The sequence below is a fragment of the Anomaloglossus baeobatrachus genome, chromosome 6 (genome assembly GCF_048569485.1).
Source record: "Anomaloglossus baeobatrachus isolate aAnoBae1 chromosome 6, aAnoBae1.hap1, whole genome shotgun sequence".
Lineage (NCBI taxonomy): Eukaryota > Metazoa > Chordata > Amphibia > Anura > Aromobatidae > Anomaloglossus > Anomaloglossus baeobatrachus.
The window spans coordinates 159,258,825-159,547,182 of NC_134358.1; the positions used below are offsets into that span (position 1 = coordinate 159,258,825).

Sequence of the window (288,358 nt, forward strand, 5' to 3'; positions counted from 1 at the left end):
GAATAAGAGGGGGTCTCAATTGCAGCCCCCAAACATGAACCTCACTCTACATAGAGGAAACATAGAGAAAATGAGCGACTTACCAGGCGGTGACAGCGCCAATCCTATATGCTGTACACCGCCGCTCAGTAACAGCACCTTTTTAAATAATTGACACTCTGCCGCCGGCGTCTGACGTCACTTCCGTGATTGCGCCCACCACTTCTGCCCGGTGGAGCGCATCTGTGGAACGCGCGTCCCACAGGAAGCGACGTCGGACAACATCCGGCGCGCTCCTCGTACCACCATAGTGATACAACGCCCAGCGGTCCGCCCCCTCACCTGATCGGAACGGCGCAGCCGATACTGTACTACCGCGCATGCGCTTAGTCCGTGATCCGGACTTACCAAACCATAGGAGGATAAATGTATTGACAAAACCGCACAATACTTAAGAAGATAAATGTATTGGCAAAACCGCACAATACTTAAATCGGGCGATAACCGCTAAGGATACCAGATGACATGGCCATGTTTCAAGAATACATGCAAACAAAAAAATGAGATTAGATGTCAGAGCAGAGGCAAAAACACAGAATTAGAAAAAAACACAGAATTAGAAAAAAGCGGATTAATGGGCATTAAATATTATAATTAGTTTCTGAAGGTTAACAAAGGACAATAAAAGGCCCTGAAAGAAGCACTGGAGAATGGCATCAGCTATAGTACTGCAGGGATAAGGGGTGGAAAGATACAGGTTGGAATTAAAAGGGGTAGAAAGACAGTGGAGAAAGAGCTAACAACTCCATCACCAACTAGGCTAATCTGATGGTTCTGGCCCTACCTTACTGCGGGGGTTGGCACCCTAAAGAGTCGGTGATTGGCGCCCCCACTCGTCCGGTGGCTTTCCCTCCTATCTGTCACTACAGACTCAACTTACAAAAAGGGTGCATAAGAAATACATTCATTTAGACCAAGAGGATGGACTGTTTTTAGTCGGAAAATCCACCTACACTCTTTCTGGAGGACTTTCTTATCCCAATCACCTCCCCGCTTCAGCGGAACAACCACATCAATGCCTTGGAAGGTGATTTGATCAATATCACCCCCATGAAAAGTGTTCAGATGTTTTGCCAATGGGGTATCATTCCCAACTCTTATGTCTCTCAGGTGTTCTGCCACCCTTCTTCTAAATTCCCTCCTGGTCTTCCCTATGTATTCTAGTCCACAAGAACATGTGACCTTGTATATGACACCCTTGGTGCGACAATTGACAAAGCAACGAATGTCATATTCCTTTCCTGTGTTGGTACTCCAAAATTTCTTTCCTACCTTTACCATACTGCATGCCACACACCCACTACAACGAAAGCATCCCTTAGGACCATTTCTGAGCCAGTCGCACCCCGTGCCCTTATTGTCCACGAAGTGACTATGGGTCAACCTGTCTTGTAGTGATCTGGCTCGTCTAAAGGTGATCTGTGGTTTTTCTGATATAAATTTACCAACATCAAGGTCCATCTTCAAGATGGACCAATGTCTCTCCAGTACCTCTCTCATGGCCCTCGATCCATTGTTGAATGTTGTGATGAAGCGGACTAGCCCAGCGACATCTTCTTGTTTAGGTGGTGGATACAACAGGGTCGGCCTGCTGATCCCATTGACTTCTTCACGTGCCCTTTTTATGACCGTGTTTGGATACCCTCTATCGCGAAATCGTTTCTCAAGGTCATCGAACTGTAGCACACACTTCTCTTTATTGGAGCAGTTTCTCTTTAGTCTGGAGAACTGCCCCTTTGGGATGCCCTTCTTTTGAGACATTGGATGACTACTTTCCCACCTTAGCAACGAGTTAGTTGCTGTCTCTTTACGGTGGGTGCTGGTGGCAATACAACCTTCACTAGTTTTCTCAATAAGGACATCCAAAAACGGCAATCTAGATTCACTTGCTTCAGATGTAAAAAACAAGCCCAAATTATTACTATTCAGCTCTTCCACAAAGTGAGCCAGTTCAGTTTTAGTGCCCTTCCACAGGATAAGAATGTCGTCAATAAATCTGCACCATAGCAGAATTTTATCCGTGGGTAAACTGGAATCGCCCCCAAAACCACAGTCTCCTCCCACCAGCCCAGGAGCAAATTTGCATACGATGGCGCACAAGGACTGCCCATTGCAGTGCCCCTGAGCTGGTGGTAGAGCTGATTACCAAATGTGAAGAAATTACGTGTCAGGCAAAATTCCAGAATCTCCATCAGGAAGGCATTGTGCTCTTTATACTGTCTTCCTCGGCCGTTCAAAAAGTGTGCTACAGCTCTCAGACCCACATCATGTCTTATTGAAGAATACAACGATTCCACGTCAATACTGGCTAGAATGACATCTTCATCAAGTATAATACCCTCTAGTTTTTTTAGAAGGTCCGTCGTATCTTTCAGGTACGAGTTGAGAGAAATAACAAAAGGTTTGAGGAGTTCATCCAAATAAATTCCCAGATTTTGGGTAAGACTACCTACCCCTGAGACTATCGGCCTTTCCTTTAATGGGTTCATCCCTTTATGTATCTTTGGGAGGCAGTAAAAAGTTGGAGTTACTGGAAATTTAGGAAGTAAAAAATCGAACTCATTTTTGTTTATCAAACCTTTATCCCTTGCTTTCAAGAGAATCTCTCTCAACTCGCCCATGAAGATTTTCGTGGGGTTAGTGGTAAGTTTGCCATACCCCTTGATGTCATTCAGAATGTTCAAACACATGTCCCTATATTTGTCAACGTCCATTAGGACAACATTACCACCCTTATCAGATTTTTTTATAATCAATTCAGGGGAACGCTCTAGGGATAACAAGCCCCCCATTTCGACCTTGGAGAGATTGAAGTCCCGGGATCGACCCAACTGCAGATCTTCAATGTCACGGGTGACTAAATTACAAAAGATATCAATAGACCCCACATCACTCATTGGTGGTGGCATTTTTTCACTCTTTTGTTTTAAACTTGTGAAAGGGCCCAAACCACTCAAATTAGGATTACTCTCACCAATACTGTAAAGCAGTCTGACGTCCTCTAAAATGTCCTCTGAAATACCTAATTCAGCACTCTGCTTTTTATTCTCTCTTATATAGTGTTTCTTCCACTTTAATTTGCGGATAAATAGATTTAAGTCCTTTACCCCCTCAAATTTATCAAAATCAGATGTAGGAACAAACCCAAGACCTTTATTCAAGACTGCTTTTTCAGCATCAGTCAACAAATGTCCTGACAAATTGATTATCTGGGCTGTCCCAGTGGTGTGGGGGGGTTGTTGTTCTGTCGTTGTTTGTTCCTGAGTGGATAATGTGTTTGCTCTAAAAATGATAGCCACCTCGTCCCCTCCCCTTGTTCTTTCCCCCACCACAGGAAGCTATAACTCTACCCTCCAAGTCTGATGCTTCTGTGTCCGTGGAGGTGCTTTCCGGTTCACTCTGCCTAACTGGTCTACTGGAGAAGAAATTATAAGCTTTATTATCTCTAAATTCTTGCAAATCCCTAACATAGAACCTGTGTTTCTTTTCTTTGAGATGATATTGAAATTTTTCGATGGTGTTCTGGAGTGTTACTTCCTTAGCCGCAAAATCACCATCACCTGAAAACTTCTTTGTTATATCTATTTGTTCCTTCAAGGCTAGTTCTAGGGTTGCTAGGTTTTTTTGTTCTTCCTCCAATAGACACGTCATCAGCCTCAGTGAGCAATCTGTTACCTCTTTCTCCCACTTCAAGGCTAATTCAGGACTTTTGTACCTGAAGCCAGGTGTGAGGGAGATCCTGAGATATCTGGGAACAATTTTTGCCTTCAAATAATTTTCCAGTGATTGCACCTCCCACCAAGAGGTGGTGCGTTCTTTATAGATTCTGGTTAAATCATTGAAGGCTCCATTAAGAGTGGGGGTATATTTTTTTTGGACAAAATTCCTTTCTGAAAAAACCTCTTTTGCTTCCGAAATCCAACTGTTAGTATCAATGCCCGCTGTCAGAAAACCGGCCATATCACATGAACCAAATATAATGCAGCCACTGGTATGGTATATAAATTATTAGGTCACATCACATCCGGTTGAGTCCATTCATAAGGGGTCCTAAACCTGTTTGATGAGGGTCTTTTGGACTACGCCGGATATGAGGACACACTGACCTTCTGGGAAACAAGAAACCAGGAATTGGGTGAGATTGTTCCCTTTTAGACAATATCAGGTTAACAAATTGAATTTCTGCATCCCTGGATATTGTTTATCAGTTTCAACCGGATGTGATGTGACCTAATGTATGTTGGAGAATAAGGTCACTTATAAAAACTACCTCTTAATAGCAACTAGAGGATACTATTTGTTGTGAATAACACCACTCCCATTATTGTGAACAGAGTTTGAATGAGCGGTTGTGTGAATAATCTTGACCATCTCGGTTGAATGTATGTATATATCTGCCAACACCAATCGTTATTGAGGTGTGTTTGCAACTTCACAGGGTTTGCTGGTCTCTCCTAGTAATCTGGAGAATTTTAGCAATTGATTTAATCCCTGAATTGATTTTTTATGCATAGGCAAGGTGATCCTTCCCTATTTTTAGAGGAACTATTAAAAGTTATATTTTAGGTATTATTGCTGTATTTCAGGTCCACATGAGACACCCAAAGAACCTAGATAACTTGGAGAAGATCTGCATGGAGGAGTGGGCCAAAGTAACTCCAGAGACCTGTGCCGGCCTGATCAGGTCTTATAAAAGACGATTATGAGCTGTAATTGCAAACAAGGGTTATTCCACAAAATATTAAACCTAGGGGTTGAATAATAATTGACCCACACTTTTATGTTGAAAATTTATTAAAATTTAACTGAGCAACATAACTTGTTGGTTTGTAAGATTTATGCATCTGTTAATATATCCTGCTCTTGTTTGAAGTTTGCAGGCTCTAACTTATTTGCATCTTATCAAACCTGCTAAATCTGCAGGGGGTTGAATACTACTTGTAGGCACTGTACTTACCTGGTGTCAGTTGTTGGTTTATTTTATTTAATTCCATCTACTGTGCATCTGCCCCTTTGTGCAATAAATTTTTGAGTTCATTTTTGTCTTTACCTCTTTTTAATACTATTTCAATAAAATATTGATTTTATCTGTATGATCTTTTGTCGGTTTCTTTAGTGAATCTCTCTTGTCTGTTTACCAATTGGTCTTTTACATAGGCATCTATTGGTCTTCAGTAATGGGCACTAATATTACACTGGTGCCTCAAGTATTATGCTTGATTTTTAGTATATTCAGTCCTCTAAATCAGAATGGGTCATTCCTGGAAGAGGCAGAGAAGGTGGGAAAACACCTGAAACAGAGTAGGACGGTGTCATTGCTGCGAGCAAGCAGGAGAAAGAAGGAATCGGTATGCTGAGGTCCATGTTGCACCTGTTGTGCCTTTGGATGGAGGAGCAAACATCTGGGACTCCTGTTATAAACTGAAGATGGCTGAAAGTTGTTTTTTTCCCCTTGTTTACCCCCCTGCTGAATTAATGGACTGTGAGTTGTGAGTGGGTATTACGCCCTTCACATGGAATTTGCCTTATCTTGCACATGGACTATCGACCCCGTGGACTCAATCAGACCCTGATATGTGCTTTGCCTGGTCCACTCTGGACTCTGCCTCCATGGACTTTGCCCCACCCTCAGGGCCAAGGTTGGAGGAGTGTAGAGTGAAGTCTATCACTCTCCTTAGGTTGAGGACAGGTGGACTGTTGTTGACGATTAGGGGAGGAGAGGATATGGATAACCTGATGTGACTGCCAGGCCCATGGTTTGAGACTTTGCCCCGTTTACCAAGGAGGAACGCACATGCGAGCCTTGGGACTTTTGGGCTATTGTGAATTGTTTAAGGGCTGTGACCTCATCTTGTGCTAGATGGATGAGCCTACTTCTTTAACAGAACTTGGACACTTGCTCCGGGGTCCCAACCCAGTGGGATCGGGAACATACCAATCCAAAGAAGGGGAGGACCCATCTTCAGTATCCGGAATGGAGAGTGTCATTTTAAGTAGTTATACAGTTAGGTCCAGAAATATTTGGACAGTGACACAATTTTCGCGAGTTGGGCTCTGCATGCCACCACATTGGATTTGAAATGAAACCTCTACAACAGAATTCAAGTGCAGATTAACGTTTTATTTGAAGGTTTGAACAAAAATATCTGATAGAAATTGTAGGAATTGTACACATTTCTTTACAAACACTCCACATTTTAGGAGGTCAAAAGTAATTGGACAAATAAACCAAACCCAAACAAAATATTTTTATTTTCAATATTTTGTTGCGAATCCTTTGGAGGCAATAACTGCCTTAAGTCTGGAACCCATGGACATCACCAAACGCTGGGTTTTCTCCTTCTTAATGCTTTGCCAGGCCTTTACAGCCGCAGCCTTCAGGTCTTGCTTGTTTGTGGGTCTTTCCGTCTTAAGTCTGGATTTGAGCAAGTGAAATGCATTCTCAATTGGATTAAGATCTGGTGATTGACTTGGCCATTGCAGAATGTTCCACTTTTTTGCACTCATGAACTCCTGGGTAGCTTTGGCTGTATGCTTGGGGTCATTGTCCATCTGTACTATGAAGCGCCGTCCGATCAACTTTGCGGCATTTGGCTGAATCTGGGCTGAAAGTATATCCCTGTACACTTCAGAATTCATCCGGCTACTCTTGTCTGCTGTTATGTCATCAATAAACACAAGTGACCAAGTGCCATTGAAAGCCATGCATGCCCATGCCATCACGTTGCCTCCACCATGTTTTACAGAGGATGTGGTGTGCCTTGGATCATGTGCCGTTCCCTTTCTTCTCCAAACTTTTTTCTTCCCATTATTCTGGTACAGGTTGATCTTTGTCTCATCTGTCCATAGAATACTTTTCCAGAACTGAGCTGGCTTCATTAGGTGTTTTTCAGCAAATTTAACTCTGGCCTGTCTATTTTTGGAATTGATGAATGGTTTGCATCTAGATGTGAACCCTTTGTATTTACTTTCATGGAGTCTTCTCTTTACTGTTGACTTAGAGACAGATACACCTACTTCACTGAGAGTGTTCTGGATTTCAGTTGATGTTGTGAACGGCTTCTTCTTCACCAAAGAAAGTATACGGCGATCATCCACCACTGTTGTCATCCGTGGACGCCCAGGCCTTTTTGAGTTCCCAAGCTCACCAGTCAATTCCTTTTTTCTCAGAATGTACCCGACTGTTGATTTTGCTACTCCAAGCATGTCTGCTATCTCTCTGATGGATTTTTTCTTTATTTTCAGCCTCAGGATGTTCTGCTTCACCTCAATTGAGAGTTCCTTAGACCACATGTCTGGTCACAGCAACAGCTTCCAAATGCAAAACCACACACCTGTAATCAACCCCAGACCTTTTAACTACTTCATTGATTACAGGTTAACGAGGGAGACGCCTTCAGAGTTAATTGCAGCCCTTAGTGTCCCTTGTCCAATTACTTTTGGTCCCTTGAAAAAGAGGAGGCTATGCATTACAGAGCTATGATTCCTAAACCCTTTCTCCGATTTGGATGTGAAAACTCTCATATTGCAGCTGGGAGTGTGCACTTTCAGCCCATATTATATATATAATTGTATTTCTGAACATGTTTGTGTAAACAGCTAAAATAACAAAACTTGTGTCACTGTCCAAATATTTCTGGCCCTGACTGTATATGTCTGTTGTTTGATGTCTTACTTTTTCCAAAACGTGATCGAGGACGGACATGTTCAAGAGGGGATGAATGTAAGATGGTGGTCGAGTTCCTACCCTTTAAGACACCAAATGTATTCTTAAATATATACATATGTGATAAGATATAGAGTAATGTTATGTAGTAATGTATAGTGTCAGGTATGTTAATGTATAAGATGTAGCAGAGAATGTTACTATATACTGTATAGGTGTAGCAGAACTGATGATGTAATATATGTGCATTGGTATAGGATGTAATGATATGTACTATATAATGTAGGATGCTTCATAAGGTATTATAGGTGTGCAGCTGAAAGGTTCATTCTGCCCGGCAACTGACAGTTGACAGTTGGGACCTTGGGATTGGCTTATAGTGGAGGAGCTAGTGCTGAGGGAGAGAAATGGTTGCTATGGTAATGTCAGTTAGGACCCAGCCTGTGACAGAATCAGACCTCAGGTCTGAGGAGCAGCAGAGCCGCATAGTATTGGTGATTTGTAAAAGGGAAAGAGACCAAGAATCAAGGAAGCGACAATATAATAAGAGAAAAGAGCCACCTGCAAAGCAGATAGTGACTGGAGCAAGATCCTTATCCACTGAGCAAGTGAGTGAAGAAGAAAGACTTATCCCTAAGGAAGATGCCCAGCAGTACATCCCTTAACCCCTTCACGACCGCGGGCAGTAAACTTACGTCCTATTTTAACGTGACTTAACGACCAGGGACGTAATTTTACTGCCTAAAGTTCATTTGATTGCCATGGCCATAGCAACGGCTTTCAAATGATGTCCCCTGCTGTTTCTTACAGCAGGGGACCTTTACTTGACCCCAGGGGGGGTGGCATCGCCAACCCCCATCGACGATCGATGTGATTGGCTGTTCAAATCTGAACCGCCAACCACATCATTCGCACTGATTTCGGCAAAAATAATGCCCAAATTAGTGCAATACTATGAGATCCTGCTATGAGATGCCGTAGCAGCTACAGCAGATCATAGGTGGATCTCAAACATGCCGCCCCCAGCCCCTGCAGCACTGATTGGAGCGATCGTGCTATGACGCACAATCGCTCCAATCAGTGTGCAGTGGGGCGGTCTGATCTGCAGGTGACCACCCTCCCTGGGCCTGTGCTGGTCTGGGGAGCCTCCCCCAACATTTCTGCAGCGTGGAGTGGCTGGTACTTGTGGTACCACGCCACCGCTGCCGCCGCTAATGTCACCGCTTCTGCGCCTGCTCCACGTGAGTATTCCACTCTTCTTGCAGCCCGTGCGCGCTCCCGTTATGGCCCCTGCGCGCTCTCATTATGGCCCCTGCCCGTGCCCCCCGCGGTCTGCCCCCCCACTCCCCGATCTGCCCCCCGACATCCCAATCTGCTCCCCCTGCGATCTGCCTGCCTCCTCTGTCATCTCTATTCTGCTTCCTTCCTTCCTTCTTTGCTTCTCCGGTATCCCCCTCTGCTCTCCCGCCCCCCCTCTGCTCTCCCGCGCCACCCTCTGCTCTCCCCCTCCCCTCTCCCCTTGATGTCCTCTTACCTGCCTTCACCGGGTCGTCCGATTTCTTCACTGGCCCGATCACATCTGCCTCCATCTCTGGGTCCTTCCTGGGTCTTCTGCTGATCTGTCCAACGTCCTGCCTGCGGCTCCTGTACAGCTGTCTATCTCGCTTGCCTTCTGTTCCTCCTGCTACTTCTCTGGGTACTGTGAGTATAACTTTTTTTTCCCTGTATCCTGTCCATTTTTACACCTCATCTGTCCGTGCGTCCCGCCGAGCACTGATCACGGATGCAGATAACGGATCTGCATCCGTGGTCAATTTTTGGCGTGACTTTTTTTTTTCCGTATCCTCAACGCGTTTTGTATCGCATCTGTCCGTGCGTCCCGCCAATCGCTGATCAGGGATGCAGATAATGGATCTGCATCCCTGCTCAATTTTTGGCGTGACTTTTTTCCGTATCCCCGATGCTTTTTGTATCGCATCCATCCATGCGTCCCGCCGAGCGCTGATCAGGGATGCACATAACGGATCTGCATCCCTGCTCAATTTTTGTCGTGACTTTTTTCCTTATCCGTGACGCTTTTTGTATCGCATCTGTCCGTGCGTCCGCCGAGCGCTGATCAGGGATGCACATAACGGATCGGCATCCCTGCTCAATTTTTGGCGTGACTTTTTTCCATATCCCCGACGCTTTTTGTATCGCATGCATTTGTGCGTCTCGCCAAGCGCTGATCAGGGATGCACATAACAAATCTGCATCCCTGCTCAATTTTTGGCGTGACTTTTTTCCGTATCCGCGACGCTTTTTGTATCGCATCTGTCCGTGCGTCCCGCCGAGCGCTGATCAGGGATGCACATAACGGATCGGCATCCCTGCTCAATTTTTGGCGTGACTTTTTCCATATCCCCGACGCTTTTTGTATCGCATCCATCCGTGCGTCCCGCCGAGCGCTGATCAGGGATGCACATAACGGATCTGCATCCCTGCTCAATTTTTGGCGTGACTTTTTTCCTTATCCGTGGCGCTTTTTGTATCGCATCTGTCCGTGCGTCCCGCCGAGCGCTGATCAGGGATGCACATAACGGATCGGCATCCCTGCTCAATTTTTGGCGTGACTTTTTTCCATATCCCCGACGCTTTTTGTATCGCATCCATTTGTGCGTCTCGCCAAGCGCTGATCAGGGATGCACATAACAAATCTGCATCCCTGCTCAATTTTTGGCGTGACTTTTTTCCGTATCCGCGACGCTTTTTGTATCGCATCTGTCCGTGCGTCCCGCCGAGCGCTGATCAGGGATGCAGATAACGGATCGGCATCCCTGCTCAATTTTTGGCGTGACTTTTTCTTTTTTTCCGTATCACCGACGCTTTTTGTATTTCATCCTACCGTGCATCCTGCAGCGGCCGATCAGTGCACCGCGTCTGTGCTTTTGAAAAGTCAAATGGCGTTCGTTCTCTTCTGAGCCCCACCATGCGCCCAAACAATTTATTTCCACCACATATGAGGTATCTGCGTACTCAGGAAAAATTGCACAATACGTTTTATGGTGCAGTTTTTCCTGATACCCTTGTAAAAAAAAAAAGCTACCTGGTTGATGCAAAAATTTTGTGGTAAAAAAAAAAAATTCACGGTTCAATGTTATCAACTTCTGTGGAGCTCCTGGGGGTGCAAGGGGCTCACCAAACATCTAGATAATTTCCTTGAGGGGATGGGGTCACTTGTGAGGGAGCTCCACTGTTTAGGAACCATAGGGGGTCTCCAAACATGACATGGCGTCCGCTAATGATTCCAACCAATTTTGCTGTCAAATGGTGCGCTTTCTCTTCTGAGCCCTGCCATGCGCCCAAACAATTACTTTCCACCACATATGAGGTATCGTCATACTCAGGAGAAATTGCACAATATGTTTTATGGTACATTTTTTCCTGATACCCTTGTGAAAAAAAAAGCTACGTGGTTCAAGTAACAGTTTTGTGGTGAAAAAAAAAAATTGTATTCATGGCTCAACATTATCAACTTGTGTGGAGCCCCTTGGGGCTCGCTAAACATCTAGATAAATTCCTTGAGGCGTCTAGTTTCCAAAATGGGGTCACTTGTGGGGGAGCTCCATTGCTTAGGCACCTCAGGGGGTCTCCAAATGCAACATTACGTCAGCTAATGATTCTGCACAATACACTTTATGGTGCATTTTTTACTGATACCCTTGTGAAAAAAAAAGCTACCTAGTTGAAGCAACAATTTTGTGGTAAATTTTTTTTTTTCTTTTCACGGCTCAATGTTATAAACTTCTGTGAAACCCCCAGGGGTTCAAAGTGCTCACCAAACATCTTGAAAAATTATTTGAGGGCTCTAGTTTCTAAAATGGGGTCACTTGTGGGGTAGCTCCATTGTTTAGGCACCTCAGGGGGTCTTCAAACCCGACATGGCATCTGCTAATGAGTGCAGCTAATTTTGCAGTAAAAAATTCAAATGGCGCTCCTTGCCTTCCGAGCCCTGCCGTGTGCCCAAACATTTGATTTCCACCACATATGGGGTATCTGCATACTCAGGAGAAAATGCACAATACATTTTATGGTGCATTTTTTCCTAATACCCTTGTGAAAAAAAAGCTACCTAGTTGAAGCAACAGTTTTGTGGTAAAAAACATTTTTTTTCTTTTCACGGCTCAACGTTATAAACTTCTGTGAAGCCCCCAGGGGTTCAAAGTGCTCACCAAACATCTAGAAAAATTATTTGAGGGCTCTAGTTTCCAAAATGGGGTCACTTGTGGGGTAGCTCCATTGTTTAGGCACCTCAGGGAGTCTTCAAACCCGACATGGCGTCCGCTAATGAGTGCAGCTAATTTTGCAGTCAAAAATTCAAATGGTGCTCCTTGCCTTCCGAGCCCTGCCGTGTGCCCAAACATTTGATTTCCACCCCATATGGGGTATCTGCGTACTCAGGAGAAAATGCACAATACATTTTATGGTGCATTTTTTCCTCATACCCTTGTGAAAAAAAAGCTACCTAGTTGAAGCAACAGTTTTGTGGTAAAAAACATTTTTTTTCTTTTCACGGCTCAACGTTATAAACTTCTGTGAAGCCCCCAGGGGTTCAAAGTGCTCACCAAACATCTAGAAAAATTATTTGAGGGCTCTAGTTTCCAAAATGGGGTCACTTGTGGGGTAGCTCCATTGTTTAGGCACCTCAGAAGGTCTTCAAACCCAACATGGCGTCCGCTAATGAGTGCAGCTAATTTTGCAGTCAAAAATTCAAATGGCGCTCCTTGCCTTCCAAGCCCTGCTGTGTGCCCAAACATTTGATTTCCACCACATATGGGGTATCTGCGTACTCAGGAGAAAATGCACAATACATTTTATGGTGCATTTTTTTCTGATACCCTTGTGAAAAAAAAGCTACCTTGTTGAAGCAACAGTTTTGTGGTAAATTTTTTTTTTTTCTTTTCACGGCTCAACGTTATAAACTTCTGTGAAGCCCCCAGAGGTTCAAAGTGCTCACCAAACATCTAGAAAAATTATTTGAAGGCTCTAGTTTCCAAAATGGGGTCACTTTTGGGGTAGCTAAATTGTTTAGGCACCTCAGGGGGTCTTCAAACCCGTCATGGCGTCTGCTAATGAGTGCAGCTAATTTTGTGTAAAAAAATTCAAATGGAGCTCCTTGCCTTCCGAGCCCTGCCGTGTGCCCAAACATTTGATTTCCACCACATATGAGGTATCTGCGTACTCAGGAGAAAATGCACAATACATTTTATGGTGCATTTTTTCCTAATACCCTTGTGAAAAAAAAGCTACCTAGTTGAAGCAACAGTTTTGTGGTAACATTTTTTTTTTTCTTTTCACGGCTCAACCCCGACATGGCGTCTGCTAATGAGTGCAGCTAATTTTGTGTTCAAAAATTCAAATGGCGCTCCTTCCCTTTCGAACTCTGCCATGCGCCCAAACCATTGATTTTTACCACATATGGAGTATCAGCGTACTCAGGAGAAAATGCACAATAAATTGTAGAGTGCACTTTCTCTTTTCTCCCTTGTGAAAATTAAAATTTTATGGCTAAAGTAACATTTTTGTGTTAAAAATTAAAATTTTCATTTTTTCCTTCCACATTGCTTTGGTTGCTGTGAAGCACCTAAAGGGTTAATAAACTTCTTGGATGTGGTTTTGAGCAGAGTGAGGGGTGCAGATTTTAGAATGGGGTCACTTTTAGGTATTTTCTGTCACCTCGGCCTCTCAAAGTCACCTCAAATGTGATGTGGTCCCTAAAAAAATTCTTTTGTAAATTTTGTTGGAAAAATGAGAAATTGCTGATTAACTTTGACCCCTTCTAACTTTCTAACGAAAAAAAATGTTGTTTCAAAAATTATTTAGTAACTATTTTGTGTGACATATTTCTCAGATTTATAGGCATAAATTTTCAAAGTTTGAAAATTGCGAAATTTTCAAAATTTTTGCAAAATTTCCTAAATTTTCACAGATAAACGCCAAAAATATCGGCCTAAATTTACCACTGTCAGGAAGTACAATATGTCACGAAAAAACAATCTCAGAATCGCCAGGATCTGTTGAAGCGTTCCAGAGTTATAACCTGTCAAAGTAACACTGGTCAGAATTGCAAAAAATGGCCCGGTCATTAGGGTGTTTTAGTGGCCGGGGGTGAAGGGGTTAATTTATATAGCTTATAGCTCAAGAAGAGATGGGCCTCAAAGGAAGAGGGAGCCAGAGAATAGAGAGAGCACTAGGAAGCAGCTCCAGAAGCGTCAGGAGGCTAATAGTCAGGTCTGGCCATATTAACACAATGTTAAAAGGGCAATCAGGGGCCGCGTTAGTCATGACAGAGCCCGCTGTTGAGCTCCAGTGCAGCCCATTGTTCTTCCTCTGCACCCCAACCACCACTTCAGAGCAATCTATATATATAATTGCCTTATTCTCTGTCTGTCTGTCTGTCTGTCTTGCTTCAAAATTCTGTCCTTACCGCGACAAGCGTCTCATTGGCCGCTCGCCTCGCCTCGGCTCCGCCCCCCCGCACGGATTGGCCGCTTGCCTCGGCTCCGCCCCCCGCACAGATTGGCCGCTCGCCCAGGCTTTGCCCCCCACACGGATTGGCCTCTCGCCCCGGCCCCCTGCACGCATTGGCAACTCGGCCACGCCCCACCCCCCTCACGCATTGCACGCTCGCTCTGGCCCCGCTTGCCTTCCCCGAACCGACACAGAGCCCTGACTCCCAGGTGAGTGCTGTACCCCCGGGAGCCCACATCAGCGTACGCCGGTAACCCAGCAGACACATACCCTCGCATTGCTGGGGTTGCCGGCGTACGCTGGTGTGGGCTCCCGTGCAAGCGGGGGGCGGGGTACGCTGGTAACCATGGTACACATCGAGTAATATTGTGTAGCATGGTTACCAGCGTACAGCGGTTCCCAGGTGAGCGCATCAAGGTCCTGCAGCGGCGGAACACACACACACGCACACACATAACAACAGACACACACACACACATCAGATCACACTCACTCTCACACACACCTCACACATCAGATCGCATCCACGTCCTGCAGCGGCGGAACACACACACACGCACACACATAACAACAGACACACACACATCAGATCACACTCACTCTCACACACACCTCACATACACATCAGATCGCATCCACACACTCACAACTTCCATTGATATCGCTTGCTTCTCGGCGGCGATACTGTGCGTGCAGTGACCTTCCAGGACCTGCCAGAAGATCACATGGCCAGAAGCATGTGGTATCTCCGGATGTTGTGAGTGTGAGCGCGTATGTGCAATATCGTCAATGTGTGTGTGCATGTATGCGATCGGATTCGTGCGTGTATGGGGATGGAGCACGATGGGGAATGCGCAGCATGGGGGATGGAGCATGATGGGGAGTGCGCAGCATGGGGGATGGAGCACAATGGCGAGTGCGCAGCATGGGGGATGGAGCACGATGGGGGGTGCGCAGCATGGGGGATGGAGCACGATGGGGGGTGCGCAGCATGGGGGATGGAGCACGATGGGGGGTGCACACCTCCCCCCAAAACACATACACACACACCACCACACACGCACTGCACAACACACCACACACACACACTGGGAACCACAAGCACCGCCCTACACAGACACACACACACACAGACAACGCCGCACACACACAACACCCAACACACAAATACCACGGCACACACAAATATACGCACATACCGCACAACACACACATTGCACAAAACATACCTCCCACCAAAACACACACACACACCCCACACCCACACAAACCGCGCAACACACACACAACGCTACAGACACACAGCGCTCCACAAACAATGCAACACACACAACGCAACACACAAACAACACCGCTCTCACCCCCCGTCGCACCCAGACAACACCCAGAACATGTACAGCGCCCTACACAAACACTTGGTAACTACACAACAACATCTACTGTATATATATATATATATATATATATATATATATAACAAAAATCATACATTAACTACACAATACGTAAATTCTAGAATACCCGATGCGTAGAATCGGGCCACCTTCTAGTACAGTAATAAGCATACTTTTTCTTCATGCGTCACAAGCACTGATACTGTCACAGGTTCTTTCAACCAAACGTCTTTACCTGTCAACTTCAAAAACAGTATTTTATCTCATCTGAGACGGACACATTCTTACCATTAGCAATGGATAATTTATACATTTTGCTGGTCGACCACTTCCTTGGTATTTGGGCTCCCATTGGGGTCTCTAAGATCTTCATGTTCTCCTTCAGCTTTAATGTTCACAGTAGAAACAACAATCTTACCAGTCAGTCAGGACCTACTCTTCTCTCCGCTGACCTTCTGCTGACTGAGGGGGTTTGTTGGGTATCTGCGTGTCCGGCACCCGGATGTGACACAGAAGGCCATGCCAAATTAAAGTTATTGGGGTTTTCCTCCACCACGCCTCTCACAGACGCAGTCTGTTGCTCTCCCTCTCAGAAACTCTCCTCACACCAACTGACTTCTTAACCATTATTTTTAAACAAAGCCCCTCCCCTTCATTAAGTTCCTCTAGCACAGGAGTACCAGGGAAGCAGCTTACACCTTGTGGCCACCTAGCGGCCATTTAAATGCATTACACCATAACATGAACTTCAAACATTGCATTTGATACACAGTGGATTTGCAAGTCTGAGGTGGCTGAACCTTACACACCCTTACATTTATAGTGGCTCCGTGTCACATTCTTCTGCCTTAGGGATTGTGCCAATATAGCTTCCTGACGCTTTTGGAAACTGCTTCCCAGTGCTCTCTCTGTTTGCTGGCTCCGTCATCCTTTCAGGCCTATCTCTTCTTGAGCAATCTTTGGCATGCTGATGAAAATGGCGAATGTCAACTTTTCATGACAGTTCTAAGTGGAGCTTAAATTGTGTGTTTTTACTCAATGAAAACAAATATGGATGAACCCCAATAGATCACTCAACTAAGGTAACTGAAGAGCAAAAAACAATTAATCTGGCCCTACAGAAACTATCACACCACTATCACCAGTGGCCAATCTATGTGGATCTAAAAATGGTGAAGATTGTCCTGAGACAGCAGATACACCAAGTATCCCTGTTTTTTTTCTGTCTGTGGGATAGTAGATCAAAAAATGAGCACTGGATTAGAAAACAGTAGCGAGAGAGAACACATGGTATTAGGAGAAAACAATGTAATTGCAGAACCATTGATTGACAGGAATAAGATCATTTTACCACCACTACACATTTAAAAAAGCAGATTGTAAAGGTTCCAAACAAAGAGGGAAGATGCTTTGATTATATATGCAGAAAATTTCCAGCGCTCACCATGGAGAAGCTAATGGCTAGTATTTTTAGCAAGTAGAGATATTAATCTAACTACACTGCCAAATAAAGGGTGCTCATAAAAAGTATATGATATTTTTTGTAGGATAATTCTGTGTGCCAGAATTATCCTACAAAAAATAAAGGGTAGTTTTCACAGTCCTCAAGTCAGAGGACTCATAAAAGATTCACACTTCAAAGATTCATTGTACGATGCTGAGGCAGATGCATGGTATTCTTTCACTATGGTTGCACAGAATTTTCTTGGGAAATCTAAAGTAGATAGCATTCTTTCTACTAATTCAGTATAACTATCTTCCTTCCAGCACTTTGGCTGTACAATGCGTATCAAGGTTACATTATCTCTAGTGATTGCCCTGGCACAACTCACTGCAAGAAATCTTATTGTATCTTAGTAAATGAACAATGTCTCAATGACAACTTTTTATGGCTGTTTAATTCTTATTTTGTGATGTAAATTTTTCATAAATCAAATAAATCCACAAGTATAAAGGCCCAGTCACACTAAACAACTTACCAGTGATCCCAACAACGATACAACCTGATAGGGATCGCTGGTAAGTTGCTAGGAGGTCGCTGGTGAGATGTCACGCTAAGCGACGCTCCAGCGATCCCACCAGCAACCTGACCTGGCAGGGATCGCTGGAGCGTCGCTACACGTGGAAGCATACTGCGCTTGGTAACTAAGGTAATTATCGGGTAACCAACCCGATATTTACCTTGGTTACCAGCGCACACCGCTTAGTGCTGGCTCCCTGCACACCTAGCCACAGTACACATCGGGTTAATTACCCGATGTGTACTCTGCTACGTGTGCAGGCAGCAGGGAGCCGGCTTCTGCGGACGCTGGTAACCACGGTAAACATCGGTTAACCAAGAAGTCCTTCCCTTGGTTACCCGATATTTACCTCCGTTACCAGCGTCCGCCGCTCTCACACTGCCAGAGCCGGCTCCCTGTTCCCTGCAACCCTAGCCACAGTACACATCAGGTTAATTACCCGATGTGTACTCCAGCTACGTGTGCAGGGAGCAGGGAGCCGGCACTGACAGCTGAGAGCGGTGGACGCTGGTAACGAAGGTAAATATCGGGTAACCAAGGAAAGGGCTCCTTGGTTACCTGATATTTACATTGGTTACCAGCGTCCGCAGAAGCCGGCTCCCTGCTCACTGCACATTTAGTTGTTGCTCTGTCGCTGTCACACACAGCGATGTGCGCTTCACATTGGGAGAGCAACAACTAAAAAATGGTCCAGGACATTCAGCAACAACCAGCGACCTCACAGCAGGGGCCAGGTTGTTGCTGGATGTCACACACAGCAACATCGCTAGCAAGTTGTGCCTCAGCAGCGATGTTGCTAGCGATGTTGCTTAGTGTGACGGTACCTTAAATTTGATTTACTAACCAAGAAGGAAAACATAATAATGTTTAGAAGACAGCAGTCCTACTTTTTTGATCAGTCGTATGCATACACATAAGGGTGCTTTTCATGCTGCGACATCGCTAACGATATATCGTCGGGGTCATGGTGTTTGTGACGCATATCCGGCATCGTTAGCGACATCGCAGTGTGTTATAGCTAGGAGCAACGATCAACGATCGCAAAAACGGCAAAAATCGTTGATCGTTGACACGTCGCTCGTAATCATAATGTTGTTGGTGTTTCATTCCGCATGTTGTTCGTTGTTCCTGTGGCATCACACATCGCTATTTATATATGTATTAATTGATGTGTCATATGTAAATGCAAATTGTATCTAATTTTTAAATTAATTGTCTTAATAAAATTATATTTTTAACCTTTTTCACCTTAAAAACTCCGTTGTCCTCTCATGTCTATATGAAGGTTGGCCCTGCATTGCTGTCAAAAATGTGCCGCAGGTTTTCTTGTTTAGTACTAGGTGGTAGATATAGACTGCAATAAATGTTTATCACAAAATTGCAATACAATTGTCACAGTTAAGCCCGCTTTACAAGTTTCAATATATCTCACAATCCGTCGTTGGGGTCAAGTTGTAAGTGACGCAAATCGGGCATCGTTCGTGACGTATTTGCGTGTGACACCTACGTGCGATCAAGATTGAACGCAAATACGGTGATCGCATACACGTTGTTTATTCCTCGAACATTGGACGTTGTGTTCTAGGAACCTAGTCATTTGAAACGTCTGACATCCCTCATACGATTTTGATGTCTGAGGCTATGTGCGCAGGTGTGCGCTCTGCACTGCAGCTTAAAAAAGGTCCGCTCTGAAAAGGTCCGTAGCTGAAAAGCTGAGTTCTGAAGCGCCTCACAATGTCTGTCATTCACTAATCTCTGTCAGTCGGTTACTACCTCTGTCCCTCTCTCTCTGTCCATGTCAGTCTATCCCTCTTACCCCCTCTCTCATACTCATACACCGCCGCTCCTGTCAGCTCCACGCAGCTAATGAACGGAATAGCGCGATCAGCTGAGCTGTCACTGAGGTTACTCGCTGTCACTGCATACAGCGGTGGCCGCGGGTAAACTCAGTGACAGCTCAGCTGATTGCGCGGCTGTCTTCAGTTGCTGCGTGGAGCTGACAGGTGCGGCGGTGTATTCTGCAGCTCCGGTCACCTCCATGCAGCAGAGCTGGAAGTGACGCTGCACCATCCTGGATTACGCCGGACATGGAGGGCTTTTCCGGGCTTATTAAAGTGGTGAATGAGGGTATATGTTTGTGTTTTTTATTTCTAAAAAAGGATTTTTTCGTGTGTGTGTGTTTATTTACTGTCACTTACAGATTAATCATTAAAGGTATCTCGGGGAGACGCCTGACATGATTAATCTAAGAGTTATTGGCAGCTATGGGCTGCCAATAACTCCTTATTACCCCGATTGCCAAAGCACCAGGGCAAATCGGGAAGAGCCGGGTACAGTCCCAGAACTGTCGCATCTAATGTATGCGGCAATTCTGGGCGGCTGCTGGGTGATATTGTTAGGCTGGGGGACTCCCCATAATGTGGAGCTCCCCATCCTGAGAATACCAGCCTTCAGCCGTATGGCTTTATCTGGCTGGTTTTAACATTGGGGGGACCGCACGCCGTTTTTTTTAATTATTTAATTATTTATTTCACTGCACAGTATAGACACGCCTACGGGCTGCTGTGATTGGGTACAGTGAGACACCTGTCACTCAGCGTGGGGGCATGTCTCACTGCAACCAATAATAGGCGCCGGTGGGCGGGGAAAGCAGGGAATACGAGATTGTTTAATGAGCGGCCGGCTTTTTCAAAATAGTAAAAGCCGCCGGAGCAGTGTGAATGCCGTGCAGCGCAGCGCCGGAGATCGGTGAGTATATGAGAGAGGGCTGCTCAATTCAGTTACTCAGGAGTTTAGCGGTCACTGGTGAGTCCTTCACTGGTGACCGCTAATCAGGACACGACACAGACAGAGCCGCAGCATGACAATGAAGTCGGGTGAAGTTAACCCGAGTTCATTCTGATCGTGCGGCTCTTTCTGTGTCTGCTGTCATCTGCCATTCAGCTCTGCTACATGGCTGTCTGTGTCTGCTGTCAGCGGCCATGTAGCATAGCTGAATGGCAGATGACATAGTAAAAACGCATCCCTATACATTACACACACTTGGCAAGTCAATAAATAAAAAAAAAAAAGGGTGCCCAATGCATACGTCACAGAACACATGATCTAAAGGATCGCACACAAAATTGATCAATTTAACATAGACTTCTAACGCACGTGTGACAGCAAATGAACGACCTACGTGCGATCTCATTAGATCACATATGCGATCTGGGCGTGTCACATCGCAAACGTGATTGCAAAACAAATTGCAACGTGTAAAGCAGGCTTTAGATGTTACATTGGTCAGTAATCCACACAAAAATTTAAGTATCATTGTCCTACGAAAATTTACCCAAACAATATTTATAATATGGGAATATAATAATAGTTCTTAGTGATCACATCTGTATTTGCTTGATCAGCCAGCGATTACCCTCTAATAACTAAAGCCCCCGTCACACATAGCAAGATCGCTAGCGAGATCACTGAAATGTCACAGGTTTTGTGACGTATCAGCGACCTCGCTAGCGATATCACTGTGTGAGAAGCAGCAGCGAGCGGGCCCCTGCTGTGAGGTCGCTGATCATGACAATATGATCAGGACCATTTTTTGCTCGTTGGTCTCCTGCTGTGCAGCACGTGTTTGACGGCGGGAGACCAACAAGCGCTGGTTCTGAATGTGCAGGGAGCCGTCGTTACTCGGGTCGCTGGTGGCTGATGGCTGGTCGCTGGTCACTGTGGAGAGTGACTGTGCCGCCCCCGTGCCGGCAGCCTGCCGCTTCTCGGGTCCCGGCCTCCCGGTGGGTGGCTTGAGGGTCTCCGGACCAGGGGGGATTCCGCGGACACTCCAAATGAATAGGGTTTGGGGGTGGTGGATGTAGAACGTATATGTACGGGCTGAGCCGTACTAGGTTCGTGACGCCACCCACGGTATGTGGTGAGTTTGGACACCACAGCTGCAGTTATGGGGCACCCGGGGGAGATGTTGTGTAGCAGGTTGTTAACCGCTCCGTGGGCAGGGATGGTGGCCCCGGGACCCGTTGGGTGATTCACTGATGCAGGGAGATGGGCGACCGCAGGGTAATGGTGTACTCACTAGTGAAGGAAACACACGAGTCTCTGGTAAACCAAGGTGATGGTGGTCGGTGCCCGCAGCCAGCTGCGTTCTGGTCCCCCCACCCGGCTGGTGGTCTCTGTCTTTCTCTTGCACTTTTGTGTGATGGTGGACTGCCTGTGCTTGCAACTTCAGGAGTCTGCTCCCGGCCGGATGTGGCCTAAGGAGCCCTTGCCCGCAGATGCTGGCCTGTGGGATCTCTGAGCCCTGGCGGTGGCCTGTTATCCCCCTCGGTGGGCTGTTGCTTTCATTCGGGATTTTGGGTGGGACAGGACCTCTAGTCCTGGCCTCAATCAGTTAATTAACCAGTTCCAGTTGCTTCTGGACCTAGCTTTCAGGGTCTGAGTACCCCCCTGTGTGCTCCGGTTTCCGGGTCGGTTCACCGGGTTGGTACCAGTGGGCCACTACCCTGTTCCGGTCCACCTCGGTTCCACCGAGCCGTCTTCCCGGCTTCTGCAGATGGAGATCGCCGTCTGCCTCCTAGCCAAAGGCACCAGGGCTCCTACCCTGTTACCTGTCAGTTTGCTTCAGGCCTGACACACAGGCCTGACCTCCACTCTCCTTGAAATCTCAAACTGAACCATCTGTAGACTCTAGACTGACTCTTTTCCCGCCCAGGGCTGTCTAGACTCCTTGGTGGGCGTCTTCCAACCGCCTGGTTCCGCCCCCTGGTGTGTCCATCTAGCTCTGAGGGGGGTGACTAGGGTTTTAAGGTCGGCTGATGTCACCTGTGAGGGAGAGGTGTAGTGCAGGGGCCTATCTGTGACTACCTGGCCAGGCCAGGGCGTCACATGACCATGTAGTGACATTCCAGCGATCCCTGCCAGGTCGGATCGCTGGTGGGATCGCTGTTACATCGCTATGTGTAATGGGACCCTAACACATAGTGTGGACGATCACACCTCAAGTGGTTAATTCCATTAGTGTTGTATGCAACACAATGACCATGTACACCCCATTGTGACAAGATACATGTAAATAGCAGTCACAGTAACAGCTAACACAAGGGCACTGACTCCAAATGTCCAATAAGCGTTAAATTTCACTATCACACTGTCTCATGAAATCATACCTTGTATGAATGTTGCCAATAGCAGTACACTGTAAGCTTCTCCTGCCCGACATACGTTTCGATTTACGCCTTCATCAGGTGTTGGAGTTATGGCAGGAAACAGGTCTTATTATACCGAGTGTGCACTAATCACAGTGCAGTAGTGCCATCAGTAACGCATGCAGTGCCCTGGCAATCCGTGACATGTCCGGGCGATGTCAGACTATGCCACGTGACCTAACAACATTACATGATCCGACTCAGTCCGTCCATAAAGATACAGCAATGCGGTGGGGGCTGTGGAAGCAGAAGCACGCATGCGTACAAGCATGCCGCTTGGGGATTGTAAGAGTAATCCATATCATTATTCGTCATCTGTACGTACACAAGCTGGACAAGAACAATAATAACCATATTTCTCATTACGATTAATGCATATTCCTCTATCCATAGTGCATATAGATGCATATGATATTACACCAAATGGGGTCAAGATAATTAACATACCTCCTTTTTCTCCCAGTGATCGTCACATTACATATTTGGTCCTATATAACCTTCACAAGCATTTTGATAATACATAGTTATATATAAAACATTATATCCGAGTATCTCATAAAAATTGGGCTTATTACATAGACTATCATTTACATATTAACTTTATAATGGTTATTCTAATCTACACTTTTTTAAGCATATCACCACATATACCGTATATAGACTGAAAACAGAAAGACACAATTCATATCATAAAACACATAAAGCAATAAAGCAATGCACCTTATTAGAATGTGCAGTGCACAGACACTGCACACACTTCCCAAACAGCAACCATAGTTATATGGTATGCTGAGGATGTATAGATATACACTTGTTGCAGGCGGGAGTCGCTGCCGTTTCTCTCGGGGGGCCTGCTCGGATCCGGGTCCAAGTGGTGACCGGACCCTGGCTCGCATGGCCGCCCGTCCTCACAACCGTCGGAAAAGGGGATATTTACAAGGGAGAATATCTGTGACGCCACCTGTGGGTTGCAGTGAGGGATGTTGGCACCGCCGCTGCCAGTTGATGGGGCGCCCGGGGCTGATGGAGCAGGGGGGCAGCAAGATGAGATCCCCTCCACGGGTAGGGGAGCTGTAGTCACAGGGCCCAAGGGTTAAACACAGGAGTGATGGCTGCTGGAGGTGGCACGCCGGACCGGACCGGGGGACAGTGGTGTACTCCAGTTCAATAACTTCACACAAGTGCAGTAGTAAACCAAGTTGCCAGTGGACGGCTGCCCTTGGAGGGTGCATTCGGGTCCCGCACCCAGATTGATGAACAGATTTCCTTTCCTCCTGCACTTTGTGTTTCCTTCTCTTTTGGACGACTTCGCATGGAACGGAGAAGTCCACTCCCGGTTCTATTTGTGTTGGGAGCTGTGGCCCGCGAAAGTTGACCCTTGGGATTTCAGTGGGTTCTTTGCGGACACCCTATCCCCCGCGTTGGGCTTCCGTTTCGCTCTATCTGAGCAGTAAATTGGGACAACTTCTGGAACCTTCTCCCTGGCTGGTCAATTGGAGAGGGGCTTGCAACCTTCCTCGCCCTAGGGTCCAGGCACCCCGACTGTGCACGGCCTCTGGACCGGATTCCCGCTGTCAGTACCAGCGGGCTACAACCCTGCCCCGGTCCACTTTAGGTCTCCCGCGACCGGATCTCCATCGCCTGTGGCTCTGCTCACCATCTGCACCCTGCAGGTCGACGCCTGAGTTTGCCTGTGTTGATAAGACACACCAGAGAAAACTAGTTGGTGTAGTGTCAGAATCTGCAATGTGAACAGAGCTTGACGCCGCCATGACAAGGTTCATGCAAAACTCTGTGTGACACAAAGACCTGTGAATCTAGGTCAGCAAGCAGGGAGAAGATGCTGGGGACCTGCCTGTTCAATTAATCTGTCATACAACTCAGTCCCCATCCAGCTATTTAAGTATGTTTTTCATCGTAGTTGTTAAGATTAAAACATACTTGACTGAGATAATAAATCCAGTGACTGATACATGCTGCCGATGGATTGGACATCAGCTGTTATGTTCCCCTTAAGTGCTATTGTCCTTGCACATGCTCTTGGCATGTACTGTATATGGGAAAATGATGGAGCAACTACAGTCATATGAAAAAGTTTGGGCACCCCTATTAATCTTAACTTTTTTTCTTTAAAACAATTTGGGTTTTTGCAACAGCTATTTCAGTTTCATATATCTAATAACTGATGGACTGAGTAATATTTCTGGATTAAAATGAGATTTATTGTACTAACAGAAAATGTGCAATCCACATTTAAACAAAATTTGACCGGTGCAAAAGTATGGGCACCCTTATCAATTTCTTGATTTGAACACTCCTAACTACTTTTTACTGACTTACTAAAGCACTATATTGGTTTTGTAACCTCATTGAGCTTTGAACTTCATAGGCAGGTGTATCCAATCATGAGAAAAGGTATTTAAGGTGGCCACTTGCAAGTTGTTCTCCTATTTGAATCTCCTATGAAGAGTGGCATCATGGGCTCCTCAAAACAACTCTCAAATGATCTGAAAACAAAGATTATTCAACATAGTTGTTCAGGGGGAGGATACAAAAAGTTGTCTCAGAGATTTAAACTGTCAGTTTCCACTGTGAGGAACATAGTAAGGAAATGGAAGAACACAGGTACAGTTCTTGTTAAGCGCAGAAGTGGCAGGCCAAGAAAAATATCAGAAAGGCAGAGAAGAAGAATGGTGAGAACAGTCAAGGACAATCCACAGACCACCTCCAAAGACCTGCAGCATCATCTTGCTGCAGATGGTGTCAATGTGCATCGGTCAACAATACAGCGCACGTTGCACAAGGAGAAGCTGTATGGGAGAGTGATGCGAAAGAAGCCGTTTCTGCAAGCACGCCACAAACAGAGTTGCCTGAGGTATGCAAAAGCACATTTGGACAAGCCAGTTACATTTTGGAAGAAGGTCCTGTGGACTGATGAAACAAAGATTGAGTTGTTTGGTCATACAAAAAGGCGTTATGCATGGAGGCAAGAAAACACGGCATTCCAAGAAAAGCACTTGCTACCCACAGTAAAATTTGGTGGAGGTTCCATCATGCTTTGGGGCTGTGTGGCCAATGCCGGCACCGGGAATCTTGTTAAAGTTGAGGGTCACATGGATTCAACTCAGTATCAGCAGATTCTTGACTGATTATGTGCAAGAATCAGTGACGAAGTTGAAGTTACGCAGGGGATGGATATTTCAGCAAGACAATGATCCAAAACACCGCTCCAAATCTACTCAGGCATTCATGCAGAGAAACAATTACAATGTTCTGGAATGGCCATCCTACTCCCCAGACCTGAATATCATTGAAAATCTGTGGGATGATTTGAAGCGGGCTGTCCATGCTCGGCGACCATCAAACTTAACTAAACTGGAATTGTTTTGTAAACAGGAATGGTCAAATATACCTTCATCTAGGATCCAGGAACTCATTAAAAGCTACAGGAAGTGACTAGAGGCTTTTATTTTTGCAAAAGGAGGATCTACAAAATATTAATGTCACTTTTATATTGAGGTGCCCATACTTTTGCACCGGTCAAATTTTGTATAAATGTGGATTGCACATTTTCTGTTAGTACAATAAACCTCATTTCAATCCAGAAATATTACTCAGTCCATCAGTTATTAGATATATGAAACTGAAATCGCTGTTGCAAAAACCCAAATTGTTATAAAGAAAAAAGGTTAAACATTAATAGGGGTGCCCAAACTTTTTCATATGACTGTAAGTTTACTGGAATTCAATGAATTCTCCAGAACAAGAGCTATTCTTGGTATTAGCTATCTTTTCTAGTTAATAAAATGGACTGGGAACATGTTAGCCCTCCCTCCTTACAGAGAACAAGGTTTCCTTCTCCAAACTTGAGCTTACTTAAATCATGGTTTCAGAAATTTTGGATCTGATATTCCACGGGTTAGCAACATGATGTTCGTTATTCATCTTAAATTAGCATATTAATGATCTACGTTCTGAAATGTGTGCTTTCAAGTTAAAAGGAAAACTCAGTAAGGTACAATCTACAGCAGGTAGCTGTAATTTAATGCTCTGATAACTTGGGAATTTCCTTTGGACTTGCTGAGCAGTATTTACATATAGCCCCTTCACAAACAACACTGCCCTAGAAAAAAAAGTCTGTATTTTTACAAACATTTCATACAATCGTCTATGAATGAGCAAGCATTCTTAAATCTACAATGTACTATACAGAATTGACCAACGTGCAAATTTTAAGACAAAGTATTATTACGTTATTTTAGTTAGCAGATGTATATTAATTACACAATTGAAAAAGAATCAATGATTATCCAGAAAGGATATGATGGATAGTGCTTTGTTTAGTCTGTATGCAAAATGTAAAGTATATGGACTGCACATGGACTATTACAAGTCAGTGGTGAAGTTTACATGAACACTTCACACATGGACCACTAGTCTGCCTGAAAGAATCATATCCTGCGCCAGTCTGATCTGTTTTTCGGAAGCGACTCCTCTATTAAACTCAGTGGGTTAATTAAAACAGATGTCATATGGACACCATCCATATGGAATAAATTTTCTTTTCTTTGTACAACATAGATTTTATATTCTGCTTCCGAGATGAGTAAGTTGCGCTGTGATTGGTTACTGTTTCATTTAAACAGTTATGATAAATGACGACTATTGGCCTAAATATATTAGTTGCACTATTTTCGAAATTTAACAAATTATACTAATAGTAAACCAGGTTATGTTTCATAAGATACCCCTAAAATGGTGCAGCAAAATGTATAATGGATGGCTAAAAGATTGAAAACATGGATGACTAAACTTAATTGTTGGAATGCACCAACTGAAGGACCCTTTTTGTTTCTTTTGTATTTGCTTTTTCTTTCTTCTATTTCTTTATGGAATGTTCTTCTTTAGATAAAAAGTATTATAAGTAACGCTATAGCATATACTACTCAGTCATTATTATATAAGGCAAAAAATGGAGTCGTTGGTTTTGCAAAATAACAAAAACATACCAAAACGAGCAAAGATAATGTGAAATATTTATTAAAGTAAAGTGCTCAAGGATATATTATACATAATAGTAGTAGGTTCGAGTAAAAAAGAAGAAAGGAGGGGGTGTGCTGAAGGGGAAAGAACCCCACGTGTCTCGGAATGAAAAGAGGAGAAAAGGAATTTCCTTTATCTCCAATACAGGATAACTATGAGTAGATTATGGCATAGTGCCCAGGGCAAAAGCGATGCTATATCTGGGGGATCTGTCCCCTGACGAAGCACATCTACGCGAAACACCATGTTTGGAAGCCAAACGGCATTGCATATCACCCCAAAAATACCATACCAACAGTGAAATTTGAGGTGGGAACATCACGGTGTGGGGCTGTTTTTCAGCATAATGCACTGGCAAATATAATATATATTTATATTTCTATGTACCCCACTATGACACCACCCTGCACTGTGACATCACTTTGTGTATTATCCCTGTACTGTGACGTCACTGTATGTATTATATACTAATTATATATATATATATATATATTTACACATACAGTATATATATATTTATATATATATATATATATATATATATATATATATATATATATATATATTTGTAAATGGATAAATAGATCTGGCATCCGTTTATTATTCGATTATTAAATCATTAAAATCCAACCAGAAAATGAACACATACTTCAAGCCTTTGACCTTGCCTTATGTGTTTCGGACCTTAGTCCTTACTCGGCACACTATCCCCTGTAAGCAGTTCAGTGAGGGTTGATGTAGGAGGGAGAGCATAGATTAGAACAGGGCTTTAACAGTTGCACCCTTTAGTGCCTGTCACGTGGCACTAAAGAGTGTTTTTAGTCTTGTTTAGCCTAATAGATAGGTAATTAAAAAATGGCATGAGGTTCCCCCTAATTTTGATAACCAGCCAAGGAAAAGGAGACAGCTGCAGGCTGGTATTATCAGGCTAGGAAGGTCCATGGATATTGGCTCCTCCCAGCCTTAAAATACCAGCGTGCAGCAGCTGCAGAATTACCACATACTTTGGATGCACAAATTCTGGAGTTTTGCTCTGCTCTTCCCACTTGCCGTGGTGCAGTGGCAAACGGGGTAATATTTTGTGGTGGTTGATAGTCAACTGGGTAATGTCAGCAGGCATTAAGTCCAGGGCTTAGTAATGGAAAGGCATCTATGAAACACCCCCCATTACTAACCAAGTAAGTAAAAAGAAAAAAAGACACACATAGGAAAAAAGACTTTATTTGAATAGACATTCAATCATTTAATGTCAAAAAAGTTCCCACAGAGCTCCGTCGTAGTCCACAATCCATGAATGCAGCTCTAGCGACTGTGAATAGCAGTAAAGTGACAACTTTCTTCATAGCCGCCGACTGTTTCCCATTGACTTCCATTATACTTGTTACTCTAATCTAGCCGATCTGAGCGTTCAACCTGCTCAATTCAAATAACAAACACTCGAGCATTAGGGGTGCTTCACACACAGCGAGCTCGCTGCCGAGATCGCTGCTGAGTCACGCTTTTTGTGACGCAGCAGTGACCTCATTAGCGATCTCGCTGTGTATGACACTGAGCAGCGATCTGGCCCCTGCTGCGAGATCGCTGCTCGTTACACACAGCCCTGGTTCGTTTTCTTCAAAGGCGCTCTCCCACTGTGACACACAGATCGCTGTGTGTGACAGCGAGAGAGCGACAAATGAAGCGAGCAGGGAGCAGGAGCCGGCGTCTGGCAGCTGCGGAGGCTGGTAACTAAGATAAACATCGGGTAACCAAGGTGGTTACCCGATATTTACCTTAGTTACCAGCCTCCGCAGCTCTCACGCTGCCTGTGCTGCCGGCTCCGGCTCTCTGCACATGTAGCTGCTGTACACATCGGGTTAATTAACCCGATGTGTACTGTAGCTAGGAGAGCAAGGAGCCAGCGCTAAGCAGTGTGCGCGGCTCCCTGCTCTCTGCACATGTAGCTGCATTACACATCGGGTTAATTAACCCGATGTGTACTGTAGCTAGGAGAGCAAGGACCAAGCGCTCAGTGTGCGCGGCTCCCTGCTCCCTGCACACACAGCTAAGCGGTGTGCGCTTATAACTAATGTAAACATCGGGCAACCATACCCGATGTTTACCTTAGTTACCAGTGTCCGCAGCTTCCAGTCGCCGGCTCCGTGCAAGCGCAGCGTCGCTTGCATGTCGCTGCTGGCTGGGGGCTGTTCACTGGTCGCTGGTGAGATCTGCCTGTTTGACAGCTCACCAGCGACCATGTAGCGATGCAGCAGCGATCCTGACCAGGTCAGATCGCTGGTCGGATCGCTGCTGCATCGCTAAAGTGTGAAGGTACCCTTACAGTGCTTGCTCATCACTACTGATAAGTAAAGCTTTGTTAATTTTCTTGTAGTCTTCACCTTTCTTGTGTAAAGAACTTATTTTCTTTCTCAGGTTTCTCAGGTTGTGACATTTCTCTTCAATATGGTGCCATTGCTGACAACAAAAAATGGGAAGGGGTTTTAATAAAGTAGCATCCTTTTAATGTCAAATATCTGCTGCACACCTGTTAAATGAATAATTAGACTTGCCTGTGGTTGATTTCTTGTTAGTTATAATTTTGTAGTCTGACTTTGCTGCTAAGATTTAAATTTTCTGAAAGTACAGTAAAGGTTTTCTGGCAAATCTGTTGTGGTATGCTCATTTAAGCTCAACATTGTATATTATATTATCTAACACTACCTATACTACTTTAAAGCTCTCACTGTTGCTTTTCATTATCATTCATAGGTGAAGGCTAACATGACATCACAAGACGACATGTGCATAGAAGCATATTACACCATTATTACCTTCTTTGTTGCATGGTAAACCTTGTTAATTACCCCACATAACAATGCATCATGTTGAGATGAGCGAGCACCGAAATATTCGTAATTGTTATACTCAGAACAAGTACTTTGTGATAATCGCTTATTCGTTCCGAATAGCGAGTACAATTAAAGCCAATGGGAAATGTGAGTACACTTTTGTTCCCCCAAATTTTGGGGGAAAGTAGGGGGTGCGTCTTATAATCTGAATATATACGGATTATATACCGCAGGGCCCAGGGGAGGTGGGGGCAGCTCTGGAGCAGTGCTGGAGGCTGAGGCAGGCTGCTGGAGGCTGTTGAAGGCTACAGGAGGCAGCGGGAGATCTCCTGCTCCCGTTCATATAATATGCACTGCCGCTGTCCATCACCGTGGTGCTGAAACCGCACCGTGGTGATGGGCTGGGGGAGCGGCACATATTATATATGCCTCGGCCCCCCCTTTTGATGGCACATGCCCCCCCGTGTTAGATATGACCCCATGCTGCTGCCCATAGTAAAATAAAAAACTCTTTACTTACCTCCTCCAGCGCTGATCTCCGGTGTCTCCCCGGTCTCCCTGCTGCCGCTGTGATCAGGCTCGCAGAGATGATGTCACTCTGCTGTGCCAATGTGATACCAATGTGATATGACTGAAGAATGAGTGTGATTAGATAGGAATCCTAATCAAAAGATAGTGATCACAGGTCTTATTGATCCATCCAAACTCAGTATAAGAGAGGTGTCCTCTGGTTGACCCGATTTCACCATGATGAAGAGTACGTGTCAGTAGGTCTTGAACAAACCACCATTATGAGGAAGGAATGCTTACAGTTCAACATATGCAGGAAACCAGTGGTTAGTTTGCAATATATGCAAGAGACCAGTGGTCAAGCCAGCAACATGTGCAAGAAGCTACTGGTGCCCACAGCATCGTGTGGTCAGGTTACATGACCATGACTCAGCAATCACATGCTGGTCACCAATTGCAATAATCAGTGCACACGATGATCACAATGTACAAAGTTTGGTATAAAAATACAGGGCTCGCTCAGTGAGACAGGGACCTTTCCAGGACGCTCAAGTGGACGCACTGCGCCTGTGATGCAGAGGCCGGGTTGTCTTCCTTCTCACTAATCGAGTCCCTCCGATGAGAAAGGAGTACTACAACACACGGTAATGTTGATGCATATTTCTGTTATTGTATAAGATTCTATGACTATAAAGTAGTGCTAATGCCTATGTACCATTGATTATGAATGTGATATTAAAATAAATAATATCTTGCTATAAAGAATCTTAGTATTCGTGCCCGATTAGGATATCAGTGAGCACTTCGTAAGTACGGGCTTTCAGACCCTTTTTAGGAGAATTTAGCAAGACATACATTGGCGAAGTCGACAGGATTACTTCTACAAGAAGTAATTAACGAGTTTTTGTAATTTAGAAATTAAAAACATATATTTGGGAAATTTCCAGATTTGTTTTTCAATCTTTTTGCATCGTGTCAAAATGTTCAGAAAACGTAAGGATAGTGTTAAGGAGGTTGTTGTGGAGATTCTCGGCTGGACTGAGGCTCCCTACAATCTTATAGCACATGAATTGGTCAATTGTGGATTGGCAGAACAATGGCAGGATAAGCTCAAGGGTAGTGAACCTGCTGATGTTGTGAATGTACTCAGTAGTGTCCCTGTGAAAACAGGTGCTGTAGTGTATTTAGGACGGCGCATCTAGATTTTGGCAAGTGCATATCGCGCGATGCATGAGCGTAATCTAAAGATGCAGAAGAAATGTTCCCAGATGGAACAAAAGATGATAGAATTAGGTGGCCAGAAAACAGTTCTAGAATGTAATACCCGACTGTTGAAGGATAAATTGGAACATTATCAGAATGTGGCAGAAAAAGCTACCATAAAAATTGCTCAAAATAAGTACAAGAAAAGAAGAGGAAAGGTAAATAAAACTAAGGTACATAAAAGTATCACCTCAGCTTCTGTATGCTGGGATCCCGATACTTGGGATGGGGATGTGTGGGATTCATCTTCATCATATGATGAGGAGGATTACCATAAAGGGAGGATTCAGGCTAACCCAGTAAGGAGCCGCCTAGAGAGGACAGAGAATGAGATCATCCGGGAACATGTCCAGGATGGTCAGGGAAATCTGCAATATGACGAGGATGGTAATGCTATCACAAATGAGAGAACAATTCCTCATGTAAAGAATCGAGTAACCATTGAAGATTACTCTCAGGGAGAAGTTGATAGCATTTTAACACAGTTTATACAAAAACCAGGAGGAGAAATTCCCTGGTTGGTCAGGGTGCACGATCTCGGAGGAAGTGGAGTGCACTTTGACGCCGGAGACGTGGCAAAATTTGTCACCATGTCTCGGGACCCAGTAATTCAGAGAGCAATAAAAAATTCCTTTGTTGATCATAATGAGCAAGGCACTCAAAACTTAATCATGATCTTAGCCCATGCTTTTCGGGACAAATATCCATCATAAGCAGACTTTCCTATCAATGATAAACCTTGGTATACCTTAAAAGATGGTATGGAATGGCTGAAGGAAGAAGCAATGAGGAATGCGCTTCCTCTTTTGGGAATGAATGATGATTAACTCCAGTACCCATTGACAGCCAGCTTACAAAATAGGCTGGTTAAACATGCTCCTCTAGCATACAAAACAGTTATTTTAACCTTAACTGTAGCGCTGACTGGAGAATCAATCGGTGTAGTTCTAGGGAGGATGAGGAAGTTACAGGATATGGGACAGTGGGATAAACCATCCCCTGGAGGCCATCTTGGTAACAGTAAATCAAACAATCCTGATTAGAAAGGGAAATCAGTAGGGGAGGACCCACGGGTGTCTCGCAAAGACATGTTCCAGGCATTGCTTAAAGCCGGGATCAATAAGGAAAGGATTGATGGAAAGGAGACAGGAAAATTATGGAAGTTGTACAAACAGAAAGTTCTATCCGCAAAGAAAAATGACCACTACAAATGTGGAGGGGGGCTCAAAAAATCCCAAGGTAAAGAAATCAGAAGGAAAAGGGGAAAAAACCCCAAAGAAAGTGTCTTGGGAAGATTTTCAGTCAGTTTACCCATGGGAAGAACTGGCTGCAGCCGTGGCCACAAAGGTCACGGAAGGAAGGGCTAATACACAGACTGAAGTCTGTGTAAATGAAAGTTCAGAAGGAAGTGATTTACCATAGGTAGCCAGCCAAGCCCCCCTTTTGATAAAAAGGGAAGAGCATCTCTACGTCAATCTTAGCATACATTGGAAAGGGGGAAATGTTCAAAGAGTCCCAGCTTTGATTGACATGGGGCGGAGGCTACTTTAATTCATATAAACCCAGAAAAAATAAAAGGACCTCGAGTAAAAATTGCTGGACTAGGTGGTCAAGTGATCATCGGGGTTCAGACACAGGTAGCTTTGAATATAGGTAATTTACCTATCAAGAAACATACGGTGCTGGTAGTTCCTATACCAGAATATATTTTGGAAATTGATATCCTAAAATGGATGACTCTTAGGCGGGCTTTGCACACTGGGGTCAAATTGAAAGTGACATGTCGCAACGTGCAAAGCCGCCCTTAATCTAACAGAAGGAAAATTCTTCTTTGGGGTTAAGTCTTGTCATAAGGAAATGCGACCGGTGGTGGTGGTGGGCAAAGTCAAAATGCCCCCTGTACATGTGCCTCCAGCTACAAAAATGCTAGCTATGAAACAATATCGAATACCAGGAGGTCACAGAGAGATAGGAGAAACCATTAACCCCTTAACGACCCATGACGTACTGGGTACGTCATGGATCGTGTGCCGGTAAGCCCCGCCCCCTGCCGCCGGCAGGCGGCCGCGATCCGCGCACATATCAGCTGTTATCAACAGCTGACATGTGTGCCTGCTAGCCGCGGGTGGAATCGCTTCCACCCGCGGCCATTAACCCCTTACATTTCGATGCCAAAATCTGGCAGCGATATGTATATGGGTGCCGCCATGACAGTCACTTACCCCGCCCCCACCGGAAGTCACGTGACATGATCACGTGACTTTCGGTGGTTGCCATGGTAGCACAGGGTCATGTGATGACGCCTGTAGCTAACATGACTCACTTCCTCTCAATGCCGGAATACAGCCGGCATTGAAAGTAAAGCAGCAAATCTGCAGTTCTCAGCTCTGTAGCTGAGACCTGCAGATAGTGCAGAGCGATCGGATTGCTGATCGCTATAGCCCCCTAGGGCGACTAGTAAAATAAAAAAAAAAGTAAAAAAAAAAGTTTTAAAAAATTAAAAAAAATAAAAAAAACCTTAAAGTTCAAATCACCCCCCTTTCACCCCATTGAAAATTAAAGGGTTAAAAAAAATACAAAATACACACACATTTGGTATCGCCACATTCAGAAATGCTCGATATATCAAAATATAAAATCAATGAATCTGATCAGTAAACGGCGTAGTGGAAAAAAAATTCCAAACGCCAAAATTAAGTTTTTTGGGTGCCGCACATTTTGCGCAAAATGCAATAACAGGCGATCAAAACGTAGCATCTGTGCAAAAATGATACCGTTAAAAACGTCAGGTCGAGACGCAAAAAATAAGTCATCACTGAGCCTCAGATCCTGAAAAATGAGAACGCTACGGGTTTTGGAAAATGTCGCAAAATGTGCGCCACGTTTTTTGGACAAGCTTGTGAATTTTTTTTAACCCCTTAGATACAAGTAAACCTATACCTGTTTGGTGTCTACAAACTTGCACTGACCTGAAGCATCACATAGATATCTCAGTTTTACCATATAGTGAACACAGTGAATAAAATATCCCAAAAACTATTGTACGATCACACTTTTTTTACAATTTTTCCGCACTTGGAATTTTTTTGCCGTTTTCCAGTACACTATATGGTAAAACTTATGGTTTCATTTAAAAGTACAACTCGTCCCGCAAAAAACAAGCCCTCATATGGCAAGATTGATGGAAAAATAAAAAAGTTACGCCTCTCGGAAGAAGAGGAGCAAAAAACAAAAACGCAAAAACGGAAAGTGCCCGGGGGCTGAAGGGGTTCAAGAATTGGTAGAAACTGGGGTAATGCGCCCTCCTACTACCACATTGAATAATCCTGTCTGGCCAGTTAAAAAGAGTGATGGCTCCTGGCGCATGACAATTGATTATAGGGAGTCAAACAAGAATACTCTTCCTTTGACAGCTGCAGTTCCAGATACAATAACGATTGTGGAAAATATTCAGACTCACTCTGGAACTTGGTATGCAGTACTTGATTTGGCAAATTCTTTCTTTACTATACCTATAAAAGAGAAGGCTCAAGATCAATTTGCATTCACTTAGTTAGGGAGACAATATACAGTTAGGTCCAGAAATATTTGGACAGTGACACAAGTTTTGTTATTTTAGCTGTTTACAAAAACATGTTCAGAAATACAATTATATATATAATATGGGCTGAAAGTGCACTCTCCCAGCTGCAATATGAGAGTTTTCACATCCAAATCGGAGAAAGGGTTTAGGAATCATAGCTCTGTAATGCATAGCCTCCTCTTTTTCAAGGGACCAAAAGTAATTGGACAAGGGATCTAAGGGCTGCAATTAACTCTGAAGACGTCTCCCTCGTTAACCTGTAATCAATGAAGTAGTTAAAAGGTCTGGGGTTGATTACAGGTGTGTGGTTTTGCATTTGGAAGCTGTTGATGTGACCAGACAACATGCGGTCTAAGGAACTCTCAATTGAGGTGAAGCAGAACATCCTGAGGCTGAAAAAAAAGAAAAAATCCATCAGAGAGATAGCAGACATGCTTGGAGTAGCAAAATCAACAGTCGGGTACATTCTGAGAAAAAAGGAATTGACTGGTGAGCTTGGGAACTCAAAAAGGCATGGGCGTCCACGGATGACAACAGTGGTGGATGATCGCCGCATACTTTCTTTGGTGAAGAAGAACCCGTTCACAACATCAACTGAAGTCCAGAACACTCTCAGTGAAGTAGGTGTATCTGTCTCTAAGTCAACAGTAAAGAGAAGACTCCATGAAAGTAAATACAAAGGGTTCACATCTAGATGCAAACCATTCATCAATTCCAAAAATAGACAGGCCAGAGTTAAATTTGCTGAAAAACACCTCATGAAGCCAGCTCAGTTCTGGAAAAGTATTCTATGGACAGATGAGACAAAGATCAACCTGTACCAGAATGATGGGAAGAAAAAAGTTTGGAGAAGAAAGGGAACGGCACATGATCCAAGGCACACCACATCCTCTGTAAAACATGGTGGAGGCAACGTGATGGCATGGGCATGCATGGCTTTCAATCTTAACCCAATTGAGCATGCATTTCACTTGCTCAAATCCAGACTTAAGACGGAAAGACCCACAAACAAGCAAGACCTGAAGGCTGCGGCTGTAAAGGCCTGGCAAAGCATTAAGAAGGAGGAAACCCAGTGTTTGGTGATGTCCATGGGTTCCAGACTTAAGGCAGTGATTGCCTCCAAAGGATTCGCAACAAAATATTGAAAATAAAAATATTTTGTTTGGGTTTGGTTTATTTGTCCGATTACTTTTGACCTCCTAAAATGTGGAGTGTTTGTAAAGAAATGTGTACAATTCCTACAATTTCTATCAGATATTTTTGTTCAAACCTTCAAAGTAAACGTTACAATCTGCACTTGAATTCTGTTGTAGAGGTTTCATTTCAAATCCAATGTGGTGGCATGCAGAGCCCAACTCGTGAAAAATGGTGTCACTGTCCAAATATGGACCTAACTGTACCTTTACCAGGTTACCCCAAGGATGGCCACATAGCCCCTCAATCTGTCACCGGACGGTGGCAGAGCATTTGGATAGATTCGATCTACCATCAGAAATGCAGATCTCACATTATATCGATGATATAATGATACAAAGACAAGATGAGCAAAGTGTGAAAGATCAATTGACAAAACTCGTTGCTCATATGAGGAGTAAAGGATGGGAAATCAATGATGCCAAGGTTCAAGGACCGTCTCAGGTGGTAAAATGTCTAGGGATTCAGTGGAACAAGGGGCACAGAGAGATCTTGCCCAATTCCAGACAGAAAATTATTAATTTTCCAGTCCCTAAATCCAAACAGGAGACTCAGTCTTATATTGGATTGTTTGGTTTTTGGATACAACATATCCCTCATTTGGGACAAATGTTGGCTCCTTTGTACAGAGTAACGAGGAAAAAATATGAGTTCCACTGGGGAGAGGAACAGCAAATGCGTTTGAGATGGTCAAGGAAGCGATACAAGCTGTGGATCTATGGCCAATGTTATTAGGACCCATGGAGCTGCATGTGTCAGTTCAACATATGTATGCCAATTGGTCACTTTGGCAAAAACAAGGGGGAAAAAGAGTTCCTCTTGGATTTTGGAATAGAAAATTACCAGATGCTGGAGAAAAATACACTCCTTTTGAACAGCAATTGTTAGCTTGTTATTGGGCTCTGGTGGAGACGGAACAATTAACCATTGAACATGAGGTATTGCTGAGACCAGCAATACCCATAATTCAGTGGGTGTTGTCCAATCCTAAAAGAAATAGGGTGGGGCATGCCCAGAAACAAAGTATCATTAAATGGAAATGGTACATTTTGGAAAGGGCCAAGAAGGGAGAAGGCAGGATCGCCACTCTACATGAGAAAGTGGCAGAGGTAGCTGAGGAAACATCTTTTCCCAGCAAAGCTGCCATGCTAGAAGAATCCCCGGTGAAGTGGGGGAAAGCATATGAAGATTTAACCGAACAACAACGAACACATGCATGGTTCACAGATGGATCAGCTCGTTATGTGAGTGGGAAAAGGTTGTGGAAAAGTGTTGCATATAATCCCAGATTGGAGAAATTTCTGTCAGTAGAAGGGGAAGGCAAAAGTAGCCAATATGCAGAACTCTATGCCATATTCTTGGCATTATCTTTTGAACAGGGAAAAGAGTGTCATCTTTATACCGATTCTTGGTCAGTAGCAAATGGATTAGCCACATGGATGATGGGATGGAAAAAACACAATTGGTTAATTCATGGAAAAGAGATTTGGGGCAAGGAAGTGTGGCAAGACATTGAAGAGATTATTCAATTTACCAAGACCTGTATTTCATGTCGATGCTCATGTCCCTACTGACTCACTTGAACATTTGTTTAATTCAGAAGCAGATAAAGCAGCAGCCATCAGACAAGTCAGTCCAACAGTCGACAAGAAAAAAGAGGCATGGTTGCAAGGTACAGCTGTTTGGGCACTCCAGAAAAGTGGACATTTGGGAGAAAAAGCCACTTACAGGTGGGCTCAGGAAAGGTGTGTGCCTCTTACTCTTGATATCATTAAAAAAAAACATCTACACTGTCCAGTGTGCCAACATTCACAAAAGAGGGAGGTTCCACATACAGTAATGGGACACATAGGTCGAGGTCAATTACCTGCACAAATTTGGCAGATGGATTTCATTGATCCATTGCCAGAAAATAGAGGGTGTAAATTCGTCTGCACTGCAGTAGACAAATACTCAGGTTTGATGATGGGTTTTCCCTGTAAGGCAGCAACCCAGTGGAGTACTGAGAGAACTTTAGAAATCAAGGTACTGATGCTAAATTTGGGAAATGAACCTCTGACCTTAGTGAAACACCAGAGGGTGGCTCAGATGATGATAATTCCAATAAACTTGTCTGAGATAAGAGAAGGAACTGCCCCGGCAGAATTAACAATACGGGGTACTAAACGTTTTAAATCCTCAAATATTACAAATGTAGGAGCAAAAATATGGATTCAAAACCTCCAAGGACCGCCCTCAGAGGCAGAGGTAATAGCGGTCGGAAAAGATCGTACTCTACTGATAATGAGACCAGGAGTGGAGAAGTGGGAATATGTTCCACAAGAAAAATATTATTTACGAGAATAATAGTGTATCTTTATTTGCAGATGGTGTTGTAAATAAGCGGAATCCATGGTATTGGTTATTGGGAAGAGCTCGATAGTGATGAGATGGAGAAATTCCTGTGTTTGATGTTTGCCTCTTTGGTCGTTGGATGGACAACTCTACATCAGGAGGAACCTATGGCGAATAAATTTCTGATGCACCATCACATTTTAACTGATACGCTGAACAGTAGCCAACACACAGATTGCTGGATCTGTACACATTCTCCGGTTACAGCCACCAGTATCCCTTATCTGGTTACCCCGGTATCGATGGAGGAAATCTTAAAGTGGAAAAGTTGTTCTGATCATCTTGCTGATAAAGACACTCGAAATGTTCGCCTATGGAATACTACAGTACCCATTCCCGTAGTGGGATGGATCGATCTTCCATGGTGGCAAGGCAATTTGAGTGTTTGAGTGGAATAGTCACCAATTTAAAATATCTGGCTTGGAAAGGAGGAATTTGGGTACCAAGAAATAAGACTGGACTGACTAAACTGGGATTCCTCCCTATGGAGAATATAAAAATAAGTTTTGGGACAGCTATAAATACTGTAGATGCTTTTAAACCCAGCTTAGTGGAAAGGACAATTCATGATATGTTATGGCCTTATGCCAATATGTTCATAAATGGGACTAGTGAAACTTGTAGTAACATATCGTGAAATCTAATGTGTAATGATTCCTCTGAATATCAAGCAAATGATCCGACCTGTAATCACCCTGATGCAGGATACTGTAGCCCAGTTGGACAACAGCCCGGGTGGTGTTTGTTATCAAATGTTAGTATTTTCGTTGACTTGGTTCATCGTTTAGTTTTGCAACACTCGGCTATATGGGATTTACCTAGAGGAATGTATTGGGTATGTGGGTATGATGCCTATAAATGTCTCCCAGTAGGAGTCAAGGGAAGCTGTACTTTAGCTTGTTTGACCCCAGCCACCTTTATATTACCTTATGATCAATTAGATGCTCAGGTTTTGCCAAAACACATGATATTCAAGAGAGCTTTTCAGATAATATTGCTTTTAGTTTTAATATACATAGTAGTGAAAGTTATTATATTTGTGATTCAACATTTATCCAAATAAACCAAGAAATCAAAATTTGTGGCATAGTCAATGATAGTGTCCTATTAAAAGCGATCCCTCTTGGTCATGGTATGGTGTTTTCCGAGTGATCTTCCTCTAGTGGAATACTGATGATGGAAAATAATCCCTGGAATCAAGGACCGATTGTGATACCAATGTGATATGACTGAAGAATGAGTGTGATTAGATAGGAATCCTAGTCAAAAGGTAGCGATCACAGGTCTTATTGATCCATCCAAACTCAGTATCTGGTTGACCCGATTTCACCATGATGAAGAGTATGTGTCAGTAGGTCTTGAACAAACCACTATTTTGAGGAAGGAATGCTTACAGTTCAACATATGCAGGAAACCAGTGGTTAGTTTGCAATATATGCAAGAGACCAGTGGTCAAGCCAGCAACATGTGCAAGAAGCTACTGGTGCCCACAGCAGCGTGTGGTCAGGTTACATGACCATGACTCAGCAATCACATGCTGGTCACCAATTGCAATACTCAGTGCACACGATGATCACAATGTACAAAGTTTGGTATAAAAATACAGGGCTCGCTCAGTGAGACAGGGACCTTTCCAGGACGCTCAAGTGGACGCACTGCGCCTGTGATGCAGAGGCCGGGTTGTCTTCCTTCTCACTAATCGAGTCCCTCCGATGAGAAAGGAGTACTACAACACACGGTAATGTTGATGCATATTTCTGTTATTGTATAAGATTCTATGACTATAAAGTAGTGCTAATGTCTATGTACCATTGATTATTCATGTGCTATTTAAATAAATAATATCTTGCTATAAAGAATCTTTGTATCCGTGCCTGATTAGGATATCAGTGAGCGCTTTGTAAGTACAGGCTTTCAGCCCCTTTTTAGGAGAATTTAGCAAGACAGCCGATCACATGACCGGCACCGAGATACAGGAAGTGCAGGAGCTCAGCAGCACGGAGGAACACATGGGAGAACAGCACTGGAGAAAATAAGTAGAGAGTTTTTTATTTTACTATGGGCAGAAGCATGGAGGCCATATCAACACAGGGGGACGTGTGCCATCCATAGGGGGCCATGGGCAGCACAGGGGGAGGTGTGCAATCCATAGGGGGCCATGGGCAGCACAGGAGGATGTGTGCCATCCATAGGGGGCCATATCAAACACAGGGGGACGTGTGCCATCCATAAAGGGCCATGGGCAGCACAGGGGGATGTGTGCCATCCATAGGGGGCCATGGGCAGCACAGGGGGACGTGTGCCATCCATAGGAGACCTGTGCCAGCTGTAGGAGACGTGTGCCACCTATAGGAGACCTGTGACAGCTGTAGGGGATGTGTGCCAGCAATAGGGGACGTGTGCCAGCACAGGGGGACATGTGCCATAAATAGGGGACGTGTGCCATCAATAGGAGACATGTGCCAGCAATAGGGGATGTGTGCCAGCAATAGGGAACGTGTGACATCAATAGGAGACATGTGCCAGCAATAGGGTACATGTGCCATCAATGGGGGACATGTGGCATCACTGGGGGATGTGTGTCAGCACAAGAGGGCTATATTCAATATACGGGGGCCATATCCAGATTGAGGGGGCTAATTTTAGGATGGTGGTGCTATGAGGGACATATACCCTATATAATTTGTTAGACAGATATTGGCATTATAAGACGGACCCCATTTAACATTAAGAAAAATGTTTTTCTCTTTTCCTTCACCAAATTTGGGGGTGCATCTTATAATCAGGTGCATCTTATCAAGCGAAAAATATGGTAATTTTCTGCTGGACCCAACAAAGAGGTTTGGGGACCTGAGGAAAAGGCTGAAATGGACGGGAAAGGGATAAAACTGAATGGGGAGAGCCTGGAGAATATGCCTGCATGCATTTCTGCATGCATACTCACCGATCACTGGCGCGGCTGTCACACAGCTCCTACTGCCTCTCATTCTTCTTCTGGAGCCGCTCATTAGGTTCATACATATTCACTGCTTCCCCGCCCACTGGTGTCTGTGATTTGTTGCAGTCAGACGTGCTCCCACGCTGAGTGACAGCTGTCTGACTGCAACCAGTCACAGACGCCGGTGGTTGGGTCTATATTGTACAGTAAAATAAATAAATAAATAATTTAAAAAAAAACTGTGTGTGGTCCCCTCCCCAGTTTTGATACCCAGCCAAGATAAAATCCCGCAGCTGGGGGCTGGTATTCTCAGACTGGGGAGGCCTATGGTTATTAGGCTCTCCCCAGCCTAAAAATATCAGCCAGCAGCGGCCCAGAATTGCCGAATCCATTAGATGCGACAGTCCCGGCACTTTATCCAGCTCTCCCCAATTGCCCTAGTGCGGTCACAAATGGGGTAATAAGGAGTGAATGGCAGCCCATAGCTGCCACTAAGTCCTAGATTAATCATGGCAGGCATCCATGAGACATCCCCTGATCACTAATCTGTATGTGAAAGTAAATAAACACAAACACCTAAAAAAACCTTTTTTTGAAATAAAAGACAAAAAATACACCCTCTTTCACCACTTTATTAACACCCTTACACCCCTCCAGGTCCGACGTAAGCCACATGAGGTCTCATGGCGCTTCCAGCACTGTTACATGTGATGCTCACAGCGAGCACCTTAGAACAAGACTGGCCACTGTGAGCTCCACGTAGGAAGTGAAGTGAGACACGCAATAAGCGGTGATGTCACTAAGGTGATTTCCGGTCACAGCTGAAGTTTTACACCTGTGACCGCAAATCAGGCCACCGCGACTGAAGTGAGCTGCTCGATCGGTGGGGACATCACTCAAGTGAGTCCTCCACCTGTGGCTCACTTAAGTTGCGGACTCCAGGACATATGGACTCCCGCTGTAACTGTAAATAACCCAAATGACGCCACCGCTTATCGCGTGACTCACTTCACTTGCTGCGTGGAGCTCAGTCACGTTCTATGACGCTTGCTGTGACAGGACAGGGATGTAGCAAAGCTGAATTGCCGTGGGACCTAATGTGGATAACGTCAGACCTGGAGGGGTGTTTGGGGGTTAATAAAGTGGTGAAAGAGGGTTCATTTTTGTCTTATTTCAAATAAAGGATGTTTTGGGTGTTTGTGTTTATTTACTTTCACTTACAGATTAGTGATGGGGGTGTCTCATAGATGCCTGCCATCGCTAAGCTGGGGCTTAGTAGCAGCTGTGGGCTGTTATTAACTTTTTATTACTCCGACTGCCACTGCACCAGGGCAATGGCAACAGCCTGGCCCAGTGCTAGAATTGGCTCATCTTATGGATGCACCACTTCTGGGGCAGCTGTGGGCTGCTATTGTTAAGCTGGAAAGAGCCAAATAATGATGGCCCTTCCCACCCTAATAATATCAGCCCCCAGTTGTCTGCTGTACCTTGCCTCAGATTTAATGTATGCAGATTAATGCTCTTCATTGTGCATGGTGCTCAAATATGAAAATACATCCACACCCAGAAAAGTCTTTCAGCATGTAGTAATCAGTCCCCAATGAGAGGTTTATAAGGGTCAGATTTCCATTTATTTTATAATTTTTGTTGTACATTAAAATTTGAAATTATTATTCAACGTTTAAATCTAATAGAAATAAAAAATGTAAATAAAACAAAACAAAATAATTATTAATACAGAGTAGTAAACTTAACATTAGAACTCATTTTCCCTCCTGATGTTCATGTGTACTTCAGCTACTCCATTATTAATTCATATCATAATTGATTTTTATTTTCTCTCTGGCTTTGCAAAGGTATGAAAATCACGTTACTGTAGGGCATCTACTTACAGCAAGGTCAAACTGAAAAAGACAGCATCGTTTCTTTGAGGAAAAAAATTACTTCTGGAGGAAGAAATGGAAAATCCGCATGAAAATGTGCTGCTCTATTTCATTAGTAACAACACCATCATTTGCCACTCCTATGAATTATATTGTTATCAGATAGGTATGGATAACACTGGTTTTAAAAAAGGTCATGGAAAATAAAAGCGAAATATGGTTTACAACATTTTGTAAAATGCTATATATAAATTGATAGCGACCTGTTCCCCATTGTGTCTTATTGGACATAGAGAACATCTTCAATCAGTCTTAAGCCTGCTTTACATGGGACGACCGATTATGCGATTTCACAATCGATCGTACCCGCCCCCGTCGTTTTTGTGTCACACGCAAATTGCTGCCCGTGGCGCACAAACTCGTTTAACCCCCGTCACACGCACTTACCTTCCAGACGACCTCGCTGTGGGCGACGAACATCCACTTCCTGAAGTGGGAGGGATGTTCGGCGTCACAGCGACGTCACACGGCAGCTGGCCAATAGAAGCGGAGGGTTTGAGATGAGCGGGATGTAAACATCCCGCCCACCTCCTTTCATTAAGCCGGCGGGTGCTGTGGGACACAGGTACGCTGTGTTCATCGTTCCCGTGGTGTCACACGGAACAACGTGTGATGCCACGGAAACAATGAACCTGCACCCATGAAAATAAACGAGATTATGAAAGTTAACGACGAGTACACGACTCACGATTTGTGAGCGATACTGTGTCGTTCAGAGGTGTCACACGAGACGACGTCATGTGCTATGCCGGATGTGTGTCACGAAAACCGTGACCCCGACGACATATCGCACAATCTATCGTCTCGTGTAAAGCCCGCATTAAACCTGTGTAAAGCTTTGATAAACTGTATAAAGTTCATTTTCCTGTTTTTTAACTAGAATATTACTTAAGTCCTTCATGACCTTGGACGTACCTAAAAATCATAGGCTGAGTGTGTCCCTTTAATGCAGGCTCACCGTCGGCTAATCTGGGAGTACATGTCGGCAGATTTGATCATGGGACTTCTTTAATTCCTATCCACTGTGCTTGTACTGTTCAACGCAGCATTTTGGATGCAGCGAAAGTACGCTGAGTCCAAAACGCTGCAAACACTGACCATGTTTACATACCCTTAGAGTACCCAGAGTGGCAGCGATGTTTAAACTCACATATTATGTGGTTGAGGAAAAGGATTGTATTATTTGCCTAATATACCAGTCACTGTGGAACCCGCATACAGTATATGGTAAATGAGTTACATTTCCTGAAAAACTTAAATTCTATCCATGAGCATGAACTATTTTTATTAGGTAATTATATCTGCATTAAAACATTTTACAGAAGTAAGTAAAGCGGCAACTTGAGTTTATTGGTGTCCTCCAGGATTGTAAGGACCTGTGGAGATTTGATAACTCATGAGCCCAATACCTTTTCAACTGCTGAAAATCATGTTTTATGAAAATGTCCATCAGAACACACTTCAAAGTCACCCAATGAAATCGGTAGAGAGGTATTGTTACAGATCTGTGAATTGTTAGAAAGTCTGATATTTGCAGAGAACTCAGAGAGGCAGGCCTGATATTTTAAGAGAGTATTATTAAGATACCATGTCCAAACTCTACGTCGTAACTTAGGGAGTATAATAAAGTGATAAATTGGGGCATGGTGTCACCAAAGAAATGGGCTTATAGAGGCCCAGAAGGAAAGACCCAAAGTCTGGTGGCTCAAAATGAAAAGATCAATTGACTGTACTAATTGTGAGCAAGGGAGAAAAATGTATAGTCTTTTGGAGACTCTGCAAGACATTTATTTTAAGTCATAGAGGAGAGATCAAAACTTAGAATTCTGGGAACCTGTGATCATGGACCATCAAAAACATAAGTGTTGTGAATGTTAGTTATGTTTTGGCTGCTGGGAGGCTCCCTCTGGTGGCCAGGAATGGTTTGGACAGAGACCAGGTGTGTTGTGCAGTGGCTGTTTCCTTTGCTAACTCTCTGCTTATTTAAGTCCTGGTCTGATTGCAGGCTGTGCCGAATGTCAGTTGTTCTTTGTATCTCTAGCCTGCTTAATCCTGCTCTACACCACATCTACTCCAGATAAGTGCTTGCTCTTTATTTATTGTCTGGTTCTTTTGCTTATCTGGGTTTGTCATTTGTTGTGGTTGGTTTCAGTTTATTTCCTTCCAGGGATTTTTCCCCTCAGTGGATTGTTGAGGAACTCCCTGCAGTTCTGTGTGGAGTATAGCTCCTTTGGGTCCATGTATTTGTGGCTTGTTGAATTTGTTATAATTCTTGTTTTCTGTTCATTGGTATGACAGGGGCACCTGGTATAGGACGGAGTTCAGATCGAGCGATCTGAGGGCCTTTTTGTACTATCAGGAAGTTGGTATTTTGCAGGGTTTTTCTCTTGCCACCATCAGTCCCTTTCCTGTCCTTTCCTATTTTAGTCAGCGGGGGCCTCACCTTTTGCTAATCCTGTCATCTATCTGTGTATTGTGTTTTTCCTATATCACCGCAGTCTTTGAATCTGGGGGGCTTGCTATTCTTGTCTGATTTCTGAGGCAGAGAGTTATTCATTTTTCCTACCTTTAGGATAGTTAGTTCTCCGGCTGGGTTTGCGGTGCACAGGATGTTAGTTCACCCCTCGGCTACTTCTAGTTGTGATGGTTAGTAAGGGGATGGCGGCCAGATTAGTTGCCAATGCTCTTGTCACCTTTTTGCCATTGATTTGTGGTGGTGTTCCATGGTTCCGGATCATAACACATAAGTCCAACAAGGCCTCTAGGCAGATTAGAATTCCCTCCTAAGATTATAATCCCTTTGTAAACGTTAGCTAATTTTCTGAAGTACGTTTGTAGGCTACAACCTGACCGTGATTTGGGAGTCATCTTTAAAAAGTATAATAATCCACCATGGAGTCAATTGCAGCATGAGGTAGGTGATGGTGTAGCACAGTTGAGAATCCTTTACAAATGGATGTGGAACCAATCAGAATAGTGGTAGTTACAGATGTTAGGAACTTGTCCAGTTTTGAAGTGAGTCTCTTGGAAACATAAAACAGACACATGTTCTTTAGACATATTACATAAAACTTGTGGCTTTTTTTTTGCAAGGACTTAAAAGTCCTGAATATTGAAGGAGTACAGCTACCCAATAAAAGAAAGAGAGAATTAAATCAGCTAGAAAAGGAGAGAGAAGGAAAAAAGTATGAAAAGCAAGCTAAGAAACATTGAGGAGAGGAATAGAGGGATTGCCAACTAGGCATGGTAACCTTAGATGGGCAAAATTGGTCTGTTAGAAACTATCTTAACCTGCAGAGCAGGAGAAAAATCTGGGCAGTTGCTAGCCAATAATTGAACTCCCATCTTTCCATCTAAGTATAATTTTTAAGTGCATTGAACCATTAACTAATAAACATGACAACCAAGAAAACACCATAGAAAATGTTAAAGGGAGCCAATCATCAGGATTATCCTATATAAGCTAAAACCAGTGCAATACTAGCGCTATCAGGTTACTTATCTACATACCATTAGTGGTCAGCTCGGATATTTAGGCTTTCAAATCAAAGAAAGTAAACTTTAAAAAATCATCAGCTACTTGATTGGCATTTGCAACTGAGCATATAATCTCTGGGTGGGTATTCATATGGAATCCCGCCCCCCTGCCTGTTGTTTCTACCTCTCTCTGTTCTCATAGTATCATAGTATCATAGTATCATAGTTTTTAAGGTTGAAGGGAGACTCTAAGACCAAGATTATTAGAGGAATGGGTGGGCTGCAATACGAAGACAGGTTATTAAACTTGGGGTTATTTAGTTTGGAAAAACGAAGGCTTAGGGGGGATCTAATCACAATGTATAAATATATGAGGGGACAGTACAGAGACCTTTCCAAAGATGTTTTTACACCTAGGCCTGCGACTGGAACACGGGGGCATCCGCTACGTCTTGAGGAAAGAAGGTTTAATCATAATCACAGACGAGGATTCTTTACTGTGCGAGCAGTGAGACTATGGAACTCTCTGCCGCATGTTGTTGTAATGAGTGATTCACTACTAACATTTAAGCAGAGCCTGGACGCCTTTCTTGAAAAATGTAATATTACCAGTTATGTATATTAGATTTTATGACAGGGTATTGATCCAGGGAACTAGTCTGATTGCCGGATGTGGAGTCAGGAAGGAAATTTTTTCCCCATTGGAACTTGTTTGCCACATTGGGGTTTTTTTTTTTGCCTTCCTCTGGATCAACATGTTAGGCTACGGGTTGAACTAAATGGACTTAGAGTCTCCCTTCAACCTTAAAAACTATGATACTATGATACTATGATATGTTGTGTCTGCTGAAGGGCTGGGATCTGTTGCTGAGGCCAGATCCTGGTGCCCATGTATGGACTATTGGACAGTGAAGATCAGCTGGTACATGGGATTGTGTTGTCTTGGCCATGCTGCTGGATTTAAGGAACTCATCTAAGGACTGTTGTTGCATTTTCATTGACATCGGATTGCCGAGTTTTGCCCCCTGATCTGTTTCCCTTGTGTAGACTCATTTTGGACTCTAAAGAACCATTTTGATATTGGATGTTCTGTACTCCCTGCCTCAATAAAAGTTGTTGGATTGTTCATCGACCTGGTGTCCCCGCCTGCTCTGTCGCATACACCGTCACACAGACATGAATGGCTTCCCCACAACATATGATCAAAGAAGACTAAAGGGCCATTTAAACGCTGCGACATCGCTAACGATATATCGTTGGGGTCACGGTGTTTGTGACGCACATCCGGCATCGTTAGCGACATCGCAGCGTTTGACACCTAGGAGCGACCTTAAACGATCGCAAAAGAGTTAGAAATCATTGGTCTGTAACACGTCGTTCATTTACCAAAAATCATTGTCTCGTCAGTAGCGAGGTTGTTTGTCGTTCCTACGGCACCACACATCGCTACGTGTGACACCGCAGGAACGACGAACATCTCCTTATCTGCTGTCTACCGGCAAAGAGGAAGGAAGGAGGTGGGCGGCATGTTCCGGCCGCTCATCTCCTCCCCTCCTCTGCTATTGAGCGGCCGCTTAGTGACGCCGCAGTGACATCGCTATGACGCCGAACGCACCTCCCCCTTGAAGGAAGGATTGTTCGGCGGTCACAGCGACGTAGCTGAAAAGGTATGTGCGTGTGACGCTGCCGTAGTGATAATGTTCGCTGCGGCAGCAATCACCAAATGTCACACAAATGACGGGGGCGGGTGTTATCGCGCACGACATCGCTAGCAATTGCTGGCGATGTCGCAGCGTGTACAGCACCCTTAACAAGCAGACCAGCAGAGATTAACTGTTGCTAGTCTGCCTATGAATCAGCACACAGTAGGTCGACGCCTGAGTCTCTGCCAGAAACCAGAGTGTCAGAAACTCTAATCTGAACAGAACTTGACGCCGCCATGACACTCAGTGAAGTCTCTGAAAATATAACATATTTGTTTTCAGCATCACAAAATTAGTTGAGGTCAACTGTTTTCATCTCTGAACCATTTGGCTGTAGAACAGTGTTATTAATTAAGCAGGTGTCCTTTAGACAGTTGACTATAAAAGGGTGTTCCTGAACAAATAAACCGCTTCCCATTTCATGCTGTCAGCAATGATACCACAGGAAAGAGAAATGTCACAACCTGAGAAAACTGAGAAAAAAATCTTTACATAAGAAAGGTGAAGATGACAAGAAATTCAGCACAGCTTTACTTAGTCATTATACTGTAGTAAAAGTGATACAAAAATGTAAAAAAGATTGTACTGCAACCATCTCACAGAGATCGTTGGGTCGAAAATGGAAGTTAATGCCTTAACAGGAGTGTCATCTGATGAAAATGAAAATTGACATGCAAGCTCACTGCAGTTAACTAAAGAAGTACAAAGACAAACAAGGGTGTTTCCTGTGAAACAATACAACATACACTGTAAAGTAAGGGTGCCTCTCCTAAAGCCCATGAACAGAAAAGTACCCCTACAATTTGCAAGAGCCCATGCTGAAACATGAAAACTACTGGAACTCTATACTGTGGAGTGATGAGACCAAGATAAATGTTTTTGGAACTAATAGCTTCAAAACTGTATGTCCTCGGAAAGGTGAGGAGTACAAAGAAAACTGCATGATGCCTATAGTTAAACAAGGTGGTGGCAATGTCTTTAGGTCGGGTTGCATGAGTACTCCTGGTGTCTGGAGCTACATTTCATTTATGGTATCATTAATTCACAGATCTACTGCTCTATATTGAAAGAGAAGATAAAATTATCACTATGTGCCCTTGGTAGACGTGCACTTTTCCAACACGGCAATGCTACAAAACACATATCTAAAGCTACTATTGTAGTTTTGAAGAAGAACAGAGTGAAAGTGAATCAGTGGTCAAGTATGCCTCTTGATCTGAACCCAACCAAAGTACTTAAGGGGAATTTTGAACAGACAAGTTGAGCATCACTCTCCATCCAGCATACAGGCTCTAGGAGAGGATGTTTTTGAAGATTGCAAAAAAATTTTACAAAAATGTTGCCAACTTGTTCATTCCATACCTAGAAGACTTGACGATGTCCTTAATTGGAATCTGTCACCACTTTGACCTTTTTATACTGGTAATATGGGTTATAGATTATAGAATGCTGAAAAAAGCCATACCTCTATGTCTCATATCAGATGCCTTGTTGTGGATAAATAATTTTTAATCACTTTATGTAAATGAATTCTTCCAGGCTATGGGGTAGATTCTGCCTGGAAGATAACGCCGTCTTCAGAGATTATTTAAAATAAACGGGGCACTACCAGTGTGATGGCCACTCTGTGCTCTCACTGCAGAACTGAGTGTGATTATAACTGACACTTCTGTAGGTGCCTCTCAGCTTGAGCCTCCAGTTTGCAGGCAGACAGTGTTGCAACATTGCTGCAATGAAGCAGATCTCAGGGAGCTGAAAAAAATGTGTTTGAAAGAAATCACATTTCATATCTCACACTGGTAATGCCTCTTTTATTTAAAATAATATCTGGAGGCGGAGTTATCTTCCAGGCAGCATCCGCCCCGTAGCCTGGAAGAGCTCACTTACATAAAGTGATAAAAGGTGATTTTTCCACAACAAGGCATCTGATATGAAACATAAAGGTAAGACTATTGTCAGCATTCTATAACCTGTGTGCACATATTAACAATGTAAAAAGGTCAAAGTGGTGACAGATTCCCTTTAAAAATCATAGCGGGCATAGGAAATACTAGCTGCATTAGTTTTTGATGTAGGATGTACTCATTTTTACATCAACTAATTTGAATACTTCTTTATTAATAATTTAAAATTTACAATACATAAAAACCCGAATGGACCACCCCAAATGACGGATGGTAGTGATATGGGGAACCAACACGTATGACAATAATTTACAGGCTTATAACCTTAAATGTATAATTATATCAGGTCTAAACCAACTGCATGTTGCAAAGAATCATCACTACCTGTTTGTTAAATTATGTATATCAAATACCAAGTATTCACATATGTAGAAAGTACAGTGCCTACAAGTAGTATTCAAGCCCCTGCAGATTTAGCAGGCTTACACATTCGGAATTAACTTGGCATTGTGACATTTGGACTGTAGATCAGCCTGGAAGTGTGAAATGCACTGCAGCAAAAAAGAATGTTATTTCTTTATTTGTTTTTTGGGTTTTTTTTAAATAGTGAAAAGTTTATTCAGAGGGTCATTTATTATTCAACCCCTCAAACCACCAGAATTCTGTTTGGTTCCCCTAAAGTATTAAGAAGTATTTCAGGCACAAAGAACAATGAGCTTCACATGTTTGGATTAATTATCTCTTTTTTTCCAGCCTTTTCTGACTAATTAAGACCCTCCCCAAACCTGTGAACAGCACTCATACTTGGTCAACATGGGAAAGACAAAGGAGCATTCCAAGGCCATCAGAGACAAGATCGTGGAGGGTCACAAGGCTGGCAAGGGGTACAAAACCCTTTCCAAGGAGTTGGGCCTACCTGTCTCCACTGTTAGGAGCATTATCCGGAAGTGGAAGGCTTATGGAACTACTGTTAGCCTTCCACGTCCTGGACAGCCTTTGAAAGTTTCCACCCGTGCCGAGGCCAGGCTTGTCCGAAGAGTCAAGGCTAACCCAAGGACAACAAGGAAGGAGCTCCGGGAAGATCTCATGGCAGTGGGGACATTGGTTTCAGTCAATACCATAAGTAACGTACTCCACCGCAATGGTCTCCGTTCCAGACGAGCCCGTAAGGTACCTTTACTTTCAAAGCTTCATGTCAAGGCTCGTCTACAGTTTGCTCATGATCACTTGGAGGACTCTGAGACAGACTGGTTCAAGGTTCTCTGGTCTGATGAGACCAAGATCGAGATCTTTGGTGCCAACCACACACGTGACGTTTGGAGACTGGATGGCACTGCATACGACCCCAAGAATACCATCCCTACAGTCAAGCATGGTGGTGGCAGCATCATGCTGTGGGGCTGTTTCTCAGCCAAGGGGCCTGGCCATCTGGTCCGCATCCGTGGGAAGATGGATAGCACGGCCTACCTGGAGATTTTGGCCAAGAACCTCCGCTCCTCCATCAAGGATCTTAAGATGGGTCGTCATTTCATCTTCCAACAAGACAACGACCCAAAGCACACAGCCAAGAAAACCAAGGCCTGGTTCAAGAGGGAAAAAATCAAGGTGTTGCAGTGGCCTAGTCAGTCTCCTGACCTTAACCCAATTGAAAACTTGTGGAAGGAGCTCAAGATTAAAGTCCACATGAGACACCCAAAGAACCTAGATAACTTGGAGAAGATCTGCATGGAGGAGTGGGCCAAGATAACTCCAGAGACCTGTGCCGGCCTGATCAGGTCTTATAAAAGGCGATTATTAGCTGTAATTGCAAACAAGGGTTATTCCACAAAATATTAAACCTAGGGGTTGAATAATAATTGACCCACACTTTTATGTTGAAAATTTATTAAAATTTAACTGAGCAACATAACTTGTTGGTTTGTAAGATTTATGCATCTGTTAATAAATCCTGCTCTTGTTTGAAGTTTGCAGGCTCTAACTTATTTGCATCTTATCAAACCTGCTAAATTTGCAGGGGGTTGAAGACTACTTGTAGGCACTGTATGTGAATACTTGGTATTTGATATACATAATTTAACAAACAGGTAGTGATGATTCTTTGCCGCATACAGTTGGTTTAGACCTGATATAATTATATATTTAAAGTTATAAGCCGGTACATTATTGTCATAGGTATTGGTTACCCATATCAATACCATCCATCATTTGGGGTGGTCCATTCGGGTTTTTATGTATTGTAAATTTTAAATTATTAATAAAGAATTATTGGTATTTTTGGAATCTGGCTTGCTGGTGGTTATATTGAAATTGCATGTAGCCTTCCATACTAGTTGTGGTATTGGTGTTGGATCAATTAATTTGAGTAAAACTTGAAATTTTGTAATGAAAGTTATATTATTATTAACCTTTCTTTCATGTTATGAATTAAAAATATATTTTTAGGAAATTCAGCCCTCTGGAAACTGTTCTGTTCAGCGAGATAGTTTTTAAATCTTACTTTTCAAAAGGGGTGTACTCATTTATGCTGGGCATAGTATGTTTCTTAAATTTAATATTGTACGTAACAAAGTGTTTTTGAAAAATTTTTAATACGGCCTTGCGTGGTATTGTTTTTTTTATATGTGTATAATTGTGTCTTTGATAACAGAGTGAAGTTTATTAGTAATCAATGCAGAAATATAGATAATTCCAAATAATTCACTTACTTTTTCTAGTAACTGCGTGAGTTTATTTTTAACTGGAAACTACGATTTACATATTTTCTAAGAAATAGTTTTTCAATTAATTGAATATATATTATTCTCTTACTCTGTAATATGCTCATAATTAAAATTTCCATTTTTAAAACAAATTAAAAGAGGGCGATGAAACCAAAATAAAAGTTGTTACCCATAGCAACCAATCACAATGCAGCTTTCCTTTTCAAAATTGCTCTTGAAAAATAAGAGCTGATCTGTGATTGGTTGACATGGGTAACAAAGATAGTTTTTCTTGCATTTTCATAAATCTGCCCTCTTGTTCCTAAAATAAAAGATTGTCAAATAAAGAAAATACTTTCTTTAGTTGGGGACAATAGGAAAGGTCAAAACTGATGAAACGAAGAGCAACAATAAATTTATACACTTATACATGATGAGCTCAAAGTACAAAAAGTGGAATACCTCCCCATGACAACAAAAAAGATTCAATTTTTTGTTTTTTGAAGACTATCTGAAAAATTAAAGCAGTGATTTGATTGGGTGTCATGGCCAACTTATCAACGTTTCCTTTTAACAGTTTTTCTACTTTTTTGCCAATTTGTTTTGTGATTAGCCAAGTCATCAATAGAAAAACTGAAAAGAAAGAGAAAATCTTAAACAGTAAGGGGTACTTTGCACGTTGAGACATCGCTACTGCGATATCGTCGGGGTCAAATCGAAAGTGACGCACATCCGGCGCCGGTAACGACGTCGCAACGTGTAAAGCCTAGATGCGCCGATAAACGATCGCAAAAGCGTTGTAAATCGGTGATCTGTGTAGCGTTGGCCATTTTCATAATGTCACACCAATAGGAGATACGATGTTGTTCCTCGTTCCTGCGGCAACACACATCGCTGTGTATGAAGCCGCAGGAGCGAGGAACATCTCCTTACCTGCCTCCACCGGCTATGCGGAAGGAAGGAGGTGGGCGGGATGTTTACGTCCCGCTCATCTCCGCCCCTCCACTTCTATTGGCCGCCTGCCGTGTGACATCGCTGTGATTCCGCACGACCCGCCCCCTTAGGAAGGAGGCGGGTCATTGGCCAGAGCAACGTCACAGGGCAGGAAAGTGCGTGTGAAGCTGCCGTAGTGATGTTCGCTATGGCAGCTATCACAAGATATCGCATGTGCGACGGTGGGCGGGTACTATCATGCTCGGCATCGCTAGCATCGGCTAGCGATGTCACAGTGTGCAAAGGACCCCTATTGCCCTTGGTACTAGTTCCCGCACTCATTAGCATAAGATAAAAGATCTTTAGAAATACTTTTTATAAAGATTCCTTTATTTATGCTAGTGTATACAGGGACAGTTAGGCAGGGATTAGCAATATGCACCCAGAACTGTTCGTGATTCTGGGTGCATATTGCACCTGCCAGGTTCCCTTTAAGCAATTTTTCAAGTGGACTTCACACGGTAGTCACAGAAAAAAAGACACTATTTGCACATACCACTAAAAGACGCTCAAAAATATGAACATATGCAGAGCAAGACGTTTTTGCACAGAAATGAATATGTTCGTTCCTTTGAGCGTTAAGTACTTCTTCAGATGGAATCCGCTTGAGAAAGACGTTGTGTGCACATACCCTAAAGGCTGCTTTACACGCAGCGACATCGCAGGTGAAAGCACCCGCCCCTGTCGGTTGTGTGTTATGGGCAAATCGCTGCTCGTGGCCCACAACATCACTAGTACCCGTCACACATACTTACCCTCCTAGCGACGTCTGGGGGCGGTTCGTGCGGCGTCACAGCGACGTCACACGGCAGCCGTCCAATAGAAGCGGAGAGGCGGAGAGCAGCCGAAAGAAAGTGACGCCCACCTCGTTGCCGGAGGATGCAGGTAAGGTGTTGTTCCTCGTTCCTGGGGTGTCACACGTAGCGATGTGTGCTGCCTCAGGGACGACGAACAACCTGCGTCCTGCAACAGCAACGATATTTGGGATTAGAACGACGTGTCAACGATCAACGATTAGGTGAGTAATTTTGATCATTAGCGGTCGTTTGTACGATTCACACGCAACGACGTCGCTAATGAGGCCGGATGTGCGTCACGAATTCCGTGACCCCAACGACATCTCATTAGCGATGTCGTTGCGTGTAAAGCCCCCTTTAGGGTAGAGGTTTTTGAAGACTTTTCTCTAACAGTGTTTTGAAGCGTTTTGACTTGACAGTGTTAGGTTATGAGTGGAGCAATACACCTTGAAGAAGTGCCATGTCACTTTTTTATCTGCAGCAAGGTTTTTGAAACCTCATTTGAAAATAACACTCACTATTTGAATAGCAAAATGGATTTTCCATTGAACTGAATAGAAGTTTTTTTAAATAGTTTTTCACGTGGCTTTAGGATGCGACCTGTTTCAAAATCTTATTAAAAATCTCAGTGTAAATCTAACCAAACTCTGCTGTGACTGTGTATTAGATTTTACACTGTTGCAGGATTTGCCAGAAGGATAAAGGGAATGTTTTTACCAGCCTGTTTTCAGCCAAGGAAATACTATCAAAGCCTGATGCAATGACTGGCAGGACACAATGGCTGCCTCTGATAGTTTTCTACACTGTGTGCAGAATTATTAGGCAAGTTGTATTTTTGAGGATTTTTTTAATTATTGATTAACAACTATGTTCTCAATCAACCCAAAAGACTCATAAATATCAAAGCTTAATATTTTTGGAAGTTGGAGTGGGTTTTTTTTAGATTTGGCTATCCTAGGAGGATATCTGTTTGTGCAGGTAACTATTACTGTGCAGAATTATTAGGCAACTTAATAAAAACCAAATATATTCCCATCTCACTTGTTTATTTTCACCAGGTAAACCAATATAACTGCACAAAATTTAGAAATAAACATTTCTGATATGAAAATATAAAACCCCAAAAAATTAGTGACCAATATAGCCACCTTTCTTTATGATGACACTCAACAGCTTACCATCCATAGATTCTGTCAGTTGCTTGATCTGTTTACGATCAACATTGCGTGCAGCAGCCACCACAGCCTCCAGACACTGTTCCGAGAGGTGTACTGTTTTCCCTCCCTGTAGATATTACATTTTATGAGGGACCACAGGTTCTCTATGGCATTCAGATCAGGTGAACAAGGGGGCCATGTCATTATTTTTTCATCTTTTAGACCTTTACTGGCCAGCCACGCTGTGGAGTAGTTGGTTGCATGTGATGGAGCATTGTCCTGCATGAAAATCATGTTTTTCTTGAACGATACCGACTTCTTCCTGTACCACTGCTTGAAGAAGTTGTCTTCCAGAAACTGGCAGTAGGTCTCGGAGCTGAGCTTCACTCCATCCTCAACCCGAAAAGGTCCCATAAGTTCATCTTTGATTATACCAGCCCATACCAGTACCCCACGTCCACCTTGCTGGCGTCTGAGTCGGAGTGGAGCTTTCTGCCCTTTACTGATCCAGACTCTGGCCCATCCATCCGGCCCATCAATAGTCACTCTCATTTCATCAATCCATAAAACCTTTGAAAAATCAATCTTAAGATATTTCTTGGCCCAGTCTTGACGTTTTATCTTATGTTTCTTATTCAAAGGTAGTCGTTTTTCAGCCTTTCTTACCTTGGCAATGTCCCTGAGTATGGCACACCTTGTGGTTTTTGATACTCCAGTAACGTTGCAGCTCTGAAATATGGTCAAAATGGTGGCAAATGGCATCTTGGCAGCTTCACGCTTGATTTTCCTCAATTCATGGGCAGTTATTTTGAGCCTTTTTTGCTGCTGCATCCCTCTGCAAGACATCTCACAATTTAGGACTTTACAGAGCCCGTCAAATCTCTCTTCTGACCCATTTTGCCAAAGGAAAGGAAGTGGCCTAATAATTAAGCACACTTTATATACGGTGTTGATGTCATTACAGCACAGCCCTCCTCATTACAGAGATGCACATCACCTGATTTACTTAATTGGTAGTTGGCTCTCAAGCCTATACAGCTTGGAGTAGAACAACATGTATAAAAATTATCATGTGATCAAAATACTCATTTGCCTAATAATTCTGCACACAGTGTATTGACAGACTATGCCCCTGCTGTACTGCTATCTCATGTGGTACAAGTATAGGAAATTCCCTGCAGGTTAATGTAGGAAGTCTCATATTACTAAGGCCACATGGACGCATTGAGAATTTTATGATGTTTTTACCTGAGTATTTGTAAGCCAAAACCAGTCGAACAGAGGAAAAGTATAATAGAGACACATGCACGTGTTGAATATTTGGCAAGTTTTTTACCTCAGTATTTGCAAGCAAGCACGTGCACAACTTCTGTATTTTTTGCCCACTTCAGGTTTTGGCTACAAATACTCACCAAATACTCAACATTTGCATGTGCCTCTGTGTGGATGGAGTCTCACTTGCATGTGACTTGCGTGAGGATCGCATCACTCGGACTAGCCACCAGATTTCCTGACAGGAAGGGGTCACCTGCATTTACTTCTGTCAGGGGAGCTGGCAGCTGGTCAGGGTGATGTGATGCAATCCTCGCACGTGTGACTCTAGCCTAATAGAGACACATGCGCACATTGTGAATTTGGCGAGTTTTTTAACTCAGTATTTGTAAGTCAAAATCAGGAGACAAATAATCAGAGGAAAAGTATAATAGAGACACATTTGTAGTGACCTAGAGGAGACGCTTCTAGAATGTCCTCTGATGGGCCCATAATGTCCTATGATTTGCTATAATGTTGGACATTATCTGTGCCTTCTGAAGCCTTGCTCTGAGAGTTGTAGCCTTTCTAATCCTACACTGGCCTCTGCTGGCCTCTCTCAGAACTACCTTTGCTTTATATGGTAAAAGGAAGTAAAGCAGCTGTGGTGAAATTTCTAGGTCCTTTTCTGACAGGAAAAATGAGAAAGATGCCTGTGGCTGAGCACTCGGGAGGCGAGGACTGAGTTTGGTGGGAGAGGTGTATGAATGCTGGAGTCGTTAGGCCTGCTTCCAGTCATTTATATCCTCAAGTGGCTGTGCCTGGTAAGGAGAATAAAACTCTCTGTGGAAAGGGAAAATCCAGGCTGCCATTTATTCTAAATCCTGGTAGGCCCCAAAAATAGCAAGATCTATAAAGCAAAAATACTGCTCAAAGCCAACACAGTTATAGATGCCAAGATGCTAACATACTCTCAGAGCTTGGATGAGGGAGAGTTAATTTTGCTGATACAGAAATAACTGTAATATAGGTTGTGGAAACTGCTATATGGACCGGCTTATAGTGTGCATTGTCATCACTGCAGTTTATGTGGCGTATAAGTTCTCTCTCTTTGTTCATAAAACCTATGGTGTCTGTGTTACTTGTGTAATTGCATTCACCCCAGCTACTACTACCTCATGCCATATGGTTTGGGTGTCTGTGCATGCCAGGAACCAAATGAAAGTCAAACAAGGCCGGGGAGCTTAGCCACTACACATAGCTGGACTATGGAATCAGCCCCTGCGACCACCTACTTACCTTCCCCAACTACCATATTTCCTTTTACATTTGCCTACAAACCCGTGGATTGCTGGAGCTGTCAGAGCAGAGGCACCGTGACAGGATTAGGCTCCGAGTTCTGAAGCCCTACATTCCTGCTGGAGATTGCAGCACATGCACACGTTGAGTATTTGGTGAGTTTTTTACCTCAGTATTTGTAATCCAAATCCAGGAGTGGCTAAAAAATACAGACAAGATGCCCATGTTTCTATTATACTTTTCCTTTGACTGCTCCACCTCTGGTTTTGTGTTATAAATACTGAGGCAAAAAGCTCACCAAATACTCAACATGTGCACTTGCCTCTAATAGGCTGGAGACACACTTGCTGTGACTTATGTGAGGATCGCATCGCATCATCCGGACCGGCCAGCAGCTCTCCTGACAGGAATGGGTCAGCTGAATGTATTTCTATGCAGCTGAACACTCCTGTCAGGAAAGCCAGCGTCCAAGTCCGGATCATGTGATGTGATCTTCGTATGAGTCACACACAATTGTGGTGCCAGACTTAGGCCGCTTTCACATTATCTTTTTACCTACATTCACTGGTCCCATCCAAATCCCCCTTCCCCCTCGCAAAACGGGTTTTGGACGCATATGCCGATGGGTCTATTGACTATAATGGAGCAGGTGGAGTCAAAGTGTGCTCTGTCTTACACCATTTTCGGGCATATACGTTTTCTGCAGGCGGACACTCAGACGTAGTGGACTATGCCTGCAGTGTCCGCCTGCAGAAAACGTATATGCCTGAAAAGGGTACTCTGTCTGCTCCATTAAAGTCAATGGCCCTGTCGGCATATGTGTCTGAAACCCTTTTTGTAGGGGCGGAGAGGGGTTCGGACGGATGCCTCGACGGGACCAGTGAACGTAGGTAAAAATGCAATGTGAAATCGGCCTTATACTTTTCCTCTGATTATTCCTCTCCTGGTTTTGGCTTACAAATACTGAAGTAAAAAACTGATCAAATATTCAACATGTGCACGTGCTGCAACCTCCAGCAGGAATGTAGGGCTTCAGAACTCGGAGCCTAATCCTGTCACGGTGCATCTGACAACTCCAACAATCCATACTTAGGTAGACATTTGCACGTGTCTCTATTAGGATGGAGTCATACTTGCGTGCGACTCACACGGGGATCGTATTACCCAGACTGGCCACCAGCTCTCCTGACTGGAGCAGGTTAGCTGGATATATTTCTGTCAGGAGAGCCGGCATCCAGTATGGGTGTTGCGATGAGATCGTCATGCGAATCACAAGCAAGCTTGACGCCTCCCTTACACTTTTCCGCTGATCGGTCCTCTTCTGGTTTTGGCTTACAAATACTGAGGGCAAAAAAACTACCCAAATACTCAACGAGGACTATACCCCATAACAGAATGTTGGGGAATTCAGACATGTAACTTTTCAATATCATTTTTAAAGTGGGGTGAAAGGGGACGGATATGGGCACTCTACTGAAATGTATCTGTGTTGTACACTGTCCTGTGTTTTCATATCCTCATATATGTTTGATGTTTGGGAAATAATCAGTGTAAAATGCGTAGAACTTCTTCAATCGCTTTTGTAATTCTGCATGGTTGAACATTTGAAATGAGTTTGTGCATCGCCCTGAGGCAATGATTCAGACTTGATTGGGGTAAAAAAAAAAACACTACATCAACCTTCTTTTCCCATTGTGGAAGTTTCCTAGCCAAGGGAATGGAATAATATGTGCCAGGAGATGACACACTGGAGACAGGAGGTGATCCTTATCAACAAGTTGTATGACCTTAGTGCTGTGACAATGTCAGGTCAGGTTGGAGAAGCGCAGGAAAGAGAAAGACATCATCTAAATACAAATAAAAAGAAACAAGCAACAATCCTCCTAATAATTATCATCATCTGCTGCTTTTCTCTCTTCTGGCAAGAAACACTCCATCCATTTGCAGAAATTGCCTGGGGAAACCTTACATCAAAACTAATCACAACGATTAAAATCAGCTTTTCTGTGCAAGGGGAGAGTAATAAGCAAGTTGGAGGCTGGAGCTTGACTGTGTTTTCCCTTTACACACAGAAAATAAAATCATGCTACATTGTATGTATGTTTTCCTATAGATGTGTCCCCTATATGTGTGTGCACGAGGGGGGCTTGGACTTGTGAGCCAGGCTAATTTCATTTCATCTTTTCTTCTGCAGATTGATTTAGACTGGAGGTAGAGGCATGAGCTAATTGTATCCTGATCCTTGCCTTGAGGGGTTTCAAAGCCCTGGAGCCACAATTCTCTGTATTTTGTTCTGTCTACCTTAGCCAAGCTATTGCATTTCTCTCTGGTGTAGCGAGCAGAGCAGATCGCTGGAAGAAATCAGGAGCCAGAGCCACAAAAAGGGGAGAAATCCGGCAAGCAGGGAAGTTGGGCAGCTGCACACTGGCTCTTTCCATGTTTCAGGTAAGATCTGATGGTTCTGGCTTCTATTATGTGCTATGGAGGGGATGGCTGGGGACTTTAGGGCGCAACTTGCTTTTACGCATGTGCCAGGTTCCTGGATAATCTTTTTTTCCCCTTCCTTTCATCATCACCACTTCCTTGATGCACTCAGTGGGAAATAAGGCAGCGATCGGTGGCAGTGTGGGTGGTGGTGGGGTCCTGTGCGGGCACTGAGTGCAGGAGGGTCGCCAGTGCCACTTCTACTGCTCTGGGTGACACTGTGGCCATAGCTGGGGCTCATGTGCCAATGTGCTGGGTGCCCACGGCTGCAACTAACACCTGATCAACTCCGGCTACTTCCCACCGCTGCTTTCTTCTTCCTTTCTTTGCCTTTTCACCTAAAGCTTGTGATCTCTCTGTATGAAAGACGCCATTGTGCTGCTGCAGATTTGCCCTGGGGGCATGGAAGGAGTTTTCCCCTTCTGCAGCCAGGCTGATGGCTGCTGCGCCCGTGCTGCACTTTGTGGGTGATGAGATGATGCGCAGCCATCCTCCTGGAAGGGGTTAACCACTGCCATTATTACCTTTCCCAGCAGACGAGACTACACCGAAGGGGCCGAGTGTTGGGGAAAAAAGATGGTGCAGTTACCGCGGGGGGACGCTAGAGGGCGGTGTGTGCTTGTCTGCTGGGAGATGGATGACAGCGATGGCTCTGCCCTGTCTGCCTGGCATCTGGGCACAAGTTGTGGAAAGAGTTAATGAAGGGGAATAATAGTGATGTGTATGTTAAATAATGATTATTAGCAAAACATAAAGAATGTCATAAAATAGTGAAATGATAGTGAAAATACAATAATGGAAACTGTTATAGTGATCATCATGTCAGCATGTAAAAACTGTTATTCCTCATCATCAACATCATTATCATCATCATCATCGTCATCAGTCAGCATGTAAAGAGTATTTCTGATATGTCCTGGTGATGTAGATGATACGCACAGGACTCTCCCCATTCATTTACTATTGGGGACTCATCATGACCATAAAAAAGCATAAAACAAAACACAGAACTCCGGCAATCACAAACAAAAGCCGGAAATAATGGCAGCTGCCAGACTTCATGTTCCTTAGACACTTTTTTTATCTTAGGCATCTTTCATACACTCCTTATTAATTTCATATGAGGAATATCTACGTTTCCGGTCTCTATGTCCAGCTCACGGCATCCGTTTTTCTCATACGCAAAAAAAAATACTAAAAACTACAAGCTTCTCCTAAGCATTGAGCTGTAAAAAAAAAACTGCACTCGGATGACACATGGATGGTGTTTTTTACAGACCCATTGTTTTGAATGGGCAAGGGTTTGGGGGGGGGGTTGTGAACACTTAAAAATACAGACATAACATAGACTACAATGGGAACTGGTTCTATTTTGTGAAAATTAAAAACAACAAGATCCTTAAAAACGCTCCTCTGGATAAGACAATAAACAGTTCTGAGGAGTCTAATAAAGGAAAAATGGCCACAATGAGTCATAAAATGTGCCATATTCATAATGACATATAAGAAGCATTTTCTTGGTGCAGAATGTGGGTGTGAAGTGCCAACCGAGAGGTGGCATAGGGAAGACGAAACTGTCCAGAGTGTATACGACGTGCCACATTATCACACAGCCTGCTTGCCCCACTGTTAGAAATGTGGCTCAGCTTCTGCCGGTCTCCTCTAGTTTTCGTCTGTCCAAATTTAGGACAGTATTAATAAATCTTCCCTGTGTCTATAAAAAGCCTTCACCGACTCCTGGACGGTTTCTTGTCTTACTCTGTCAATTTAATGTGGTTTCTTTGACACTGATCTGAGTAGGCTCTTTCTCGGCACCGTCACACACCCACAATTTGTTTAGTAGGCTAAAAAGAACCTCCAACTAGATATTTATTGGAGTCAATGGGGATATAGTAAAGATACAATACAATTTGTGGCTTTTTTGTCCGCCAGTTTGTAGTGGTTTTCTCTAATCCACATCCATAGCTTTTTTAATTGATTTTTTTGGTGGCTTTTTTTTCCCCCACTTGTATTTTTTTGCGATTGTATTTTTTTTCAAAATCATAATATGCTTCGTCTAGTTTTGTTTTCAGCTAGTTTGTCACATTTTTGTACAAAATACATTTTTTTACCTTCCTTAAATAAAACAGATTTGATATTGAGTCCTTTTATCATGGTGTGTATTTTGCATTTTTGACATTACCCATCATAGCAATCTAAAAGAAATCTGGTTATCACCATCTATAACTCACATGGTCTGTAATGTTAAAAAGAAAAAAAAAAAAAAGAGTATGTGAAGGTAGTCTAAAGGGGGCTTTACACACAACGACATCGCTAATGAGAATTCGTGACGCACATCCGGCCTCATTAGCGACGTTGTTGTGTGTGACATGTACGAGCGACCACTAACGATCAAAAATACTCACCTAATCGTTGATCGTTGACACGTCGTTCAAATCCCAAATATCGTTGCTGTTGCAGGACGCAGGTTGTTCGTCATTCTTGAAGCAGCACACATCGCTACGTGTGACACCCCAGGAATGACGAACAACACCGTACCTGCGTCCTCCGGCAACGAGGTGGGCGTGACTTTCATTCGGCTGCTCTCCGCCCCTCCGCTTCAATTGGACGCCCGCCGTGTGACGTCGCAGTGACGCCGCACAAACCGCCCCTTTAGAAAAGAGGCAGTTTGCCGACCGCAGCGACGTCGTTAGGTAGGTAAGTTAGTGTGACAAGTACTAGCGATATTGTGCACCACGGGCAGCGATTTGCCCGTGATGCACAAACGACGGGGGTGGGTGCTTTCACCAGTGACATCGCTAGCGATGTTGCTGTGTGCAAAGCAGCCTTAAGTCCATGGGCCAACAGACAAAAGGTTGTGCAGATTTTTCTGCAGCTAAATCTGCAGTTGCAGTATCTCCCATAAAATCGCACCAAAATTTTGGTGCGTTTTTGATGCATTTTTGATGTGGATTTTGATGCGGAATTTAGTGCTGATTTTGGTGCGGATTTTAACCATTGGATTTGGTGGGAAAATATGCACCAAATACGCAGGAAAACCACCCTGTGGGAACAGACCTGTGGATTTGTTGCGGATTTTTGACTTTACATTCACTTGCATTGGCAAAATCTGCAGGTAAATCCACAGGAATAATTGACCTACTGCAGATTTTTCTGCAGGGAAATCCGCACTATTTCCGCAGCGGGAAAAAAACGCAGCATGGGCACAACACTTCAAATATTCCTTATAAATGGCTGGGAACTCACTGTACTGCGGATTTTGGAGAAATCCATGACAAATCCGCAAAAAAATTGCGGCAAATTCCGCAATAAATCTACAGCGTGGGCACAGGGCCTAACAGGGAATCTGTCACCTAGTCTATCCTATCTGAGGGATGAACAAACTAGTGACCCTAATTCCAGTTCTGGCTCACTTACTGGGTGTCTCGAAGTAGTTTTCATAAAATTTGAGTTTATCTGCTGCAGATTGAGCCAAGCACTAATCCTGGTAAGGCTGGAATCACACTTGCGAGTGTAAAATCGTACCGAGTCTCATCCTAGAAAGTAGCATGAGCTCTGTCCGAGTGTTGATCAGTGTGCGATGCAACTGCAATCCGATTCTGTGATTTTTCTCACGATTGTAGTCCATGTGCAATCCGTGTGTGATCCGTATGGGATCCGTTTTTATTCTCAGTAGCTATGTCATCTGCTATTCAGCTCTGCTACATGCCCGCTGACAGTAGACACAGACAGAGCCGCGGGATCAGAATGAAGTCGGATGAACTTCACCCGACTTCATTGTCATCCCGCGGCTCTGTCTGTGTGTCATGGCCTGATTTTTGTTCACCGGTGAAGGTCTCACCGGTGACCGCAAATCCCCTAAGTGACATAAGTGATCTGCGCTATCAGCGGTGCCGCCACTGAGGTTACCCGCGGCCACAGCTACAGTTGTCCCGCTGAGATCTGTGGCCGCGGGTAACCTGAGTGACGTCATCGCTGTTAGCGCGACTCACTTCAGTCGCTGCGGGGAGCCCACAGAGAGCTGTCATGGTCTGTGACCGCTCTCTGTCAGTTTCTGATGTTGCAGAGCTGAGAGCGTCGTGGGACCTCTGTGGATTACGTCGGACCTGGAGGGGTATTTGGGGGTTTAAAGGGAACCTGTCAGCAGAAATTTCGCCCAAAACCTAAAAGATTCCCCCTTTGCAGCTCCTGGGCTGCATTCTAGAAAGGTCCCTGTTATTATTGTGCCCCATGTGAGGCCAAAAGAAAGACTTTATAAAGTGGTACCTTTTTGTATTCAGATACTGTAAATGTGACACTGGGACGGGCTCTCTGCGTGAAAGAGGATGTTTTTTTTGTCTTTTATTTCAAATAAAGGATTTTTTGGTGTATGTCTTTATTTTCTTTATCTTATAGGTTAATCATGGAAGGTATCTCGGGGAGACGCCTGCCATGATTAACCTAGGGCTTAGTGGCAGCTATGGGCTGCTGCCATTAACTCCTTATTACCTCGATTGCCACCGCACCAGGGCAATTCGGGATGAGGCAGGTACAGTCCCGGGACTGTCGCATCTAATGGATGCGGCAATTCCGGGCGGCTGCTGGCTGATATTGTTAGGGTGGGGGCTCCCCATAACGTGGCGCTCCCCATCCTGACAATACCAGCCTCCTGCCGTATGGCTTTACCCTGGCTGGTATGAAATTTGGGGGGAACCGCACGCCGTTTTTTTTTTAATTATTTATTTATTTAATTTACTGTACGATATAGACCCGCCCACCGGCAGCTGTGATTGGTTGCAGTGAGACAGCTGTCACTCAACGTGGGGGCGTGTCTGACCAACCAATCATAGGCGCCGGTGGGCTGGGAAAGCAGTGAATACTAGATGGAATAATGAGCGGCCAGCTTTTTCAAAAGAGGAAAAGCCGCTGGAGCATTGTGACAGCCATGTAGTGCTGCGCTGGTGATCGGGGATCGGTGAGTATGAGAGAGGGGGGGAGAGGGATAGACAGACAGAGAGAGACCGACAGAGAGAGAGGGACCAACTGACAGAGATAGAGATTGACCGACATCGACAGACTTCACTCATTTCCAGTGTTTTCTGCAACATGCCATAAATGTATTTAGAAAAACGCATGTCACTAGGATGGTGTGTGTGCCGTCCGTGTGACATCCGTTTTTTTTTACTCACCCTTAGACTTTATTTGGCCTGACTCGCACGGGAAACTCACCAAAACGCAGCATGCTGTGATTTTTTTTCTCAGTCCGATTTGGACTGAGAAAAAAATAACAGATCGGAGCTGCCTCATTGAATAACATTGGTCCGAGTGCAATGCGAGATTTTCTAGCATTGCACTCGTGCGAGTTAATCGCAAGTGTGAAGCCGGCCTAATAATGAGAGATGACCCACTCTTCCACCTAGTAGACAATCACTGCAAAGAAATGTTTTTGTACAGGCAGATTGACATATTTGGCGCCACTGAGTAGAATTGCCATGAAAACCTTCCTCCCGTACAAGGTCAATTCAGAGGGTGTATAGTCATCCTCTATTGTATAGCAGCTATATTCAGAATATGGCTTCTACAGCGTATATTATTTGTGAAGCTGGGTATTTTGCTCTTACAATTCTAGCTCAACTGATGGAATTTACCAGGGGTCTCAAACTCAGCCAGGTAAGTGACTACACACAGAAAGAAATGATACTATGACAGGCTTGTTTGCAGGACAAGATGACATTTTCAGTGGTACCATAATTATTCTATATAACTTTTTGATCATTTTTTTATTTTTGCCATGTTTTTATTCTTTTCAATGATGTTTATCATATGGGTTATGGTAAAGGTTTTCTTTTTTACTTCTTTTTTACATAAAACAGCATTTTTAGTAGTCAAAAATGTTTCTTCTATTTTTTCATACTATATTTTAAATTTTTCTTAAAAAAAGGTTTTCTTTTTTTCTGTCACTAGTCAGTCTCATACAGTAATATTGTTTTATAATTAGTAGTAATTTTGTCCCCATCCTCTATGTCTCCAATCCTGTAATAATGTCCCTAGTCCTGTAATAATGGTTCCCATTCTGTAACAATGGTCCTCTATCCTTTAATTATGTCCTCCATTCTTTATTAATGTCCCTCATTCTGTAATAATGTACAGGTGTAGGTACGGAAAGTATTCAGACCCCTTTAGATTTTTCACTCTTTGTTTCATTGCAGCAATTTGGTAAATTCAAAAAAGTTCATTTTTTCTCATTAATGTACACTCTGCACCCCATCTTGACAAAAAAAACAGAAATGCAGATATTTTTGCAGATATATTAAACAAGAAAAACTGAAATATCACATGGTCATAAGTATTCACACCCTTTGCACAGTATTGAGTAGAAGTACCCTTTTGAGCTAGTACAGCCATGAGTCTTCTTGGGAATGATGCAACAAGTTTTTCACACCTGGATTTGGGGATCCTCTGCCATTCTTCCTTGCAGATGCTCTCCAGTTATGTCAGGTTGGATGGTGAACGTTGGTGGACAGCCATTTTCAGGTCTCTCCAGAGATGCTCAGTTGGGTTTAGGTCAGGGCTCTGGCTGGGCCAGTCAAGAATGGTCACAGAGTTGTTCTGAAGCCACTCCTTTGTTATTTTAGCTGTGTGCTTACGGTCATTGTTTTCTTGGAAAGTGAACCTTTGACCAAGTCTGAGGTCCAGAGCACTCTGGAAGAGGTTTTCTTGCAGGATATCTCTGTACTTGGCCGCATCCATATTTCCTTCAATTGCAACCAGTCTTCCTGTCCCTGCAGCTAAAAACACCCCCATTGCAGGATGCTGTCACCACCATGTTTCAATGTTGGGATTGTATTGGGCAGGTGATGAGAAGGGCCTGGTTTTCTCCACACATACCGCTTAGAATTATCACCAAAAAGTTCTATCTTCGTTTCATCAGACCAGAGCATCTTATTTCTCATAGTCTGGGAGTCCTTCATATGTTTTTTTTAAAACTCTATGCAAGCTTTCATATGTCTTGCACTGAAGAGAGGCATCTGTCAGGCCATTCTGCCGTAAAGGCTCGACTGGTGGACGGCTGCATTCAGTGATAGTTGACTTTGTGGAACTTTCTACCATCTCCCTACTGCATCTCTGGAGCTCAGCCACAGTGATGTTGGGGTTCTTCTTTACCTTTCTCAACAAGGCTCTTCTCCCACAATTGCTCAGTTTGGCTGGAAAGCCAGTTCTAGGAAGAGTTCTAGTGGTCCAAAACTTCTTCCATGTAAAGATTATGGAGGCCACTGTGCTCTTAAGATTCTTGAGTACGGCAGAAATTATTTGGTAACCTTGACCACATCTGTGCCTTGCCACAATTCTGTCTCTGAGATCCTTGGGCACTTCCTTTGACCTCATAATTCTCATTTGGTCTGACATGGATTCTGAACTGTGAGGTCTTATATAGACAGGTGTGTGCCTTTCCAAATCAAGTCCTATCAGTTTAATTAAACACAGTGTGACTCCAATGAAGGAGTAGAACCATCTCAGGCCTCCAACACACATCCGTTAAACACGTGCGTGTTTGTTCCATTTCCGTATATACCGGAGACACGGACAAACGTGCACCAATGTTAATCTATGTTTGAGGTCACACGTGCGTTATTCCATAATGTCCGTGTGTCCGTGTCCGTGATCCGTATGTGTTTCCGTCTTGCACGGAAGCATGTCCGTTTTCTGCACGGAGCACGCACACACGGACCCAATGAAAGTCTATGGGTATGTGCGCACACGTTAGTAAACACATATGCATCTCCGTATGCTCCGTGTACGTTTTGTGCTTTTTTCTAGCGTTGTCGGTCATTCTTTCTTTTTCTGTGTATGTCGGTCAATCCCTCAGTCCGTCGGTCTGTCTCTCTATCTTGTCTGTCCCTCTCTCTCTCTGTCCATGTCAGTCAGTCTACCCCCTCTCTCATACTCACCGTTCCCTGATCACCGGCGTGGCGCTGCACAGCTGTTAAAAAAACTCCAGCAGCTTTTACTATTTTGAAAAAGCCGGCCGCTCATTAATCAATCTCGTATTCCCTGCTTTCCCCGCCCACCAGCGCCTATGATTGGTTGCAGTGAGACACGCCCCCACACTGAGTGACAGCTGTCTCACTGCAACCAATCACAGCCGCCGGTGGGCGTGTCAATATCGAGCAGTAAAATAAATAAATAATTAATTTAAAAAAAACGACGTGCGGTTCCCCTCATTTAGATACCAGCCAGGGTAAAGCCATACGGCTGAAGGCTGGTATTCTCAGGATGGGGAGCCCCACATTATGGGGAGCCCCCCAGCCTAACAATATCAGCCAGCAGCCGCCCAAAATAGCAGAATCCATTAGATGCGACAGTTCTGGGACTCTACCCGGCTCTTCCCGATTTGCCCTGGTGCGATGGCAATTGGGGTAATAAGGAGTTAATGGCAGCCCATAGCTGCCACTAAGTCCAAGATTAATCATGTCAGGCATCTCCCCGAGATACCTTCCATGATCAATCTGGAAGTTACAGTAAATAAACACATACACCCGAAGAAATCCTTTATTTGGAATAATAAACACTAACAAATACCCTCGTTCACCACTTTATTAAGCCTGAAAAAGCCATCCATGTCCGGCGTAATCCATGGAGGTCCCGCGTCGCTTCCAGCTCTGCTATTTAAAGGTGACAGGAGCAGCAGAAGAACCCCGCTGCTCCTGCCAGATCCACACAGCAACTGAGGTGAGCCGCGCGATCAGCTGTGCTATCACTCAGGTTGCTCGCGGCCACCGCTGGATCCTCCAACTGTGACTGCAAGTCGCCCGAGTGACAGCGATGAAGTCACAGGTGAGTCGCGGTCATGGGTGGAGGATCCAGCTAGCCGCGGGTAACCTGAGTGACAGCAGCGTTAATCGCGCTGCTCACTTCAGTGACTCAGGGGATTAAGGGTCACCAGTGAGTCCTTCACGGATGACCGCTAATCAGTACGCGACACAGACAGAGCCGCGGTATGACAATGAAGTCGGGTGAAGTTCACCCGAGTTCATTCTCTACGCGCGACTCTGTCTGCTATCAGCGGGTATGCATCAATGACATTTTGCATCACACACGTACCATTTCACACGGACAAAACACTCACATGTCAGTTACGTATCTTACGCACACACGGACATTCCACACGCCCACGCGGTTAGCATACGCCGTTCACACGGATGCCACACATACCATAAAAACGGACATAAAAACGGATCACGGCCCTGAAAAACTGCCCGTATTACACGTGCGTGCTTTTCACGGATGTGTGTTTCAGGCCTCAAGGAGAATCACAAGGAAATGGACAGCATGTGACTTAAATGTGAGTGAGCAAAATGTCTGAATACTTATGACCAAATTGTGAAAAATTTAAAGGGGTCAGAATACCTTCCGTATCCACTGTACCTCAGCTTGTAATACTGGTCTCCATCCTGTAATACTATAGTCTATCCTGTAACATTGGTCCCCATTCTGTAATAATGTCCCCTGTCTTGTAATAATGCCTCTTAGCCTGTAATAATGTTTCCAGTCCTGTAGTAATGTTCCCATCCTGGTCCCCTTTTTGTAGAAATGTCCCCATCCTAGTCCCCTTCTTGTAGTAATTAATGTCCTTATCCTGATCCCCTCCTTGTCATAATGTCCTTATCCTGGTACCCTTCTTGTAGTAATGTTCTTATCCTGGTCTCTTTCTTGTAGTAATGTCTTTATCCTGGTCATCTTCTTGTTGTAATGTCCTTATTCTGGCCTCCTTCTTGTAGTAATGTGCACATCTCGTAATAATGTCTGCCATTCTTTATATAAATTTATACTCTCTCATACATACTCATAGATACTCTCAGGATATAGTGTCCTCTTTCTCTTCCAGAGCCAGGGCAGTGCAGAGCTGTGACTTCATGTGCGTCTGCAAAGGAAATGCCAACGTCAGCTGCTGGCCTCTAATAGGCCAGTGGTTCTTATCAGTATTGCAGTGCAGAGAGGTTAGCGCACAGGTTTGAGACCCCTGGTGTAAAATGATCTGCGGTTCTAATATAAAATTGTCTTGTTTACTTTCCTGTAATAATGCCCTCATCCTAGGCCCTATTTTAGAATAATAGTTCTCATCTTGTGCTAATACTCCCATTCTGGTCCCCTTCTTGTATTAATGTTCTCATCCTGGTCAGATCTTGTAGTTACGACCCGCATCCTGGTCCCCTTCTTGTTGTAATGTCCCCATCCTGGTCGCCTTCTTCTAGTAATGTCCTCATCTTGTAATAATGATCCCCCATCCTGGTCCCTTTCTTGTAGTAATGTGCCCATCTTGTAATATCTGCTGTTCTACATATACAGTATATATATATATATATATTTATATTTTTTTTCTTCTCCTCTGTCCTCATACCCTCAGCAAACAGTGCATTTTTTTTCCTCCTCCTCCTCAGCCAGGGCAGTGCATAGCACTGACATCATGTGTAGCCATGACACAAACGCCAATGTCAGTTTCTGGCCTCTGATAGACCGGTGGCTAGTATAGGTTTTGCTGTGCAGAGAGTTGGGGGCACATATTTAAGAGCTCTGATGTAAACTGACCTGTGGTACGTGTTTGAAATCGGTAACATGTCAATTTATTCTTGTGGGTATGATGAGTTCTACCTGTGGATTTACCCTATAGACTTGCATTAGATGCATAGAATCTGAAGGGGAAGAAAACAGACAGGAGTTTTTAGTGCCTTTCTGTTGCAGAATTGTACTAAAAATAAGTATCAATAAAGATTTATCAAAGCTAACTACAAGAAAGCATAAAAACAAAGCATATTTATTTAACCCCTTAACAACCAATGATGGACATAGCATACCATGGGCAAGTCTCAGTTCCCGCATCATGACATGCTATGTCTGTTATGAATTAAAAATACACACTCTGTACCGACAGTGGTCATTGTCAGCTGACCTGTATGTGGGGACTCATTTCTTGCTCTCTGATCTTTGTAACCGGTCAGTCAACCTGATTGACCTATTACACCATGTAGTTGGTGGGAGTTGCTGAAATATCAGCACTTCCCATACAATCACCACAGGATCTCTGTTTGGCTGACAGCTGAGCTCCTGCAGTAACAGCCAGGGCTTATTAACCCTCTAGATGCTGTGGTTGATAGCTATTGAAGCATTTAGAAGGTTGTGAGAGGGAGAGGGCTTCATCTCTCACCCCCAGGTTGTCATGGCAACCGGACGTTAAACAATGACCTCCTGGTGTGCCTGGTATAGTGGCCTATTAGACCCAGCCATAGGCAGGTTCTAACAGGCATTCTGTTAGTGTAATCTGACAGGTCTGATGTATTGCAATACATGTCTATTGCAATGCATGAGACCAGTGATCAAAATAACAAAATATAAAGTCCCATAGACGGACTAAGTAAAAATGTACCAAAAATTGCAAAAATTATTTACAAAAACACAAAATAAAGAACAAAAAAAAATACACCAATAATTATGAATATTTATGTAAAAACAAGAAGAAACTAATAACATATACATATTTGATATTGCCACCTCCAGAGCAACACAATCTATAGAACTGTCCACATACTAAACCCCTACAGTGAGCACAGTAAGAAAAATAAATAACAAAAAAACCTGCCAAAAACCTATGTTTTTCATCATATTTCCGAAATAGAAGTGGAATTAAACGCGATCAATAAGACAACTGAAAATTAAAATTGTATCTTTGAAAACGTCATCTTCTCCTGCAAAAAAAATAAGTTGCCAAACAGCTCCTTCAGCAGAAAAAATACAAAAGCTATAGTTCTCAGAATACAGTGATGCAAAGACAACACTTTTTCTATAAAATTGTTTTTATTGTGTTAAGGTGGGAAAAAAATGAAATAAATGTGGTATCACTGTTATTGTACTGACCTGAAGAGTAAAGCTGCCTGACCACTTTTACCGCACGGTGAACAGCATAAAAAAATTATTTAAAAAAAAAATCCGAAGTGCTCTTTATTGTCCATCCTACTTCCCAAAAAACTGAATAGAAAGTGATCAAAAAACATTATGTACCCAAAAATACCAATATAACAGTCAACTCATCCTCCAAAAAACAAGACTTTACATGACTCTGTTGACAGAAGTATAGAAAACTTTATCTCTCCAAAATAAGGTAAAGCAACTGTAAAAATAAAAAAGGCATTTTTTAGTGTGTGATGGTTGCCAAACATTAAGAAAAATAAATAAATAAATCTGGTATCGGATTCGCAACTAAATTAAGCCATCTAAACTCTTTTATTGCATGATGAACAATGTAAAAATTATATAAAATCAATTCTTGGCCTGCTGTTGATTTGTTCATTCTGTCTCCCAAAGATCCAGAGCTCTATGCTGAGCATTTACTACATCTGAATTTCCAGGTAAATCTCTGAAATACGTGATTCAAACAAAACCCCATCAGAGCATTTATTATTAATGAGGCAGGTAGAGAAACCTTAGACTCCCTTTGGCCCATGATGCGGCCGTGCCCGTCTTTTTAGGTGTGCAAAAAAGTGCAGTCTATGACCTCTTTTGTGCACATCTTAAAAGCTAAACATCACCAAAAAGAAGCCAAACAAAGTCTTCAGTATATCTGCTGTGTCATTAATGTATGGATCTGTCAGGGGTTTCTCATGAATCATGTATTTTGTAGATTTAGATGGAAACCCAGGTGTAAGTACTCAGCGTAGAGCACGGGATAAATGTGAACTGATTCAAAATGTTCTGTACCCCAAAATGCCACCAATAACAGCTTCTACTTAACTAACAAAAAACATGTCCCAATTCAAGTTCATCATCTGTTAATAGAAATATATATAGGGGATTTCCATGTTACTGGTAGCACAAAGGCTCTGGAAACGCACGATGGCTCTCTCCAAAATAAATTCAGCAAAATATGCCTCCCTTCTGGGTCCCACGGTGTGCCTAAACCGCGGTTGGTGTCACTCACTTTTGGGGGGTTTCTGCTGTTTTAGAACCTCGACGACCCTCCAAATGTGACATAGTGTCTACAAACTATTCCAGACAATTTTGCACTCCAAAAACCAAATAGCATTCCTTACTTTTTGATCTCTGCCGTGTCCCCAAACAAGAGTTTCTGACCACATATGGAGTATCTTTGTACTCAGGAAAAATTGCACAACAAATTATGTTGTCCATTTTTTTGTTGTTACTCTTATTAAAATGAAAAATTTTGGACTAAAACAAAATTTTGGGTTTTTTCCCGTTAATTTTTTATTTTCCTGGATTTCTTTGAAGCACCTGTGGGTTCATGATGTTCACCACACCTCTAGATCCTCAAGGGGTGCAGTTTCTAAAATGTGGTCAATTGTGGGGGTTTTCCCACTGTTTAGGCACAATAAGGGGCTCTGCAAATGCGACATGGCACCTGCTATCTATTCCAGACAATTTTACGCACCAAAAGTCAAATGGTGCTCCTTCTATTCCAAGCCCTGCCATGCATGAAAACAGTATTTTTCCATCAAATACTGTATAGGACATCAGTGTACAAAGAATATATTGCACAACATATTGTATGGTTTATTTTCTCCTATTAACCTTGTGAAAGTGAAAATTTTGGGGCTAAAGCAACATTTTTATGGGAAAAATATATTTTTACATTTTCATGCCTCAATATTATAAATTTATGTGAATCACCTGTGAGTTAGAAGTGCTCACCATACCTCTAGATAAATTACTTGAGGAGTGTAGTTTCCAAAATGAGGTTACTTGTGGAGGGTTTACAATGCTAGGCACATCAGGGGCTGTGAAAACAAACATGGTGTCTTCTATCTATTCCAGTTAATTTTTTCACTCCAAAAGTCAAATGGCGCTCCTTCCCTTCCGAGCCCTGCCATGTGCCCAAACAGTAATTTACCACAACATATGACGTATCAACGTACTTAGGAGAAATTGCTCAAGAAATTTTGGGGTCTGTTTTCTCCTGTTACCCTTGCGAAAATTAAAAATGTGGTGCTAAAGCAACATTTTGTGTGAAATGGATTTTTTTATTTCAAAGTGCTCAAAAATGTACACCCAAATAAATATAAATGAAATAGATGCAATTTATTATCAACTTTATTCAACATCAATATAAATATACAAATCATGGACTAAAACAGAAAAGGATTAAAACTATTTAACCCCTTCATGACCAAGGACATACTGGTACATCATTGGCCGTGTCTGTTCCGTTACCATGGGTTTGCGCGGAAAGCCCACGGTAATTCCCGCACATGTCTGCTGATCTGATCTAATATGATTTAATCCAGTGTGATCTAATGTGCTCTGGTGGGGATTAAGCCATTCTCCGCCGCCATCAGCGGCCCCGTGACACGATCACCGGGTGACAATGTGTTGCCATGACAGTGCGGGGCCAGATGATGACCCCTATCACTGTTATGACTCACTTCCTTTGAATGCCAGCAGAGTGCCATTACTCACAGAAGAGCAGCATTTCTGCTGATCACAGCAATGCTTCAGCACCACTTTGATCAGGAGAAGCGATTGGGCTGTGCAGGCATAAAGTCCTCAGGGGGACTAGTAAGATCAGCAAAAAAAATAATTTTTAAAAATGAAAAAAACCTAAAACTTCAAATCACCCTTGTTCAGAAATGTCCAATCTATCAAAATATAAAATCAATTAATCTCTGTTCATGTCGTTGCGAGAAAAAAAATTCCAAAAGCCAAAATTACGTTTTTTGGTCACTGCAACATTGCATTAAAATGCAATAACAGGCAATAGAACACATCACATCTATGCAAAAACGGTATAATTAAGAACACCAGCAACACAAAAAAATAAGCCATCACTGAGCCCGGTTCCAAAAATGAGACCGCTACCAGTCTTGGAAAATAGTGACAAATTCTTTTTTTGGACAAACTTCTGAATTTTTATTCGCCATTTAGATCAAAGTAAACTATACATGTTTGGTATCTTCAAACTCGTACTCACCTGGGGAATCATAATGGCAGGTTAGATGTTCAAAATCATGAACACAGCAAATAAAAAAAACCCCAAACAATCGTGCAATTGCACCTTTTTTTGCAATTTCACCGCACTTGGAATTTTTTTCCCGTTTTCCAGTACAATATTTGGGCAGAATGAATGGTGTTGTTCAAAAGTACAACTCCTGTTGCAAAAAAAGCCCTCTTATGGCTATATTGACTGAAAAATAAAAAAAAGGTATGGCTCTTGGAAGGGGAGGAATAAAACGAAAAACAAAAATTAACCCAGGTTGAAGGGTTAAAAAGACATAAAATTATGTAAACCTGCCTAGAAGCAGCCACTACTCCAGCTGTGTGACTATAACCGCTGAATATGATGAGCTGTCTCAGCATATAGCATTTATTAGCTTACTTGTCCTGATGTCCAAGGGGTGAATATTTTCAATTCACTATATTGGCCAACTACCTTTCATTTCTCTACTTTTTTTGCTCAAAGGCTTCGATTTATCTAGATATAGCTAGAGTCAAAGACTTGGACTACTGCAAACGCACGTGCAAACGCTAAGAATTTGGTGAGTTTTTTACCTCAGTATTTGCAGGTCAAAACCAGGAGTGGATAAAAAATGTAGAAGTGGTTCCAAGTTTCTATTAGGGCTGCTTCTCATTTGCGAGTTTCTCGCAGTAGAGCAATGCAAGAAAATCTCGCATTGGAATCGGACACATGTTAGTGAATGATTCAGCTCTCATCTGCGATTTTTTTCTCAGTCCAAATCGGACTGAGAAAAAAATTGCAGCATGCTGTTTTTTTGCGAGTTTCTACTGCAAGTCTCTCCAATGCAAGTCTTTGGGAGCGTGTAAAAAATCGGATGTCACGGGACGGCATTCACACCATCCTAGTGACATGCGATTTTCTAAATACATTTCTCGCATGTTTCCTAAAACACTGGAAACGAGTGATGTCTCACAATGTCTGTCAATCACTATTCTCTGTCAGTCGGTCTCTCCCTCTCGGTCTCTATTCTCTCTCTGTCGGTCCGTCACTATCTCTGTCCCTCTCTCACAGTCTGTCGGTCATTTTCCCCTCCTCTCTCATACTCACCGTTCTCCGATCACCGGCGCGGCGCTCCACGGCATTCACACTGCCCCGGCGGCTTTTACTATTTTGAAAAAGCCGGCCGCTCATTAAACAATCTCGTATTCCCTGCTTTCCCCACCCACAGGCGCCTATGATTGGCTGCAGTGAGACACGCCTCCACGCTGAGTGACAGGTGTCTCACTGCACCCAATCACAGCAGCCGGTGGGCGGGTCTATACTGTGCAGTGAAATAAATAAATAAATAATTAAAAAAAATGGCGTGCGGTCCCCCCCAATTTTAATACCAGCCAGATAAAGCCATACGGCTGAAGGCTGGTATTCTCAGGATGGGGAGCTCCACGTTATGGGGAGCCCCCCAGCCTAACAATATCAGTCAGCAGCCGCCCAGAATTGCCGCATACATTAGATGCGACAGTTCTGGGACTGTACCCGGCTCTTCCCGATTTGCCCTGGTGCGTTGGCAAATCGGGATAATAAGGAGTTAATGGCAGCCCATAGCTGCCACTAAATCCTAGATTAATCATGTCAGGCGTCTCCCCGAGATACCTTCCATGATTAATCTGTAAGTGACAGTAAATAAATACACACACCTGAAAAAATCCTTTATTTGAAATAAAAAACATTAACAAATTCCCTGGTTCACCAATTTAATAAGCCCCAAAAAGCCCTTCTCACCTCAGTTGCTGCGTGGAGCTGACAGGAGCGGCGGTGTCTGCTGCAGCTCCTGTCACCTTCATGCAGCAGAGCTGGAAGCGACGCTGGAGGTCCATGGATTATGCCGGACATGGAGGGTTTTTTGGGGCTTATTAAATTGGTGAACCAGGGAATTTGTTAATGTTTTTTATTTCTAATAAATTATTTTTTCAGGTGTGTGATAATTTACTGTAACTTACAGATTAATCATGGAAGGTATCCCCATCCTGAGAATTTCCAGCCTTCAGCCGTATGGCTTTATCTGGCTGGTATTAAAATTGGGGGGACCGCATGCCGTTTTTTTTAATTATTTAATTATTTATTTCACTGCGCAGTATAGACCCGCCCACCAGCTGTTGTGATTGGGTGCAGTGAGACACCTGTCACTCAGCGTGGGAACGTGTCTCACTGCAACCAATCATAGGCGCCTGTGGGCGGGGAAAGCAGGGAATACGAGATTGTTTAATGAGCGGCCGGCTTTTTCAAAATAGTAAAAGCCGCCGCAGCAGTGTGAACGCTGTGCAGCGCCGCGCCGGGGATCGGTGAGTATGAGAGAGGGCTGCTAACTTCAGTCACTCAGGGGATTAGCGATCACCGGTGAGTCCTGCACGGGTGACCGCTAATCAGGACGCGGCACAGACAGAGCCGCAGCATGACAATGAAGTCGGGTGAAGTTCACTCGAGTTCATTCTGATCGTGCGGCTCTGTCTATGTCTGCTGTCATCTGCCATTCAGCTCTGCTACATGGCTGTCTGTGTCTACTGTCAGCGGCCATGTAGCAGAGCTGAATGGCAGATGACAGTAAAAAATACGCATTACACACGCATTACACACGCTAGTAAAATCATTAATTTATTCAGAAAAAGCATCGCACTTGCGTTGCACTCGGACCTAACGTGAACTAAAATCAGCCGAGTTTTTTTCAGCCCAGTCAGACCGATTTTACTCGCATAGATGTGTTTCCAGCCTTATACTTTCCCTCTGATTGTTCTACTTCTGCTTTTGCCTTACAAATATTGAGGTAAAAACTTACAACATACTTAACATGTACATGTGTCTCTATTATACTTTTCCTCTGATTGATCCTCTTATGGTTTTGGCTGACACATACTGAGGTACCACAATATTACCTTGTATTGCACATACTGAGGTAAGAAACTCACCAAATAGTCAACATGTGCATGTGGCTCTATTAGGATTGAGTCACACTTGCATGTGACTTGCGCGAGGATCGCATAGCATTACCTGGATCTCCTGACTGGTTACTGGCTCTCCTGACAGAAGTGGGTCAGCTAAATGTATTTCTATGCAGCTGAATGCTCCTGGCAGGAGAGGCGACGTCCAGTCCGGGTGATGCAATGCGATCCTCGCACGAGTCACACGCTAGTGTGATGCTAGCCTTAAGGGTGCTTTACACGCTGCAACATTGCTAACAATATATCGTCGGGGTCACGGTGTTTGAGACACACATCCAGCGTCATTAGCGACATCGCAGTGCGTGACAGCTAGGAGCAACAATCATTGATCGCAAAAACGGCAAAAATCGTTGATCGTTGACACGTCGCTCCTTTTCATAATATCGTTGGTGGTGCATGCCTCTGGTTGTTCGTCGTTCCTGCGGCATCACACATCGCTATGTGTGACACTGCAGGAACAACGAACATCTCCTTACCTGTGTCCAATGCGGAAGGAATGAGGTGGGCGGGATGTTCCGGCCGCTCATCTCCGCGCCCCTCCTCTTCTATTGGGTGGCCGTTTTGTGACGCCGCTGTGACGTTGCTGTGACGCCGAACGCACCTCCCCCTTGAAGGAGGGATTGTTCAGCGGTCACAGCGACGTCGCTGAACAGGTATGTGCGTGTGACGCTGCCGTAGCAATATTGTTCCTCTGATTGTTCATCTCCTGGTTTTGGCTTAGAAATACTAGAGGTAAAAACTCACCAAATAATCAATGGTGCAAGTGTTTCTATTATACTTTACCTCTGTTCCACCCCTGGTTTTGGCTTAAAAATACTGAAGTAAAAACCTCGCCAAATTTTTTTAATTGCTGTCCAATTATTTTCGAAATGGAGATATGTCCATTTATTAACCCCTTAGTGACCTAGCCCATTTTGACCTTACTAACTGGGCCAAATTTTTTTAAATCTGACCAGTATCAATTTATGTGGCTGCAACTCTGGAACGTACTCTCTACTCTACGTTAGTGGTAAATTTAGGTTAATATTTTTTATATTTATTTGTAAAAATATCAGACTGTCTCCAAAAAATTTAAAAATGTTGCAATTTTCAACATTTAATTTTTTAATATCTTTAAATCAGTTTGTCATGCTGCACAAAGTAATTATTAAATAAGATTTCCTATAAGTGCTTTGCATCTGCATAATTTTTTATTTGTCATTTTATTTTGTTAGGAAGTTAGAATGGTTAAATGTTTAGCAGCAATTTCTCACTTTTTCAAGAAGTTTACAAAACCTATTTCTTTAGGGACCTATCCAGATTTAAATGGACTTTGGAGGACCCTAAATATTAGAAATTCCCCAAAAGTGATACCATTATAAAATTCACACCCCTCAAATACTATACTTTCAAACAGCTGTCAGGAAATGTTTTAACCCTTCAGTTGCTAAACAGGAATTAAAGCAATATATATATTGATAAAAAAAAACTTAATTTTTCCTCTAAAATGACGCTTTCGCCCCAAGTTTTTCACTTTTAAAATTGATAGACTGAAAAAATGAATCACACAATTTGTTATACGGTTTCTTTTGAGGATGCTGATATCCCAAATGTGGTCATAACCCCTGTTTGGACAAACGGATAGGCACAGAACGGAAGGAGCACCATTTGAATTTTGGAACACAAATTTGGCTGAAATAGATTACAGCCACCATGTCATATTTGCAGAGCCCCTAAGATACCAAAACAACAAAAATCCTCACAAGTGACCCCATTTTGGAAACTAGGCCAATCAAGGAATTCATCCAGTGGTTTGTTGAGCATTTTGAATCCATAGTTGTTTCACAGAATTGTCAGGGTTTCTGAGTGAATCCCCCAAAAATATGAATCAGATGAAACCCCGAATGGAACCACTCACTATAATGAGGCAGATGGAGACACTTTGGACTCCGTTTGGCATCTTTTTTAGGTGTTCACAGAACTGTGGTTGACCACATTTGTACTCTAAAGGCCGCTTTACACGCTGCGATATCAGTACCGATATCGCTAGCGTGGGTACCCGCCCCCATCTGTTGTGCGACACGGGCAAATCGCTGCCCGTGCCGCACAACATCGCCCAGACCCGTCACACTACTTACCTGTCCAGCGACGTCGCTGTGACCGGCGAACCGCCTCCTTTCTAAGGGGGCGGTTCGTTTAGCATCACAGCTGCGTCACTGAACCGCCACCCAATAGAAGCGGAGGGGCGGAGATGAGCAGGACGTAACATCCCGCCCACCTCCTTCCTTCCGCATAGTGGCCGGGAGGCAGGTAAGGAGAGGTTCCGAGGTTGTTACTCGTTCCTGCGGTGTCACACGGAGCGATGTGTGCTGCCGCAGGAACGAGTAACAACCTCGTTACTGCTGCAGTAACGATTTTTGAAAATGGACCCCCATGTCACCGATGAGCGATTTTGCACTTTTTTGCAACGATGCAAAATCGCTCATAAGTGTCACACGCAACGGCATCGCTAATGCGGCCGGATGTGCGTCACCAATTCCGTGACCCCAACGAGTTCGCATTAGCGATGTCGTAGCGTGTAAAGCCCCCTTAAGGCCGGTGTCCCACTTGCGATTACTGCGCGTATATTTCGCGCGAGTTTCACGGTGCGTCACCTGTCACGGAATCACATGCTGCTCACAGGAGCGGGTCAGCTGCATAGAGATGCATGCAACTGACCCACTCCTGTGAGCAGAGTGTGAGTCCATGATGGGTGATGCACCGTGAAACTCGCGCGAGATATATGCACGGTAATCGCAAGTGGGACACCAGCCTAAAAAGGTGCCTAAAATGATGGAACACCATCAAAACAAAGACCAGCTGGAGTCCAAAGTGTATCCATCTGCCTCATTATAGTGAGTGATTCTATCAGGGGTTTTGTCTGAATCACATTTTTTGGGAATTACATGGAAACCCTGACATAAGTGCTAAGTGGAGAGCGCAGGATAAATGTGAGCCTAACCTTATTCTGAATTTTGGGAGGCAGAATGAACAAATAGACAGCAGTATAGGAATAGTTCTTGTTTTTATTTTTGCACGGTTCACCGTATGATGTAAGTGATAAGACAACATTATTCTTTGGGTCGGTGTAATTTCAGTGATATCAGACTTAAGGCCGCTTTACACGCTACGACATCGCTAAAGCGATGTCGTTGGGGTCATGGAATTTGTGAGCACATCCGGCCGTGTTAGCGATGTCGTTGCATTTGACACCTATGAACAATTTTGAATCCTCGCAAAAACGTGCAAAATGGCTAATCGGTGACATGCCCCCCTATTCCCAATTATCGTTGCTGCTGCAGGTACAATGTTGTTCGTCGTTCTTCCGGCAGCACACATCGCTACGTGTAACACCGCAGGAACGAGGAACCTCACCTTACCTGCATCCACCGGCAATGAGTAATGAAGGAGGTGGGCGGTATGTTCATCCCGCTCATCTCCGCCCCTCAGCTTTGATTGGGTGGCCGCTTAGTGGTGTTGCTGTGACGCCGTACAAACCGCCCCCTTAGAAACGAGGTGGTTCGCCGGTCACAGCGACGTCGCTAGGCAGGTAAGTAGTGTGACGGGTCCGCACGATTTTGTGCGCCACGGGCAGCGATTTGCCCGTGATGCACAAACGATGGGGGCGAGTACGCACGCTAGCGATCTCACTAGCGAGATCGCAGCGTGTAAAGCGGCCTTTAGGCCATGTGCGCACATTGCGTTCTGCCGAATGTGTCTCAGAATGCAGCTTTTTAGGCTGCATTCTGAGACGCACATGCAGTGACTTTACACACTGCGGAATAGAATGCAATGTGCGCACATAGCCTTATATCGTTTTTATATGTTTTACTGCTATCACACAGTAAAAATGTTTTTTACAATAAATAGGTTTTTGTTATATACACAGAGCTGTAACTTTTTTACTTTTTGGTTAACAGAGCTGTGTCCAGGCTTATTTTTTGTGTTGAAGATTTTTGTTGGTTCCATTTTGCGATATACAGCATTTTTTGACCGCTTTTCATTCAGAATTTCAGGTGCACAATGAATAAAAACCAGCAATTCAGTTACTGTTTTTCAGTTTTTATTTTTTTTTTTAGCGTGGTTCACCTTGCGGCAAAATTTATTAGACCAATTCATTCTTTGGGTCAATACAATTATAGCGATACCAGATTCATGTAACTTTTTTATGCTTTGCTACTTTTACACGCTAAAAGTAAGATTTTACAAAAATTACATTTTTTGTATTATTCTGAGATCTGTAACTTTTATATTTTTTTTTACGATTGAGCCACATTAGGGATTGTTTTCTACAGGACAGTTTTCATTTAAGCAATATTTTTATCACCAGATGTGGTGATATCAATTATGTGTATTTCTCTGTTTGTTTTTGTTTAACACAAACTGCGTTTTTAGTGGGAAAACAGGTTTTCGTGATTTGTGTGCTCTTTTTTCTGTTTTTATTTTTCCCCTTTTTACATATTTTAACTTTTATTACTTTTTCACTCAGTCCCACTGTGGGACATGAATATTGTTTAGTTTCATCACTGGTCTCATGCATTGCTATGTACAGCAGTGCAGAAGACCTGTCAGTGACTCACTGACAAAGCCACTTAGAACCATGCTTATAGCAAGATCTAACAGGCCACCGTACCCTGAAGTGATCCGATGACCTCAAAGTACCAGTGAAATGATGGGCACTCGCGATTAGTATTGCAGGATGGCCATCCTGTGAAAAGGGGGTCTTTTAACCCCTTTTTAACTACTTAGATACTGCTGTCGCGATTGACAGTAGTATGTAAGGGGTTAATAGGGCCCGAATGGTTCCAAAACTGGTGAAGGCTGATGCCTGCGGACGTCAGCTGTCCTGTACAGTTGTCACCTGCGGCATTTTCGGCTGGAGGGGGGGGCATTATACATTTATTCCTGATCCCTGTTTTGAAAAGGCGCTTAAGGAATAAGGCCTCCTACCGTTTTTATGCGTGTCAGCGGTCATAAAGGGGTTAATTCATGTTTTTTGTAATTTACTCTTTAATGGTCAAGGAAAGCTAAGAAACTTTTGTTCAAGTAAGAAAAATGGATTGTAAAAAAGATTATAAAAACTGAGTCCTGAAACAAAAAATGGATCCAAAGGACTGAAAAAACCACAGGTCATCACATACGCGGAAAAAAAAATGACACGTGACACCAATCTAAAGATACTCTTATAATATAATAATGAGAACTCAATACATAGGGTGGCACGGTGGCTCAATTGTTAGCACTGCAGTCTTGCAGCGTTGGGGTCCTGGGTTCAAATCCCACCAAAGACAACATCTGGAAGAAGAATGTATGTTCTCCCATTGTTTGTATGGGTTTCCTCTGGGGTCTTTGGTTTCCTCCCACACTTCAAAGACATACTGATTGGAAATTTAGTTTGTGAGCCCCAATGTGGACAGTGTTGCCAATGTATGTAAAGCGCTGTGGAATTAATGGTGCTATATAAGTGAATAAATATTATTATACATCGAAAACAAGGTAGACTAATCATCAGCCCTATTACATAACACTCTTTATTACAAGGTGTACTTGTCTTTTCTCAGTACATTCTAATAATGCATAAGAAAGCCTTAATGTATCTGCTGACGTCCAAGAAATAGTACCATATAATTAAAATTAAAACAAGTGGGAACAGAGACCGTGATAATAGAAAGTGTACCAAAGCAAAGTGTAGTGAGCATGACAAATATGAAATACGATTTACGATGGACTTTAAATAATCTTGAAATTTTACGATTTTTGGTGCTTTTATGCAAGTCTTGGCTATCACCAACAACTATTTAAAGTTGGCGAAGCTCAGTCATGAGGGTCTGTGGTCGAGATTCACATGATGATTGGCCTTGTAGGGTGAGAGATGCAGGAGGTAGGATAAAATTGATAATTGAAGAGATGACATTTATAGGAAGTAAAATAGCTCTGGTGGGTCTGCAGGCCACCTGTGGCTGATTGTTCATTACTTAGTGAATTGGCTCTACCTGCGGGTAGCAACGGCAAATATAGCTGAATCCAGCAGATGGCACTTGCTCTGCGTATGTAGAGTGTAAGCTTGTAGTACAGTAATATCCGCAGCGTTATGTGGTACCACACCCTGTCCCAAGCTCTCTGCAGAATATTTTTTCTGCATATCACTTGAGGTGGTTAGTCACGATCATGTAGCCAGGTGGATACTGTCTAGTTCATTGACCATATTCAATAGCCAGTCCAGCACTTTAATACTTGAGACTATAGTGCCATATAGGGGGGACTTCTCAATTTCAGGTTATTAATCCTCCCTCTATTTTCAACATGTAGTTGCAAAGAAAAGTCTCTGATTTAGGTAGCATGGGTCATAAAAAGAAATGTCATTTCTGAGGAGATAAGGTCATTTCAAAACATGGCAATGTTTCATGGTCTTAACGAACTGGTGTATCACCAGTAGGTCATCCACGAAATCTGTTCATATATGTAAGTTAATTGTCTAAGGTATGATTAACTTAGAGATATTTGAAAGGTTACCTGCTGCAAGCGCTGATCAAGCTTAACTTAAGGACTACTATGGTGAGAGGAGAACTGATGTGATCCATTCTCCAAAGGGGTTGGATACAGCACTGTTGACATGCTAGCCAGTGCCTGCCAAGGAGACCACCCATGATCATGTTATGATGACGAAATATTCTGGGGAATGGTGGCAATGTTCTTGTTTGGGTGGGTTGTGTCTCGGTATGGCTAATTTTACACATCAGTTTTTGGCATCAGGCACAATCCGGTGTGTGCCTGATGCAACGGATCCGGCGCAGAATATGCAAAAACTGATGTGCCTGATCCTTTTTTTTGACGGTTCCAATATACCTGATCCGTCAAAAAACGGATCCGGTGCATCCGTTTTTGCATCCTTTCGTCCGTTTTTTTTGCTGGATCCATTTTTTTCAATACATTGGAGCATGCTCAGTTTACAAAAACGGATCCGGCGGCCGCATTTTACCGCATTACGCCGGATCCGTATTCCATAGGCTTCCATTGTAAAACACGCCGTATCGCGCCGGATCGATGCGGTTTTTTTGCCGGACAAAAAAACATTACAAGATATGTTCCCTTTGGCTGCCGCTTTAGGCAATTATGACGGATCCGGCAAAAAACGGATGCAACGCAAGGCCATCAGGCACAATCCAGCGCTAATACAAATCAATGGAAATAAAACGGATCCGGCGCCGGATGCGTTTTACCCGTTTTTTTTCTGGATTGTGCCTGATGGAAAAAAACTGATGTGTCAAATTAGCCTGAAGGGTGAATGAAAGGTCCAGTTTAAAATGCATTTCTACCTTTTAAACCAGGATGTTTTAGTTTCAAAACCTGTGTTCCAGTTACATTTTTAATATATCTTTGTAAGATCTGGACCTTAAAGTGGTTTTCCGATATCGGAAAACCATTATCCTCTGCATGTTGTTTGTTTAAAAAAGAACAAACTCTGTTTTACTCACCCTCCCTGGACCAGTGCTGAGTATAGATGAGCGAACCCCAACAGTAGAGTTCAGTGTTCATACCGAACATGGACTTTACCACAAAATCAATGTTCGAGATCGAAGTTGAGGTGCTTTACGTATGCTAACCACTCGAACAAGCATCGCTGTGCTCGGGAACGCTTGATGCTCGGCCCAGTGCGAGCCACATGCAGTGTTTGAATGGCTGTTAAAATCATCATTATTGAATGTACTGTTTGCAAACAAAATCAAATACCCTACTCTCTCTCCCCTGCAAGTGCTCTGTTTATGGCAGGCTGTATATGGGAGGAGAGCCATACTGCCCAATCAGTGAGTTCCATTAGGGTTCAGGTCAAGTCCAGGCCCCAAACAGATATTTATCCAAAGTCCGGCTGCACCCTCCGAACTTGAACGGGTCCTTGTGCCTTAACTCAGGCAGATCCGCTGAGCTCAGTTATTTAGTGCAGCACTGATGTCACATCGGCAGTACTACAGCCTACTAATGTGACATCAGCGATGCACAAAATAACAGTCCCTGGGAACAGTGATGGAGACTCTGCGCTAGACCCAGGAAATGTGATTAAAACTTAAATATTAAAAAACAAACTGCAGCCAAGGGAGAGAGGTTTTCCGAAATCAGAAATTCCCTTTAATGTTTCTTGAAACGGAACTCAAAATCCTCTGCATAGACATATAATTAAATAGTACAAGGGAACATTTTGGTTTATGTCACCAATATGGGGGGGGTCATACTTGTAAGAGATCACTAGAGTAACACTGGTAATGTTTGAAGTACCACTAGTAAGAGCAATGTTTATGATTTTATGTGTATGGTTTGTTGGTGAGATAATAGTGTCCTGTGTCAGTGTGGGATTAGTGCAGCAAGCATCCTCACACCCCCTGTTAGCATTCCAGGGAGCATAAAGGGAAGAATTGTTGTGCCTGTAGAATTAAGACACCCTTAGACAGGCAGTTCTGGGTGCATATTTCTAATCCCTGCCTAATAGATCCTGTATCTAGTAGCATAGATAAAGAGATCTTTAGAAAAAGTTTTTCTAAAAATCCATTATAATATGCTAATGAGCGCAGGGACTAGTCACAGGGCGTTAGTTCCTGCTCTCATTCTGCTATTCAATGCTCATTGCCCAGTGTCATCAGTGGTGATGCGCGTACCAGTGTCCGTTGTCACCACTTCAGAATGCCGAGCTTAAGGTCAATGCGCATGATCAGAACTCCCCTCACGTCCGGTCATGCGCACTACAGTATGAAGCCGGATGTACGTGTCCCGGCTTCAGAGAGGTCTAGTGCACATGACCAGAAGTGCCAAGACTTCTGATCATGAGCACTGACCCTAAGCCTGGCATTCTGAGGCGATGAAAATGGACTCAGGTACGCGCATCACTGCCAATGACGCTGGCCAATGGGCATTGAATAGCATGTTAGCATGCCCCTGTGGGCTGCTAACATGCAAAGAGGGTGGAATGAGCGCAGGAACTAACGTCCTTGCGACTAGTCCCTGAGCTCATTAGCATATCAAAGGATATTTAAAAATACTTTTTCTAAAGATCTCTTTATCTATGCTACTAGATACAGGGACGGTTAGGCAGGGATTAGAGATATGCACCCAGAACTACTCGTGGTTCTGGGTGCATATTGCACCTGACAGGTTCCCTTTAAGTCCAATTTACAATATGTCTTTAAACAGGGGGATTCGCACCATGATGCTTTAAAATACCTTAGCTGTGGACATTGACAGGGGTTGTCTAGTTGAACTTTTGACTTTTCAAAGGGCTTACTTCAAGCTGGTAAGTTATTGCCTATCCAAAAGAGCCGTAACGCCGCCCGTAGACCATGCACACCACCACTTTATTCATTGCGTGGGTGGCTGTGAGATGAAGGTATACCTGCTGTGACCACCTCTCCTCTCAAATGTGGTGGTAAAATGGGATAAGTAGCTATTACAATATTCTTGCAAATGCCTTCTTACATATTTATTTGATGTCTTGAACAGTATTTTTTTATAAAAACTGTACTGATTTAATAAATATTAATTTCTAGTTCTTTACTGCAATTTTCAACTGTGAATTTAGTTAAATTTTTCATTAGTATAATTTTTGTTTGTTAAAAATATTTTCCTACTGCTCGCCACTTGAAAGATTAAAGTATTTAATTAACTGCTTTTATGTTAACATACATGATTTTAATTTTTGTAATCACTATGGAATAGTTTTCTTGAAATGAAAGCAGCCTCTTTTTTTTTTCAAATCTACTGCAGTAACTTTGGTGTATTAATTATGCCCGGGGCACAAGACAGAATGTTCTCTTACTCTAGAGGGCCCTGTAACATCTGAAACGGTGAAATGCAATCTTTTGTTTAGCTAAGTGTTCTAGCATAGCTGTTTTTGGGAAAAGGAGAAGTTATTTCTTGCTTTTTTCTATAGAATGGTTGTTTTCTTGCTTAGTCTTGTTGATATTCAGGCATACAGTATATCACAAAAGTGAGTACGCCCCTCACAATTTTGTAATTTTTTTATTATGTAATTTCATGGGACAACACTGAAGATATGACCCTTTGATACAATGTAAAGCAGTCAGTGTACAGCTTGTATAACAGTGTAAATTTGGTGTGCTCTCTAAATAACTAAACACACAGCTATTAATGTCTAAACCACTGGCAACAAAAGTGAGTACATCCCTAAGTGAAAATTGCTAAAAGTGTAAATATTTTGTGTGGCCACCATTATTATCAAGCATGGCCTTAACTTTCTTGGTGATGACGTTCACTAGAGTTTCACAGGAGCCACTGGAATCCTCTTCTACTCCACCATGATGATACGGAGATCGTAGGTGTTAGAGATCTTGTGCTTCTCAAACTTCCGTTTAAGGATACCCCCTCAATAATAGCATTTAGGTCTCTAGACATGCTTGGCCATTCTAGTACTTTTACCCTCAGTTTCCTTAGCAAGGCAGTGGTCATCTTGGAGGTGCGTTTGGGGTTGTTATCATCTTGGAATACAGCCCTGTGGCTCAGTTTAGAGGGGATCATGCTCTGCTTCAGTATGTCACAGTATATGTTGGCATTCATTGTTCCCTCAATGAACTGTAGCTCCCTACAATTGGCAGCACTCATGCAGCTCCAAACCATGACACTTCTACCACAATGCTTTACTGTAGGCAAGACATACTTGACTTTGTCCTCCTTACCTGTTGTCGCCACACACGCTTGGCACCATCTAAAGAAAATAAGTTTATCTTGGTCTCATCAGGCCACATGGACAAAGTTACTCCTTTCTGATGACGTCACAGACATGGTGGATGTTAAAGACCTTGGGCTTCTCCACCTTCCTTTTAATAATGCCCCACAGATGCTCAATAGGGGTTTAGGTCTGGAGACATGCTTGTACTCACTTTTGTTTATATACTGTATCTACATACTGTTGTGTGAAAAATCTTAAATGTTACATTTCACTAAGGTGGGCTTTGCACGTTGCGACATCGCAAGCCGATGCTGCGATGTTGCACGCAATAGTCCCCGCCCCCGTCGCAGCAGCAATATCTTGTGATTCCTGGCGTAGCGAACATTATCGCTACGCCAGCTTCACATGCACTTACCTGGCCTGCGACGTCTCTGTGGCCGGCGTCCCGCCTCCTTCCTAAGGGGGCGGGTCGTACAACGTCACAGAGATGTCACACGGCAGGCAGCCAATCAAAGCGGAGGGGCGGAGATGAGCAGGATGTAAACAACCCGCCCACCTTCTTCCTTCCGTATAGCCGCCGGCGGCAGGTAAGGAGATGTTCCTCGCTCCTGCGGCTTCACACACAGCGATGTGCGCTGCCGCAGGAACGAGGAACATCATCGTACCTGTCGCGGCAGCGTAATTATGAAAAAGTCGGAGCCTACAGCGATGATACGATAACGACACTTTTGCACTCGTTAATCGTATCATCTAGGATTTACATACTATGATGTCGAAAGTGACGCCGGATGTGCCGGATTTGACCCCACCGACATCGCACGTGCGATGTTGCAACGTGCAAAGCCGCCCTAAAGCTGATTTTTGCTCAACTGACTATGGTCAGAAATTGGCGTAATTTCCGAATAGAATTTTTATGTTGATCCTTTTTGTTTAAAACTCTGGAGTGGTGCTTATATAAGCCCTCTGCCTCCATTCCTATACTCAGCGTTCAGCGTCAGTCCCATAGCATCAGCTTGGGATACAAGTGCTCAATGCAACTCTATAAAAGCCAAACTGTGCTCTCATACACTTGAATTAATTGTGACCTCCAGTCAAAAAACACTGGAGCAGCAGGCAGGTTACAAAGGGCCGGAGATCGACCAGAACGATGCTAGAAGAAGATGAAAATAGGTAGGTCGTTTGGGGGCAGTGGACTTACTTTCACGCATCACTCCAGCGCTGAAATAAAAAAAAACACTGGAGTGCTGCTTTAAATTATTAATAATAATAATAATAATGTAATAATACGCTTTATTTCTATAGCGCCAACATATTCTGCAGCGCTTTACAATTCAAAGGGGACATGTACAGACAATCTGAGACAATACAAAATAACAAAATTAAGATACCAAGAGGAGTGAGGGCTCTGCTCTTAAGGTTACAGTCTATGAGGAGATAGAGGAGGCACAAAAGGTGAATGGGGGGAGAAAAGCTTGTCATATATAGTCCAGCCATCTATTTAATAGGGGACTGAAAACCATCTGCGTGGACTGGTAGCCTGCCAGAATTTATACAGGTACAGAGTGTAAAAAAGTATATGGAGAGGAAGGAACCAGAAGATACAGGGGACAAGAATTGAAAGTAAATTTTATGAAGGGCAGAAAGGGACTAGATTAGATCAGGGCAGGGAGGTGATAGGCTAGTCTAAAGAAATGCGTTGTTAGGGCCCGCTTAAAGGTGTGGATGTTGGGAATTAATCGGCTTGTTCTTGGTGGTGTGTTCCAGAGCATAAGCGCAGCTCATGAGAAATCTTGAAGAAGGGAGTGGGAGATTCGAATTGTTGAGGATGTCAGTCTTAGGTCATTAGCAGAACGGAGGGCATGGGTGGGGTGATAGACAGAAATGAGGGAGGTGATGTATGGTGGTGCTGAACTGTGGAGAGCTTTGTGAGTGAGAGTGATACGTTTATGTTGGACTCTGTAGCGGATGGGCAACCAGTGCAATGACTGACAAAGAGCAGAGGCATCAGTGAAGCAGTTGGAGAAGAAAATGATCCTAGCTGCGGCATTCAGAATGGATTGGAGAGGGGAGAGTTTAGTAACATGGAGACCAATTAGTAAAGAATTACAATAATTCAGGCGAGAATGAATAAGAGCGATAGTGAGAGTTTTTGCAGGGTCACCGGTAAGAAAAGGATGAATTGTAGAGATGTTTTTGAGGTGGAATTGACAAGAACAAGCAAGTGAAAGAATATGGGGAGTGAAGGAGAGATCGGAGTCAAATATAACCCCAAGACAAAGGGCATGCTGCTGTGGTATAATGGTAGAGCCACACACAGAAATGGTAATATTGGGTTTGGGAAGGTTGGGGGAGGGAGCAAACAGGAAAAGTTCAGTTTTTGACAGGTTCAGTGTTAGATAGAGGGAGGACATGATGTTGGAGACTGCGGACAGACAATCTGTAGTATTTTGTAATAATGCAGGGGTGATGTCAGGAGAAGATGTGTGCAGTTGGGTGTCATCAGCATAGACATGGTACTGGAAACCAAATCTGCTGATCGTTTGTCCAAAAGGGGCAATGTATAGAGGAGAAAAGGAGGGGGCCCAGGACTGAATGCTGAGGAACCCCGACAGTAAGGGGAAGAGGAGAGGAAGAGGAGCCGAGAAAAGATACGGTGAATGAGCGGTCAGAGAGGTAAGAAGAGAACCAGAACTGTGTCCTTGAGGCCGATAGAGCGGAGCATAGTGAGGAGGAGCTGGTGATCCACAGTATCGAATGCAGCAGAGAGATCCAGGAGGATCAGCAGGGAGTAGTGACCATTAGAATTAGCTGTTAGTAGATCATTAGAGACTTTAGCAAGAGCAGTTTCAGTAGAGTGTAAGGAGCGGTAAACGGATTGTAGAGGGTCAAGGAGAGAGTTATCTGACAGATAGCGGATTAAACGGGAGTAGACCAGACGTTCCAGGAGTTTGGAGATGAAGGGGAGATTAGGACAGGTCTGTAAATTAAATTGCAACATTTTTAAATTATTCATATCAAGATGTGTGTGTGTGTGTGTGTGTGTGTGTATATGTGTGTATATATAATATATACAGTGCTGGCTAAAAGTATTGGCACCCCTGCAATTCTGTCAGATAATACTCAGTTTCTTCTTGAAAATGATTGCAATCACACATTCTTTGGTATTATTATCTTCATTTATTTTGCTTGCAATGAAAAAACACAAAAGAGAATGAAACAAAAATCAAATCATTGATCAGTTCACACAAAACTCCAAAAATGGGCCAGACAAAAGTATTGGCACCCTTAGTCTAATACTTGGTTGCGCAACCTTTAGCCAAAATAACTGCGAACAACCGCTTCCGGTAACCATCAATGAGTTTCTTACAATGCTCTGCTGGAATTTTAGACCATTCTTCTTTGGCAAACTGCTCCAGGTCCCTGAGATTTGAAGGGTGCCTTCTCCAAACTGTCATTTTGAGATCTCTCCACAGGTGTTCTATGAGATTCAGGTCTGGACTCATTGCTGGCCACTTTAGTATTCTCCAGTGCTTTCTATCAAACATTTTCTAGTGCTTTTTGAAGTGTGTTTTGGGTCATTGTCCTGCTGGAAGACCCATGACCTGTGAGGAAGACCCAGCTTTCTCACACTGGGCCCTACATTATGCTGCAAAATTTGTTGGTAGTCTTCAGACTTCATAATCCCATGCACACGGTTAAGCAGTCCAGTGCCAGAGGCAGCAAAGCAACCCCAAAACATCAGGGAACCTCTGCCATGTTTGACTGTAGGGACCGTGTTCTTTTCTTTGAATGCCTCTTTTTTTTTCCTGTAAACTCTATGTTGATGGCTTTTCCCAAAAAGCTCTACTTTTGTCTCATCTGACCAGAGAACATTCTTCCAAAATGTCTTAGGCTTCCTCAGGTAAGTTTTGGCAAACTCCAGCCTGGCTTTTTTTTATGTCTCGGGGTAAGAAGTGGGGTCTTCCTGGGTATCCTACCATACAGTCCCTTTTCATTCAGCCGCCGACGGATAGTACGGGTTGACACTGTTGTACCCTCGGACTGCAGGGCAGCTTGAACTTGTTTGGATGTTAGTCGAGGTTCTTTATCCACCATCCGCACAATCTTGCGTTGAAATCTCTTGTCAATTTTTCTTTTCCTTCCACATCTAGGGAGGTTAGCCACAGTGCCATGGGCTTTAAACGTCTTGATGACACTGCGCACCGAAGACACAGGAACTTTCAGGTCTTTGGAGATGGACTTGTAGCCTTGAGATTGCTCATGCTTTCTCAAAATTTGGATTCTCAAGTCCTCAGACAGGTCTTCTTTCTTTTCTCCATGCTCAATGTGGTACACACAAGGACACAGGACAGAGGTGGAGTCAACTTTAATCCATGTCAATTGGCTGCAAGTGTGATTTAGTTATTGCCAACACCTGTTAGGTGCCACAGGTAAGTTACAGGTGCTGTTAATTACACAAATTAGAGAAGCATCACATTATTTTTCAAACAGTGCCAATACTTTTGTCCACCCCCTTTTTTATGTTTGGTGTGGAATTATATCCAATTCGGCTTTATGACAATTTTTTTTTTCTTTCATTGAAGACAAATTAAATGAAGATAATAATACCAAAGAATTTGTGATTGCAATCATTTTCAAGGAGAAACTGAGTATTATCTGACAGAATTGCAGGGGTGCCAATACTTTTGGCCAGCACTGTATATTCTTTACATCCATTTAGATGTGTGTGTATACATGCAAACTCCAAAGACATGCTGGTAGTGAACTTCATACAAACATGAAAAAATTGGATACTGGTGTGACGCCCTGGGCAAGCCAGGGGTCACAGGTCATAACACCACCACACCCTACACCCCAGTTAGGAACACCTAGGCTAACCAAAAATCCTTGTTGCCTTCCTCCAGGGGCTGATGTCCACACCAGGGGGTGGGCCAGGCGGTTGGCTCCGCCCACCAAGGAGTACACAGCCCTGGAGGCGGGAGAACCAGGCAGATAGAGTTTGGACAGGAAGAAGAACGGAGTCAAGTGAGGGAAGTGAAAGTGAGAGGAAGCAAGATGAGTTTAGGAAGTAGAAGGAGGTGAAGTTGAGCTCAGGCAGAGCTTGAGTGAAGGAGTAAAAGTGACAGTTGTAAAGCCTGAAGTTGGTCCGGGTGTGTGCCCCGGACTGAGAGACAGATAGATCAGCAGACGGCGGTGATAGTCCGCAGGGGTGACTGCTTGGAGGTTGCTGGAAGGACCGCGGACGGGTGGTGGCCCGGCGGTTTGGAGCGGTATACGAAGAGCAGTCAGCACCAGGGCAGGGGCCTTTCGGATCCCGGCAAGGCTAGTAGTCACCATAATTTGCCAAATCCGTCAGTGAAGGGGACGACTGTCTCCCAACAACCAAGTCCCGATTGAAGGCAACAGTCCAACCGTAACAGAGAGATACCGCCAGGCACCAGTTTCTCAGGGCCAGCGCCTGCGGGCAAAGTAGGGCTCCTCCGGCCCATATCCAAGCCGGGGAGCGGGTTACCGGTGGGAACCCATCGCAACCATCATCATCTTAGGTGCAGGAAAAAGGGACCGTCACCGTCAACTACTGGGGAAAGCAAGTGCAGCCGTCCGTGGGAACCGTCTTTCCAGCCGTGTGTTTTACCGAGATCTGTGTCATCGTCTCAGGCTGAGTGAGTACCACAGTGCCGCAAGGCACAGAGCTGCTCTCGCGTCCCTGCACCCCACCAAGCCCTGCATCACCCACCCCATCACTGGTCCCCGGGACAACCACCCCCTACCCACGGAGGGGAGAACTGACAACTTTGCTGCTCCCTGTCACCGCTCCCGGGATCCCCATACAGAGCAGCGGTGGTGTCCACACAATCACCACAACCGTGGGTGGCGTCACGGACAATAAACTATCCCAAAACACCAACTCCCCTTTTCACTCACGGGCGAGGAGCGCCGCTCGAGCCCCCGGGATCCGGCCCATCGCTCGAGCCACCGAGCAGCAGTAGCAGGCCGCAGCAGCGGCAGCCGGACCCGAGCAGTGGGAGAGCGCGGCGTCCCCTCCTCCGCCCGCGACACTGGCAGCGTCCATCATTAAAAATTCCAACATTTAATTAGATAAATGTAAAATTATCTCATGATTATGGCTGATAAATAAACCTTTGATGTGTTTCTGGCGTAATCGAATGTACTTAGTCATAGAATGACTGAGGGCACTCATATGCGTGATAAAGATATCAAAGAGGTTCTTCATCAGCCATAATCATGTAATGTTGTTATGTGAAATTTTTTGGGACTAGACGCTGCTGATATCCACATTTTTCTATCTGCATGTAATTCCTGTATAATAAAGCTAAATCATACAACTGACAATAGGTGCCACTTTTACTCCCCTTCCCATCAAAGTGACCACACCCTGAGGAAACTGCACATGCAGCAGCTTAGGCAAGATGACTGTGGTGGCCGGAGCTGCTTCTCTTTGGTGGTTAATTTTCGGTGATATTCATCATGTAAGATTGCTTTTCACAACTACTTTTCCAGGTTTGTCTCTGTCTGGAGTGCAGTCAATTCTTTGTGATAATAAGATTGGTAAATCATATACATCACATAAAACGCTAAGACTGCTGTATATCCATCACATAGATGTTAGGACTGTTGTATATACATCACAGGAGACATTGGGAGCACATGCATCACACAAGGGGCTGGGGACATGTGTATGCCCCCAGCCCCTCCTGTAATGTGTATGCCCCCAACTTCTCCACTGTGATGTATATGCCTCAGCATCTCCTGTGATGTATATGCCCCAGCCCCTCCTGTGATGTATATGTCCCAACCCCTCTTGTTATATATATGCCCCTAGCCCCTCCTGTGATGTATAAGCCCCATCCTCTCCTTTGATGTGTATGCCCCCAGCATTTCTAATGTGATGTATTTGACTCATCCCCTTGTGTGATGTATGTGCCCCAGCATCTCCAATGTGATGTCTATGCCCCAACCCCTCCTGTGATGTCTATGCACCAGTGTCTCCTATGATGTATATGCCCCAGCCCCTCCAGTGATGTGCATGTCCCCAGTCCCTCCTTGATGTATATGCCCCTGCCCTGCCAGTGATGTGTATGCCCCCAATCTGTCCTGTGATGAATATGCCCCAGCCCCTCATGTGATGTATGTCTCACAGGAAATCTGGGGGCATACACATCACAGAGATGCTAGGGGCATACACATCACAGAAGACGGTGGGGACATACACATCACAGAGATGCTGGGATCAAACACATCACAGGAGACGCTGGGGGCATACACATCACAGGATATAACAATTGCAGAGGACGTGCATCACAAGGGGAGCACGGACATCAGTAGGGGGGAACTGGGTGGCATGGACAGCACATCCGGAGCACAGACATCTCTAGGGGAGCACAGACAGCACAGAGCAACATGGACAGCACTGGGGGTGGTACACAGCACTGGGATGTAGCACACAGCATTGGGGAGGAGGCACACAGCACTGGGAGGATGAACACAGCACTTGGGTGGGCACACAGCACTGGGGGTGGTACACAGCACAGGGGGGCACACAGCAGAAGGGGGCACACAGCACTGGGGAAGGGGGCACACAGCACTATGGGTGGCACACACACCGCACTAGGGGTTGAGGGGGCACACAGCACTGGGGGTGGCACATAGCACAGAGCGGTACACAGCACTATGGGGGCCCACAGCAGTATGGGTGGCACACAGCACAGGGGCACACAGCACCGGAGGGTGGGCACACAGCGCTGGAAGCCATGAAACTGCTGCTGCTGCTCGTCTGCTGTGCGACGGGAGCGCAGAGCACCATCCCCGTCCACAAAGTAAGTCCTGAGCACACTGCTACTGGCCAGTGTGAGGACCCAATGGTACGCTCCCGCAGCGTTCAGTAGTGAGCGCTTCAGACGGAGTCACACATCGCATCACGCGGCAGGGCCGCACACTCTCCTGACAGGAGCATCCAAGCTGCATAGAAATACATTCAGCCGACCTGCTCCTGACTGGAGAGTTTGCAGACGTGTCGGGTGATGCCATGCGAGACTCGCAAGTGTGACTCCAGAATGCGTGTCCTCGCAGCACACACGGGGATTTAAAGTGCCAGCGGCCAGCAAGACGCGATGGCCAACCCGAGCACTGCGGCCCCAGGAATCTGCCCAGGGGCGGCAGAAAATTTCCTCACAGGCTGCATATGGCCCGCGGGCCGGAGGTACCCCACCCCTGCTCTAGAACAATTGTCCTCTACTTTTCTATGGTAGCTAGCCACTTTAAAAAATTTTCAGCTACACTGGGTATTAAAAGGGAAGAGTCAGTCACTTGGCTGTTACCCTTGTGGTATGTTTTTTCACTCCTTTGTCTAACTTTGGCAATAATATGAAAACTCTGGAGTCACTAGGGGCAAGTAGTATTTACAACTGCCCACACCTTAACAGCCTCACGCATGATCTTTGAGAGCCACATTTGGCTTGAAAACCACTGGTGGGGAACACTTCTCTAGAAATGTGGCTCATCATTGCATCTGAAATACCTCAATGTTTCAGGTAGGTTGGGTAAGCTGTTACTTATTTTAGTATAGTAGCAACAGCATTTCTGGTTACTGAAAGGGATAGTGTATGAGAGGCATGCAGGCAAGGATTCTAGCCTTACAGACCTTGCTGCTGCGACATTAACCAAAAAGTCCTTACAGAGCAAATTGAAATCTATTCTATTGTCTAAAAATACATCTCTTAGCTGCAATTAAGGGTACTTTACATGCTAAGATATCAGTACCGATTCGCTAGCGAGCGCACCCGCCTCCGTCGGTTGTGCGACACGGGCAAATCGCTGCCCGTGGCGCACAACATCGCTTACACCCGTCACACTACTTACCTGCCTATTGACGTCGCTGTAACCGGCGAACCGCCTCCTTTCTAAGGGGCGGTTCGTTCAGCGTCATAGCGAAATAACTAAATAGCCCCCCAATAGCAGAGGAGGGGCGGAGATGAGTGGGACAAACATCCCGCCCACCTCCTTCCTTCCTCATTGCCGGCGGGAAGCAGGTACGGTGAGTTTCCTCGTTCCTGCGGTGTCACACATAGTGATGTGTGCTGCCGCAGGAGCGACAAACAACCTCGCTACTCACCTGTCAACGATTTTTGGTGTTGGAGCGACCTCTCCAATACCAATGATTTTTACCTCTTTTGCGATCGTTTTAGGTCGCTAAGAGGTGTTACATGCTGCGATGTCTCTAACGACGCCGGATGTGCATCACAAACACTGTGACCTTGACGATATATCTTTAGCGATGTCACATTGTGTAAAGCACCCTTTAGTGTAAGGACAACTGGTGGAGAAAGGATGGTATATTAGAGGCATCTAGGCAGTGATAATTGCCATATATTCCTGGCTGCTGTTACTTTAACTCTCAAGTCCTTTTCAGGTCTAATTGAAATCTATTATCTTCTCTAATAATATATACCACTAGCTGTACTACCCGGCTTTACCCGGGTTAATAACTGCTGTTAACAAAATAGCATGTATTAACAAAAATGTATTCTGCACACAAAAGCCACAAAACAAATAGAAAGAAATGTAATTATAATATCTGTCTCCCCCTCTGTATATATCTCTCTGTCTCTCTATCTCTTTGTCTGTCTCTTTCCCTGTCTGTCTCTGACTGTCTCTGTCTCTTTCTCCATCTGTCTCAATCTTTCCCTGTCTGTCTATCTATCTCTTTCCCTGTCTGTCTATCTATCTCTGTCACTTTCCCTGTCTGTCTCTTTCCCTGTCTGTCTATTTCCCTCTCTTTCCCTCTCTTCCCTGTCTGTCTCTTTCCCTGTCTGTCTCTTTCCCTGTGTCTGTCTCTTTGTCTGTCTCTTTACCTGTCTTTGTCTGTCTCTTACCCTGTCTGTCTCTTTCCCTCTCTTTCCTGTCTGTTTCCCTGTGTCTGTCTCTGTCTCTTTGTCTGTGTCTGTCTCTTTGTGTCTGTCTCTTACCCTATCTATGTCTGTTTCTTACCCTGTATGTGTCTGCCTCTTTCCCTGTCTGTGTCTGTCTCTTTCCCTGGCTGCATTGTGACACGCCAACATTCCATATAAGGGCGTGGCTGCGCATTCTTCTGAAGTTCTGGCTGCACTGTGGCTCCCAGCTCCATTCGCTTTAATGGAGTCAGGTTTTTTGGTGAATAACTGTAAAGTGTGGGGTTAAAATTTCCCCTCAAAACATAGCTTATAATGCTCTCGGAGTCCAGAAGTGTGAGTGTGCAAAATTTTGTGGCTGTAGCTGCGACGGTGTTGATGCCAATCCCGGACATACACACACACACATACACACATTCAGCTTTATATATTAGATACTGCTCCTAGCTGCAAGTAGTGTAGAGAGAGCTGCTTGCGAAGGGATAGTGTATTTGAGCCATGTAGGCAGGGATTCTAGCCTTACAGACCTTGCTACATTAACCCAAAAGTTATTTTCAGGGCTAATTCAAATCTATTCTATTCTCTAATAATACTGCTCTTAGCTGCAATTAGTGAAGGGAGAGCTACTATAGAAGAGATAGTGTATAGGAGGCATGTAGGTAAGGATTCTAGCCTTACAGATCTTGCTGCTACATAAATAATCTATTCTATAAAAATACCGCACTTAGCTGCAATTATTGGGAGAGCTACTGAAGAAGGGATAGTGTATTATAGGCATCTAGGCAGGAATTATAACCTTAAGGTGGGCTTTACACGTTGCAACATCGCTATCGATATATCGTCAGGGTCATGTCGTTAGTGACGTACATCCGGCGCCGGTAGCGACAATGCAATGTGTAAATCCTAGGTGCGACAATGAATGAGCGCAAAAGTGTAAAAAATCGCTGATCTGTGTCACGTCGTTCATTTCCATAATGTCATTACTGCTGCAGATACGATGTTGTTTGTCATTCCTGCAGCACCACACATCGCTGTGTGTGAAACCGCAGGAACGACAAACATCTCCTAACCTGCCTCCACCGCCAATGCGGAAGGAAGAAGGTGGGTGGGATGTTATGTCCCGCTCATCTCCGCCCCTCTGCTTCTATTGGCCGGCCACTTAGTGACGTCGCGGTGACGTCACGGTGACGCCGAACGCACCTCCCCCTTGGAGGAGGGATTGTTCGGCGGTCACAGCAACGTCGCCGACCTGGTATGTGCGTGTGAAGCTGCCATAGAGGTAATGTTTGCTACGGCAGCAAGCACCAGATATCGCATGTACGATGGTGGCGGGTGCTATCGCGCTCGACATCACTAGCAATTGCTAGCGATGTCGCAGCGTGTAAAGCCCGCCTAAGAGTCCTTACTGCTGCAACCTAAAACCAAAAGTCCTTCTCCGGCATACATCTTTTTTATTCCCTATTAATACCGCTGTTAGCTACATTCACTATAGGGATAGCTGCTAGAGGAGGGATAGTTTTGCATTAGAGGCAAATAGGCAGAGTTTATTGCTTTACAGTAATTCCATATGTATACTGCTACTGCAATCTAACTGCATTAATCAGGGCATGGATGATGTTATATGACACATGCTGGTATAAGGCGTGGATAGCACACTGGCTAATATAGTTGAGCCTATGAACCGAGTACTGCAGGTCGACCACCGCCATGAGGTTGCGGAAAGCTTCAGTCACCAACCGCCAAAATGGCAACTTTTTCAAGGCAAGCAGTCAGGATATAAAAGCATGTAGCACCCTGTGTTATTTCTTGCTTTAGCTTCACCTGGTCCCCATGCAAAGCTTCCTCTTTAATTGTGAGTAGTGAGCATTTTAATAGACACAGAAGAGGGATGATTAAGCTTATTTTGGCTTCGTCGACGCTCACCATTTTGTTGATTCCTCAAAATTTTCTAGAACCTCACAGATATCAGACATCTGTGAAGCACTGATCTCTAAACCGGCCACAGCAAATCCAGAGGTGAGCTGATCCTAAAGTTTTTCTTTGTTTTGACATCTATGCCTACTTGTCGGTTCTTATGGGCGGAGGCTGATCACAATACCAACGGGAATCTTGTAGCTGGTATTCAACTAATACCCTCTGCTGCTCACAAAGACTTTCCAACATAGGAAATGTTGAGGTCCAGCATGTAGGCATGTCAGACACCAGTCTTTGAGGTGGCACTTGCATACACTGCTGCAGCACTGCTAGACTGGCGACAGCTGTAGCTGATTTGCAAAAATAGGTGCACAAGCTGCGATCCTTCATAAGTAGCTCAAACAAAACTGGGTAGATTTTCAGAACGCACTGAACCACTAAGTTGAGCAAGTGGGCCAGTCATAGTATGTGTGCGAGATTGCCAAACTTTATAGCCGCCAGTAGATTATGGCCATTATCACACACGATCATTCCTGGTTGGAGGTTTAGCAGTGAGAGCCACAGATCTGTCTGGTCTGTTATACATTTCAACATCTCTGAGGCAGTGTGCTGTTTGTCACCTAAACAAATTGGTTTTAACGGAGCCTGTTGCTACTTCACCGATACAGTAATGCAGTGCTTCCAGCTTGCGACTGACATGGATGATATGCTTCAAGATGACAATTTGAAGATGGACGAGGAAGGGTTGAAGGAACTGGTATAGGAGGTGGAGTAAACCCTCATGGAAATATACGTCAGTAGCACTTGTGCCGTCCCAGGATCTGACTTGGTCCTGGCATCTACAAGGTTCACCCAGTGTGCCATCAGGAAAATGTATCATCCCTAGCACTTGTCCACGTGTTGGTCATTAAGTGGATCTTCCCCGTAACTAGTTTGTCAGGACACAGGTGATGTTATGGGACACATGCTGGTGTAAGGTGGGAATGGTGCACAATGAAAAATAATAGTGGCTGGTTTGAGTATGCGCTTCCTAAAGGCCCTCCAAAATTTATAAATGAGCGCTGCCTGATGGTCCTCTAAAAACTATGAGGGAAGGCTGCCTGATGGCTTTTTAAAAATGTGGAGTGAGGAGCGCATGGTGAACCTGTTGATACGGTGAAAAAGGAGGACAAGATAAAAAAGAATCCATGAACTGTATACCTATTTTGTGTGGAAAGGGGAGCATGGCAATACATCAGAAAAAAAAGAAAACATTTCAATTGGCTTTATTTTTAGCTGCTGTCATCCTCTGGGGTTGAGAAGTCGGGGCCAATTCATGCCTTATTAATTTTTATAAGAGTTAACCTGTCAGCAGTTTCAATTGATAGGCGGTTACACCTATTAGTTATTGTGCCCTGGTGGCACTAAAAACCAGCTTTGCTAAAATGCTAGAAATAGGCCAGGCCTGTACCTCAAAGGCGTAGAGGGAAAGTTCCTGCCACGTGTCCAGGTTGGATACCAAATAGTTGTACAGCACAGATGAATCACAGAAGATGCTGGTTCGATTGGCTAAGTGCTCATTCAGCATTTTCCTCAAAAAACTTTTCCCTCCTTCTCAGAATAACCCATGCATTAGTGACTGGGTTTTGGAAGTGCCTAATGAAACTGTCCCAGACCTTTTGACAGTGTTCCCCTGCCTCTGTTGGACCTAGTGTGTGTCTCCCTCATCTCTGCTCCTTGGTTGTGCAAGTATGACCTCTCTTGCTAGTGTTGTCTGATTTTAAATTTTTGAACTAATTGTTCAACAAGCACCTTCCGGTATTGCACCATTTTACTAGCCCTATCCACCTCAGGAAGGAGTTATGGAAAGCTCTGCTTGTAGCGTGGATCAAGAAGGTAAACAACCAGTAATCAGTGTTGGCCAGAATGCGTATAACGTGAGGGTCACTGGAAAAGCTGTGGGACATAAAGTCGGCCATGTGTGTCAGACTAGCATCAGTCAAGACTTCCCTGTCCCCACCAGGAGGACACCTGTCAATCTCCTCCTCTTCCGCAACCTCCTCCACCTCTTCCTCATTATCACCCAATCTGTGCTGAGAAGATGAAATGAGGCTGCGCTGGGTAGTATTAACCTGTGTATTTTCTTTCTCCATCTCCTACTGGTCCAGATGCAAAGCTTCTTTAATTGTGACCAGCAAACGTTTGAGTAGACACAGAAGCTGGATGGTTACGCTGATTATGGTGTCATTGACACTCACCATCTTGGTTGATTCCTCAATTTTTTTATAAAACCTCATAGCTTTCAGACATCCATGCCCACTCGTTGGTTGTTATGTGCGGAGGCTAAGTGGAATACCAACGGGAATGTTGTAGCTAGTGTTCAATTACTGCCCTCTGCTACTCACAAAACCTTGCTAACATGTGCAATGTGGAGTTCCAGAGCGTGGTCACGCAGCCCACTAGTCGGGGAGCTGGCACTTGCAAGATCTGCTGTAGCACTGCCTGACTGGCAGGAGCTGTAGCTGACTTGCGGAAATAAGCACACACGCGTCATACTTTCACAAGTAGCTCAGGCAAACCTGGGTAGGTTTGCAGAAAGTGTTGAACCACTAAGTTGAGTACATGGACCGTTTGCAAGATTGCCAAGTTTCAGAGCCGCGACCAGGCTACGACCATTACCACACAAGACCATGCCTGGTTGTAGATTAAGTCATGAGAGTTAGGGGCACTTTGCACACTGCGACATCGCAGGTGCGATGTCGGTGGGGTCAAATTGAAAATGACGCACTTCCGGCATCGCATGCGACATCGCAGTGTGTAAAGGCTGGATGATACGATTAACGAGCGCAAAAGCGTCGTAATCGTATCATCGGTGCAACGTCGGCGTAATCCATGATTACGCTGACGCGACGGTCCGATGTTGTTCCTCGCTCCTGCGGCATCACACATCGCTGTGTGTGAAGTCGCAGGAGCGAGGAACGTCTCCTACCGGCCTCACTGCGGCTTCCGTAGGATATGCGGAAGGAAGGAGGTGGGCAGGATGTTTACATCCTGCTAATCTCCGCCCCTCCGCTCTGATTGGCTGCCTGCCGTGTGACGTCGCAGTGACGCCGCACAACCCGCCCCCTTAACAAGGAGGCGGGTCGCCGGCCACAGGGACGTCGCACGGCAGGTGAGTGTGTGTGTGAAGCTGGCGTAGCGATAACTTTCGCTACGCCAGCTATCACCACATATCGCTGCTGCAACGGGGGCGGGCACTATCGCACTCGGCATCGCAGCATCGGGCTGCGATGTCGTAGTGTGCAAAGCCCGCCTTACAGTTCTGTCAGGTCTGTTATATCTTTCAACAACAACAAGGCAGTATGCTGTTTGTCACCTAAACAAATTAGTTTCAGCAGAACCTGTTGCCGCTTCACTGAGGCAGTGCTTACATTTTGTGAATGATATATACAACATGCTCTGAGATGACAATTTGGAGATGAAAAATGAGGAGAAGGAGAGGGTGCAGGAACTGGTGTAGGAGGTGGAGGAAACTTTTGTGAAACTAAGGCCTTAATCCTCAATGTCGGTAGTACATGTGCCGTCTCAGAATCCGATTCTGTCCCAGCATCCACAAGGTTCACCCAGTGTGCTGTCAGGCAAATGTAGCAACCCCGATCACATATACTTGTCCACGTGTCGGTCGTTAAGTGGACCTTCCCCGTAACTACATTGGCGAGTGCATGGTTGATATTATGAGACATATGCTATTGTAAGGTGGGGAAAGCACACTCGGAAAAATGCTGTCAACCGGGAAATGAGTACTGAGGGATGCCCACCGTCATGAGGTTGCAGAAAACATTTGTGTCCACAAGCCTAAAAGGCAAGATTTCCAGATCAAGCAGTCTGGAAATGTGCCAGTTTAGTGTTTAGACCTGTGGATGGGTGGGTGGCTGGATATAGAATCATAGAATGGTAGAATTTAAACTGACCTCCTGGATAAGCTGGTCCAACCCCTTGCTCAAAGCAGGATTCACTAAATCATCCCACACAGATGTCTGTCCTGTCTCTTTTTGACTTCCATTAAAGGGGAACTCAATACCTCTTGTGGGAGCCTGTTCCACTCATTGATCATCCTCTCTGTCAAAAAGTGTTTTCTAATATGTAATCCATGTCTACTCTTATTCAGTTTCATCCATGCTAGTCTTTCCTTGTGCAAATGAGAATAGTGATGATCCCTCTACAGTGTGACTGCCCTTGAGATATTTGTAGACATCTATTAAGTCTTCTCTCAGTCTTATTTTTTGAAAGCTAAATATTCCCAAATCCTGTATTTGTGTTTGTGTTCCAAGGCCTGGACTAGTACAAAGAGTTGGCCAATGTTGCTGCTGGTACTTGCGAATGTCCAATGACAAGTGCAGGGCAGGGCAGGAGTCATACACGCCGGCATCCTAGACACGGGTTGGCAACCACGTAGCACAAGGGAAGAGGCAGTGGTGTTACCCGTAGACATTGATTGTGGACCCAGGTGTTCAGCCCACCTAGACAGGTGCTTTGAGCATGCTGGCTTGGTCCAGCACGGTTTGAAAATGACCGTTCTTTTGTCATCCGCACTTTATTTAAAAAAGCACCAGACTGAGGAACAACTAACCCTTGGCCTGGAAACTTGCCACATGTATTTGCTCTGGTGAACAGTTTGCCACCTGGTCACCCCATAGCCTCTTCCTGCTTGTTGCAGTACTGAGGATCCCTCTCCCTCTGCACTGCTGTCCTCGCTTTGCATGGCACCTTGCCAGGTTAGGTCAGTGACTTCATCATCCACCACTTGTTGACTTAACATCACTTCTTGGCAACTCTGCCACATCTTCATCTACATCTTGTCAAATTGCCAATCCCCACAGTCGTCCTCTCCTCTATCCTATAGAGTGTAAGCTCTTATGATCTGCGGGGTCCTCTCTCTCTCATCTGTAGGATGTAATCTCATGTTTTGCTGTATTCTCTCTCTCTCTTTCCTGTAGAGTGTGAAGTTTTTATGATCAGCAGAGTCCTCTCTCTATCCTGTAAAGTGTAATCTCTTATGATCAGCGGGGTCCTCTCTCTATCTAATAGAGTGTAAGCTCTTATGATCAGTGGGGACCTCTCTCTATCCAATAGAGTGTAAACTCTTATGATCAGCGGGGTCCTCTCTCTATCATATAGAATATAAGCTCGTATGATCAGCTGGGGACTCTCTGTCTCTTCTGTAGGATATAATCTCTTATGTACTGTAGAATTCTCTCTTCCCTGTAGAGTGTAAGCTCTTATGATCAGCGAGGTCCTCTCTTTCTCTCTCTCCTCTTCCCCACATGTATTATCTGAGTAATTACAAGCTATCCAGTATTGAGATTCCCAATTTTCCTTTGCTTCAATTCTCATTTTTGAGGGAAATTCGGTGAAGTTAGTGAATTCGAATTTCAAAAGTCCAATCTTCTCTAGTAACAAGTTATAGATAGTTTGATTTCCCCTTTGTAAAGCAGTTGCTGATGCAGTCCTGTAGTATTTTTGTAAAGTATCTAAAATACTAATATGAAGTCAAAATGCGAAGATGTAAATCTGAATATCTGAAAATCTCTACCTACTGTTCTGGTGGCGCCATAAGTTAGAATTATGCCCCCATCATCTTTATTTTCTGGTGCTTTTCTTTTAGCATACTAATTCTATCTTCACTTGATTTATTATTTATTTTTGGACTGTGAAAACAATTCCCAAACAGATACTGAAAGCCTAGGGAACACGGAGAGCTTGTTTATATCTAACAGTTGGGAAAAGTTCTATTTTTCTCTGAGGCCTTCTTTATCTCTTCTCTGGATACAGTTGTGTTTCTGCTGCTTGCGGCGAAATAAGGAGAAAGAGGTCTTGCATTATCCGCATCTTCTTCCTTGCCTCTCAGGAAGAGGGTGAGAACTGTTATGCCTGAAAACTAAAGACAATCTTGGAGGACACAGACTGTGCGCCTCTGCACATAACTAGGACTGTGGCTATCACAACTGTTTCTCTCCAGCTTTACTGATATAAGAAGACTTAAAGCTGCTAAAGGAAACCAGCTGTGTAGTAAAAACTCCCTTAGGGTACAAGCAATGTTTTTTTTATTATTTTATTTGGTGTGTTGACTTAATGTATCAGGACAAATGCATCCAAAAAAAACTGTCTAAAATATGATAATTCAATTTAACCACCATAGCATTATTATGACCATGCACTCTATGCAGGAATAACTACGACCAGAACACACAGTATTTCTCATCTCCCCTAAAGGGTTCATGGACTGGAGCAACACAAAAGTAGAGGACAGGCGTATTGTTCACATTTTTGACTAAAGATGTGACTTCATAACATCTAAAGCCCGCTTTACACACTATAATATATCTTACGATGTGTCGGTGGGGTCACGTCGTAAGTGACTCACATCCGGCATTGTAAGGTACATTGTAGTGTGTAACAGCTACGTGCGATTGCGAATGAACAGTAAAACGTTCATCGCACGCACATCGTTCATTCCTCATGAATTGAACGTCAGGTTGTTCATCGTACCCGGGGTAGCGCACATCGCAGTGTGTGACACCCTGGGAACGGTGAACAGATCTTACCTGCGTCCTGGGGCTCCCGGCCAGCAATGCGGAAGGAAGGAGGTGGGCGGGATGTTTACATCCGTCCCGCTCATCTCTGCCCCTCCGCTTCTATTGGCCGGCTGCGGCGTGACGTCGATGTGACGCCGAACGTCCCTCCCACTCCAGGAAGTGGACGTTCGCCGCCCACATCGAGGTCGTATGGACGGGTAAGTGCTGTGACGGGGGTTAATCGTTTGTGCGGCACATTCAACAAAATTGAACGTGCCGCACATACGATGGGGGCGGGTACGATCGCATAAGATATCATATGAAGAATCGTAACATGTAAAGCAGGCTTTAGAAGTGAACGCAGCTTGCTAGATTAAATGTATTAGGAGAAAATTGGATTCCTAGAGTATGAAAAACCCAGCGTTACCCACATTATTGATGGCCTGTCTAAAGAAAGGCCGCCAATGTTTATTCATGGAAAAACCCCTTTAGTATAAAATGAACACTCTGTAATTAAGGAATTATAAATGCATATTCTTAGGTTTCAAACTATAGGATCTGAATCACCAGGATTAAAAATTCTGTGTAATAAATACTTTATTTAAAGGGACCCAACCACCAGGATTTTCATACATAAAGTAAAGCCAGTGCTATACTGGCTCTAGGATGCAGAATCTAAGATTGTTTTTTTTCAGAAATTTGTGCAAGTACAGTTCCAGCAATGCACTGGTATTTGATTGACGCGTGCAACAGGAAGGGAATATGTGGGTCGGGTCTTGCTATGTATTTCCGCCCCTGTCTGCTCCCTATCAATTAAGTTATTAATTGTAATGGGAGAACAGTAACTATTCATGTCGGGAATATTTGTAATGAATCCCAAAGTACTATTCCAGTATTCGTCATGAATAACGAACCTTATGCAAGTAAATGGGGAACCCGTGGATTTTTTGTCGTGCTGAATACTAGAATAGTACTCAGTATTCGGTAAGGATTATCCGAACACAAATAGTTATTATTCGCCCATCACTAGTTATTATTAGTTGTCTGACGAATGTTGAAAGCACTTCGGCAAATCATCAAGATCTGCTGCTGTCAACCCCATTTGCAATAGCCAACCAATTCCGAGATGTTCTCATTGAGGGATAAGTCCTGAGATGCTTAATGACATAGTATTACGTTTAGTACAGGAGCAACATGCAATCTGGCATTGTCATGTTTAAAAGATGGTTCCTTGAACACTTTAAAGGAATTGCATCACCACTAGTTCCACAACCAAATTAATGCATCACTGTGCTTTTAGTGTGCCTACAATGAAGACTATAGGGGTCCTGCTACCATACATTATGCCCAATTTACCCCATAGTCTTGGGAGTAGCAGCAATGTGACATTCCTTTGTTAAATCCTCTTCATAACATTGCCAGACCAATGTCCGGCTATCATGTTGTCCAAGAAAATAACGGGACTCATCACTGAAGAGGATATACCTTTTTTCCCAGTCTACATTGCTGTCATGCTTTGCAGTAATGGCATGAAATCAATAAAGATGCCTTCATGAGGGAACATCATACCAGTCTTATTCCAGGGATTATGTTGTGACTGTTGCATAGTGTACAGTAGCCTGATGACTTGAGTCTTCATTCAAGGCACACTAACAGCTCAATGTTACACTGATTTGGTTGTCAATAGTGATCGGCAGGCCCAGACTCCAGACCTGCGCAGGTTCAAAGGTACCCAATTTTTTTTACCTTACAGATTAGTAATGGGGTGTCTCTTAGACCCTCTCCACCTCTAATCTAGGGTTTAGTGGCCGCTGTGAGCTGCAATTAACCCCTTATTAAACACATGGTTATTGGGCCCCCCAGCCTAAAAATAGCAGCATGCAGCCGCTTAGGATTGTCGCATTCATTAGATGCGACAATCCCAGCACTTTACCCGGCTCTTCCTGATTTTCCTGGTGTGGTAGCAGTCAGGATAATAAGGTATATTTGCAGGTCACAGCTGCCACTAAGCTCTAGATTAGTGGGGGGGGGGGTATAAGAGACACCCCCATTACTAATCTGTAAGTGAAAAAAAATAAACATAAACACTGAAAAAATCCTTTATTTGAAAATAAGAGAAAAAAACACACCCTTTCATCACTTTATTAATCCTAAAAACACCCCTGTAGGTCCAACATAAACCACACGAGGTCCCATGATGATCCTATCTTTGCTACATTACTGACGGCCCAGCACGCGATCATGGTACATGACCGTCCACTATGAACTTCAGGCAGAGACTAAGCAGCAATCAGTGGTGAAGTCACTCAGTTAAGTTGTGGGCACAGCTGGAGGTTCAAATGGCCCTCCACCTGTGACCACAGATCACTTGAGCTCAGGTAACTTCATTAAAGTCAGTGACTTCACCTGAGGTAGGGTCACTGAGTTCATTTAGGTCCCATAAGGTCAGGTTACCTGCGGTCACAGGTGGAGGGCCATGGGAACCTCCAGCTGTGCCACCAACTTACAGTCATATGAAAAAGTTTGGGCACCCCTATTAATGTTAACCTTTTTTCTTTATAACAATTTGGGTTTTTGCAACAGCTATTTCAGTTTCATATATCTAATAACTGATGGACTGAGTAATATTTCTGGATTGAAATGAGGTTTATTGTACTAACAGAAAATGTGCAATCCGCATTTAAACAAAATTTGACCGGTGCAAAAGTATGGGCACCCTTATCAATTTCTTGATTTGAACACTCCTAACTACTTTTTACTGACTTACTAAAGTACTAAATTGGTTTTGTAACCTCATTGAGCTTTGAACTTCATAGGCAGGTGTATCCAATCACGAGAAAAGGTATTTAAGGTGGCCACTTGCAAATTGTTCTCCTATTTGAATCTCCTATGAAGAGTGGCATCATGGGCTCCTCAAAACAACTCTCAAATTATCTGAAAACAAAGATTATTCAACATAGTTGTTCAGGGGAAGGATACAAAAAGTTGTCTCAGAGATTTAAACTGTCAGTTTCCACTGTGAGGAACATAGTAAGGAAATGGAAGAACACAGGTACAGTTCTTGTTAAGCCCAGAAGTGGCAGGCCAAGAAAAATATCAAAAACTTTCTTTATTCGTATGCATTAAAAACCAAAACAAAAACATAAACCAAATGTGGACTAAAAAATTCCTAAGGTAGCATAGACAATACCATAAGCCCAATTTGAAATTACTGAGGCCCTTAAATGTCAAAAACAGATACCTCGTCGGATTAGGAGGCAAAAAAAGGGGGGGGGTGGTAAATTCCCTTTCCTCTCACCCTAATTCAATATATCACTGCCTGTCAATGGAGTACATCCTAATGTAAACGATGCCCCCATTCCTCGGCGGCTCTCCCTTCTCTGACCCTCACTTTCTATGTGTTAGGTCACCAGGGTCTCACGTGAAAAATATTTATCACTTAGGGTTCATAGACAAAATATAACCACCACCACTTATAAATTCAGTGCACTCAAAAGATCCTAATCTAGATAGCAGATACTTGTATAGACACATAAACCATGTCTTATAGAAGAGGAACTACATACAATGATAGAAATCCCTTTCTAGTTTACTGCTATTCTAGGAAGTGCTCAGCAACTGTATTAAATCAAAAATCGTGTCAACAGATTTTTCACCCAACCTAGAAAACGGATACTCCAATAGTGACATTAGACCATATCTCGTATAGTACAGGGGGTTGTTTATAATAATAAATGTCCCTAATAAGCTTTCCTCTACCTAGCAATGGAGCACACCCTCAGTTTTTTGGTGCCCCCATTCCTCGGCGGCTCTCCCTTCTGTACCCTAAAACTCCCTCTCAATTCATTTGGGATTAAGGTTTCAAGATATGGAATAATTAGTTCCAAGTCACTTATCTGTCATTCTAGGAATTGCTCTGGGAACATATCATTTTCATGTCAGCATTTATTCCTATTTTATCTCGACGCGTTTCTCTCCGCCCCGAATGTGGATGGAGTTCATCAGGAGATTTTTGTCTTTTTTGATTTTTGATTTTTGTGATACCACTTTGATTCTTGAAGGTGATACATCTAAGGAAGCCATTGTGCTGTTTGACAAAAATAAGTGACTTGGAACTAATTATTCCATATCTTGAAACCTTAATCCCAAATGAATTGAGAGGGAGATTTAGGGTACAGAAGGGAGAGCCGCCGAGGAATGGGGGCACCAAAAAACTGAGGGTGTGCTCCATTGCTAGGTAGAAGAAAGCTTATTAGGGACATTTATTATTATAAACAACCCCCTGTACTATACGAGATATGGTCTAATGTCACTATTGGAGTATCCGTTTTCTAGGTTGGGTGAAAAATCTGTTGACACGATTTTTGATTTAATACAGTTGCTGAGCACTTCCTAGAATAGCAGTAAACTAGAAAGGGATTTCTATCATTGTATGTAGTTCCTCTTCTATGAGACATGGTTTATGTGTCTATACAAGTGTTTGCTATCTAGATTAGGATCTTTTGAGTGCACTGAATTTATAAGTGGTAGTGGTTATATTTTGTCTATGAACCCTAAGTGATAAATATTTTTCACGTGAGACCCTGGTGACCTAACACGTACAAAAAGTGAGGGTCAGGTCAGAGAAGGGAGAGCCGCCGAGGAATGGGGGCATCGTTTACATTAGGATGTACTCCATTGACATGCAGTGATATATTGAATTAGGGTGAGAGGAAAGGGAATTTAACACCCCCCCCCCTTTTTTTGCCTCCTAATCCGACGAGGTATCTGTTTTTGACATTTAAGGGCCTCAGTAATTTCAAATTGGGCTCATGGTATTGTCTATGCTACCTTAGGAATTTTTTAGTCCACATTTGGTTTATGTTTTTGTTTTGGTTTTTAATGCATACGAATAAAGAAAGTTTTTAATAAGTAGGTAATTTCTGTCACAACACTTGTTAATTTCTTACCTATTGCTTATACAAATTCTCTGAATAACAAGAAAAATATCAGGCAGAGAAGAAGAATGGTGAGAACAGTCAAGGACAATCCACAGACCACCTGCAAAGACCTGCAGCATCATCTTGCTGCAGATGGTGTCAATGTGCATCGGTCAACAATACAGCGCACGTTGCACAAGGAGAAGCTGTATAGGAGAGTGATGCGAAAGAAGCCGTTTCTGCAAGCATGCCACAAACAGAGTCACCTGAGGTATGCAAAAGCACATTTGGACAAGCCAGTTACATTTTGGAAGAAGGTCCTGTGGACTGATGAAACAAAGATTGAGTTGTTTGGTCATACAAAAAGGCGTTATGCATGGAGGCAAAAAAAAACGGCATTCCAAGAAAAGCACTTGCTACCCACAGTAAAATTTGGTGGAGGTTCCATCATGCTTTGGGGCTGTGTGGCCAATGTGAGGGTCGCATGGATTCAACTCAGTATCAGCAGATTCTTGACAATAATGTGCAAGAATCAGGGACGAAGTTGAAGTTACGCAGGGGATGGATATTTCAGCAAGACAATGATCCAAAACACCGCTCCAAATCTACTCAAGCATTCATGCAGAGGAACAATTACAATGTTCTGGAATGGCCATCCCAGTCCCCAGACCTGAATATCATTGAAAATCTGTGGGATGATTTGAAGTGTGCTGTCCATGCTCAGCGACCATCAAACTTAACTGAACTGGAATTGTTTTGTAAACAGGAATGGTTAAATATACCTTCATCCAGGATCTAGGAACTCATTAAAAGCTACAGGAAGCGACTAGAGGCTGTTATTTTTGCAAAAGGAGGATCTACAAAATATTAATGTCACTTTTATGTTGAGGTGCCCATACTTTTGCACTGGTCAAATTTTGTTTAAATGCTGATTGCACATTTTCTGTTAGTACAATAAACCTCATTTCAATCCAGAAATATTACTCAGTCCATCAGTTATTAGATATATGAAACTGAAATAGCTGTTGCAAAAACCCAAATTGTTATAAAGAAAAAAGGTTAACATTAATAGGGGTGCCCAAACTTTTTCATATGACTGTACCTGAGTGATGTTCACCACTGATCACTGCTCAGTCTCTGCCTGTAGCTCTCAGCGGGCAGCCATGATCCATGATCACGCGCTGTGCCTTCAGTAATGTAGCAGAGCTGGAATCTTCGTGGGACCTTGTGTGAATAAGGTCGGACCTGCAGGGGTATTTTTGGGGTTAATAAATAAAGAAAGAGAATGTTTTTTGTCTTTTATTTCAAATAAAGGATTTTTTCAGTGTTTGTGTTTATTTAATTTCACTTACAGTGATGGGAAGGTCTCAGAAACAGCTCCCATTACTGATCTAGGGCTTAGTAGCAGCCCTTATTACCCCGACTGCCACCGCACCAGGGCAATTGAGAAGAGCTGCGTAAAGTGCTGGGATTGTCGCATCTAATGGGTGCGACAATCCTGGGTGGCTGCAGGCTGCTATTTTTAGCCTGGGGGGCCCAATAACTATGGGTCTCCCCAGCCTGAGAATACCATCCCCCAGCTGTTGGGCTTTATCATGGCTGGGTATCAAAATTGGGGGGGACTGCCTCGCTGTTTTTTAAAAATTATTTATGTAAATAATTTAAAAAAGCTGCATGTGGTTCCTCTTATTTTTATAAAAAGCCAAGATAAGCGCACGGCTAGGAGCTGCAGCCTGTAGATGTATGATTTATGTGTGCTGGGTATCATAATATGGGGGGACGCTATGCCAAATATTCATTTATTTATTTTTATACCATGATAGATGCACACAGCACCTGTGATTAGAAGCAGTCAGCTGACATGCTGTAAGTCAGGGTGACCAATCACAGACTCCGGTGGGAGGGGAAAGCAGTGCATATGCAATGAAGGTAAATGAGCCGTCACAGAATTGAATGAGCGGCCTGGAAGCAGTGTACAGCCATGCTAGAGCCTCAGTAAGTACAGCCTGCTTGCTCCTGTCCCACCTACCACCAGTTTTAATCACCGGATTCTGGTCCCCATAATGACTGGCGTCTGGCCGTATAACCGGGACCAATCCCAGGGTGGAACAAGGGATTTTTTTTTAACCCAGTTAGGTTAAACCCGCCGGTCCCGGTTATCTGAGAGTCCGCCCATCACTAGTTGTTAAATTAGTGGTAGGGCCACTTGTCCTAAGTGTCCCAAGAGTAATTTTTCAACACAAGAACTACATGGTCTGCAGCTTCTCCAGACTTATCTCCCCCACTGAGCATATGTAGATGTCATTCGTCAGCAATTGCCCAGGGAGGTTTTACATGACCAAGTGCATTCAGAGTTGCTAAACATTCCTTAGACAACCATTAATAACCTCATCCATAGCAGCCATGGTGTGTATAGGGTGCTTTACATGCTGCGACATCGCTAACGATATATCGTCGGGGTCACGTCATTAGTGACACACATCCGGCGTCGTTACCGACATCGCAGCGTGTGACACCTAGGAACGACGATCAACGATCGCAAAAACGTCGAAAATCGTTGATCGTCGACACGTCGCTCCTTTTCATAATATCGTTGGTGGTGCATGCCGCTGGTTGTTTGTCGTTCCTGCGGCATCACACATCGCTATGTGTGACACCGCAGGAATGACAAACATCTCCTTAACTGCGTTCACTGGCAATGAGGAAGGAAGCAGGTGGGCGGCATGTTCCGGCCGCTTATCTCCGCCCCTCCTCTGCTATTTGGTGGCCGCTTAGTGACGCCGCTGTGACGCCGAACGCATCTCCCCCTTGAAGGAGGAATTGTTCAGCGGTCACAGCGACGTCGCTGAAAAGGTATGTGCGTGTGATGCTGCCGTAGCGATATTGTTCGCTACGGCAGCAATCACCAAATGTCGCACGAACGACAGGGGCAGGTGCTATCGCTCGCAACATCGCAAGAAATCACTAGCGATGTCACAGCGTGTAAAGCACCCTTAAGTGCGTGTATTTCTGCACATGGTGCTCACACTCAATACTAAATAAATCAAGATGTTTTGAAAATTTTGTTCACAGTTTTTCATAATTTGCATATCATTATCATGTCTATCAATGTTGTGACTTTCATAATTTCATGACTTTTCTCTCTTTGTTCTGCAATTGCAATGTTGAGGAGCATATCCGTCAGGCAAACAAAGGTTTTGCCAATTTAAGAAAAAGAAAAAAGTAAATGATGACAGGACTTGACTGACCACTTGGTATTTCTATGCTCCCACTACTGTTTTTGTTTCACAAGCTTCTTGAGATGAAACTGAGAACCTCAGTTAAAACATCATGTATTGTATTAAGTTATAGTTACAGTACTAATTAGATCCATAGTGTATTTTCTAATATTTTGGGACCCATACTTGTTTATATTTTTCCAGTATTTGACAGCAAAAAAAGTCTCAGTGCTGATCTGAAGTACGGTATTTACTTTTTGATACAATGTGTCCCTTCTGTATTTAGTTGCTCAGAATAGTTGAATTTCTATTGCAGAACTATAACTGTATAGGACTGTCTCTAATACTTTCAAACCATGTTTCATGAATTGGAGTACCCTCAAGCAAAGCATGGATATATTACAGTCCATGTAATGGCCCTGACCCACAGGGAGAATAAAGTTTACACATACAATAACAATTACGATCAAAATTGGAAGAACAAGTACAATTACTGGACTGTCCATTTATCAGCCATTGGGGATGCTGTTGTTGGAACCATTCACATCTATAAAGCAAACTAGAAAAACAGTAAACTCTATCTATCTATCTACCTATCTTTCTATCTATCTACAGTGCATATAAAAAGTCTACATACCCCTTTTAAACTGCCAGGTTTGTGTTGTGTAAAAAACATCATACCAAGAAGAATCATATCTGAACTTTTTCCACCTTTAATGTCACCTATAATCTCCATAATTCAATTGAAAAGTAAACAAATCTTTTGGGGAATAGAAATAAACACCTAAAATAATGTGGTTACGTAAATTTATGTATACCGATACCCCTTAACCCCCGAGCCTGGTTTTCATCTTCCTGACCAGGCTATTTTTTTAAAATTCTGATCAGTGTCAGGTTATAAAGTAATCTCTGAATGCTTCAACATATCCCAGTGATTCTGAGACTGGTTATTCATGACTAGTGATGGGCTAACTGGCAGATATCCGAGATAGGTGGGACTAGTGGACTTTTAAAAAAAAAAATAAAAAAATATATAAGTCTATGAGGACCAAAATCTTGGCACTTAAAAATGGTGTGTCAGAAGGAATAGAGGGATTGAAGCAAGCGCATTATACTTACCGGTCTCCAGCATGGCTGTAACTGCTTCCAGGCCGCTCACTCTTCTTCCAGGACTGCTCATTATTGCTCATCAATATTCACTGCTTCCCCCATCAACCAGCAGTCCTGACGTTTGTGATTGGTTGTAGTCAGAAGTGCCTCCAGCCTGTGTGACAGCGTTTAACTGCTTGCAATCACACTGTCACTATTGTGGTATAAAGATAAATAAATAAAAAAAATAGGTGTAGGGTCCCCCCATGTTACAATACTATGCACAGATAAAGTATACAGTTACATTCTGTAATTCTGCAGCCCCCAGCTGTGTGCTTATCTTGGCTGTTTATCAAAATAAGAGGAACTGTATGCAGCTTTTTTTATTATTATTATTTAAATAAATAGTTTTAAAAAATGGTGTGCAATTCCCCCCCTTCCCATTTTGATACCCAGCCATGATAAAGCCTGGAGGCTGGAGCCTGTATTCTCAGGCTGTGGACACCCATGCTTATTGGACCCCCCAGCCTAAAAATAGCAGCCTGCAGCTGCCCAGGATTGTCACATCCATTCGATGTGACAATTCCAGAACTTTACCTGGCTCTCCCCAACTGCCTTGGTGCGGTGGCAATTGGGGTAATAAGGGGTTAATGGCAGCTCACAGCTGCCAATAAAAGCTTGATTAGTAATGAAGGGCATCTATGAGACTTCCCCCATTTACTAATCTGTAAGTGAAAAGAAATAAACACAAACTCCCAAAAAAATCCTTTATTTGAAATAAAATAAAAAAACCCTCTCTCACCCATTTATTAACCCCAAAACACCCATTATGCATTTCCACACGGGTAACAAGAGAAAATACATTTTACAATTTGTTGTGCAATTTCTCCTTAGTACGCTGATACCCCATATGTGGTGGAAAGCTACTCTTTGGACGCACAGTAGAACTCATAAAGGAAGGAGCGCCATTTGATTTTTCAAGCACAAAATTGGCTGGAATAGTTAGGGGACGCCATGTCCTGTTTGGAGAGCCCCTGATGTTCCTAGCAGTGGATCTCTCCTCATAAGTGTCCTTATTTTGAAAACTAGACCCCTTTAGGAATTTATCTAGATGTGTGGTGAGCACTTTGATCCCCCACGTGATTCACAGTATTTTATAATGTTGAGGCATGAAAATAAAAAAAAATCACATTTTTCCCACAAAAATGTTTTTAGCCCTAAATTTTTCATTTTCACAAGGGTAACAGAAAAAATTGCACTGTACATTTTGTTGTACAATTTCTCCTGAGTAATGCAGGTACTCCATATGTGGTGGAAAACTACTGTTTGGGCACACCGCAGGACTCGAAAAAGCAAAGAGTGCCATTTGACGTTTTGAACGCAAAATTCACTGAAATCATTAGCAGACACTATGTAGCCTAAATAGTAGAAACCTCCTCCACCCCTCAAGGAATTTATTTAGATACATTGAACCCCCAGGTGCTTTACAGAATATTACAACATTGAACCGTGAAAATGAAAAAAAATTGTTTTGTCCCACAAAAATGTTGTGTGGGCCCCAAATTATTTCAGTTTCACAAAGGTAGCATAGAAAATGGACCCCAAAACTTTTTGTGCAGTTTCTCCTGAGAACGTCGATACCCCATATTTGGTGGTAAATTACTGTTAAACACACTGCTGTGTTCCAAATGGAAGGAGTGACATTTTGGAGTGCAGACTTTGATGGAATGATATGCAAGTGTTATGTATTGCAGAGCCCTTGAGGTGCCAAATAGTAGCAACCCCCACAAGTGACCCGATATTGGAATTGATCTAAGGTTTTCCAGGTATGTGATTATTATAATGTGGTGGCATATGTGAGTTGTGTAGAGTGCTTCGGGTTGGCACATGTGAATTGTGTAAAATACATTAAAATGGTATATGTGAGTTGTGTAGAATACATCAATTTGGCATATGTTAGTTGTGTAGAAATAAATTTAATAGTCCATGGATGTGTGGTAGACATTGAAGAATTCTTTTATACACAGGCCAGATTTGTAGGGGTAGGTGTCACATTGCCAAGTGGTGTATTTTCTTATCTTTCTTGTGTACCATAATGTGCACCTTTTTTGAAACCTCCATTCTTTCCAGTTTGAGGGACCTCACCTAGGAAATGTTGCCCTGGTACAACACAAGCACCTTCAATTACACAATTATTAGGGCCCGCTCCTTCCAGACTTCCAAATGATATCTACTTCTTGGAACTGAAGGAAGGTGCCATTAGGGTCTGCACATTGTGATGGCATGTAAGTGTTACAAATTGCCATCTGTACGATGTGCACGGCCAGCTTTATATACCACACCTTAGCTTTTTGCACTGCACTGTAGGGCTTGAGGACTTGATCAGAAGATCAACTGCCCCCATGTTTTAATTGTGCACAGGACACAGTTTAGTTTGTGGACCTATGTATATCAACCTCATACAGTGGTGCGGGGGCTGCTATCACTATGTATTGTCGTCAAGACAAGGACATCTCACCAGCAGGTTATCGCTACATTGTACTCTGCTCTCGCCCTTCCTGAGCAGCTGCCCAATTAGCATCCTAGGGAGTCCTCTCTGGTTTTTGCGCACAGTACCACATGCTGCAGTAGCTCTGTTATAGAGGGACTTGAAAAGTGGGATGCTGGTGTAAAATTAATCTACGTACAGGTGATAAACGTGATCCAGCAGTGGGTGCACCATATCCCATGCAATTTTCCCACTCCCAGGACAAGGGGTTAATTCAGGGAGTTGAATCCTGGAGTCTTTCCTTTCGCAAACCCTAAATCTCTAGATGTACTCTTGTAGAGTTTAATTCCATACCTGACATTCATACTGGGTAGGTTTGGCAGGAATTTCAGCCTGCCCTTGAAGTAGATTAGGGACTCATTCACACAGATGTCCCTTTGGGGAATGCACACCTCAGAAAATGAAATGTGTTGTTGAAATGCTCAATGACCAGCCTAACTTTGAAAAGTCTGTCAAAGTTTTGGTCATCTTGTTGAGGACATTATGCATTATTACTGTAATGCAAAAATTTGTGAATGGCCATAATGCATATCCGGGGCATAGCCATGAGGCTGGAGTGTTACATAAAACACCAACACTCCAATATTGCCAACATTCTCGCTTTTTCATTATCCCCATGTGAAAATCAAGGCTCCAAAACTACATAATTTCCACTGCATCTACGGGAGTGCAGTTAGTAAATGATGAAGCTGGATTTTGGGCAAAAAATTGTTGGGAATACTAACTTGTCTGGACCACCATGAGGTTTACATAATTCTTAGAGAAACATATTTTGAAACTGTAAATTTCTGTGAGGCCAGCAGTGTCAAATTGGATTCCTGATTGAGCCACAAAATCAGTAATCTGAGGCTCATAATCTGGGGGGGAGGGGGGAGGTCATTAGTGATGGGTTGAGGGGTAACTAACAGAAGGCGCTGGCTCATTTGATGTCATGGGGTGTCTGCGAGTGGGTTCAGTATCACTGGAGGATGAGGAAAATTAAAGGAAGGTGGGATCCTCTCCCTCACAATCTGTGTCTGAAGGCCCTGTCACACGCAGAGATAAATCTGTGGTTGCAGTGAAATTGTGGACAATCAGTGCCAGGTTTGTGGCTGTGTACAAATGGAACAATATGTCCATGATTTCTCTGCAACCACAGATCTGCCAAAGATTTATCTCTGTGTGTAAAGTGGCCTTTAGGCAATGCCAGCATATGATTTGGGATGAGTGGGACATTTTATTTTTCGTGTGTGTGTGTAAAATAACCAAATTTTATTCAGGTGTGTGTGTGTTTGTGTATGTGCTTGGAGTAAACTTTTATTTATTAGAATAGAAGAAAGAAAAAAAAACAATAAAAGAAAAGAATGAAGAAAAAAGATAAAAAAAAAAGTTAAAAACCACTATATATATAAAATTTGGTAAAATTAAAAAAAAATAACTAAAGGGATAAAAGTGAAAACAATTATTGAGCAATGACAACTAAATTACGCTAACCGTAATTCTATGCAGTAGAAAAAAACTGTAGGATTCAGGACCACAAGGTTTTTCTACTACAAATCTGAAACAAAAAAAACTACTGAGCGCCTGCAACTATTTGATGCTAAACCTGACTATATTCAGTAAAAAATACTGCAGTAGATAGTGATTGATACAGTATATTTTTACTGTCCATAATCTAGCACTATAATCTAATCTAAATTATTTCTATTTACATTTTTTTTTACACACAAGTACTAAAATATCACTTTTAATTAATCACTTTAAAATCAATCCATAAAGTGCAGTGTAAAATTGTGCTAAAACACACATAAATTATGTACAATAAATGGATGGATCTCACCCAATTCTTCACCAGGGGCAGACCAAACGCCACCAATTTGGATGATGATACAGGCGCATTAGAGGGTTGCTCAGAGGTAGGATCCTGATAAAATGTAAGGTCCTAACCCCTGTCGTGCCCTATGCAGTTGCTTCCGCCCTTACAAGGGCAGCACCCAAGTAGTGCAAACTACTCTGAATAGATAAGGACCCTCCCAACGCGTTTCTCTCTCCAGTCTGAACAGAGATTTCATCAGGGGAGACTAAATAAACACAGCCTGCAGTGGCAGGTATGTATAAACGGTGGCCACCTAGCACATCTGAATATTGTGGTGTGCGTTTATACAATACATACATGCCACTCCAGGCTGTGTCTATTTTGTCTCCCCTTTTACATATCTGCCATTAATGAGAAAAAGATAAACTTTTTTGAATTTACCAAATGGCTGCAATGAAACAAAGAGTGAAAAATTTGGGGTCTGAATAGTTTTCGTACTGTATACATATTTATTAAAAAAAATCCTTATTGGAGGCTTCTTTAAACATTTACTGTGGACAAAGCACATGTAATCTGCTCAAAAAACACTACAAAAACCCAACAAAATGTTTGTTTTGTACAAAGCATTGTTACTGCTAAGACAGCGGGTTTTGGCTACAGGAAAAAAAACGTAACAAAAATGCTGCAAGTGATATAAGTGCTCAGGGATTTGTTGCTAAGGATCAGTCAGATTTCTTTGAATGACCCTTTAGAGCGCTGTTACATGTAGTGATTTGTCACACATCCTACAACCATGTTTGCACCTTGTCATCATGTAAACGTGCTCCTATTATTTTTTGTACTGGCGACTATCACTGTCATTGCAATTGAAGGTGATGAAGTATTCTAAGCATTTCACTTACATGGAAACACGATCACACAATTGTTTTAGATGGTAAAAGTCGTATCGTGAAAAATTGCTAGATGTAGACTAACAACATTTATACTTTTCCTGTATATATATACAGTATAATGATGTGGGTGTTTGTTTATTCAGCCAAGGGTCATATAACTGTGATACAATCGCATCACAGGTGTCGAGAAGAGGGAGGGAATACTTTCTCAACATCTCCTCCGCTGCCTGTCTCTGCATACATTGCAATGCAGTCGAATGACATGCAAGTGCAGTACGATGTTTCACACTCTCCCATAGACTTGTATGGGGGTGAGAGAGACGAGAACCGCTGCCAAATGCAGCATGCTGCAATTCGTTCTGCATGCTGCTATGGCATTGAGAAATCAATTGCAGATGGACACTGCCCCATGGTTTTGCACTACAGTGAGAGCAATCCGATGTTTTATCGGATTGCACTTGTCCGTGCAAAATGTAAGTGGAGCCGAACCCTCCTGTATTCTGACATCCGTAATATATGTTCTGTGCTCTGACTGCAATACCTAACTTGACGGAGAGTCTTCTGACCGGACGTAATAGCCTCATAGGCATATATTTAAAAATGTACATGCTACACGCACTGGCATGGTTATACGTGTGATATCTGTGCATGGCCAGCTTTACCTAAGTGCGAGTGGTGCGGTCGCACAGGGCACCCAGAGAGCAGCAATTCACTTTCATTTTGCTGCTCCTTCGGTGCACAGGCTCCAGTAGAGGGCGCCCTCCCCTCCTCTTGGGTCTGCGTACTGTCTGCTCCCGCTCTGCACAGCCTCCAGCAGTTGGCATCCTCCCCTCCTCTGTGCCCTGTGTCTGGTCTCCTCCCGCTCTGCACTGTCTACAGCAGGGGGCGCCCTCCCCTCCTCTGGGGTCGGTGTTCTCTCTTCTCTTGTCTTTACCAGAGAGAGGGGGGAGGGGCGCCTGCACTGCCAGAGATGCTGCTACTAAAGCCCCACTAAAATCCTGGAGCACAGGGAGTAACTGTATGTGAGTATAACGTGCTTTGTGTCATATCTGTAATGTATTATGTGCTGTCTGTATGTGTTATGTATAATGTGTGTGTCCTGTATATTGTGCAATATCTAGCTGTCTGTCTGTCTATACATTCATTCTGGCTGTCTGTCTATGTATATCTATCTATCTGTCTGTCTAGCTGTCTCTCTTTTAGATATCTGTTTATATCTATCTGTCTTATCGATCTATTTCTCAGTTAGTAGTGACACATACACATACACAGCGCTCCCCATCCTTATGGTGTGGTACTACACCTCAGTGTGCTCAGGTCAGGCCGATTTCACACATCCGGCTTTTCATCCGTTTGGCGGATGCGGCGCCCGCCAGTACAGTGTATACAGTACACTGGCAGCGCAACAAGCGCTGGTCACATGCTTTCATGTGATCGGAGCATGTGACCCAGAAGTTGCGGCGCTTTCACTGAAATGTATCGTACTGTACTGGCATGCTCCGCATCCGTCAAACCGGCGAAAAGCCGGATATGTGACACTAGCCTCAGTGGAGCGGAGAGGTAGTGACACATACACAGCACTCCCCGTTCTTATAGTGTGTATGTGATGCTGCAGCTCAGTCTGCTCAGGTCAATGGAGATGAAAGGCAGCGACACATATATAACCTGAGGACTCTTTATTATGTAAAAAGCAGAGATTTTTTTCTAATTTCTTACATTCCCCTTTAACATCTGTATTTTGGACTTTTTGGTCCGGAGTACACGCAGCATCGGCCGCCGGCTCCATAGTGCCTTGTCTGGTATCATGTACATTTATCCACAGGATTTGTATAGTAGATGCTGATCCCACAAATGGGGCCACGACATGTGCCGCTCTCAGTTAAGAGATGGATGACAGAACTCCCATCCAAGTGTACAGGAATTTATACCATCTCTCCACGAAGAGCGGCAGCGCCTCATTCTCCAGATAAATGTGCGCCCCATTGGTGAGATTTGCATGTACCATCCATAATGTAATATCCAGGGATCCTGCATAAATGGTTGAAATCAGAAGACCCCAATAAGAACGAGATCAGTCATGGTGATATTAATGTGGATTTAAGATGCAGATTCTCCAGCACAAATCTGGAGGAGTTTATTGTACATGTGAAGAGATCACCTTTCTTAGGGTATAAAAAAAATGGCCTCCTGTCCTCGTTTGTGTCCTGGGAAACTGGGTAAAAAAATTAGTAGGGTGGGGGCACCAAAGGGCAGTTTTGCACAGGGCACTATTCAGGCTAAGGCCGGCCCTCCATCTGTGTTTCATACGTGTTACATCTATGTCACGCATGATTCTGAAATTAATGTTTTTTTTAATGTGTAAAAGATGTGCAAAGCCAGAAAAATTATAGATAGAGGGATAGATTGATAGAACAGATAAAATAGATAGGTATAGAAAAAGAAAATAAGAAAAAACATATAGGATAGAAAGAACAGATAGAATAACTCAATAGATATAGAGATAGCTAGCTTCGCCAGCTGTTTTCAGCATTTTTATTTTTCAATTTAAAAAAAATGATGTGGGATCCCCCCCATTATAATATCCAGCACAGGAAAAGTAACAGATGTGGATTGCAACCGTCAGCTCTCTGCTGTACCTTGGCTGGTTGTTAAAAAAATATGGGATCCCACACTTATGTTTTAAATTATTTGATATTTATAAAAAAACAAATGATGTAGGATCCCCTTCATTTTTCTAAAACCAGCCAAGGTACAGCAGACAACTGGTTGTTGATATTATTAGGGTGAGAAGGGCCATGGTTATTTGACCCTTTCCAGCCTAACAATAGCAGCCCGCAGCCGCCCCAGAAGTGGCGCATCTATTGGATGGACCCAGCTCTTCATGTTGCCCTGGTGCGGTGGCAAATGGGGTAATATTTGTGACGTTGATGCAAGCTGTGAATTGCCAGCTGGCATCAAGCCCTGGTATTAGTAATGTTAGGGCGTCTAGCAGACACCCCAATTACTAATCCAGTAGTTGAAAGTAGAATAAAAAATATTATTTGAACAAAAAAAAACAGATTCTAGTCATTGTTCATCAATTTATTTCTTTATTTTTAAAAAATACAAAAAATCCGACCATAATCCATTGCGAGGTCCCATGACGTTCCCCAAAAGTGAACCTGAAAATACATAAAAAGAGAAAATTATTAAATAAATAAAGACAAGAGACACCCTCTTTTTCTATTTATTTCCCAGTCAAAGCCCTAATCCTGATCCACCGTAATCCAATTAGCGGGGCCCACATCGATCCCATACTGCTAGCACATTCAATAGATAACTGAACGTTCCCCATTTATTGTGAGAGCAGCCCCTGCAGGCTCACACATTGCTGAGTGTGCTTCCCTGCAGTGACCTGAGATGACCTCATAAGGTCAGACCAGGTCACCGCAAGGGCACCTTCAGCAGTGTGTGTGCGGCCACGGCAGTGACGTCACGGTTTCATTGGTGTTCCCAATGAACTCTGATGAACCAGTGAAGTCACTGCGGCGACACCTGCAGAAGCGCGGGTCGCTCAGCAGTGACGTCAGGAGGTCATCCGAGTTCATTGGATACTCAAATGAAACCGTGACATCACTGCCGAGGCCACACACACACTGCTGGATACTCACCTATACCCGGTGATACTGTCTCCAGCGCTGCTGCCGAGTACATGGTGCAGTGAATATTCATGAGCATAATGAGTGGGCCGGGAAGCAAGTGACAGCAGCACCGACGACAGCAGCACTGGAGACAGGTGAGTATAGAAAATCTTTTTATTTAAAAGACACGTGTTTTCTTCGGTAAGTGTCACACTGGTGTCACATGGATCACATCAGTGGGCGGGCCATGTGACAGTGCTGCTGGACAAAAATGGACATGTCACCATGTGCTCCACATGGACACACGTCTGAAATGGAAACACAGAGGTGTGCGCAGACTCATTGATTTTAATGGGTCTATGTGTGTTCATGTCTCTGGTATGTGTGAAAACGGATGTCACATGTCACAAAAACACGGACGTGTAAAAGAGGCCTAAGAGTGGGAGAGAGGAAGAGCAGGAGAGAGAGACTTAGTTACTATCCCAGGCAACCCAGATACTACAGCTAGTGTATATACAGTGAAGGAGAAAATTATTTGATCCCTTGCTGATTTTGTAAGTTTGCCCACTGACAAAGACATGAACAGTCTATAATTTTAAGGGTAGGTTAATTTTAATAGCGGGAGATAGAATATCCAAAATAAAATCCAGAAAATCACATAGTATAAATTATACAATTTTTTTTTTCATTTGCAGAGAGAAATAAGTATTTGATCCCTCTGGCAAACAAGACTTAATACTTGGTGGCAAAACCCTTGTCGGCAAAGCACAACAGTCAGACGTTTTTTGTAGTTGATTATGAGATTTGCACACATTTCAGGAGGATTTATGGTCCACTCCTCTTTGCAGATCATCTCTAAGGCTAAGTTCACACTTCCATCGTTTTGTATCAGTCACATGCGTCGCTTGACGCATGTGACTGATGCGTTGTACAACGGATGACAATGAACAGAATTTCATTGTCGGACTCCGTTGTGTGCGGGAGGGGGTGGAGCCAAGCGGGGGGCAGAGCCAGGCGCTGAGGATGTCAGTGGCAGTGCTGCGGTCTGCATGGCTGGGGACAGGTGACTGTGTGAGTGAGTGTTGTGAGTGAATGTGTGTGAGTATACACATGCGGAGTGCGGGAGGGGGCGGAGCCGAGCGGGGGGCGGAGCCAGGTGCTGAGGATGTCAGTGGCAGTGCTGCAGTCTGCTTAGCTGGGGACAGGTGAGTGTATGAGTGTTGTGAGTGAGTGAGTGTGTGTGTGAGTGTACACATGTGGAGTGCGGGAGGAGGTGGATCCGAGCGGGGGGCGGAGCCAGGCACTGAGGATGTCAGTGGCAGTGCTGCGGTCTGCATGGCTGGGGACAGGTGAGTGTGTGAGTGAGTGTTGTGAGTGAGTGAGTGTGTGTGTACACATGCGGAGTGCGGGAGGGGGCGGAGCCAAGCGGGGGGAGGAGCTGAGCGGGGCCAGGCGCTGAGGATGTCAGTGGCAGTGCTGCGGTCTGCAGGGCTGGGGACAGGTGAGTGTGTGTGAGTGTGTGTACATGTGCGGAGTGCGGGAGGGGGCGGGGCCGAGTGAGGAAGTGTCGGCTTTCTGCACACGTAACCAGACTAAATATCGGGTAAAGCAAAGCACCCGATGTTTACCTTGGTTACCCGATATTTACCTTGGTTATGGGCGTACACCGCTTAGCGCTGGCTCCTTGCACCGTAACCAGGGTAAATATCGGGTAACCAAGCAAAGCTGGTGACGTGTGCAGGGAGCCAGAGAGCATGTGCAGCGAAATCCGACGGATTGCACTGCTCAAAAAAACGTTACAGATTGCGTTCCTCCCGCCCGGCGGTCAGTCGTTCCATGACTGATCAGTCGGGCGGAGGGTGCAACACAGCATTATCAGTCACAATCCGCCGCTCATACAAGTCTATGGGAACAACGGAATACTCTAAACGGATTCCGTTGTTTACCAGAGCAGCGGATTGTGACTGATACAATTTAACGGAAGTGTGAACCTAGCCAAAAACATTAAGATTTTGAAGCTGTCACTTGGCAACTCAGGATGGGATTAAGATCTGGAGACTGGCTAAGCCACTCCATGACCTTAATGTGCTTATTTTTGAGCCACTCCTTTGTTGCCTTGGCTGTATGTTTTGGGTCATTGTTGGAAGACCCGGCCATGACTCATTTTTAATGTCTTGGCAGAGGGAAGAAGGGTGTCACTCAGGATTTTACGGTACATGGCTCCATACACTGTCCCAATAATGCGGTGAAGTAGTCCTGTGCACTTAACAGAGAAACAACCCCAAAACATAATGTTTCCACCTCCATGCTTGACAGTGGGGATGGTGTTCTTTGGGTCATAGGCATTTATCTTCCTCCGAATACAGAGAGTTGAGCTAAGGTCAAAGAGCTTGCTTTTTCTCTCATCTGACCACAGCACCTTCTCCCAATCACTCTCAGAATGATCCAGGTTTTCATTGGCAAACTTCAGATAGGCCTGCACATGTGCCCTCTTGAGTAGTGGGACTTTGCGGCCACTGTAGGATTTTACGCCATTACGGCGTAATATGTTACCAATGGTTTTCTTGGTGACAGTGGTCTCAGGTGTCTTGAGATCATTAACAATCCTAATGTGGTTATGGTTTTAAAGGGAACCTGTCAGCTGATACAAGCAGCCCAAAACTATGGGCAGCATAAATCAGAGCCTAGTTGCAAGATCACATCCCAGTTAGAGGTATATTTTTCTCAGAAAATATATAGTTAGAAGGTGATCACACTGGCAGACATCTGTCAATCACTTGTAGCGACCCTTGGACTAACGGTCCAGGAACCATGTGACTAGGATGACTATTTATTCCCGCCTCACACTCCTAGACTGACAGGTCTCTCTCCCTACAAGCACACATAGAGCAGGGAGCAGTGCAGAGGGGAGACGATGAGGATTGACCTTTGACTAGCCATTATAATCGCATTGTCTTTGACCAACTTTCAAAAATGTGTTGTCTGAAACACAGCAGTGTTTCAGAGTAAAACTTACATGGCTGTAATAATCTCTGATATATGTACGAGTATGAATCAGATATCCACTTCCCTAGGCTGCCCGTACGGGGTTCTCTCTTGGACACATGACCGCACAGCTTAGTAGCATGTTGTCCACAGAGTGGAGATAGCAGCGTAGAATGGACACTAATGGCCTTTTGACACGTATCAATGAACAAGTGATTGTAGAACCACTCATTCACGTTATCTGCTTGTCTATGGGGACCCGGACATTGTGCTGTAAAATGGTGGTTGAAAGGGCTAGGGGGATTACAGCAGGACTGTTATACTTACCTAGTCTCCCGCGCGGCTGTCACACTGCTTCCAGTGAAAAGAAATAAACATTATTGAATGTTCTCAGTGAGAGGAACAAAATTATAATCTTGTGATACCTTTTAATGGCTAACTAAAATAAAATAAAGTGATGTTACAAAGCAAGCTTTCGAGACATAGAGTTAAGCATTTTAATGAATTTGTATTCCCAGACCCTGCGATGGCTCTGTGATCTGAAGTTGCCTTTTAATATGACAACTTTCATGTGGTTTATGTTGTGTCCTGAAGCACAGAAATGTTTGGCCACAGGTAAATGGATTTTTTTGTCTGTAATTGTGTGGCGGTGAGATCTCATTCTTGCTTTTAGTCTCTGTCCTGTTTCTCCAACATAGAGGCCCCCAATAGGACATATAGTGCACAGGATTAAGTACACCACGTTGGAAGAGGAACATGCGAATGTCCCAGGAATTTTATAGTCCTTCTGTGTGTTAGGGCTCTGTATCCGGTCTTTGGTCTCTACATGAGTGCAGGTTTTGCAGCTCTTTACATTGCAAGGATAAGTTCCTCTTGGTGTGTCTGAGGGCATAGAACTTCGGATCATGATGCTCCTTAAATTAGGAGGTTGCCTGTAGCACAACAATGGAGGATCTTTGAATATTGTTTTTAACCGATTATCCTTGTGTAGAATGTGGTGAAGTTTCTTGGCCGTTCTTCTCAGTACCTCAAGCTGTGGGTTGTATGTCACCACCAGAGGTACTCGACTATTTTCCTCTTTTTGTTTGTATTGAAGAAGTTCACTTCTAGGGGTCCTTGTGGCTCTAATGATCTGATCATCTATGGAGGTGGGGTGGTAGCCTTGGTTTAGAAATGTCTTTTTAAGATGGGTTGTGTTCATCACTGTCTGCAGGGCTGGAACAGATACGATTATATCTGAGGGCCTGGCAGTAGACAATGGACTTTTTAATGTGTTTGGGGTGAAAGCTGTCCCATCTGAGGTATGTGGGATGGTCAATAGGTTTCCGATACACCGATGTCTGGATTGAGCCATTTTCAATTTTTATGGTTGTATCCAGGAAGTTGATTCCTGTTTTTGAGTGTTCCAATGTCAAGTTTATGGTAGGGTGAAATGCATTGAATTTTTCATCAAATTTTAGAAGCTTATTAAGATGTCATCGATGAAATGGAAATAGGCCAATGGTTTGAGGTTGCAGGATGCTAAAAAGTCATTTTCCAGTTTAGCCATGAAAAGGTTGGCAAACTGTGGTGCCATTTTGCTTCCCATAGCAGTTCTTGTGCGTTGTAAGTATAGCTCCTCGCCAAAAGAGAAAAAGTTGTGTGTGAGGATGAATTTGGTGAGTCTTAATACAGACTCAGGAGGGATCCCATTAGCTACAAGAAACATTTGACAGGCAGTTAGGCTATGTGAGCACTAGAAAATGGATTTTTCTTAAGAAAAATCCGCACCCTGTGGCAGAATACCGCACCTGCAGCAAAAACTGTGGTAATAACGCACCCGCAGTTTTGCCGCGATTTTTCCGCGGGTTGGTACCTGCGTTTTTTTACCATTACCTATGGCAAAAACCGCAGGTACCTGCGGAAAAGAAGTGACATGCACATTTTCTCAAGAAATTTTCTCAAGAAATTCTGCAGAAGGAATGTTCTTGAGAAAAAATGCAGTGTGTGCACAGCTATTTTTTTTCCCATAGGTTTTGCTGGGAAACGTCTGCAGAAAGGTTACAAACATTTCTAAAGAAATTTCTGCAGCAAAACCGTGGGTAAAACCGCGGGTAAAAATGCAGTGTGCGCACAAGGCCTAAGTCCATCTTCATGTGGGATGTTAGAGTATAAGGATTCCACATCCATGGTAGCTAAGATGGTACTCTCGGGTAGGGGACCTAGTGTAGATAGCTTTTTCAAAAGGTCAGTGGTGTCCTGTATATAGCTGGCTGTGTTTCTCACCAGTGGCTTAAGGACATTTTCTACCCACCCAGAGTTTTTCAGTGAGCATTCCCACCCCTGAGAAAATTTTGTTCCTCTCACTGAGGACATTCAATAATTTTTCAACTGGCTAATACGGTACCAAAACCTTTTCACTTGTAACCAAGAAATAAACACTAACTCCCAAAACACTCAGGTCCAACGTAATCCACACAAGGTCCCACGATGATCCCTGCTCTGCTAATACTGAAGTTGCTGCACGTGGGCACATTAGAAAACATGACCACCCGCTGCAGCTTCAGGCAGAGACTGACTGAACCACAGCTGTGAGTGGTTATGTCACTCAGTTTATCTGGCTACAGCTGGAGGTTCCCACGGTACCCCACTTCTGACTGCAGGTAAACTGACCTCAGGTGACCCCACTGAACTCAGTGACCTCACCTCAGGTGAACCCATTCAATTCAATGAGACCAGCGTCTCCTGCCAGAAAACCATATTTTCTTTGCCAAGATATGTAGATATGGTGCTGAACTTTATACACAAAATTCCTGTATCAAATCTGCATCTCCTGGCAGAAAAAAACCCAATGTAGTTTTGATACGATATTGATGTGGTTTTTGTCAGAGGGTGCAGGAATTTGGTGTAGAAATTTCAGCACCAAACCTATATCTATAACACACAAATACCTATAAAACACAAATACGGTTTTGACAGCATTTCAGTGCAGTTTTCTGCCAGGAGATGCAAATTTGGTGCAGACATTTCAGCACGCTAGGTATCCAGTACGGACCCTGAACTTTACAGTCCGGGTTCGCCCATAACTATGTATGACGTCTTTTACACAGCACAGTAATAACAATAATAATAATAATAATCTTTATTTCTATAGCATATACCAACATATTCCGCAGCGCTTTACAATTCAGGTGGATCATATACAAACAAGTAACAGTTATAGAAAATACAATATTTAGAGGGAAAAAAGACAACCATGCTCGTGAGAGCTTACAATCTACAATGAGATATGGGGGGGAGGCAAGGTACAAGTGCTTATTTACAATAACAATCCAGCCATCTCACAGAAATGGGGGATAGATAATGGTTTCCTGGACCAGTGGGCCAGAGCCTTGAGATGCATTTGGGTGCCATGGAGTTTGATGTGGAGTTATGTTGTGAGACGTTGTAGAGGGACTATCTGAATTGAATCTGATTAGGGAGTGTGATAGGCCGCCCTAAAAAGATGCATCTTTAGGGTGCGTCTGAAGCTGAGTAAGTTGTGATTTGTCCTAACTTCTTGCGGTAGAGCGTTCCAGAGGGTTGGTGCAGCTCGGAAGAAGTCTTGGATCCGGGAGTGGGAGGTTCGAATTAGTGTGGATGTTAGTCGAAAGTCGTTTGCAGAGCGTAGATAACGGGTGGGTGATAGACAGAGAGGAGGGTGGAGATGTAGGGGGGTGCCGCACTGTGGAGAGCTTTGTGGGTGAGAACAAGCAATTTGAATTGGATCCTATGATATATGGGCAGCCAGTACAATGACTGGCACAGAGCAGAGGCATCCGAGTAGCGGTTAGCCAGATAGGTGACCCTGGCTGCTGCATTAAGGATGGACTGTAGAGGAGAGAGTCTAGTTAGGGGGAGACCAATTAATAGAGAGTTACAGTAGTCAAGGCGAGAGTGGATCAGGGCCACAGTGAGGGTTTTTGTCGTTTCCGTTGTGAGAAAGGGGCGGATTCTAGAGATGTTTTTGAGGTGCAAGCGGCAGGAGCGGGCAAGAGATTGTATGTGGGAGGTGAAGGAGAGATCAGTGTCAAGTATAACACCCAGACAGCGGGCTTGCTGCCTAGGACTTAACGTTGTGCCACACACAGAGAGGGAGATGTCAGGTTTAGGAAGGTTGGGAGATGGAGGGAAAAGAAGAAGTTCAGTTTTTGAAAGGTTAAGTTTCAGATAGAGAGCAGACATGATATTGCAAACTGCAGTCAGGCAGTCACTTGTGTTCTGTAGTACAGCGGGGGTGAGCTCAGGGGATGAGGTGTATAGCTGTGTGTCATCAGCATAAAGATGGTACTGAAAGCCAAATCTGCTGATGGTCATTCCAATTGGGGCAGTGTAGAGGGAGAAAAGAAGAGGGCCAAGGACTGAACCTTGAGGGACCCCAACAGTGAGAGGAAGAGGAGAAGATGTGGAGCCAGCAAATGATACACTGAATGAGCGGCCTGAAAGATAGGACGAGAACCAGGAAAGAACAGTGTCCTTTAGGCCGATAGAATGGAGCATAGAGCGAAGGAGATGGCGGTCAACAGTGTCGAAGGCGGCAGAGAGGTCAAGAAAGATAAGCAGAGAGTGGTCACCGTTACGTTTTGCTGTCAAAAGGTCATTGGTCACTTTGACAAGGACAGTTTCTGTTGAGTGTAAAGGGCGGAAGCCAGGCTGTAAAGGATCTAGAAGAGAGTGAGTGGAAAGGTAGCGGGTGAGGCGAGAGTAGACCAGGCGCTCCAAGAGTTTGCAGATGAAGGGGAGATTGGAGACTGGTCTGTAGTTGCTTGTGCAGGACGGATCAAGGGAATGTTTTTATAAATAATGGAGTAATAATAGAGTGTTTGAGGAAGGAAGGGAAGATACCAGAAGAGAGAAATTGAGGATTTTAGTTAGGTGAGTGGTGACAACCGGAGAGAGGGACTGGAGTAGAGGTGAGGGGAAGGGATCAGTAGGGCAAGTGGTAGGACGAGAAGAGGATAGGAGCCTGGAGACTTCCTCTTCTGTGACTGGGTCAAATGTGGAAAGTGAGCTGGATGGGATGTGGGGAGGGATGGGATTCACGCTTGGTGGCTGGGAGCTGATCTCTCGGTGGATGTTTTCTATTTTCTCTGTGAAATACGAGGCCAGGTCATCAGCATGAAGGGCTGTGATTGGGGTCTGTACTTTGGGACTGAGGAGGGAGTGAAAGGTGTCAAAGAGCTTTTTTGGATTGTTGGCTAGTGAGGAAATAAGGGTGGTGAACTAGGTGTGTTTGGCGAGGTGAAGGGAAGAGTTGTAGGTCCTTAACATGAACTTGTAGTGGATGAAGTTTTCTAGTGTGCGGGTTTTTCTCCATAGGCGTTCGGCACTCCTGGAGCATCGCTGAAGAAATAGAGTTTGGGATGTGAGCCAGGGTTGTTTTACTCTGTGTTTGGTCTTTCTGAAGGTGAGGGGTGCTACTTGGTCTAGGGTACTCCTGAGTGTGTCATTGTAGTGCTTTACAGCCAGATCAGGACAGGAAAGTGAGGAGATAGGGGACAGTGATGAGTGTAGAGAGTCTGTAAGTGTGGTCTACTGTGCTAGTGTATCTGGCATAAAAAACAGACACAGTTGGAAAAGAGGGTCACACCTCTGCCCATTATACTCAATGGTGCCACTGGGTAATCAGTGTTTACTATTCAAAAAGTACTGTAAGACTCATCGACCTGACCCCAGAGATGTACCTGCAAGATTGTCCATAGGTGCCCTTGTAAAATGCAGTATGCCCCTGACCGTGGCACTGGTGGCAGATACAAAGCAGTGTGATACTATGGCCTCAGGCATCTTAGGATACGAGGGCAGTATGGCACTGTTGCTGTGAAGGGCATAGGGGGGGGGCCGAGTGACACCTCAGCTATATAAGACACAGATGGCAGTATCGCACTGCAGATATGTTGAGGAAAAGTAGTATTATGTCACCACAAGAGGGCATGGGGCAGGGCGGCACTGCCACTGTAAAGTGTGGGTATGGCATGGGAGCAGTGCAGCATCACTGATGTGGAGGGCAGGGTGGCAGTGTGGCTTCACTGCTGTAGAGAGCAGGGTGGAAGTGTGGTACAGCAGCTGTAGAAGGCAGGGTGGCAGTGTGGCATTGCAGCTGTAGATGGCAAGGGTGACAGTGTGGCACCTGCAATGTGGCACAGCAGCTGTAGAGGGCAGGGTAGTAAAGCAACTGTAGAAGGCAGAGTGGCACAGCAGCAGTAGAAGGCAGGTAGGCAGTGTGGCACAGCAGCTGTAGAGGGCAAGGTGGCAGTGTGGCTGTAGATGGCAGGTGTGGCACTGTGGCACCTGCAATGTAGCACAGCAGCTGTAGAGGGCAGGGTGGCACCACAGCTATACAGGGCACGGGTGGCAGTGTGGCACCTGCAGTTTTGCACAGCAACTGTAGAAGGCAGTGTGGCACCACAGCTGTACAGAGCATGGGTGGCAGTGTGGCATCTCCAGTGTGGCACAGCAGCTGTAGAGGGCAGGGTGGCACCACAGCTATACAGTCCGGGGATGGCAGTGTGGCACTGCAGCTGTAGAGGGCAGTGTAACACCACAACTGTAGAGGGAAAGGTGGCAATGTGGCACCGCAGTGGTAGAGGGCAGGATTGCAGTGTGGCACCACAGCTGTACAGGGCAGGGGTGGCAGTGTGGCACCTACAGTGTGACACAGCAGCTGTAGAGGGCAGGGTGGCAGTGTGGCACAGCAGCTGTACAGGGCACGTGTGGCAGTGTGGCACTGCAGCTGTACAGGGCACGGGTGGCAGTGTGGCACCTGCAGTGTGGAACAGCGGCTGTAGAGGGCAGTGGGGCACCCCAGTTGTACAGGGCATGGGTGGCAGTGTAGCAAGCAGCTGTAGAGGGCAGAGTGGCATCTCAGCTAAGGCTCAAATGGCAGTTGGGCACCGTAGTTGTACAGGGCATGGGTGGCAGTGTGGCACTTAAGTGTGGAAAATCAGTCCTACAGGGCATGGGTGCAGTGTGGCACTGCAGCTGTAGAGGACAGGGGTGGCAGTGTGGCACCTAAAGTGTGACATGCAGCTGTAGAGGACAGGGGTGGCAGTGTGGCACCTATAGTGTGGCACAGCATCCGTAGAGAGCAGGGTGGCACCGCAGCTATAGAGGGCAGTGTGGCGCTGTAGAGGACAGGGTGGCACCGCAGCTGTAGAGGGCACACTGCCAGGATCCAGGCAGCATCCCTACACGTGCAGTACTAATAACAACAAGCCGCCGCGGTGCTCGCACTCCTCCTCCCCGGGCACAGGCTGTCCCCGCCGCCTCCCGCCCCCGTCCCCTCCCCCCGGTCTGTGAAGGTCATTACACCAGGCAGCCGCGGTCCAATATAGCGCATGCGCCCGGGCCCGGGGACTGGCAGAGACAGGCGGCACAGCCTCTATACTCAGCAGGCAGCGGGGAATAAAGAGCAATATGGCGAGGATGCCTGGCAGCGGCGACTGCAACCCGGGCACCGCAGACAGCGACCCCCTGCACGCCCAGCCCCGGGCCGCTCAGCACCGCATACAGCCGGGCAGCGCGGGTGAGGAGGAAGAAGAAGAAGAGGAGGAGGAGGAGGAGGATGAGACCCAGGAGGTGCAGATCATCAGGGAGGATGAGGAGGACGAGCTGCTGCTGCTGGAGGACGAGGATCTGGAGGACGACGATGATGATGAGGAGATCCAGCTGGAGTGGGAGGACGCGGCGCTGCTGGAGAGCCAGTACCGGGGCACGGCGGGCATGGTCCCGCACCGCTCCGCTCCGCTGCTGCCGCCCGGCCTGCGCCCCGGGATGGTGGAGGATGTGGAGCCCCTGCTCCTGCAGCTCGGGGCCGGCGGGGGCGGAGTGGACGGCGCCGGCTGTGCGGGGTCCCCATCCTCCGAGCGCCCGGAGCGAGCCCGGCTCAGCGAGAACACCCGCCTGGCCACCCGCTACGCCGTGCGCATCTTCCGGGAGTACCTGAGCGAGAAGGCGCAGAGCCCGGACTTCGAGAGCATGGACAAGGAGGCGCTGTGCCGGGTGCTGCGCTCCTTCTACGCCGAGGCGCGGTCCAAGAGCGGCCAGCTGTACAGCAAGTCTTCCCTCATCAGCATCCGCTCGTCCCTGAACCGCTACCTGAACGAGCCGCCCTACTGCCGCACCCTGGACCTGACCAAGGACCCCGAGCTGCGGAGCGCCAACCTCACCCTGGCCGCGGTCATCCGCAAGCTGGAGGAGCAGGGCGCCGGGCCCGTGGTGCAGAAGCAGGCGATCACCCGCGCCGACCTGCGCAAGCTCTACACCTCCTGCGTGTTCAGCGCCGCCGTGCCGTTCGGGCTCCTGAATAAGGTCTGGTTCGAGACGTGCATGTACTTCTGCACCCGGGGCCGGGAGAACCAGCGGGAGCTGGAGGAGGACTCGTTCGGCCTGGCCATGGACGAGGACGGCCGGCGCTTCGTCTACTTCAAGGCGCTGGGGCCGTACCACAAGTCCCGCTCCTCGTCCTGGGGCAAGAAGCGCGGAGCGCCGGGCGGAGCGGCCACCACGGACGGAGACGAGGAGAACCTGCCCCGCATGTACGAGACCGGCACCGAGTTCTGCCCCTATGCCAGCTTTGTCAAGTACCTGGCCAAGCGCAACCCTCTGTGTAAAGCTTTCTTCCAGCGGCCCCGGGACCACTGCAGCGAGGCGGACGTCACCTGGTACGAGAACAAGGCCATAGGCAAGAACCTGCTGGGCACCCGCATGCAGATGCTGTCCAAGGCGGCCAAGCTGTCCAAGACCTACACCAACCACTGTATCGGGGCCGTGTCCGTGGCCACACTCAACAGCATAGCGGGCATTGGCACCAAGCTGGGCCCCCCCTACTTCATGGACAGTATGAATGGCGCCATGCACAGGGCAGCACAGGTAGCGGGTAATACCTACATCCTGCCCAAGTCCGGTAACCTGCCTGACCTCAAGCCTGAACTGCCCACCAAGAGGCCGCTGTACGAGGCCAACCCACCCGGAGAAATGTGCAGCCCACCCTCCCCCAAGAGACTGCGGCCCACAGAGACTCCAGACTGTATCCTGCTGGTGTCGGTCAAGAACGAACCTCAGCCCCCCTGTCCGGAAGCCAATGGTCACCTGGTGCTGACGCCGTCCCCCGCGGTCTCCTCCCCAGCCGTGCTCTCCCCTGTACAGGTAATAAACTACTGGGTATGTAAGAAGGGGCACATACTATACATGTGCCCGCTACATTGGGGAGAGGGTATGGTTGCACACTATGCCCACTGTGACCACATAGACCTGCCACAGAGCTGGGGTATGGCTGCACACATTGCCCCCACATAGTACCTATCACAGAGACAGGGTATGGCTGCACACATTGCCCCCACATAGTACCTATCACAGAGACAGGGTATGGCTGCACACATTGCCCCCACATAGTACCTATCACAGAGACAGGGTATGGCTGCACACATTGCCCCCACATAGTACCTATCACAGAGACAGGGTATGGCTACACACATTGCCCTCACATAGTACCTATCACAGAGACAGGGTATGGCTACACACATTGCCCCCACATAGTACCTATCACAGAGACAGGGTATGGCTACACACACTGCCCCCACATAGTACTTACCACAGAGACAGTGTATGGCTACACACATTGCCCCCACATAGTACTTACCACAGAGACAGGGTATGGCTACACACATTGCCCCCACATAGTACCTATCACAGAGACAGGGTATGGCTGCACACATTGCCCCCACATAGTACCTATCACAGAGACAGGGTATGGCTACACACATTGCCCCCACATAGTACTTACCACAGAGACAGGGTATGGCTGCACACATTGCCCCCACATAGTACCTACCACAGAGACAGGGTATGGCTACACACATTGCCCCCACATAGTACCTATCACAGAGACAGGGTATGGCTGCACACATTGCCCCCACATAGTACCTATCACAGAGACAGGGTATGGCTGCACACACTGCCCCCACATAGTACCTACCACAGAGACAGGGTATGGCTGCACACACTGCCCCCACATAGTACCTACCACAGAGACAGGGTATGGCTACACACATTGCCCCCACATAGTACCTATCACAGAGACAGGGTATGGCTGCACACATTGCCCCCACATAGTACCTATCACAGAGACAGGGTATGGCTACACACATTGCCCCCACATAGTACCTATCACAGAGACAGGGTATGGCTGCACACACTGCCCCCACATAGTACCTACCACAGAGACAGGGTATGGCTGCACACACTGCCCCCACATAGTACCTACCACAGAGACAGGGTATGGCTGCACACATTGCCCCCACATAGTACCTATCACAGAGACAGGGTATGGCTGCACACATTGCCCCCACATAGTACTTACCACAGAGACAGGGTATGGCTGCACACATTGCCCCCACATAGTACCTATCACAGAGACAGGGTATGGCTACACACATTGCCCTCACATAGTACCTATCACAGAGACAGGGTATGGCTACACACATTGCCCCCACATAGTACCTATCACAGAGACAGGGTATGGCTACACACACTGCCCCCACATAGTACTTACCACAGAGACAGTGTATGGCTACACACATTGCCCCCACATAGTACCTATCACAGAGACAGGGTATGGCTGCACACACTGCCCCCACATAGTACTTACCACAGAGACAGGGTATGGCTGCACACATTGCCCTCACATAGTACTTACCACAGAGACAGGGTATGGCTACACACACTGCCCCCACATAGTACTTACCACAGAGACAGTGTATGGCTACACACATTGCCCCCACATAGTACCTATCACAGAGACAGGGTATGGCTACACACACTGCCCCCACATAGTACTTACCACAGAGACAGTGTATGGCTACACACATTGCCCCCACATAGTACTTCCCACAGAGACAGGGTATGGCTACACACACTGCCCCCACATAGTACTTACCACAGAGACCGTGTATGGCTACACACATTGCCCCCACATAGTACTTCCCACAGAGACAGGGTATGGCTGCACACACTGCCCCCACATAGTACCTACCACAGACAGGGTATGGCTGCACACATTGCCCCCACATAGTACCTACCACAGAGACAGGGTATGGCTGCACACATTGCCCCCACATAGTACCTATCACAGACAGGGTATAGCTGCACACACACTGCCCCCACATAGTACCTATCACAGACAGGGTAGAGCTGCACACACACTGCCTCCACATAGTACCTACCACAGACAGGGTATAGCTGCACACACACTGCCTCCACATAGTACCTACCACAGACAGGGTATGGCTGCACACACACTGCCCCCACATAGTACCTACCACAGACAGGGTATGGCTGCACACACACTGCCTCCACATAGTACCTACCACAGACAGGGTATAGCTGCACACACACTGCCTCCACATAGTACCTACCACAGACAGGGTATGGCTGCACACACACTGCCCCCACATAGTACCTACCACAGACAGGGTATGGCTGCACACACACTGCCTCCACATAGTACCTACCACAGACAGGGTATAGCTGCACACACACTGCCTCCACATAGTACCTACCACAGACAGGGTATGGCTGCACACATTGCCCCCACATAGTACCTACCACAGACAGGGTATGGCTGCACACACACTGCCCCCACATAGTACCTACCACAGATGGGGTATAGCTGCACACACACTGCCCCCACATAGTGCCTATCACAGACAGGGTATGGCTGCACACACACTGCCCCCACATAGTACCTACCACAGATGGGGTATAGCTGCACACACACTGCCCCCACATAGTACCTACCACAGACAGGGTATGGCTGCACACATTGCCCCCACATAGTACCTATCACAGACAGGGTATGGCTGCACACACTGCCCCCACATAGTACCTACCACAGATGGGGTATAGCTGCACACACACTGCCCCCACATAGTACCTACCACAGACAGGGTATGGCTGCACACACACTGCCCCCACATAGTACCTATCACAGACAGGGTTGGCTGCACACACTGCCTCCACATAGTACCTACCACAGATGGGGTATAGCTGCACACACACTGCCCCCACATAGTACCTACCACAGACAGGGTATGGCTGCACACACTGCCCCCACATAGTACCTATCACAGACAGGGTATGGCTGCACACACACTGCCCCCACATAGTACCTACCACAGACAGGGTATGGCTGCACACACACTGCCCCCACATAGTACCTACCACAGACAGGGTATAGCTGCACACACACTGCCCCCACATAGTACCTACCACAGACAGGGTATGGCTGCACACACACTGCCCCCACATAGTACCTATCACAGACAGGGTTGGCTGCACACACACTGCCCCCACATAGTACCTATCACAGACAGGGTATGGCTGCACACACTGCCCCCACATAGTACCTACCACAGACAGGGTATGGCTGCACACACTGCCTCCACATAGTACCTACCACAGATGGGGTATAGCTGCACACACTGCCCCCACATAGTACCTACCACAGACAGGGTATGGCTGCACACACACTGCCCCCACATAGTACCTATCACAGACAGGGTTGGCTGCACACATTGCCCCCACATAGTACCTACCACAGACAGGGTATGGCTGCACACACACTGCCCCCACATAGTACCTACCACAGACAGGGTATGGCTGCACACACACTGCCCCCACATAGTACCTATCACAGACAGGGTATAGCTGCACACACTTCCCCCACATAGTACCTACCACAGACAGGGTATGGCTGCACACACTTCCCCCACATAGTACCTACCACAGACAGGGTATGGCTGCACACACTGCCCCAACATAGTACCTGTCACAGAGACTGGGTATAGCTACTCATCAACATAGTACCCACCACAAATGCAAGGTATGGATGCACACACACTGTACCCACATAGTACCAGCCACAAGGACTGGGTGCACATACACTGTACCCACATAGTAGCTGCCAAAGAAACGGGATATAGGCTGCACACACACTGCGTCCACATAGTACCTGCCACAGAGATGGGATATGACTGCACACACACTGTAGCCACATTGTACCTGCCATAGAGATGGGGTATGGCTGCACAGAGTATGCCCACATAGTACCTACCACAGAGACGGGATATACGCTGCACACACTGTGCCCACATAGTACCCACAACAGAGACGAGGTATGGCTGCACTCACACTGTATCCACATAGTACCTGCCACACAGAAGGGGTATGGCTGCACACTGCCACCACATAGTACCTACCACAGAATGGGTATAGTTGCACACACTCTGCCCCTACATAGTACCTGCCACAGAGATGGGATATAGGCTGCAGATACTGTGCCCACATAGTACCTACCACAGATGGGGTATGGCTGGTCACACTGCACCACTCTGTGGAGGGAAACCTATCCCGATACTGTGCCCCCATGTACTAGCAACACTGAGGGGTTATAGATCTCCATTTAATTTGCCCAGATAGTGACAGCCCCATTCCTCATACAGTGCACATGTAACATCCATACTGAGGGGGTATAGCTGCCCTCAGTTTGTCCACATAGTAGCAGCCACATTGATGGTGTAATCCTTTACACACATTGTGCCCACATAGTTCTAGCCGCACTTCGGAGATTCTAGCTGCCCACATAGTACCAGTCACACTAAGGGCAAGAAGCTGCTATGATTCATGGGACATCAGAATAAAGGCACAGGGGTATTGCTTTCTTGATGAACCAACAAAATCCTGGGACTCCATTACTGAGAGCTGTTTGGGTCCTGTTCACACTGGAATCTCTCCAATGGTCTGAATATGGTTATCTAGCGCTAAATTTCAGTTACAAATTCCGAAAGCATGAAAGACACTTACAGACCCCAGAAGGGTATGTGCCCACAATCCGGACATGCAGCGTTCTAGACTCAGCTGTGGAAAAAAGAAGCACAGTGGGTATGAGATTTCTATAAATCTATTCACTGTGCTTGTACTGTACAACGAAGTGTTTTGAACACAGGGTAAACATGCTAGGTCCAAAATGCTGCTATTCCTGGTCGTGGGCACAGGCCCTAAGGGTACGTACCCACAATCCGGACATGCTGCATCCCGGAGGCAGCATGTCTTCTCCCGCAGGGCCGCGAGTCTTCTGCACAGGAGACCACAGTGGCCCACGATCAGGGTTCGGGCCACTGAGGACTTTCTCTTTGTTTTCCCTGTGGAGAACACTCGCGGCTCCGCAGCATAAATTGACATGCTGCTGCTCGGGAAGCCGCACCGCAGGTCAGTTTAAGCTAAGGGAAAAATAAGCACTGTGTGCATGGGATTTTTATAAATGCCATCCACTGTGCTTGTACTGTACAACGCAGCGTTTTGGATACAGCGAAAACACTAGGCCCAAAACGCTGTGAACCCTGATCATGGGCACACAGCTTAGTAGATCAAGTGGGATCTATCAGGATTCCTTAGGATCTGTTTTAACAGATCCAACTAGCAGTTATGGCTTCATAATGAATGGAAATGATGGCGCTGGTGTGAGCTGCAGTCACCGAATGCTTCATTTGTACTTCACAATATTTGTGTATAGGATTTAACAGAATATAAGATGTTATTTGTATTGCAGGCTTATGTAAATAAGACGTATAATCATTCTATTCTGCAACTTTCTAAGGGTAAGTGCCCACAATCAGGATTAGTTGCGTATTTTCGCTGATGCCAAAACCCTGCGTTGTACAGTACAAGCACAGTGGATGGGATTTGTAGAAATCTCCTGCTCACTGTGCTTCTTTTTAACACTGCGTAAATTCATCTGCGGTGCTGGTTTCCTATCCACAGCATGTCAATTTCTTGACACTTGAGCCTCCTGTGCAGGAGATTGCGGCGGACACAGCGAAAATCCGTTGCGTCCAGATCGCCACATAACCCTGATCCTGGGCACCTCACATGATAGACTTTGTGCCTCAATTCATCTATCTTTTGAGCAGCTACATAGGAAAATATACATTTTGTAAAAATAAAGTCACTTTTCCCATAAATATCAATCAAACATGTATCTGTCAAACAGATGTGAATTTGTTATTTATTCATTTTTATAGATGGGTTTGGCAGATCAGTCAAAAAAGTACATGGTTGTGTCCCTTGATGGGATTTTCACACTGCTGTGATATTGATGACCTATCCATTTCTGTGTTCTGATGAGTGAACAGAATAACGCCATTCCTAACACAAGTGTGAACATCGCCTTAGCTAACTAGCACAAGTTGTGCTTTTTTTACATAGAATTTTCTGAATGGAGGATCCAAATAAAAAACTGCATTCCACCACACTTCTATCAGCGATCAGAGCGAGATCTCACTGTCCGCACTAACCCAGGTCCTTCCCTGAGTTGTTACCGAACGGTAACTGCTCTAATTTGGGTGGAAGTTTTGACCAGACTTTGGTAAAAAGCCATTTTGACCCTGATTCCAGCGATGTGTCACTTACTGAGCTGTTTGCTGTCATTTCGATAAAATCAATGTTTTTTCTGCTGCAGATTTAGCAGTTATACAGAGCTCATGAATGTGCTGGACTACCTGCAGCACAATAAGTAGTCCTGTAATGATAATCTACTGCTGATTAATGAGAGATTTTATCGAAACTACACTAAGCAGCTCAGTAAGTGACACATCGCTGGAATCGGGATCTCTGCCCCTATATTATGCTGCTCTCAGATTAGGTGGTAAAAACCTGGTGACAGATTCCCTTTAACAGCCATTTTGACACAAACTTATATGTACCAATAACCCAATGCAAGCCCAATAGAATGAAAGGTATCAATAAATCTTTATTGCAAACAATTTAATTAACACAAATGGACCAACCCAAGTGGCGGATGGAATTGATAAAGAGGACCCGGCACCAGCAATATTTAGTAATGTAACCTACAAATCTCCAAACCTTAAACCATATAAATATCAAGGTCAGATACAATAGAAAAATATGCAGCAAGAAAATATCCGACATTACTGTACTAGGTAGAATAGAATATTGTACATTCACAAGTGTGAAAGCCTATGAAGGCAAATCTAGAGAATCAATCAAGCCACATATAGTAATATTATTACCAACATGCAGGAGTCCAGATATAGTAATGGTGCGGCGTGCCCACACACTGATGCGCGTTTCGCAGCTACCGCGCTTCGTCCAGGAGGATGAAGCATGGAGACTCCTGGATGAAGTGCGGTATCAGCAACGTATTGGTACTGATTGGTATTGATGGGTACTCTTTAATGATAGCTCCAGTTCGAAATTGTTGGCTATAAGCAAAAGTATATGGTAGGCTTCTTCTAGATGTAGTAGTTTCCGGGGTCATCCACTACTTGGACAGCTCCTCAATCTGTATGTTTTTCCCCTTTAAATTAAGATAACTCATACTCTCCTCCAGGGTCGGTGCCACTCCAGTTTTGTCCACACTCGCTGTCCTGAGGCTCGTGTCACTGTCTGACGTCACGAGAGTGCTGCGGCCCAGCAGCCGCTTCACTCTCCTGGCTTCGGATAAATTGCTGCTGCTCTCGTTTCCTCCGGATGTATGTGATACGTCTGAATGTGGGGAGAGTGAAGCGGCCCTGATCGACTGCAGGACTCGCGGGACGTAAGACTTTTGCATGAGCCCCAGGAGAGTGCGTGTTGTAACGGCTGGAATGGCGCCGACGCAAGAATAAGTGTTGTTATTTTTAAATGGGGAAACATACAAACAGAAAACTATACTGTGTAAGACTTAGGGGTACTTTGCACACTGCGACATCGCTAGCCGATGCTTGCGATGTCGAGCGCGATAGTACCCGCCCCCGTCGCACATGCGATATCTTGTGATAGCTGCCGTAGCGAACATTATTGCTACGGCAGCTTCACACGCACTTACTGGCCTGCGACGTTGCTCTGGCCGGCGACCCGCCTCCTTCCTAAGGGGGCGGGTCGTGCGGCGTCACAGTGACGTCACGCGGCAGGCGGCCAATAGAAGTGGAGATGAGTGGGACGTAAACATCCCGCCCACCTCCTTCCTTCCGCATAGCTGGTGGAGGCAGGTAAGGAGATGTTCCTCGCTCCTGCGGCTTCACACACAGCGATGTGTGCTGCCGCAGGAACGAGGAACAACATCGTATCTCCTATTGGTGCGACATTATGGAAATGTCCGACGCTACACAGATCACCGATTTACGACGCTTTTGCGATCGTTTATCGGCGCTTCTAGGCTTTACACGTTGCGTCGTCGTTACCGGCGCCGGATGTGCGTCACTTTCGATTTGACCCCGACGATATCGCAGTAGCAATGTCGCAGCGTGCAAAGTACCTCTAACACTTATCTCCTCGTGAAGATATCTGTAGAACTTACAATACAATTACCTTTTATTGTAAGGGACTGTAACAAGTCCTTCACCGCTGTGTCCCTCACGTGACTAGGGCACATAATCATCCAATATACAGTATGTGAGGAATGGTGGCTCAGTATTAGGGATGATCGAATACCTCAAATATTCGGCTTCACGAATATTTTATGAATAACTCACCGCTATGCGAATATTCGATGCTCAATGTAAGTCTATGGGAAGCCCGAATAGTTGTTATTCGGGTTTCCCATAGACTTACATTGCGCATCGAATATTCACGAATAGTCGAATAGCAGCGACCTATTCGGAAAATATTCGCGAAGCCGAATATTCGAGGTATTCGATCATCCCTAATCAGTATGTATATTGATGGATCATATTGAATACCGACCATTAGTAATGGCTTTTGAAAGTATTTTGGAAAGTCATATAATGTAACTACAAAAAAAAAAAGAAAACACTTCACTTATCGAAACTGTAAACCTTAGTATTTTTTATTGGTGGTTTATTTTGTTTTACTTTGTTGCAAAAAAAATTAGCACAAAAATTAAAAACTTATTTACATGAAAACCAGTGACGTGCACCTTAGGCTGGTTTCAGACGTTCGTGTTTTAGGTACGTGTGACATCTGTTTTTAACACGGATGTCACACGTACCCATGTTATTCTATGATGTGCCTCACACGTCCGTGTTTGCACACGGACCGTGTGACCTTTCATGACCCCGCAGGCACACACGCAGGCATCTCCGGCAGCATGGATGTCACACGGATCGCACACTGATGTGATCCGTGTGACATCAGTGTAAAACATACCGGAGAAAATATGGGTCTTTTGAATAAAAAGATTTTCTATATTTACCTCTCTCCAGCGATGCTGTCTCCGGCTCTGCTGCCTCCCGCTCCTTATCGCTGCTCATTATACTCACTGAATATTCAGTGCCCTGAGGAGCTCGAAGCGGGGACAGCGCTGGGGACTTCAGTGCCGGGGACCGCATCACTGGGTGAGTTTACAGCAGAGTGCGTGTGTGTGTGGTGAGAACCTAGAAGCCGGAACATCGTGGGGACAGCATCGGTGACTCATCACAGTTCCCAGTGAACTCGTGAAGCTGTAGCGTGGGGGTCATCAGGAGGTTATCAGAGTTCATTGGAAACTCCGATGACCTCCTGAATGTCACTGTGCTTTGTGAATACTCACCTGTCCCCGCAGTGCTGTCCTCGGCGGTGCTGTACTCGCAACGCTCCGGCTTCCTGAGTCCGGTGAATAATCGATGAATATAATGAGTGGCAGTCAGGAGCGGGAGGCAGCAGAGACGGAGAAAGCAGGTAAATATGAAAAATCTTTTTATTTCACAGACCCGTGTTTTCTCTGGTACCTGTCACATGCATGCAAACACGGATGTCACATGTGTGCCACACGTATGACCATAACCATGCGTGTGACTGGTACCTGATTAAACATGGACGTCTGAAACCAGCCTAACAGGGTATTTTAAGGCGTCCCGATCAGCTCGTAGCTCTGGAGTCTCCTTACTTACTGGTAACTTCGCGGTGGTAATTCTGCCTTGTATGACAATTCTAATCCAGGAGCTTTATCATGTTTCAATACATTAATGGTCTGTCAGTGTATGTGTCTGAGTGTACATCGCTATCACTGTTTTTATATATAACGATAACTGGACCATTGAACAAACACACAGCTCAGGAAAGTGAGAGCAATGATTAGGAGAACTACTCTGGAACAAGTGCTGGTGGGGATGTGGGAATTGTGATTTTGCAGGAGCTGAGCAGGAGTGAGGGTGAGCAGCAAACGGCTAATGGGCTGAAGAAAGATGAATGTGTGAAAAGGCGTTTTCTTGCAGATATGGGGTTAATCTGCAGGTTAATAGCATTTTGAACCTGCCCAGCACCCACACTTAGAGCCTTGCTGTTGAGCAGAAATGAACTTTATTCCTCCTGGCAGCATTCGGCTTTCAGTTACAGTGGCGGTAGTAGTGCTGCTTTATTCACCCCTCTGTACATAGTGCACGGCGGCTGTAACCACGCCTCCTGCACTGACTGACAGCCCGCTGTAATGTTGGAGATATGTTGATTTATCTGAAAATGAAAACTATTTTTATTATTTTTGTACTGTTGTTGGCTACTATGCAGATTTCAGCACCAATTTCCTTGGGGAAAGCGCCCTGAAATCTCCATTGTGTTGCATGAGAAGTTTCCAATAGGTTTCTAAATAGATTTGTTATTAAAGCAGTTTCCACATGGATTTCACCGCAAGTGTAAAACTAGCCAAAGAGCTTTTTTACGTAAAAAAATTTGACAGTGTTAGAAAAGCGTAGTCTGCACAGAACCAATACGTTCCAGAATGAGCTACCAGAAGGATTGTATTGAGAACCATTCTGAGGCTTCTTGCTCCAAGCATTTAATTCTTTTTATACTTGTAAAAAAATGTCATGATTTAGAGACACTTTTTGATTACATGGAGCATGGTGTATTTAAAAAAAACCCATGCATCCAAAATCACACAATAATAAAAGCACAAAACTTGCACTCTTTAGGCCACGTTCCCACAATAAGCTTTTGGAGAGTTTTTGATGTTGCAGCATTTCTGTATCTATTACGTAGCTTCTTTGTATGTTTTTCACTGCTTTTTTGTGTGCACTTCTTTTACATGCATTTTATTGCATTTTTCATACTGCGTATTTTCTCACTTGTTAGTCTGTCATGTTTTAAATAAAGCTGGTTTGTTTTTGATGCTTGTCCGCAGTGGAGAGCACTTGAAATGCGTGAGTTTTTTATACCTGTGAATTTTATGCATCCAATTCAAATCTAAGGGCTGCTTCTCACTTGCGAGTTTCTCGCAGTAGAGCAATGCGAGAAAATCTCGCATTGGAATCGGACACATGTTAGTGAATGATTCAGCTCTCATTTGCGATTTTTTTCTCAGTCCAAATCGGACTGAGAAAAAAATCGCAGCATGCTGCTTTTTTGCGAGTTTCTACTGCTAGTCTCTCCAATGCAAGTCTATGGGAGCGTGTAAATAATCGGATGTCACGGGACGGCACTCACACCATCCTAGTGACATCCGATTTTCTAAATACATTTCTCGCATGTTTCCTAAAACACTGGAAACGAGCGATGTCTCCCAATGTCTGTCAATCACTATTCTCTGTCAGTCGGTCTCTCCCTCTTGGTCTCTATTCTCTCTCTGTCGGTCCGTCACTATCTCTGTCCCTCTCTCACAGTCTGTCGGTCATTTTCCCCTCCTCTCTCATACTCACTGTTCCCCGATCCCCGGCGCGGCGCTGCACGGCTTTCTCACTGCTGCGGCAGCTTTTACTATTGTGAAAAAGCCGGCCGCTCATTAAACAATCTCGTATTCCCTGCTTTCCCCGCCCACAGGCGCCTATGATTGGTTGCAGTGAGACACGCCCCCACGCTGAGTGACAGGTGTCTCACTGCACCCAATCACAGCAGCCGGTGGGCGGGTCTATACTGTGCAGTGAAATAAATAATTAAATAATTAAAAAAAACCGGCGTGCGGTCCCCCCACTTTTAATACCAGCCAGATACAGCCATACGGCTGAAGGCTGGTATTCTCAGGATGGGGAGCTCCACGTTATGGGGAGCCCCCCAGCCTAACAATATCAGTCAGCAGCCGCCCAGAATTGCCGCATACATTATATGCGACAGTTCTGGGACTGTACCCTGCTCTTCCCGATTTACCCTGGTGCGTTGGCAAATCGGGGTAATAAGGAGTTAATGGCAGCCCATAGCTGCCACTAAATCCTAGATTAATCATGTCAGGCGTCTCCCCGAGATACCTTCCATGATTAATCTGTAAATTACAGTAAATAAACACACACACACCTGAAAAAATCATTTATTAGAAATAAAAAACACAAACAAATTCCCTCATTACCAATTTAATAAGCCCCAAAAAGCCCTCCATGTCCGGCGTAATCCACGGACCTCCAGCGTCGCTTCCAGCTTTGCTGCATGGAGGTGACCGGAGCTGCAGCAGACACCGTCGCTCCTGTCACCTCCACGCAGCAACTGAGGTGAGTAGCGCGATCTGCTGAGGTGTCACTGAGGTTAATCGCGGCCACCGCTGGATCCAGTGACAGCGGGTAACCTCAGTGACAGCTCAGCTGATCGCGATACTCACCTCAGTTGCTGCGTGGAGGTGACAGGAGCGTGTCTGCTGCAGCTCCTGTCACCTTCATGCTGGAAGCGACGCTGGAGGTCCGTGGATTACGCCGGATATGGAGGGCTTTTTGGGGCTTATTAAATTGGTAATGAGGGAATTTGTTTGTGTTTTTTATTTCTAATAAATGATTTTTTTCGGGTGTGTGTGTTTATTTACTGTAATTTACAGATTAATCATGGAAGGTATCTCATGGAGACGCTTGACATGATTAATCTAGGATTTAGTGGCAGCTATGGGCTGCCATTAACTCCTTATTACCCCGATTTGCCAACGCACCAGGGTAAATCGGGAAGAGCCGGGTACAGTCCCAGAACTGTCGCATCTAATGTATGCGGCAATTCTGGGCGGCTGCTGACTGATATTGTTAGGCTGGGGGGCTCTCCATAACGTGGAGCTCCCCATCCTGAGAATACCAGCCTTCAGCCGTATGGCTTTATCTGGCTGGTATTAAAATTGGGGGGGACCGCACGCCATTTTTTTAAATTATTTATTTATTTACTTCACTGCACAGTATAGACCCGCCCACCGGCTGCTGTGATTGGTTGCAGTGAGACACCTGTCACTCAGCGTGGAGGCGTGTCTCACTGCAACCAATCATAGGCGCCTGTGGGCGGGGAAAGCAGGGAATACGAGATTGTTTAATGAGCGGCCGGCTTTTTCAAAATAGTAAAAGCCGCCGCAGCAGTGTGAATGCCGTGCAGCGCCGCGCCGGGGATCGGTGAGTATGAGAGAGGGCTGCTAACTTCAGTCACTCAGGAGATTAGCGGTCACCGGTGAGCCCTTCACGGGTGACCGCTAATCACAACGCGGCACAGACAGAGCCGCAGCATGACAATGAAGTCGGGTGAAGATAACCCGAGTTCATTCTGACAGTGCGGCTCTGTCTGTGTCTGCTGTCATCTGCCATTCAGCTCTGCTACATGGCTGTCTGTGTCTGCTGTCAGCGGCCATGTAGCAGAGCTGAATGGCAGATGACATAGTAAAAAATACGCATTACACACGCATTACACACGCATTACACACGCATTACACACGCTAGTAAAATCATTAATTTATTCAGAAAAAGCATCGCACTTGCGTTGCACTCGCACCTAACGTGAACTAAAATCAGCCGAGTTTTTTTCAGCCCAGTCAGACCGATTTTACTTGCATAGATGTGTTTCCACCCTAAGGGAAAAATCTGCTCAGAAAACTCAGCGTACCCACAAGGAGAAATTGACATGTTGCAGATTTGCAACTCACACCACAGTTTATTACCCTGCTTAATAAAGAAGCACAGGGGGCAGGAGATTTCTATAAATCCCATTGGCTGGAACTGTAAAACGCTGCGTTTTTAAACCAACAACAGTACTCAGCATCAAAAACTCACCAAAAGCGGATTGTGGGAACGTAACCTTATAGTTCATTTTTTTGCAAGAAACACTGTGAACCCACCTTGAAAGTATGGTCACAAATTTTTTTATCAGGTGGGCAAAAACTATAAAATTTTCAAACGGAAGCCATGGCAGGTTTTCTTCCTGAAGCTGCCTTTTTGCAGAGGTTTCATAAAGGTAATCTGTTACCAGGTTTTCACTAACCCATGATGTAGGGGCGAAGACCCTGATTCAAGTGATATATCACTTATTGAACTGCTTGTTACAGTTTTGATAAAAATCACTTTTTTTTACTGCATATCTATCAATACTCACTTATTGTAATGAAACAGGAGACAGCCCAGTAACAGATCTATTTCTGGATTCAGGGTCTCTGTCTCTACATTATGCTGCCCTCACATTAGGTGGCAAAAACCTGGTGACATATTCCCTTTAAGTAATGAGTAAAGTAAAAGGCGAGGGTTTTTTTTTAGACTGAAACATACAACTCATAAAAATACTCCAAAAGATGGCCAACGCATTTTTATTGTTTGTTTTTTTTGCCTCATTTGTATAGAATCAAGCGTCTTTCAAGCAGAAAATGCCTGAAGAATGGTCGGCACACTTTTAACCATATCAGGGTTCTAAAAACCAGTAAGGTTATGCGCACACGCTGAGTTTTTGGTGCAGACATTTTCTGTACCATTATCTGCACCTTATGACAGAAAAACGCACCAAAAAACACATGCGTTTTTGGTGCTTTTTTGTGCCATGTTTTTTGTGAAATCATTGGCTTGAAGGGCTACAAAACGCAGGAAAAAAACGCTCCAACAATTGACATGCTGCATCTTTTTTCTGCTCCAAAAACTGCAAGAAAAAAAGAAGCATCATGTGCACAGCATTTTAGGATTCTCATTGACTATGCTGGCATAATGATACAGGCGGATTTGGGCAACATACTGCACCAAAACTGTACCAAAAAATGCATAAAAAATGCAGCGTGCGCACAAGGCCTTAACAGACACTTAAAATCCTGAACCTAGAACAGCAAGTTATTTTACATAGAATTAAGTAGAAAGATTCTTTGGAGTGGTTTCTGAGCACTTGTTCAGGAGGTTTCTTTATGTGGACCTGCTGTATAATCTGCCTGGAAAGACGCTAAATAAATGGTAAAAAGAACACCTTGCTGCTGCTATGTTCACTCTTTTAGCGTCTTCTTTGAGGTGTCCAAAGATGCAAAGTAGTTCCAATACCCGGCCATTCTCCCGGCAGCCTGCACTTGGAAGCCGCTTACTAGTTCATTCAATTCAAATTTACAAGAAAAAGCTGGTGACCAAAGAATGTTCAGGACAGAAGATGCCGGCGTATCCTGAAGCATCCTCTTCCTAAAAAAACTTGTCAGGTTTGCACACGTCTAAAGACATTGTGTGCACATACCCAAAGGGCAGAGTCTGTTGGAGTGGATCCTCCAAAATCCTCCTCAAAACTTTTCCAATCCATTTCTATGGGAAATCCACTTTGCTGTTCATATGAGGAGGTTTTAAGCATATATGTATATACATATAATATAGTAATTATATTATAATAGAATTCCTTGTGAAAGAGGAAGAGTATGCAATAAAAACTCATGTCCATTTTTTTTGTCTGAGATTTTTCCTTATCTCATTCAGGTTTATAGCTAGAAACAGTAAATATGGCGGCTTTCACACTACTTTTTTTTAACATGCGTCATGAACGTTTTTTTAACGCAAATACGGATCCAGTGCAAATGCGTTTTCATTTCAATGCATTTGCAATGGACTCGCGTCAACATGCGTTCACCTGCGTTTGCGTGCGAGTTGCAGTTTTTTAACATTTTTCAAAAACGCTACTTGTAGCGTTTTTGAGCTGCGTCCAAATACTGCAAATTGCTGGATCCTGACTATACTGCATGCAAATGTATGTGAGCGCTGGCATACCGATAGACAGGATCCTGCTTGCTCTACTGAGCATGCCCAGAAACCAGCCTCGCGTGATCAGTCCCTCTCTCCCCCTCCCTCTCTGTCCCTCTCTGTCTCTCTCCCCCTCCCTCTCCTCCCTCTTTTCCCCGCCTGAGAGCTGCGGACACTCGTAACCAAGATAAATATCGGGTAACCAAGCAAAGTGCTTCTCTTAGTTACCCGATGTTTACCTTGGTTACGTGTGCAGGGAGCAGGCAGCCCGGCTCCTAGCAGCTGCGGATGCTCGTAACCAATGTAAATATCGGGTATCCAAGCAAGTTACCTGATGTTTACCTTGTTTACAAGCCTCCGCAGCTGTCAGAAGCCGGCTCCCAGTCTATCACGTTCAGTTCGACTGACTCCCGATCACATGACTCCAATGCCCGCCCATAAACTTAAAGTGACAGGATCCTGCAAAATAAGCAGGATCCACTTTTACAGCAAAAAAACGTTCATGACGCATGTTAAAAAAACGTAATGTGAAAGCAGCCTAAGGCTAGCGCCACACATCCGTGCTGCCGGCACGTGTTTGTCATTTTTTACACGTACCGGCGGCACGGAGACACGTTAACCAATGCTACCCTATTGTAGCAGGCACACACACGTAAAACCACACGGAACGTGTGTCCGTGTGCGTTTGTACGTGTGTGCGTTTTTCAAAGCGCTGACATGTCAGTGTTTTCTCCCGCAGCACGGGTGTCACACGGCCCGCACCCGTACCACACGGGTGTAGTGTGGATGCGGTCCCGTGTGACACGCGCCGGAGAAAACACACATCAGTGAAAAAAAAAAAACATTAACTCACCTTCTCCAGCCCTCCTGTCTCTGCCGCTGCTGCCTCTTGCTGCCGACCGCCGCTCATTATTCTCATTGAATATTCACTTCACTGCCTGGCAGCAGCAGCAGCGGGGAGACGGGAGGGCTGGAGACCGAGGATCAGCACCACGGACAGCAGCGCGGACATCAGGAAGGACCAGGTGAGTATGATAATTACCGGTTCTACGTGTGCTATCGCGGATAGCACACGTAGAACACACGTGGCCCGCACGTACCAGAGACACGTACTTACCTGCACACAACACGCAGGGAAAATACGTGTCTCTCGGCACGTGCGTGAATTTCACGTGAGTGTGGCAGAAGCCTAAAACACATTTAGGCTATGTCCCCACTAGACAATGTACCCGCGGATTTTGCTGTGGAAAACCTGCAGATTTATCTGGATTTTCCAGATAAATCCACGGGTTTGCACAAGTACAGACACTCCCCATGTTATCTTATGGGATTTGGGGAGTGCTGTATCAATGCTGCGGTATGTGCGACTGCGGAATATGCTGCGGATTTCCCGCAGCCGCACATAACTGCATATCAATTATTCATGCAGAAATATCTGTGGAATTCCCGCTCCTCCACTATGGAGATAGAGGCCGGGACTTCCGCAGGTATTAACGCACTTCTCCCGCAGGTTTACCGCGATAAAAATGCTCGAATCCCGCAGCAATGGATAGCTGTGCATTCCGGGGAGCTGCTGCGAGAAACCTGCATATAAACCTGCGGAAAAATCCACGGGTACGTTGTCCCGTGGGCACATAGCCGTAGAGTAAGAGAACGGGTACTGTTCCATTTGCGTATGACTCGTGCGAGTCTCGCATCGGTATCACCCGGCACGGCCTGACACTCTCCCGACAGTAGCACCTCAGCTGCATAGAAATACATGCAGCTGACCTGCTCCTGTCGGAGAGTGTGCGGCCGCGCCAGGTGATACCGATGTGAGACTCACGCGAGTCATACGCAAGTGGAACCGTACCCAAAGTGACACTTCAGAATCACAGTTCTGCTCAGTTTCTGTGGGCACCAGAGTTATATACTTCCCATTCACTCTGCTTGAACTGTAAGACACTCAATGTTTTTAGCACAAAAATACGCAGCAGAAAAATGACACCACATACTCATCGTGGGAACTTAGCCTGAAGGAAACCTCTTCGAGTTTGCCACTGTCTAATTAAAAAGCTGTAAAAAAAAAAAAAAGCTTCAGAAAAAAAATCTCTGCCGTTCACTGCCCACAAGCTTCAAACCATTTCAGGGGAAGAAAAACTCTTCCAAAATCTCCCGAAACAGGAGCCTTTTCTGCCTGAAAAACTATTCAGCGCCTCCTAAACAGTGTGAACACACCCTAACATTTTGCAACACGGCCACTTTTTGTTTTCTTTTTTTTTCTTTTCCTTCCCAGAGCCATCATTTTTTTTTCTATTTTCCTGTTCACATAGAGATATGACTTGTTTTTTGCAGGATGAGTTGTTCTTTTGAATGACACCATTCATTTTACCATATAATGTACTGGGAAAAAAACGTGGAAAAAATACCAAATGGGGAGAATTTGGAAAATATACACAATTTTAGCATGTTTTTTTGGGAATTGTTTTTACAGTGTACATCTTGTGGTAAAAATGCCCTTGCAATATGATGGTCCTCATCAGTATTATTACGGCGATACCAAACATGTCCGGTATTTTTTAATTATTTTAGTGGTGAAAAAACATCAGGAGTTTGCCCCCAAAAAAATCGAGAGATTGTCTCTAATTTCCAAGACGCGGTTTCATTTTTCAATCGATGGACCTGTGTGATTGATGGCTTATTTTTTGCGTGGCGGGACATGTTATTATACAATTTTGGGATAGCTATGACAGTTTAATTGCTTGTTACTGAATTTTTTATGGTATATTACAGCAAGCAAAAAACGTAATTTTGGTTATCTTGAATTTTTTTTTGTTTACCAATTAGGTTATTTTTACATTTTTATAGCTCTTTTCTGAACGTGGTGATACCACATATGTGTATTTTTTATTATCTTTATTTTTAATGGGGCAAAAAGGAGGGTAATTTGAACTTATGGGTTTTTTTCAAAACTTTTTTTAACTGTTTTTAATAGTCCATTAAGGAACCTTAACCTATTACTTGTGCTATAGTAACATCACCATCTCTTTTGAAGCCCAGCCATAGGCAGGCTCCAAAGGAGTGCTGTAATGTCAAGCACTGAGGTCTTTCGCAGACCCCCTGCTGTCATAGCAACCCTTCAGCAATCACGTCATGGCCGTGCCAATGGGCACTTACAATGTAGCACCGCCAAGCCGGCACATCTTAAATACCAGTGTCAGAGGGATTTAACAGGTTAACAATTGTTAGAGGCAGCTACATGTTGAAACACAGAGCCATTACATGCTGAGTATGGGGCGAGCTCCATACACCCGCTTCCGACTTGTACCGTACGTATATGGCGGATGTCGCAAAGGGGTTAAAGGGAATTTAGCACTTGGTGTCTATCAGTTTTGTGTTTGTTTTTCCATCACTTTTCTCTTTTATGTTCTGGGGGCGGCACGGTGGCTCAGTGGTTAGCACTGCAGTCTTCCAGCACTGGGGTCCTGGGTTCAACCATCTGCAAGGAGTTTGTATGTTCTCCCCGTGTTTGTGCGGGTTTCCTCTAAGTTCTCCAGTTTCCTCCCACACTCCAAAGACATAATGATAGGGACTTTAGATTTGGAGCCCCAATGGGGACAGTGTTGAGGATGTATCTAAAGCACTGCAGAATATGTTAGTGCTATTTAAAAATAAAGATTTTTTTATTATTATTTCTTTATCTTTTTTTATTATTTCTTTATGTTCTTTCCTCATGTTTTGTGTTGGTTACTCCGTGCTCATCATTTTGGCTTAGGCCCGTTTCACACATCCGGCATGTCGCCGGATTCCGGATCTGGCACGCATGCAGTACAGTACATTAATTTACAGTGGAAGTGCGACACCATGCGGTTGTGTGCTTCATGCACGTCCGCATTTGTCCGCATAGTGTCGCGCTTCCACTTTAAATGAATGTACTGTACTGCATGCGTGCCAGATCCGGAATCCGGCGAAATGCCGGATGTGTGAAACAGGCCTTTGTTGGTTTGAAGGGGCATGGTTTAACGGGTGGGATGTTTTGCAATGGATTTTTTTTCGTGGAAGTTGTTAGAACAATCTACCCCAGCAAAAACTAGTTTAAAGGGACTCTTATCAGCACAGGAGGACTGTTCACAAAAGGTTTAGGCGCTTGGCACGGCCAAACATTTACATACACTTTCCATCTGCTGGTTTTCCCTCTATAAAGCAAGAGCTGTCAATCACAGAAGGGGGGTGGGATGGAGATTAAGGGAAAACAATCAGGTGGGAAGTAGCACCTAAATGATTGGCCTCGCCATGATGCACAAGTGCCTGTACTTGGCTTGAACAGTCAGGCTATGAGCGCGCTAGGCGTTTTTTCCACGCTGCGTTTTTTGTGCATTTTTGTCCGCAAAAACACATCCGCGTTTTTACCACGGGTGCGTTTTTGTGCACTGTATTTAATGAATGAAAAACACAGAAATAATTGACATGCTGCGTTTTTGTGGTCACCACAAAAACACAGTTACAAAAAAACGCTGTGTGCGGACAGCACTTCTGAAAACCCATAGACATTGCTGGGGAAGCAATGTCACAGCGTTTTCTACACAAAAACGCGGTAAAAAAGCTGCAATAAAAGTCTAGTGCGCACAGGACCTCATTCTGTGATTACAAAGTCCCTTTAAATTTTCTCAATACAAGTCTATGAGGATCAGAAGGAGGGTATTTAGCCTCAGTCTGAGTCTCCTTGTCCCTCATTGAGAAAGTAGCCACTGCCCCATACAGAGGACACTGTGTGATTAGCATGTGACAAATGCCGTCACATAATGTCAGAAGACGGCGACTGGTGAGAATATTAGTTACACACATGGTTACTAACAAAATGTATGTTTCTTAAAAATACCTGTGTTCAGTGAACTTTCCAAATGAGCACCCATTCACATGTAACATCGGTAAGGAACACAGGTACTACACCTATAATGCTGCCCTTCATGTAGCGCATCATATATACCAGTGCCACATCACACACTAGCTGCACTCTGCTTTATAGTTTTAGTCTATGTGCGCAAACAGCGTTTTTTTGATGCGCTTTTGTGCGTTTTTGAACGCAAAAAAACGCTCCTGTGGCACAACGCACCGGTATAAACGCATGCGTTTTTACTGTGTTTCGGTGCGTTTTTGTTTGCATTTTGCAGCGTTTTTCCATTGTTTGGGTGAAAAACGTAGTAAAACACAGAAAAGAATTGTCAATTTTTTTTATTTTTTTTTAACCTCAAAAACGCAGCTAAAAATAAAAGTTGTGTGCGGACAGCATAAATGAAAGTCAGAGACTTTGCTGGGGAAGCAAAGTCATGCAGTTTTGAGCTGAAAAACTCTCAGTGCGCACATAGCCTTAAAGGAAAGAGAAACCATCAGCAAGATAAAAAACAAACTTTATTTACCTGCAGCCATTGTGGTAATTTTTTGGCAAATAAAGTTTAAACATATGGCTGTGAAAGAGTGGTAGCAGGGAGAAAATAAAGGTATATTTTCTCTGCAGCCGCTCGCTTTCAGTCATGGGTGCGGAGCTGTGATCAGTGTAATCGTTCTCCTCGCTCTGCGCACACACATGCTACATACATATTGCAGGGCAAGCTGTGCGGGGAGCGATTATACTGATAGCCCACAGCTCCCCCCCCAGCAGCTGCAGGGAGGATATAACTTTATTTTCTCCCCTGCTGCACTTCCACTTATTCAGCCATTTGTGTTTTATAATGGTATCTACTTGCAGAACGTTAGTATGGCTGCGGGAATATAGTAATTTTTATGTGTTTTTTGCTGACAGGTTGCCTTTAAATATTGTAATAGATTCTGGGAACCTGCTCCTCACAGTTCCTATCCAGGACATGTAGTTACACAGCCACAGGTTGCTGCTCACAGATAAACCAGTTGAATCACTCAGTGAGACTGGAATAGGCTGTGTCCTCAGATGACTTCTTAGTACTTCCGCACACTTCTCAGACATGACCTGCTTGGGAATCCTGAGGACGGCTTTGATGCATTGCTTTATGCAGTGGCAGGGCTTGGAAAAGAATAGACAACATGCTCAGTCCTGTGTAATAAGCTAATAATTGGTTCTAGGGTTGTTAATGTTCTTGGCGAGCGGCCAGCGATCCTCCCAGCCAATAAATGCTCCCATACCCTGCTGTCCTGCTCCCAGGGCCCCGCCATGTCCTGGATTTGGCTTACACTGTGGTCAGTCAGATTTGTGTCATTTAGTAACGTGTTTTAGCTGCGAGCGGAGGACTGTGCTGTGATTGTGTGGTGTTTGTGAGCTCTGAGATGCGTCGGCTGTCATCTTTCCCTGCCAGGCGTCTGATTGGCACAGGACAGGGCACGTGACAGTTCACTGAGGTTTACTGTTCACCTCATTTGACATCAGAGGTCAATGACTGTGGTTGTTGTTCTCCTTCTTCTGACGTCAAACTCCTTCCCTTAGGCACTTCTTGAGCCTGAAAAAATATAGCAAATCATTGGCCAATGTTTTCTGAATGTGAACTGAACGTCTTGTTATAGAGATCAGTGTATGTCTAACTAGTAGTAATGTGCTTACCTCTCAGCAGAGAATCTGCTCAACGTGCGATAAAAACTGAATGAAATATATATATGTATTTGCAGAATACAAACCTAAGGCCCTGTGCCCACGAGAAAATGTACCCAAAGCTATCCGTTATTGCGGAATTGTTGCGGTAAACGTGCAGAATTCGAGCGTTATTCCTGTGGTCCCCCCCCTCCCTGTATCTACATATTAGAAAGGCAGAAAATCCGCAGGAAAATACACATGAATAATTCACATGCAGTTCTTTGCAGCTGCGGGAAATCCACAGCATTTTCTGCTAGTGCAAATTCCGCAGCATTGAAACAGAACTCCCCAAATCCTATAGGATAATATGGGGAGTGTCTGTACTTGCACAAACCTGCGGATTTATCTAGAAAATCTGTAGGTTTTCCATGGCAAAATCTGCAGGTATTTTCTTCCATGGGCACAGAGTCTAAGGTGACGTTCCCTTGATAAATATAGGGTGCGTTTTTGGTGTTGCAGTATTTGCTAGGTTAGGTCACTTGTGGGTTTTTTGTTTTTTTTTGTCTTTTTGATGTCTCTTAGGCTATGTGCCCACAGGACAACCTACCTGCAAACTTTTCCACAGGTTTGTTCTCAGGTTTATTGCAGCTGCTCCCCGAAATCCGCAGCTATCCATTGCTGCGGTATTTGTGCGGAGTTGTTGCGGTAAACCTGCGGGACAAGTGCGGAAATACCTGTGGAATTCCCGCCCTGTATCTCCATATTGGAGGAGCGGGAATTCCGCAGATATTTCCGAATGAATAATTGACATGCAGTTACGTGCGGCAGCGGGACATCCGCAGCATGTTCCACAGCCGCACATACCGCAGCATTGATACAGCACTCCCCAAATCCCATAGGATAACATGGGGGAGTGTCTGTACTTGCTAGAACCTGTGGATTTATCTAAAAAAATCAGATAAATCCGCAGGTTTTCTGCTGCAAAATCCTCGGGTACGTTGTCCCGTGGGCACATAGACTTAAGGGTACTTTACATGCTGCGACATCGCTAGCGATCTCATTAGCGATGTGAAATTCTAGATCGCAAGTGCAATCTTTTGAGATCGCACATAGGTCATTTTACGCATGTGCGATCTCAAAAGATCGCACTTGCGATCTAGAATTTCACATCGCTAACGAGATCGCTAGCGATGTCGCAGCATTTAAAGCCCCCTTTACTCTAGAAAAAGCCACTTTTGTTTTTGATCCTGCCTAGTATTTGGCTTTGACAAAACTTTGATACAGTTATGTGCGGATTACATTAGTTTTTAATGCAATATTCAATGCTTTACCTGCCGATTGGGGAAAATCTGTACATAACACTCAGTACCCCCACAGGAGCAATTGACATGTTGCATATTTCGACAATGCACCGTAGATCGGATTACACAAAAAAAAAACACTGAGCATAAAATTTCTATAAATTGTATCTACTTTGCTGGAACTGTAAGGGTACGTGCCCACGATCCGTACATGCGGAGTCCTGGACGCAGCGTGTCCTCTCCTGCAAAGCCGCGAGCCTCCTGTGCAGCTGCCTGTGCCTACGATCAGGGTTTTGGCCGCTGTGGACATTGTTCTCTTTGAGGACAACACTCGCGGCTCCGCAGCAATAAATTGACATGCCGTGGCTCGGAAGCCGCACTGTAGGTCAGTTTACACTGCGGGAAAAACAAGCACAGTGGGCATGTGATTTATCTGATTCCATCCACTATGCTTGTACTGTACATGGCAGTGTTTTGGACGCAGCAAAAACAAGCTGTGCCCAGAACGATGTGGACCCTGATCGCGGGCACGTACCCTTAGATACCACTTTTTTGTGAACACACCGCATCAAAAATTCATCATGGGAACTTCACCTAAGGGTACGCTCACACGAGCGTGAAAATCGGACGAGTGCAATGCGAGAAATTCTCGCATTGCACTCTGACCAATGTTAGGCAATGAGGTTGAGCTGTTGGTCAGCTTTTCTCGCATCCAGATTCTGGATGCGAGAAAAGCGGCAGCATGCTGCGTTTTGCTGCTACCGCCGTATCTCTCGCACCCATTCAAGTGAATGGATGCGAGAGATACATCGGACTGCACTCGGATGTTATCTCAGTGCAGTGCGATATACGCACAGGCTGACAGTGGAGGAGATGGGAGGATTAACCCCTCCCTCTCCTCCGCAGTGCCCGCACACAGCTTCACAGCTGTGACCCGATCGCAAGATCGGGTTACAGTCGCATGACACCCGGCTCACGCTCGCAGCAGAGCCTGAGCCGGGGGACATTAGCATATCGCATCGGATGCCATACGCTTGTGTGAGTCCAGCCTAAAAGGGAAATCCATTGCGTACATGTACAAAAACTGAGCCAACACCAATGCGGAAAAAACTCCTGCTGCATGAAATGAAATACATACATCTGTATTACTTCATCAGTCTTCTTAAAACGCCTACAATAAAAATATCTAATAAAATCAACAAACGTAGTGATATCACTATCTACAAAAGCGGGAAATAAGATGCTACAAAGCTCTTCCACGATGTCTCTGGTTATATGCGCTAGAATATCTGTTCTCCCCCTTTTGAATGACTTTTTAGTATCTATTTTTTGTATTTTTTTTATTTTTTCTCTCTGATATCCTATTAGGAACCTTTGCTGGAAGGATTGTGGTTGTGGAGTGCGGATACCTCTTAGTTTTCTAGTGCGGTGATCTCTCGCTCTATGGCGAGCTATATGACTATCTTTATACATACAGGCTTTATACCGGGGTCTCACATTCAAGAAAAAAATAATAATTTTGAAGAGTTGCCCTTTTTATGATACAATTTTTATTCTATACGATTTTTTTCTGATAATTTTTGGCCATGTTTTATTTAAAATTGTTTGTCATATGTGTTATTGGACAGGTTTTGTTTTTTACTTCAGTTTTTGCATAAAACCTTTTTGGTGGCAAAATATCTTATATTGAATTTTTTAATTTTATTATTATTTCTTTTTTCATTTGTCGTCCAATCTGCTTCATACATAATATTGTTTTAACAATTAGCGCCACATAGTAATTCTGGCCTCAATCCTGTTACAACGTCCCTGTCCGGTAATGATGTTTCCCGTCTTGTAGTAATGTCCGTCATCCTGGTTCCTGTTTTGTGATGATGTCCCTTGTCTTGATTGGCCGCTGGCTGGTATAAGTAGTCCAGTGTAGAGAGGTGGTCCCTGCGCCGTGATACAATTCAGTTAAATGTGTCCGAAGACGCACATTCGGCTAAAAACAAGCGCTGGCGTTTGCGGCCTCCTGACTTCTTGGGTTCAGTTAGCTCAGGGGCTGTACAATGGCGTCTCTGGGGCCAAAGGCGGCCCACGCACCTATTGTATGAGACCCCTTTTTTTATAGAGTAATTTTACACCCATTTGCAGGAATTGCTTAGTCTTCTGTTGAGCTGTGTGACTGTGCCTTTTATTTATATATTTTATATTTTAAACTTTAGTCTTGTTAATATGAATAGACAGGGACAAATATAATATTTGCCTTACCCCACATGGATGCCGCTAGTGAGTATTTCCATTGATATACAGGATGTATTTTAGTGATGGATGGTTGCCTGCTAGATATTGTGTATAGACACCATGTAAATCAAGCCTTACTGGTATCAGCCAGCAGATATGTGAAGGGTTTATCTGATAGATATTTATATATTACACCGTATTTTTCGTTTTAGAAGACGCACCCCAAATTTAGAGATTAAATCAATATGGGGCTGTTTTATAATCCGGTGGTGTCTTACCCGGGCCCAGATACTCACTGCGGGCTGTGGCTCTGTGCTGAGGCAGCCGGCGCAGCTCTGTGCTGGTGGTCACTGCGGGCTGTGGCTCTGTGCTGAGGCAGCCGGCGCAGCTCTGTGCTGGTGGTCACTGCGGGCTGTGGCTCTGTGCTGAGGCAGCCGGCGCAGCTCTGTGCTGGTGGTCACTGCGGGCTGCGGCTCTGTGCTGGTGGTCACTGCGGGCTGCGGCTCTGTGCTGGTGGTCACTGCGGGCTGCGGCTCTGTGCTGGTGGTCACTGCGGGCTGCGGCTCTGTGCTGGTGGTCACTGCGGGCTGCGGCTCTGTGCTGGTGGTCACTGCGGGCTGCGGCTCTGTGCTGGTGGTCACTGCGGGCTGCGGCTCTGTGCTGGTGGTCACTGCGGGCTGCGGCTCTGTGCTGGTGGTCACTGCGGGCTGCGGCTCTGTGCTGGTGGTCACTGCGGGCTGCGGCTCTGTGCTGGTGGTCACTGCGGGCTGCGGCTCTGTGCTGGTGGTCACTGCGGGCTGCGGCTCTGTGCTGGTGCTCACTGCGGGCTGCGGCTCTGTGCTGGTGCTCACTGCGGGCTGCGGCTCTGTGCTGGTGCTCACTGCGGGCTGCGGCTCTGTGCTGGTGGTCACTGCGGGCTGCGGCTCTGTGCTGGTGGTCACTGCGGGCTGCGGCTCTGTGCTGGTGGTCACTGCGGGCTGCGGCTCTGTGCTGGTGCTCACTGCGGGCTGCGGCTCTGTGCTGGTGGTCACTGCGGGCTGCGGCTCTGTGCTGGTGGTCACTGCGGGCTGCGGCTCTGTGCTGGTGGTCACTGCGGGCTGCGGCTCTGTGCTGGTGGTCACTGCGGGCTGCGGCTCTGTGCTGGTGGTCACTGCGGGCTGCGGCTCTGTGCTGGTGGTCACTGCGGGCTGCGGCTCTGTGCTGGTGGTCACTGCGGGCTGCGGCTCTGTGCTGGTGGTCACTGCGGGCTGCGGCTCTGTGCTGGTGGTCACTGCGGGCTGCGGCTCTGTGCTGGTGCTCACTGCGGGCTGCGGCTCTGTGCTGGTGCTCACTGCGGGCTGCGGCTCTGTGCTGGTGCTCACTGCGGGCTGCGGCTCTGTGCTGGTGGTCACTGCGGGCTGCGGCTCTGTGCTGGTGGTCACTGCGGGCTGCGGCTCTGTGCTGGTGGTCACTGCGGGCTGCGGCTCTGTGCTGGTGCTCACTGCGGGCTGCGGCTCTGTGCTGGTGCTCACTGCGGGCTGCGGCTCTGTGCTGGGGCATCCGGCGCCGCTCTGTGCTGGTGCTCACTGCGGGCGGTGAGACACTGGCCATTCTAAAAAGGTTAGCAGTGTGGGCTTCAAAGAAATGGTGGCCGGAGTCGGCACTTGCCTAGATGAGAGCTTGAGCCAAGAGCTCCATCTGCACACGTGCCCATTATTTAAAAGCCATGACTGCCGACATCTTCAGAATGGCCCATGCCTCGTTGCCTGCCCCGCATAGCAGTGCCGCAGACAGCAGCACAGCATTGCCCTGCCTCCTGTGACCGCTCTCTACCACCCCCCAGAAAGCTATATTCGGCCTATAAGACGCACCCCTCATTTGGAAGGAAAATGTTTGGAAGGAAAAGTGTGTCTTATAATACTAAAAATATGATATATCCTTTACAAAATAAATATTGTGTGTACATATGAGTAAATGTTGGGGTCATTACACTGCTCAGCATAGCCCATGTATTACTGTGTTTTTGCTCTGCACATGTTGAACGCTGCCCTGGAAAGAACTTTGTACAGTATTGAGTTCTCATCATTTGTACGCGCCAGATACATAGTACAGTGTGTACATAGTTTATGCCAGAAACTCATTTATTCTAAGAATGTAGTTTGGATTAAATGAGGACTGGCTGTAGCTGGAGCCTCACTGGTATGTTTCTTTATTCATGGTCCTGGGCAGTCTGTTTAATATTAATATTGTGTGTCATATACAGGTGTAATGAGAAACCATGCACTATACGTCCCTGTCACAGTATGCTTCTGTACTTTATACTTTCAAAAACCAAGCTCAATAATATCTTCCAAGAAATCCCTTATATTTGTCTCTATAAAGCTTTTTCGGGGCTGTGATCACCACTTTGTAAGAAATTGGCATATGTATAAATACAATACATTACTGTAACAACTATTGATCATTTGATGTGGTAACGTAGCTTTAGATTAGTGGCCTTTATCATGTTTATAATAACCCGTAGCTCCCGGGATGAATGGAGTCTGCCCCATACATGTTAGGCTAGGTTCACATTTCCGTTGTTCATTATCAGTCACAATCCGCCACTCTGATAAACAATGTAATTCGTTTGGCGGATTCCGTTGTTTCCCATAGACTTGTATGAGCGGCGGATTGTGACTGATGCCCTTGCGTTGCTTCCACCGCCCAATTGATCAGTCGTGGAACACCTGACCGTCGGGCGGCAGGAACGCAGCTTGTAACGTTTTTTGAGCAGTGGAATCCTTTTGATTCCGCTGCGCATACTCTCTCTCGGCGGCCAAACGATCAGCTGATCGCCCGGAAGCCGCCTTCTGTGAGCGATCAGCTGATCTCCCGGCCGCCGGCTTTTGAGAGCGATCAGCTGATCTCCCGGCCGCCGTTTTTTTGAGAGCGACTGATCTCTCTCAAAAGCCGGCGGCCGGGAGATCAGCTGATCTCTCTCAAAAGCCGGCGGCCGGGAGATCAGCTGATCGCTCTCAAAAGCCGGCGGCCGGGAGATCAGCTGATTGCTCTCAAAAGCCGGCGGCCGGGAGATCAGCTGATTGCTCTCAAAAGCCGGCGGCCGGGAGATCAGCTGATTGCTCTCAAAAGCCGGCGGCCGGGAGATCAGCTGATTGCTCTCAAAAGCCGGCGGCCGGGAGATCAGCTGATTGCTCTCAAAAGCCGGCGGCCGGGAGATCAGCTGATTGCTCTCAAAAGCCGGCGGCCGGGAGATCAGCTGATTGCTCTCAAAAGCCGGCGGCCGGGAGATCAGCTGATTGCTCTCAAAAGCCGGCGGCCGGGAGATCAGCTGATTGCTCTCAAAAGCCGGCGGCCGGGAGATCAGCTGATTGCTCTCAAAAGCCGGCGGCCGGGAGATCAGCTGATCGCTCTCAAAAGCCGGCGGCCGGGAGATCAGCTGATCGCTCTCAAAAGCCGGCGGCCGGGAGATCAGCTGATCGCTCTCAAAAGCCGGCGGCCGGGAGATTAGCTGATCGCTCTCAAAAGCCAGCGGCCGGGTATTGTGAACGATCACTCGTTTTACAACGAAATCCGATTTCTCGTGACAATGAATTGCAATTCTTGTCATTCGTTGTACAACGCATCAGTCACAAGCGTCAAGCAACGCATGTGACTGACGGAAAACAACGGAAATGTGAACCTAGCCTTAGTAGTCGCTGATACTGTTGCTCCAATAACTCGTGGGATTTTATAGCATTATGGAAACTGCACTAGGGTAAGGACCAGTCTGTTGTCAGCTGCTTATTGATAAGAAGAGAACCATGTCTCTCTTTAATTTTCTGATGTATGTAAAGCGCTGTTAAATTAATGGCACTATATTAGTGAATAAATGTTATTACTCCTGCTTCAACGGTGGCTTCTACTATTATTCACAATAAAACTCCAGTAACTGAGGGAATTTCAAGAAACCTACAAGTCCATGAGGTCCGATTGGTGATGGAATCGATATTGTAGCTTGTTCACACTTATATTTATAGCAGAAGCCATGGCAGAAGGCTGAACAGAGCTTGGGGAAAATGCGGCATTCTTACAGACTGCGATGTAGGGACTACACATGGATACATTTTGTTATGCAGTTTTATTTTAGGTGGGGATGACATTTCATGTAAAGCCCGGTGATGTATGTGCTTGTTCTTGTCTGTCATGATTTATTAGAGGCCTGGTAATGCTCAGTTAGGCTGGGGTAACATTAGCGCATGGCATCCGATGTGATATGCTAATGACGCTCGGCGCAGGCTCTGCTGCAAGCGTAAGCACAGTGTCATTCACTGTGCTCCGATCCTGTGATCGGATCGCAAGTTAGGAGGAGAGATTAATCTCTCCATCTCCTCCTTTGCCTGTCTTTGCGTATACCCGACTGCGATTGAATGTCATCACTGCAATCTGATGTTTTACATGCACCCATAGACTTGTATGGGTGTGAGTGATGCAAGACTCTGACAATCGCATGTTTTATTTTTTTCCTCAATCCGCTTAAGGCTTAGGAAAATATCTCAGATATGAGCAGCCTCATTAACTTAGCATTGGGCCAAGTGCAATGCAAGAATTTTTTGCTAGTCATACGCTAGTGTCACTTCGGCCTTAGGGTACTTTACACGCTGCAACATCGCTGCTAATATATCGTCGGGGTCACGTCATTAATGACACACATCCGGCGCCGGTAGCGACATCGCAGTGTGTAACACAAATGAGCGACGATCAATGAGCGCAAAAATGTGCAAAATCATTGCTCGTTGACACGTTGTTCATTACCATAATATCGATGCTGCTGCAGGTACGATGTTGTTTGTCGTTCCTGCGGCAGCACACATCGCTATGTGTGACACCGCTGGAACGACAAACATCTCCTTACCTGCGTCCACCGGAGAAGGAGGTGGACGGGATGTTCCGGCCGCTCATCTCCTCTCCTCCTTTTCTATTGGGCGGCGGTTCAGTGACTGCTGTGATGTCGCTGTGACGCTGAATGAACCGCCCCCTTAGAAAGGAGGCGGTTTGCCAGTCACAGCGACGTCGCAGAGCAGGTATGTGTGTGTGACGCTGCCGTAGCGATAACGTTCGCTACGGCAGTGATCACCACATATCGGCCGTGCAACGGGGGCGGGTGCAATCGCGCTCGACATCGTTAGCAAATGCTAGCGATGTCGCAGCGTGTAAAGCACCACTTAGACAGTCAGCTGGTAACCAAGTGCTTGGCCATCTGACTGGGTATCCGCTCCCGTGCAAGAGTATTAAAGAATTACAGAATGTTAGACATGGAAGCGACCTCCAGGGTCATCGTGTCAAACCCCCTTTTCAATCTAGGATTCACTAAGCCTCTGTTTGAAGACTTCAGGGTGCTTTACACGCTGCGACATCGCTAGCGATCTTGTTAGCGATGTAACACGCCAGATCGCACATACGATTTGCCGAATCGCACATGTGACCGGCGCTACAAAAATGCACTACAAAAATGACCTATGTGCAATCTCGGCAAATCTTATCTGTAATCTGGTGTGTTACATCGCTAACGAGATTGCTAGCGATGTTGCAGCGTGTAAAGCACCCTTTCCATTGAGTCCGCTGCACTTCCAGTCATGTGCACTATACCTCACTGAAGCCAAGAAGCTTGCACCCGACATCAATTTAGTGCGAATGATCAGAGGTCTCGGGGACTCCGGATCATGTGCAGTGTGCATCCATCCTCCTCCGGTCTCTATGAAGGAGTGATACCTCACTCTCTGTCTCCAGTGCCGGACGAACTCAGCTGACCTCACAGCGTGTGCGGGCTGGGAGGTCATGTGAGTTAAGCAGGCACTGGAGTCCGCTGATCTGAACTCAGGTGACCTCACAGCCCGCACACTCTGTGATGGATGCAGCGGGACACAGAACAAGTAATCAGCCGACATTGGAGTCAGCTGATCTGAACTCCTGACCACACAGCCCGCACACGGTCACATGTGATCGGCAGCAGCCAGTGGCTGCTGTTAACTAACCTGCATCCATTGCAGCGTGTGCGGGCTGTGAGATCAGGAGTTCAGCTGCGTCCAGTGCCGGCCGATAAATTCTGTGTCCCGCTGCATCCAAGACCCGGTAAAATAACAATTGCGGTTGCGTGCATTGCACTTTGAAAACTCCGGATCCTGTCAAATGCGGTTGTCAGTATTTTACCTACAGTTAAAAAACCGTAGTGTGAAAGCAGCCTGATGTGGCATAAAGTTTGCAGTATTGGACATGTGGGCTTTGCTGTGCCTCATCCCACCTAAGTGCCACTCATTTTGGCAAAGCAGACTGGGTCTGGTGTAAAAACATTTGTAGTGAAATTTGATGTAGAAAAGTGGCAAACACCTTTTAATAGGATCCTATGGTTCTTAGGGGTCCTTGTAGATGTATTACATCAGTTATCAACATGATAGTATTATGTGGCCCTCCGCATGCTATATTTCTATCTGGGGAAATGCTGAGGGTGAGGGGTTACTTATATAAACGCCTGATTTCATTATTGAACGTCCTGACCTCAGCAGTGAGGTACGGGCAGCAAGAAGCGGTGTGATCAACATACTTGGAACCCAAGATCACTACAAGGAGTGCCCTCTTCCCAGTAATGTACTAAATAATACCACGCATCAGCCCTACCTGGAAATCATTGGATGAGAGTAATTAGTGTTACGGTGGTAAGGGTGGGGTGGAATACTTGCTGAATATGGGGCAGAGACGAGATTTAATCATTAGAATTAGCAATTTTAAAAGGATATTCCAGCCAAAGACATGTGACCTTTGTGCTAGAAATGCAGGACGTGCTTTTGGGATACCTTCTTTTAAGGACGAGTTTGATTTTCTGACTTTTTGTAAAAATCCATTCATTTGGTGTCCCGAAAGGGGGGATACTGGGCGTCTTCTGCATAGTTCTCCTCATTAAGCAGTATGGCTGGGCTGTTATTCGCTTCCACCATGGGCAGACTCCTGTTGGTTAGGCTGCTGTCACACATCCGGTTTTAGCAGTGCGGCTCAATCTGGCTCAAAAACCTATGCAATGGATGCAGCAAAAAAACGGATCCGTTGCATAAGTTTTTCCTTGCGGCCCGTCCGTTTTTTGACGGATGCGGCTTGATACTGAGCATGCGCAGTGCAAAAAAAACGCATCCGGCGTCCATAGGCTTGCATTGTAAATCGCGCTGAATCCGGCGCGATACGGTTTTTTTTCGCCACACAAAAAACCGTGCCAGGCAACGTTCCATCCGGCCACTGCATGGGCTAAATATGCCGCATCCGGCAAAAACCGGACGCAACGCAAGGCCATGCGGCACAATATGGCGCTAATGCAAGTCTATGCAGAAAAAACCGCAACCGGCGGCAAAAAAAACCTTGCGTTTTTTTTCTGCAAAGCGCCGTATTGTGCCGCTCAGCAAAAACCGGATGTGTGAAAGCAGCCTTAAAGAAGTGGTTCACCCCTATTTATTATTTGCTAGATCGATATTATGTTGAGAAGCAACATTTCTCTCAAATACCTTATGTTGGCAATAATGCCTGTGAAAGGCACTATTGCGGACTGCTCTTCACCATCGCGTGACCTTGGGAATCCTGTGATGTCAAGTTCCGAAGCACGTGACATCGCCGCAGCCGGCCGCAGTCTCCGAGAGTGACTGGGCTGTGGGTGGAGTTTCACCGCTCAGCACAGCGTCACAGCCCATCAGCTCCCTGCTCCCTCACAGCAGAGCGCACATGCAGGAGACACACTGGGCTGTGACGAGCAGTTAAACACCGCCCACAGCCCAGTAACTCAGGAAGACTGGGGCCGGCCGCGGTGATCTCACGTGATTTGGAACTTTACATGACCTCACCGGATCCCCGAGGTCAGAGCCTGGATTCACGCGATGGAGTACAGCGGTCTGCAATAGCGCCTCTAACAGGCACTATTGCCAACATAAGGTATTTGAGAGAAACCTTATTTCTCAACATAATATCGATCTAGCAAATAATAAATATGGGTGAACCACCCCTTTAAGCGGTTACCGTATTTTTCGGACCATAAGACGCACTTTTTTTCCCCCCAAATGTTGGGGGAAAGTTGGGGGTGCGTCTTATGGTCTGACTATAGGGCTGCGGCTGGGAATGAGGGTGCTGCGGGTCATCGGGGACACGAGCAGGCAGCAGCAGCGCCTGCTCGTGACCACGTGTGCCCGCTCATTACATATGCACGCCCATCCTCCCGCCCATCTCTCAGCACTGAAGCCGGCACTGACAGGTGGGCGGGAGGACGAGCGGGGACGTGCGCACAGTAAAGAGCCGGCCGCATGATCACCCCTGGCAATTACAGCCTAGAGTGATCATGTGCGGCTGTATTCACTGCCCCCCGCGCGTCATTACCAGCGCGGGGTGCAGTGAATCAGTGCACTCACCCGTCCCCGTGTGTGGAGCCGCCCCCTGCAGCATCGCGTCTTCCTGTCTGTGCCGGTCAGCTGATCTGTGCTGAGCCGGTCAGCTGATCTGTGCTGAGCCGGTCAGCTGATCTGTGCTGAGCCGGTCAGCTGATCTGTGCTGAGCCGGTCAGCTGATCTGTGCTGAGCCGGTCAGCTGATCTGTGCTGAGCCGGTCAGCTGATCTGTGCTGAGCCGGTCAGCTGATCTGTGCTGAGCCGGTCAGCTGATCTGTGCTGAGCCGGTCAGCTGATCTGTGCTGAGCCGGTCAGCTGATCTGTGCTGAGCCGGTCAGCTGATCTGTGCTGAGCCGGTCAGCTGATCTGTGCTGAGCCGGTCAGCTGATCTGTGCTGAGCCGGTCAGCTGATCTGTGCTGAGCCGGTCAGCTGATCTGTGCTGAGCCGGTCAGCTGATCTGTGCTGAGCCGGTCAGCTGATCTGTGCTGAGCCGGTCAGCTGATCTGTGCTGAGCCGGTCAGCTGATCTGTGCTGAGCCGGTCAGCTGATCTGTGCTGAGCCGGTCAGCTGATCGGCACAGACAGGAAGACATCGCGTGCTGCAGGGGAACAGCTCCACACACACAGATCAGCGTGCCAGAGAGGAAGATGTGATCGGTGCTGCAGGGAGTGAGGAAAAGGTGAGTATAAACGTTTATTTTTTTCTCTGTGCTATAGGATACAGGCCATATACCAGGATGGTATATGAGCACGATGGGGGCATATAGCAGGATGGGAGTACCGTATATGAGCAGGAGGGATGGGGGGGGGGGGGGGGGTGTGTGTGTATGTGAACAGGCTGGATGGGGGGGTATGTGAACAGGCTGGATGGGGGGGGTATGTGAACAGGCTGGATGGGGGGGTATGTGAACAGGCTGGATGGGGGGGGTATGTGAACAGGCTGGATGGGGGGGGTATGTGAACAGGCTGGATGGGGGGGGTATGTGAACAGGCTGGATGGGGGGGGTATGTGAACAGGCTGGATGGGGGGGGTATGTGAACAGGCTGGATGGGGGGGGTATGTGAACAGGCTGGATGGGGGGGGTATGTGAACAGGCTGGATGGGGGGGGTATGTGAACAGGCTGGATGGGGGGGGTATGTGAACAGGCTGGATGGGGGGGGTATGTGAACAGGCTGGATGGGGGGGGTATGTGAACAGGCTGGATGGGGGGGTATGTGAACAGGCTGGATGGGGGGGGTATGTGAACAGGCTGGATGGGGGGGGTATGTGAACAGGCTGGATGGGGGGGTATGTGAACAGGCTGGATGGGGGGGGTATGTGAACAGGCTGGATGGGGGGGGTATGTGAACAGGCTGGATGGGGGGGGTATGTGAACAGGCTGGATGGGGGGGGTATGTGAACAGGCTGGATGGGGGGGGTATGTGAACAGGCTGGATGGGGGGGGTATGTGAACAGGCTGGATGGGGGGGTATGTGAACAGGCTGGATGGGGGGGGTATGTGAACAGGCTGGATGGGGGTTTATAGCAGGATCATATACAAGGCAGGAGGATCATTACCAGGATGGGGTACCTTAGTAGAGAATTTGGGGACATTACCCCCATAACAGTGTCAGCAGCAGATCCTCGCCCCATAACAGTGTGTCATGACCACATTTTTTGCTTAAAGTTTTATTTTCCCATTTTCCTCCTCTAAAACCAGGGTGCGTCTTATAGTCCGGTGCGTCTTATAGTCCGAAAAATACGGTAAATAGAAGTATCCGACTGCTCATGTGCACAGCAATATGTTTTGCGGTGTGTTTTCATGTGGATTACAAGCACATACCCTTAATGATTTGGCAGATTTTTATTTTATTTTTTTTTTTTTTTACAAAAAAAGTTTTGAAGCGATTTTTATGATTAGTATTTTTGTGAGGACCGCATCCAAAAGAAATCTTTAAAAAGAAAAAAAAATATATATATATATAGTGTGAACTTACCCTGAGGTTGTGTTTACACAGATTTTTTGCAGCGCAAAATGTCCAAATCCTTCTCAAACTTGAAGTTTCCAATTCAAAGACTTTATGTGCACATACCCTTACAGAGTATTTTTTTGTGTGAAATCTGGTGTGGAAAACCAGCATTTTCCGCTCCAAATTCCACATGAAATTCTCTCGGAAAGCAATGAGGAAACAAGGTTTCTATTCATATGCAATTTGTTTTTCTGATCTGTTAAAAACCCCACTTTAGAAAAACGGTGACCTATTTCCTCTTTGAGTTGAGTGGCGGCGGCTCCACACATTTTATTTATTTTCTTAAGAAAAAAAATAAAAAATCCACTAGAGACTGATGGACTGGGAGACTTGGGTTATCCTATGGTAACGCTCATGTAAGGCGCTGTACCAAATTGGGGGGGGTTCTGTTCTTCAGGAGATTTATATGGCAGAGACACAAAACTCACACTTCTAATTTGTTTCCCCACCAAATCCATTACAAGGTGAATTCTGAGCCGACATGATAAAACTACAGAACTATAGAAAATGAATCTTCTCTCATCATAATTCTTTGCCGGGCAATTGAGCTGTGAGCAAGTGAAATACAGATATCTAATGGATTGCATTGATTTCAGGGCTGTGGGCCCCAGGCTCTTTTCGATAAGTTTATGGAAGTTATACAGGATTTATGTGCTGAGAAAATGCCCCACTGTAATCATTTATTGATTGGTTATTTTTCCAGAAGTACCAATAATGTTGACGATCTGTTTCAGAGCCGGTAGTTATTGTGCCGCCGCTTAGTATAGACACGCTATATACTCCTAGTCGTATATTTCTTACCGGCTATAACATTTACCAGATCAGCCAGTTACAATGCATCAGGGTGAACTGGGGAAGAGATCAATTATAACATCACATGAAAGTTGGCATAGTCTTCACCTTCGTCACCGTATGCACTTAGTGTAAGGTGGTTACATAATCTCATGCCAGTGCTTGGTTCAGGCCAGATAATCTAGGATGATGTATAATGATGCTTCAGACACTGACTACTCCACCCAATCTTGTCCCAGTTACCTGAGATGTAATATTTAACCTCATAGCACCCCATGATAAAATGTACAGCATGGTTGGCAGTTCAGAAAGCCACAATTCCAGTATGAACAAAAGTTGGAGTATGGCTGTAGGGATCTGTTCACAAATCCTTTAGTTCTTTTTTGGTTTCATTGCACTGAAGTACTCATTGTAAGTCAATAGATTTCATAGCTTAAGAGATTTTACTAAATTCATAATGGTGTCTATGAAAAATGGTCTGTGTGAACAGAGCCGATCTACTCCCAACAGAGAATCCAATAACCCCTTTTAATCTAGAAGCCAAAAAACAAGTCGTACGAGGTCCATTTCTTATTTTGGCTGACAGTCCAGGACCCTTTATTACTTGATAGCATTTGTTCACACTGAGTTAGGATTTATTTTGTTTGTATGTACAAATAGGACACCTGCCATACTATGATTTATTACAAGTGCCAATGTCACCAGTTTGACGAATATGTTCCAGCTTGTCCAGTAAGGAACTCAAATAACTAAATATGAGCATATCCTTAGTAATATAGCCTTATCTGTTGGCCAAAAACTGGTTAGTAAAGGGAATTGGTTGCCCCTTTTGACATTTTTTAGTTATTAATATGGGTATACAGATAGCATAAAGGTGAAATTGGCCATACCTGTATGCCTCCTAATTGAGGAGTCATTTGTCATGGATCCTCTTAGGCCGGGTCACACTTGCGATTGCCTCGTGTGTATCTCGCTGTGCATCACCCAGCACAGACTCGCTCTCCTTACAGGAACGGGTCGGTTGCATGCATCTCTATGCAGCTGGGAGGCCCCTGTGTGGAGAGTGTGAGTCCGTGACGGGTGATGCACCGTGAGACTTGTGTGAGATACACGCTAAACTCTTGCAAGTGACACCGGCCTTATATCTTCTATCTTCCGGGCTATGGGGCGTGTGCTGCCCAGAAGATAAGCTGCCTCCAGTCTTCATTATACAGAATTCCGCTTCCGTTTCTCTTCAGAGTCCCTGTGACATTAGGTGCGCGGCCGGAAATCCTGCGCATTATGCCTGCCATTCCTCTCCTGCACTGTGAAGCAGCAGGGACTCCCCGGTGCCTGCGCACATCAGAATTGAAGCCTGTGCCCACAGAAGGGCAGCAAAGTGCAGGGAGGGACAGCAGGCAGACTGCGTAGGCGCGAGATTTCCAGCCGCGCACCTAATTTCACAGGGACACGAGAGGAGGGGAGGAGGAGTCCTGTATAATGAAGACCGGAGGAGGCTTATCTTCTGGGCAGCAGATGCCCCATAGCCCGGAAGATAGAAGATATAAAAGAGGATTTTTGCCAAATGACCCCTCATCCAGGAGGCATACAGGTATGGCTAATTTCAGCTGTATGCCCATATTAGTAACTAAAAAAACCTCAAAAGGGTGACCAATTCTCTTTAAAGCCAATCTCATCCTAATGGCATCCATTATACACTAAATAGTAAGATTACAGGGTATTTAATGGAAAATGTTTTCCTCAAAATAAATGCAATCTATAAGTCTACATCTTTGTATACCAAAGCTTCAGATATTTGGTATTCCCAGAACATTAACAACTTGTGCAAAACCAGGTTTTATTTTTTATATTCTCCTCAGACAAAAAAAAAACCAAAACCATTTACGGTATATCTGACTTTTTCTGCCAAATGCTAAGTTTCCCCTTCAGGGTAAGTCCGTGTGTTGTGGTGCAGGTCCATTTGGTGCAGATTTTTGCTTTACTTGTCTACAGTAAAATCTGTGCTTGTTGCCTGTACAGTATATTATTTATTTTTCACGGATTTGCCCCAAGTTTCACTCTTTCCAATGAAATCCAGATTGTAAAATCTGCAGCACATGTCAGTTTCCTGCCGTCTGCTTAGCCAGAACTTCAACACTTTCTGCACACGTTTGCCTGGAAAATCCAAATATGTAATGTGTGAACTTTCACTTAGGCCACATGCACACACTCAGTATTTGGTGAGTTTTTTTTACCTCCAGTATTCCTAAGCCAAAACCAGGAGTGGAGTAATTAGGGGAAAAGTGTAACAGGAACACCTGCACCACTTGCATTTTTTTCACCCACTCCCGGTTTTGGTTTAGGCAGCGCTCACATCAGCGGTATTTTGCCGCAAACCTGGATCTGTCACAAATGCGTTTCAGTTCCATTAATTTCCAATGGACTCACAGCAAGATGCGGTTGTGTGCGTCATACACAACTGCATGTGACCACATCTTGCCGCAAGTCCATTGGAAATGAATGGAACTGACACGCATTTGTGGCGGATTCGGTTCTGTGGCAAAATACCGCTGGTGTGAGCGCTGCCTTAGGCCCCTTTCACCCTTCAGTTTTTTGCCATCAATCACAATCCGTTGAATTTTGAAAAAAAAAAAACGGATCCGGCGACTGATGCCGCTGGATCTGTTTTTTTTTCTCATCGACTTATATTAGAGACAGATGGCCTCATGTTTCGGATCCGACAAAATGTTTGTCCGTCGGTCGGAGACAACGGCCAAAGTAACGTTTTTTGTGTACGTCGAAAAAGCGGACAGTGATGGACCTGTCGCTGTCCGTCGTTTGGTTGAATGGAAGCCTATGGGCGTAGATCCGTCGTAATCCGTCAAATGACGGAATCCGGCGACTCATTCCGTTTGTTTTTTAACTGAGCATGCTCCAATTTATTATTTAGCCCCCAGCTAGTTGGATCTGTTGAAAAACGGATCCGTCGCATCAGTTTAGCCACAATCTGCAACGGATCCGTCGAGAAAAACAGATTGTGACTGATGGCAAAAAACTGATGTGTGAAAGGGACTTTACAAATACTGAGGTAAAAACTCCACGAATACTCAACATGTGCACGTGGCCTTACGCTGGATTCATGATTGGTGCCTTGCATAGTTTTTAGTAGCTTTTTACAGGCCAGATAATGTTTCCACCAGATATTACTTTAAAGTCTATCGTGACATATAGTATAAAAAAAACAACGGAAAAACATTTCAGATGTAGAATTTGAGTTACTTAGACAAAGGAATGATAGAGAGCGGGGGACTAGCAATGTTTGTAAAGCCTTAAGAAAAAGGTTGTTCAGCCATCAAATGATTATTTTTTCATCTTACTAATGAGTTAAATGGCGCTGTACTCACCTCAGCGATTCCCATTCACTCCGAAGACGTTGCCCGGTACTCCTCAGCGGTCTCTGCCCAAGACGTGACCAGGAAGTAATCAGTGGCCGCAGCAGAGACTTGCCTCAGTGGTAGAGGACTAGGGGGATTGGTTTTACCAAAATAATTACATTTAACTCATTGTGAGCCAGTGGTAAAAAAAAAAAAAAAATTTACCCACTGGACACCCCCTTTGTTTGACCAACTAAGACACACACGTGTTTTCACATAATGTGTGTAAATCGGAGGCCTGCTGGTTTGCTCAGAAACCTAATAATGTATTTGATCTTTACTTGCTACTTGAGATTGTTTCTGCCTGGTAAATCTGTATGACAGACTCCAGTTATGATACGGCGGCGGTACACTTTACAGGGCGGCTGCCGGTGTGCCCGTATAATTTGTAAGCAGACCCCATTGAGCTGTCGCTTGACAGTTTGTGCCAAGACTGAAATACTGCAAGTCAAGCTGTGCAGCAATTGTGGCCCTCCAGTCTTGAAATGATGGATTCCTGCAGGGGTGGATTCTGCCTTTTTTGCGCTGGATTTATTTCTTATCAGCCGTCTGCACAGAGTGGGGAGTATTTCTAAGACCCTCTCATTACATCAATTAACGCCTGTTGTTTCCCTAGCATTGCATTATCCGCTCGCACTCCAGGATCAGATGTAATTGAGAGTGATATGCCCTTGTCCCCATCTCTCAAGAGGGCAATTACGGTAGCTCATACATGGATCTCCAAGAGGTTGTTTTGTGCCCTGTTGCTGTTTTGGATAAACTGTGTACATATCATCAAAGCTATACAAGACCTACATTCACAGGGGACGATTCAGACACAAGCAGCACATAACTGCTTTTCTACAGTTTTAGTCTACTAGTGGCCGGAGATGTACTTCTTCACCGGGGGCGCCCCCAGAGATATTGGCGAGAAGCTTTGCTGGAAGAGCTTATTTGCTCCCCTGTAAGGGTATGTGCGCACTAGGCATTTTTTTCACGCTGCGTTTTTATGTGCGTTTTTGTCTAAAAAACGCACCCGCGGCTAAAAAAAACGCGGCAAAAACGCATGCGTTTTTGCCGCGATTTGGTGCATTTTTTGCTGCGTTTTTGCTCACTGCGTTTTTAATCAGTGCACAATGCCATTAAAGATTGTTGATGAAAAAAAAAAGGTCTGATGTCATTTCCTTCTTCAAAATGTTCATTGTATGCAGGAGAGCAGACAGCTGCAGAACTAGTGTATGCAGGAGAGCAGACAGCAGCTGCAGAACTACAAGGCTCAGCATCCTCCATTCACTAGTGTATGCAGGAGAGCAGACAGCAGCTGCAGAACTACAAGGCTCAGCATCCTCCATTCACTAGTGTATGCAGGAGAGCAGACAGCAGCTGCAGAACTACAAGGCTCAGCATCCTCCATCCAGGACTGTATGCAGTTTTTTGCCCAAAAAGAAAAAAAAATGACATGGGCTTCGCCATATTTTTGTATGCTAGCCGGGTACAGCAGGCAGGTACGGGCTGCCCCCAACCCCCAGCTGCCTATTTGTACCCGGCTGGGAACCAAAAATATAGAGAAGCCCTTTTTTTTTTAATTATTTCATGAAATAATTAAAAAAAAATGACGTGGGCTTCGCCTAATTTTTGAGTCCAGCCGGGTACAACTAGGCAGCTGGGGATTGGAATCCACAGTGCAGGGTGCCCATGCTTTCTGGGCACTCCCACTGCGAATTGCAGTCCGCAGCCACCCCAGAAAATGGCGCTTTCATAGAAGCGCCATCTTCTGGCGCTGTATCCAACTCTTCCAGCTGCCCTGAAGCCGGGTGGCTAGCTAGGTAATAATGGAGTTAGGGCTAGCTGTATATTATCAGCTGGCCCTAAGCCCGAAATTCATGGTGTCACGCCAATATTAGACATGGCCACCATGAATTTCTAGTAATGATAAAAAAAAAACACAACACACAGAAAAATATTTTATTAGAAATAAAACACAACACAATTAATGACTCCATCTTTATTGAAATAAACCCCTCCTCCGCAGTAATCCTGGGTCAGGGTCCCGCGCCGTCCAATCCGGATCCAATATCATCTGATCGGTTTGCTGGAAGGCAAAGCGATCAGATGATGTGTCAGGATCAAGTGCCTGAATCACATCACACATCAGCTGATTGTATAAAAGCCGGTTATACAATCAGCTGATGCATCAGTAGAAAAAAAAAAAAATAATACTCACTTATGTGCTGTGCTGATTACCGGCAGCTCCTGGAGCGATCGATTGGACAGGAGTCTGATCCCGTCCGATCGCTGCAGGAGCTGCCGGTAATCAGCTGATGAAGTCCCCTGACGGCAGGATCATCTGATAGCCGGCCGGGCACGAAAAAGCCGGCGACACCGCGATCAGCTGATGCGTCAGGTGACTGCATCAGGTGATCCACCGCCAGGTCCTGCAAGCAAGGTCCTGCCCCGGGGAGACTGCACACAGCCAGAGCGGCGGTACCGGGAGGAGCTGGGAGCGGGCATGGCACCGGGACCCTGCAGACAGGTGAGTATATATGACATTTTTTTTTTTCTACTGTTCACTTTGGTTTTCGCCGCTGCCTCCACCTCCCGCCCAGACATGGCGCCGCACGGAGCTGACATGCACAGGACGGGAGGTGGAAGCAGCGGTGACGGTACCGGGAGGATTCATGCTTCTGTGTTTACCAACAGAAGGAATCCTCTTCCTGTACACGTCACTGTAGTACCCACCCCTTGCGTTTATAGCTGCGTTTTTAGTCATAGAAACGCGGCTATATGCGTTTTTCATTGCGTTTTTAACATCTCATTGAATTCAATGGGTGAAAAACGCAGTGAAAAACGCTGAAATAATTGACATGCTGCGTTTTTGTGGTCACCACAAAAACGCAGCTAAAAAAAACCGCTGTGTGCGGACAGCACTTATGAAAACCCATTGACATTGCTGGGGAAGCAATGTCACTGCGTTTTCAGCACAAAAACGCCGCTAAAAAAGCGGGAAAAACGCCTAGTGCGCACAAGGCCTAATATTTGTTTTTATTGACCTTACTTGATGTATTTGGCCGTGTGTTCGTATTATAATGCTTCTGTAGAGTAAATTGATGACCAGACACCACCACATCAGTTATTTATCTTCTACTGATCAGCCATATAATGTTCTCTGGTGTCAAGGCTGACGGTAGAGGATTTAGTTGTACTGACTACTGAGCTCTTATCACTGGTGATAGTTGTCCAGATTCTGTCCTACATTTTACTTTGGATGATCAAAACCTTTTCTAAAGAATATTCTGTGCCTACCGCCTCCTATGATGTATGTTATGTGGAAGCTCTCGGGTGATTCGTGCTGCCCATGGTCAGGATCCTACTCCCTTATTGGCATTTGGTTCACTCTCAACCAGGGTTCTCAAACTCAGCTAGGAGTATGGGTCACATATAGAAAAAAAAAATAAATTGAGATGGGCTGCATTCTTTGCAGGACAAAGTGACATTTTTAATGAATGTTTTTTTTTTTTTCTATACACCTTTTGGATCACTTTCTTTTTAACATTTTTTTTTTTTTAGTAGTTTATTATAACAAACCTGCACTTTTTTGTTTCCTTTTAGTATTGTGCCCATCCTTTTGGTATTGTGCCCATCCTTGTGGTATTGTGCCCAGTAGTATTGTGCTCATCCTTGTAATATTGTGCCCAGTAGTATTGTGCTCATCCTTGTGGTATTGTGCCCATCCGTGTAGTATTGTGCCCAGGACTTTACTACAATTGAATCATTTGCGGTGCCGCGCAGAGGAGCTGTCTGCATTATATCAATGGCTACCGCCGGCCAATCAGATGCAAGGAGGTGACGTCATACAGCGACGTCACTTCCTTGCATCTGATTGGCGGGCAGCAGCTATTGATATAGTGCAGACAGCTCTTCTACAGGGCACTGCAAATGATTCAATTGTAGTAAAGTCCTGCTGGCTCCGGCCCCTGGGCATAGAACTGCGATCGTCATGGGCTGCAACAAGAAGGTACGAGGTCTGCGAGCCGCAACAAGCAGCCTCGGGGGCTACGTGTCTCTACTCTAAACCATGCGACATTTCAAAGAAGACCTTACTTTAGGAGGAGGAGAGAATAGGTAGAGTGGTCATCTGGTCAGGATCCCACAAGCTTTTCTTGGTCATATTACATAGATCTGGGGAGATCTGTCCTTCTAGATAATTTGGGCAGGGAAGCCAGTGAGGACCCAACCAGATGAAGTGGAGGAGCGTTTGATATCTGCGGGAGGAAGCGAGTCCCTGGTCCACGAGCATGAAAAACCTGATGGGATCCTTTTTAAGTGCTGCAGTTTTTACAAATTAATGGGTCAAGCCATAAAAAAACCCAGTAAAGTCTCTATATTATTAATTATTATTATATCATTATTATTACACTATTTATTAGATGGTGCTTTACATATGAAAATGGGTATGCATAGTGGAGGCAAAGTATAATGGTCTTGAACAACACAGGGCACAGACTGGTAAAAGAGGAGAGATGACCCTGCCCATGAGAGCTCAGTCTACAGGGGATGGGTGAGGATACAGTAGGTGAAGGTTGAGTAGGTCATGCTGTGGTACAGTGGACGGAGGGTTACTGCAGGTTGTAGGCTTGTCAGAATAGGTGGGTATTCAGGTTCCTTTTGCACACATTCATAAAGGTAAGAACAGCTGTTCCTACACGCAGATTAGTACCCAGGCCTGCAGAGTTGGAGTCAGTTTCGGGTGGAGTCGATAGAAGTGTTCTTCAAAATTAAAACTAATAAATATTATTGATATTGTAAATATAGAGACACCTGTGAATTAGCGCAAGCCAGAGCAGTGAGGTCTAGTCTTACCTATGCCGGTTCTTGGTTTGTACTACATACATATAAATGGGGCAGACTGATGGCACACACCTATTTTTCCCTTTTTAATTCCTTTTTATTTTTTACTTTACTTGCTTATATAGCGCCATTAATTCCACCATACTGTCCCTATCAGTATGTCTTTGGAGTAACCCAGGCAAACATTGGGGGAACCTACAAACTCAGTGGGATTTGAACCCAGGACCCCAGCACTACAAGGCTCCCAACATTCATTGTGTGCTACAAGTCCTAATGAAGCATGAAAGCTATCAGGGAACTTGATAGAATTGATTTGGGTTTTAGCTTCTTTCCTGATATTTTCTTTAATGCGTCATCTTTGTCATCTTTGTAATAAGGAGTATGACACTAATGGTTTTCACCTTTCCTTATTCACTATTTCTTGATAATTGTGGAAGAAAAGATCATCCCATCTTTTGTTTTATTTCCCTAGGACACTCGACCCAACATGTCAAGACCTCTGATCACCAGATCACCAGCCTCACCGCTGAACAACCAAGGCATCCCTACTCCCGCACAACTCACAAAGTCCAATGCACCAGTTCACATTGATGTAGGTGGACACATGTACACAAGCAGTTTGGCAACTTTAACAAAGTACCCGGAGTCTAGGTAAGTCTACTAAACGCACAGGGAGATCTTCCTATATTTTGAGATGGGATTTGCCCTAAAAGCACCAGTGTTCTCTTCTTTTCAGCATTCCCAGTAATCCACCTCTGTACTGAGTGGTAGGCACAGTCTAGGCGTGAAGCCGGTGACTCCTGGCACATTCTGAAATATGATATTTATTTAGCTTGTCCTTATTTTATAGCGCTGTTACCAAGAAGCTCTGGCACCTACGTGATATTGCACAATGAAGTGTTCTCGGATCTTTTCAACCGCTCTCCACCCTGGGCAACATTCTGGGTGTGTATACTGCTCCGAGGCAAATATGCCAGCTTCCCAGATACATTCCCAGAATTTCCAATAACGAGCTTTTCCTGGAACTCCAGTGCCCATTGTTCTGGACCTGCATTGGTTTGCATCATATTGTTTAGCAGTAAATCGCTGGCATGGATCTAAATTTGGTTTCGTTCTGTTCTGTCTTGAAGCTATTTTCATAGATCTTATGAAGATTTCTAAAAAAAAAAAAAAAATACTCTATGTAGATATATTCTGCTGATGGGTAAATTGTAATATTTTCTGTGCTCTTTGCAGAAAGCTTATCCGCATTCATCCTTGTGGTTGCTTTTTTTCTTAAGCACTGGTTATAGAGGCATTCATACATATTCAAGAGGGTTTAGAAATATTAGGAACGCTTTTTATATGCAAAATGCTCTTTCATTGAAGGCCATTTTCACAACTTAAGTAAATGGGAGATATTTATAACCACATTTATTGTTTGCAGGCTCCAGGAGCGGCACTTCTGCATTAAATCCTCCTTTAGAGCAGCCACTTGTTACTTATAGTAGACGGGAGCTTAGAGGAACCCTGTGAATAGTCAGGGGCTTTTGTTTGGTGGAGACCAGTAAATATAATCGCCATTGTTATGAGGCATGCTGCCATATATTTATTGTGGCGTATCGTTACAGAGCATGGCCTGATATGTCATGGTAATGCAACATGAAAGGCTAAGCCCCTGTGATACTGATGATACCTGTATCTCTGCCCTAGGTCATCTGCCTTTGCAAATAGCCTGAAATTAGCCTGCAAATAGCCTGAATTTGGTAACTTTGAGATATATATATATATATATAATATATATATATATATATATATTATATTTCATTCATTCATTCATTCATTCATTCATTCATTCATTCTCTATTTATTTGACCTACCTTAAGGTGGCTTTGATTGGGCGCCCGCTTAGTGACGTCGCTGTGACGCCGAACGAACCGCCCCTTAGAAAGGAGGCGGCTCACCGGTCACAGCGACGTCGCTAGGCAGGTAAGTAGTGTGACGGGTCCGCATGATTTTGTGCGCCACGGGTAACGATTTGCCTGTGTCGCACAAACAATGGGGGCGGGTACGCACGCTAGCGAGATTGCAGCGTGTAAAGCCACCCTTACCTGTAGTGATAATCCCTATGTATAAGTGGCAGAAGAATCACATCCATTACATCAGTCACTTAAAAGGTGTGTGTGTGTGTGTGTGTGTGTGTGTGTGTGTGTACACAACCTCTATTACTATCACCAAACCTACCACATTTTGCAAGTGAAAGACAATTTTGTTTGTTTGTTTTTTTTTCACTCAGATATAGAATAGGGAGCCGCTTCATAGTGGAAATGACTTGAAGAGTGATCAGGTTCCTTCTTTTAACCACTTTGCAGTTTTCAAAGCCTGAAGCGGTTAAAATCGTCAAAAAAACCCCAACCTTTTCCAGGTGGATTTAGGGCTGGACCCACCTGAAAAATATGTTGTGTGCACATTATCAAAGGGGGTCTGTCAGCACATACCATGTTTTCCCTGAAAATAAGACCTACCTTGAAAATAAGCCCTAGCATGGCTTCACAGGATTTTTGGAGTATGCTTGAAATAAGCCCTTCTCCAAAAAATAAAGCCTTAGTTACAGTAAGGGCTGGCATTAGGGGGGAGTCAAACTTCACAATTTCTCAGGGCTCCACTCTCTTGGGGACCCCAGCAATTGTATTCTGAGGTTCATGTGACCATATGTCTCAATTGCAGGAGTCTGAAGAGGAGGCAGGCTGGTATGCGTGACTGGCATGGGGGGGGGTGGGAGAGTAAACTAGGAAGTTTCACAGGACCACCATTCTCCTAGGGGGTCCCAGTATTTACATCTTGATGATAACACTGCAAGAGGACCTGTGTGACATCACGTCATGTGACCAAAGGTCATTGCTGGAGTCTAACTCTGAAGAGGAGGTGTGTGTGTGTGTGTGTGTGTGTGTGTGTGTATATATATATAAAAGAGAGATGGATAGATGTATTTGTGTGTAAGAGGGATAGATAGATTGATTGATACACGTGTTACACACAGGGTTTATAGCGTTATAGTTACTTGAATAAATGTTTGTTTGGTTTTGTTTTTTTTGGGGGGGAGGGTTTGTTCAAGAATAAATGTGGATTGTTGTTCATGGAAAAATAAATAAGACCTCCCTTGAAAATAAGCCATAGCCCATCGGACCAAAAAATAATATAAGACCCTGTGTTTATTTTCGGGAAAACACGTTATTAACTTTTCAAACCAATCAGTCTCTCCATGTACCCTTGGAGTAGCCAAGTAGTTCACCTTCCTACCTACTTCTATTTCCACCCTCATCTTCCTTGATTCAGACAAGAAAGCTGTGGAAAAAAAAGCGCATATAGGGTCTTACCCCAGTATATAAGGGGTGGGAGGAGGGTGAAACTACTCACCAGATATCGATGTGAAAGTCACAAAAACTGTAGTCGCATGTAGAATCTGATCAAAGGCTGCAGCCACCCGAAACTGCAGATAACAGAGAGCAAGAGAGAGGGGTGTTTGATACGGCGCCAAAAGATCACTGGAACAGGTGTTTAGATTAATGTATCTTTAATTCATCCAGGTCTACGCGTTTCAGGAGCCACTGCCCCCTTCCTCAGGACCGTCAGGAAAGACAAACCTCAAATCTCAATTTCATCTCGATTTGATGTTTGTCTTTCCTGACGGTCCTGAGGAAGGGGGCAGTGGCTCCTGAAACGCGTAGACCTGGATGAAATAAAGATACATTAATCTAAACATCTGTTCCAGTGATCTTTTGGCGCAGTATCAAACACCCCTCTCTCTTGCTCTCTGTTATCATCTTCTTTGATTGACAGCTCTGCCTTTACAGAAGCGAAGATCAATAACAAACAAGTAGGTAGAAAGAAGCACTGAGCTGCTTCACCACTCCACGGGTGCACCGACAGGACTCCATTTAAAGATGTATGAAATTATTTCCATCTAAGGCTTTTTTCACACTACGGTTTTTTAACATGTGTCATGAACGTTTTTTTGCTGGAAAAGTGGATCCTGTTTTTACAAAGAAAAACGCATGCAAACGCATGTGTTATTTTGCAAGATCCTGTCACTTGAAGATTATGGGCGGGCATTGAAGTCATGTGATCGAGAGTGAGGGGAACTGAACGTGATAGACTGGGAGCCGGCATCTGACAGCTGCGGACGCTGGTAACCAAGGTAAACATCGGGTAACTAAGCGAAGTGCTTTGCTTGGATACCCGATATTTACATTGGTTACGAGCGTCTGCAGCTGCTAGGAGCCGGGCTGCCTGCTCCCTGCACACGTAACCAAGGTACACATCGGGTAACTAAGCGAAGCGCTTTGCTTGGTTACCCCATATTTACCTTGGTTACGAGCGTCCGCCGCTCTCAGGCGGGGGAGAGAGAGAGGGGGGAGAGAGACTGATCATGTCAGGCTGGTTTCTGGGCATGCTCAGTAGAGCAAGCAGGATCCTGTCTATCAGCTTGCCAGCGTTCACATGCGTTTGCGTGCAGTATAGTCAGGATCCAGGGAAAAACAGTATTTGGACGCAGCTCAAAAACGCTACAAGTAGCGTTTTTGAAAAAAGTTAAAAAAACTGCAAGTTGCTGGATCCTCACTATAACGCACGCAAACGCATGTTGAAGCGAGTCCATTGCAAATGCATTGAAATGAAAACGCATTTGCACTGGATCCGTTTTTGCGTTAAAAAAAACGTTCATGACGCATGTTAAAAAAACGTAGTGTGAAAGCAGCCTAACTAAAATGACACTTAGTATCTGTGTATGAGCAGGTCGGTGAGCATATTCTGCTGTGAACAAGCATTTGGTGGACGGCTATTTTGTGTATAATTAGCATTACTCCCGTAAGCTACACGCTGTCCTATTCTGGTTGTACATAGAACCTGTGTTTTACATTCCTATGTCTCTGACTTTATGCAGAGATATGTTTGTTTTTTTTTTTGTTTTTTTTTTTTTTCCTGTGCACGTTTTGACTTGGCTTAGTAGGTACACAGGTGCCTTTCCGGCTTGGTTTTGTATGTACACAGGTGCCCTTCTCTAGAAAATGTATCTATGCACATATCTTAGTTAGTGCCCAGATGCCACATGGGTCTGTACTAAGATGTTCAGCTTTCCTGCACTGCCCTACAGGCTCCGTGCCCGTAGTCATGAGCTCTTACCCTGCACTGGCACCTTTTGTATTAGCAGTCCCATGTGTAAAGACTGTAAAGGATCATATGTATCATGTACTGTAAGTAGCTTTGGACAGTTTTTGTGTGGCATCTGACCCATTCTCTGAAATTGTCATACTGGATATTATAGCTGGAGTTAATGTAAAAAAAAAAAATAAATAAAATCTGGTAAAACCGACTCTGCAGACTACATCCTGACTGCTGATGGCTCATTGATTTTTTTTTTTTTTTTCTGCTTTCTTAAAGTGCCAGGGGTGGACATAGAGGCCCTACAGCTTAGATAACAAATGAAAACCTTTCCTGTCTTGGAGCAACAGAAACAGTCAATGCAAATATAAAAAATGATGCTTTATAGTGTGTCTGTCCCACGGAGCCCTCCATCATGAGAAGTGATGGGCAGTCAGGGCCTCGCTCTGCTGACATGGATGAAGTATGGTGGTGAAGTCGCACAGTTAATCTGCAGGGGGCTGACACTGAAGGAAATGCACGTTACAGCTCGGACTCCTTATCTGCTACATCTACATTTACCGTTTACTTTCTTGAAATTCTCCTTTTCTGAGGCCCAGTTATTTGCAAGTACATCAGGGTTAAGGCGACTTCTGCATACATTGCCTCATATTTTACTTCTGGTTACGAAACCTCTCCTTTGTCGGGCGGCTGGACTCGTGTGGTCCTCATAGATTGTAATCCAAGTCCCATAAAAACATTATACGTCGCATTAGAGGATTATCCTCGAGATGACGGAAGACCTTACAATATCTGCAGACTAAGTACGGTGAAGGTGAATGCTTATGGTATACGATATCTGGAATTAATAGCTATGAGCAGTGATGGTGGTGACCCTAATATTAGCTGTTTCCTTTCTCTCCGAAGCCCAGCTGTCTACGTGCGGTGACGATGCCTATAATGCCTTGCTAATTGTAAGCCACATGTCAAGAAAGATATCCGTTAAGGCTTTACTGCTGCTTGTAGTAAGTGAGTCTGACCGTCTATTTAGAGACCTGCACCTTCAGTTACACACTGTCATAGTAAATGTCAGCTCCGCTGCAGTGCCTTGTGGCGGGCCGGAGACTGAAGTCCCATGTCTGGCCCCCAGAGAGGCTGTGTCAGACGTCTTCAGGGGAGGCAGAATCTTTGCAGATGGGAGTTAGAAATTTGTCCTCTACTTGCCAAACTTCTTCCTCTAGGATAGTGACCCGAAGAGCATCAGCCCTCGGAGACAGGGGGACTTGCTCTGCTCCATGGACTTATTCATATCCTTAGAAGAACTCCTTACTTCACTGCCGGCTTGACAGTCTTACAATAACTGTGAGGCATAAACATGCTGATGGCAGCTGAGATCTTGGCTCTTAGTGCACAAATAAGGGGATGTTTACTGCCCTGTAAATTACATTTTAGGGGTCTTCATGATGAGCAGGCTGCGTTAAACTATAAAGAGAGCGCTTTTAGAATTGCTTGTATCTAAAGGATCAGCCTGTCTGAGCAGGCCACCAAACACTTGTTCGTTGGGTGAAATGATTTTTAGCCATGCTTAAAAATTATCATTTTCATCAGCACATCATTGTGTGTAAACCTGAAATATGCTGCTGAGAACAGTGATATTCTGTCTGTGTGCACAGATTGCTTTTTATTAAAGAGAACCTGTCAGGTGCAATATACACCCAGAACCACGAGCAGTTCTGGGTGTATATCGCTAATCCCTGCCTAACCGTCCCTGTATACACTGGCATAGATATAGAGATCTTTAGAAAAAGTATTTCTAAAGATCTTTTATTGTATGCTAATGTGCGAGGGGACTAGTCCCCTGGGCGTTGCATCCCTTGCTAGTCTGCCCCATTAGCATGATGGTATACTCTGCGCTGCTGTACAAAGAATCACTGCAAATAATAAAAGCAATGGTGATGGTTTATTCTACGCATTTCAAAGAGATATCCCCTCTTCTTCCTCAGGAAAATCCACCATTTATTGGTGGATTTTCCTGAGGAAAAAGAGGGAATCTCTCTTCGAAACACATAGAATAAACCATCACCATTGCTTTTATTATTTGGAGTAATTCTTTGTACAGCAGCGCGGAGTATACCACAATTATCCTGGTTTTTGTATTGCTTCTGCCTTTGGCACGTGGGATCGGCTGCAGCTGTTATGTCTCTATACTGGTCGTGAGTCTCACAACCTTTCTAGGTGAGCGGTTTTCTTATTAAAAAGTCACCATATTTTACACTGGTAAGACCCTAATGCGCTCCTTATATCCACAGCTTTTTCCTGTCCATTAGCATGATAGCACACTCCTCTGGGCATGCTAACATGTTAATCCATACGTAGCGTCACAGGATCATCTCCCTCACCTCTCCGCTCCCATTGCATCCTACACCGGAGTTCCGACATGTGCACTATGAAGCCGGGTGTACGCGTCCTGGCTTCAAAGTAGTGTGCATGACCGAAGTCCGGGATCATGCGCACTGAGCTGAAATCCAGCGTTAGTCCGTGATGGTGGCGGAGAGGTGAGTGAGATCATCCTCTGACGCCGTTCATTCATTAGTATGTTAGCACGCCCACAGAGGGCGTGCTGTCATACTAATGGGGATGACTAGCAAGGGAAGCAACGCCCACGGGACTAGTCCCCTCGCTCATTAGCATACAATAAAAGATCTTTAGAAATACTTTTTCTAAAGATCTCTTTATCTATTCTATCAGATGCAGGGATTAGCAATATGCACCCGCTTTAATGATCGTTCTGTGCATCTGGAGATGCGGTTACCTGTCTAGTCAGGCTGTTACACAAAAGCGGTTGGCCAGTGTAAATGCCCCATGAGACATGTAGCCAAATAACAAAGACCTAAGTCCTAGGAGGGCAGGCTGGGTAGTAGGTGGGTTAGTGCAGCTCATTTCACCACCACTTTGCGTGCGGGCACCATCTGCTTGGGATTTGTATATCCTTTTCATCTCCTTGTTCATTTCCTTGAACAATTCAAACACTTTGTGGTGGTAGGTAAATGAATTTCCCAGCGTTGGCCCTCGATCACCTGTGCCAGGTGTAGGGATATTTCATCATAAGCTCTGCTGTGTTAATGAATTATATGGGTGAAAAGATATTAGGTTTTAATGGCCTACACTGATGCGTTAACTGAGATTACAAGGACCCCATGCTGATTTGTAATTGCACTGCTCAGTGTGCCACAAGACCTTGACAAGAGTTTGATGGGATCATCTACAAAATGTACACCTCTCATTGCACTTGAATTCGGGACAAAGAATTGACATGCCGAGAATTTTAACATCTGCACGGAAATATCCATGCAATGTGCAGAAGAGATTTATCAATTTAGCTGGTATGGTAATCCGGACAGACCTTTCCGCGTATAAACCTGTGCCGCAAATACTGTTGCATGTAAACCTGTGCCGCAAATACTCATAGTGTACACATATCTGAGGGGCACATTCTCATGTACAAACTTTTATGATGGGGATTTTGTTGCAGATTTCAATATATGCACTGGAAAAAGTTAAACTCAGAGGTGAAAATCCAAACCCCAAATGGTCCTACAGTGCATCCTAAAACCGGATAGGTGCCCACCTCTGATCTCTTCTATAGCGTGTGGGTGAGATTTGGTAAAGTCTTGTCTACTTTCCCTTCACTATAATATGCTGCACAGTTGTATCTGGCCTCTAGATCTGCAGTGTATCTTGATGTGTAGGTACCAGGCTATGTTCACACATGGCATCTTTTTTGTGAGTGCATCTTAAAATGCACCAAAAACGCAATGCGTTTTTGACACGTTTTACCGTGTTTTACCACGTTTTTTAAGTCAAATCTATTGACTGGAAGTTCTCAAAAAATGCAAAAAGAATTGACATGCTGCATCTTGAAAAATGCAGACAACAAAAGTTGACCAGTGTGGACAGCAAAATCAAAATCTCATAGACTTTGCTGGGAGAAGGAAATGCATACATATAGGTGCATCTTTGTGACCTCAAAAACACACCAAAAGATGCCCTGTGTGAACTAAGTTTTCATTAGGAAGATTTTTGCGACTCGCTGACTGTTTTGCTCTAAGTAAATGTTTCAGGTGTGCATGAGAACTTTCTATAAACAAGGGGCGCCACATTGTCATAGTGAAACAATTTGGGAGCCACACTTAAGGTATGTGCCCATGATCAGGACCTGCTGTGTCCTGGACGTTGCGGATCCTGACTTGCGGGGCCACAAGCCCTCCACTGCGGTCTCTCGCTTGTGTTCTCCCTACACTTGTGTCTCTGCAGTAAAGAATTGATGTTCTTGCAGCTCGGTAAGCCACACCGCAGGTCAGTTTTCGCTGTGGGCTGTATACGCACAGTTGGCATGGGATTTCTAGTAATCCCATCCACTATGCTTGTTCTGTACAACGCAGTGTTTTGGACGCAGTGAAAATACGCTACATCCAAAACGCTGCAAACGCTGATCGTGGGTACATACCCTAAAAATTAAATGGGTAGTACTTTCTGTAACATTTGTGGCATATTGAAAGGGGTCACCTGCACAAGTTCAGTATTTGGTGAGGGTTTTTTTTTGTTATACCTCCGTATTTGTAGCCAAAACTAGGAGAGGAACAATTAGAGGAAAAGTATAATAGAAACATGCGCACCACTTCTGCATTTTCTACCCACTACTGAGGTAAAACCTCATCAAATACTCAGTGTGTACGTAGCCGAAATGTGCGAGAGGTGCAGATTCTACTTAAAGGGATATTCCCATCTCCAAGATCCTATCCCAATATGTAGTAGGTGTAAAATAATATATTTTTATATATGTTCTCCTGATATAGCCATGTCTCTTATCTCATGTTCAAGGCATTGCTGGACCTTTGGTATCCATGGTTATGACCACGAGCAACTGTGACTATATGCGTGGTTGTAACCATGGATACCTAAGGTCCTGCAATGCACTGAACATGCGGAAAGATATATGGCTCTATCAGGAGAACTATACTACATTTCTAATTGGAGGGATTTTCTCATTATTATTATACCTACTACATCTTAGTATAGGATCTCAGAGATGGGAATACCCCTTTAGGCTATGTGCGCACGCTGCGGATTTGCTGCAGAAAATGTGTCTATCATTTCTGCAGTCATTCCCCAGCAAAACCTATGGGTATAAAAAAAAATGCTATGCGCACACTGCGGTTTCTTTTTATACCTGCGGAATTTACGCTGCGGAATTAATGAGCATGTCACTTTTCTGCATGTACCTGCGTTTTTTGCCTTAGATAATGGTAAAAAAAACCGTAGGGACCAACACTCGGCAAAAACACGGGTGCGGTATTCTGCCAGAGGGTGCAGTCCATTTTCCAGTGTGCACATAGCCTCAAGGACTCTTACCTTCACCAATTTGCACTCTCATGGGTCTTTCACACAGTTCTTTTGATGAGGATTTAGAAATCAATGTTGCTCCGAAATCCACATCAAATGCTCTAAGTTTTGTCTGACTTTAATGGAAAAGCACCTATAGTGCACACGGTGGAGGTTTCTGCCCCCCACATTATTTTGACCATCTATCAGTAAAAGCAATTGGAAGCATATTGAAAAAAGTAACATCTCTTCTAAATCCCCATGACAATTGTGTGACTAAACCTATTGTAGAGAGCTGTGGGCATGCATCACGTCTTCCTCTTTAGGATAATGTGCTTTGCTCTTCCTTTCTAATGTGTCACAACTCCCATAAACTACAGTGGGGAGCGTCGCTGGTACAGAAGGCCTCCTAATCACACAATCCTTTTTGGATTTCTGGAGTGCAAAACTGGTGAGGAGACCCCATTCTCCTGATGCATGAGATGTCTGCTCAGTATAGGTTAGTAGCTGCTCACATAGAGTTAACCATTCAGACTAGCATTTTTTTGTCCATATGGTTGGAGGCCGCAAAGAATGGCATCACGGGTTGCATGTGGCCCCCGAGCCTCAGGTTCTGCACCCCTGCTGTAAACCATGCTTTGATTTATTGCCCACTGTGCATTTCTGGAGGTAAAGCAGAGAGAATAGCCATGACCTCATAAAGAAACTGATAAATGAGCTCCAGCATATATAGTTTGCTCCACTTCATACGTGCTCCCTCTGCACCTGCCCTATATATCTGAGATATTCCCTCCATATCTTGCTCCTCACACTTTTTAGATTCTCTCTTAATAGGAGCAATTTTCTGAGAATAATTACCAGAGTGCAGAGCGGTGGCTCAGTGGTTGGCACTGTTGCTTTGCAACACTGGGATCCTGGGTCAAATCCCAATGGGATTACACAGCTTTTCCTAGCCCAGACTAGTCCCTGCACTCATTAGCATATCATAAAGGCTCTTTAGAAATACTTTTTCTAAAGATCTCTTTATCTATGCTAGTGTATACAGGGACGGTTAGGGAGGGATCAGCAATATGCACCCAGAACTGCTTGTGGTTCAGGATGCATATTGCACCTGACAGGTTCCCTTTTTAAGGCTATGGGCGCACTAGAAAGTGCCATTTTCTTAAAAAGACGGACCCTCTGAAAGAATCCAGCACCCTCGATAAAACCGTACCCGCGTTTTTGCCGCGGATTTTCCACAAGTTGGTCCCCGTGGTTTTTACCATTATCTATGGCAAAAACCGCAGGTACCTGCGGAAAAGAAGTGACATGCTCATTAATTCCGCAGCGGAAAATCCGCGGGTAAAAAAAAAAACGCAGTGTGCGCACAGCATTTTTTAAAACCCATAGGATTTGACTGCAGCAATGTTAGACACATTTTCTGCAGCAATTCCGCGGCAAAATCCGCGGTAATTTTGCAGCGTGCGCACAGGGCCTAAAGGGGGGTTTACATGGTAGCGATATCGGTAATGATATTGCTATCATGCGTACCCGCCCCCATCGTTTGTGCGACACAGGCATATTGCTGCCCGTCGCGCACAAAATCGCGCTCCCCCGTCACACGGCTTACCTGCCCTGCGACGTCGCTATGGCCGGCGATCCGCTTCCTTTCTAAGGGGGCGGGTTGTGTGGCGTCACAGCGACGTCACACAGCAGCCGTCCAATAGAAGCGGAGGGTCGGAGATGAGTGGGACGTAACATCCCGCCCACCTCCTTCCTTCCTGATTGCCGGTGGAGGCAGGTATGGTGATGTTCGTTGTTCCTGCAGTGTCACACACAGCGATGTGTGCTGCCGCAGGAACGAGGAACAACATCGCTAATGAGAGGTGAACGATTTTTATTTTTAGGACTATCTCTCCACGGCAAACTATTTTTGCCACTTTTGCGATCGTATTAGGTCGCACATAAATGTCCCACGCAGCGATATCGTTAATGACCCTGGATGTGCGTCACTAACGACGTGACCTTGACGATAAAACATTAACAATCTCAAAGCGTGTAAAGCACCCTTTAATCTCAAGGATGTCAATTCTTTCAGCATTTTTGCTGCAGATTTCGCACATACTAAGTGGGGGAAAAATCTGCTCCAAAAAAAAAACGTGTTTTTGCCTGTCAGGTTTTTTTTTTCTGCCAAGAGATGCAGATATTTACTTATAAATACGTAACTTGTGCACATGTATGTTGTTGTTTTATATTATCTATTGGCAACAGCAAAAAAAGTATGTATGAACAGTGTATATATAGGTGTGTGTGTGTGTGTGTGTGTGTGTGTGTGTATATATATATATATATATATATATATATATATATATATATATATATATATATATATATATATATATATATATATATATATATATATATATATATATATATATATATATATAATATATATATATCTCTATATATATATATATATATATCTCTTTTTTTTTTTTTTTCCTTGTCCTGGACAACCTGTTGGTTTGGGGGTTTTGTGTCTCCATGCTGTTGGTTGGATCCGGATGCAGTGTGTAATGCCTCTACCTTTAAATTGTACTTGGTGTGACAATCCTGCCTCAGTAAGGCTACTTTCACACTTGCGTTGAACGGTATCCGTTGCATTGCGTTGTGTAACGGATGCAACGGATGTGTTGCATATAGTGACACAACGGATGCAACGGATGCTGCAAAACAACGCAATTCGTTTTGATTTTTTTTTTTTTTTTTTCCCGGTTTTACCAGCGGCAGACTATAGTGAACGATCAGCTGATCGTTCCCTGCAGCCGGCCGCCGGGTGATCAGCTGATCGCTCCCGCCCGCCGGGTGATCAGCTATCGCTCCCGGCTGCCGGGTGATCAGCTGATCGCTCCCTGCAGCCGGCCGCCGGGTGATCAGCTGATCGCTCCCGGCTGCCGGGTGATCAGCTGATCGCTCCCTGCAGCCGGCTGCCGGGTAATCAGCTGATCGCTCCCGGCCGCCGGGTGATCAGCTGATCGCTCCCTGCAGCCGGCCGCCGGGTGATCAGCTGATCGCTGTCACTTGCCGGCGCCCGGGCATGCCGGCGGGCGGGCGCTCAGCTGAGCGCTGTGACTTGCCGGCGGCCGGGCATGCTGGTGGCCGGTCATTCAGCTGAGCGCTGTCGCTTGCCGACGGCCGGGCGCTCAGCTGAACGTTCGGCCACCGCGAGCCAAAATAAAGTTTGATTTAAAAAAAAAAAAAAAAAAAAAAAAAAAAAAAGAGCATGCGCAGTGAAATCCAGAGGATTCCGCTGCTCAAAATAACGTTACATGCTGCGTTCCTCCCGCTGGGCGGAAGCAACGGAGCGTCGCCCAGCGGAAGCAACGCAGCTCCTTTTGGTACAATCCGTCACCCATACAAGTCTATGGGAAACAGCGGAATCCGTTAACGGATTCCGCTGTTTCCCAAAAGGGCGGATTGTAACGGAAGGAAAATAACGCAAGTGTGAAAGTACCCTAACCCTAATCTCAGTGCTGGATACATTGTGCATACATGTGATCCCACCTTCCTTGCAAATCTTTATTTAAGGATTTCTTCTGTCGCTGTAATATGTCCTTATCTGCTAATCTGCCTGAATAAGTCTCCTGCAAATCTAATGACACCTCGCGCTATAATCTCACACAATTGGCATGTGATCGGTGTTTTTTCTTTCGAGAGGCGTGTTGTGCCCTGCAAGCTGAAAACACATTGACAAGTCACTTGTGGGTGCGTGTAAGCGGAGCCGGAGTGCAGCAGCAGGCAGTGTGCGGGGTGTCCTTACATGACTCCTGCATTCTGCACAGGCAGCGGCAGAGCCCAGTGCTTCTGAGGTGATGTCACGTGTTCACACATATAATTACCAAACCTTTCGTAATCCTACAGTAAACAGTGTACAAATCTGAGGATTATTACATTCTCAGCAGTAGAAAACCCCATGAATCACAAGTGGAAAATAATGCATGGGCAGCACACAATCCTGCTAAACTGGGCGTAGAAATCCACAGGACTAACCACCCATGGTATAGTTCACATAATAACCCTTCATTTGGTAGTGGGGCTGTATTTTAGCCTTAAAAAAGCATCTATGATGTTATTTCCTGCTGTGGGGAGAAGACTCTGAGTTTCTTGCTTCGGATATTCTGTATATATTGGAAAATATGAGCCATACATGCACTGAGCATATAGAGCATTCTCCGTATAGATACTTATTTTTTTTTCCTGGGTTTTAACTTTTTATGATTCTTTATTATTTAATTGCCAAACAATGCTGCTCCTTTTAGTGGCCTTACAACCTCAACCGGTATCTTGTTTGTTTTTTTGGTTTTTTTTTGTTTTTTTTTTTTTCTTGTGGTTCTAATTTGTTGGGCAGACATATTGAATGTATTGACATTACAAGGCAGAGCTGATCAGAGTCTCTTAGCTCTACTATGGTAGGCAGACACCCTGCAATTTTTGCTGAATGGGATCAGTGCAGAGATCGGCACCGATACTGCTGCATAATGTGCACTATATGTGGCCAGGAAACAAGAAGACAGAATTTGTTATAATGCACTTCTGTCTTCACCTTGGTCACTTTTCTTAGGAAGGAGAAAGCGTAGTGTGGCACCACAGGGTTCGGTTGCCACAAATATACCTGTACCTGGGGCAGGGAAGGATCTCCACATCAGGTAATCCCACAAACAACACTTCCACTCCAGGCCTGGAGGGGGAGCCCTACAAGCCGAGCTCAGGTGAAGTCCCCTTTAAATCTAGGTCTGGAGGCGGAGTCAGACAGTTGAGCTGGAGAGAGGACTGTGATGACATCAAGGTGGAGAGGGCTGTGCTGAGCCCGTGCTAGTAGCTGTGAGACAGACTGAGGGATCCAGGAGTGAGGCAAAAGAGGAGTGACCGGGGAGGTGGAGCCTGACCGCTTCATCCCCAAGGAACAGCGCTGACTACCGGACACAGTCGTCCGAGATTGTAAGGGATCTAATCTGCCCAGCAATAAAGACCGGAGGCCAGGGAGACTCCAGATCTCCTGGCCGCAGCAGCACCTGAAGGCAAAGCCGCTACACAGATCTTAGGGATCGCAGTGAGTACAGCAGTGCCCTTTAGAGAAGCTCCCGCCACCTGCCATACAGGTGAAGACAGTGAGAGAGGGACAAGGTATAGCTCCAGGCAGCCTAGGACCAAGGAGAGACACAGCGCAACAGGGAGGCCACACAACTGACCTGGCATAGAGATCCTGAACTGTTCCCAGATCACCCAAAAACTGTCACATCACAAACTGAACCCCTTTTAATAAAACCTGGTCAGAGTTAATGAATTGGTGTGACAGTTTATTTCTCTCATCTGAGGAGCCATAGGCTGCTGCACTAAAGTGACAGTTGAAAAGGCTGTGAAGACAAACTGCCATATCTGTGTAAGACTACAAAAACTGCCCTGGGGACCCCGCTTCACCTACCGGAAGCGTAAACAACCGGCTGCCTAACAATCACCCCAGAGGTCTGACCTGCAGCCCCAGTAACCATACTGGAACCGAAGGTGGCGTCACAAAATATTTTTATTTTTTTACTATTTACTGACTTTCAGCGACCACCAGGACCACGGGCCCGGTCACAGGCCCCCGTGACATAATCCCATTAACCAACGCCCGGTACAGAGTACCCCACGGCCCTGGGGCTGGTCACATAGCTTTCCTAGCCGCATGTTAGTGTATAAGGTGCCGAAAAGGAGAGCGTTCCCTCTCATCCCTATTCACTGAAGGAGCATCTGCTACAGCGTGACTAACACTCACAATAGGGGGCACGCATAAGGGTCCAGTAGAAATATAGGGAGCACAAAAATGCAAATTCTGGTAGTATATAATAGTATTGTTCTTAATTGTTAATTTGACTAATAGACTGTGTGCTCATGTTCGTGATCTTTATGTGCAATAGTGTGCTGTGTAAATGGACCTTTTTTTTAGGTCATGTGCTGACGTAGCAAACGTGTGCAATCGTTTTCATGATGTTTTTTGTTTTTTTTCTCTTTAATGTTTTGCTTTTTTTTTTTTTCTCCCGTTCTTTTCCTGAGTTTTTAGGTCATAGTGATCACAGGGGTTACTGCGCCTCTACTCCCATGATTGCTGCCACATCTCCAGCTGATGTTACAGCTGAGACCCAGCTCTCACTGCCTGGAGCAGTCCCCGCACCGCTCCCAGCAGTTCAACCCCCTAAATGCTGCAATCAATCGTAATCGTAGCATTCAGGAGGCAGGGAGAGGAATCTCTTACCTCTCCCTAGTGATTGGGTCCCTGTAATGCAATCACAGGAACCCAATTGCTGCCATAGCAAACCTGGGTCATCACAATGACGACTCTGTGTTACTGAGCTATGGATCGCTTCACTGACCATGCTGGATGCATGGTGTGTGAGGCGAAGTGTCAGTGCTGCGAGTGCACCACTGATCAATGTAATTTGCTGTAGTGTATTATATCAGATGCAAGAAAAAAGTGAGAGAGAATTGATGTGCTGCAGGCTTGTTCTGCACCAAAATCTACAAGGAAAAAATCTTCAATATGTGCACAGCAAGTCAGGATTCTCATAGACTTTGCTGGGATGTGTTTTTCCTTGCAGTATTGATTCAAATCTGCAAGGAAAAATTCTTGAAAAACGCAGTGTGGGCACACAGCCTTAGGCTATGTGCCCACGCTGCGGAAAATGCACCGATTTTGCCGCGGATTTCTCGCGGAAAAGCCGCGGATTTTCCAGAAATCTGCAGCACAGCTACTCCCCAGCCATTTCTATGGCATTTGGGAAATGCTGTGCCCACGCTGCGGATTTTTCCGCAGCGGATTTTTCCGCAGCGGATTTTCGTGCGTAAAAATCTGCAGCATGTCAATTATTGTTGTGGATTTTCGTTCGGATTTTGCCTATTCAATTGAATTTAAAAAAAAAAATCACAAAATCCGCAACCAAATCCGCACAAAATCCGCACCTATGAAAAGGTGCGGATTCCGGGGGAAAGCTGCGGATTTTGATGCAGAAAAATCCGCAGATACAGAGTCCCGTGGGCACACAGCCTACTGTTCATATCGTCCACTCGCATAGTCTGAGGATTTGGGACTTGTTCATGTATCAGCTGTAAAATTCCTCACATAAGCCGTCATTCAGAACTAATCATAAATGTAGATGTTCTTTGTGCTGTAGATGGAGTCCTGACTGGACCAGACTGGTTTTCAGGGAGGGGATACTACTGGGAAACGGAGCGGTTTAGAAGATTTTTCTTACTTTATACCCTAACAGGGCGTTTTATTTCCTTTTAGTGATCATTCACGAGCAGATTGTTGCGTGCGTTTGTGACAAAATGAGCTTGTTCTCGTGAGATCCAGACACGTCTGCGGTCATTTTTGAGAATTACAGTATTCTGCATAGCATAAGTGTACGTTGCAGTACCAGATACAGCCTGTAGACAGAGGGGCGCTGTTTTTATATGTACATTTTTACAACAGATATGAAATATTCAGAACAGTGCATTCTGTAACCAAATTTCCAACTCCTATTTTCCACACATCAGCTCCTTACTAAATGGCTCATTTAACACACATTTATATGACAAAAATATCTAAACTTTTCAAAATACTTATGAAACCAAATGTACAACAAGCTATGTATTTAAAAAAAAAAATAATTAAAAATGCTTCATATGATGGACATTTTTTTGCATCTTGGGCTGTAATTATTTTCTAAGTAAATATATTTCTAAAGATGCTATTGAGATGCATTTCTCATCGGATGTTGGTAATATTGATGGGTGAACCCAAACTATAAAGTTCGGGGTCTGTACTGAAATGTTTGGAGAGAGGGAAAAAAAGGAATACAGCAGGAGCGTTATACTTGCCTATCTTCCCCGCGGTTGTCACACTGCTTCAGAGTCCGTTCATTAACCCTCATACATATTCACTGCTTACCCTGTGCGCCGTCTCTGGTTGCTTTCAGACAGCATCCCCATCCTGTGTTACAGCTTCCGTGATTGGTTTGGAATCACACACACAGTCTGCACCCCTATAGGGTGTAAAAATAAATAAAAAAATTGGCGTAGAGTCCCCCCATATTGTGATGCCCAGCACAGATAAAGCATATAGCTGCAGCCCCCAGCTGTATTATCTTGGCTGTATATCAAAATAAAAGGGACCCCATGTGTGTTTTTATTGTGTGTGTGTGTGTGTGTGTGTGTGTGTGTGTGTGTGTGTGTGTGTGTGTGTGTGTGTGTGTGTGTGTGTGTGTGTGGTTTTTTTTTTTTTTTTTTTTTTTTTTTTTTATTAATAATAATAATTATTATTATTATTATTTATTATGATTTATAAAAACCGGCCTGCACCCTTCCCCAATTTTGATACCCAGGCATGATAAAGCCGACAGCTGGCGGCTAATCTCAGGCTGAGGAGGCCAATGGTTATTGGGCCCCCCAGCCTAAAAATAGCATACTGCAGCCGCCCAGAATTGCCAGTGTCCATTAGATGTGACAATCCCGGCACTTTACCCAGCGCATCCCTGTTGTCCTGGGACGGTGGCAATTTGGGTAATCTAAGGAATTAATGACAGCTCATAGCTGCCACTGAGCCCTAGATTAATAATGGGGGTTGTTCGAGACACCCCTCCCGCCCCATTACTAATCCTGTAAGTGAAAAGAAGATTTTTTTTCGGTGTTTGTGTTTATTTGAAATAAAATACAAAAAAACACTTTCGTTCTCAAATTTATTAACCCACCAAACACCCAGTTTGGTAATCCACACAAAGTGCCACAATGATTTCGGCTCTGCTACATACTGAAGTCGCAGTGCGGGCACAGAACAGAAATAAATTTAAAACTGCTAGAATGACCCAGCCAATCGCCTGACCTGAATCCAATTGAAAATTTATGGAAGGAACTAAAGCTAAGTTCATAGGAGCCCATGGGACCTTCAGGATTTGAAGAGTGTTTGGGTCAAAATTACACCTGAGCAATGCAGGCGACTAGTTTCTCCATACAGGAGGCCTCCTAAAGCTGTAATCGCCAAGACCAGCTTTTGTGCGAAGTATTAAATATATATTTCAGTAAGCGTCTTCAATACTTTTTTCCCTGTCATTTCTCGTTATTACAGTTCACTAAATTTATGGACATCCATGGTTTGATTTCTTTGATGGTGTGGATTGGATGGATTGTTACCGACATCTAGTGAGAATTTCATGTCAACAGCACCTTTTAGAAATATATTTTCTTAGAAAATTTATGACGGGTTCAATACTTATTCCACCTAACTTGTATATAGTATAGGAAACAGCAGTCCAATAGAAATAATACCATATTTTTTGTTTTATAAGACGCACCCCAAATTTGGAAGGAAAAAAAAAGGTAAAAAAAAAAAATATGGGGTCAGTTTATAATCTGGTGGTGTCTTACCAGGGAGGGGGGCCTGCAGAGGAGCTGGGATCACAGGAGGCAGGGGCAGTACTGGAGTACTGCAAGTAGTAGAGAAGCCGTGCACAGAACAGAGCAGGACGGAGCAGCCGTGCACACAGCAGCCGAGCAGGACGGAGCAGCCGTGCACAGAGCAGAACGGCGCGGCCCGATCCAGAACAGCGTCGCACAGACCAGCAGCACCGTGCACTGCTTGGATCATCTCCCTGCCTCCTTTGACCCCTCTGCACAACCCCCCGGTAAGCTACATTCGGATTTTAAGATGCACCCCTCATTTGCCTCCCAAAGGTTTGGGAGGAAAAGTGCATCTTATAATCCGAAAAATACAGTAAGTTAAAAAGGTGGACTTTATTCACCCAGATACATGTGATGTTTCAGCTTCTCATTTGAAGCTGGAGCCTGATCATTTGATGCTTGAGAAAGGCTTCAAAGTAGAGGCTGAAACATTACATGTATCTGCGTGAATAATGTCCACCTTTTTAACTTATTTCTATTGCAGTGCTGTCTCCATCCTATATTTGTTGTGGTTTTGTTTTTTTTTTTGTTTTTTTTCTTTTCTACATTTTGGGGGGTTTGGCTGGTTGATTTATGGATTATGGAGTATTGCACCCACAACATTACGACTGCTGCTATATATTTTTGTTATTTATTTACAAGGAGAATTATGTCACTATTGCCAATTTTTCTGATCTTACACTTTTTGCGCTGTCCTACAATAGCTCTTCCCATCATGGCCCTTTTCTCTCCAGAAGTCCATATGTGATATCCCCCATTGTTGCACATGCCCCTCCTGTGCCTTCATGCTTCTTGGCTTAGTATTTAGGAGAGGAAGTGATATTCATTGATTTGACACCTAGAAACTGTTTTTAAGACTGGGCTCTTGCATACACATACTCCAGGGATTTTAATGAACAGGATATAAGCTGTATTGGATCTTTTCCCTCAAACCCTTTTAAGACCATCAGACTGATCTATACAACACAATGTCAGTTTTAAGCGGGCTTTACACGCTACAATATATCTAACGATGTGTCGGCGGGGTCACGTAAGTGACGCACATCTGGCATCGTTAGTGATATTGTAGTGTGTGAAACCTACGTTCGATTGCGATTGAACGAATAAATGTTGATCGCATACATGTCGTTCAAAACCTAAAAATTGCACGTCGGGTTGCTCAATGTTCCCGAGGCAGCACACATCGCTGTGTGTGACACCCCGGGAACGATGAACTGCAGTTTACCTGCGTCCCGCTGCTCCCGCCGGCAATGCGGAAGGAAGGAGGTGGGCGGGATGTTTACGTCCCGCTCATCTCCGCCCCTCCGTTTCTATTGGCCGGCTGCCGTGTGACGTCTCTGTGACACCTAACGTCCCTCCCAGTCCAGGAAGTGGATGTTCGCCGCCTACATCGAGGTCGTATGGACGGGTAAGTACGTGTGATGGGAAATAATCGTTTGTGTGATACGGTCAACAAATTGAACGTGCAGCACATACGATGGGGGCGTGTCACATCGCATACAATATCGTATGCTTAATTGTAAGGTGTAAAGCAGCCTTTAGACCTGGGCAAAGTGCTGTTCCTTTGCAGCATGCAAACAACACGGGGCAGCCAACAGGCTGAAAACAATGGCGTACCACACCTCACAGCCGCCCTCCGTCCGGCATCTGAATTTCATTGGTATTTGCATCATCAGGATGCAGTTACGGGAGAATACAATTATGGAACAGGGAGCAGTTTGCCCTCACTTCCACTATAGAGGCTCTATAAAAAAGCTGTGTACAAAAATGCAAATAGGGTCTTACCCAATAGGGAAAGAGTAATAAATAAATCAAACTCACCTTTAGAAGTTATGCAAGTCACAACTCCTATAAACGTATGTACAGTCCAGGTCAATAGCTGCAGCCCGGGTTTGGTAGATAACAGAAGATGATAGAAATCAGGTTTTCCAAGCCGCACTACTAACCAATCCGGATCGTTGAAAGAATTAATGTTTCTTTATTTTCATGCACAGGTCAACGCGTTTCAGGAGTACTCAGCTCCCTTCATCAGGACAACAGGCAAAAACATCAACATCAGATTTAATGTTTTTGCCTGTTGTCCTGATGAAGGGAGCTGAGTACTCCTGAAACGCGTTGACCTGTGCATGAAAATAAAGAAACATTAATTCTTTCAACGATCCGGATTGGTTAATAGCGTGGCTTAAAAAAAACAGATTTCTACGATTTTTCTGTACAAGAGCAATGATATCCCTACATCATGAATATTGTGCGTAGAGCAGCGCATCTGGGGAATGTGGTTGGGTAAATGGGTGACAATTTAAAGAAAATACTTGTAGGAAAGTGTGTGAGGACATGACACTGGGCTGGAAGCTGTTCATCAACTTAAAAGCGCTGAGTAATAGGAGCAGTATGCTTAATAAGTACCATATTATATGGTATTAGCTGCTACTGATAGGACTTACTGCAACATACCGTATATTCTTATTGTAACATATATTAGCAGTAGCACCTAGTCAGTATACTTAATTCTGCTCAATATTAAGTGATAACATTTTTAATAAAATAATATTAATAAAAATGATCATAATTCAGTTCGGCCCTCCACAACAGGCAAGCACTCATGTAGCCCATTGGGAAACTGAATTTCCCACCCATGTACTATGTATTCTGCCGCTACTAAAATCAACTGCTTTTCAGGTACCTGAGCACTGCCACCTAGTGGTCACACTGTGCTAACACTATGTTTATACTAGCAGAAGAATCTGCTCTAGTAATTTGGTATAGGGTTTCATTGATTATCTGTCATTTCTTCATTGTATGATAAAGGCTGAGCAATGTGATGAAATAGCCTGCATGTAGCCTTGAGCAGGATTATAGAGAATACAGATCACAATTGTACCTTATGTCTAAGCACATAATGCCATTCCCAGCGTACGCTCCCATGTCTGTGCTCCTAACATTGCTTCATACAGAATCTAATGCATATCACAGCTTTGTCGCTGAATATTTTGTAGTGTCTGATCTCTATAGAACAGCAATTCAGGAATTATTAAAACATAACTTCTAATGGAACAGAAAAACAAAATCACACACTAAGCAAATAATGCGTAAAATATTCCACTTCTGTCTCATCCCTCAGGGATAGAAAATGTAGAATAGTAGTGATATTTAACCCTGGGTTTAATCCTATAGAACAATGTCAAAAAGTTGGATTAAACTAGTAAGAGACCCTTTTGGTTACATAGTCACAAAGCGCCTTTTGTATCCCTGAGGGATGAGATATACATGTAATATCTTCTGAATTATATACTTTATTCACGTGTGTGTGTGTGTGATTTTGTTTTTCTAAGTGTTACGTTAGAAGTTATGTTTTAGTAATTTCTGAATTGCTGTTACAATGAAATACTGCGGGATTTGGCGATACTACTTGCGTTCGCGGTGTTTGCTCATTTTCTAGTATCTGATCTCTAGATATTGAATTGAATTGTTCTTTTGCAGAATCGGAAGACTTTTTGATGGAACGGAGCCCATTGTTCTGGACAGTTTAAAGCAGCATTATTTTATCGACAGAGATGGCCAAATGTTCCGTTACATATTGAACTTCCTGCGCACGTCAAAGCTTCTCATCTCTGATGATTTCAAAGTGAGTATCTGTATAAATCCTGTGCGTATTCCCACCTCAGCGGAGAGGGGAACTGCGTGTGTCCAAAACAATACAGCACTTACTAGGATTACTGGTGTATCTACGTAACTTCACATTATCAGTCATCCGTAGATAAAACTTTTGCAAAAATGATTGTTTTTATGTGATTTGTAAAATCCCCTATTGTTCCATATATTAACCCTTTAAGCACCACTCCAGTGTTTTTAAAATCTAAAGCGGGCTTCACACTCTTTGATATCGCTAGCAATATCGTATGCAAAAGCACCCGCCCCCGTCGTGCAAGCGATTTCGTGTGATCGCTGCCGCAGCGAACATTATCGCTACCGCAGAGTCACACGCACTTACCTGGTCGGCGTCGGCACTGTGACTGCCGAACAATCCCTCCTTCAAGGGGGAGGGATGTTCGGCATCACAACGACATCACCGCAACGTCACTAAGCGGCCGGCCAATCAATGCGGAGGGGCAGAGATGAGCGGGATGTAACAGGCCGCCCACCTCTTTCCTTCCGCATTGCCGGTGGAGGCAGGTAAGGAGACGTTCCTCGCTCCTGCGGTGTCACACACAGCGATGTGTGCTGCTGCAGGAGCGACCAACAACATCGATAATCAACCATTACCGATTTTTGGTTTTGGAACGACCTCTCCATGGTGTATGATTTTCACCATTTTTGAGGTCGCTTAAGGTCGCTGGTAAGTATCACACGCTGCGATATCGTTAATGACGCCGGATGTGCGTCACTAACAACGTGTTCCCGACGATAAAACATTAACAATATCGTAACGTGTAAAGCCTCCTTAAGTCCCCTGCCCCCATCTTATACTCCACTTCCGGTATCTTCATTTGTTTCCAGCGTTGCTCCTGGCGGTCTCTGGTGATTTGTGACCTGCCGGCTGCTCCATTGTTTGTTGGAGGGCGACGAAGGTAACAACTCAGTGCAAGTCTATGAGAGCCACATTCTAGCTCTCATAGACTTGTATTGAGATCTAGTAATGCAACTTCTGACTTCCGGCCAGTCAGAAGTTATGGGCACAAGATGGAGCTGCAAGATTGTAGTGCCGCCAAAAACCGATGAAGCCTTCAGAAGCTGAGAATATGAAAGGGCGAAGGGCAGTTACATTTTGGAGTGGTGCTTTAAATAGCAGCTGATAAAACGGCACACTGAATAAGGTGGAAAGACATTGACACCATCTGCATAAATCCCTGGGAGAAGGAGCTTTGTAATATGTTGATGTTTCCTTAATTGTACAGTGCCTAAACGTTATAATTAACATGGTGGGTCAGACCCAGTCTTAGCTTTTCATACAGCCAGATCAGATCTCATACTTTGCACTGATGAGGGGAAATCGCCCCAAAATACAGTGTCTGTTAATTAAGGTTCTGATTTGGCATAAATCCTAAGTCATCTGACAAGACTCATTAAAGGGAACCTGTCAGGTACAATATGCACCCAGAACCACGAGCAGTTCTGGGTGCATATTGCTATTCCCTGCCTAACCGTCCCTGTATACACTAGCATAGCTAAAGAGATCTTTATAAAAAGTATTTCTAAAGATCCTTTATGTTATGCTAACGAGCTCAGAAACTAGTCACAAGGGCTTTTTCTTTTTTTTTGTTTTTTATTTTTTCCCCCAACTAGGCAAGCCTACAGGTATGTGCTAACATGCTAGTTAATGCTCATTGCTCAGCGGTGAAGCGTGTACCTGTGTACGCTTACACCGGGCTCAGGGTCAGTGCGCGTGATCAGAAGTTCCCGACACTTCCGAGCATGCGCACTAGAGCTCTCGGAAGCCGGGACATGTACACCCAGCTTCGTAGTGTGCATGACTAGACGTGTCTGGGTCTTCTGATCATGCACACTGACCCTAAACTCTGCGATCTAAAGCAGTGACAGCGTACTCAAACATGCGCGTCACCACTGATGACGCTGGGCAATTGGCATTGAATAGCATGTTAGCATGCCCCTGTGGGCTGAACGCCCTTCCGACTAGTCCCTGCACTCATTAGCATCTCATAAATGATCTTTAGAAATACTTTTTTCTAAATCTCTTTTTATATATGCCACTAAATACAGGGATTGTCGGGCAGGGATTAGCAATATGCACCCATAACTACTCGTGGTTCTGGGTGCATACTGCACCTGACAGGTTCACTTTAAAGGGTCACTTTTGACTTTTAGGATTGCTGTTTCCAATAGGTGGCGCTAGAGTTTGTCTACTTCCTCTCTGAAGAGACACTGTGCATGGTGGGTCATCAAATCTTCTTCCAACTGCCTAGCAAAAAAACCAAAGTATATCAGATTTAGCTCTAATTGTAAATACAAGTTTTAGTCTAGTGTTATTAAAGGCAATTTTTATTTTACTCATTTTTATTTAAAGTAGATTCTATTTAAAGGGGTTGTCCGCTCTACACACTTCTGCAGTCACTGTGTGCCTCTCTGTGCCACTCTGACTCCAGACATGTGCATCCTCATATCACACACACACTGTGAGTATTCAATTTTCTCATAGCCTGGAATGGCGGTCACGTGGCGAGAATATGAGCTATGCAGACTCCCGGACAGAAGCTGACCAGACTGGTGCAACCTCACAATGCAAGTGGATTGAGTAAGGCCAAGCCCATCTAGTCGGATTCTGGCCCTCACCCGATATGACGCATATTCTATACAATCAGTCTTTGATAAGACCATCCATTTTACACTTTTTATATATAGTGTTCAACCTAATGTTCAGTGTGGTGGCCATGAAGCCAGACCTTCACCAGTCATCAGGTGTGAGCGCACTGTTATTGAATAGACTGTGAATTTCAGGAATAGCGGGAAATTCTAGTATTGCCCTTGTTGTGTCGAGCAGTGATTGAATGATATTGTTGTAATTCCTATATTGGACTTTTTCAGGATTACACACTACTGTATGAAGAGGCCAAGTACTTTCAGCTTCAGCCCATGCTTCTGGAACTGGAGAGGTGGAAACAGGACAGGGAGGCTGGGCGCTTTTCCAGGCCCTGTGAGTGCTTGGTTGTCAGAGTTGCCCCAGATCTCGGTGAAAGGATTACCTTGAGCGGAGACAAATCTCTAATAGAGGAAGTTTTTCCAGAAATTGGGGATGTAATGTGTAACTCAGTTAATGCGGGCTGGAACCACGACTCCACACATGTTATTAGATTTCCACTCAATGGATACTGTCACCTCAACTCCGTTCAGGTAAAAAAAAATGTATTTTTTTCTTTGTGTTTTATTAGTTTGTCCATCTGATTCAGGGATAAGATAAGCAGCGTATAAAAGTTGCTGAACGATATATTACATTGATAATGCCTCCTGACACATACATTAATACCACCTGACTGATACATTACATTGAGCAGAACTGTATACATATATATTTATACATCCCCATCGTCTGTAACCATTTCTTGTTGCTTCAAGGCGTCTAAAATGGTGAAAGAAACTTTGCAATAGAGCCTAAATCTTTGTTTGATTTTTTTACTATGCAGCCCCTGTGCATACCCAACAAATGATGTGCAGTCTGATCCTGCAGTCTTACTTAATTTGCCCCCTACTTTTTGTTAATATGACCGAAGTAGGTTACAAGAAGAAGACAGGCAGAAAGGAGTATGACCCCCAAAAGACCAAACTGTAGACGGTTTGCTTGTACTCCTAGTTTTTGAAGACTTGCCTTTTTTAAATTAATTGGAACAGTAAAATGGTTGTAAAAAGTAGGTGGTACCATCAACACTTCTATGTGAAAAGATATACCGTATCTATAGGTACTGAGTGGTCTTACAGCACTGTGGAAGCTAAACACAACAGATCTGCTGTGGACATAAATGAAGATTACGTCGGCTCATAGTAAACTACATAGGGCTGAAGTTTCAGGCTGCACATAGGCCGAACTGACAAAACTCATTGTGACGTCCCAATTTTTATTTTTGGGTACCCCATTATCCAGTGCTGGATTGAAATACAATATACTACATAATCTTGATTATGTCACAAAGCATCAAACCCCCTAAAGACTTTTGTAGCTTGCAGATTCTATATATCATATGTAATGGTAACTATACCTGCTATTTCCCCCTTACAAGGGTTTTCCAAGATTATAAATTATTTCCCTATCCATCGAATAGGTTAGTAATGCTTTGATCCTTGTGGGTCTGACCACTGGAATCTTTACTGATCCCAAGAACAGAGCACTGTCTCAATAGAGCAGAGGTCTAAGGGTTTTTTCACACTGCGTTTTCACCTACATTCACTGGTCCCGTCGGGACATCCGTCCAAACCACCCTCCCCACCCTTCCCTTAAAAGCATGTTTCTAACGCTTACACCGACTGAGCCATTGACTAGAATGGAGCAGACTGAGTCAGCGTGTTCTGTCTTGTACCATTTTCGGGCATATACGTTTTCTGCAGGCAAACACCCAAACGTAGTCTACTACATTTGGGTGTCCTCCTGCAGAAAACGTATATGCCCAAAAATGATGCAAGACGGAGCACACTCTGACTCTGTCTGCTCCATTATTGTCAATGGCCCCATTGGCATATGCATCCGAAATACGCTTTGCAGTGGGGGGGGGGGGTGTCGCTCAGACGGATGTGCCAACAGGATCAGTGATTTACAGTGCCAAGCTTTTTCTTGCACATCAATAGAGCAAAGTGGAAGAGAGCATCCTTGACATCGACGCCTTTCAGTTGGGGCTCTGCAAAGTGCCAATCTCAGGATCGCTTTGGGCTCCAGTGATCAGGGTTCCCATCAATCAGAAAGTTGAAATTTAAGCCCCCCTAACCCTAGACTAATGCCAACTGAACTGGACAATATCAACATTTTGGGTCAACGGTCTAATTTGTATGGGAGCCCCAGGTAACTGATTGTTGGGGGAGTTAAGGATTTAGCATGTTCTATCTTTGATAAGCCGCTGCCAGACATGTCTGACAGCAGCTCTTTCATAGAGAAAACCAGAGCGCTCGGCCGAACAAGCTCTCCTGTGTTATGGGAAAGATGGTCAAGATGGCTGTCAGACGAATGATCGGCCAAAGCATCGTTCAGCTGACAGTCATCTCGTGTATGTGTGCTTTACTGTCTTGGGAAAATGTTACTTTGCTTTGGCTACTCAGAGATTTGTATTGTAGTTTCACAATTGCCCCTCTTGGCTTGTCATTCTCTAAAGCATTGCCTTTTCCTTTTCTAGGTCCTGGAGAGGTTACAGCAGCGTGGCTTTGAAATAGTAGGATCATGCGGAGGAGGAGTTGACTCTTCTCAATTCAGTGAATATGTACTGAGACGAGAACTGAAAAGGACATCTCGCGCACCCTCTGTCATACGAATAAAGCAGGAGCCATTAGATTGAACAGACACTTTTCTTATGCAAAATTGGACAATTTCTTTGCAGTTGGGACACCGTTCCCATAATGGACACTGAGCTAAAGACCTTTCCATCACCTCAAAAAAAAAAGACATTAAACGCTGTTAAACAGCGGCATCAGGAATACACGTCAGGACGGCAACTGCAGGATCTACAAATAATAAACTCTAAAAATATGAAAGGGTACTGTAATACTACAACTTATCCCCCATCTGAGACAATATACACTAAAAAAATTCCTTCAGATTTCTGTTCATAGTCTATTCCTCATTTACAACCAGTGAAAAACAAACCTTCAAAGACGTAAGGTACAGAAGACACAAAGCGGCCACCAGTAATCAGCGATTGGGTGGGTCCCACAAATAGATATATTTGGGTTATTTATAAAAATGAGGAGATTATTTATAAAGCTATTAAGGTGTAGGTGTTCCCGGAAGCAAGCAATCGACTAGTAATTTTTTTACTTGCTTTAGTGCTGATTGGGGGTCACAGACAACACTACTGTTACGGTATTAGCTGCCAGATGATACAAATCCGCATAGCACATTAAGCCATTTTGTACATTGTTTCTGCCCACCACTTTTAGTTTATTAGGAAAACTTTTATGATCTGTATCTGATCTTTATTTATGATGGGTTTATGAAAACTCTTTTTCTAAAGGAAAAAAAAGTTGTTTGGTTAACCACTGACTTTGGCTTCTGAGAAACGCATGCCCTCACTGAAAGCTGGAGCCAAATTAGTTATGTTGGTACAAGGGTGTTAATACAGACCAAACTCAGTCTACCCCAGTTGGCATTACAAGGATCATTGAATAAAAGCTTTTACTACTTTGATCATTCTCTGACTAGTACAATTAGCCCGATTTTACTGTTTTACTTATGCACTTAGATGGAAGATGAGCCGACATTGGTATCGTCACCATAGCCAAGATGCATTCCCTACCTGCATGTTGGCGATTACTGTAGACTTTTTCTTTCTGAATAGTTGTTAGGCAAGTGTTAACTTGCCAAAGATGCATTTGGGATTTTTAAACAATTTTGCACATTAACCTCTTTAGTTCTACTGAGATATAATGTAACTATGGGCACTGCAGCAGTTGCCTACACTTTTTGCCTACACATAGTGAAGACAGCCATTTCCTTGCATGACTTAAACCAAGAATCGTGTAACTGATGATTTCATTTTGACACCTTCAACACCGTCAATATATTGTCAATAAGACAATGTAGTTTTTACACCTATGAAATGAATAACCATTAGTTACACACAGACCATTAATGATCACATTGATTTGAACTGAATAGATTTTGATAAAAAAAAGAGAGAAAATGTCTTCATAGGTATATGCAACAGGTCCATGGTAAACAGGAATGTTGGATGATCTTCACAAAAACCTGACTCGACTAACATTAAAGGGGTTCTGTGGGACCAGTAACTTGATGGCCTAAAGGCCGCTTTACACGCAACGACATCGCTAACGTGATGTTGTTTAGGGTCACGGAATTCGTGACGCACATCCGGCCTCATTAGCGACGTCGTTGCGTGTGAAACATACGAGCGACCACTAATGAGCAAAAATACTCACCTTATCGTTGCTCGTTGACACGCTCCTCCATTCCCAAATATCGTTGCTGCTGCAGGTACGATGTTCGTCGTTCCTGCAGCAGCTTACATCGCTATGTGTGACACTGCAGTAACGAGGACCATCTCCTTACCTGCGGCCGCCCGCAATGAGGAAGGAAGGAGGTGGGTGAGATGTTCGTCCCGCTCATCTCTGCCCCTCCGCTTCGATTGGGCACCCGCTTAGTGACGTCGCTGTGACGCCGAACGAACCACCCCCTAGAAAGGAGGCGGTTCGCCGGTCACAGAGACATCGCTAAGCAGGTAAGTAGTGTGACGGGTCCGAGCGATGTGCGCCACGGGCAGCGATTTGCCCGTGACGCACAACCGATGGGGGCGGGTACGCACGCTAGTGATATCGGTACAGATATCGCAGCATCCCTGAAACAGTGCCATAACTGGAATTGAGTATAGAGTATTTTTATTTTAAGAAGGGGACAAACCATTTAATGGTCAGCCCTCCAAAGATCTGATATTGATGGTCATCAAAGAACCCTTTAAAGTAGCAATTGTGGTCTATGAAACTTGACTAATGAGTGCTGCTTGGAACTACAGTCCATCTGTAAAGAAACTACTTACTTCACTAAACTGCACATTGTGCTTGTGCGTCTAAGGCTAGGTTTACATTTCCGTTGTTTTGCATCAGTCACATGCGTTGCTTGACGCATGTGACTGATGCGTTGTACAATGGATGACCAAGAACAGAATTCATTGTCGGACTCCGTTGTGTGCGGGGGACAGAGTTCGGGGTGGGTGGAGCCGAGCGGGGCCGTGGTGCTGAGGACGTCAGTGCCACGGGGACTGCAGGCCTGGGGACGTGTGTGTGTGTGTGTGTGTGTGTGTGTGTGTATACATGCGGATGCTGGAGGGGTGGAGCCGAGAAGTGTCGGCCTCCCTGCGTATTCAGGGTAAATATCGGGTAACTAAAAGCAAAGCACTTTTTGCTTGGTTACCCGATGTTTACACTGGTTACCAGCGTACACCACTTAGCGTTGGCTCCCTGAACACGTAACCAGTGTAAATATCGGGTAACTAACCAAAGCGCATTGCTTAGTAACCCGATGTGTATCCTGGTTACGTGTGCAGGGAGCCAGAGAGAGCATGTGCAGCGAAATCCTGCGGATTGCGCTGCTCAAAAAACGTTACATGCTGCGTTCCTTCCGCCCCGCGGTCAGTCGTTCCATGACTGATCAGTCGGGCGGAGGGTGCAACGCAGCATCATCAGTCACAATCCGTCTCGTTGTTTACCAGAGCAGCGGATTGTGACTGATGTAATTTAACGGAAGTGTGAACCTAGCCTAATGCATTTTCTTTAGGACTTTCTTTAGGAGTTCTTGAGATGCAAAAAGGATAAAGCTTTCTTTAGGAAGCTTTATTCCTTAACCTTTTTGTAAGATCTGTTGTCTTTACAACCTTAGTGGAACACAGTTTAAAAAAAAAAAAAAAAAAAAAAAAAATCTGAAATAGAAAATGAAGCCACATTTAAAAAATTGAATTTACTTTTCCCAAAATCTATAAATAAGGTGGTGTTAGGAAAGCCTAGCCACAAACCAACGTACAAGTACAGCACCATATGGTGGAGGACTTTGCAGCTTCTGCACCAGGGTTGTTCCACCTGATGCTCATGGTTAATCTATAAACCTCTCATCCTTTTTTGCCAGCCCTATTCCCAAGGACTTTGAAATAGTCTTGGTGCAAGTTGGCATAATTCACACACAAGAAGTTGCATATCTCTGTGGAAACGTCTTGCTGGATTTCTTTTATAAAAGTCATCACTTATTTGTGTAAGGGAAGTGAGAGACTGCCAAAAGCATTGGAAGAAGGGAGAGAGTGCATTCTTGACAGGGAAAACCAACTAAGCTCAGACCTTGCAGTTTCAAGTGAAAAATACTCCCATACGTCCAGCTCACCATATTGCCAATCTTTGTTCCGTATGGAGCTCGGGCGACAGCTCTGCCATCGCCAGATAAGTCTAAAAAATAGAAACGTCCAGTTCAAACTACACTACACAGAAAACATGTGACACATGAGTGGCGTAATCCACGCGTTTCAGGTGCATAAGTCACGCTTGGTTATGATTAAGGGAGCATTACACCTGAAATGTGTTGATTACGCCACTCATGCGTCCGATGTGTGCTGTGTAGTCCACTTCATTTCAATCAAATTAAGAAATTGTATGTTTGAGCCGGACTTTTCCTATTTTTTTAAAAAATACTTATTTAAAACTCTGATTTTCTTTCATGACCAGGCGTAATACTGTATACCTCCCTTTACCTTGTGCTGACAGGTTATATAAATCTATTTGGTTTTCACACAGGCATTACATTTTAAGGCTTTTTTTTTGCAATGTGGAGATAATCAAATCCCATGTCATGAATCTAATAAAATCATTGAATCAACCTGCTTAAACGATCTGAACAATTATAAATCCAAAACTCCTAACATTTAAATCACAATCTAAACAATAGAAAAATGAATATTATTGTCGCTGTGACTTACACAATTATCCACTGTGTGGAAAAGTAGCAAGTAGACTGCTGCAATCTGACAACATTCTCGCTGTACGTAGAGACAGATTCCCGGTTATTTGTCTGTTTTCAGATCTCCAATTCATGTATTCAGTTTGCTTGTGCGAGAACCTTGGTTTATGATTTAGGAGGTAAAGGTATAAACTTATTTTAGATATTCTGACTGCTGTATACTAGTCTATGGTATGTATAACGTCAAACTATTCCTCATTTTCCAGACCTCTGTTTGTTTTTACACTGCTGCCATTTGTAGTTTGGTTATAAGTTTTTGCCTTTTGGAATTTTTAATGGGATGATATTTGGAATACATAATTTTTAGTAAACATGGTGATTAAGTATTGATGGTCTTTTCTTCCCTTCCTTCCAAGGATCAGCTCTTTAGTTGGCAATCGCTCCCCAACTGTATTATCTTTGCTTCTTTTCAGTTGTTGACCATCAATACTTTTAGAGCTTGATCAGTCTTTGGTCATTGATTTGATCGGGTCATTCAGGTCACCAGCAGATTGGAAAATATGGTCAGTTACCATAACACTATAGGGAGAGCTATTGTGAGAAGCGCCGTTCCTAATGTTTGCAATTATTAAACACATTAACAAATACGTGTTGTGCCCCCCTTTTTATGTTTCTCAAATTTCTAATAGCGCCATTTAAGTACAGTTCACTTATTAAAAGGGTTGTTCATCTTTGGGGTCAGGTTTTTGTTTCTTTCTTAAATGCATGCTATTGGGGCTAAAAAGCATTTTTGCAATTTGGTTTCATTAAACATTTTGCCATTTTTGTCTTCTATAGCCACTGTTGCACTGTCTATTGCAGGCTGCAGAATCAGTTAATGGGGTTGGCCACTTTATCATTTTAATGTTTGGGGACATTATTTTGTATACACATGCAATTTCAATGTTGAGGAGTGTATATAATTGTAACACCAAAAAGGACAAATTGTAGCATTGTGGAAAATCACAGAATTGATATACAAGTGCTTCTCAATAAATTAGAATATCATCAAAAAGTTAATTTATTTCTGTTATTCAATACAAAAAGTGAAACACATATATAGTCATTACACACAGAGTGATCTATTTCAGTGTTTATCTGTTAATGTTGATGATTATGGCTTATAGCCAATGACATCTCAAAAGTCATTATCTCAGAAAATTTAGAATAATTACCATAAAACCCCTGCAAAGGCTTCCTAAGCGTTTATAATGGTCCCTTAGTCTGGTTCAGTAGGCTACAAAATCATGGGGAAGACTGCTGACTTGACAGATGTCCGGAAGGCAGTAATTGATACACTCCATAAGGAGGGTAAGCCACAAAATGTCATTGCTAAATAAGCTGGCTGTTCATGGAGTGTTATATCCAAGCATATTAATGGAAAGTTGAGTGCAAGGAAAAAATCTTGTAGAAAAAGGTGCACAAGCAACCGGGATAACCGCAGCCTTGATAGAATTGTTAATGAAAGCCCATTCAAAAATTTAGGGGAGATTCACAAGGAGTTGACTGCTGCTGGAGTCAGTGCTTCAAGAGCCACCACATACAGACCTATTCAGGACATGGGCTACAATTGTTGCATTCCTTGTGTCATAACCAATAGACAACGCCAGAGGCGTCTTACCTGGGCCAAGGAGAAAAGGAACTGGACGGTTGTTCAGTGGTCCCAGGTGTTTTCAGATAAAAGTAAATTTTGCATTTCATTTGGAAATCAAGGTCCCAGAGTCTGGAGGAAGAGGGGAGAGGCCACAATCCAAGCTGCTTGAGGTCTAGTGTGAAGTTTCCACAATCAGTGATGGTTTGAGGAGCCATGTCATCTGCTGGTGTAGGTCCGTTTTGTTTCATCAAGACCAAAGTCAGCACAACCATCTACCAGGAAATTTTAGAGCACTTCATGCTTCCTTCTACCAACAAGCTTGTTGGAGATGAAAATTTCCAGTAGAACGTGGCACCTGTCCACACTGCCAAAAGTACCAATAGCTGGTTTAAGGCCGGGGCCACACGGGGACTACTGCGATCCCCTTGCATGAGACTCGGCTCATGCTGGCAGTACAGCAGAGCCGAGTCTCATGCTTGTGTCCTTGCAACTGAGGTCCGTTCGTGCGAGCAGACCTCAGCTGCGGGGGGCGGGCCGGCACTCAGGAGGGGAGGGAGGGATTTCTCTCCCTCTCGCCTGTGTAGCCGGCTATAGACATTCTCGCATTGCACTGGCAGTACACCGGTGTACCGCGAGTGCAGTGCGATTTTTCTCTCGCCCCATTCACTTGAATGGGTGCGAGAGAAAGAGTCTCGGATTACAATCGCAGCATGCTGCGATTGTTTTCTCAGTCCGATTAGGGCTGAGAAAATAATCGCTCATGTGTGCTGTCACACAGGCTAGAATTGGTCCGAGGGGAATGCGATGTTTTATCGCACTCCACTCGCACCGATTTTCTCGCCGTGTGGCTTAGGCCTAACAAGCACTGTATCACTGTGCTTGATTGGCCAGCAAACTTGCCTGACGTAAACACCATAGACCATCTATGGGGTATTGTGAAGAGAAAGATGAGACACCAGACCCAACAATGCAGACGAGCTGAAGGCTGCTATCAAAGCAACCTGGGCTTCCATAACACCTCAGCAGTGCCACCGGCTGATCGCTTCCATGCCACACCGCATTGATGCAGTAATTGATGCAAAAGGAGCCCTGACAAAATATTGAGTGCATTTATTGTACATACTTTTCAGTAGGCGCCAACATTTTGGAGTTACAAATCATTTTTCAGTTGGTCTAATAAAATGTTCTAATTTTGTGAGATACTGACTTTTGGTTTCATTGGCTGTAATTCATAGTCATAAACATTAAAGGCCCAGTCACACTAAACAACTTACCAGCGATCCCAACAACGATACAACCTGATGGGGATCGCTGGCAAGTTGCTAGGAGGTCGCTGGTGAGATGTCACCAGTGATCCCACCAGCAACTTGACCTGGCAGGGATCGCTGGAGCGTCGCTACCCGTGGAAGCATGCTGCGCTTGGTAACTAAGGTAAATATCGGGTAACCAACCCGATATTTACCTTGGTTACCAGCGCACACCGCTTAGCGCTGGCTCCCTGCACACCTAGCCACAGTACACATCGGGTTAATTAACCCGATGTGTACTCTGCTACGTGTGCAGAGAACAGGGAGCCGGCTTCTGCGGACGCTGGTAACCACGGTAAACATCGGGTAACCAAGAAGCCCTTCCCTTGGTTACTGGATATTTACCTTCGTTACCAGCGTCCGCCGCTCTCACACTGCCAGCGCCTGCTCCCTATTCCCTGCACACATAACCACAGTACACATCGGATTAATTACCCGATATGTAGTCCGGCTACGTGTGCAGAGAGCAGGGAGCCAGCACTGACAGCTGAGAGCGGCGGAGGCTGGTAACGAAGGTAAATATCGGGTAACCAAGGTAAGGGCTTCTTGGTTACCCGCTGTTTACCGTGGTTACCAGCGTCTGCAGAAGCCGGCTCCTGCTGCCTGCACATTCAGTTGTTGCTCTGTCGCTTCGCGATGTGTGCTTCACAGCGGGAGAGCAACAACTAAAAAATGGCCCAGGACATTCAGCAACATCCAACGACCTCACAGCAGGGGCCAGGTTGTTGCTGGACGTCACACTAAGCAACATCGCTAGCAAGTTGTGCCTCAGCAGCGATGTTGCTTAGTGTGACGTGGCCTTAACAGAAATAAACACTTGAAATAGATCACTGTGTGCAATATCTCTATATAATATATGCGTTTCTCTTTTTTTATTGAATAACTGAAATAAATTAACTTTTTGATGATATTCTAATTTATTGAGACGCACTTGTAGATGTGAAAGGGGACCTATTTTTTCATGTTGAGCTGGACTCCCATTGTAACAGCGGCAGCAGAGTAGAATAAAACATTGTTTTTTTTCTATTTTGCCTCCACTGCAGATATTAGAAATCAAAGCATTTTGGCACCTAATGAGTTAACTTTTTAGGTTCAGGTGGGTGTTAGGTAGTTTTCACTGGGGGGTGTACTTTTTCTCCAAGTGAGTTGCTATCTGAGAGTAGCCATTTGGAACTTAATTGTTTTAACGCATTAGGTGCCAATAGTTTTAGGTGCCAATAGTTTGATAGCTAAGAGAAGCACAGCCACTGTTACCCTCCCATATCCAGTTTAACATGAAAAATTTGGTGAAAGTTCAAATGCAAATAGTTTTAAAATATCTCTATTTAATTCAGTATTGTGTATGAGCACCATGTACAGAAATACAAGCACTTGCCCTACTTGGCTGCTATTAATCAGGTTATTAACAGATGACTGAAAAATGTTATCATATGCTTAATGCACTTGGGCACAAAATTACCAAGATCCGCTGCTGGCAGCTCCTTTTGCAATTGACGACTAATGACGCTCAAAGGGAGAAAAATCTGGAGACCCTGCAGGCCATGGTAGCACGTTTCTGCAACAGAGGCTGCTCACAGTAGCACAAGCAACATACGGCTTGGCATTTGTCGTGTTGAAAAATGGGACACTTGGAAGAAATGTTTGGAAAACTGGTTCCATGATCAAATCAATCTAATGTCAAGATGGTAGTATAACTGCAATGAAAACTAGAGGGGTCTACCATGGCCTGCAATCACTGCAGCTTCTCTGTGCTTCTCGGACCTGTCCTTGAACCACAGCAATCATCTGGTAAAAAACTTATCTGGGCGCACAGACAGCATTGAAATTGGGGATGGATCACTGAGTGTGAGTAGCTTTTTTCCCTTTAATCTGTGCCATTTTAATAATAAATTATGTTCCCTGGTCAACGTTTATTTATAATACCCTCACAACCATATACACACAAAATTCCTTGTTTGGTAAGTAAACGATATGTGAGCAGCCAAACACAGAACAGTAGCGTAATGGCACGCACTAATAGTGCACGGTGTAGATCTCTCTAGATATGTCATACCTCAGAAGTATGGAGTCTCTTAACTAGTTTGGCACTCCAGAAAAGAGTATGTGAATTAGACATGAGGCCTTTCGTGCCTGCAGATTTTTCAACTAATGTATATATGCAATTTTTACTCTTCAGAGAGGATATTGACTCTAGTGCCACCTATTGGAAATAGCAATCCTAAAAGTCAAAATCGACCCTTAAACGAGCCTTGCTATATGACTTTGGATAAAGTTCAAACCAGAATCTCAATTTGCAAACACTGTTACAGAGTGTTGATATCGACTTTTTGGATTGTTACTTCCAATAAGTGGCATTAAAATTCAAATCCTCTTTCTGTCTGATGAGGCAATTTTGCAATTTAATTTCCCAGAGGAGCATTGCATGGCTTATAAGCTTCTGTATACTGGCATGTCATTGTCCACAAGGAGAAACGTTACCCCTTAGATCCTATCCACAGACCCCTCATACAGCCAAATTAGATCTCATGCTTTCCACTGACAAGGGGCAGCACCCTGAAACAACATGTCTGCAAATTGAGATTCTGGTTTGGCTTTTTATCCAAGGAGAAATGTTACCTCTTAGATTCCACTAATTTATGGGAGTTGTGTAATATAAGGCAGTATGTATAAAACTCAACCAGTGTTGTAGAGAGCCATGTGTATTCATGACTAGGGATGAATGGACCCGTGGATGTTTGTTTTGGCTGAACTTCAAGTTACAGTTTGGGTTTGGTACCCGAACTTGACTCCAAACCCAATAGATGTCAATGGGGACCCACATTTTTTGCTGTAAAATGGTTATAGTAAGGGCTAGGGGGGCTGCAAAAGCGACCAAAGTGAGGGTAAGAGCAGGACAATTGCCCTGCTAACAAATATGGATAAGAAATAATGTAAAAACATGATGTGGGGTTCCCCCCAATTTTGATAACCAGTCAAGGTAAAGCAGCCCCAGAAGTGGCACATCCATTAGATGAAACAATTATGGCACCTTACCAAGCGCAGTGTCAATCAGGGTAATGGTTTATGGGGTGCATGTCACCTGGCATCAAGCTCTAGTGAAAAGGGGGTTTTATATGCTGCGACATCGCTAGCGATTGCTAGCGTTGTCGTGAGCGATAGCACCCGCCCCCGTCGTTGGTGCAATATGTGGTGCTCGCTGCTGTAGCGAACATTATTGCAGCAGCAGCGTCACACGCACATACCTGATCAGCGACATCGCTGTGACCGCCGAACAATCCCTCCCTCAAGGGGGAGGTGCGTTCGGCGTCACAGCGATGTCACTGTGGAATCATTAAGCGGCCGGCCAATAGAAGCGGAGGGGCGGAGATGAGCGGGACGTAACATCCCGCCCACCTCCTTCCTTTCGCATTGCCGGTGGACGCAGGTAAGGAGATGTTCGTCGTTCCTGCGGTGTCACACACAGCGATGTGTGATGCCGCAGGAACGATGAACAACATCGTACCTGTGGCAGCAGCGATATTAAGGAAAGGAGCGACGTGTCAACGATCACAGTTTTTGAACGATTTTGCGATCGTTGATCGTCGCTCCTTGCTGTCACACGCTGCGATGTCGCTACCGGCGCCAGATTTGCGTCACTAACGACGTGACTCCGACGATATATCGGTACCGATATCGCAGCGTGTAAAACACCCTTTAGTAATGGAGAGGCATCTATTAGACATTTCCATTACTAACCCGGTAAGTGTAAAGTGGAAAAAAACCAAAAATGGTTTATTTAAATAAAAACTCCCCGCACTACCTCGTTAACCAATTTATTAATTACAAAGATTACATCATTGATTACTTCAGAACTTGGATGATATGTCCCATGACGTCCATCGATTGCTATGAAGCTTCATTCTCAGAACGAGGCTCCATAGGTTAATAGCAGTCAGCAGCAAGCACAGAATTTCTCAACGCTCATGAGAAATTCTGGGTCTGCCCCTGACCAGGAGTGATCGATGGGGCCTTCATTCTAAGAATAGACGGCATGGGACATTACACCACTAGATTACATTGGAATTTCAAGGATTTTTTTAAAATTTAATAAATTGGTGAATGAGCGAGCGTGGGGGAGACTTACTTTGTTTTTGTCAACTTCCGGAGTACAGTGTTTGCCAAGCTTCACGTTATCGGGTCCTATATAGACCCAGTGACTTGATTCAGCCGGCAAATCACAGTCTTTAAACAAACTATATTTAGCATCCGTACACGACTTCAGACTACCGTGAGAAGTTCGAGTTCGGTACTGTCCCCTAACTTTAAAGTTTGGGATCGCTCATCCCTGTGAATGGGTAAATATTAAAAAGACATGATAAATTGTCAAAAATAGAAAAAAGTTTTGTTTATAAAATCATAGGATATAGAACAGGGTACTGCGGTAAGATAAAGCCCCCATTATATTCCTTTTAGGCTCTAAATAGGAAGCCCTGCCTATTCGCAGAGGTTGGCACCCTAGAAGGCAAACAAGAGAATGGCGCCTCAGCTCATCATTGTCTAGCCCTAAATGGTCCTAGGGCGCCCCTAGATAGGCACTGGAAATCCAAATGAATATACCAGTGATAAACACAGACATACAGTCATATGAAAAAGTTTGGGCACCCCTATTAATGTTAACCTTTTTTCTTTATAACAATTTCGGTTTTTGCAACAGCTATTTCAGTTTCATACATCAAATAACTGATGGACTCAGTAATATTTCTGGATTGAAATGAGGTTTATTGTACTAACAGAAAATGTGCAATCTGCATTTAAACAAAATTTGACCGATGCAAAAGTATGGGCACCTCAACATAAAAGTGACATTAATATTTTGTAGATCCTCCTTTTGCAAAAATAACAGCCTCTAGTCGCTTCCTGTAGCTTTTAATGAGTTCCTGGATGAAGGTATATTTGACCATTCCGGTTTACAAAACAATTCCAGTTCAGTTAAGTTTGATGGTCGCCGAGCATGGACAGCCCGCTTCAAATCATCCCACAGATGTTCAATGATATTCAGGTCTGGGGACTGGGATGGCCATTCCAGAACATTGTAATTGTTCCTCTGTATCAATGCCTGAGTAGATTTGGAGCGGTGCTTTGGATCATTGTTTTGCTGAAATATCCATCCCCTGCGTAACTTTAACTTCGTCACTGATTCTTGCACATTATTGTCAAGAATCTGCTGATACTGAGTTGAATCCATGCGACCCTCAACTTTAACAAGATTCCCGGTGCCGGCATTGGCCACAGAGCCCCAAAGTATGATGGAACCTCCACCAAATTTTACTGTGGGTAGCAAGTGCTTTTCTTGGAATGCCGTGCTTTTTTGCCTCCATGCATAACGCCTTTTTGTATGACCAAACAACTCAATCTTTGTTTCATCAGTCCACAGGACCTTCTTCCAAAATGTAACTGGCTTGTCCAAATGTGCTTTTGCATACCTCAGGCGACTCTGTTCGTGGCGTGCTTGCACAAACTGCTTCTTTCGCATCACTCTCCCATACAGCTTCTCCTTGTGGAAAGTGCGCTGTATTGTTGACTGATGCACAGTGACATCATCTGCAGCAAGATGATGCTGCAGGTCTTTGGAAGTGGTCTGTGGATTATCCTTGGCTGATCTCACCTTTCTTCTTCTCTGCCTTTCTGATATTTTTCTTGGCCTGCCACTTCTGCGCTTAACAAGAACTGTACCGGTGTTCTTCCATTTCCTTACTATGTTCCTCACAGTGGAAACTGACAGTTTAAATCTCTGAGACAACTTTTTGTATCCTTCCCCTGAACAACTATGTTGAATAATCTTTGTTTTCAGATCATTTGAGAGTTGTTTTGAGGAGCCCATGATGCCACTCTTCATAGGAGATTCAAATAGGAGAACTTGCAAGTGGCCACCTTAAATACCTTTTCTCATAATTGGATACACCTGCCTATGAAGTTCAAAGCTCAATGAGGTTACAAAACCAATTTAGTGCTTTAGTAAGTCAGTAAATAGTAGTTAGGAGTGTTCAAATCAAGAAATTGATAAGGGTGCCCATACTTTTGCACCGGTCAAATTTTGTTTAAATGCGGATTGCACATTTTCTGTTAGTACAATAAACCTCATTTCAATCCAGAAATATTACCGAGTCCATCAGTTATTAGATATATGAAACTGAAATAGCTGTTGCAAAAACCAAGATAGTTAAAAAGAAAAAAAGTTAACATTAATAGGGGTGCCCAAACTTTTTCATATGACTGTAATAGTCTATAACAATAATAAGTAATGTATGAGGAGCTGCGGACACTAGAAGACGGGTGTACAGATAATTACTAGCTCAACAGTGAATGTATTTGTGCGGAGAGATGAAAACTGAAGGGTGCGCAACATACAGTATATCACAAAAGTGAATTCACCTCTCACATTTTGTAAATGTTTTTTCATGGGATAATACTGAAGATATGATACTTTGATACAATGTAAAGTACTCAGTATTCAGCTTGTGTAACAGTGTAAATTTGGTGTGCCCTCTAAATATACTACTCAAAAAGTTAGGGATATTGTCTTTTGGCTGAAATTTCAGGATGATCCTAAAATGCCCTCTTATCTTTTCAAATAAACTTAATGTGACCTTATTTACACTTTTGAATGCACATGTCCAGCTGTTTAATGTTTCAGTACATTTTTCACAACTTGCTGTTCTCTAACAAGGAGCTTAATGACAAAATTCACAACAGGTGTTTGATCCATGAATTGCCCAATAAATTTTGGAGTTCACTAAAGGCTGCTTTACATGGTACGACCGATTGTGCAATTTCATAATCGATCGAACCCGCCCCCGTCCTTTTTGCGTCACGGGCAAATCGCTGCCCGTGGCGCACAAAGTCGGTAACCCCCATCACACATACTTACCTCTTGTGCGACCTCGCTGTGGGCGGCGAACGTCCACTTCCTGGAGTGGGAGGGACGTTCGGCGTCACAGCGACGTCACACGGCCGCCGGCCAATAGAAGCGGAGGGGCGGAGATGAGCAGGATGTAAACATCCCGCCCACCTCCTTCCTTCCACATAGAGCCGGCGGCTGAGGCGGGAGGCAGGTATGCGATGTTAATCGCTCCCGTGGTGTCACACGGAGCGACGTGTGATGCCACGGGAATGATGAACAACCGTCGCCCGATTTCAGGACCGATATTATGGAACCTAGCGACCAGTACACGACTCACGATTTGTGAGCGATACTGCGTCACTAGGAAGTGTCACACAGGCCGGCATCGCCAGCGATGCCGGATGTGCGTCACAAAAACCGTGACCCCGACGATCTATCGCACGATAGATTGTCTGTTGTAAAGCAGCCTTTAAAGTTGGTATTTAAACAATCCTTCGCATCATGCTGTTCATTTTGACACGAGTCCAACAATTGATCCATTGCGAGCCTTCAAGCAGGATGTTTTCAGACGAAAATGGCCACTGAGCTTAGAGTATGAGGGAGTGTTATCAGCAGGTTTTAACAAAGACACAGAGAGACTGGAAGAGTCACAGAAAGGCATAGAAGTGCGTGTCCACATCCTACACTGAGTACTTCTGCATTGTGAACAATGCTTTTCAGAACCAGATGATGACTACTACACAACTCCAGGCACATTTAAAGGAAGTGAGAGGCACCCAAATATCACGTTAGAGTATTTGAAACCATTTATATCAGCGTGGTCTGCATGCAAGAAGACGTGCAAAAGTACCTTACCACACCACCAGGCTCAGGTGTCATTGTCTTGCTGGATGAGGCAGGAGTGGGCCTCAGTGCTGTTCACAGAGGAAAGTCAATTCACGCTGAGCAGAAATGATGGCCACTAATGATGTTGGAGACATCAAAGAGAGTGCTATGCATCAGCCACTGTTGTCACCAGATGAGCTTTGGTGGTGGTGGTGTTACAGTGTGGGCAGGTGTGTCTAGTCAATATACAACTGCCTCGAACTACTGTTCAGTTTGTTAATAGTACGGTAACAAGCCCCTACTACTTGTATAGCATAATTAATCCAGTCATTGTGCCTATGCATGAACAACACAGGCCTAATGTCATCTTCATGGATGACCACGCTCCACCCTATCAAGGTTTCATCATTAGGGACTGGCAGCTGGAGGATGGTATACCTCAAATGGAGGGGCCTGCACTTTCAGCTGATCGTATAGGGTTTCTATGGTATTCAGGTCTGGAGAGTCGTAGAGGCTCATAATGGTACTCCAGAATTTCATAGAACAGATAGCCACCCTTCAAGAAATTTGGGATGCCATGCTTCAACAGACAATAACTTGACTTGTGAACAGCATACGACATAGTCAAGGTGTAATTGATTCCCAAGGGCACATAAGTTATTGAACCATTGTCATTTTTAGGGGTTCTATAGCCATCACTGTTGTTGGCTTTTGTTTCAATAAATTATTTGAGATGAGGAAATACCATTGCAGGCTTCTACTTAAACACCCTACTTTTATGATAAAATATCACTGTAGCATGAACTTTTTACGTTTTACATACATTTCATCCCAAAGCCAAATATCCCTAACTTTTTATGTCTAAACCGCTGGCAACAAAAGTGAGTTGACCCCCTAAGTGAAAATGTCCAAATTGTCCCCAGTGTCAATATTTTGTGTGGCCACCATTATTTTCTAGTACTGCCTAAGTTATCTTGGGCATGGTGTTCACTAGAGCTTTGCAGGTTGCCACTGGAATCCTTACGTTTGAGGATGCCTCAAAGATGCTCAAAAGGGTTTAGGTCAAGCACCTTTACCCTCAGTTTCTTTAGCAAGGCAGTGGTCGTCTTAGAGGTGTGTTCGGGGTTATTATGTTGGAAACCTGCCCTGCAGCACAGTTTCCGAAGGTAGTGGTTCATTCTCTGCTTCAGTATGTCACAGTACATGTTGGCATTCATGGTTCTCTCAGTGAGCTATAGCTCCCCACAGCTGGCAGTAATTGTGGAGCTACCACCATGCCTGACTGTAGGCAAGATATACTTGTCTTTGTACTCCTCACCCGGTTGTCACCACACACACTTGACACCATCTGAAACTTAATTTTATATTGGTGTCAGCAGACCACAGGACATGGTTCCAGTAATCCATGTCCTTAGTCATCAGAAAACTGTTTCTTTCTTGTGCATCATTTTTAGAAGAGGTTTCCTATGCCATCTTTAAGTGGAGCAATAATTACTTTTCAGATCCTTAGAGAATTCTTTGCCATGATGTGCCATGTTGAACTTGACGAATAGGAGTGCGAGAGTGTACACGACGTTTAAACACACCTGCTCCCCATTCACACCCGAGACCCTATAATTCTAATGAGTCACATAACATCAGGGAGGGAAAATGGCTAATTTGGTATTACAGTTTGGCCATTTTCACTGATGCTGCCAGCGGTTTAGACATTAATGGCTGTGTTGTTATTTAGAGGACACACCAAATTTACACTGTTATTCAAGCTGTACTTTATATTGTATTAAAGTGTCATATCTTCAATGTTGCCCCATGAAAAGATATAATATTTATAAAAATGTGATGGGTGCATTCACTATTGTGAAATACTGTATATAAAGTGATAGATACAGATATATGAAAAGGACTACCACAAACACCACCAAACTCAATGCTTTAATTAGATAATCACTAGATCCACAAGTATGAAATGAAAAAGGAGAGGGCGCTCCTGTGTGGAACCTTAAAAGCACAAGATTTAAGTGGTGTGAGATACACACTCACCTGATACAGTGTTGTACAGCAGGTACAACACTGTATGATGCTGAAGGGGGAATCCTGGTTCACCGCTCCTCATCAGCGGGGATCCCGTCCTCTATGACCCGCAGGAATCTGCTCACACGATCGGAACTTCCACGTGTAGTGTGAAGCCGCCAGACCGGCGTCTGACAGCAGCTCCGAGACGGATGGTCCCGTGATCCCGGTAGCAGTGATTCACTAGCCCCTTGCATACACATCAAATGGATCGCAGGATCCTGATCTGGCTGCAGCAGCCTCGTGAGCTCCCAGAGGGAGAGAATTTAGTGGAGAGCAAAAAAAAAAATACCACAGTATCGGCCGCGCTGCTCAGAAGAAGGTAGTGATAAGATTATTGATGAAGATTTATTAAGGATTAATAATATGGATTAATAAAGGATTAATATTTATTAAGGATTAATATAGATCCCCAAGTAATTCCAACTACATCCAGCATAATTAGAATAAATATGAAAAAAAGTATTTCCCTTAGTGGGAGCTTAAAGTGGTGGCCCCACAAGTATTAATGTATGAAGAACAGTAGCCCCAGAAAAGAGGTATAGAGATAATTATTAACCCAATAATAAATTCACACCTGCCACTATAGTGACAGTTGTGTAGTGTCCCACAATTTCAAGGTATAAATGATGTAAATTTCCCAGATAAAATGAACATATACAGTGCTGGCCAAAAGTATTGGCACCCCTGCAATTCTGTCAGATAATACTCAGTTTCTTCCTGAAAATGATTGCAATCACAAATTCTTTGGTATTTTTATCTTCATTTAATTTGTCTTCAATGAAAAAAAAAATTGTCATAAAGCCAAATTGGATATAATTCCACACCAAACATAAAAAAGGGGCTGGACAAAAGTATTGGCACTGTTTGAAAAATCATGTGATGCTTCTCTAATTTGTGTAATTAACAGCACCTGTAACTTACCTGTGGCACCTAACAGGTGTTGGCAATAACTAAATCACACTTGCAGCCAGTTGACATGGATTAAAGTTGACTCAACCTCTGTCCTGTGTCGTTGTGTGTACCACATTGAGCATGGAGAAAAGAAAGAAGACCAAAGAACTGTCTGAGGACTTGAGAATCCAAATTGTGAGGAAGCATGAGCAATCTCAAGGCTACAAGTCCATCTCCAAAGACTTGAAAGTTCCTGTGTCTACGGTGCGCAGTGTCATCAAGAAGTTTAAAGCCCATGGCACTGTGGCTAACCTCCCTAGATGTGGAAGGAAAAGAACAATTGATGAGAGATTTCAGCGCAAGATTGTGCAGATGGTGGATAAAGAACCTCGACTAACATCCAAACAAGTTCAAGCTGCCCTGCAGTCCGAGGGTACAACAGTGTCAACCCGTACTATCCATCGGCGTCTGAATGAAAAGGGACTGTATGGTAGGATACCCAGGAAGACCCCACTTCTTACCCCGAGACATAAAAAAGCCAGGCTGGAGTTTGCCAAAAATAATATATTTATTTATAAATGACTTAGTGACCAAATGTAGAACTGGTGGAGAAAGGTTGAACTAGATGGACCTAGGTCTTTTTTCAACCTTAGTAACTATGTAACTATGTAAAACTTACCTGAGAAAGCCTAAAACATTTTGGAAGAATGTTTTCTGGTCAGATGAGAAAAAAGTAGAGCTTTTTGGGAAAAGCCATCAACATAGAGATTACAGGAAAAAAAAAAAAGAGGCATTCAAAGAAAAGCACACGGTCCCTACAGTCAAACATGGCGGAGGTTCTCTGATGTTTTGGGGTTGCTTTGCTGCTTCTGGCACTGGACTGCTTGACAGTGTGCATGGCATTGTGAAGTCTGAAGACTACCAACAAATTTTGCAGCATAATGTAGGACCCAGTGTGAGAAAGCTGGGTCTCCCTCAGAGGTCATGGGTCTTCCAGCAGGACAATGACCCAAAACACACTTCAAAAAGCACTACAAAATGGTTTGAGAGAAAGCACTGGAGACTACTAAAGTGGCCAGCAATGAGTCCAGACCGGAATCCCATAGAACACCTGTGGAGAGATCTCAAAATGGCAGTTTGGAGAAGGCACCCTTCAAATCTCAGGGACCTGGAGCAGTTTGCCAAAGAAGAATGGTCTAAAATTCCAGCAGAGCATTGTAAGGAACTCATTGATGGTTACCGGAAGCGGTTGTTCGCAGTTATTTTGGCTAAAGGTTGTGCAACCAAGTATTAGGCTAAGGGTGCCAATATTTTTGTCTGGCCCATTTTTGGAGTTTTGTGTGAAATGATCAATGATTTGATTTTTGTTTCATTCTCTTTTGTGTTTTTTCATTGCAAGCAAAATAAATGAAGATAATAATACCAAACAATTTGTGATTGCAATCATTTTCAAGAAGAAACTGAGTATTATCTGACAGAATTGCAGGGGTGCCAATACTTTTGGCCAGCACTGTACACCATTGCCGATTTCCCATTGAAATTAATAGGAAGCTAATAAAGTGTTTTTTAATGTAGATTTCTCTCTCGCCTTTTCATTGGGGGACACAGACAGTGGGTATTATGGTGTCTCCAGGGGAGGCGTGACACTAGATTGAAAAAGTGTTAGCTCCTCCTCCCACAGAATATACCCTAGCTAGGCAAGAAACTAGCTCAGTTTTTTTTTTCTAGTGTCAGCAGGGAGGCTGACATGTCTGGCCTGAGCCCAGGCCAGCTTATTTTTTTTTAATTTATTTTTTATTTTGTTCCTATTTTTGATTATGGGGCAATACCAGGGTGCCCTGCCACCCTCGTTCCCCCCGCTTACGGGCAGAGGAAACCTGGCGTGCACAAGCCGTCAGTCTTCCCTCGCGCCCAAGTGGTCGGGTCTGCGTACCCCTCCAGGCTCCCTGGAAGCACCTCACACCAAGGTAGCTCCAGAGGGCTAAGCAGAGCCGAGGACCTGCTTCAGCCTTGAGCTGAAGATGCGTCCCTGAGATCCCCGCATCCATCACCGACGCGTCTTCAGACGGAGCCGGGAGCAGGTAGGGAGACGACGAGTCATCTGTCCCCTGCATCCAAACCGCCGCCTGGAAAGGCGCCGGTGGGCCGATGCAGGCCGTGATCCCCGGGGAGCATCATTAATTTAGGCCCCGGCTTCGGCTTGCATTCTAGCAACGCCCCCTCTCTCTGCTTTGGAAGCCGCTCCCTCACTTAGGAGCAGCTCCTTTCTGATTGGCCGTCACGCTTAGTCTCAGCCCTGAGACCAATCAGTCTCCGGGGGCCATCTCTCTCCTCCATGCTGCCAGGAACACTATACGCCATTTTCCACGTGGGGAGCAGACTCGGGTGAGATCGCCTCCTTGGCTCTGCACTTCTGCAGCACTATATACCGCTTTGCTCAGCGGTATATCGCTGTCTCTCTAGCGGTGTGCGCCTGCTGGCTAGCGGTGTATATCAGCTACTAGCGGTATATACTGGCTCCGCCTGCAGGTATATGCCGACTGTTTGACAGTATATGCCATTTTGCTATCGGTATATACCGGCTCTGCATAGCAGTCACTTTCTACTACTGCTAGTGGCTCCTCACTCATAGTAACAGCGGCATATCCCTATATAGGGCTGTAGGACTCTGTTGCTGACATGCGTAACCGCAAGGGTGATAAAGCTTCCCAGGCGTCCTCTACGGACCTGTACTATGCTTGTACCACCTGTGGACGCTCGTTTTCTAATGGCCGAAGCTATCCACTATGCCGGGGCTGCGATGCCCCTACTACCGTGTCACAACAGATCCAGTTGCCGGACCAGGAGGCCGTACAGTCTTTGGATTCTGCTCCGGCCACCGGCCAGGCATCACCCCCGTCTGATGACGTTATTCCTGCATGGGCTCTTCTAATGTCTAAAAGGATAGATGACCTTATCACTCAGATATCCCAAACCTCAGGCAGCCTTCCCCCGGTTCAGCTCCTTCAAAAGGAGCCTGCCTGCTTCTTCTGGTCCATCTTCCCCAGAACGTAAAAAGGCTGCTTCCATGAGGCACCATTGCGACCTCTACGCCTCTTCCGACTTGGACGATGGTCAGTCTGACCCAGGCTCTGTGACTTTTAGTAGTCACGATTCCCAAGACTCTGACTCTGATTCAGATGTCCCTTCCGGGTCTAGGCATATAGAAGACACATTAATTTCGGCTGTCAATCACTCTTTGTCATTTTCTGATCAGCCTCCGGCCCAGACTTCTCAGTCGGCAATCAAGCGGGCCAAGAAGCCTCACACGTTTATGTCTGTTTCAGACAGCGCGTCTCTCAAGGACTCGTCCGACCGCGCAGTTGATGCGACGGTCTAGTCTATTTTCCAGGCTTCAGGCTCCTCTCTTCGTCCCCTGTTTGCCTTGACATGGGTCGCGAGAGCTATGGGTGTGTGGAGTAAGAACCTACTCAGGATGCTTCGCTCTTGTAATATTCCTCCGGAGCCTTTTGAGATCCTTGATTTGATCTCCCTAGCCTCTAATTAATTTCTTCACGGCTCCCTAGATGCAGCTAGTTTGTCAGCCCTAACAGCAGCCAATGCTGTTTTTGCCAGCAGAGTCCTGTGGCTAAAGGTATGGAATACGGACAGTGTCTCCAAGAAATCCCTGTCCACACTCCCCTTCCATGGTCTTCGCCTGTTTGGAGAATCCCTGGATAAACTCATATCTGAGACGACGGGTGGAAAAAGTACCATTCTACCACAAAAGCGGCCTGTATCCAGGAATTTAAAAAAAATCTTCTTGGCGCAGGCAGTCCTTTCGGCCAGTCTCCCAAAAACCTTCAGTACAAGGATCATCCCAACGCTCAGATCGAGGATCCGGTGCCTCAAGGGGCTCTTCTTGGCGTTCCTACTCCAAACAACCTAAACCTAAGGGACCTTGCCCTACACCGGCCCCCTCAGCATGATGCCAGGTATCCCTCAGATCCGACTCCTGTTGGAGAGCGGCTTCTGCTTTTTCGGGATATCTGGCTAGACCACACTCACCATGCTTGGGTTTGAGAAATCGTCACCTCAGGTTACAAGATCGATTTCCATTCCCTGCTGGCCAGCAGGTTTCTGCGTTCTCGTCTCCCAAAGTCCGAAACGCAAAGCCAGGCCTTATTTCAGGCCATAGCCTCGTTACAAAAAGCAAACGTTATCATTCCAGTGCCCCTGGAACAGCGCGGCAAAGGTTTCTATTCAAACCTTTTTGTCGTTCCCAAAAAAGATGGCTCTGTCCTATCTTGGATCTCAAAAGACTGAACAGATCCGTACGCATTCGGACCTTCCGAATGGAGTCATTGAGAGCAGTACTAGCCGCCATGGAACCGGAAGAATTCCTAGCCTCCATAGATGTTCAAGATGCTTATTTACACATTCCTATATGTGTATCCCATCAACGGTTCCTTCGTTTTGCCGTAGGACACCGTCATTACCAATTCAGGGCCCTCCCCTTTGGACTGGCCACTGCGCCTCGGGTCTTCACAAAGGTCATGACGGCCGTCATGTCCATTTGGCCATCATGTCCATTTTCCACCCCAGAGGCGTTCTGGTCGTTCCCTATTTGGACGACCTACTTTTCAAGGGGAGCTCTCCTCAAGTTTGCTCAGAAAGCGTGCAGATATGCTTAGACATGCTGTCAAGGCTAGGGTGGCTTATCAACTTCAACAAGTCATCCCTCATTGCTCGTCAGCGCATCACCTTTTTAGGTATGCTGATAGACACGGCTCAGTCCCGGGTTTCCCTTCCAAAAGACAAGAGGTCTTCCCTCATCCGGGCCGTCCAATTCCTCCGCTCCCGCCGTTACACATCCCTTCGGAATGGGATGAGAGTGTTAGGCAAGATGGTGGAAGTCATGGAAGCCGTGTCTTTTGCCCAATTCTATCTGCACCCTCTACAACTGGATCTTTTATCCTTCTGGGACAAGAATCCAGCTTCTCTAGACCGGTCAGTCCGCTTATCTCGGACTGCGCTCAACTCCCTCGTCTGGTGGACTCAAGTCTCATCCCTATCTCAAGGGACGTCCTTCCGTCCTGTCCACTGGCAAGTAGTCACGACAGATGCCAGCCTCATAGGCTGGGGAGCGGTGTTCCTCCACGGACGCTGGTCTCCCTCCGAGCGCTCCCTTCACATCAACGTTCTAGAGATCAGAGTCATATTTTTGGCCCTTCAGAACTTTCAGCCCTTGCTATTGGGTCTCCCTGTTCGGATCCAGTCAGACAATGCCACGGCTGTGGCTTACATCAACCGTCAGGGAGGAACTCGCAGCAGGGCAGCGATGAAAGAAGTATCCAGGATTCTTCTTTGGGCAGAGATGCACATTCCCATTATTTCAGCTGTCCATATTCCGGGGGTAGACAACTTGGCCGCAGACTTTCTCAGCAGACAGGGTCTAGCGGCAGGGGAATGGTCCCTCCACGACGAAGTGTTCCATCAGATCACTCTTCGTTGGGGACTCCGAGATGTGGAGCTCATGGCGTCTCGGATGAACGCCAAGGTACATCCCTTCATATCCCGGTCGAGAAACCTGCTAGCGCTCAGCTCCGACGCTCTAGTCTTCCCGTGGTCGCAGTTTCGCCTGCCCTACATCTTCCCTCCGTTTCCTCTCATTCCGAGAGTAATCAAGAAAATCAAGGCGGAGGGAATTCCCGTGATCCTTGTGGCCCCGAACTGGCCCAGGAGAGCCTGGTACCCAGAACTTCTCCAACGTTTCAGCGACACTCCCTGGCGTCTCCTCGACCGCACGGATCCTCTGTCACAAGGTCCAATTTTCCACCAGAATACAGCACAGCTGTATTTGACGGCGTGGCGCTTGAATCCTTGATTCTAGCCAAGTCAGGTCTTACTTCTAAGGTAGTTCATACCATGCTTAATGCTCATGCACAGGACCTGGAAGACCTATCTTTCCTGGTGTGACCGTCATAATCGGTTGCCCCTCACCTTTTCAATCCCTAATGTTCTTGCCTTTCTCCAAGACGGTCTGGACTCAGGACTAGCTCTCAGTACCCTTAAAAGGACAAGTTTCTGCCTTGTCAATATTTTTCCAGAAGCAGCTGGCTTCTCGCCCTCAGGTCCGTACCTTTCTTCAAAGGTTAGCGCGTTTGGTCCCTCCTTGCCGCCACCCCTTAGATCCCTGGGATCTGAATCTGGTTCTCGGAGCTCTTCAGCTTCCTCCTTTCGAACCTCTGAGAGAAATCTCTCTTCAACGTCTGTCTTGGAAGGTTGCCTTTTTAGTCGCCATTACCTCTATCAGGCGAGTGTCCAAACTGGCGGCCCTTTCCTGTCGCTCACCTTACCTGATATTACATCACGATCAGGTGGTCCTTCGGCCTTCCCCCGCCTTTCTTCCGAAGGTCGTATCTTCTTTCCACTTGAACGAAGACATTGTGTTGCCTTCATTCTGTCCGGCCCCAGTCCACTCTTTTGAAAAAGCCCTTCACACTCTAGATCTCGTTAGGGCTCTGCGGATCTACATCTCCAGAACAGCGCCGTTGCGAGAGTCCGATGCCCTCTTCGTCCTCTCAGAAGGACACAAAAAGGGCAACCAGGCTTCTAAATCCACGATTTCTCGATGGATCAGGACTACCATCTGTGAGGCATACAAAGCACGAGGTTCTGTTCCCCCTCAATCTTTGCGAGCAGTGGGTGCTTCCTGGGCTATCCGCCATCAGGCTTCCAACTTTGCAAGGCCGCTACCTGGTCCAGTGTGCACACGTTTACAAAATTCTACAGAGTGCATACGCATGCCTCCGCGGATGCTGCTCTTGGAAGACAAGTCCTTCAGGCGGCAATGGCCCATTTATAAGTGGCCACTGCTCGGTTTCTTGACAGTGTTGATATGTGTTCACTGCAGTTGCAGTTGTTAGTCAGCTTTTAGTCTGATGTTATACACTGTTAATAGTTCAGGTCCCACCCAGGGACTGCTTTGGGACGTCCCACTGTCTGTGTCCCCCAATGAATAGGCGAGAAAGGAAATTACATTTTTGTGTACTCACCGTAAAATGTCTTTCTTGGAGCCTTTCATTGGGGGACACAGCTCCCACCCTTGTGTTTTCGTTGTTCTTCTCCTACTGCTTTTACACCAAACTGAGCTAGTTTCCTGCCTAGCTAGGGTATATGCTGTGGCAGGAGGAGCTAACACTTTTTCAATCTAGTGTCAGGCCTCCCCTGGAGACACCATACTACCCACTGTCTGTGTCCCCCAATGAAAGGCTCCAAGAAAGAAATTTTACGGTGAGTACACAAAAATGTCATTTTTGGAGCAAAAGCTGGTTTACATTCCACATAAACACTTTGTGAACATTCCCTAAAGGAGGCTCATGTGCAAATAAAATGTATTATCTGTTTTCACTGAGAAAGTGAATTGTAAATGCGGCTTGTGGCTAGTATATGGATTGTAACTCAGAGTCAGTAGAATTAAAGTGATTTGCCACATTAGGAAAACTAATGTGCTGGAAGCACGATTATAAGGCACTTACCAATATGGAGTTGGTAAGAGATTGTTTAGTACAGTCTTCCCTGCAGACTACATGGCAATCTGTGACTAAACAATCTGTGAGTACAACAACGAAGTAGCCTCAACTGAAAAGCTCTAGCATCCCATCCTGCAAAGTTTTAGTTTTTTTCTGAAGAGTCCGCTGATGGATATCTTGGGTTAAAAGCTATAAATCAGTGGCCAAGCTAAAGGGGTTGTATGGTTAAAAATGACAAGCCTGCATTTGTAAGGGGGGGGGGTCAAGGCTATGCCACCCCTGCAGAAGTGGCCAGCACCCAGAGAGGGTCATAAAATGTATTGGTCTGTATTGTGTATTTTGGTAGATGGCCACAAGGTGGTGAGATGGCCCTGTGACTGCTTTCCTGACACCCTTAGGTATGAAGCGGTTAAGTGAAAGAGGGGGACAGAGTATAAATAGGGCAGGATGTAGAAGGAGAGTAGGAGTCCCCAGTAGGAGAAAGAGATAAGAAGCCCAAACATTTGATTATGAAAGATCCAAAGGGTCAACCCTTTGACACAGGACATGCGGGTCCTGCTGTTAAGAGGACTGTTGGAACTGCGTCCCCAGAAGAGGGGTTGAGTCCGGTCATTCGGGGTGGCGTCCTTCTTTCCTGGATTGAAAAATCCAACAAATTTTCCTGCGAGACCAAAGGTCAGTGGGCTTTTAAAGGAGAAGAGTAGGTCCTGGCCAGAAGCACGGGCGGAGGAGTGCTGTCGTAATAAGCCCCTTCAATAGTGCAAGGTAAATCCATGTGGGTGGAATGGAGAGGCTAAAGGACGTTTTGAATCAGCTAGTGCAGTGTGATGTCAGACAGGAGAATGAGGGGCCTATTAGTATCTGAAAGAGCTCAGGTGCCAGGAAAGCAGTTGGCCGGTAAATTTAATTACGGAACAAAGGCTGAAGGCAACTTGCCCGTGTCATGAGAGTTGAAAGTGTCCCTGTAACAAAAGCAAGGAAAGTTTAAAAGAAGTACATCTGTCTGCTTTATTGATTCAGTGGAAGAATATTACGATGCCGGATGTGCATCACTTACGACGTGACCCCGCCGACACATCATAAGATATATTGTAGTGTGTAAAGTCTGCTTAAAGGCCCTATCACACACAGAGATAAATCTTTGGCAGATCTGTGGTTGCAGTGAAATCATGGACATATTGTTCCATTTGTACACAGCCACAAATCTGGCATTGATTGTCCACAATTTGACTGCAACCACAGATCTACCACAGATCTGCCACAGATTTATCTCAGTGTGTGACAGGGCCTTTAGTCCCACTTATATACAGAGGGTAGATTTATAATTCTTGGGGTCTACTAAAGGGTAAGCCTAATACTTTATGCAATATGTATTACCCAAACACAAGCCAAATACACTTTATACGAAAAGTCTTTTCCCTTTGGCAGAAATAATCCTGTTCGGCATTTTTGATAGGGGGTGACCTTAATGTCCCATTTTCAGAAATATCAGACAAGCTTTCAATGAGGGAATCCCTCCTCCTGCTAATTTGAAAAAAAACTGTTGACTGGTCTGGGAGGCTGATTAGGTATAATTTCCTATTTGATCTTTGGAGAATAGATCGTCCTGGGGAAAGGACATACTCGTTCTACTCCCCTTCCCACTGCACTCACATGAGAATAGACCTTTTTCCTTACCAACATGCTCATAGAAATGATGGAGGGTGTTGATGGCGTTCATTCCATTATAGGACCATGCGCCAACTGTTCTAGATTTGAAATTCAGCTTTCCCTCATTGCGATCTTGTCACTGGCATTTCAATTAGTTTTTTTACTTAAGGATCCTAATATAAAGAAAACTTTACCTAGACAATGCAATGATTTTTTTCCAACACAACATGGGCTTGGTGCCTTCATCAGTGGTTCTGTGGGACGCTCGTAAGGTGGTAATCAGGGGATTTTGTATTGCAGACGGGTCCAGATTAAAGAGAAATGCTAATTATTTGTATCCTGAACTTTCCTCTCAGCTAAGTACATAGAAAATAAACTATTTATATCAACATCCCCGTGGGTCCTGAGGAAGGTGTTAGCAATAAGTGATAAGCTAAAAGCCCTATCAATGAATAGGGTTGAAAAATTGCTTTTATACACTAAGCAAAAATACTATGAAAAGGGCAATAAAGCTCACTACTTGCTAGTCAACTTAAAAAACGCTCCGTAGCTTCGGTTCCCTAGGCCCTTAAGGATGTGATGGCACAATTCAGTATAATCAAACTACTATTTCAAACATTGTTTTTAGCTTCAATAATAAGCTGTATAAATCGCCAAGATTTTCTACTCTTGAACGCCAATCGTTGGACATCCCAGTTTAATAAATATTTGTCTAGGCTTGGACTCCCAGTCCTTCCAATAGAAGCAGTAAATTCTCTTAACAAACAGATTAAAATAGAGGAAGTTTCTTATACAATAGGTGACCACCCACTTGGTAAATCCTTGGGCACTGATGGTCTGACGTACCTGTACTATAAGACATTTGCGGATGAATTAACCTTCCACATGGCCACAATTGTTTAATTCCTTTATGATGGGTTCTCCCATACCGGATATTCTCTCCCATTCCTATCTGATTCTTATTCCTAAATCTGGTAGAAACCCTCTTGATTGCTCAAATTGTAGGCCAATTGCTCTCCTTCCTGAACTCAGATCTGAAGATTTTTACTTGCTTATTATATTTACTTATATAGCGCCATTAATTCCATAGTGCTTTACAAACATAAGCTTCTTGGCTAATAGACTTAATATTTGGTTACCACAATTAATTCATAAAAATAATGTGGACTTTATTCCTTTCTGTCAGGATGGGGACAACACCAGTAGGGTGTTGCACTTGATTGAGCTGGTTAATAGAAACAAAAAACAAGCTCGTCTTTTGAGTTTGGATGCAGAGAAGGCTTTTCACCTCCTCATTTGGTCCTTTATATTTGAGACAATGAGGGGTTCTGGAATGTTGGGTACATTTCTTGTGGCCCTGACAGCCCTGTATAAGTGTCCCTCTGCATTCTTAAACCACATTTCCTCTAGTTTTAAAATCTCAACTGGAACAAGACAGGTGTGTCTTTTATCGCCACTATTATTTGCCATTTGCATTCAACCATTGGCAGAGGTCATTCGTCAAAATCATGACATTTCAGGGGGTTGATGTAACAGAAAAAATGTTTACAATTTCTCTATTTGCAGATTATGTTCTGTTAACCCTCATCAAACGTCAAATTACATTGCCCAATCTGAAAGAAGCCCTTATGCGGGCGTCGCACGGGACGATAAATCGTGCGCTCGCATAAGCGATCGCACCCGCCCCCGTCGTTTGTGCGTCACGGGCAATTTGTTGCCAGTGGCGCACAAAGTCGTTTACCCCCGTCACACGTACTTACCTGCCGGACGAAGTCGCTGCGGGCGACGAACATCCTCTTCCTGAAGGGGGAGAAACGTTCGGCGTCACAGCGACGTCACACAGCCGCCGGCCAATAGCAGCGGAGGGCAGAGATGAGCAGGATGTAAATAAGGTAAGCTGTGTTCGTCGTTCCCGTGGAGCACAGAAGAAGGAACGACTTTTTGAAAATGAACGACATGTCAATGAGCAACGATAAGGGGAGTATTTTTGCTCGTTCACAGTCATTCCAAGGTGTCACACGGTACGATATGTCTGATGATGCCGGATGTGCGTCACTAACGACGTGACCCCGACGACATATTGCCCGATATATCGTACCGTGTGACGCCCGCATTAGAGAGTATGGGCCCTTGTCAGGGTATAAGATGAAAGCTTCAAAGACAGAGGCACATCTGTTGAATAACCCACCCTGATGTATTGCATTACCTTAAAACAAACTACAAGCTCGAATGGAAATTAGATGCAATTAAATATCTGGGTGTCAACCTCTTCCTAGAACACCTTGTATTCTAGCAATTACCTGTTCTCTTTTTGAGACCTGAAGAATATGTTAGCTAAATGGAGGTCTCATTAAATTTGATATAGCAGCTGAGCAAATGACTCTGCTCCCTAAACTAACGTAATACTTTGAGATTGTCCCTGTAAAGCTGCCCTTATGTGAACTCAAATCACTTCAAGCAAGTATAACGAGATTCATATGGAATGATAAATGCTACAGACTCTCTAGGTAAATTCTCATGCCCCACAAATCACAGGGAGGCCTCTCAGTTCTAAACCACACTAAAGTATTACTGGGCTACACACCTAAGTAGGACTTCATCGTTGGCTTCGTTGATATCAAGTGGATGGAGATTGAGAAATTATGGTTGGCCCCCATCCCTCCGAATTCCGTCCTGTGGTCCAGTTGCCACATCAAGCTGTCATCACCTTTATTAGGCTCTATTTAGTTCACTAGGGATATCTGGTGCTCGTGCTTGAGTAGGTTTGGGTTTAGGTCCCTAAAGTCGCTAATGACATCATTCATCTATCAACCTAGGATTCTGAATAATATAGAATCTTGCGTGGTTCATCCATGGATCTCTGATGGGTTGTTTAGGTTTGCTAATTTGGTTGAAGGAGACACCTTGGAAATTCACACTTTTGGATTATATTAAATCAAAGTTCTCTATTTTTGGTTCCACAGGAGTCTCTCAACCAACTGAGTTTGAAAGATTGTGTAGAAGAAGACCTTCTACGAAAGGTCTGATTTCTGATATTTATAACATGTTGAGCACTTAACTGGGGGCTTTTTAGGTTAACCACTCATATGGTTAAGTGGCAGTCATTCTTGGGGATAGAATTCCCACTCAGCTGTGGTGGCCCATTTGGAATAAGGTGGCAATAACTTTAATTTGCACATTGTAAAAAGGTGAATCAATACAAAATCCTAATGTTATCCTATACGAAAATGGATGATCTGTATATTCAAATGCTGTATGGTTTGTATAATCGCAATTAGGACATGGGTTCTTGCACTCTAAGTACATTACTAGAGTGTGCCCTTTCAATTAATATAGGCTGCATTTCATTTAATCTGTGTTCTCTCAATTGTGGTTCTGTATTAATGCTATTTAAGCCCGCTTTACACACTACAATATATCTTACGATGCGTCGGCGGGGTCACGTCGTAAGTGACGCACATTCGGCATCGTAAGGTACATTCTAGTGTGTAACAGCTATGCGCGATTGCGAATGAACGGTAAAACGTTCATCGCACGCACGCCGTTCATTCCTCATAAATTGAACGTCAGGTTGTTCATTGTACCCGGGGTAGCACACATCGCAGTGTGTGACACCCCGGGAATGATGAACATATCTTACCTGCGTCCTGCGGCTCCCGGCCAGCAATGCGGAAGGAAGGAGATGGGCGGGATGTTTACGTCCCGCTCATCTCCGCCCCTCCGCTTGTATTGGCCGGCTGCCGCATGACGCCGAACGTCCCTCCCACTCCAGGAAGTGGACATTCGCCGCCCACATCGAGGTCGTATGGACGGGTAAGTACGTGTGACTGGGGTTAATCGTTTGTGCGGCACATTCAACAAAATTGAACGTGCCGCACATACGATGGGGGCGGTAACGATCGCATACGATATCGTATGCAAAATCGTAACATGTAAAGCAGGCTTTACTTGCTCAAATTGGGAGATAATGGCTTTTTTTTAGTAGCGCTAAGGTAAATGCTGGTGAAATGTAAGAGGCTATTCTGAGCTATTTTTTTGTTTGGAGGTTAAGTGAACATGAACCTCTTCTCAGTGGCATAACTAGAGTTCGAAGGACACCGATGCAAAATTTGGACCTGGGCCCCCTTACACAGATACTCTAGGTATGGGATAATTACACCGACTAATGACATCGACACTCTGCTCTCTCTCAGTACATATCTTTCCCATGCTCCGATATTCCTCCATCAGCATCCAGCTTTCCTATGTTCTGATATCCATCTTGTCCTCAGCACCCTGCTTTTCCATGCTTTGCTATACATCTTGCCCTCAGCATCCAACTTCCCCATGCTCTGCTGTACATCTTTCCCTCAGTATGCAGCTTTCCCATGCTCTTTTATACATCTTTACCTCAGCACCCAGCTTTCCCTTGATAGCAGAGCATTGAAAAGCTGGATGCTGAGAGAAAGATGTTTAGCAGAGTATTGAAAAGCTGGGTGCTGAGGGAAAGAGCCTTATTCACCCAGCTTTCCCATCCCATGCTTGACTCTTTGTCCCCCATCCTTGTATATACTTTATATATACTTTTATAGTACATACCTTTACTGGCCAGTCACGCTGTGGAGTAGTTGGATGTATGTGATGGAGCATTGCCCTGCATGAAAATCATGTTTTTCTTGAATGATACCGACTTCTTCCTGTACCACTGCTTGAAGAAGTTGCCTTTCAGAAACTGGCAGTAGGTCTGGGAGTTGAGCTTCACTCCATCCTCAACCCAAAAAGGTCCCACAAGTTCATCTTTGATGATACCAGCCCATACCAGTACCCCACCTCCACCTTGCTGGCGTCTGAGTTGGAGTGGAGCTCGCTGCCCTTTACTGATCCAGCCTCTGGCCCATCCATCTGGCCCATCAAGAGTCACTCTCATTTCAAAAGTCCATAAAACATTTGAAAAATCAGTCTTAAGATATTTCTTGGCCCAGTCTTGATGTTTTATATTACGGTTCTTGTTCAAAGGTGGTCGTTTTCCAGCCTTCCTTACCTTGGCTATGTCCCTGAGTATGGCACACCTTGTGCTTTTTGATACTCCAGTAATGTTGCAGCTCTGAAATATGGCCAAACTGGTGGCAAATGGCATCTTGGCAGCTTCACGCGTGATTTTCCTCAATTCGTGGGCAATTATTTTGCGCCTTTTTTGTCCAACGCGCTTGTTGCAACCCTGTTGGCTATTTGCAATTAAACACTTGATTGTTTGGTTATCACGCTTCAAAGGTTTGGCAATTTCAAGACTGCTGCATCCCTCTGCAAGACATCTCACAATTTTGGACTTTTCAGAGCCCGTCAAATTTCTGTTCTGACGCATTTTGCCAAAGGAAAGTTAGTTGCCTAATAATTAAGCACACCTTATATAGGGTGTTGATGTCATTACACAACACCCCCCCTCATTACAGAGATGCACATCACTTGATTTACTTAATTGGTAGTTGGCTCTCAAGCCTATACAGCTTGGAGTAGGACAACATGTATAAAAAGTATCATGTGATCAAAATACTCATTTGCCTAATAATTCTGCACACAGTGTATAATAATCATGATCAATACAAGGCACAGACTGGTACAGGAAGAGAGAGGACCCTGCCAACGAGGGCTCACAGTTTACAGCATCGACAACTTGTGACAACTTCTGGCCAGTCTGAAGTTACAGACACAAGATGGCACCGCGGGACATGATTGGCACTGAAATAAAGGTGAAAACATCGGTGGGAACATATAAGAACGGGGATAGGAGACCTAGATTTAAAGTGCTACTCCAGAACTGACAACAAAAGCTCTAAATTTCACCAATGAAATAAAACGAGTTAGAAAAAAAAAAGTCTATAAAGATTTTCCAGTTAGAAAAATACAATAAACTTTGTGTGAACATTTCACTCTTTGGGAAACAAAGCCATCATAAGAGCTAGGTTAACACTACATTTGTGCACACACACACATACCTGCCAGATGGAGACCGAGAGAACACGCTTTTCCCAGTCACCATCATAGAATCATAGAATCGTAGAGTTTCAAGGGACCTCAAGGGCCATCAGGTCCAACCCCCTGCGAGTGCAGGTTTTACTAAATCATCCCAGCTATATGTTTATCCAGTTTTCGCTTGAAGATTTCCATTTATGGAAAGCTCCCTACCTCCCATGGTAGCCTGTTCCACTCCCTGACTGCCAGAAAGTTTTTCCTAATGTCTAATTTGAATCTCCTTCCTTTTTTTTTTTAAATCAGATAAATTTTTATTTCTCACCAAGTATACAAAAAATATTATATTTTCAGCAATAACGAGCAGAACTATAAACTTTCCCTCCCCAACATCCCCTTCCCCTCCCCCCTCAGCGTAAATATTACCCATATCAATAACAAAGATTCTACATTTTAACCCTTCAATAGCATATATTGGAATGTATAGAACTAACTATCTCTGCCCATAGTCCAACATCTCCCAACTCGAATATCTATCCATATTGCAACCACGGATTCCACAATCTAAAAGTGCAAGTTGTTTCCTTTTCCCATATATGCTTCTCTCCATTCAAACAATATGATTAACATATGCGACAAATTCTCCTCTAGTCGGTGCATCCCCCCGCATCCAGTGTTTGGCAATTACTTTCCTTGCTGCATACAGCAGTCTGGCTATCACTATTTTAAAATTGTTGTCTACTCTAATTTCTTCCATGTAACCTAGAAGACATACCAGGGGTTGTCTGGGAAGTTTTGCATCTATAAGCTCCTTCTATTCTATTACATGTATCCAAAAGGATGCCAACCTGGGGCACATCCACATCATGTGAAAAATGCCGGCACCTTCTCCGTTACATCTAGGACAGTCGCAGTTACTCTTCAATCCCATTTTACACATAATTAGTGGGGATCTATATGCCCTATGCACCACGTAGAGGTGGGATAAGCTTGCTGGTTCACTCATTGATAATTTCGGTATGTATTCCAAAACACTATCCCATACCTCATCAGTGATCCCGTCTATCTCTGCCTCCCATTTAGTCCTAGTGTTTACAGGGTAATCAAGCAAATATATATGCAGTAGGTCCCTATATATAGTAGATATGATTCCTCTTGTGGGTCCACTACTACACACACTTCAGTAAAAAAAAAAGAAAAAAAAGAAAAAAAGGGAACCAGCACGATCTGAAATTGGCATGCATCATATAAAAAGTGAAAATTCACAAATTTATTCCAACTGTACTATAATAAAAAAAAAAGAGATTTTTAGCAAATAATTGATCAATTTTTTGAGCCACCCCTGCCAACGTCACGGCAAATCTCAATAGGGGGGTCCTACTCTACATTCTGTATTTCATGTGCCATGCGGCCTCCTAGATAAAGTTAAAAGCAGAACCATAATGGAGCACACATACCTGCAACCTGTATATAGCCGCTTCCATGTTGCAAAAAAGGCACTTGTGGATAGAGACCAGCCCAGGTCCCAGCATGTGGAGCAAGCCCTACACATACCAGGACTATATCAGAACTGATCCTCCCAGTGTCAAACAGCAACCATTGATAAAGGCGGACCAGATCCAAGAATGGTGCTTAATTAGCATTGCCTGTGGAAAGGGGTGAGGTAACTGAGTCTGAACAGCTACCAACAGGAGGAATATATTGCAAACCAAAATCAGGCGTGCATGGTATGGTGCTGGTCAGACACCAGATTTGTAGCATAACTACGGTCAAAACAGAGAAAAAAAGGGAACCAGCACGATCTGAAATTGGCATGCATCATATAAAAAGTGAAAATTCACAAATTTATTCCAACTGTACTATAATAAAAAAACTTCAGTACTAGGTCTGCCTGCACCAGCAATGATTGCTTAACCCCCTGAGCCACCACTGCATGTACCAACCGTTTGTACTGGTACCACCCAAGTGGGGATATCCCAAACTCATCCTGTATTTGTGTAAACGATTTCAGACGTCCCTTGCTAAGAATTTGCCCCATATACCATATACCTTTACGTGCCCATTCCTTAATTTTGCCTATCTTGTATATCTCAGAGCAGTTTTCATTGTCACACAATGGAGAGAATTCAGTTATTGCTGTAATCCCTCTTATTTGCTTGATCTTCCTCCAGATTCTATTCATCAGGCTAAGCGTGGGGCTCGTTTTTCCTATTCTCCCAAATGATTTGTCCTCCAGTCCGAACACTAATGGTTTCCGATTCAGTACATGCCCTAACAGTCTGGATGGTGGGTCTACCACCCCTAAATCTGCCCATCGCCTGAAATGTTGACTCTGAGCTGCCAGATAATATATTCCCAGATTGGGTAGTGCTAGCCCCCCTCGTCCTTCGGTCTCTGTAGCGTCTCGAGTTTAAAGCTGGTGTCACACATAACGACGACGACAACGACGTCGCTGCTACGTCACCATTTTCTGTGACGTTGCAGCGACGTCCCGTCGCTGTCGCTGTGTGTGACATCCAGCAACGACCTGGCCCCTGCTGTGAGGTCGCCGGTCGTTGCTGAATGTCCAGCTTCATTTTTTGGTCGTCACTCTCCCGCTGTGACACACACATCGCTGTGTGTGACAGCGAGAGAGCGACGAAATGAAGCGATCAGGAGCCGGCACTGGCAGCTGCGGTAAGCTGTAACCAGCGTAAACATCGGGTAACCAAGGGAAGACCTTTCCCTGGTTACCCGATGTTTACGCTGGTTACCAGCCTCCGCTCTTGCTGCCAGCGCCGGCTCCTGCACTGTGACATGTGGCTGCAGTATGCATCGGGTAATTAACCCGATGCATACTGTAGCAAGGAGAGCAAGGAGCCAGCGCTAAGCGCGGCTCCCTGCTCTCTGAACTGTGACATGTAGATGCAGCACACATCGGGTTAATTAACCCGATGTGTGCTGCAGGAGAGCAAGGAGCCAGCGCTAAGCGCGGCTCCCTGCTCTCTGAACTGTGACATGTAGCTGCAGCACACATCGGGTTAATTAACCCGATGTGTGCTGCAGGAGAGCAAGGAGCCAGCGCTAAGCGAGGCTCCCTGCTCTCTGCACATGTAGCACAGCGACCTTATGATCGCTGCTTCTGCTGTGTTTGACAGCTAAGCAGCGATCATAACAGCGACTTACAAGGTCGCTGTTACGTCACCGAAAATGGTGACGTAACAGCGACGTCGTTGTCGCTGTCGTTTAGTGTGACACCAGCTTAAGTCTGGCTTGTTTGTTCTTCCATATTAGAGTACGGAACATGGAGTCAATCTCCTTAAAGGGACTCTGAGGGATCCAAACATGAAAATTGTGCAACACAGAGTATCTTGGGCATAAGCACCATTTTAATAAGATTAATCCGTCCTATTACTGATAAATAAAGCTTATTCCAAGCAGTTATCTTGCTTCGCAGTTGCTTCAGCAAAGGGACTAGATTAATAGTAATGTAGTTCCCAATTGGCATGGCTACCTGAATGCCCAGATATCTAAACTGGTACACAACCCGCAGTCTGTTGACCTCATCACCCAGGATCGATCTATCCACTCCCACGTCTACCTGAAACAGATTCGATTTGGTCCAATTGATAGTCAGTCCAGAGATCCCCCCCGTACCGCTCAATCACCTGCATGGCACAGCTCATCGATGCCCCTGGGTCTCCCAGAAACAATAGAATGTCGTCTGCATAGAGGGCTATCTTCTCTTCTAGATGGCCATATACAAATGCCTTTATATCTCTGTTCTGCCGTATAGCAGCCGCCAGTGGTTCCACTGCCAGAGCAAAAAGGAGAGGCAAGAGCGGACATCCTTGGCGAGTACCCATTTGTAAATCCGTGTGTGACAACATTCTATTAATCCTCACTTTAGCTACTGGTCTAGTATATAACAGCTGTATCCAGGATATAAAATTAGGGCCAAATCCCATATGTCTTAGCACTCCCCACAGATATCCCCATTCCACACTGTCAAATGCTTTATGAGCATCTAATGAAGCTATTACTCTCTGTCCCGGATTGTCCACTGGCAGTTACATGTTAAGGTATAATCTTCGTATATTTTTTGCCGTGGATCTATTAGGCATAAAACCCGACTGATCCTGGTGGATTAGGGTAGATATCACTTCTGTTAATTGATTAGAGAGTACTTGGGCCAAAATTTTTACATCCGTCGTTAACAGTGAGATTGGCCTGTATGATTCGGGGAGTTTTGAATTCTTATCCTCTTTAGGTATTACTGTTATTATCGCCTCCCTCATAGATGCTGGCAGTGTTCCCCACTCCCTTGCCTCCTCCAGGACACTCAGCAAATTGGGTAAGAGTATTTCTTCCAGAGATTTGTATACCTCCACCGGCAGACCATCTACCCCCGGGGCTTTTTCATTTGCCATGCCATGCAAAGCTTTCTCCATCTCCTCAAGTGTGATAGGGCCCTCTAGACTGTGTTTCTCTGTCTCTGTAATTTTGGGTAATGTCATTGTACCTAAGAAAGCCTCTAGGTTGCTGTGTCTCGTATCCCCTCTAGTAGAATATAATTCCTCATAAAAGGCTGAGAACGTGTCCAGAATATCTACCCCCTCCGTAACCAACTCTCCCGTTGTGGTGCGAATGCAATGCACAAGGGATGATTGTCTCTGAGCTGCCGTCACCACCAATAACAGATGTCCCACCTTTTCATCCTCCGCATAAAAGTTCTCTTTTTGAAAAGCCTGCTTCCTAGGTACTTTCCCCAATAGCACCTTATTAACTTCTTCCTGAGCTGCTTTTAGCTTCTGCCTATTCTCTGGTGTGGGCTGTGTTACCATCTCTGCTTCTGCTCCTTTCAAGGCCTCTAAGCAATCAATTTCCCCCTGTCTACTACGAGACTTACACCGGCAAACGTCTCTAAATAAAAGGCCTCTCAGGTATGCCTTCATGACGTCCCAAACTACCAATGGATCCGCACTACCTCTATTAAGGGTAAAATATTCCAGAAACTCACTGGCTATACCGTCCATGTCAATACTTTTTATCCAAACCGGATGTAGCTTCCATTCTCTTGTTAGCCTCTCCCCTACTCCCCGTTTTTTTAATAGATACCAGTATTGGACTATGATCCGATATTACTCTAGCCAAAGAATCTCCTTCCTTTAAGTTTCAACCCATTGCTTCTTGTACTTCCTTGTGCTAATAAGAATAGGGTAGTTCCCTCTGCACTGTGACTACCTGTGATCACCAGAACAGCAATTTGTATTTTGAGACTATTTCAAGGGGATTACATAATTTTTCTCTCGACATTGGGTGACTATTTTTTTTAACCCACAGTATATACAGTACAGACCAAAGGTTTGGACACACCTTCTCATTCAAAGAGTTTTCTTTATTTTCATCACTCTGAAAATTGTAGATTCACATTGAAGGCATCAACTCTATGAATTAACACATGTGGAATGAAATACTTAACAAAAAATTGTGAAACATCTGAAAATATGTCATATTTTAGGTTCCTCAAGGTAGCCACCTTTTGCTTTGATTACTGCTTTGCACACTCTTGGCATTTTCTTGATGAGCTTCAAGAGGTAGTCACCGAAAATGGTTTTCACTTCACAGGTGTGCCCTGTCAAGTTTAATAAGTGGGATTTCTTGCCTTATAAATGGGGTTGGGACCATCAGTTGTGTTGTGCAGAAGTCTGGTGGATACACAGCTGATAGTCCTACTGAATAGACTGTTAGAATTTGTATTATGGCAAGAAAAAAAGCAGCTAAGTAAAGAAAAATTAGTGGCCATCATTACTTTAAGAAATGAAGGTCAGTCAGTCCGAAAAATTGGGAAAACTTTGAAAGTGTTCAAGTGCAGTGGCAAAAAACAAACTCTACAAAGAGACTGGCTCACATGAGGACAGCCCCAGGAAAGGAAGTCCAAGAGTCACCTCTGCTGCGGAGGAAAAGTTTATTTGAGTCACCAGCCTCAGAAATCGCAGGTTAACACCAGCTGAGATTAGAGACCAGGTCAATACCACACAGAGTTCTAGCAGCAGACATCTCTACAACAACTGTTAAGAGGAGACTGTGCAGCAGGCCTTCATGGTAAAATAGCTGCTAGGAAGTCACTGCCAAGGACAGTTAACAAGCAGAAAAGACTTGTTTGGGTTAAAGACCACAAGGAATGGACATTAGACCAGTGGAAATCTGTGCTTTGGTCTGATGAGTCCAAATTTGAGATCTTTGGATCCAACCACCGTGTCTTTGATTCAGAAAAGGTGAACGGATGGACTCTACATGCCTGGTTCCCACCGTGAAGCATGGAGGAGAAGGTGTGATGGTGTGGAGGTGCTTTGCTGGTGACACAGTCGGGATTTATTCAAAATTGAAGGCATACTGAACCAGCATGGCTACCACAGCATCTTGCAGCGGCATGGCATTCCATCTGGTTTGTGTTTAGTTGAACCATCATTTATTTTTCAACAAGACAATGACTTAAAACACACCTCCAGGCTGTGTAAGGGCTATCTGACTAAGAAGGATAGTGATGGGGTGCTATGCCAAATGACCTGGCCTCCACAGTCACCAGACCTGAACCCAATCGAGATGGTTTGGGGTGAGCTGGACCGCAGAGTTAAGGCAAAAGGGTCAACAAGTGCTAAGCTTCTTTGGGAACTCCTTCAAGACTGTTGGAAGACTATTTCCGGTGACTACCACTTGAAGCTCATCAAGAGAATGCCAAGAGTGTGCAAAGCAGTAATCAAAGCAAAAGGTGGCTACTTTGAAGAACCTAGAATATAAGACATATTTTCAGTTGTATCACACTTTTTTGTTAAGTACTTCATTCCACATGTGTTAATTCATAGTTTTGTTGCCTTCAATGTGAATCTACAATTTTCAGGTCATGAAAATAAGGAAAACTCTTTGAATGAGAAGGTGTATCCAAACTTTTGGTCTGTTTTATATATTTATTATATACATACCCTTGGCGTTAAATTTTTTATTTAAGGTACGTTTCACAAATCCCAAGTTGTTCGACTATTAAAGGAGTTATCAGGCATAAATTTAATTTTTTCTCATTGGGCTAAAAACTGACAGGTACTTAGTTTGCAACTATCTTGTTGTTCTGCCGCGTGTCAGCTCAGAGAGGACACGGACTGCTCCTCACAGATTCTGCTGCAAGATTTGACCTCACATCTTCATGGCTGCTCCGTTGATGTGACATGACTGCCAACATCATGCTGATTGACAACTAGCTCCCCACAGTTAGGGAATTGGCAACTATTAATCAACATGACATCTGCAATCATGCTCCATCTACAGAGGACAGCAGAAGAGAAGAAGCTGCTCTGTTGATCTGACATCCGAGGAAGACGCAGAATTGCCGACAGAAGCACTCTCACCGTTCTAAGCCAATGGCTGTCAGACAGAACGGGCAGGTGCTCAACAAATACCTATTAGTTGTTAGACCCATAGAAAAACAAAATAGTCCCAGATAATCCCTTTCAGCTTTGTTTTGCATCAGATCTGTGTTTAGCATGGTACATGCAAATTGAAAAAGTAGGGTGAACCTGCTGTTAGGGCTTTTGGCAGAGGTTACAAGCACAAAACTAAAGGTTGCACTTTACAATTTTTTTCCGATACAGAGTTGTTATGCAGATTTTGTTCTGATGCAAAACACATCATATGGCCATACATCTGCACTGATGACTGCCGCTACTCAACCATGTAAAACTCAGACCTAGTCGTCAATTTCAACCTGCAAAAACTTTCCGGAACAAAAAAAAAAATAAAAAAAATCACATTCCTGACATCAGAATGTTGTCATCAGATTGTCTCAGTAGTGCTGCCTTCCCAGCTCAAGAAATCACACATCAACTCTTCAGGTATTGTAAATGTTTTTTTTTTTTTAATAGACCACTACTATGACTTTACTAGACATTTATATCTACTCTGCTATCATTACTTTGCTTACTAAAGACAAGGCCAATTTCTAAAAATTAGTTAATATATCGTAAGTTAAGATTTCATTTATTTTTGGACTTGTACAGCGTTTTCTAAGGCAACACAAGGGTGGGGGATTTTTATATCTCAAGTGAAATGATGTACATATATAAAAAAAAAGCCCATTATAGCAGAAATACACTGGTTAATTCATGTTTCACGTGGATCTGCTAGAACAAACCAGTTTTACTGGCAGTTACCCAAGGACAAAATGCCACTTGACTGAATTAATGCTGGCCTCTTGTCACTCGAGTTATTTGAGATTATTTACATTGCTGTTCATATGGCACTATTCGGCCTCCACCAGAGCTAATTGTATGTGTTCCGGATTTTAATTGGCTTCTTTAATATTGCCCGAGGAAGAAATGCTCTCCTTTGCCTCATACCAGCCTCTTAGCCCACTGCAGTAATAGCTACAATTAAGAGTGTCTAAATCCTGCTCTAATCTCGTGCCAGAACACAGGGTGAAATCTGACTACCTCCCAAACCATTTAACACGAAATGTTATTTATCCTTTGATATACACCATAAAAAAACAAGTTTATATCAAATAAACGAAACCATGAGCTGCTTTATAATGAAGGCATCATTCTGGTACAGTTAGAGCTAAGGCCTTCTGTAATATCCATTGCATTTTGATACAAAAGTCTTCCATATGCAACTCCGGAAGAGTCATTTTAAGCATCAACGAGTTTTCTTTTTTTTTTTATTTTTGGAAACTTAACTACCAGGACTGCCAAATGCTCTAAACATTATATTGGTGTCTTAAGCAAAGCTGGTATTATTGGCCATGTTTAAAAACTAATGTCGACCAAAAAGGTGGGAGTGATATTTCATGATTTAGGAAATAAACCATAAAAAGGTAGTATCACTTCCAGAAAAAGCTGAGCAGATCAGTCAAGAGGATCATTATTAGTTAACAACCATCCTGTCTATTGTTGATTATGATTGGCTTTTACCAAAGTGAAACAGCACTCTTGTAAAATTGTTATCATTGATTGGCAGAAGAAATGCTGGGACCGATGTCAATCGTGGCTATCCAATTCCATACTTCCAATGGCACTGTTCTCCCAGATATAAGCCACCAACCGATGTGTCAGTTGGCAGCTTTCTCATAGAGAACAAAGGAGTGCTTTGTTAAGCAAGCTTCTGTACATGGGAGAGACGGCTCAGATAGCTATCGGCCAAAGGGTCGTTTAGCCAACAGCCATCTAATGTGTATGACCAGCCTTAATTCTAGTCATTGATGAGGGGGCATCAGTAGACATCCCACTGCTTGGATACGGTTTGCATATCCATGTTACAACAGTGCCTACAAACAGTCAAACTCATTTATGCTAGTTTTCTTAAGACTAATAATAATGAACAATTTTGAAATTATGACGTGGTACAGAACTTTAAACCCCTGCAACACCACTACTTTTTGCCTGCAAATTATAAAAATTTCTGTATACTAAATAAAATGGTAATCATAAGCATTTTAGATAACCAAAATTAACTTGATTGCATTAAAGGGTTATTTCCATTGCCAAGATCGTATAACAATATGTAGTAAGTGTAATAATAATAATAATAATAATAATAATAATAATAATAATAATAACACCACGCATATAGTGACAGATGCTATTGGTAATAACTATGGATATCTAAGCTACTGTAATGCCCTGCAGATAGGGTAAGTAACATAGAAATGTAGTATAGCTTTCTGGATGAGCTAATTTGAGGTATTTGCTATTATTCTTATTACACCTACTACAAACTAGGATAGGATCTTGGAGATGGGAATACCCCTTTAATCTAATTATCTTTTTCTCTAAAAACCAGTGTAAATCTGATATTAAGGCCAAGTTCACACAGTTTACTAGGAGTGTGACGTATGGACAGGTCTCCTGACTTAAAGTGGACAGCCTCAGGCATTCATAATCTCCTATAACAAATGACAATTTTTTTACTAAAAAAATAAACAAGTCAACTACAGAATGTAGATGTCATGCATCGGGATTCAAAAATTAACAACTGAGCCATAGTGGCTTCTGTTTCTATCCGGGTTTTTACTGTTAACTTTTGTCCAAAAGAAGAATGACAAAGATGTTTTCAGTTGTTAATTTTGTCTGCCTAATCACCTTTTGGGTGCAACTATTTAAACCTTCCCCTGGCTGAGCTTTCCTGCTTGTGATATTCTTTGTGGATTTTTCCAGGAGTTAGGCTAAAGCTGGGTTCACACATAGCGACATCGCTGTTACGTCACCATTTTCTGTGACGTAACAGCGACCTTGTAAGTCGCTGTTATGATCGCTGCTTAGCTGTCAAACACAGCGACGCAGCAGCGATCATAACGTCGCTACATGTGCAGAGAGCAGGGAGCCGCGCACACTGCTTAGCGCTGGCTCCTTGCTCTCCTAGCTACAGTACACATCGGGTTAATTAACCCGATGTGTACTGCAGCTACATGTCACAGTGCAGAGAGCAGGGAGCCGCGCACACTGCTTAGCGCTGGCTCCTTGCTCTCCTAGCTACAGTACACATAGGGTTAATTACACGATGTGTACTGCAGCTACATGTGCACAGAGCAGGAGCCGGCACTAGCAGCAAGAGCGGCGGAGGCTGGTAACGAAGGTAAATATCGGGTAACCAGGGAAAGGTCTTCCCTTGGTTACCCGATGTTTACAGTGGTTACAGCTTTCCGCAGCTGCCAGACGCTGGCTCCTGCTCAATGCTCGCTTCATTTCGTCGCTCTCTCGCTGTCACACACAGCGATGTGTGCTTCACAGCGGGAGAGCGACGACGAAAAAATGAAGGACATTCAGCAACGAGCAACAACCTCACAGCAGGGGCCAGCTCGTTGCTGGATGTCACACACAGCGACAGCAACGGGACGTCGCTGCAACGTCACAGAAAATGGTGACGTAGCGACGTCGTTGTCGTCGTCGCTGTGTGTGACACCACCTTTAGACACATGGCATGAAAATCAGAGCGAGTGGAATGTGATAAAACATCGCATTCCACTCGGACCAATATTTACCTATGTGCCAGAACCCATGAGTGATTAATTTCTCAGCCCTAATCAGACCGAAAAAACAGTCACAGCATGCTGTGGGTGAAATGCGATCCTTGTTTCTCTTGCACTCATTCACATCTATGGGTTGAGAAAAAAATCACACTGCACGCCAGTGCAGAGCGAGAATGGCAATAGCCGGCAACGGAGGAGAGAGGGAGATAAATCCCTCCCTCTCCTCAGCGCTGGCCCTCCCCTCCTCAGTGCCGGCCCGCCCCCCGCAGCTGTGGTCCAAATCGCATGATCGGACCTCGGTCGTAATGACACTCGGCTCCCGCTGTGCTGCCAGCGTGAGCCAAGTGTCATGCGAGGATCGCAGTAGTCCCCATGTGGCCCCAGCCTTATAGCCATACTGCTGTTCGATTTCTGCAAGTCAGATTGAGATCTGCTAGGGTACTATACCTGCTGTTTCTTATATCTTTCCTACTCCTTTCTACACGTAGAAGGCTTTTCGTTCTATCAGTGGTACTTCAATTTTTTTCATCATGGTTTCTTATTTTATCACTCAGGGATACTTTCTATCTTTGCATGCCATCCTGATTCAGGGTTTTCGTGCTCTCATCCTTTCCCTAAGTTGCTAAGGAGGTATGATTTTCACTCGACAGGCAATTAGAAAGGAAAGTCCGAGTTATCTTCTTGTTGTCCACTGTGGATAGGGTTTTTCCAGCCTGCACTAGTTACTGTGCAGCTAGGAACCTTAGTCTGCACAGGAACCAGTTGGGTCAGGTATGTTTATTCTGAAATATACTTTCGTAGTAGCTCACACAGGAACTTGAGGCCTAGAACCCGAGTAGAACCAGAGTAGAAAAAGGTCAAAATTATGGCAGGGATGTGGACAAAACATTTAGGAAGAAGACAGTTACAGGCAAAACCGACAAATTATATTATCTACAGTTCAAACCTATGTTATTTGTGTATTGCTTTTTTCCCCAGATTAGAAGGGGAAGAGTGTAATCTTTACTTTATTGAACTGACATACTTGTCCTTTGTCCCATATCATATATACAAACCAATATACAGCAGCATACTGCTAAAACTATATGCAAACATTAAATATACGAAAGTAGCACATTGCAAAAGTAGGTGAATACTTACACTCCATAGTTTAACAATGCCAAGAAAGCAATAAATTAAATAAAATATACAAAATAAACTGCATTATTGCTATATACACTTAGTCAACGGCCTACAACTCGATCTCAAGACATGGCGACATGAATTCTCGGTAGGAAGATTGATCTTGTGCAAGCCTAGATAGTTCAACCAGGGCCTTTGCTGTTTTCTGGATTGTATCAAACCATTGGAGTTGCTGGTCTTTCTTCATCTTATTACTTCTATTCTTCCGACCATGATGTCCTTCTCCAGTGATTGCTCTCTTTGTATGATGCATCCAAAGTAGGCAAGTGCTATCTTAGTGATCCTTCCTTTGAGTGACTGGTTCCAAAATTGATCTGTTTCTTCTTCTTGCCATCCATGATATTGAAACACATTTTTCTCCAGCACCACATTTTAAATGCATTGATTTTCATCTGTCTTGTTAAGTTATCATCCAGGTTTCGCATCCATGTTACTAGAAAAGACAGGACTGTTTGAGTCCTGTCTTTCTCACCAGTGAAATGTTTGTAGATTTGAGGACCTTGTCCAGTGACATCATTGCTGATTTGCCCTTCTCTATTTTGCTATTGACTTCCGGTATCATCACTGTATCTTGAGTGATCATTGATCCAAGTAGGCCGATACAACTTCCAGTTCGTCGCTGTCCATCTTATATGTGTCCCGATTGGACCTAGCAGTAATTAATAATTTTTCTTTGTATTGTGTAGGAGTCCCATGTTTGAGCTGTCAATATAGATAAATCGGTAATTAGTTCTTCATACCGTCTGTACTTGTTGCTATCAATGTTGTATCACCTGCGCATGTAAGATTGTTGATTCATTCAGCAATTTTGATTTTCCAGCCTTCCTGAAAATAGCTTCTGCATATAAATTGAAGAAAAGTGGTGACAGGATGCAGCCTTGTGTGACGCTTCGTTCTACTTTGAACCATGTCATGTCACAGTGTTCAGTTTGGACTGTTTCTTGGTCGATGTAAAGCTTCCTAATGAGGCTGATCAGATGGTTTGCCACACCCATATCCTTCATGGTATTCCAAGATTTCTGGTGATCAAAAGTCAAAGGCTTTGCTGTAGTCGATGAAGCCAAAATAGAGTGCCTTGTTATTTTCTTTGGCTTTTTCAATTATCCATCTAATGTTAGCAATTTTATCTCTTGTTTCTCTGCCTTTTCTAAATCTTGCTTGTTACTCTGGCAGCGCTGTCAAAGTAAGGCTGCAATCATCTTTGTGGAATCATCAGTAGCATTTTGTTGGCATGAGGTATAAGCACAATAGTCCCAAGAGTTTCCACAGTTGGTAGTGGGGAGACACAAGGCTCAGTGAGTGTTATTGTCCACTGGCCTATCTGTCTTCAGAAACACCGCACAGACCAGGGCTCTTTCCACTGAATGCACTTCGCCCCGTGGGCAGAACACTACTCACACAACACAGGGTGAGGAAACCACACATTGGTAAAGACTTTAATGGTTCACCAACAGGGAAAAACATATCGTACATTCCCAGAAAGAACACAAGATGGTACAAGCGACAAGAGTCTCAACCACTAAGAGGAGATAGAAGCAAGCTTAGGAAGCTAACAGAACACAGCAAGATATGTAGCCAGGTGACAATTGTCCCAACCTGGGTTCTCCAAGCAAATTTGTGGGATGAGTGTTGAACAGTGAAGCAGTTCTATGATCCTCCAGTTGGAACCATGGATCCTAGGCTGAAGCCCTGTAGAATGAATAAAGCAGTTCTGTAATCCTCCAGCTGTAACTTTAGATCCTTGGCCAAAGTCCTGTAAAATATGAATCTGGAGACAGGAGCAAGGCCCTTTTATACCCCTTAGTTTCATTTCATTTCAGGGCATTGTGTCTTACAGGATTGGTGGGAGATGGCTGTTCTCTCATTGGTCGCTAGTTCAAGCCAACTCCAGAATTTTCCTCTAAATTATGTAGTCAAAAGGGCTGAGGCAATTCACATTTATCCGGCAATCAGCATTTAAACAATAGGGCTTCGATCAGTCTAATATGAGACAAAGGTTATCTTCTGTTGATTTATCAAACAAAGAAACAAAATGTCTGGCATAATTAAGAATAGTTAAACCCCTGCACAAGTGGACAGGTGCCGAGTCATCACAGGTGGTATCTCCTTTGGAATAGGACTAAACATGGATCTTGTTTAGTCCTTTTGGACCATTTACCAGTTGTCCATATCTGTTGATATAGGCAACTGATTACATCAACTGGTGCTTCTGAAGACTAAAGGCCCAGTCACACACGATTTACCAGCGATCCCGAAAACGATGCGACCTGATAGGGATCGCAGGTAAGTCGCTGGGAGGTCGCAGGTGAGATGTCACACAGTCAGATCTTACCAGCGATGCAGGAACAATACAGGTCGCAGTAGCGACCTGTATAACGGTCTCAGCAGTCACTGAGACCGTTATAACAAGATCACTAACGGGATCGCTACTGTGTCACGAAAACCGTGACTCAGCTGCGATCTCGCTAGCGATCTCGTTATGTGTGACGGTACCTTAATAGTGCTATTGGAACAATGTCACATCCAGGTGCTTTGTTTTTTGACAAAAAAAAAAAAAGTAGTTTGTGCGATAAAGCTTTTAAAGATGTTCAGTACGCTATAATTCCAGTCTCCGTTTCTCACCGTATGGGTACAGCTCTATATGCGCATAGCTTCTGATGCGAAAGTATAGCAAGCGATATGCTAATGACCCTCTCCTGTGAGCGTAAGCCGAGGGTCATGTGACTGTGATCCATTCTTTCGATTGCGTCACAGCTGCGTAGAAGAATGAGGGAGCACTTTCTCCCCATCTCCTCTACTGCTAGTCTCTGCGTACATTGCACTGCAGTCGGATGACATGTGAGTGCTGTGCGATATTTCACACACTCCCGTAGACTTGTATGGGGGTGTAAGCCGAGAATCGCTGCAATCTCATGTTTTATCGGATTGCACTTGTCCTTGCAAAACCCAATTGGAAACGAGCCCTATCACTGAGTTGTTCTTGTAGAGGTGCTCCGTGTATTATTTCCATCTGTCTTTGATCTGTTCTGGCTCAGTTTGTTTGTTCCTGTTGGCATCTGTAAACATTGAAATTTAGTTACAGTACTTAGAGTACCTATTGGCCAATTTGTATGTATTCACCAGCAACAATAAGGCTAATTATTATTTTCATATACCTATAAAATTTGCAGTTTTTCTGTAAAAAAAAAAAAAAAAAAAAAGAAGAAGAAGTACTCAACTTTTATCCTACAGGGAGGGATAAACAAATGTTGGCATTTGAGCATGAGATTTATTGAAACAGAGGGTAAAGGCTTTTTTGTTTCTGATCATCGTATAGATTGTCCTTCAATACTCTGCCCACAACCTGTAGCATAACACTATTGTTAGGAGGTTCAGGGTAATAAACCGATATACTTGGGGCGTGGCCTGGTCATGAGGCGTAGCCTGGTCATGGGGCTGTGAAGAGGTGTTTCTCCTCGGTTGCCCTAGCTATAAGCTGACTTTAAACAAAATATTCAGCCCCGAGCACCGGATTATGAGCGCCAGCAGAAGGAGGAAGAATAAGAAGCAGCTTACCCGGGTAACTCCTGCTCTATCTGGCGGTATCCAGCGCTTCTTCGGTGGGAAAGCTGAAGCTCCTACTCCCAGGCCTGCAGAGAAGATGGCCCCCGCCACCTTCATCTATGCAGCGGCGGCACGAGATGAAATGACCGCAGACATCCCAAGGGAACAGGCCTCTCTCCTCACCCACACTGATTCACCCGCATCGCAGGGCCTGGGAATCATCACCAGAGGATCCATCAGACTGGGGCTGCTCCAGGAACAGGTGGGGAACGCAGGCTCACCCGGTGCTAGAGATCCTGCTCCTGACCTGCCTGTCGGGGATCACGCAGGGGAAAGTCCCATCCTCCATCATGACGGGGGGGGGGGGAGGAGGGGCTCCTTGAGGCTTCTTATACAGCAACCCCTGCAACCTCTGGGCCACATAGCTCACCAGCAGGTTCCCAGACTGAGCCACTTCCCCCAACATCACCATGAGGCCCCCCTAGGCTTGCCTTGCACCTCATATGAGACCCCTATGGGAGGACAGCCTTCTTTTGGGGACGCCTTATACAAATCCAGGATGACGGGGGCCCGTCCTGCTGTGGTGATCCAGCGGTTCCACCAGTCCTGGCCACGCTGGACACAGGGGTCCTGGCAGAGCTGAGGGAGCTGCGGACCCGAATCAGTGCCATACCATCCAGGGAGGACATGGAAGCCTATATAGCCAGGCTTGAGAATGCATACAAAGCAGAACTATCATCCCTCCGCTCCAATGTCCAGACAATTGAATCACAAGCTAATGTTCATGAAAACAAACTTCAGTCTATGGATACCAAACTCCGGTCCCAACAAGTTGTATTAGAGACCCATTCTCAACAAATACACTATCTAATTGAAAGTATAGATGATGCAGAAAACCGAGGCTGTCGGAACAATCTCAGGGTACGGGGCCTGCCAGAAGATATCAATTCTAAAGACTTCCCTAATGTTCTCAAACGCATCTTTAATAAAATATTGGGGGTACCCCTGGACAGGGAGATGGAGCTAGATAGAGCTCTGGGCCCCCGACCTCTGGACTCGGACCGCCCACACAATGTAATATGCTGCATTCACCACTATTTACAGAAAGAGGCGATCCTGCTGAAAGTAAGAGAGGGAACGCCTGCATCCTACAACAAGACCACGCTCCAAATTATGCCAGATCTTTCTTGTCTCACCCTACAGAGAAGAAGGGCGTTGAAACTGTTGTTGGACCTTCTCAAATCTGGCAATGTCCTATACAGCAGGGGATTTCCATTCTGCCTACAAGTGAGACACAGGAGTCACCTGCTTACGGTCCATTCGCCTCAGGACATTGGGTCCCTGACTGAGGCCCTTCACCTTCCCAGGGTCGAGATTCTGTATTGGCCCTCCATCCCAATGGGACCTATGCAAAGCCTACCGCAGCACTTTCCAGGGGGTGGCAGACGTGAGAGAAGATTCTGGAAGGAGGGCTCCTCTCCTCCCCAAAGAGATTGAAGAATGAAGGCACCAGTCATCCACGGCGATAATAATGGAACTTAATCCAGAGATGCGTTGAGTCCTGGGGAGCTCTGGGATACAAGCAAGACATTATGTTCATATGATATACAAATTTGTGCATGGTCCTTTCATACGGGTCTTATATCCCCCCCTCCCCTCTCTACAACTACCCTCCTTTCCCCACACTCCCCTTCCCCTCACAAGCATCTACCTCTATCTTCCCCCTCTCCACTTCCCCCCCTCTCGCTTTCTCATATTATATATTTTTTTTTTAATTTATTTATTTATTTTTTCTCCCTCCCTCTCTCTTCCCCTCCTTATCCCTCTCCACTTGTCCCCATTACCTCCTGAGATATTATCCTTCTTACATATCCATAGAGCGTTAAATATTTTGATATGACTTGTTTAAAGATGTTTAAAAAGGGTTTTTGCTTGGTTAAGATATTACAGACATTGATTGAGGTTTTCAATTTTGGGTCTGTTTATCCCTTTCTGGGATAATCCTCCTTTTTGACTGGGGCAGCTCGGGGAGCCTCCCCGTGAAAAGCTCACCTCCAACTTGGGAATACGCGTCCCCTTGTGAGGCACCTTAATTAATTTTCCCACTTGAAAAACTTTACTTTAGGTCGATCATCTTTTGATCCTACATTTACAACCTCGCTTTGCTTCTTTTTCTCTCCTTCTCACCCTTCCTTTTCTCTTTTCTTTTCGCCTTCTTTTCGTTTACTTTTCTCCTTTCATTATCTCCCGGCTATCTAACTTTCCTTATCTCCCCCCCTCTTTGCTCAAGTTCCACTAGGAGAGCAGACAATGGCTCAGGTTAATATTGGATCTCTTAATGTGCGGGGCTTCATTACCCCTCAAAAAAGGTCACAGATTCTTGAAGAAAGACTCTACATGCTGCACAAATTAAGGACACAATTTCCAAATTCCTAGAGAATCACACCTCAGATCAGACCCCCCTGCCAGTCCAGTGGGAGGCTCTTAAATGTGTCCTCAGAGGGCTCCTAATTAAACACTGGTCTAGGCTTAAAAGGGAGAGAGAGTCGAGAACAAGATCCAGGGAGGAACTCAGGAGTCTTTTTGGATCAAAATACCACAGACAAACTCAGACTTATGTCGGCGTCACATGGTACGATATATCGAGCGATATGTCGTCGGGGTCACGTCGTTAGTGACGCACATCCGGCATCGTTAGACATATCATACCGTGTGACACCTAGGAACGACTGATCGAGCAAAAATACTCACCTTATCGTTGCTTGTTGACATGTCATTCATTTTCAAAAAGTCGGTCCTCCTTCTGCGCGCCAGTTGTTAATCGTTCCTGTGGCAGCACACATCGCTCCGTGTGACACCACGGGAGCGACGAGCACAGCTTACCTGCGTCCCACCGGCAATGCGGAAGGAGGTGGGCGGGATGTTAGTCCCGCTCATCTCCACCCCTCCGCTGCTATTGGCCGGCCGCTGTGTGACGTCGCTGTGACGCCGAACGTCCCTCCCACTTCAGGAAGAGGATGTTCGCCGCCCACAGCGAGGTCGTCCAGGAGGTAAGTACGTGTGACGAGGGTTCACGACTTTGTGCGCCACGGGCAACTAATTGCCCGTGACGCACAAACGATAGGGGCGGGTGCAATTGCTCGTGCGATCGCACGATAGATCGTCCCGTGTGACGCCGGCATTAGGCGAAATCTCTATGAGCAATCAGACAAATGCGGATGGACTCTAGCTAGATACTTACACCCAAGAAATGCACCGAATCAAGTCCCCAGAATTAGAAATAACTCTGGTGGCTTTCTCCAGGACCCAGTCAAAATAACAGAAGCATTTCGTGCCTTTTACCAAGACAAATATAAAATCAAACGCCAGTTGAGTGACATGCCCCCCGACTCCCTGGCTAGGAAAATTAACGAATATATCCACCAGGACACCCTCCCAACCATCCCCTCGGACTCTGCAGAAACCCTACATTCTGACTTCTCTGAAGATGAAATTGCATCGATTATTAAAAAATCCCCTGTAGGTAAAAGTCCAGGCGCTGACTGCTTCCCTTCCACATTTTATAAAACTTTTGGAACCCAGCTGGTCCCCTTTCTAACGAAGGTATTTAACAGAGTAGCTGAAGATTCCCCCTTTGTGACCCAGTCCCTAGAGGCACATATAAGTGTCTTACCAAAACCGGGAAAAGACCACTCAGAGGTGTCCAACTACCGCCCCATCTCCTTGATTAACGCTGATGTAAAAATCTTCTCTAAGAGCTTAGCTAACAGGTTGGCTCCTTTGCTTTCAGGGGTAATTCACACGGACCAAGTACGCTTTGTGTCGGGCCGAGAGGCTAGGGACAAAACCAACAAGACTGTTCTTTTGCTGACTCGGGCGAGGGCCAAGGCTCATCCTATGTGCCTACTATCCATCGACGCCGAGAAGGCCTTCGACTGGGTTAACTGGAACTTCATGTTGGCCTCTCTGCGCCAGGTGGGGTTGGGGAACCGGTTTATTGAGAGAGTCTTGGCCCTATATAGGGCCCCAACGGCTAAGATCAGGGTCAATGGGTTCCTCTCCTCCCCATTTACAATTAAAAATGGCACCCGGCAGGGTTGCCCCCTCTCTCCTCTCATCTACGTCCTAATAATGGAACACCTAGCAACGGCCATTAGAAACAACCCAAACATTCATGGGATTCCTAATGGAGGAGGGCAATGTAAAACAGCATTATTCGCAGATCTCCTCCTTTATGTTTCCCAGCCCCGTATCTCCTTCACTTCACTAATTAAAGAGTTCGGGAAATTCAGTCACCTCAGTAATTTTAAAGTAAACTACACCAAAACGGAAGCTCGCAATGTCAATCTGCCCACTAGAGAAGTAACTCACTTGAAAGTGAAAAACTTCCACTGACCTACTTAGGGGTTGTGGTTCCAGCTGATAGTTGAGTTGAAATAATTTAGACATATCTACCTCTTAAACAAGACCCTTAAAGATTTAAAAAAAGTATGAGAAAAAGAAGTTCTCTTGGTTCAGGTGAATCAATGTTTTAAAAATGGATATTTTCCAACGCTACCTATACCTATTCCAGACAATCCCCATAATCCCCCCCAACATTTTTTTCTCTAAACTTCAGTCAGCTCTTAATAAATTTGTATGGGGGGGTGGCAGACCCAGAATTGGAATTAACAGACTTTACAGAGCTAAAGAAGACGGAGGAGTGGGATTGCCTAATTTCAAACTATACCATAGATCAGCAGTCTTAACGCGCCTAATAGATTGGCAGTTCCATAGCTCATCCAAAGAATGGGCAAGCTTGGAGCAGGAGTGCTCGGAGATTCCATTGAGGTTCCCTCCCTAGATCGGACCGGCCCGCAGGGGGCTTAGTCGGAAGTAGAACTTATGAGGGTGGCCTTAAGGTTCTGGGACACGGGGAAGGGGGGGGGGTCATGTCACGGGGTTGGGGCCCCATCTCACCCTTGTTCGCCAACCCGGATTTTCCCCCGGGTATGGAAGTTGAGAAATATCTCGGTTGGAGGAAGAGTCAAGATGTTTGAATTTTTCATATACTTAAGGGCTCAGAGCTCCTTCCTCTCTCTGACTTTACTACCCTGGAATAAAGAACCCCTTCCATATGGCTAGAATATCTCCAACTCCAGTCCTTTCTAAAAGAACAGCAGAGAAACAAGGCTTACTCATCTATGCCCATGCCATTTGAAAAACTTTTTCTCCATCAAGATCCCCCAGGACATACCCTTTCGCTAATTTATAAACTCATTACCCAAAGGAGTAACAGCCAGGGGCTTAATTTCCTTGAGAAGTGGCAAAAGCGTTTAAGCTTTACTATCTCAGAGGAGGATTGGAGAAAAACCTTTATATTTACTCCCAAATTTTCTATTGCCTGTACCTCGCAGGAAAAAAACTACAAAATCTCATCGCGGTGGTACCGATGCCCAGACACCCTTCATTCCGTTTTCCCGTCTGTATCAGACGGGTGTTGGCGTTGTGGTAAAGAGAGGGGCACTATGCTACATATATGGTGGAGCTGCAAAGCTATCAGGAAATTTTGGTTCTTTGTCTTCTCAGTATACAACAAGATAAGTGGCGACAATTTACTTGCGACCCCAGAGGTTGCCCTATTGTCGATCCTACCCGAATCCATCAAAGCGCAGAAATCAAACCTACTTCGCTTCTGCCTTGCAGCAGCGCAAACTCTGATCCCTAGGCACTGGAGATCCCCGAGAGCTCAGAGTATGACAGACTGGTTCACAGAGATGACTAACATCTGTAAAATGGAAGATCTGACAGCAGAATTAAATGGCTCATCGGAAAAATGTGTTCGAGTCTGGGGCCCTTGGATGTTGTTCTTGGACTCCCCCCCCCCTCCTTCAGGTCTTGAGACTGTGACTTAAATTATTCCACCCTCTTGCTCGATGGGAGAAGAGGGATAAAAACAAATCCTAGGCTGGACCCCTTGTATGCTCCCCTATGCGAGTGCTAGAACTAGCATTGAGCAATCTCTTTTTGGAACCCCCTGATCCTTTTCTTTTCCCTCTCTTTACTCTCCCTCCCTTTTTCTCTTTCCTCTTTAGATAGCCGCCTCTCTCTCTAGGGTCCTTGCCCTATCTCTTCTTCTGGCTTCTTTTAGACCACCCGATACAATAAAGCCACAGTTGATTTATCTTGTTCCTGCAGAGACCTATTACCTTTCTCAGGGAATCATTCACTATATGTGGTCTCATTAACTTTGTATTTGGTTTTTGGATGTAACCATATAATTGATTTAAGGCGATATCAGTCGATTATTCATACTGTTATTTATCTTCTGTATTTACTTGAAAAGTTTTAAATAATAAGAGATTAAACATAAACAGATATACTCAAAGAGTGCCCTACCCTCCTCTTCAGGTGGTTTTAAAATACATATTTTAATTGAATATTTGTGAGTACAAATACCAGGCCCATATTTCTTGTAAGGTTGGCACAAGTGTATGTCTTTTTATTGGAAAACACAAGGTATAAAAAAAAGGCAAAACCGAATGGAAATAACATTAATTTTACATTTCTCTATCTTAAAAAAAAAAAAATACAGATTTTGGTTATTGAAATACTTGCGGGTTGTCCACTACTGGATAACGCTCTGCTTAATCAATTGAGGACTCAAAAACAACGGATACGCACCTTCAGCCGCAGCACAGCTGTTCCAGCGATGTAGGCAGTTCTGTTCCTGAAAATGTGTGACTTCTTGTGGCATGTCCAGGCCACCCATTGGCTGCAGCTCATGAATATTTTTCAAGGAAGGATGTCCACTCTGACAACATAGCAATGGTTGCAGCTGACGAATGGCCGCTCATTGTGGGCAGTCTGCACATAACCAAAGTCATGTCACTTTCAGGGAACACTGGAGCGGACATCAGTGGAATGGTGACAACGCAGAAGGTGGGTATCCATAGCTTTTATTTAAATTAAGGTCCTAAATTCATTTATGCTGGGGTTGTACAGTAGTGGACAATCCCTTTAAGTTGTTCTTAACTTACATGTGAAACACCATGTACAATACTGCTAACACAAAGCTACTATATATGAATGTACATTAGCTATTCTATAGTGCACTGAATAGTGTACAACATTCTCTTTATTGGATAGCTTTGGTATTCTTAAAAAATAATTGGTCATAGTAGGAAAGGCTAATGTGAAATAGAAATGTATCTTTTAACCAGTGTCTCCTACAACACCTTCATAATACCAAAAGTATCTCCATGACAGATCATGAACAAAGTACTAATTAGACAGTGCAGGGTGTTCCTACAAATTTGACAGCCAGATGAGTCTCCAAACAGCTCAAACTTTAGTATTATGTTGACATCAGACAGGCAACCTTACCCATCTCAAATTTAAATAGGGAGGAGAAAATAAAAAAAAGATAGCCTTTTACACTTGCACTTTGGAAATATAATACATATTAGAGGCCCTGAATACCCAATACAAAATAAAGATCAACATTTGTTTTACGTATGAAAATATCTACAGAAAGTATAAATATATTTTACAAAAAAAGGGATACTAATCAAATCTAGTAATAATAAAAGTACAGAGTACCAAAAATTAAAATAACTATTACATTGCAAAATAGTACCAAAAATGAAATACTAAACAAATTAACTATACCTAGAAATTAGATACATTCACTTAAAGGGGTTGTCGATTACTCAGACAAACCTTTCTCAGAGTGTTTGTCCCCGTTAAATTAAAACACTTGTCTCCAGTTCTGTCGCCACTCGATGTCCCAGGGCTTACATGATGTTACTTCATGTGAGCCCTGTGCCCAATCAGCACTGATTTCACTCTCCCCACCTTCAGACGTATTAAAACAGCAATACAAAGTGAGCGGCCTTCCACAGCTCTGACTTCCTCTTGATGTTTGGTTTGTTCAAAGGCGGCGACAGTGAAGGCAGGGGGCTCGCGTGAAGCAACATCATGTAAGCTCTGAAAGAGAGTGTGCGAAAATGCTAGATCAATTTTAGCAAGTGTCTTGATTTTAACAGGGGCAAACACACTGAGAAGGGGCTGTCCGCGTAGTAGACAACACCTTTAATCTTATACAACTCTTCCACTTCTACTCTGTAGAAGTATTTGGACAGAATATTGACCCATAACCGTTTTGAGGATGGGTTTATTATACTAGCCACACTTTACCTGTTATATATAACAAAGTGTAAATATCCCACAAGATAAATAAAGGCACTTACCAGTGAAAAATGCAGCAGATAGAAGAAAAAAAAAAAAGACAAGTTATGATCGACTCTCTCGGTTCCTAAAGCTAGCACTACAGTCGTAGAAGAACACAAAACCAATCTACATTTGCTCTACTGTGTTTAATTGACAAAAAAAAAAAAAAAATCCTGTAAAGGAAAATAACCTTCTGGATGTAATATAGTTTCTTAACATTACAAAAGTGCACTAACAAGAACAAAATGTCTTTGGCAAGGAATCACTTCAATTCACTTCAGAAGGGCACGGTATAGTGACAAGGAATGTTTGGTTGTCCGTTCTTGTTCCATGCAGAATATTAAATCCCTGAGACTAACCCGAGTTATTCTTGGAACAAACAGTGATTTGGGTACACTGAAAACAGAAGATCCAATTGGATGATACCCCTAAAAAAAAAACAAAAAAAAAACAAAAAACAGAGTGAAAATATATTAATGTTACATAAAAAAATTAAATACATCCTGAATGTTATTGGCAAAGTGAGGTTTGTTTTATTACCACTACCTCTCCTAAAAGGTTTGCTTCCAGAATTTAAAGTCTTCTGCTACCTACAGGATAGTTGATAACCTTCTCATATGATAGGGAAAACCACTGGGATACCACCAACTCAAAGAAGGGGCTCTTAAAAGCTATACCTTAATGGACATTGTGCTTGTACAGCACTGCTCCACTTATCCTCTGAGACATCACAGCCAGTCCTGCATATAATAAATGATGTCACAGTTGCATACCACAAAACATTAAGGTTATGTCTGCACGCTGCGTTCTTGATTTGATAAAATAATGCACCCTCTGGCAGACTTGACAACTGTAAACCCTGCGTTTGAAAAAAACAAAAAACAAACCCACAGTGAAAACTCATGAGTTTTCGGTGCATTTTTGTCAGTGCGTTTTTTAAAGGAGAAATAAAATATAATAGGATAATTGATAGCTACCTAGAATAGATAGAAAAAAATAGAAAGAATAGATAGCTAGAAAGAATATATAGAAAGAACTTATAGAATAGATCAGAAAGAACAGGTAGAATAGATAGAAAGAAATAACTGAATAGCTTGATAGAGGGATAGCGAGCTTGGATAGCTGTTTTTTTTTTTAAATCTTTTTTTTGGTAAAAAAAATGACATTGGGTCCTCCCAATTTTCATATCCACTGCAAGAACACCAGCAGCTGCAGGCTGCTACTGTCAGCTGTCTGCTGTACCTTGGCTTGTTATGATAAATAGAGAGGATCCCACACTTTTTTTTTTTTTTTTAAATGACATGGGGTCCCCCCATTTTTTAAACCCAGCCAAGGTGCAGCAGACAACTGAGGGCTAATATTAGGGTGGGAAGGCCAATTGTTATTTAGCCCTTTCCAGGCTAACAAAAGCAGCCCACTGCCGTCTCAGTAGTGGCGCATCCATAAGATGTGCCAATTCTGTCGCTGGACCAGGCTCTTCCCGTTGCCCTGGTGCAGTGGCCATTGGGGTAATAAGGAGTTAATGGCAGCCCACAGCAGCCACTGAGTCCTAGATTAGTGATGGCAGTCATCTATAAGACCCCGCCCTATCATTAACTGTAAGTGAAAGTAAATAAACATACACCCTGAAAATCCTTTATGTGGAATACAATACATAAAAAACCTTCTTTCACCACTTTATTAACCCCTTAACAACCCTGCAGGTCCGAAGCAATCCACACGAGGTCCCACAGCGATTCGGCTCTGCTACATCCCTGTCCTGTCACAGCAGCACCGTAGATCATGACTGGCCGCTGACAGCTGACAGAAACAGAGCCCGTAAGTGAGAATGAACTCTGTTGAACCTCTGACATCCGTCCGTGACACAGGCAGTAGTTCGGGGCCTGCAGCTGTGATAGAGGTTCACCAGAAATAAATTCTCATCGCACGGCTCTGTGTCACATTTGCAGTCACAGGTGAAGGACTCCAGCTGTGACCGGAAATAACCTGAGTGACAGCACCACTGATGGCGCGGCTCACTTCAGTCACTCGGGTGATTTGCTGTCACAGGTAGTGGACTCCAGGTATGGCAGCGGTTAACTTGAGTGAGGTCACCACTGATAGCGCAAATCACTTCAGTTGCTGCGTGCCGCTCACAGCAGGCAATCTTGTTCTACGGCACATGCTGCGAGTGTCAGATGTAGTAGTGCTGGAAGAGTTGCGGGACCTTGTGTGGATTACGTCGGACCTCGGGGGGGGTGTTTGTGGGGTTTATAAAGTGGTGAAAGAGGTCGGCTTATTTGTTTTTTATTTCAAATAAAGGATTTTTCGGTGTTTGTGTTTACTTACTTTCACTTAGAGATTAGTGATGAGGGGGGGTATCATAGATGCCTGCAATCACTAACCTAGGACTAGGTGGCTGCTGTGGGCTGCCATGAACTCCTTATTACTTCGATTGCCAACGCATTAGAGCAATCAGGATGAGCCGGGTAAAGTCCCGGGACCGTTGCATCTAATTGATGCAGCAATGCCGGGCGGCTGCTGGCTGATATTGGGATGGGGGGCTCCCAATAATGTGGGTCTCCCCTGTCTGAGAATACCAGCCCTCAGCTGTGAGGCTTTATCTTGGCTGGGTATCAAAATTGGGGGGACCGCACGCTGGTTTTCCTTAATTATTTATTGTACTGTACGATATAGACCTGACCACCGGTTGCTGTGATTGGTTGCAGTCAGACAGCTGTCACTCAGTGTGGGGGCGTGTCTGACTGCAACCAAAAGGCGCCGGTGGGCAGGCAAAGCAGTGAATATTAAATGAGCCTAATGAGCGGCCGGCACTTTAAGAAGCAGGAGAGGCCGTGACAGCCGCACTTGTGATCGGTGAGTATGAGCCGGAGAGAGACAGAGAGAGAGCGAGCGAGAGACAGAGAGAAAATGGAAAAAAGTTGGTGACCTGCGCTTTTGTTAACAAAAATGCATCCAAAACGCAACCAAAAAGCCGTGCAAATGCACAGCTAAACATTTTGGTTGCATTTTAAAAACACACCTCATTCATTTCAATGGGTGGAAAAATGTTCAGAAAACGCATTGAAGTAATGACATGCTGCTTTTTTTTAGGCATCGATTTTGACAAATATTTGTCAAACAAAATGCTGCCTAAAAAAAAGCAACGTGTGGATGGAAATTCTGATTTCAAAGACTTTGATGGGGAAGCAAAACGCATGCATTTTGTCAATGATACAGCGCAGTTTAAAACGCAACCAAAATGCAAGAAAACATGCGCACATGGCCTAGAAGCCCCATTCTTGGAATTCTAGAAGTCCGAAGCCTCCGATTAGTAAGCTATAACTTTTCCTGTGGCGAACAATCCATTAACTATACATTACAGTAATTGTACTTCTATTTGCCTTAAAAAAATGACATAACTGCAAAATGAGAAAAGACAAGTGTCATTGCGAACACACCCTAATAGCTTATCTGAGCTCACCGAATGGTATGCTAGCCATACACGGTCGTGGAACAACTGGTCTTCCTTGCAGAGAACAAACTTTTATAGTGCTCCTGAAGAATAGTGCTGTACTCAAAGAATAAAACAGAGAAGAGGGCTAATGATTTCTATTTCTAAAAGTTGTAAATTGGATTTTTTTTTTTACATGCATGTAAATATAGAAGAGGTGATCTAACCGATTGTGTTATCACTTGTGATTGCCGAGGTCTTAAATGTGCTCTATATATTTACAATGACAAACAATAGGACAAGAAATCATATTTGAAGAAAATTGTCATCAGGTTTTTGCTCTGAAATCTGATATCAGCATAATGTAGAGACAGACACTGATTCCAAACATGTGTCAAAATTCTGTCAAAACAGCTTGGTGCAGTTTTGATAGAATCCCTGTTTTGTGCTAAAACGTCTGGGCTGTGTATAACCCCGCCAAAAAAAAACAAAGCCACAGCAAAGGATAACCACAGGGTATATATATATATATCACGGAAGATCTCAAAAAAGAAAAACCCTGTTAAAAATTAACTTTTAATAGATAAGTTAAAAGGCCCAAGACAGAGAACACATATAATTTAAAATTGAACAAGGTACCACAAAAGGTCAGGGCGCAATAGCAGTCACATAAGAGATCTCACAAATACAGTACATGATACTCACATGCTAGGCAGGTAAAACAGGGAATGGCACCTTTCAGTCAATAAGTATTCAAGGGCAAATGACCCTAAGGGTGCCTTCACACTTTAGCGATGCAGCAGCGATCCAACCAGCGATCTGACCTGGTCAGGATCGCTGCTGCATCGCTACATGGTCGCTGGTGAGCTGTCAAACAGGCAGATCTCACCAGCGACCAGTGACCAGCCCCCAGCCAGCAGCGACGTGCAAGCGACGCTGCGCTTGCACGGAGCCGGCGTCTGGAAGCTGCGGACACTGGTAACGAAGGTAAACATCGGGTATGGTTACCCGATGTTTACATTAGTTACCAGCGCACACCGCTTAGCTTTGCTCTCCTAGCTACAGTACACATCGGGTTAATTAACCCAATGTGTAATGCAGCTACATGTGCAGAGAGCAGGGAGCCGCGCACACTGTTTAGCACTGGCTCCTTGCTCTCCTAGCTACAGTACACATCGGGTTAATTAACCCGATGTGTAATGCAGCTACATGTGCAGAGAGCTGGAGCCGGCAGCGTGAGAGCTGCGGAGGCTGGTAACTAAGGTAAATATCGGGTAACCACCTTGGTTACCCGATGTTTATCTTGGATACAGCTTACTGCAGCTGCCAGACGCCGGCTCCTGCTCCCTGCTCGCTTCATTTGTCGCTCTCTCGCTGTCACACACAGCGATCTGTGTGTCACAGTGGGAGAGCGCCTTTGAAGAAAACGAACCAGGGCTGAGTGTAACGAGCAGCGATCTCGCAGCAGGGGCCAGATCGCTGCTCAGTGTCACACACAGCGAGATCGCTAATGAGGTCACTGCTGCGTCACAAAAAGCGTGACTCAGCAGCGATCTCGGCAGCGAGCTCGCTGTGTGTGAAGCACCCCTAATATGTGTATAACCCCAACACCTCTGACTGACAGATACACCTTGAATAGTCAACAGCCTGCTCTGCAAATTAGACCTAGCCCTGAGTAGAGATAAGCTCCTGCTGATGAAACACTGATTGTACTGAAACTACAAAACACAGTCCACTACTTGACATAGTACATAGTCAAAACCTGCCTACAGATCCCCTTTAAAGTACCTTGCTTCACAGTACTGACCAGTAGAGTATTTATGGTCTGTATTTAGTGGCCCAGAACTCTACATTTTGTAGAAATTATGGTTTAAAATGACAATCCGATTCCTGATATAAGAATCGTTTTCTTACACTGGGAGGAAAACAGTCTGAAGACAAATTCCCCCCTCCCGGCACAGATTGTGGGTTTCATTTAGACCACCATACTGCTATACTGCAAATATGGGGTTAGCACCAGACTGAAATCTCTGTCACGGGTGTCAGACTGTCCTGTGGTGACCAGCTATAGACGGTCACATTGTTTGGCTGCACAAACTGCTCCCTGACCCATCATTCCTGATTGGTTTACATACCTTTCCCTTTACGACTCTGTGGCGATGTTCAGCCTGTCAGCTGCAGTTCATCAGTACTTCCCTTGTCTTTATATACCTTCACTTTCTATTACTTGGTTCCGGTGATATTTGATACATCTTTATCAAGTCTTTAGTGCAATCAGGCAAATCTTGGTAGTTGTTGCAGCTTCTCTCTCTGAATCAACAAGATAAGTTGTTTGTTATTTTCCTGTGTGTCCTTTAGTGCCTAGTGGGGTTGATGAAGACCTCACCCCATTCGCTCCCTACCTAGGGCCCAGATAAGGGTCAGCCTAGGGTCAGCTATCCGGCTCAGCGCATAGGTGCGGAACATATCTAGGGCGGTGAAGGAACCCAGGGCCCAGCGGTAGGCTTGGTCAGGGGTCACCACCTTCCCCTTCCCTAGACACAGGTTTTCCTTTCTCTTCTGCTTGGTACTTCCCTGTACCTAGTGCGAGTGTTTCCCTCCAATCAGCTGTAATGAAGCGCTTGTGCATGTAGAAAGATCACCTGTTGTCCAGACAGCATAATACAAAGAAGGGAGCAGCCTCCTGGACTATAATGTGAGCCCTAAGTTGTCCCACTAGGCTAGTCTAATACCATACTCGCACAATGAAAAAGACTGCGTAATCAAGAGGAATTTCCCCAAATATTGCAGTATCCTGGTAGATGTTGCAGTTAGAAGTAATGGTCACACTAGGAAAACTATGTTGCTGTGGGGAAAGAGTGGGAAGGGGGACAATTCCGGTACCAGTGCAGCTGCTGCAGAACTATTGTGTGCTGCACTGTGGTATTGTTTCTTCTAGGCATTATATTTTCATTGCATGGTGGTAATGGCTTACCGATTGACCCAAGCATCGATATGGATTGGCTAGTGAAGTTACAGAACACGCTGCTTACATAGATTCCAATAATTTCTATGGGAGTGTTGAAAACCGGCATAGCTCAGTTGCTCTTGGTTGATGCTCCAGCTCCAATAGTCACAGCTGGATGGAGTTCTTGCTGTGTCAGGGCTATTCAGATCTCAGCCTTTCATGGCTTTTAGCCTGTAATGCATAGTGCTGTTATTTCCATATTTTAATATAATGTGAGCAGGATTCCTTGCTGGTTGTAACTGTCAATAAAATACTTTTTCCATCTATTTCAGCTCAGAACAGATTGCTGGCTCTTGTCATTATCTACAGAGTTACATAAAAGGAATTTGAGCTTTTCCCTTCGGAACGATGCTACAGCAAGAATCTGGAGACAGACGATATTTAACGCTTCCTATCGAACATATGGAGAATATTTCACTTTTTTAAATTCAATTTCTTCCAGTGTAGTGTACTTAAAATGCTACCAAGTACAGGTCATAGAATAAGAAAGCTTCCTTGTCCCTTTAGACACAATGCCACAAGGTCGGGTCTTTTATACGACAACCTTGTGTGATCTGAGGGAAATTATAGTAATGCAGCACAGCTGCCAGCGCAGGGTTGAAAACGAGGTCAAATCCGCAGGAAGCAGCAGAAAGCCCGAGGCAACATTATAAATGAAACAACCCCCAAGGGAGTTGCAGCAACCAAGGAGTGATGTCCTTCAAACTTTAGAATTATAGAAAGGTGAAAGTATAATCAAATACTTCTGCTTGACATTTCAGAGAGCAGACAGTGTTTTATCCAATGCAACACTTCTCTCGATACATGAAATGTAGTTTTCCCGTGAACGGTGTCAGAAGGATTGTAAAATGCTCATCTGTAATCATGCGCTATCTTTTTTATAATAAAAATGTACATCCTACATTCCATAGACAAACTCTGGAGAAAGGAGTGATCATTGGAACTATTATCACTGTTTTTAGTAAACACTCTAGAAACATCAGGTATGAAGAACTTTCCACCATTGTTGGAGGCAACAATGTATGTTCACACAGGTTTTTTTATGTAGAATTTATAGCAAGATTAGTTTCAAAATCCATTTAAAATAAACTGTATGAACACACCGTGAAACTCAGGTCTCCCAATATACAGTGTGTCCACCCATATCCTGTTCACGGCCATTAACTTGAGAACGGCGGCAGCTAAAGGCATAGAAATGGTGTCTAGGTATAGTAAAGTAGCCATGCGCTACGCAATGAAACCACCTTTAGCGCCACCTGGTGGAAAACAATGGAGTTAACATTTTTATCTCGAAAACGGAACGAGATAGAGGAAAAAAAGTGAATTACAAAATTGTAGGGCATCATGAATAGCTCATCCATCTCTCCCCGTAATAGTTGTCGGCACTTTATTCTTTACTGGATCATCTTTACTAAGAACCAAGGAAAAGCAGCTTACCGCTCTGTAGATAGGAATATATAGCTGTGCTGGAAATACATTTCTTGTACATTAATATTGTATAGGTTGTTAGTGTTTTGAATTAGGTTTACTTAGCTGAAACTGCAGGTCTCCTTTAAGGGAATTGACATCTTCATAATTTAACAAAATTTCCACAGAATAGGTGATAACCTGCTGATTGCTGGGACCATCAGTGATCCTAAGGGGTACTTCTCACATAGCGAGATCGCTGCTGAGTCACGTTTTTTGTGACGCACCTGTGACCTCATTAGCGATCTCTCTGTGTGTGACACTGAGCAGTGATGCGGCCCCCTGCTGTGAAATCGCTGCTACACACAGTGCTGGTTAATTTTTTGGACGTTGCTCTCCCGCTTTGAAGCACATATCGCTGTGTTTGTTAACGAGAGAGCAACGATTTAATGTGCACTGAGCAGGGAGCCGGCGTCTGCAAGCGGCGGACGCTGGTAACCAAGGTACACATCGTGTAACCAAGCGAAACGCTTTGGTTGGTTACCCGATATTTACCTTGGTTACTAGCGTCTTCCGCTCTCAGGCTGCTAGTGCCGGCTCCCTGCACACGTAGCCAGAGTACATATCTGGTAAATAAGCAAAGCGGTTTGCTTATTAACCCGATGTTTACTCTGGCTACGAGTGCAGGGTGCCAGCGCTAAGCGGTGTGCGCTGGTAACCAAGGTAAATATTGGGTAACCAAGCTTGGTTACCCGATATTTACCTTAGTTACTAAGCGCAACATCGATTCCACGCGTCGCTGGGGGCTGGTCACTGGAGAGATCTGCCCGATTGACAGCTCACTAGCGATCATGTAGCGACGCACCAGCGATCCTGACCAGGTCAGATCGCTGGTGGGATCGCTGGAGCGTTGCTAAAGTGTGACGGTACCCTAAGCACAGGGCTCTGAAATGCCCGTTAGAATGGAGTGGATGCTTTGTATACATTGATTGTCTATGGGACTGATTTAGATAGCATTCACAGCGACAGCTCCATTCTAATGGGGTTCTTCAAAGCCCTGTTCTTGGGATCCCTGGAGATTGCAGTGGTAATAACCCCAGTGGTCAGCAACTCTCCACAGGACTTGGTAAGATACCTTTAAAAATGAACCGATCACCAGGATTTTCATATATAAGCTAAAGCCAGTGCTATACTGGCACTATCAGGCTGATTCTCCACATAGCATTAGTGGTCAGCTCGGATGTTTAGGCTTTCAAATCCAAAAAAGTAAAGTTAAAAAAAAAATAAATAAATAGGCAGCTGCTTGAGTGGCAGCTGCAATGGAGCAGATAATATCTGGGTGGGTATTCAGATGGATTCCTGGACCCCTGTCTGTTGTTCCTCCTGTTCTCTATGCTAATTTTACTATTCACTAATTTCTTCACTAAGATTGCGTCAGAGTTGGCGCCTGCACATAGTGCTTATCTCCGGCGCTATCTTTGTGAAGATCGTGTTACCCCCTGCTATTCTATTCTTACGGCTGAGAGGACGGCGCATGCGCCCTCGCTTCTTCTGCTCTCATTGTGCCCACGGGAGCGTGCGTGATCACAACAGAAGTGGAGACTGCCTTCTGAAACAGCTGATTGGAGGACACGACAGACTGGAGGAACAAGACGACAGCAGCGTCCCAGGGACATCAGCACTGGATCGCACGGCACGGGGTCAGGTGAGGCAAGTTCACAATGGACTCGCCTAACCCCGTGACGTCAGTGCCGCTGTACTGGCACGGTGTCCAGGCAGGCTGCTGTGCTGGCACGTTGTAGTCTTCTGCAGCTAATAAAGTCCTCTGATCAGCTGTTCTCCACTCCTGTTGTGATATAAAAACCCAGCCTCTTCTAACCTTGTGCCAAAACACAGCAGCTATGGGTTCTTCTAAGCAGCTGCCTAGCAGTCTGAAAATGAAAATGGTGGAGACCCACAAAGAAGGAGAAGGCTATAAGAAGATAGCAAAGTTTTCAAGTTGCCCTTTCCTCAGTTCGAAATGTACTTACGAAATGGCAATTAAAATAGGACTCTCTGGCCACAATGATCAAAAGGTGTGTGTGGAGAAATAAAAGGGCACAGAATTTAAGGAAAATAACATTGCCAATCATTAAGCATGGGGGGTGGATCAATCATGCTTTGGGCTTGTGTTGCAGCCATTGGCATGGGGAACATTTTTCGGGTAGAGGGAAGAATGGATTCAATCACATTTCATCAAAACTGCTGTGGGTGGAGAGGGGTAACCAATGAAAAATGATACTTGCTAAAAGTTATATGTAGTTTTTTTTCTGAATGTGAACACAGCTCCGCCCCTTTCGGACATGTTTTTTCCATCTCCTATATAAGAAAGTCCTTGGTTACCCCTCTCCACCCACAGCAGTTTTTAATTGCAATGAGATGACACACAGTTAGGGTCACAGAGCTAGGGACCCCAATATAGAGATATACCTTGACGAGGTTTTGGGGCTCAGTTACATTGATCAATGCGATTGCTAAATATCTCCTTTTTCCTAATATTCATGGCAGGTATGCAATTCATTATTCACATGTTCAAGTTAGCAAGTAGCATTTTTCATTGTATTTTCCAATATTTTTCCATATGCTTGAGGCATTATATACCTTTCTCTCTGATGCGTCTGCGGACTCAAGACTAGCGGCTGATCAGTGCTCTTATCAAACATTGCCAGACAAGCCCTTGTTTCGTGGTTATTGTTTGGTCCAGTTCTGGACGACATTTTGGAGAAGGCAGAAGACATAAGAAGGGCTTTCCCGCATTTGAAAGATTCTTTTGGAGAAACATAACCTGGAAAGGTCCTCCTAGAGATTAGAGCAGTTGGCCTGACTGAAAGAAAGCTGAGAAAGGTTTCATGTTCAGAGGTCCCTCACAAAATTACAATAAGTCCTCCCAATGATTAATTTCCCTAAGTAGGAGGGAGACTTCCCTTTTTCTTTCCTGCATGGGAAAGGATCTCCTCAAATGAATGGATTCCTGGCCTCATAAGACCAGGCCTGAGGCTACCGTTCCAAAAGACCCACCCCCCTGCAGAAGTTTGTCTTTACACTTCCAATAGCCTTGCAAGGGGAACAGTTGGCTTTGGAGGTAGAAGTAGGAAATCTGGTAGAAAAGTTGGTCCTCTTGGAAGTTCTCATACAGGAAAAAGGGGAAGGGAATTACTCCCCCCCCCCCCCTTTTTTTTGTAAAGAAACCCAACGACACTTTGTACAAATAAATATAGAATGCCTGAAAAAATATTTACAAATACAGACTTTCAAGATGGAGTCTATGAGATCCACAGTAAAAGCTCTGCTCCCTAATTGTCCCATGGCAGTTCCAGACTTAAAGGATGCATACTACCATGTACCCATGTGTGGTTTTAAAAGCTTCTCAGAGTAGCCCTGCTCATGAATTGAAAGATCACACATTTTCAGTACAAAACCCTTCCATTTTGGTTGGCAATAGCACCAAGTGTTTTTACAAAAATAATACCGGCAGGAACGGCTCATCTTTGGGAGAAAGGTTCTCATTATTCCCTATTTGGACAATTTCCTTATAGGCAGTTCAACCCTATAATGTGCCAATCTTCTGCAAGACGTCTGCTCTACTTTAAAAGAGCTAGAATGGATTCTGAATCTCGAGAAATGAAGATTGATACAGTACAGATTTTTTTCGGGCACACATTGGACTCAAGGATATAAGAGTGTTGCCTTCCAGGGGCCAAGTCAGTAGGAATTCACAAGCAAGTGGTACGTGGAGTAAGGGCTCCCAATATGTCTCAGGGGAGTGATGTCACTTCTCAGCTCCCTATCCTCATCTATTCCAGCAGTTTTTTGGGCTCAAGCGCATACCAGGGTCTTTCAATAGGACATTGAAAGAAACCAAGCCATCCTAGGAGATCATCTGGAGGGAAGGAGAACATTGCAGGTTGGCAGTGTCAGATCTATTTGGTGGTAGTTGAACACGGAGATCTTGGCCAGAGGCATCCTCTGGATGAATCAAATTTCAAGTGTAGTCATCACGCACGCAAGTCACAAAAGGTTGGGGAGCTCACCTACGGCACCACCTGATCCAGGTGGGTTGGTTGAGACAAGAAACGTATGCTTCCTCGAACGTAAAAGAATTAAGCGGGCTTTACATGCAGCGATATCGCTAGCGAGCGTACCCGCCCCCGTCGGTTGTGCGTCACGGGCAAATCGCTGCCCGTGGCGCACAACATCGCTAAACACCCGTCACACTATACTTACCTGCCTAGCGACGTCGCTGTGGCCAGCAAACCGCCTCCTTTCTAAGGGGGTGGTTCGTGCGGCGTCACTAAGCGGCCACCCAATAGAAACGGAGGGGCGGAGATGAGCGGGACGAACATCCCGCCCACCTCCTTCCTTCCTCATTGCTTGTGGCCGCAGGTACGATGTTGTTCCTCGTTCCTGCGGTGTCACATATAGCGATGTGTGCTGCCGCAGGAACGACGAACAACATCGTACCTGCAACAGAACAATAATCAGGATAGGAACGACTGGACAACGATCAACGATATGGTGAGTATTTTTGATCGTTACCAGTCGTTCCTGTGGTGTCACACGCAACAATGTCGATAACGAGGCCGGATGTGCGTCACGAATTCAGTGATCCCAATGACATCTCATTAGCGATGTCGTCGCGTGTAAAGCCCGCTTTACTTGCAGTAGAGTATGCGGCAAAAGATCTCCTGCCCTCTCTGAGAGGACATCATGTGAAAGTTCTTTCGGACAATCAGGTGACAGTGGCTTATTTGAACCATGAATGGACGACACAATCAAGGAATCTGATGGAGATTGCAGGCAGAATATTTTATCTAGCAGACAACCACCTGAAATGCTTGACAGCCATACATATAAAGAAGGAGAACTGTATGGCGGACCTCTTGAGCCGCAATTGATTGAGGACAGACGAGTGGGTCTTAAAGCAGTCTATTTTCAATCAGATAATGGATATTTGGGGTGTTCCAACAACAGACCTTTTTGCAAACAACAAGAACAGAAAGGTCAGACTGTTTTGCTACCTGAATCCAAACGACCAACTTCATATGGCAGACGCCCTTTTAAACAAGTAGGATTTCAGCCTTGCTTAGGCCTTCCCTCCGATAGCTCTGATACCAATGACCCTGAGTAAAATCAGGGAAGACAGAGCAACAGTAATTTTAATAGCGTTCTGGCCGAAAAGACCATAGTTCTTTTGGTTAAACAGAACGTCGATCACCAGTTCATGAGCACTAAAGGAACTTCCAGACTTTTTTCCACAAGGGCCGACTTGCCATCCCCAGACTGACAGGTTGCATCTGACAGCATGGAATTTGGCAGGGCGCTACTAAACAATAGAGGTTTTCCCCCAATCTAATCTCTTCCCTCCTGCAGAGTAGAAAACCTGAAACCACAAGAATTTATAGTAGGACTTGAAAGAAGTTTTTTTTTTATCATCTACGGGAGAGAGTTCGAAAGGGTCGGTACAAATTACGGGTTTTGTGCCCACAGTAAGATACGATGCTTTTACATGGGTTAAAGACATAAATCTTTTTATCCGGAAACTTAAATGGAAAAAATATTTCGCAGTCAACAACCGGATGAGATGTCATAAACTGGACCTGCCACTGGATATGATGAGTGATTTTGACACTTTGATGGAATTAGAGGAGGAAGGGAGTAGGATGATGGGTGAAGGCCCTTTCTCCACACTCAAAAATAAAAGTACAAAGATGCCACCCCAGGGCGATTATGACAGTACAGAGATATTTTACAAATTGGTGACCTCAGAGTTGACTAAGATTGACCCAAAACATAATCCCACCCCAGCGAACATGACCAAGCAAGAGAGAGAGGTTTTAAGTAATTTGGAGAAAAATCTCGAAATAATTATAAAACCGTCTGATAAAGGCGGGAATACAGTGGTCATGAATAGGGGTAATTACCTACGGATGTGTTTGACACTCCTAAACGACAAGGACACTTATGAAATAGTAAGGAAGGATCCAACTGACACCTTCAGAGGTGAACTGGAGGAGCTATTGATCATGGCTAAGGATGACAAACTGATTTCTAAGGAGGAATTTGAATATCTACTCCCCAAACATCCTAAGATAGCAACTTTTTATACGATGCCGAAAGTGCACAAAGGACTTGATCCCTTGAAAGGACGACCAATCGTCTCGGGGATCGATGCCCTGTGCCAAAATATTAGCACGTATGTAGACCAAATTCTGCGACCATTCGAAACTGTTTTACCATCACACATCAAGGATACGATGGACCTACTTAGGAGAATAGAGGATATTACTGTAGAGAAAGAGGCTATATTGGTGTCGATAGATGTGGAATCTTTATATAGCCGAATCCCCCACAAACATGGACTGAGAGCCATTGATTATTTTCTTTCATCTCGTGGAGTACAATATAACACCCACAATAAATTTGTACGAGAATTGATGGAATTTATTCTGACTAGAAACTACTTCCTGTTTGATTCTAGATTCTACCACCAGCTCAGGGGCACAGCGATGGGGAGCCCATGTGCCCCCACGTATGCAAACTTGTTCCTGGGCTGGTGGGAGGATACGGTGGTTTTTAGTGAAGACGATTCAATATGGTGCCCCCAGATCTCTTTCTGGGGGCGCTATATTGATGACATCTTTGTGATATGGTCCGGGACCAGGGAATCGTTCATCTCATTTATAGACCATTTGAACATTAATAATTTAGATCTCAGATTAACATATGAGATTGGTGGGAATAGGATTCCGTTTCTTGACATCTTCATTCAGAAAGACACGAATGGACGATTAAAGACAAACATATATAGAAAACCGAACTCTACGAATAACTTGTTACATTGGAACAGTTTCCATCCACTCCCCCTGAAAAAAGGTATCCCCAAGGGGCAGTTCCTGCGAGTACGCAGGAACTGCTCCTTGGCTGAGGACTTTGATAAACAGTCAAAACATCTAAAAAATAGATTCCTACAGAGGGGATATCCTCTAGAGACTGTCAAGACGGCCTGTGAACATGCCTGGCAGAGTGAGCGGACAAGATTATTGATTCCAAGAAATAAGGATGAGAGAGAGCAGAAGACAAGATTGATCGGCACCTTCGACGACCAAAATAGGAAAATAATGGGGATCCTTAGAAAATATTGGGGGATCCTGCGAAATGACCCAGATATTGGGGATTCAATTACCAATTTTCCCTCTGTGACATATCGAAGGGGTCGAACAATCAAGGATCATGTGGTGCACAGTCTATATACCCCTCCTCAAAAAGCAGGCACTTGGCTGGACAATAGAGGAATGGGGACCTTTAAATGTGGGAAGTGCTCTCTCTGTAAATTCATCATTCCATCAAAAGAGTTTACAAGTGTTAGCACAGGGAGGACATATAAAAACCGGAACTTCGCCAATTGTAGGACAGAAGGCGTGGTTTATCTTTGTACATGTACATGTCCTCTCAACTATGTAGGGAAGACCAAAAGGCAGTTGAGAACGAGAATTAGTGAGCATCTAGGGGATGTAAGAAATAAAAGAGACACCCCCATTGTTCGCCATGTAAATAGCTGTCATGGCGGCAATGTAGGAGTTCTGTCGTTTAGGACAATAGAGACTATCCCAGTCCCGGCGAGGAGAGGAGATTGGGATAAAATGATTATCCAAAGGGAGACCCGATGGATATTTTGGTTGCGAACCACACATCCAGAGGGGCTCAATGAGCAGTTGAGCTTTGTGAGCTTCATATAATGTGTATAATCATGGGCAAAATCTAGGGAGCACATAGGTCTCCTTCCATGTGAAGGAGAGTGTTCATATTGTGGCTGCAGGGAATGAGTAGCCAACGATGTAATCAGTGTATAGTACCAAATGCATAAATGCAGGTTGAGCTTAATGTTCAGATAATGGATTTGTTGTATGATGAATAGACTTGCCCTACTATAGAGTTTTCCCTTCCACAAACCCCCCCCCCCCTTTCCTGTAATTAAGAGGTCATTAATATGCAGAAGCACGAGAAGTAGGGAAAAAGAGAGGCATGGTTTAGCCTGTAAAGAAACTGTAATTTGTTACTTACACAGGATTGAGCAGGCTTTAGAATAGAATGGGAACTGATTGACGTTTTAATTCATGGAATATCTGTTGATTCATTCATTAGTTGATTCATTCTGAGTCTCAGGATTATAAATCATGTCTATAAATCATGTTGATCCCCTTCTAAAGAAAAATAAAGGGTGAAATGGCGTGGTGCTTAGTATACGTACGGCCTGTCTGCCAGGAGTAGTAATGGAGTATGGGTGTGATGACGCCGGCTCTTGATGAGCTGTTCCTGGCAGTGATATAGTAGTCTGAAACGCCCCTGTCAGGAGCTGAACTAGTTAACTATTACAACTGGGAAGGGGGCGGAGTAATGAGATTCTAACCTCCGAGACCGGAAGTGGGGAAATCCCACAGGAATCTCGGAGTACGTAACAGCTGATAGTTGGGACTGGAAGTGCGGTACTGAGCATCACGTATAGGAGGAATCAGCTGACGATCAAAACATTGGGGATGAGGTATGCTAACGCCCCCTCCGTAGCGTGCCTGTCACTAAGTAACAAGCCGGAAGTGAGGTGATATGACGCTGCAACTGGAGGGAGATCTAAATCACTTGGCGTTCTGAAGCGTGCCTGTCACTAAGTAACAAGCCGGAAGTGAGGTGATATGACGCTGCAACTGGAGGGAGATTTAAATCACTTGGCGTTCTGAATGTATCAGACGCCATTATACTCCATACCATTGGCATGCGTCCTGCCTGTGAAGACATCTGAGTGAGTACTACTATAAGTGGTTTCTTGACCTAAGAGAGGAAGGAAGGAAGGGGGGCTGATATATATACGTATTTTGTTGGTTTTCAGCTGATTACAGCACGTTATCTGAAGGATCCGTTCTACATTCTGTGACACTAATAAGATGTATACATGTGGACAGTGAAATTTGTAAGTAAATACGAGTGGAAATGGAATTTTACTGAATGTAAATGTAATATGTGATGGATTTATGTATCATATGTTATTTCACAGCCGGGTACTGCACCTCATTGGAGGATCAATTTTGTGGCATAATAGTAATGTGAGTAATGGATTATCTGTGGAATTCGGGATTGTTTTTTGCTCTATGGTAGGGTGGTTAGTCCTCTAATGGAGACATATTGATGTTTTCAGTTTTGCCATCGATGCGATTACGCTATGGACAGCCCCTGATGAACCTCCGGTCGATCCATGGTCCGGGAGGAGAAACGCGTCGGGCAGTGAGCTACGCATGGGAGCGAAGCAGTGGTCATCTGGCTACATCATTTTTGATTGACATCTATTAATTCTGATGCATAGGCGACATGGACTGTGTCTCTAGGCTAAAAATCTGATTATGTGCTGTTTATAACAGTGAATTTAAGTATAGATAAGGGTAAAACCTGGAATATCTATCTAACCTAGGGCTCTTGAGAGTGTCTGAATGGATGTATGAGATTCTCACTGAGATAAGATACTGAGGCCCACAGTGTTCAGCAGCACTTTATAAGACTGCCAGGTCAGGGCCTGTAGGGTCAGTCCACGTCGAGCGGGGGCGCCATTGCGTATATTATAATAGGGTGCCAACCCCCGCGGTCAGGAAGGGAGAGAGTAGGGATTTGCCCAGAATCATCCCTGTGACCTCAATATGCAATCCGAATGATATTGGTTTTAATTTGCACTTTGTTTTGGTTTTGATTAATAAAATATTGGATTTTATGGGGTTCTTTGTTGGGTTTTAATAGATGTAATACCCCATTTGTCATTTCTTTTGGTTGATCGGTACAAATTACCTCTATTTTAGGATTCTTTCAGAATGATTTAGAACAAGGACTGTCAGTCAGTACTCTGAAGGTTCGTTCAGCTGTTCAACACTATAGGATGGATCTGTCTTTTTCTGACCTCACCTTTAGGAGAAGGTTTCTGTAGGCTGTAGTCCCCCCACCACCTTAACACTAGAAGTCCCAGAACTTTCGAGCTCCCCCTGAAGTCCCAAAAGAGGGTCAAATGACATACAACAATCTGAATAGAACTAACTAGAAACTAAATGGCTAAACTCAATGG

General features: G+C 44.5%; 2 protein-coding genes across 3 annotated transcripts in view; one reads left to right on the top strand and one right to left on the bottom strand.

The window, feature by feature from the left end:
* The first annotated feature begins 62,087 nt into the window (after window positions 1-62,087).
* KCTD1 (potassium channel tetramerization domain containing 1) lies at window positions 62,088-214,458 on the top strand. 2 transcript variants are annotated; one of them, XM_075353331.1, is made up of 5 exons: window positions 62,088-62,258; window positions 185,143-185,321; window positions 208,104-208,248; window positions 211,164-211,469; window positions 213,452-214,458. In XM_075353331.1, the coding sequence occupies exons 1-5, from the start codon at window positions 62,250-62,252 to the stop codon at window positions 213,608-213,610; spliced, it is 798 nt and encodes a 265-aa protein (XP_075209446.1). In that variant the 5' UTR covers window positions 62,088-62,249; the 3' UTR covers window positions 213,611-214,458. The 2 variants fall into 2 exon arrangements, with proteins under 2 accessions (XP_075209446.1, XP_075209445.1); XM_075353330.1 differs by lacking the exon at window positions 62,088-62,258 and adding an exon at window positions 137,656-139,523.
* A 56,113-nt stretch (window positions 214,459-270,571) lies between these two features.
* TAF4B (TATA-box binding protein associated factor 4b) overlaps window positions 270,572-288,358 on the bottom strand; it is a 141,980-nt gene continuing 124,193 nt past the window's right edge. The window contains exon 15 of the mRNA XM_075316370.1: window positions 270,572-270,804. Within this exon, the coding sequence (XP_075172485.1) occupies window positions 270,649-270,804 (156 nt within the window). The 3' untranslated portion in view covers window positions 270,572-270,648. The remainder of the gene's footprint in view (window positions 270,805-288,358) is intronic.

Coding starts and splice junctions, on each gene's coding strand:
- KCTD1 (XM_075353330.1), top strand. CDS start 137,793: ATGGCGAGGATGCCTGGCAGCGGCGACTGCAACCCGGGCACCGCAGAC. Junction 139,524..185,142: donor CCGTGCTCTCCCCTGTACAG/GTAATAAACTAC, acceptor TTATTTCCCTAG/GACACTCGACCCAACATGTC. Junction 208,249..211,163: donor TCATCTCTGATGATTTCAAA/GTGAGTATCTGT, acceptor GGACTTTTTCAG/GATTACACACTACTGTATGA.